Source organism: Zeus faber, assembly GCF_960531495.2.
Source record: "Zeus faber genome assembly, chromosome: 3".
NCBI lineage: Eukaryota > Metazoa > Chordata > Actinopteri > Zeiformes > Zeidae > Zeus > Zeus faber.
Window position 1 is genome coordinate 18,274,856 of NC_137190.1, and position 271,403 is coordinate 18,546,258.

The window sequence follows — 271,403 nt, forward strand, 5'->3', positions numbered from 1 at the left end:
CTTCTCCTCCAGGCGTCCCGACAAAGATTGAAAATCATGATGAATTGGAGACAAATGGAGAGGGAAAGAAAAACAACACAGATGGAGGCAACACATTTACATGCAGGGAGTGTGCGTAACAGTGGGCGGGACCACCTGGGAAAACCAGGTGGAGGAAGAAGAGAACCACAGTGCCGGTGACTCCTCTTCTTCGCTTGAACGCAACGCCTCTCCATTACCTCAGCCTCGCCACCAACCATGTCGGATGCAGAGGACGTCCAAGAGGGGCTTTGAATCATCGACCAGCTGACTAATCTCACCGGTGTTGCAGCCGCCACGGTCCCACGGAGGCACTCAACTCCCCCGTGCACCACTGCACTCCCGCTGCCCACACTCCTGCCTAGGATGGCCACAACAAGGGACCCTGGGCCCGTAAAGGAACAAGGCAGGCTGCTGGAACCACCACCCACACAGCTATTTAGCAAGAAACAGCTTTTGCCCCCGGTTCACGTAGCGTGTGAACTCCACTGACATTTGTTACATGGTGGGAATGTGGGAACGCTTTCAGAACTGATGCATGGCCCGTTGCCCTGGCCTATTTGTGTTATTCTCCAAAAGCTCCAAATCATCCAACGTATGTTCAATACGGGCCCGTCTCGCAACAGTCCTTTTCAGAAGGGGCAAAGGAGAGGGAGCAGCTACACACAGGATAGATCTGTATCTTCCCCCTCCTTGCGAGAATACGGGGAAGAATTGACCCCACTGAGTACAATATCAAGCCCACAAAGGGCCGGCAGACATTGGCCTTTTGTTTTTATGTCGGCTCCAGATTGGCTGACGCGTGCATTGAAGTTTTCAGTGCTGCTGCACAAGGCACCGGAAGACGCCACTGGGGCACTAAAGAGGTCTGATAATGCCCATATAGAATCACTTATAACAACACACATTTGCTTATTGAGTAAGTTATATCTATCTATATATCTATATATCTATCTACAGTATATATATCTTAGGCAGTATGAAATATTATTCCCTGCAACATATCAACAACTGAGGACTAACAATAGTGATTTGCTGTAAACAAAAACAAACATCTCAACTTACCACAAATTGTGCAAAATATTCTCAATTGGTGTTTCATGTCGTCCATGACAATAGCACATGTAAGCCAGTATGTTGGAACTGCCCTTCATCAATTCACTGCATCATTTTGGGCAACTTAATAAAATAGTTCGGATGACTTGTCATGATAAGAAAATGAATCAAAACTAAATATGTGTAATATGTTTTTGATTATGTTTTATCTGGAAATGATAGAGAATGGCCTAAAGGGTTGATATGTGTGTTTAACATTTGCGTGTGTGTGTGTGTGTGTGTGTGTGTGTGTGTGTGTGTGTGTGTGTGTGTGTGTGTGTGTGTGTGTGTGTGTGTGTGTGTGTGCATTGAGGGCTCCGGGTCTTAAGGATGCCAGTGTTCGGCTGCTCCCACTTTAATTGGCTGCTGGCCCCTCAGCCTCCACTGAATGCAGAGTCATTTAGGGACCTTTCACTTTCACAGAGGATTGTCATCCTGCTTCCGTTTGCCACTGCAAGAGAAATTGCATTCCTGTTTCCACACAATGGTTGGTCGGAGTTGGACGGGGCAGGAATATCAGTGTCATTACCATGACAATGGAAGCTAATTCCACTGGCGCTAGCTCTATTCTGAAACCTTCCACAACGGCGGCTTATCAGGGGGCACCATGAGACCGGCAGGACGCTCCACTAGCACCAGCCCTGAGGCTTACACACACCCATATGTACGTAACACACACGCACGCAAGCACACACACACACACCCACACACACACACACGAACACCTTATTTATTACTCAGCACCCGTCTCATTCTTTACTGCAAATGTAGGAAAATATCATATGTTTTTTTTATCCATCCTTCTGTTACGATAAATGGACAAAAGGTGTTCAGTGAAATCAAGGTCCCCGGCTGATCACTGGTTAGTGCAGCGTCACACACCATCATGAATTTATGTTGATGATATACATTTGGGAATTCAGGAATTATGGAGAGTTATGTTTGAGTTATGATAAATGACAGGGAACCCCAAGTCTTCATTCATACAGCTCCGTCTCGCTTAAAATTCAGTGAGCATTTTTAAGAAATACTTGATGTACTCTATGTATATTTTGCATATAACTTAAATTTGCCCTAGCTGCATTAACACCAACCTAACAATGAGCAGCAGTGGCTAAGAGACCATTGGGGCTGAGACTTGAGTGACCGACACCAAGCAGCACAACTCATTGGGGCCTGTATACTTCACTGCAAATATTCATCTTTCCTTTCATTTCTGACAGAAATGAGAAAAATAAAAAAATAAAATTATATTCTATACTCTTTTGATATCCTTTTATGTTGGATATTCATCTCAGAAAACCCCCAAAATTAATTCAAGTTTTCACCATGACTGGTCTTGAAATAATACATAAATAATACACTATATACTTTCAAAGTCTTCCAATTCACAAACTTGCAGAATCACAAGCTTGTGTGGGTAGCGGTCGATCCGAGGTAAAAGGTAAATGCTTCTGAGCTTGGCTTGGCTTGGTTGTGTAACTATAAACGGCTTATTATTTGAGCCCGGAAAATGAGCCCAGCGGCCACCAAGAACCATTTAGCGACCGCCGCGATGCAAGTAACACCGAAGCGCTCAGAGAGATTTGTCCCTGTAAAGGGCGAGAAGAGCTTCTATCATGCGGAGACGCATTTTTCCAACATCTTAAGAGCACCGCGGGGAAGCCTCTTGTCCTAAATGTCGTTAGCAATGCACTCCATTGCCGGCAGATTGATTTGATCGGATTGATTGATTTTGGGATGCGAGAATGTCAATGGTTGGATATGAGTCTTAGGTCTGAATCCTGTCGTGTGGGCGGGTATTTGAAAGTCCTTGTGTGTGCGTCCCTGTCATCAGGGTTTGGTTCTATCAAGGCATTTTCTTCTTTTGTATGATATTGCCATTGCCATGTTTTACGAAAGGTGCAGCGAGGGTGAAAAGACCCCGGTGAAGCCTCGTCTGCATTGATGGCTATCGACGGTGACGCCGCCGCCAAAGGAATAAAGGGCTTTTATGATAAAAGCATCACGACCAGAATTTTTATGGCTGACCGTTTTTATTCAACTCCAAAAACTGACAACCTAACGTTTTTTTTGCACAGAAACCAGCAGCCCATCATCAATGACCATCTCTGAAGTATAAATTAAAACATCCCAACGCATCGACAGCAATACGATGCAATACGATCCTCACACGTGCCGTAAGGAAACTAGAGGCTGATGGTACAGTTCGCGGTTCACATTCTGTTGCTCCCTTCCTCTTCACCGGCCGCCGTCCCACAGGGATACGTGACGAGGAGCTACGAACACACACAGGGACACACAAAAACAGAAATTAAAGAAAGAAACAAAATGTGTCATGTCAATGTTAATCGCCGGCAAGAAAAAAAAACAGATAAGTTGCGAGGATTAACCTTTCCCACAAAATGACCTTGATCCTTTAGCACCATTCACGTCTGAGTCGACACAGTGAAATGCATAACAAACATGAAAAGTTTGAGTGTCTTTACGCACGTTAAACACGTAAACACGAAAAAATGTATTAATGTTGGCCTGCCTTAGTGCGTTTTTCCACTTATTAAATTGGGGCTGGAAAAACATGACGGCTCTGTCGGCCCTCCTTGAAAAATGACCCGGTCCATATTCAAGATCGATGCTCGCCACAAACAATGCACAGATTAAATGGGAGCTCCGCAAAACGGTCGGACTGCGGTACGGGAATCGATAAAAGATTGCAAACCTGCAATCTGCACGGGCACGGCACAACAGAACAAAACCACAACAAAACAAAACAAATGTCTGCCGGTGTTCGAGCTGATCAATCTGAGAAGTAGGTATTTGTCTAAACACCAGCAGCCTTTGTGGAGCTGACAGATAATTGATCCCTAAAAGGCTTTGCAGTGAGTGCCATTGATTTAGAAAGAGTGCCTTGTTGAAATGTCACACTGAGAATTGTGAGAATATAAATATATATATATATATATGTGTGTGTGTGTGTGTATAATGTCACACTGAGAATTGTGAGAATCTAAATATATATATATATATATATATATATATATATATATATATATATATATATATATATATATATATATGTGTGTTTTATTGTGTGTGTAATTGTCATTGTTACATTATACACACACACACACACCTATGGAAGGCAACACTCTAACAACTAAACAAAATAAAGGTTTTAAAAAACACCAATAAAGGTACCCACTGAGGGTTGAGAAGCAACTCAAGTGCTCTCTAAATGCGCTGATGATATTATTTTAAACGCAGAGCAACAAACTTCAAATAATGTGACAATATATACATCTAAATCAGAGGCAAGAGCAAATTTCAAATGAGCTGTTTCCATTAACCTGGCTTAATATGCTTGCGCAGCGATTGACAACGTTGTGCACGCACTGGCCTCGGTGCTCAAATTTGACTGCACAAAAAAACATAAACAAATGCTCCAGCTTGAATCTTGAATCTTCTTGTTATTTCATCTGCCGGTGACCGGGCTCCTGTCTGGAGACTCAAAAGTGTAACTTCAACTCAGCCTGTATCGTCCACCTCACCGTATTGGCAGATGTATCGGTTATGCGTTTTGCAGCGCTGGTCATTCCAGTTGAAGGCGCTGGACGCCTGCAGCTCCACACAATTCCCAAAACTAGACGGACACAGCAGAAGAAAGAAAGACAGAAAATAAGAGAGAAAGAAAGAAAGAAAGAAAGAAGAGAGAGCGTGTCATTTTCAACAAGTTATTTGTGAGGTAAGAACATCAAAACTATCAAAGTTAGTCAACTTGATTGCTTGGCTTAGTGGAAAATAAAATCCCAATTATGTGTTTATGTATGGAATCCCAAATATGCCTAGTATCACTAAGAGCCTGTGTGATTAATCAAAAGAGTAATTGAATAGAAAATAAATAATAGTGAGGTCAACATTTTAAATGGAAAAGTTTAATTATTTCCTTTGCCTTTAATGAGTTGATAAAATAAGTTCAAAATAAATGAATTTTACCCTTATCATTTAAATTAACTCTTCAATTTGACAATTTTCTCCCCATGGCACGAATGTTTAATTCTTTTATTTCCAATTTTCCTTGTCGCTTTGATAATGGTGTCTGGATGAATGCAGACCCGGACAACCACTAGAGGTCAGATGTGTGATCATAGTAATGGTAGCAACAATAGGTCAGCGTGCTCATAATTATAGGTTATATATAGGCCTATGCTGAAATGATGTATCGAAATTAAATATGAATTTCTTCCTGCACAGCTGGAGATGGAAGTTTTAAAATGATACACAACTTTAAATACAGTTGATCAACTGGTCAGTTGAGCAGCAGCAATTCTAATAGTTTTTAATATTATAGCTGCATTTCTGTCACGATTAAGTATTATTACATACAGCACTGGCCACTGTTTGTATCAGATGCTGTTCAAGACCTGCCCTTCTCCTAAATTTATAAATTACAATGAAATTGGGAATAGTACTGCCAGGACAGAGGAAACAAGTAAAAGAGAGGTAACAAAAAAAACAGAGATGTGATGATGAATGGGAGTGTAAAATACAATTATTTTAGATCTAGTTTAGTAAGTTAGTTAGTTTAGTTTATTTAGTTTAGTTTCAACTGAATGGAAATACTAATAGGGTTTTTATTATTTTAGTTTTTTTACAATCCATTTCAATTACTAACCTCACTGACTTTTTTTTATTCAATTATAATTGAATTACTCGTCAAAAAAATAGAAAAAAAGAAGCCTATTACTGACTTATATCATCTTTAGGACTCCACAGCTATGGCACAGTTATTCATATCTGTCTTTTACCCCTGGTTGTCAGGCTGTCCAAAGGCAAAGCTGCTGAATAAGAGAATTTCTCCCGTGTCCCATCGAAAAGAATCCTTCAAAGGCTTATACGTCAGACCTGTAGAGAAAAATACAATGTTTTTTTGATCTGACATTGAATTTTCCTTGACCACAGTATACCTCCAGCCGACCCATTGCTATGAAATATGAGCTTTTTCTCAATACGCCTTTCAATGTTAAGGATTATAAGATGAAGACGACGGAGATCCATGACCATACTAAAGATGTTCCAATACCATTTTTTCTTTCGATTCTGATACCTGCACTTGCCTATCGGCCAAAACCAAATGCCAATCCACACAATTTTTTTAACAGCTGTATACAACTAACCCTGTATGGATGTGATATGATTGCGATGATTGTTGGCCTGGCTCAGGTTAAACCTTTGTAAAACATATACAAACAACACATAACAAATACATATGGAGAATGAATTCCATACAACTTTCTTTTATTCTATTTTATCTAGTTTGACAGTCAGTCATAGCTAAAAAATAACATCAATAAATAAATCAAGGAATAAATAACAATTCCTTTAAAAAAACATTTAAATTCAAAATAGTACATGCAGTGCATGCAGTACATGTGCAGTACAATAGTACATGCGGTAGTGCAACAACAACCTAAAAATATAAAAATAAATATAGGAATGAATAATTCCTTTAATAATTTTTTACATTTAAGTTCCTTTAATAAATCGTGTTAAAGTGCAGCCACAATTTAGTAAAATAAGACATTTAAATAGTACGGTACCGAGGATGATCTATCATCATAAGCTATATATCATTACGTGAATGTTTGTGACACTGTGCTGATTAAATGCATAGACCAGCGTACTCGCTGATACCAGTCCCAGCATTTTAGGCTGCATTTTGGACGCTGACATCAGCATCGGAACAGCCCTCAACTGTACCTATCCAGAAGTTGCGCGTTTCAGATTCCAAGTTGGTGACCTCGTTGTTGGTCTCCAGCCGGCTGAGGTAAAATGCCAAAATGTCTTGGACCTTCTGGTTGTGGATTTGAGCGAGAATGCCCCCTTGTTCCTGACAGCTCAAAGAAACAAGGACACTCAAAAAAACCTCAAAAAGCAATAAGATGGAATAATATGGCACCGCAGTTCTTCAAACTTTACCACGGCTTCACATATTAACAAACTCAAATATCATAATGTATTTTGACAATACAATACGAATCTCGGTGCTTTTATAAGATATTTACACCCTGAAGCATTGGAGTATCTAGTCCAATATTGGAACAGTCACTCGTGATGTAGATATTCTGACCAGGCAGGTAGAGGCATCAATTAGAACAGTTATAACGGTCTATGAAGTTCAGAAAAGTGCACTTGTTTACTGTAATGCAGCCTTAAAGTCAACGTTGAACTATGACACATCATTATCACATGTCCTCTTCATTTGAATTTGTCTGTTTGTATTGTCTCTAACTCATATTTCATTGTGCTTCTTACTTTGTGGGTTATTACTATGTATTTTATCTTGAATTTAATTGCATTTATTAATTTATAAATGTATCGCTCCCTCACTGCTTGCAAAGCACTTTGTAACAGTACATTTTAAAATGTACCATGTAAATAAAATAAATTATATAAATTAAATAAAATAAAATAAAATAAATAAATAAATAAAGACCGACTTATTAGAAGAACCAAAATCCCAGACGATATCCAGCCTCACAACACGATGTTGATAACGATGTACCCACCCTGGTCCTCTATCTCTCACCTGGCAGAGGCTTTTGGCTCCGTAGAAGGTGTCGCTTTCTGCAGACACCATGAAGCAGTCCTCCTCTATCCTGACATCACAGCTGTGGAAGGGGAAGTGCAGCTTCTCTGTGGGGACACCGGCAGCAGCACACGCTGAACGCTGTGGCTGATAGCGCAGGTAATGGCAGCCGCCGTCCACCTTTGCTGCCAGAGACTGGGATGCTCTTTTTTTTTTTAAAGCAAATCCATATGAGCTCCGCACACCCATTTCAATTCAACTCCGGATCCGGGGCGGACTACCATAAAAAACGAGTCGGGGTGAGGAATCGAGGGCGGGAACCAAAAATCTAATGAGAGAGTATTTCCGAAATATCGAAGAAATTGATTTTCACATGCTGAGGTAGGCCAAATGTCAAGCAAACTTTTTAACTAAATAATTCCCATTTTTGGAGCCTATGCATAGTATAAAAAAAAAACGAACTATACCAAAAACCAGATCAATTTATTTAGTTGCATATCAATCTTTGTAATATGTGTGTGTGTGTGTGTGTGTGTGTGTGTGTGTGTGTGTGTGTGTGTGTGTGTGTGTGCGCGCGCATTTGTGGTTGAAAAGGAAACATGTTGGCACCTGTATCCGTTTTTTCTTCTGCTAGTACTCTATCCATTCCTTAGAGACAAACATGTATGATACACCTAAAAATGTACACATACCCACATGCATAACAAAAATAATAATGCTACATGTCTACAGCTCTGTCACAAAAGATCTGAAGCACTTTGCGCTGACCTGCGCACTCTGCGCCTCCATAGCCGATGTCACACTGGCACGAGCACCCCTCCTCCCTGTAGCGACCGTGCACGCATCCAACACTGCAGCGCACTGGGGGTGGGGGGGCGGAAAAAACAAAACCATTTGGTATCAAAAGGATGGAGAACGACACTTCTCTGCCTTGTGAATCGAACTCAGTTCCGCCGCTCAGAGGTGCACTCCAGCTGATTACCCTGGCAGAAGCGTCCGGTGAAGCCGGGGACACACTGACACTTGCAGGATGAGACGTTAAGGTGCCCGCGCTGTCCACAAGTCATCCGGCAGGGGTTCCGCGGGGTCTCTGAAATGAAACACACACACGCGCGCACACACGCGCACGCGCACACACACACACACACACACACACACCATTAGTACGTGTTGTGATAATGAAATCATTTTGCGTTTTCAGGATTGCAGAATCCAATGATATAATACAGTCCCGATAATGTAATAGTTCCCCAAAACATAAATCTCTCTCTGATCGTTTGGTTGAAAATGGAATCAAACTCAAGTCTGTAATAAGTTTAGGATTTTTGAACATCATAACATGTGACTGATCATTTCATACAGATAATGATCAGGTGTTTCATCACATTATTTGGGACTTGTTTCATTTTTTAGAACGGACATCTTTTCCGAACGTAATGACGTGACGTGATAATGTATGACTAAATTCAGTCCCAATTCACACCTCTACATTTTGTGCTCTAAAAATTTGAACTGTGTGAGTGTCGAGCTCGATCCACGGTCGCCCACCGGCGGCCTGGGGAGTTTGAGGATCCGGTGCGGTATCTCGTCTTACCTCCTCCTCACACCGCCTCCCATGTGCTGAACCATCTCGCGCCTCAACTCCTCTACACGGACCCGTGCCGCGAAGGGGCTGAGCCCAATAAAGCCCTGTCGGTTCCCGGTGTGTTTCCACTCTGCGGCCTGCGACACCTTTCCTCACATGAAGCGGTGGAATGTTTTTTTCCCGGGGCTCGGCTGGAGCCAGATGCTTCAAATGCCACCCGCTGCCCGGCCTCCCGGATCAACTCGGCACAAGACTAGGGCGCGGCGCCGTTTCTCCCCGGGGATCCTCTTCTGCTCGGGAGTTGGCTCTTCCCATGCTTGCCACGTCTCTCTGCCAAATGGCCAAACCGATGGCCACACCGTCTGGTGAATAAATTCTAAATTCTTAAGATATAATCTCATATTCTTGTATAATTCTATATGGTATCTCCCGTTAGTCTTTTTTGTATTTTTCTGTCTGCAACTCTGCAGCTGATGAAGGCCAATGCTCAGTAGGAGCATGACTCCCTAGTTGTTCATTTCGAGACATCTAGAAACGCTCCCTTCGTTCCCGCCTATCTATTTCAGGCGCTACACCCTTATCCCTCCGAAACAAGGAGACAGTCAAGTCCCCAAAGTCTGTCGCACGTCTCTTGTCTTGCACCTGCGCCCGAACTGTGCTGCTCATTATTTTTATTTTTTCTGTGTATAGAAAAAAAACTGACTCCCACATACTGTATGTAGTGAGACGAATGCTGGTCACTGCTCTTGAGAGTACGTCACTTTATCGTGTCATTCATTTTACAAAGTAAGTTTCGTTAGAACAAGGATCTCAGTTTGTCCCCGATAGCGAAGCAGGTTCGCCTCACTGACCGCGCAGCGGAATTTCTCTGCCGGCGGACGCTGAACTTCACCTCCACCCTCCCTGCCCTTCCTCCGCGCTCTTCCATCCATCACCTCGGATCGGACGACGTTACGTCGCGACAGCGTGGAGACGTGCGGACGCAACCTCCTCAGTATGCTCCCGACCACATTTGGAGGTGTGTCTCGCCACACCCAAGGCCATAAAACGCCCCCGGAATAAAGATTGACCGAATTCCACGGTTACCTTTGAGTGCTTCTTATCTGAACGAATCGGACACAATGGATTCTTCTGCGGGGAAGCAGGGTATAAAGAGACGTGCGCTTCAACACCTCTTAACCCCTCCTGAGCCTTTCACAGGGTCATAAACTGGCACAGGCCCCACAACAGCAGAAAGCTGGTATGCGGGACAAAACAGGGGATCTTCAGGGAACAGGGAAAAATCCATACTACGTGAGTCTTTCATGGTGCATTATAGTACATCACGGAATTGTGGGGTTTTTTTTCTTTTGTTTTGTTTTTTTTCACAGAATTGTGTTTGACGGCTGAAGGAAAAGATGAAAAAATTAAAAATTTGTGTTTGGACTTCATGAATCGAAAATGTTCTGGATGGAGGAAAACAAATCTGTCTATGATTAGGATGTGAACATTGTACACCCCGCCAGCTCGGAAAGAAAGGTGAATTAATGTAGGCTCTGGTGAGGCGGAAACCTGCATAAGCCTCCACCCCCACCAATCCCCCTTTATTGTTAAGTCAGGAGTCTTAAGCTGCCTTGGCGGATAAGCATAAGGTTTAACATATGATAAAGTAGCTATAGTGTAGTGTTCCCACTACATAAAGGTTGTGACACCAGTTGGACAGGACATCACTGAGGCGTTCATCACAGCAGCACAAGAACAGCGTCTCAGCACCGGATGAGTGATGCCTCCGAGTCCAGCACGTACAGTGGTCGCAGATGTAGAAGATGTCGACAGGAGCACCATTAACAACAATTCCCCGTTGGAGACAATGAATGGGGGTGGTTGAAGAGCAGCCAAGACCCAGTGGGAGTTAAAGTATTGACTTACAAACTTGGGGTAATGGACAAGGCACTGAAAACATCAGTGGTGATAGATGCAGTGGTTTCAAATGGCAGGAAAACCAAGGATAAGCGTCGTCCAAGTCAAATGTGGATAACATTGGCATTGTAGTAGTTAAGATACACAAAAAAAGACAGACACGGTAGATAGAGACAGACAGACAGACAGACAGACAGACAGATAGATAGATAGATAGATAGATAGATAGATAGATAGATAGATAGATAGATAGATAGATAGATAGATAGATAGATAGATAGATAGATAGATAGACAGACAGACATATTTAGGTTTCTCACCACACAGTCCTCCTACGTGGTCCCACAGTCTGAAGCAGCCGGACGTGGAGGAAGTGCACAGGGAACAAGATGAGCCTGCTCGGTACGGTACGACTGACAGACCATTCACCTCCCAGTTCCCACTGCAATTACAAAAAACACATAGCTGCATTAATGCATATTCTAATGTCTGCTTTGTCAAAGTCCAAAATGGTTTCGTGTTTACCCAGGTGAATATGCACAGACGAAAAGTTCCCATAGGTCGTCTTCTCTCGGGCACTCTTGACTGGCACAGCCCACATGACTGGAAGAGGCCCACACCAACTATACAATGACAGAAGTCAGTCAGCCTTATTGAATACAATAACCCTAATAATGATTTAGAGCCAGATTAATGTTTTACATATTACAAAATATACTGTACTTAAGAACCATGGCGGTACCTGTTTGTAGTGTTGACAGGTGGTGTTCTCTCGACATTGACCAGCCAGGTAGATATAATCTTGTCCCTCCTCAAACCAAGAGTGTATTACTTCAGGGAATGAAGTCGCACCATGTGGAGCTGTACGGGTATTCCATCCAATATGGTGGAATCGCTGGGAGTCGGGAGGGGGGATGTTCGCATGGCAGGACGTAGCCCTCTCCTTTGCCAGCAAGGCCAGCTCCTCATTCCACTCCTTCACATGAAGACCATTAGATCAGTTTCCAAACACAAATGTCACTCACCTAGAACATAAACAACACGCAGTAACACATTCTGAAAGGCGTTCCGTGTGTGTGTGTGTGTGTGTGTGTGTGTGTGTGTGTGTGTGTGTGTGTGTGTGTGTGTGTGCGCCTGTGTGTATGTGTGTGTGTGTGTGTGTGTGTGTTGGAGAGGGTTCCACAAGGCTCAAGCCTGGGTCCAATTGTATTCTCTTTGTAAATGCTTCCTCTTGGCAACATGATTCAGACACGTCCTCTCTTTTCAGTTCACATAAAATATAAAAATATATAAATAATATATATATTAAAAAAAACTTGGGTTTTCATTCAGCTAAATTCTTACAAAACAGAAATCCCCGTCATTATCCCATCAAACTGCTAGTCGAATACTGCCATCTCTGGGCTTTCTGCTCCAAATTTGCAACAAAAAAATCTTGGTGTCCCATGCGTTTAAGATGTTAATGAATAATATTATAGCTCTTCATGGCCTGGCGCCGAGCTACATCTCTTAGCCCCATATGAGCCCAGCGTGTGGCCTGAGATCCTCGGCCAATTGTCTGTTCCATAGTCTAGGCTAAGAATTTAGGGGGGCCAGGGCCTTTGCTTGGTTGCAGCCCCCAGGAACTCCCTGCCTGAGTAAATGAGGCTGGCTGCGTTCGTGGCGTCTTTAAATATTCTCTTTCGCCGCAAAGTTCATCTCGATTTGAGTTGAGTTGTCCTTTCATTGTTTGATTTCAATTTCACTTTCTGAGTTACTGTTTTACCGATACGCTTGTTTGTTTGTTTTTTTATCTTCCTGTGTACTCCTCGTACCTCTTCGAATTTTATTCTTATGTTTCCTTTAATGAGATTTTCTTAGTGAAACATTTTGAAAAGTGTTTTATAAATAAAATGAATAATTAAAATGTGTTTGGCCCATCTGTGATTTTCATTAACCACAACCTTGAATGAAAGCAATCAATAGTAAGTTCTTGGATGGATTAAAGAAGATGTGAATTTTATTTCTTCACGGTTAGCAAAGTGCTGTTCTGTCAGGATGGGGCGGCACGCATGGTGGATAATACAAGCTACAAATGTGCTCAACATGCTGCGATTGTTGTGGCTTGTTATATTGACTATATGTCAGCTTCTTCTTTTTTCCCCACATTGTCTATTGCGAGAATCCCGATAAAACATATTTTCAAAGTAGTCTAAACAACTTTTTGTTTAAAATGGTCGGTGGAAGGTGTCAGACATGTCACAGCCGCGGGTTGAACAGACGGCTATTCGAGAGCTCACGTGAAGCCCTGTCCATTGTCCCCGCTGTGTTATCCCTTCAGCCAGTAAAGTAACAATCACAGCTTTGATGCCACCAGAGGGGGAGAAGGTCACTGGGCAATACGAGGTTTAAAACATTCCACTTACAGCATGTCATGTTGCATCAGTGCCCCAGTGGTTGTACCAAAGGCATGTGCTTCAGTCTCTTAAATATATACTGCCTACTCCGGTGACACAGTGGACAATGCATTCATGGACATTTTTCAGCTGCAATGTTCTGACCTGCTCTGGCGCTTACCTGTCCATTGTAGACGCTTTCGGTGGTGGACAGGGATCAGCATGAGCACTATGACCGGTCTGCAGCTACGCAGCCCCATACGCAGCAAACTACAATGCACTGTGTGTTCTGAAACCTTTCTATCATAGCCAGCACTAACTTTTTCAAAAATTAATGAAAATCCTATGGATAGAATATATTAAAAATATATATATTTTCCAGCAATTTCTGCTACAGTATCTCTTCAGTTGGATCAGACCAGACGGGCTGGACCTCGCTCCCTACGTACATAAATGAGCCCATAGGCGCCCATGACCATGTCCCGGTTCATCGGTTGTTCTTCCTTGGACCACTTTTAGTAGGTACTAACCACTGCATACTGGGAACACCCCACAAGACCTGCCGTTTTGGAGATGCTCTGACCCAGTCATCCAGCCATCACAATTTGGTCCTTGTTAAAGTCGCTCAGATCCTTACGCTTGTCCATGTTTCCTGCTTCCAACACATCAACTTGCTGCCTAATATATCCCACCCCTTGACAGGTGCCATTGGAACCAGATGAGCAATGTTATTCACTTCACCTAACAGTGGTTTTAATGTTGTGGCTGATTGTTGTACGTCCTCGGAGGTGAGAAGAAACTGGAGCACCAAGAGGAAGCCACACAAATCTAAAATAATGGGAAACCCACGCAAACCACGCAGACAGATACCCAACACAGGTTTCAATCCACTGGGTGTTGTATCTCAAAATAACTTGCGGGACAGTAAGAAGTGAGAGATGGGAAAGCTGGAGCTCCACAGCGGCACAATCTACATCCTGATTAAGCACTCTAAACATAAAATGGGATTAAATCCATGTCCATGAAAGCAATGAAAACATCTTATAATCTTCCTTAGCCTCAGGAGCTCCAAGGAAGCCAGAAGAGAGGTCATTAGGCAACAAAGGAAAAGAGAGAATCCGATCCTTCATTTCATTATAAATCTCCATTTGATCTCCTTCTGAAATAAAACCTGCAGGGGCGTATTATAATCACTTGACCACTGCAAGGCCACGAGCACGGTTTATATGATTTATTTTTTTTAGATAGTGAAAATCTAATTTTAAGCTTTGAGCCATTTACCATTTATCTCTAACCTTCTTCTACGTGCCTCTCCAGCCCAGCAGCTTCGAGAGGGGTCACAGGAAAATCACCTGTACCACAGTGTGTGAACGCAAACTAATTATCTCAGAGATAATTTTTGCAAAGCAGTGGGTTTTTGATGGGGATTTTTTTCAAACCGTAGGTCTCCAAGACCTTAAATGTTGGCTGCTGCACCATTTAACCAAGAAACTTCCATGTACGCTTCTTGGTTGGCTGCAATTGTTTTAGTACAGTTCTTTTAAATTATTTTTAACCCTTATCCTCTCAACACATGAGTTGGTGGCCTTGGTCAGGAAATATGCTGTCGTTTTAAGCCAGACAATACAATTTCACACTCACCCATCAGCCATACGGAGGAGGATAAATATTCATACCCTCGCCTTTGCTCTGACACTTTGTTTGGTACAAAGCCCTATATTTCAGCAAATGAGAAACTGCCCAGAGGGCAGTTAGTCTCTCTGTGTTAAACACTGTTTTTTGGGGTTTTGTGCTACAGATTTAGTCTTACAAATTATCCGTGCTCAGCTTATTTTGCTTATTTCCTGTGACAAATTGGATGTAGCAAATGTAGCCATGGAAAATATCTTGCAGGTATCTATTTATTTATTTAATATTTGCATGTTTGTTCCCTTGTCTGTTTGTTTTTGCAGTTGACCATGGTAACCTATACCAGTGGTAATTTAATCCACTATCAGAGGGTTGCATGTACCCATCTTCTGAAGAGACAGACCAAACTTTGTTAGGAGTTGGATGAAGTGGTGGGTGTATTTTTTTTAATAATTGAGGTTATTGTAAAACATGCTATAAAGACAAAATCCCAGCCCACGTCCCCCCCCCCCCCCCCCCCCCCCACGCATGCACACACGCACACACACACGCACACACACACACACGCACACACTCACACAGTGAATAGAGGCCACAAACCATTTTTTGCATGTTTGCTGCCATAGGTTTAACCCAGCTCCGCAGTCTATTGTGCTGTGCAACAATCTGAGAGAGCTCCTTCATCCCAAGCCCTGGAAGAAAGGAAAGGGACTCAGTTATTTTACTCCTGGGATCCCCATGGCGACGGAATACTAATGTAATGATACACACCCACGCAGACCCACATGGGTTGGGGTGCGTGCATGAGACTGTATGGGGGAGGAGATACAGTACAGCTGGGTAAATAGGTCACCATTAGATGCTCCTTTACAAAACGAGAAACCCCGTTGATCCAGGGATCAGTCTGTTTGCAATTACTGATAAATTGATTTTTATTTATTTCGATTATGTAACAAATAAGTTTTAAAAAATCAAGAATGACAAATAAAATGAACAATAAACACAAACAATTAACATTTGATGGTAATAGAAAGAAATAAGTTATACAACATGTTCATTAAAAAAAACCCAGAATAAATAAAAACTTATCATTTTGTGGCGTCTAGTCATTAAACATAAGTAATTAATCTAAACTAGTTTATGTAAACTCGTTATTCAAATGTTATTAATATTACCCTGGATTAATTTAGAAGTAGTTGACTACCGATAATTACATGAAAAACAAAAAACAAAAACAACGAATTAATTAATTATCGAATTAAGTGAATAAATAAATACATACATATAAAAATGTAAATCAATAAAAACGTACCGCTCATTTTGTGCCGTCCGGTCACGGAACTAAGTAATTCATGTATATTGGCCAGTCCAGAATAAAATCCCTATTCAAATGTTATTGATAACTGCTGAATTTGGAAGTAGCTGATCACCTTACCTCGGTCATCCAATGCAAAGCGCAACTTGACGCTTTAAGAATCAATCTTTTCCAAAGTTTCTCATTCTCACCCCTTGCAGCCGCCTCGCTGACGTCCACTTTCTCCCTCATAATCCAGTTCGCGTTGGCGAGAGTTTGGAGACACAGGAACGTGAACAGGGCCGGGGCGCGGCAACCGACCGGGGAGGACCTCATGGTGAGTCTGGAGACGGAGAAGACACTATCTGCTCCGCTGGGACTCCTGCAGGACTCACCTCCATCCGCACCCTCCTCCTCCTCCTCTTGCTGCTGCTGCTGCTGCTACTCCTGCTGCTGCTGCTGCTGCTGCAACGCGCACGGCGCTCACGTTCCTCACTCACGTTCCTCAACGTGGAAAGCAAAGAAGAAAAGTCAAACAAAAGCGAACCATCACATCGTAGCTGCTGCGAAAGCATTTTGCAGGTGTCATGTGGAAAATATTCAGTGTTTTGATATCACCTCCCTCCCGGCCACACCCCTAGTGGACACAGCTTTCACACCCAGTCCCGTCCATGTCTCTTGTGCAGCGGCTGGGTGATTTACCCGCAAACCAGTCTGTGATGACAGTCATTTCTTACTCACCTCTGAGGTCACTCCTGTTGGAATTGGGGCGTCATTGTTTGGAAAGACAGTTTGAGGGATGAGACCCACCGAATAAAGACTACAAGGGAATGATGTAGAACCCTCACTGCAGGACTGATGCATCTATACCAATACTTACCCATGATGAGTACTTGGATACTCAGTGTTTTTTTTATTCTGTATTGATCGACACAGTGGGAGATAAGTTTATTTTTGAAAGCCATTGTGTTGGTTACCGAGTTCTTCCAATCCCCCAAGAGTCCAGACTAAAATGACAACTACATTTAGCTCCTAATAAACCACTTTGTATGCTGTATGCACATGGACCAGGCCCTGCACATTTCCGCCATTCAGCAAGAATCGTTTTTTCCTCGGGTCTTTTTTTTTTCCTCTCTCTTTATCGGTTTGTCGTTGTGTGACCTTGCACAAAAACAGGATTCTGCATGTGGGCGCCGTGTCTCTCCTCGCAAGGACTGAACCTTGGACAGGTTGTTATGACTATCTCGCATCTAATCCCAAACACCGCACATTTCCCAGTCAGCTCATCCCTGCAATGAGCTTAAGGCAGTGCCCTGAGCAGAAGTCTCCCCCGTGCTCCGAGATACGGCATCGGCGACGCCATGTATTTGGGGGATTTTTTTTTTTCCAACCCCTGATGGATTGGGGATAATCCATAGAAACAGAAAGTATTGGTACAATGATTTTATTGTTATTATTACGACTCAAGGATTGTCAAAAATCGCATCTATGCAGTACAGGAACACCGAGGCCTACGCCCAAACTGCACTGAGTGGACCTCGTTGGAGTTTTGTGCATGGTTTCAGAAGTTCCTCCAGAGGGCACATTTCCCCTATAATCACCTTATTCCTCACACACCGCGATCATACTTGGAACACACCTCACGCTCAATTCATTTTTATACATGTGCGTCAGCTGAAAGAAGGGTACAGTAGATAATAGACAACCCAATGTGTTCATTGAGAATACTGAGCTCACTAGAAATGGTAGTTTGCAGTTATATTTCAGCTCTCAGTGTTTGCAGCAAACAAATGTTTTTATTTGATGTCGCCGCTGTTCTGAACGGTTCCTCTTCCGCTCTCAACAAATTCCATTTCCAAAGTAAGCCATTTCGACGAGCGGTTAAGTACCCTCCAAAATGAAAACTAAAAAAGGCTCAACAGTGGTGGAAGTTGGAAAGTATTTTGTTGCTGTACTCAAATACATTTTTTTAAGTATCTCTACATAAGTATATTCAGTTCCAGAGATTACATTTAATTAGGATTTGTGGTTATATCAAAAGCAAGGCTATGCAACCAAAATCTGGATTGCTCATCGCTGACTCATTAGGTTCATATCCTTGTAAATGACTATGACTCCACCTTTTTTCTCTCGCCCAGTTTATTTTATAAATGGTGGTCAGAATCTGCGCGAATCCCCATCTGCAGAAAAAAGTTAAATAAGCACTGTATTATATGCCAGGTTATATCAGGGCATCAGGTACCTATTAAATGCTTTTACATTACATTACATTACACTTTTACAATACGTTTAAGAGCAAGTACTTACGCTATATCATTTATTTAAGTAGATCTGCGATGTGGCACTTTTACTCAAGTAATTGTTCGTCAGGGTATTCGTACATTTACTGAAGTAGAAGTTCTGAGTACTTCTTCCACCACTGAGGGCCAGTGATGTGGTCAACATTTTTCCTAAATCTCTTTCCCTGATTGGCTCGTGGAGGATAAACCCAACATTCAGTGGAGCTTGGTTCCAGCAGCTTGCCCACTGCGAATCAAGGACTTAATACAGCGACGTTGTGGCTCCGTTCTCCTGAAAGCTGTTTCTCCAACTGAATCCACGCTGTTCCTGAGAATATTCATCACAAACAGCAGCCGGTGTGGATTGGAATTATCTTGAGGATGTTTGTGTCCCCACGGCTTGTATTCATCGCCCTGTGCCTCTGTCAGGTCCTTTCTACTTTAGGACAGGTGAGTGACGCAGGCTTGTCGCTGTGGCCTTTCTGCCCATGGCGTCAATCAAAATACACCGAATATCTGACTTCTCCCAGTTTGCAAAAAAGGGCTGATAGTATAGCATACAGGAAAAACATCATTTAAGGGATAATCCTTCTACAACCTATTCCGTAAAAAAAAAAAGGCAACTTCTATTTTCAACATTTCTCACAATAATGCAATGATATGAGGTAGAACTGGCTGACATATGGATATAAAGCAGATATCGCCTGGGATTTTGGTTACAGTTATATCGTGATAAAGTTAAAGGTTGTCTTTCAGGCTGCGCTACAGTAAAGTAATGAAACTTTATGAACTTCCTAGACTCGATAGTTCTGACAGTTCTGACCGTTTTGATCAATGTCTCTACCTGCTTGGTCATAATATCAACATCACTAATGATTGTTTCTCAGGTGATTCTTATGTGTAAATATCTTGTGAAAGCAACACTATTCATTTCCGAAATCCTGGAATATTAGTGATAATGGGGTATTGATCAAAAAATATTGTGATATTTGATTTTGTCAATTTTGCCGAGCCCTAATACGAAGGTAAAAACGCCAAAAACCTGAACCTGAAAATTGTCAAATATGCATGGAGACTCCTGTTTATGAACAGATCAAAACATCTATGGTTAATATATTTTACCAAAGAGCTGCCTCAGGCAGGGTTAGGGTCAGCTCTAGTGTGAGGAGTGTACTGTGCCTGTGTGTTCTTGTACGTTAGAGAGAGTTTATGTATTTACCTATTTATGTTCACCCTCGACCTCACCCAGGGATAATGTCATCTTGTCTTACTTTTTAATTGTCTGGGCACGTACATTATTAAGAAACTGAATTCGCAAAAAAAATAATAATAATAATTAAATAAAACATTTAATTTCTAATTTCTATCACCATGCAATTTTTTTTTAACAACCTCGCGATTACACTGCCGAGGAGATCAGCCTCAGTGTTAAATGTGTCGTGTTACATCCTGCAACGTTGTGCGGCAGAAGCACAATCGAGGCATTTACACCTTTATCGTAAACATCTGTCCCCGGGCGAGACGACTGAAGTCTCTCCAAAAAGCCGTTCCGTCCGAATCAGAAAGGTGTTTTAAGCAAATATTGACCCTTCTTACATAACTCGTGGCGGTTGAAAACATTAATTAGCCGTCTGAAAACATGTGTAGAAGGACAGTGAGGAGGGTAGGGAGCGGGGCCGCTGAATGAAAGAGAGGTACAGAGCGGGGGGAGATGGAGATGGAAAACAAGCCGCCGCCACGCCCCGGCCCCCGCAGCCAACGGGATTGAAGGCTGCGATGAGCTGCGGCGTTTTTACTCTCGGCCTGCTTGTGCCGCACTGACCGACCAACTGCATCTTCAAAGAGGCAAACTAATGGTCCATCACCCTGGCTAAAAAAGGTACAGACCCCAAATCCCTAGCTGACCTACCCCGGATGGATGTTACGCAATGAAGGGTCTGTGAACTTGACCACTGGACCCTCGGACAGATGACCTCACAAACAGCCAAGTTACATCGTAGGGACGGTTCTCTGTATTTTTAGCATCTGAAATAATTTAGGTGTTTTTTCGTCATCCAAAGAGCTGCCAATAATTGGGCATTAATGCTTTCTGCTGTTAAATAGTAGCGAACCCTTGAACCGCCTGGTGTTGTGTTGTCAGATAGCCTGGCAGACTGATATAACATTAATTAAATGTAACATTAAGTACACTCTCTCTCAATCGATTCCACGTGGAGCCGTTTCGCTGGATTTTAAGCATCACTTCAGAGAAAAATAATTAAAGATTCCCATTTCCTCTGAACTAACTAATTTAAAAGCGCACAACTCTTTTATTTATTGATTCTCTCTTTGTTTCGTCTGTGTGAGTCCGAGCACCCGAATACCATTTCTGTTCAGCCTCACAAAGTATTTTATGTTCTTCTCGGGTTAAATGGAAATGCATTTTTTTTTTTTCGCCACCGTACATGATTATAACCAAAGAATTTCTTGGCTAGTTGTTCTGAAATACATACAAATGTTTAGTAAATCCAACCCCCCTCTCCCCTCACGCCCCAGGACTGCCCCGGCCGGCAGGAGATGCAGAGCTCTCTGAAGCAGGTCCAGAAGCTCCTCTCGGCCCACGAGGCCTCCTACTTGCAGAGCCTACGAGCGCTGAGGAAGAAAATCAACCTCCTGCAGAGCACGGCCAAGCAGACCAGCAGAGCCAGCAACAGTGAGAACCATTCCCCAAATATACCAACTAAGGGATAATGGGCAGCCAGCCTACAAAATCACAAAATAATAGTGATCAGCACCTGTCTTCTGTCCCACTGAAGGGGGTTATTTTGTGATAATGACCCACTGATCATGTTTATTACACAGCTGCTAAATAAATAAATGCAGAAAAGTAGTCCACAACAGCGTTGCTAACACTGCGTGATAGGAGGGGCGTGAAACCAGGCGGAGAAGTGGTCTCCCATGGCAATGGTCGTTATTAACAGACAGCGGCCATTATTCAGAAATAACTGACCGCTGATCACCGCGATCGGCCAATCAGAATCGAGTATTCCACAGAGCCGTTTAATAAGCTAAGATATGCATTGCCGTTGCTTTGTTTGTGTACAGTGAAAATGCAAACTTTCCAACAGGTACTTGCCCCAAACTAGAGGCACCAGTCAACGGCAGGAAATTGGGCAAGGCTCACACAGTGGGCCATGAAGTTCACTTCCTGTGTGACGTTGGGTACGAGCTGGTGGGCTCAGAGAGCAGAGTGTGTCAGGAAGGTCTGGCGTGGAGCGGTCAGCAGCCGGCCTGTCACGGTGAGTGACCGGGGGCCCAAAGCCAAAACGTCGGCGACCGGATCTTTCAGCGGCTGATTAAGTGATTGCTCATCTATGATTCACCAGGTCCAAATCCTACTAATCTGCAGAGAAAACGCTACAGCTGCACTTTATGATGTATAACAGGCTGTTGTGTCAGGGCACTGGATAAGTAAGATACGTTATGATAAGATATAATAAGATAAGTACTTTTACTTTTAATACATGTATTTAATTGAAGAGAAAGTACTTGTAAGTACTCTCATTGAGTCTTTTTGTTTCAGGGCATTTGTACCCATTCTGTCGCTGTATTATAAATTGACGCCCCACACTTAGAGTGGTCACAATAATTACATAATCTTCTGTTCGCAATTAATTTGAGCAGATGGGGATCATTGCATAAAATCCTTCGCTTCCATAGTCATATGTTTCCATCCCTAATGAAGGGGAATTTTAAGCCAACGTTAGAAATGTCGCAAGACATAAAATGCAAATTAGGTGCATTCCCATCAGTTGGGTTGCGGCAAATTAAATGTCGACAGGAATTTTTACGAGGACAATTAAAACCGTTAATCCAAATTATTTGTATGGCACTTAATCGGCGACTAAAACTTCACGGTTGTGGCGGCCCTCGGCTCCTTTGTCCTCATCCTCTCATCTATCTTCTTCCTCGGCCCCGGCCATCGCTCATCCCTCAATCTGCTCTATTGATCTCTCTTACAGCCCTGTCATCGTGCTCTTTGTGTCGCTCCCTCGCTCCCTCTATCTTCTCCCCTCTCTTTTTGTATGTCACGCTTATTACCAACATTTTCTGTCCAGATAAGATACATTTCCCCATGTATCCCCCGATCATATTTCCTCTTTTTTCTTATGTGTTTTCTCGGTCTTCCAGGGGGCTTATTGAATGCGGCGACGTGTGATATTTCAGACGGGCTCGTCTCTGAGTGCTCGCCAACTTTTAGATAATGCTTCAAAGGCTGTTTGATAAAAGCAGGGCATTCCCTTCACGTTTGTTACGTCTTATATCAAGTCATTTGCGAGAGCTCCCGCTTTCTGCCCCCCTCCCCCTCTTTCTTTGGGTTTTTCCTTTTTACACACACCGACGCACGCACACACACACGCGCGCACGCATGCACGCACAGACACACACACACACACACACACACGTTTTATAAACACCTGTGTGATTTCTCTTGCTCCCTTTAATCACTTTCAGATCCCGCTATATTTTATCTCCTATTTATCTCTCTATTCTTAGTTCTTACATGCGTGCAACCTGCCTTGGAACCCTTAAAATGTTATTGTGTTGACATATTTTCCCAACACTAGCCCTTGGTTTCCCCCTCTGCATTGTGCCTTCCACAGAAACCAACGAGTGTGTGTCGTCTCCCTGCCTGAACGGCGGCACATGCGTGGATGAACTACACCAGTTTTCGTGTATCTGTGCCAAAGGCTGGGCTGGAGCCACCTGTCAGAGCCCCCTGCCAACATGTAGGTATATTCACACCACGTGTACACATTTCGTAAAGTAGTCTATTGCACAGGCCACACGGACATTGCATTTGTTTTCCAGTTCAACTGAGGTCATCAGTGGGCTGCGTTACTCCTTGTGGAGTAGGGCCGGTGTGGGCTGGTGTGAATATACACAACAGTGAATCAATGCAACCCACTATATGGTTTTGTTCCTCACCACCATCAGTGTTTTTTGCTCTCCAACAGTCTGCTACTGTAGGTGAGAGCTGTACTCTCTATACGCCCAATGTCGAATTCAAACCGAGCTTGACCGTGACAAGCCTGCTTCTGTTTCCCCGCTGGTCTGCCCCGAACACTGGCTGGTCTGTGCAGGCTTTGTTGGTTTCTCTCTGACGGCCTGCGGACCGCCCCGCGGAGATTCTTGTCTATTTGGTGGCAAAAAGAAAGTTGTTAGAAGCTCCTCGCCGCAAAGCAGGATAAAGTAAAGGTAAAGGGCGGAGTGAAGGGGGAAAGCTGCGGCCGTGGGCAATCGCCCCTATCGCCCGCGTCAGGGACGTCCGCTGAGGAGGTTGTTTCTCTCGTTCCATTTCTCTAACTTAAACAGACACCTACACAATTCCAACCGACGGGGCGAGGAAATCAAGTGTAGACAGCGGAGCCGGTTCTGGCGGACAACTCGACGGCGCCGCGCACTTTTACGCCCTAACAGTCCGGCTTACTTAAAGCTGCTGAACTCACCCGCTCCGCCTGCTTTCCTACATTGCCGCGTTGATGTGCTACCTCCGCCTCCCCTGCATCCACCTGTCTGGCTCCACTCTTCCAGCACGCGGCTCCCATATTTTCGAAAGCTCCCATATTCCGAAGCTCCCTCGGCGCGCCTGTGGTTGCTCAAACCTTGCACGGGGGCGTACATGCCCAACGCAAATGATGCTTGATAGAATAAAGCTGATTTTAAAGTAATTCTGAGAGTCGTCAGAATAACATGCAAAAAGAGGAGGAACAGGAGAGGAAGCTCCGGCAGGACGGTCAGTCAGAGGGGGTGTTGATATGACTCTTGCTGGTGGGTTACAATTCCACTATTGCCCATCGTGTTCCACGTTTCCACCTCTACGCTGACTCTTTCTGCCTCGTTCTTTTAGTTTTTGTCAGCGTGACAAACACCTCCACAGCCCCCCAAGCTGCCGCCACCACCCTGCCGGCCGCCACCAGCGGGCTGTTCGTCCGCCCCTCGCGCTGCACGCAAGTTCAAGGAACCACCCACTGCACCTGCGATCCAGGATACACCATCTCTGGAAGGGACAGCAACACATGCGCGGGTGGGTGGAGAAGCACAAACAAACACTGGCTCGTGTTTTGGAACCACCTCGTCCTTTGGAATACAGATTCAAAGATGGCCTCGGGGATGACTGGATCTGTAATGTAAAAAAGATGTGAGAAAAATCAATCATGAGACGAATGAAAATGTGACTACGTCTGTATATGTTTCATTTCAGATATTGATGAGTGTGAGCTGTTTCATAATGGACAGGCTGGCAGACTGTGTCTCCATGCCTGTGTCAACACCGCTGGAGGCTACCGCTGCACCTGCCCGCCTGGATACAATGTGACCCGAGATGGACGCAGCTGCAAAGGTGAGCTCCGTGTTCCCTGCTGATTTGGGGTTTTGATTCACACTATTTCCTTTAAATAAATATAGCGTTTGAAATTGCGCTTTTTATCTCGTGAGATGAAAGTCTCCTTTACCTCATGTTAGAAAAAATATCTATTGCCATCCATGTCCAGGTATAACCTTTATTTTTATTCCATTCGCTCTCTCTCTCTCTCCCTCTTTCTCTCTCTCTCTCTTTCGCTCTCTCTCTCTCTCTCTCTCTCTCTCCGTCCGCCAGATATCGATGAGTGCGCCACCAGACAGAACGACTGCACAAGGGACCAGATGTGTATTAACACCTACGGAGGTTTCCAGTGTGTCCGCGTGGAGTGTCCACGCATTCGCAACGCCACCTACGTCAAGACGTCCCCCATGTGAGTATGAAGGCCTTTTCTCCACCCTAGAATTTTCAAGAGTAGAGATTTATTTTGTTCAGGCCCAGACAAATGCGAGCGTGCGTGACTAAGATCAAAGCTCATACTATGAGTTTGATAGAAAGAAACGTAACACAGTCGTCCACAGTCTGATAAAAATGATTGGAGCACAGTTGTGGCCAAACAGGTTTTAGGGACGGGGGCACAGCACCTCAATTTGATCAATTCAGTTTGAGCAAATCTTAATTTCTTCATCATCCATTTGCAGGCGGGGGTCTACGGGTCGCATAATGCCCTGGGGCCGTAGGTTGGCCACCACTGTCATAGCATCTATTTAGTAATTTTACTCTCTTTATTTTACTCCCCCCCCTCTCAGGCGCTGCGAGCGTAACCCGTGCCCCGTTGACAACAAAGCGTGCTCCCAAGCCCCGAACTCCTTCTCCTACCATTACCTGTCCGTGGTGTCCAACCTGTCGGCCCCCCGCGTCATGTTCCGCGTGTCGGCCATGCGTCCGATGGGCGACACCCTCCGCTTCTCTCTGCTGGGGGGGAAGCTGGCGAGGCGCCACTTCACCGTGCAGCGTTCGGACCGACAGACGGGTCAGCTGATGCTGGTGAGCCCCGTGCCGGGCCCGGTGATGCTGGAGGCCGAGGTGGAGATGAGCGAGCTGGAAAGACGGGTCCAGCTCGGGAGGTACATCACCAAGGTCACCATGTTTGTGTCCCAATATGAATTTTAAATGAAAACAGAACTGGTATGAAGAATGAGGAACGGGGAGGGGGGAGAAAAGGAGGGGATTTGATTTGTTTGTTTCTTAGCTAAATGGCATGTGATCCTTCCTATGCACAGACTATGGGGAACCATGTATCCTGCTTTTATAGCACTGCAGGAACTGCAGCTTTCTCTTTCTCAACTGTCTTGCAAAGACATGGAATATATATTGTCTATCAAACCATGATCATCTGGCAGTTGTGATGTACAACGATGGATAAAGATGAAGTGAACGACATAGGGGTGAAAAAAGTGATGCTACTCACCAGAGTAAATTATGAGGAAGTGTGCTGGCTTCATTGTGATTAACCGGCTTTAACACCAGGATGATAAAAGTGATGAGAGGTAAAGGGGTGAGATGTGACATCAATCTATGGTTTGAGCCTGGGACAAGTGGGAAACCGTTGAACAAGAGGTTGACAGTTTACAAAAAAAGAAATAAACGTGACCATTCTGTAAATGCGAGTATCAGATGTGTGATGTTCTCGAGATGTGATGTCGTCAGATGTGGTCAAACGTGACGTTGATATGTTTTTTTGATTTTGTCGCGCTCTCAACTGTCATATCTTATTTATATCCTCACTCTCAACTACTTTTATTCTTTTATTAAGTATTATTAAACGTCCATAAAAAAACAAGATTGAGATCTTTAATTTTCATGTGTATATCGATGCATGACTGTTTGCAAATGTTCTCAGCTCTGTCTTCCACGAGCCCTACTGCACGAGCACTGTAGCGCTGGTCTGGGGGACATTTTGGTTTTAGCCGCACACAGCAGCGCCGTTGAGCCGTACACAGACTCGCTCTTCAAAGAGCTACTATGTGCATGAATGACACCGACGTAGCAATGACACGCTTACAGGTAAGTTTCTACAGGTTGGCTCTATCCTTGATTAAAATTCTAGATTTGTGGCTGGAAAGTTGTTGAAAAAGCAAGTATTTGGAGAACCGGGATGAAATGTTTCACTGTCCAGGACCATCCTGAAATTAAAATATCAACAACAGAACTGACGCCACGACCTCCATGTGTAAATGTCTCTGAGCGGGTGGATGAGGACCATATGGAGACGGGGAATGTGATGGCCGAATAGAGGACTGTTTCTTTTACAGACAATTCACTACAGTTTATCCAGTCAGAGTGCGTGGTCCAGACGGGGTTAAAGACAAACGCTATCTCGATTTCCCACCGTGAAATCGATCCTCAGAGCTCCTCGGTTTCTCTGCCTCTCGTGTCTCAGTGAAGGAGTAAAAGCGGTATGACGGCAGCTCGTCCCATCGCTGTCTGGCGCTGCAAGGGATCCCAGCTCTCACGCCGTGAGTCAGTGTTCAAAAGTCCCTTTCCCTGTTACGTTGTTTTCCTGCAGTTCGGTGTTCCAGACACAGCCCCCTGATTTACATATGAACCCTTTTACCTCAGGCTGTTATAATTTAGGCTGGCTTTGATGGCCCGCCTGATAAAGATTGTTTGTCTGAGGGCCGGGCAATGATTGGAGAGTTTTCTGTCTTGGCTTCTTTTTAGCTCCTACTTTTACCTTATCCTATCACATCTCCTGTTCCTCTTCTATCTCTGGTCTTCCATCTCCCACACCCTCCTTCCTCACCCTCCTTCCTCACAAGGAGTAGATAAAATATACCTGCGGAGCACCCGCGGAGGGTTTCAGACTGAAATCAATACCTTTAAATGAGTCTGGCTCCGCGGCAATCATAAGAAACCATCCCATTTTCTGCTAAAGATAAGCTTGGTTATCGTTGGTACTTGGGAAAGAGAATACCCTCGCCTGGTCTAAAATTTCAAAGGAACTGTAAAAGTGTGACCGCTGTGTCTGCTGAGGCCAGGCTCTGGTGTTTACATGGCTCAGGGCCATGCAGTGTGGCTTGCAGGTGAGGGGTGTGAGGGGGGTGGGGAGGTGAGGGAGGGAGGCAGTATGCATGGCAGCAGTGCCCAGTTATTACAATGGCAGCTCTGTGTGAGGGACGCAGGGTACGGTCAGGGTAACAAAACCCTGCCTGTGCCCAGGCGGGTCCCATCTGAGCAGAGGAGGACGCACGGCCAGGCGGTCGAAACAGGACGACGGGGAATGCAAGTCCAGGTCCCAACTTCCCAGATGGGATATGTTTTTTGACCAATAACACCCTGAAGCGAATTTCCTGTTTGCTTTTTCCTATCTGCCTTTGCTGCCTGTCTGCCTGTTTGGTTCTAATTTCAGCTACGTTGATATAATAAATAAAGATTCTTGTTCGATTTTTTTTCGTTTGTGTGTGTGCGTGCGTGTACACACAGTATGTGGACAGGCGTGCAACAAGATGGGTCATAGCTGTGGACAAGTTGTTATTACTTCTACCATTCTGTAGTCATGGTGTTTACTGCCTCCCAGTGTCTAAAAAGCACATTCCAAATGGTTCCACTAAAATCAGCCAGAATGTTTCATTTCAGTGAGTCACATTTCATTCCCTGGATTTGTTTACATAGTGATTCATTAGATTCATTTTGTTTACTACTTTATATAGTATGATATGATATGATATGATATGATATGATATGATATGATGTGATATGATATGATATAATATAATATAATATAATATAATATAATATAATATGATATGATATGATATGATTTGATATGATATGATATGATATGATATGATATAATATAATATAATATAATATAATATGTATGATATGATATGATATGATATGATATGATATGATATGATATAATATAATATAATATGTATTATATGATATGATATGATATGATGATATAATATAATATAATATAATATAATATGTATGATATGATATGATATGATATGATATGATATGATGATATAATATAATATAATATAATATAATATAATATAATATAATATAATATAATATAATATAATATAATATAATATAATATAATATGTATGATATGATATGATATGATATGATAATATAATATAATATAATATAATATAATATAATATAATATAATATAATATAATATAATATAATATAATATAATATGTATGATATGATATGATATGATATGATATATGATATGATATGATATATATTTACAATCTCCAGTATTTATTAGGCAGTGGAGTAATAAAGGCATAGTAAAAGTAAAAAGAAAAAGTATACCCACCTCCCTTTCATTCCTATAACTAGTGGGATGTTTCAGTGGTAAGAGGAGTACATAAACTGGATGATTTTGTTAGGTAGTGCAAACAGAACCATAAAATAAATGTTTTTGCAGTTGTGGTATTTGTAAATGTTGGGGAAATGCAAACGGGAGTATGATAGGACAAAACATCCTCATTATACTGTACTTTATGATTAAAAAAAGTTGATTGTGTTGTAAACCAAAGCAATTGCACATCATAAAATAAAATAACTTTGCTGTGAAACAAATGTTAATCTATATCAAAGGTCAATCCAAATTCCAAAGACAAAACGCTTTTTAGAGACTCTTTCTTTCAGTGGGAATTTCTATGACATGTGAACCCAGGACGTCAGTAATGGCTTGAAATGAAATATTTCACAAAATATGTTGGAACAAAAATAATACAAGAAAGTGTTGCAAAACAATGCCTCGCGGTTGAGGGACACAATGAACTTTACAAAAAAATGTCTCCACAAAAAAACTGTTGATGGAATGAGAAAATGAATTTTGATTGACCTTCAACGTTTTAAATTCTTGCGTGTTTCCATCTGCCTCGACACCTTGATAAAGGTAATTGTTTAGCTTGTATATTTATTTTGACTATTACAAAAGGTCCAATAAACAAAGATGCAGGAGGATGATGTGACCTTAGTTATGTTATTACCTTTGGTCATCAAATCATTGTTTAGCAACGTTTGGGAAGTTTATTTGTATAGCACATTTCATTCACAAGGGCAGAGAAATGTGTTTTACATAACATCTAAAACACATTATATGAAAACAAAGAATAAAATAAATAAAAAGCAAAAAGCGAAAGGGCGTGTCCAGTGGAAAGGACATTCGGCTTATTCGAAGCGTCATCAAAAAATGTCTCCCAGTTGCCTTTTTGTCGCTACAACTGGATGTCCCGTATGAAAGCGAACCGTGTTTAAAGCGTCTACCACAGCGACAGAACTCTCCCCCACAGGCTGCGAGGCTTGCACGGGCCAAGTCTTCAATAATACAAGAGTAACCACTTGATCGTTCGGCAAAACTGGGCAGACCAATTCTGCGCGGCCTCAAACATCTGTTGCCTGCTGGGAGCGTGAGTCACGGAGATAAAAGAACTGAAAATAAACCAAAACAACAACCCTCTGTTCTACTGTCAGAACGACAGTCAAACAAACGGGTTAATACAGCGTTTTTTACATTTTTTTTATTGTATCTTGCTATGTGTAGATTGCAGAATATAGTTTAGTGCCTTCCAGAACAGACACCCACCTGTGCACATTTATACAGTTTTGTGACCCATCACCAGTGTGCATAAACTAATCTCTGGTACTCTATGGTGTATGGTATATCTCAATATCATAAACCATCTTTTCAACAAAGAGCACCCATATTGGAATTGGCTCCCACAGAAACCAGACCTTGTAGCGTTTCAGGCTGCCTATTGTCAGAACCGACAGGACTATTATCACTGGATAATCACACATTTGTGTGTAATTTTGTTATGAAAAAAAAAACGTGGGTGGAAAAACTGAGAAAACAGAAAGGTTGCCCCAGAAACCACAACACTCCTGGGTAATCAGTGTGTGTGTGTGTGTGTGTGTGTGTGTGTGTGTGTGTGTGTGTGTGTGTGTGTGTGTGTGTGTGTGTGTGTGTGTGTGTGTGTGTGTGTGTGTGTGTGTGTGTGTGTGTGTGTGCGTGCGTGTGTGCGTGTGTGCGTGGGTGTTCTCTGTGAATGCCCCACCAGATCTGGTGAAAACAACATAACAAGATATATTTGCACACAAACCATGATATTTCAGACCCCCGGTTCAGCCTCAGTGGCTCAGCGAAATTAGTTTAGAGGATCGGTAAAGACGTGCTATCAACACAGCGGAACCAACAGCAGTCACCAGGGTCAAGACACAGCTCTGAAAATGACCGCTAGGGGTACAAGAAGAAAAGTTTGAATAAATTGATTGTTTTGTTCTCTTATTCTATGAGAGGCATCGGCAACAATATTGCAGCGTCCCGTTCACCCAGCAGCACCAATAAGCATTGCTCAACCTCCGTGCTACAGAAGCTGGGGTCTGAAAAAGGTGTTTAAGGTTGGTACTCTAGTGGCCATGCTGATTAATGACCGAGCGATGATTTGGACCGAGCAGTGAGAGCCCCTTCCAGAACCTGAAAACAATAGAAGATTGACTTATCGTCTTGATATTGTCATCGTGATGACAATATGTCATATTGATTTGTCATATTATATTATTATTAATAACGCCCACTCAGCATCCATTGCATCTTGGTCATCCTGGAAGGGGGATCCCTTCGTGCTATCAACAGTGGGAAACCTGAGAGGCTCATAACATGGAGGTACTTTAAAGCTAAATGTATTGGCTTAAAAAAAAATCCAAAATAGTGGCCCCCAACTCCTTTAAAAAGTTAATGCTACCATCAGCGCTCCATATGTTAAACCTGGATGCTTTTTATGCCCAGAGACGATTCTGAAGAGAAGCTGCTTAAAACCATCCTCTGAAGCAGCCCCGGGATTATCCTGCTACTACTGCTTTTGAAGTACTAATTCCCATGGCAACTTTTATGGTTTCTCCCATTTCCCATGAATTTCTGTAACCACTTTTCCTGGTCTGGAGCCATTAACTACATTACACACAAGGCATGGAGAGACACTGAACGTGAAGCCATTCCTCACAGGGTCACAAATAATATTCACTGTGGACTGGACCCTTTTAGGTGCATTGCTGCCCTCTACTGTTCTGTTAGAGAATGCCCCTCCCACCGAGGGCCATCTCATGAAGAAAGCCCCAAATGCTCTCTTCCAGAGGTGGGACCGAGTCTAAGCAAGTCCCAAGCCAAGACGGGCAAGTCCGAGTAAAGTCTCGAGTCCTAAACTGTGAGTTTAGACTCCTTAACCGACATAATGTGCTCTTCACCAAATACAATACAATTGCATATTCTAACAGGAGCAATAGTTTGTATATAAAATTCATACAAATCATAAATGCATTTAAAAAAAAAATTTTTTTTTTACTTTCCAAATAAACTTTACACATCGATATAACAAAAAATAATATATTGTGGTGGTCTTGCTCTCTCCATACTCTGGACAACTAAAACAGTCCTGCCATAAAGTGACAATCATTTATAAAAAGGAACATCAAAACAGCTGCTACTGAACTTCAAGTAAGATTCAAGATTCAAGATTCAAGATTTTTATTTGTCACATACATATACATACTTCCATACATATATGCAGTGAAATGTAATGCAACGCACCCGGTGATAGCACACAATAAGTCCTAGGAAAAAGTACAAAAATAAAATAAAATAAAAAGTAGAAAATTCCTTTCTAATAGACCGACTAACTGACTCCTAAAACGTAATACAGTAAGTGGAATACTTATAGAATAAGATAAAAAATATATAGAATAAAATACAATAAAAAATAAATTGAAATAAAATGGAATAGGTAGAAGGAATATGCCTATGTATATACAGATATGTGCATTTAAAGTGGCATGTGAATTAAAGTGGCATGTGAATGTGAATAGTGTGAGGTAGTGTTTGGGATAATACAGCACCGTATACAACAGTACGGCGCAGCAATACGGCATCACGAACAACCCTGAACAGTGATACAGTATGCGGTACAGTATGCTACATACAGTACAGTAGGTAGTGGAGCCTAGTGCATGGCTCAGTTAGGACCCCTGGTGAGGTCAGCATTGACAGTTCTAATGGCTTGAGGGAAGAAACTCCGTCTCAGTCTCTCTGTTCTCGCTGTGTGACTGCGGAGGCGCTTGCAGCACCGTATAATAATACAGCACCGTATACAACAGTACGGCGCAGCAATACGGCATCACGAACAACCCTGAACAGTGATACAGTATGCGGTACAGTATGCTACATACAGTACAGTAGGTAGTGGAGCCTAGTGCATGGCTCAGTTAGGACCCCTGGTGAGGTCAGCATTGACAGTTCTAATGGCTTGAGGGAAGAAACTCCGTCTCAGTCTCTCTGTTCTCGCTGTGTGACTGCGGAGGCGCTTGCCTGCACGCAGCAGCTGAAACAGTCCGTTGTTGGGGTGATGAGGATCCTTCATGATCCTACGGGCTCTGCTACTACACCTCCCCGGGCGCGTCCACGTATGCTGCCCACTGCTCCTGGCTGTGCCCCCGGAGGAAGGACAAGCCAGGATGGGTCAAAAGCAGAGAATCCATTTCACCGGCCACCATCAAGCATGTGCATGTGTGTGTGTGTGCAAGCATGTGTTGTGGAGTGTCGTGTGACGATTAAAGACTGTTTCTGTTTCTGTTTCCTGGTGTATAACTCCTGCAAGGGGGGGAGGGTAGTTCCAGTGGTACGTTCAGCTGAACGCACCACCCTCTGCAGGGCCCGCCTGTCCTGGGCAGTACAGTTCCCAAACCAGGCAGTGATGTTGCCTGTCAGGATGCTCTCCACTGCTCCAGAGTAGAAGTACTTGAGGATCCTCACCGAGACCCGGAATTTCCTCAGCTGCCTGAGGTGGTAGAGACGCTGCCTCGCCTTTCTCACCAGAGTGTCTGTATGAACAGTCCATGTTAAGTCCTCTGTGATGTGGACTCCCAGATATCTGAAGCTGCTCACCCTATCGACAGAAGTCCCATTAATCCACAAGGGCGCGTGCGTCCTCGATTGTGATCCACGCCTAAAGTCCACAATCAGCTCCTTGGTTTTGCTGACGTTCAGGTGTAGGCTGTTGTCCTGGCACCAGAGTGACAGGTCAGCCACCTCCTCGCGGTAGGCCTTCTCATCGCAGTCGGTGATCAGGCCCACGACCACGGTGTCGTCAGCAAACTTGATGATGGTGTTGGAGCTGGACCTGGCCACACAGTCATGTGTGTACAGGGAGTACAGTAGGGGGCTGAGGACGCAACCCTGGGGGGATCCTGTATTCAGGGTGAGGGAGCTTGACATGTACTTCCCCACCTTGACCACCTGGGGGCGGCCTGTGAGGAAGTCCAGGATCCAGGTGCACAGCGGAGCATAGGCCTACAATTTGAACACCGGCCTGAATGACTGAGAAAGAAATACAGATCCTAAAGATGGGAGAAATCCTTAACATGGGAGACTGTGTGTGTGTGTGTGTGTGTGTGTGTGTGTGTGTGTGCGCGTGCGTGCGTGCGTGTGTGTGTGCACATAAACAGTTTCATTTTTTTCCTCTTATCTCAGGACCCTATGATGCATTACATTTGCAAAAGACCAAGTTGGACAAAAGTCTGTTTGTCATTTGTGCACGATGAGGCCACAGGATGATGCCACCTTGGCTGACGATACGCTCCAGCAGAGCACTGGAGGCGAGCGCTGCCAAGACCCTGATTGCCACTCGGAACAGTGAAGGAAGAGCCTTCACGTTCATTGGCCAGAACAAGAGGGCATTCTGTTCTCCGCCAGGTCAAGGTAGTGACTTAGCTGTAGTGCTGGTGTGGTCCCAACAGCTTCCTTCTGCCTCTCACAGTGTGCTGCAAAAAGCCCTTCTTCTTTATCTCACTTTTCATCATCAACGAGAGGCACAGCTATCTCAGTCCTTGCAGCATCTTGCAGAATCAGTTCTGGCAAAAACACGTAACGTAACTGAAACAAAAAGGCCGGTATTACAATGGTGGTGGTGCAGTGGGTAAAACTGGAAAATAATTATTGTTACAGTCAATTGGATTAAATTGTGAGGAAAAAAGTTACAATTCAACTCAATGATATTTACCTTTCACTCTTTGTACCACCTCCTCCTGAGTTCAGGATTGACCAGAACATGGTGCTCCACCTACATCAGAGAAAAAGCCGGATCCACGGCAGCTGCTTTGAGGTAGACTGGATGTGAAAAAGGGGCAGTGATTCCATCTTGTGTCCTGGGCATTTTCACATTCATGAAGATTTCATGAAATCTTTTGTTGAGGGATGGCTGGAGACTCATGACCAGGCCGCTCAGGACGCTGGACTTGAGGCTTCGCAGCTCCAGGTGGTGATCCAGGGACAGGAGGGAGGGAACAACGGAACTGACTGTGTTTGTGTCTTCGCCCCATGTGTCAAATCTGTCTTCTTTCTCCTTCAAATGGCTTCAGGATGTCCACCGACCCCTTCAACCGATTCCACTCCCGTACCGTGAAGAACAACTCCTTGTGCTCAGCATTTTCCAGAAAAATGACATGGCAATGGCTTTGGATGCTCACATTGGCGAACTGGCTTCACTTGTCTCAGTGTTGAGTGCCATCTTGTGTTGACAGCGGCAGGGATGCCTCTTTCCCCAAATTCAGCCTCAAACGCCTCCTTGAATGTTGTGCTCCCGTGCAGCAGTGAGCAGATTTTTGAGTCACTTTTGTTTCTTCCAATCCATCTCCCACCACCAGCTGGAGAGTGTGGGCAAAAAAACGCTCCAAGCACTGTTTTTTTTGGGGGGGGGGTTTTATTATAGTTGCATCCACTGGTTGCTGGTCTTGCAGGGTGAGGTCATTCCAGATCTCTGGGTCATCAAGGGGATCTTTGTCACGTTACTTCATCTTCTTGTTCACTGGGGAAGCACACCGTGAACGCTTTTCTCATGTTGGCAGCATTGTCACTAATGATATCATCCAATTTATCCTTAATGTTGTACTCATCACATAATGGCCTCAGATTGGTCACAGATTCTTTGGGCTGTGTGTGGGCCTTTGAAGCGGTCACAGGCCCAATAGATCTCCCCATCGTCCTCCACACAGTGCACAGTGACACCAAGGAACGCCCTCATGTTTTGGTTCGGACCGAATGTCCACCGTGGCTGAAACATTGTCTGTGTTGCTCAGCTGAGTTTTTAGTTTTGAAAACTGGAGCGGGGTTCTTTACTTTTGATGTCAATGTTGTGCGACAGGCTGGGCTGTACTTACCGTCAACCACTGACAGAAAGTGGCAAAAAATGTTTTTTTTCCCCCACAATAGACAGAGGCGAGTTGCGATCGATAACCAGGTATTGTGTTAGATGGTATTGCATTAGTGAATACTGATAGCTTTCTGCTGTGGATGATTCACGCCGTGCCGCCCCACACAGGTGTCCATGAAACGTTACATGGAGTTGGAGGCTGGAGGTAAGCAGATTAAAAACAGATGTCAGAAAAATGGCTTGTAGCCCTACATGAATTATGATAGATGAAACTATTTTTTTATTACTCGTTCGGGACACAATCTTATAATTTATATGAATCTAATAATATTCAGAATCAGGGTTAGTCTTACAGTTCGAGACATTTGTGAGAGAGCTGCTTGAGAGAACCATTTTGGTATCCTATGAATTTAAATGTATTGTCTTCTCGCTGCACTTGAACCAATCATTTATTTAACCTCTGCCTGCCATACAGATCCATTCTACCAGACCCCGGTTCAACTAACTAGTTTACCCCCCCTATAGCGACTATCGGGGATCGCAATGGGGGACAATCGGCCTCTCAACACTTTTGCCCGACCATAACACAGACACACACACACACACACACACACACACACACACACACACACACACACACACACACACACACACACACACACACACTCTCTCTCCCTCTGATTCCAGTAGGCTAACGTATGGCAATGGTTTTAGGAGCAGCAGTAATGTCAGGCAGGATTTAGGCAACCAAATGCCAAGCCAGTTGAAGCTCAATCTTGGGTGCAATGACCCCGTTCCTCCCGTTCCGCACTGACTGACTGTGGAGGCTTTTTTATTTTAATTTTTTTAATATTATTTTATTTAATTCTATTTCTTTAATTTTTTTTGTGCTGTCACTATACTCAGCATACAAGACGGAGTATTCGTATGCTATTGCATCCAGGACAGAGTTAGAGTGTTGGTAGGGTTCTCAAGCTGCAATTCCACTCCTTAATCATCAAGAACTGCTGCAATAACTCTGTCCTGCGGACGACCTGTGGGACGACAAGAGCACAGCTTTTTCATTATACATGACCGCCACCGAACGGTCTTTGGAGAATGATCATACCCCGTTTTCAACACAGGTGTGACAAATAAACATAGAAACAAACAACAACATTTTCATGGAAAAACTTAAACATAGAAACATCAGACAACGACCTGCATCGACAACACAGAATTAATTAAGTCCAGGAAAATTGGAACAGCAAGTTGGCATGTGGCCTCCTGTGAACGCTATGGCAGTAAATGATGGAGAAAAGGAGAGGGATGTAAGCAGGAGGGTATTCAGGGGTGTGTTCAAAGCAGGAACTGGTGGTGTGTGTGTGACAATGATGAATCCACCTGTATGTGTATGTGTGTGTGTGTGTGTGTGTGTGTGTGTGTGTGTGTGTGTGTGTGTGAGTGTACGGCACTTGTCTCAATTGGTTCTGGTGTATGAGGTAGGAATTATATCATAGAGCCTCCGCACAGCAGAAAAGGCCCTGAAGCCACACCTGTGGTGTGTATAGACAACGCAGGTGTATAGATACCCCACGACAGCCCCGAGCACCCTGCTCTGCAGCCACAGAAGACCCCCGTGCCTCCAGAGAAGCAGGGAGCCTGCAGAGCAACACCCACGCACGGCCCAGAGTATAATGAGGAGAACATGAGGAGACCCTGCAACCCCGATATACACACATATAACACACCCCCATGTGCAGGCCCGGCGCCAGATCCAACACCGACAGAACGGCACCCAGCCAGAACTGCCCGCCCCGCAGGCGAGCAGGCGGGGTCCCCGTGCCCACCAACGCCCCGTGCAAAGTCGAGGCCCACCATACCGCAACCAGCTAGATGCACCCCCCGGCCACAAGCCCCAAGCACCTACCCACGTAGCGCTTGGCACAGGACACCCCCTATGTTCGTCGTCCCTTCACTTGTGGATTTTTTTGTGCCAGACACCGCCCGGTAGAACAGTCTCTTAAGGATCCACACGAATAGCTGGAGATAAACAAATACATTTCCATTTAAAAATGCTAAGTTGACATACAGATGATGATATACAAGTTGTAATTTAGAGGCACAGATACAGATAAAGATTTACATATACAAATCTCTCTGCATTTATTCGTGCATTGTGCACTGTTCAAATCTTTAGGGTGAATGAACTGAACTGAATGACTTCCTGAAACAATCCGTTCATCAGTCAGTTCAGTTGCGCTCTCAGTCAGTTGGAAGCAAAGGTGATTCTGAGTGAGTGTGTCCACTCATACACTCACAAGTGAGTGAATCCCCTTTTTCACCCAAAAGATTTGAATCGTTTGCGAACTTCACCACACTATCTTGGAGCCGGTAGAAGCTGTTTTCTCTGGAACATCGGACTTAAATGGCTTAAATAAAAACTGTGGATTGATGTAAAAGTTTTTTTTTCTATTTAATAATTGCATGGAGGAGGCAGACAGAGGATCTGGACACAGTGGTCTCACGTGGCAGGATTGGTCTGTGATAGTTGCAGCTCCAGGTTGTTGATTGTATAAATTCTTATATATAATTACAGAAACTCAATAATTTAGTTTATTATATTTTATTGCAGATAAATCCGTGCATCCGGTGTGACTCACTTCCGTAATAGTGTGGCTCACTTCAGTAATGTGTTTTTTCTGTTAATACGGTTGTTTTTTCTGTTAATGTGGTTGCGATCTCTGTTAATGCGGTTGTGTTTTCTGTTAATGCGGTTGTGTTTTCTGTTAATGTGGTTGTTTTTTCTGGATATGCGGATGTGTTTTCTGTTAATACGGTTGTTTTTTCTGTTAATGTGGTTGCGATCGCTGTTAATGCGGTTGTGTTTTCTGTTAATGCGGTTGTGTTTTCTGTTAATAGGGTTGTTTTTTCGGTTAATGCAGTTGTTTTTTCGTAATTTGCTCATGTTTTGTCTATTTGCATGTGTTTTCTTAAATTGCAGTGCGTTGAGCTCTCAGGGCCACTGTACTCATGAGACTGTTGTAATCCCACAGTGCCATGGGTTAAAGTCAAGTAAAATGTGGGTTAAAGTCAAGTTTTTTTGATTTTGACAAGTCGAGTGTAAACTTTAAAGCCATCATATTTGTGAGTCTGCCTTCAGTACAAGTCATGTGAGTGGTTGAACGTACACAGACCCGGACCATCAATATATTGTCAATTCTCATTCAGAATGATGAAGGATGAGACTCGTAGATCCACTAGGTCTTTAAATAGTTGATGTCTTAGCTCTCTGTATTTCCTGGACTGTCCCCAGACTTCCACACTGGCCTAGTCCATCTAGATGCTTCCCAAGTGTCGTCAAAAACCTTTTCCCGATGGTAGCACATTGAGTAAAATTACGGTACATTAAAAACATATTTTTGGAACCCACCTCTCAGTGAATAATACGGTCAGACCTGGATTGAGGAATAAGTGAACAAGGCAGCCGCCTATGGGTCTAATTTTCATATGGAGCCGAGTGGGTCGAAAAACCCTACTGAATTTGCTGTTGGTCAGTTTAAATTGTGTTTAATCTTCAAATTACATGATTTTGTTTGTTTACAATGTATATCAGTTGTATCTAGGCATCAAAATGTTCACAAGTGGTGGTCCGAAAGAAGGGTTGGGCGAGGTCCTCATAAAATGTAGTCCATCCATATAATCCCTGATTGTGGTGACCATTGCATGATTGATTGAATATGTAACATACAAGACGCAGTGCCCTATAAAACCGATCGCATGGTGGATCTCAGATATCTCGGCTGTAAGGGCTGATTTGGCCATAATTGATGCTTCTCGTGTTGCTTGTGGGCGCCTGCTCTGGGTGTGGCCGCTAGGGGGTGCTTCCTTATTAGATTGACTCCTGTAGAGAGAGCTCTGCAGCCACAGGGCTGACACACACACACACACACACAACACTGGAGTCAGGGAACGACGGGGCACAGAGAAATACTGGTAGCTGCGATCAGAGAGATGAAAGAAATGTAGACTTGGTGCAAGGAGAAAAATATGATTCTAGGTTCTAGACCCACAAGTTCTATACAACCCTGCAGAAGAAAGATGCTCAACAGGTAAGATAGTGTTTATACAGTATGCTTTATATTTATAACCACAGACACAATGCGCTTTTGTCTCTATACTTTTCTTTCATTTCTGCATTTGATATAGCACTGTGAGGGTGTTAAAATATCAATTGTATCCATGAAATAGTGTCGAAGAAAGTATGGTTGTCAATGAAGGTTTCACGGGTGTTTGTATTCCTTAGATTTTGACATTCCTCTCTTAGAGAGGGCAGATTACTTTTTAAGTACTGTATGCAATTCCGTTGAAAAAAACAAGAGTTGATGTGGTCTGTTTTTGAACCCATTTCAAATCAATATGAATTTATGGATTTGACATTTAATTCAAGGTTTTTATACACACATTGATACACACAAACACATGTATATTAATGTCTTAATACCATGAATCAGTTTTGTAGTACAGCATATAGTACATACCACCAATATATTTATTACTATCAAACAAACATGTCCATCGATGGATTGACTTGTTTAACATCTTTTATTGCAGAGACCAATTTAACTTGATGATGATGGAACGATGGAATTGATGCTGTGCTGTGGCAGACTGCAGATTTTACATCTTTACATTTACGTTGTCTTTAAGCTTGGCCTTCCTCTTGTCCTGCTATAGCCAGAAAAAAGCCTCCGGTACATCTTTGTCCTGTGCAAATTTGAAATACAAGAAGGAGGAAACAGAGATATTGCAGGATTGGGAGAGAAAATTACTAAAATGTAAACCATTACAGATTACTGATTACCTTATAAAAACATTTTAATGTAGTGGGCTGTGTGGATATTATGGTATGGGGGAGGTATGTGATGGTTCCTTTTGATGTTTTTTGGTTTGTTTTTTTTATAAACAGTCCTTTGTATTTGAAAAGACAAATCCATCGCCTGTCAACTTTGATGGACTCAAAATACAACACAAAAAAATAACAACCTCTTGAAGCAACACAATTTGGAAATCAGACTGTATACACAGTCGTAGACACAGGTTAATCCCGTTTTATTGGCCTTGCGGTCACCAGCATGGTCACACAACCATTATTTTGGTTACTGCTCTTGAGATTTGATTTTCGCTGCACATTGTGGAAAGTAAACAAGAATCACAATCTAATGTGGATTGATCCAGAGGTGTTGAATTTGATTTTGCCTTGTAATGGACAAGGAAAGTACAGTGTGTATGGTTTAGGGAAGCAGTGTATTAGATTTAGTCGACCCCAAGTCAGTAACTCGATATTGTGATTCAACAAACACAAGTTTCAGGATTACATCCTCAAGCCACTGTAGGAAAAGAAACAAAAGACAACAATCTTGGACATTTTTATACAGCATTAATGACACATATTTACAAATAAATATACTAAGAAATCTAGAGTTGCATGCTTGTATTAATAATACAACATAAGCTTATACATAAGCAATATCAGGCCAAAAGGTCTAATTATTTTTAACCAGAGAGATTAATAACAGTATCTCTTTGGTAAAAGCTTGACTTCGGGACTACCCTGTCAAATCTACAGTAGGTCCTCAGTAAGACACACTGTACACAAAATTTTGATTAAAAAAAACCCATTATTTAAATGATAAGCATAAGGAATTATGTGGATCGTTGTAAAGATACGCTGGATACGCTTGAGCATCTCCGTAACCATTTTCTTCCTTTGTATTAAAAAATAATAATAATAATTTGCTGAAGTTCACGGCTCTGATCTTCAAAGGATCGGTAATAAAGTGGTACGCAGGTGAAGGTTTGAAAATGAAAGAGAATTATATGGATTTTAGAGGCTCTCTGCCCACTCACTGGAAAGGGCAACTGGATTTAAAGTCCCTATGACATTATAAACTCCAGCAACATGGGGTTTGTGAGGGGAGACGGACACCTATATCTCAAAAGTAATTTGTTTGAATGTTGAGGTTTCTTGTACCGCGTCCCTGTTAATGATGTCATTGTATTTGTTAAATTATTCATTCTTTTTTTTTTCCCTTTCTCTCTTGAAAAAGAAGGAAGCCGCCAAGCCCCTCGTCTCCCCTGTGGAAGGATAGCATTAACATTTATCCTTATGGAGGCTTGAAGGGATTTACGACAGTCATAATGTTTTGGATGCTCTGGAAGACTAGTGATTTTGTTGTTATATGTACAGCAATCAGACAACAAGTCACAGTCTGCCTCAGCACTCACAACTATGCCCCCAGCGTCTATTGTTCACATAAAAAAAAGAATGCTGCAGTTGTACTGTCTCCATTAAACCGTCTAACAAACGATGCTTCTAATTCGTAAATATCTGAGAAAATAAAGATTTTTCCTTGCAAATCGCAGTCTGACTCACAAGTTGTTCACATTTGTTGTGTTTCTGTGGTTACTATAAATATGCAGAGATGAAACAATTAAAAAAAAAAAAAGAGTCAACTTTGACACTTAATGGTTTGATAAGCAGTGTCTTCGTATTTAGAAAACGTTCGCCTTGACAAATAAGACTGACTACAATTTACCAGGATAATCTGAGGTTTTCGGGGTTCGAGTCCCAACAACCTATGCGGGTGCGGTTTTAAATTGATCCCTGAGATCGTGTTAAGTTTTGGTTTGTTTTTTTTACCTTATTATTTCTATGCCTTTATTCTACTTTGATGGTATGGCTTGTGGAAAACACTATGAATTGCCCCTGTGCATGAAATGTGTAATGCAAATAGCCTTGCCAGCAATAATCTTGGCCCCTGCGTTTCCTTCACGGGCGCATCCAGGGGGCCGCGGACCCCGGTTTGGGAAGCCCTGGACTAAAGCAGTCGGGCGTTTGTGTTTGCAAAAACTGCGAGAAGACATCTGCAAGAAGCCCCCAGTGCACTTGCATTTTCCCAGATAAACATAGTGACTAGAGCGCGGAAAACGGGTTTCAGCCCGGTCGGCGTGAAGCGACCCAGAGCCAACCTCACGCGGCTCCTCCCTGTTATCCCGCGGGAATGAGCGGCTCCGGCTCTCCTGGAGACTCGGTTTCTGACGAGTGACCCGGCGGAATGATTCGCTCGATCTTCCCACTCTTCGTGCGTTTGACTGAGTTGGCGTTAAAAATAAATAAATAAATAAAAATAAAAGTGCGGCGGGCGGGGGCCAGGAGGGTCGGTCGGACGGGGAGTTATCGCCCAAAAACGTCGACGTCAAAATGAAGGCGGAAGACAGCCAAGTGTACATCTCATATATGGAATTATTGTATTCGGGCACAGAAGCGCCCAGGTGTTCCGGCGGCAGGCGGGAGATCCCTCTCACTGAAGCCGCGCCGCTCGTGTGGGCAGGCGGACGCAGCCCGTGTGTCTCGCCGCACCGACCCGGGGGAGAACGAAACGGTGGCGGGGGGGGGGGTGTCACTCCCAAGTCCAGAGGCGTTTCAAAACATTCGTTCGATACGGACGAACCGTTCTCGAGTCTTGCGTCACTGTCCCAAACTTCCCCCGAAAAAAAAAAAAAAAAAAAAAAAAAATCTGTGCCGCCTGAGTTGTGGAGCACCTCGAAAGTTTGAAAGTGAGTCTTTTTTGTTGTTGTACCGATACACGTGTATAACGGGCCGCGTTTCTCCGGCTTGTTCTTCGCGCACCCACCCGCCGCGCAGACCGTGCGCGGCTATCTGCACGCTAGCAGCCCGTGTTGTTGTTTCACATCTGGCTAAAGTTGCTAAAGTTAGCAACTGTTGTCTGACCACACGATGGGCCAAATGGGATGGAATGGGGATTGAAACCTCCACTTCACTTTTTAAAAACTTTTCTTGATAACTAATATTGTAAACTACCCGGTGAGCAGTTGTTTATTTACCCAAAGAATAATTCACTGTTGTACTAGGACCCCCCCCCCCCCCCCCCCCCCCCTTGTGGGAATTCAATAATATACGCGATAGAGTACATCGATTATTCAGCCACGGGGGGAAATTGCTTTGTTTACAGCAGCTCACATCGAAACAGATAGCATTTTTTTTATATATAATACCTGACTCAATTTATCTTGCGACAAATATATTGATTAAATAGTAACGGAGTAACGGATGTCAATAATATTTACATACATGATCCGTCATTTTTTTTTACAGCTTCTAATATCAGAGTAATGTAAAAATCCGACGACGCCTGTGTCGTGTGACGAGATCAGTTCCATCTACACGAGCCGTTTGGTTGCTCTGCTCCTTGTTTTATCACCACAACCTTTAAAATGTGATATATTGTAATGAGGCACATTCGTTTTTAATAAATGATCCGTTGCATTTGAAACTTCATGTGGATTGACATGATAGAAAGGGGAAGATTGTAGTGGCGTACTAGCAGAGGAGATTGACTTGGTCAGGGTTTTTGAGGAAACGGTCTCGACAAAGTCAAATTACAAATGTCATCTTCAAAATTCTGTTGGGAATAAATTCTCATCAAAGTAGGGGTGTCTTCAACCAGTTGGTACTATGGATTTGGCTTTTCATACAGCGCTGGATTGACACAAGAAGGAAACTCTGATATTATTAGCTGAATGTTTTTGAATCATTCAGAATGATAATGTTGGCAAAATTACATATGTTTTCAGATTTCTTTTCATTACCATAATATTTTTTCCCCCTTATTTTAGTATGATTTTAAATTCTATTGCATTTAGTGTCACACATCAATCAAACAAGAAAAGAAAATCATCAGTTTTATGTATTTCTAAGTTTTAGTCCTACAGAAAAGAAGTGAGACTCTGAAAGCTGATGTCTTTTTCTGTGGAGTGAGAGCACCCCTGCAGTGCTAGTTAAGCCTTCATTGCCTTTTTCAACCTTTACTCTGCAACTCAGCTGTCATCTAACATGGCAGTTTTAAGAATCTTGTTATTGATCAGTTATTTCCTCTGTAAAGGCCTGAAGATGATGCCGTCGCAGCTGAAGAAGATACACCAACCTTGACCCGTCGACAGCCATGTCTCCCAAAGTGCCCAGTGGCCAGGGCAAAGGAGACAACTCCGCAGTGCAGGTCGCTGTCAGAGTGCGCCCCCTGTTGCCCAAAGAGCTTCTGCACAGCCACGAGCGCTGCATCACTGTGGACCCTGACCAGTGCAGAGTGACTCTTGGCCATGACAGACACTTTCTTTGTGACTTCTTGTTTGAAGAAAATTGCTACCAAGAGGATGTCTATTCTGTGTCCGTCCAACCACTCGTAGAAGCCTTCTTTCAGGGTTTCAATGCAACGGTTTTTGCCTATGGACAGACAGGCTCGGGGAAAACATATACAATTGGGGAGGCCAATATTTGTAAGTTGCAAGCTTCTTTCCAATGCTGCTCCTTCATTATCAAATGTCCATGATGCCATTACAGTTGTCTTGCATTCATTACAGGTGGTAAGGCCCATGCAGAGACGTTAAGAAGGGCAGGGGCTCAAAAATAAAAGAAAAGGCACACAGACCCAGCTGCGGTTCTAGCCATTTTGCTGGGGGGGATTACAGGGGGGGGCTCAGTGTTTTTTCATTTTGTTCAATAAGGAAGCCGAGCTGCACAGGGACGCACAGCGGAGCGCATATCACGGGCGCCCAATGTGCACCATCATGGGCGTCCCGTTTGCGGGCGTGCCAAGGACATGTTCCTCATCAATATGCATATCTTGCCCAGGGAACCTCGATGCCCACACTTAAAAAAAAAAAAAGGAAGATAAAATGCAACCTGATAAAAAGGGCACCACGGACATCAAGTGGCAGGTATCCCCTCCCACCCCCCCACATGCCTACAGGTGGTGGCTTTAGTAGATGTCTGGTTAAAAGAATGTGAAGGGAATGGTAGACTTTACACCTAAAAGCCTTTTCTAGAATCCAGCCAATGCTCTCAGAGGGGTCCATAGTCCCTAGACAATCCTGTTTATTTATTTCTACCGTCAAACCTTTAACAACACTAAACTGGGGAATGGGAACCAGACGGATCTGCGAGCTCATGTTTAATTTGCTCTGCAGAATACGTCTGGCCACCCTCCCATTCACACAGATTTCCACCCGACCTTGCCGGGTCGGGCCAATAACAACCTTTTATCTAATATGGAGCGGGTTTGATACGATGATGATGCTGAGGAGAGCTGTTGACACACCTTACCGAGATGGCTGACGTGGAACGGTCTTTTGAATCCGCTATTGCGACAGCAGTTCAACAAACTGGGCGGTATATTTTCTCCAAAAAGCTTTTGTTGATAAGAAAGATGTGTTTGCCCTATATCTTACAGGATTTGGTAAAAGTTTAATTGATCACTCACTTAGCGCAACATCACACGTTTCGTTGCCCTGATTGGTTGTAGGTCTCCAATTCCAGAGACATTTTGGTCTGCGCCTGTTGGTAACACCCCTTGGAAATCGAAAATGAACCGAGAGATTTCAGACTAATACGCAATTGTGAATTGGACTGGTGATGCCAGGCTAGGGAAGCATTGATTTATAATGAAACGCTTTATACTAGCAAGCTTAAAATATTGTTTAATAATGCCAAGACCAAACACAGTAAAATATCAAAATAAAAACATATAATGGCTACATATAACACTCAAGAGGAAACAACTGAACACGTCTTTGTGTGTTGATAATTTGTGTTGTTTATACTTTTGCCTCTGTAGCTTCATTTAGGGATGAGGAGCAAGGCATCATCCCTCGAGCTGTCGCCGAGGTATTCAAGCTGCTGGATGAGAATGACCTGATGGACTTTTCAGTGAAAGTCTCTTACCTAGAGGTTTACAAAGAGGAATTCAAGGACCTGCTGGAAGTGGAGACTGCCAGTAAGGACATCAACATCAGGGAGGACAAAGGCAACATCGGTATGGATCAGAAAAACGACTGAACTTGGTATTATGTGACTTCTGACGACATGTCGTTTGTTGCACTGATAAAAAGCACTTTGATGATGGTTCCTGTGGTGATAAGTATCAGATAACCATCTACTGGTTCATCTACTGGTCTTTTTCGAGTGATAATAACTGGAATATGTGTGTGTGTGTCTCTGTACGTATGTGACTTTGTAGTGTTGTGTGGTGTGAAAGAGTGTGAAGTGGAAGGTCTGGATGAGGTGCTGAGTTTGCTGGAATCGGGAAACACAGCCAGGCACACAGGAGCAACCCAGATGAATCCACACTCCAGCCGTTCGCACACTATCTTCACGGTGCACATGGATCAGCGACGTGGAGGCTCCCGCCCCTGCGTTAGCTCCATGGGTGGCGATCCACAGATCCTGTCCTCCAAATTCCACTTCGTTGACCTAGCAGGATCCGAGCGCATCCTGCGGACAGGGAACACTGGGGAGAGGTTGAAGGAAAGCATCCAGATAAACAGCGGCCTGCTGGCCCTGGGAAATGTCATTGGGGCGCTGGGGGACCCGAAGAGGAAGGGCAGCCACATCCCGTACAGAGATTCCAAAATTACAAGGTACAACGTTCATGAAGTTGTAGGAAGAGGTGGACATTCCAGGTTCAGGAAATAAAAGTCCTCCCTTGTATTTTGAGTGGAATATTAGGGTTTGCTAATTAGCACAACCCAGACTAATAAGTGCAACTAATGCTTCATATACACAAAAGGCAGTCATTTAGTTTGAGATGGTCAAACTCTTGTGATCAATCCATGTCTGAACCTGGAATTGTCCGCATCTGGTTTTACAACACTCAAAAACACAATCTTAAAAAGCTTTTTGAGGTATATTACAATTGATTAATCCTTTCCATAATTATGGTCACATCTAGGATACTAAAGGACTCTTTGGGAGGAAACTCCAAGACCTTAATGATAGCTTGCATCAGCCCATCTTCCTCGGACTTTGACGAGAGCCTTAACACGCTGAACTATGCCACAAGGGCGCGAAACATTCAGAACCGGGCCACTGTGAACTGTCAAGGTGAGCCAGACCGAGTGGAGGGACTGGAGCAACAGATCAGAGCCCTTCGTAGGGCCCTGGAAAACCGGCAGCGTTCCGAAACGCGCATCATTGCTCACGCCGATCCCTTCAGGAGACCTGGACATGGAGAGGCAGAGCTCAACAGACTGCAGGCTCAGAGCGCCCACTACAGGACCTGCACAGACACTGCATACAGGTTGGCAGATAACATTTTAATTAATCAAATGTTTGTTTCTAATCCAAAGATACGAACCAAAACACACACACACACACACACACACACACACACACACACACACACGCGTGTCTGTGTGTGTTTGTGTTGACAGAGCTTTAAAGAACATTGCAGCACCCCCGCATATTTTCCAGTCATACAATAATGAAGTTGGCCAACACAAGTTAGCGTCATATGAACAATTTTGTTTGTTTGTTGATGTGGTTCACACCCAGGTTGCTGCGGGAGCTGCAGGGTGAAGGGACTCTGACAGCGGAACAAGGCCTCAGGGTGAAGGAGTGGCTGTATTCGGTGGAGGAGGAACGCAGCGGGCTCACCACCGCCTCTGGGCCTGACAGCGGCATCGAGAACGGCTCCACTGAGGACTGTGTCGGGTTAAAAAGGGGAAGGACTGGCATTAAGAACCTGGTAATATACTGTACATGTAGAACATTTTACTGAAACTGAAATGCCTGTGACAGTTTCACATTATACTATTATAGTCAATATTCAATTTTCTTAACAAAGTGTCTTACATTTTCAAATCAAATTTATCAAACATGATTATTGAGATAATTTAAATTCCAAATTGTATAAGTACTCTTGGGTATTAAGCGTTAACATTGTAACATTGTCTAGTATTGTATTGTTAAACTGATTACCCTCCCATCCATATTAGTACTCATTACAGATAATACAATTAATAATAGATAATAGATAGATAAGATAATAATATTGATGCCCGCCTGAAGACACAATGATAACAGACTTAAGTGAAATTTATGTTTTGAGGCATATTTGCAAGTGATTGTTTTACATTAAATTGAATGTATGTTAAGCATGTTGATTCCTCTTGTTTATACCCCCAGGAGACAGAGTCAGTGGGGGAGAGATGGAGCAATGAGAATGAAAGTGGAAAGGACGAAGAGAAAGAGGAGAGTATGGCTCAGCTTCAGGCCCAGGTTCAGCAGCTGGAGAAGGAGAACACAGACTTCCTCGCAGCTTTGGAGGACGCTATGGAACAGTACAAACAACAGGTCAGAGCAGCTTCATACTTGAGGGCTAAATACATGATTTATTTAAAATGAAACTGATTCCAGGAATGTTTGGTGTTCTCTTGCAGAGTGATAAGTTGCAGGAGCAGCAGGACCTGATAGGAGATCTGCAGGCTCTGCTGTCCACACCGGGGTTGATGGGCCTGGGCCTCAACCTAAGGCCACGGCCCCACACCGCCCCTCTGGGATCCACACGGCACAGCCAGAACGGATGCACCTTTCGACAGGTACTAAAGATCCCAAGAAAATAACGTATACAGTATTTCCCCTAGGATGGAGTTGTAGCAGCGGAGGTGAAATTTTTGCGTGCATACTATGCGTGGTGGCCCTCGTGCTTATTATTATTATAATAATTATTATTATTATGATAAACAGTTATCCAAAATACTTCTGTTTCTTCTGAATCTTTTAGCAGTCAATACACTTTACAGCCACCAGGTGTCCCAGTCTCACTACACTAGGGACCTGAAAGGATGCATGTGCTACTGTGTATTTACACTTGTAGCCGGTAAGCTGCTAACGCTTAGCACCTGCTCGCACTACTCCCCCACAGCCTGCGGTTTTGGGGTCAAGGTTGAGAGTTTCAGCTTAAAACAGGCTTTCTATTGAATGTCCACTTGCCTGTACCGTGCTAGCAGCGCTCCTTGCGCAGCTGTACTCACGTGTAGTTGCAGGACTGTTTTCCCTTTGGCGAGTGATAATCCTATACCTGTGATCAGCATTGCTTGCTTCATTGTTGACATCTACCCGGTGCTTGTCGTAGTGCTGACATTGTCAGGTAAACTCAAAGTTTCTAAATTAAATGCTTTTCTCACAGGTGTGTCAATTGACCTGGATATGAAGCGTCCATAGCGCAAAATAATTTAACATTAGTTTCTAAAGAGAGACGGAGCCCTCCCCTCCCCTCTCCCTCCCTTCCTCTCCTCTATTCCCCTGAAAAAAAAAAAAAAAAAAAAAAATCAGCAGTGGTTGTCATATTTCAGCAGTGGTGGTACACTATGCATATGCACTGCATATAGGGAAAACACTGATATATTACTTTGCCAGTGATGCACGGAAGGGAGAATTCTTGGTAAAGCCATTTACTTGGTTAGAGTAAAGACATAATATGTCTATATAATAAATTATAACCTTTCAAATTAGCAGTAATGCTCCATGCAATCTGCACTGTATAAAGAAATCACCCCGATCAGGCAGCTTGACAGTAATAATAGCAGCTATTTAACATCCTGCATCCCTAAAACAAACACAGGTAGCCAGTACTGAATTTAATTTGTCAACGGTTATTACAGGTACTCCTCATTTAACAACCGAGTTCCGTTCCTACCACCAGGTCATTAAGCGAATTCGTCGATAAGTGTGGACCCGTGTTATTTCACGGTAAGGGGGCGTGGCCATTGCGAATGCTAGTGTAGTGAATACTGACAGACTGCGGAACAACACCGTGCAACACCGCACACGCAGCGGTGTTATACGCAGCGCACAATACAGATTGGTCATAGAGCTGGTTGTAAGTCCGAACGGTCGTTAAACACGTAGGTCGTGAACGGGGAGAACCTGTATACAGTTTTGCTATCAGTGAATGTAACAGTCACTGCAAGAATTAGGATTCAGATTGTATTGTATGCAAATACAGGAACATGAATGACCTCAAACACAGGATTTTAGATTCTATTGCAGATACAAGTTACTCATTTCATGTATTTTAATTCATTTATGTTTTTCTGTTTTTATTAGTCCAGACCATCCTAATTTGCTATGTTCTATTAATGCTTTTAGCCCAGACATCTCTCAGCTCTACAGTAGTTGCTAAATACCATGTAACTGCATTTTGTTTCCATATGAAAATGGTTCTATACAGTTAATATGTTATTCACAATGTGCCACATACCTACTCTGGCATGTACATTGCTATGTACTGTTTGTTTGGCATTATATTACTTGGGAAGAGACTCTTGTAGTGACATGTCAAATAAAAACAGATTGATAATTATAGATTTATTGCAACATGCAGCTGAAAACATTTTTTATGGAGGAATGATCAGTACCATTTATCCAGTATTTGCACTTTCAAATTCCAGAGTCTAAAGCTGCTTCCATGTGTTTATAGCCATTTTTCTGATTTCAGACGAGTCCGTTAGGTTGTCTCGGTCATGGACTGTGTGAGCAGGAACAGTGTGGTCACAGCCACAATTGCCTCATTGAGGAACATGAGTTCCCAGAAGAAGGGATGAAGGAGCCAGAGGAAGAAGAAAGTCCAATCAGCCTGATTCGAGAGAGACAGAAGTATGTTCCAAATATCAAGGCATGATTGTCATGACATGTAAAACCATAAAATTGTCTCCCTTTCTCTCTGTGGTTTTGCTGAGGTAATTGAAAATTATGCTCCTCTTAGACAGGTGAACCTGACCTGGAGCAAGCGGGACATGCTGTCACCCGGGGGCAGAGGGCTCTTGCAGCTTCCTGACCAACTCTCCACCTCACTCAGACGAACATGTAAGACTGATGGCACGATTGTGTTCTCAGAAAGACACAGTTTAAGGATCTCAAGTAAAATCTTCACAAATTATGTCATTTACAGTTGAATTCACACAGTTAAATGGTTTTTTTTTTATTGTTTGGTTATGACATGGAGATTGGGAGGAGTTTTGATTTTTCTAGTGCTCAAGGTTATGTCCAATGGAAGGCTTGTTATCGCCCCCTCTTACAGATTCATTGCTAAATGTCATTGATGTCTCAACTTGATAAAATATGCACCATATCTTTAATCTATCCCTCTGCAGCTCACTCAAGTGTCGGAGAGACCTCTGTGCGCGACAGTCTGAAGAGTTTTGAGGGGGGCTCAGAGTGGGGTCTCCTCCAGGCGCAGCAGAAGATCAGGGAGCTCTCCGTCACCATCCGCATGAAGGAGGAACTCATCAAGGAGCTGGTCAAGACGGGTATAAACTTCATTATCTTCATTATCCTTCCCCAACTCCTTTTAAAATAATACTGGAAGTGACATTTTATAGGTCATGGTTATATTGAGAAAAAATAATTTCATTATCCTTCCCCAAGTGTTTTGAGAGACATCTTCGGACACTGTGGCCAGTTAAGAAAACATACAAAAAAACACTGCATAGAGTAACAAACTAAAAAAAACTGTGGCACAGAATCTCATATTGTTACCATGAAAAAGTATTTTTGACATGCCCTATGTGTCTGTCACATGGCAGGTAAGGATGCCCAGGCCCTGAACAGGCAGTACAGCCATAAGATCTCGGCCCTAGAGGGGGAGGCTGTACAGGCCCGCCAGGAGCTGCAGGAGGCCCAGAAGCAGCTGCAGGATCTTGAGAGACAGGAGAGGGAGGCCAGCACCACAGATCGGAGCCGAGCGCAGGAGTGTCGCAGGAAGATCGCCGCAGCTCAGAGCAAAGTCCAGGTTTGACTCCCAACACTTCCATGTTCACGCAAGAAGATATGTCTTAGCAGTGCATTCCGTGGAGCAAAGAGTATATTATCGATAAGTTGTGAAACACTGTTCAGGTTAAACTTAGTCACATAGTCCCATGATAGGCAATGATATAGCTTTGCCAGGGGGTCCTAAACTAGTATCTGTGGCCCCCTAGGTGTTCTTAAAGGATTTGCATCGGATCCGCAACAATTTATTTTCTAAATGGACATTAAAAAATTGAGTTTAATCATTTTTTTCCACCAAATATGTTACTCTATACTCACTTTTTGTCGACAAAATGTGTACATCTATTTTTAAGGAGGGTCCTCGACATAAAAGTTTGGGCTACACAATAGAAACGACCTGTTTTTTGTTATGTTCCTTTTATTTGAAAAGTACCAAACAGAATGTATCTGTGTATATATTATCTGAGGTGTGTGTGTGTGTGTGTGTGTGTGTGTGTGCGTGTGTGTCTGCGTGTGTATGTTAGGTTCTTAGCCAGCGTCAGAGGGACACCGCTCGTCTGGCGTCACTGCCGGCACTCAGCGAGCGCCGCGCATCGGAGCTGGAGCGCAGCGTTCAGAACATGAGGCGGCAGCAGGAGCAGCTGCAGAAGCGCCTGCGGCAAGAAAGCCAACAGAAACGGCGCCTGGAGACGGAGATGCAGCGACGGACACACAGGGTCAAGGTGCGGCTAAATGGGAGACAGAATCCAGTTGGGTTTTGTGTAGGAATTCAGTGTATTAGGCAGATGGGTGGCAGAACAGTCTTTTCACCATGCGACATCCAAAGGAGTCTGCCTAGCAGCCAAGAATGTCATTGAATCTTCTTCTCCCCCCTGTACAGGAACTAGAAATAAAGAACGAGCAGCAGCAGAAGATCCTGAGGATAAAGACGGAGGAGATCGCTGCCTTCCAACGCCAGAGACGCAGCGGCAGCAACGGATCTGTTGTTTCGTTAGAGGAGCAACAGGTAAGATTGCCGCTAACTACCAGGATGTCGATGCAAAGATCATTCTTATTTCCAATAGACTACACAGTGTAATGACAGTCTATGAGTCTCTTTAAGAGGAAGTAGAGCTGCTGTTTTTTATGCATTTTAAATATAAGCCTGTATTTGAGGACACTATAAAGCTGTGTTATGATCAGTTGCTTAGTAGTAAATCAATTATTTATTATAAATTGCATTCTCATTTGTGTGGTTTTCTTTTTGTGAGTAGAAGATTGAGGAGCAGAAGCGCTGGCTGGATGAGGAAATGGAGCGAGTGCTGGAGCAGAGGAGAGGGCTGGAGGACCTGGAAGGAGAGCTCACCAAGCGAGAGGAAATTCTAGCCAAGAAAGAAGCTCTTCTGCAGGAACGCAGCGGACTGGAGACCAAGCGACTCCGATCCAGCCAGGTGAGCATCACACGCCGTCCATTCCCCCTTTCAGTCGCAGTTGGGGAGTTGCAACATTCAAAAGGCTTTTTCTTTTCCATCTAAATTCGAGGCCCTGAGCAAGGACCTGGTCACGCTGTCGGGACGCATCGAGTCCCTGGAGCGGGAGCTCAGCGAGAGGAACGGCCTCCTGCGGAGCAGCAGTGCCCAGGACTCACAGCAGATCCGGCAGGAGATCTCCAACTTGCGGCAGGAGAAGGACACACTGCTAAAACAAAGAGTGGAGCTCGATGATAAGCTGCGACAGGGAAACCTGCTCTCCCCAGAGGTGAGAAGCCCACATGGCTGCAAACTCAATTATGTCCAGCCAATTTCTTTGCACTTTGGTCGACGGACTACTTTGGAAAGTAAAGTATTTTGTGTCATTTCAACTGCTCTTACAGCTGAACGTGGAATTGGTTCCACTTAATTAAGAGTGTTTTGTTCAATCTTTCGGAAGTTGAAATTATAACTAACCCGTTCTTTTCTCACCCACCTCTGCAGGAAGAGCGAACGCTGTTCCAACTGGACGAGGCGATCGAGGCTTTAGACGCAGCCATAGAGTACAAGAACGAGGCGATCACCCAGAGACAGAGGCAGCTCAGAGCCTCTGCCAGCATGCTCTCCCAGTGGGAGATGAATCTGATGGCCAAGCTCAGCTACCTGTCTGCCTCAGAGACCAGAGCGCTGCTGTGCAAGTACTTTGACAAGGTCTGAACTTCATCCCTTGGCAACACTGGTTTTATTTAGAAACATTCACTTTAGGAAGCAAAATGTGTGTGCGTGTAGGTGGTGTCTCTGCGTGAGGAAGAGCGGAAGCTGCAGCTCGCTCTTGCCGAATTTGAGATGCGACTGGAGGAGCAGGAGCGGCTGGTGCAGTGGCTGGAGAACGCGCTGGATCGCACGCAGCTGGACACAGATCGCCGGCTCACTCAGCAGCAGAAGGAACATGAGAGGAGCGTGCAGCTTTTACTGCAGCAGTGTCGAGGTGGGTGTTAGTCCTGGTAGTTTTACAGAGGAATTCCAGCAAATTGTGGAACAAATCTCAAACAACTTCAACCACTGTGGGTTACCAAAGTAATTATCTTCCTGGTATTCAATTGTCATTTCATTTTATTGGGCCTTGGGGCTTCCAATAATGGTATCAATTGAATATTTTACCACAAAAAAGTCATCACATTTGTGTGTGTATTAGGGGTGTCACGATTAGGAGTCGAAAATCGATTTCGAAATCACAATCGGGTTCACGATTCTCCCCGTATTTTTGTGGGTAACGTTGTCATGGTCTCCATATTGGGGCGGTCAGGATCCGCCGGTAAACAAATGCAGCGTGAGCTGGGGGGTGTCGACGGGGTGGGGAGTCAACTGCGGCTCGCCCCAGGCTGAACCGACATTCATGAAATTTGGGTTGGGGGTTGGGAGAGCTTCAGTCGGCTCCGTGGAGCGGCCCGCTGCCCCGCATCCCTCAATCACACTGCAATTCGAATATAATTCAAAATTACAAATATAATTCCAAAAAAACAACAATTAAGTTCAATATAAATTCATCCATTTTGTTGCACAGTGAACGCACATTAGAGAAATACACCCGGTAACTGTGTGCCAAGTCCACGTGGGTGGAGACGCACGTGGTGCGTTTGCCGCCGGGCCACGAGAAAGCAGGGGGGATTTTTTCAGGAGCGATCTGTGATCTACTCCATAGCAGAGCAGCGGCAGGAAAAAGAGTAAGTTAAATACATCTAGAGCTTGTATTTGCTTTGTTTGGGATTGGATCAGAGCTGCCGGCAGTAATTTGCCTTTTACGACTAGCGTTCCCCTCTGGCAAAAATAGGCAACCATTTTTCTGTGCTTATTTTGGTGAGTAACTTGAAAGTACTGTAATAAATAACTTATTGTTTATGATTCTAAAGTCTAGTTTTGATAAAGCTCTGTGTGTTTAAATATTTTCACATTTCTGTTATTATTTATAATTGTTTATTCAAATAAAAGTTACTTATTGAGACATAAGTGTTTTTCTTTACAAATCAAGACTCGATAGTCTCACAATGGCATAGCTGTCAGTGCTGGGAAAAAGATTTGTTTAAATGGAATCATGGATTTGGAGAATTGTGACACGCCCCTCACGCGTATGTGTGTGTGCGTGCGTGTGTCATAAATGTTTAAATGCCTGTGTTTTATTCAACTATATATTTCTACTTTGACAAACAGCTGCACTGCTTTATGCCCGAGTGTGGATGGGTCATGTGTTTCCTCCCTGCAGAGCAAATGGACGAGGGTCTGGCAGGGCGGCAGCGGCAGTACGAGGGCTGGATCCACAACCTGAGCAAGGAGCTTCACCACTACAAGGCCGCCAACCTGGAACTGGGCAGCAAACTGCGCGAGCTGTGTGGCCCCGTGGGCCAGACAACGGACCACGCCAAAGGTAGGTAATAGTGCACGTTCACATGGAATGACACATTCATAATGTACAGGTACCGCAGGTAGTGCCATTATTCAAGTTACTCAGTTATTTCCTGATATGAAGACTGCCCTCATCTCTGTGCAAACACACTTTTTTTGTTTGTGTAAACCTCTGATTTAATGAAATTCATTGATTTGGGATGCACCGATAGTGTTTTGTGATATAAATCCCATAATAAGAACATCCCCAAAACGGAAATATAATGCTAAAAGCCATTTCAAAGATGCCAAATATAGTTGCAATGTGGCTTATTTGTTTGTTTTTGTTTTAGAAGCATGTTGTAACGACCTCACACCAACAATCTAAATCTATAACGTTCAGTAAAAGTAGTAGAACTTAGTAGTAGTAGAATGCTTATAGTCTGGGTCTTGTAATCACAGTAAAATATCTTAAAGTAGGGATGCACTGATATAAAGTGTACCGACTTTAATATATTTTATATATTAGCATTAATACGTTTCACCTAAAAACAAGCTCTTTCCATGAATCTGCAACACTTACTGTTGTTTACTTAGTGCAACATTTCTATTTAACTTCACCATTTGGAGTAAAGATTTCACACCTTCATTTTTCTCAATATAACCATGACCTGTAAAGTGTCAATTTCAGTTTTGTTCAATTCCAGTCAGATCAAATAATCTAATCCTGTGCTCCACCCCAATTTTAGTCATGATGTATTCTAGATACCCAGCTGCCAATGTGTCCATTAAATTCAAGCAATGTATTAAAAAAAAATTAAAATTAGTTCATGTTTTTCAGCTAAACTTTTCATTTGTCCGTTTTTTGTTTTTGTTTTTTTTTTAACAATGAACTCAAGCCTGTAAAAAAAAGAAAAATTGTCAATCCATTCAAATCCTAAATTGTGATCCGGTTTGGTTTGTGACATGATGTAGTGTTGGTGTCCGAGGGCAAACCATCCAGTGCTGGCAGTTTGGAGAAACCAGGCCGAGGCCAGGATGGGTCGCCGCTGCACGAGAAGCACCTCAGGTCCAGGGAGGAGATGAGGGAACTGGTGAACGCGCCGCTCCCCTCCACATGGAGGCGGTCGTCTCTCCCCATGGAGGAAGCAGCCGTCATGGAGGAGCTGCGTCTCCGGACGGCCGGAGAAGCTCCCGCCGTCCGCGTGGTTCAAACAGGAACCGGACCCTGGAGCGGGCCGACCCCTCCCCCTCTCGTCAAATCTCGCCGGGAGTCCCGTCGATCCAGCCTCAGCGCGGGGACACTACTGTCAAACAATGCCTTAATCGATGTGCGGAAAAATCCTGTTTAAATACGCATTTGTGACCCACCGCATGCTGACCCGGCGCCTTTCGGGGCAGCCTACTTTTGGCCAGATGTGAAAAACATTGGAAAGTCCTTTTTTCTTCAAAAATGAGATTATAGCAGATTTACGTTCCTCAAGTTGTTTTCTATCTCTCAATGTATTTTCAAAACGGAGTTTGATTTCTAAATATTATATAAATATAAACATTTCGAGGCTACCTGATCCAGCAGCATTTCACAGGGGGAAAAAGTCACTGACCAACTTGCTGAGCAGCGCAGACAGCGATCTTACGGTTGGTTCCCTTTGACGCGAACATGCAGATCTGATCAAGGTCATCCTTCGATATTCCAAGTGATGTGAAGTCAGAATGTGATACCGTTTGGATCGATATGGTTATAAATGAACCCGGACAACACCGCGTCTTCTTTGCGTGGTTAAAAAAACAAACTGTTGCGCTGATGCCGCTGAAGCTGGCTCAGAGGACACAAAGAAGAGGAGCTGACGTCATTTCTGTAAGCAATGTTTTAACGCAACAACAACAAATAAACACCAGAAGCTAGAAAATGTCACTTCTTCGTGAAACTGTTATCTCTGTGTTGTGGATTACGAGAAGAGGATGGCGGAAGCGGAATTATATCGTGGAACTGGCAGCTGGAGGCGGCGGGGTGCTCCCAGAAAACAACAAATCCCAGAAGACAAATGGATGGTAGGACCTCTCCATTTGCATTCTGGGAATTGCTGTCCCCTGGTACTAGGTTTTCATGTGCGGGATGGGAAAAGGGCCACTTTCTTCAAACTATCGTTGTTATAAAACAATAAATGCAGGAAATGGGAATGTTAAGAAGTTGCAGAATAATAGAGCAGTCATGCTAGTTAAGTGAGCATGAACTTATAATAAAAAATATTGTTTTGAAGCTCTGATTCTACACCTTAATATTATGATAAAATGTCAAACTTCTAAATGTCACCCAAAAGTATGCGGTGGGTCCAATTTTCTTTTATAGTTTATAGGACTCATTGGTTTTTTTTCTATATTGTTTAACAATAGATAAGATAATAAATTCCAGTGTTGCAGCAGCGATAACATACATGACTAAACCCATATAATGTACACTTACACATGTTTTTGAATGAATTACTATATACTGTATATACACATACACACACGCTACACACTACATATTCCAGTATGTGCTGTTGTACATAGACCGCATATTTGAGGTGTCTGTGATCTACATCCTACCTCAGGAGATGTCACTGGTGTCAACGTGGCAGCTGTGCTTGTTTATATACTCCTCTTGCCATAAGTGTCAAAGTAGCAACGTCTGGGGATAACTTTTTCAGGAGAGTGTTCCGGAACGGTTCGTCTGAGCCTTGTGTCAGGGAAATACGGAGGAAGACACTTGGAGCGCTCACAAATTCAAAGAAAACTTCAAGCAGAGCAGGAAAGGGTAAAATAGCCAACTCTGCATCACTGTAAACATGAAAAACAACCACTGTACAAATGCAAGAACATTCAGATGCAAGCGCAAACAGAACCAGTAATGGGTTGGAGAATGCATTAAGATCTAAACATGGAGCAGGCCAACAGTCGCCTGCCCTGGAATACTGGACTGAACACTGGACTGCTGTGCCACACCAGGTGATGCCGTCTCTCCACAATTGGTGTGTGATCTGGGTAAGGTAACTAGTCCATGTACAGGAAAAACATTCATACTTTCTGCTCGTATTTTCCTCTGGAGTCCATCACATACGATTTAATGGAACAATGATTATGTGGATAAACCACGGATGGACGACTTCAATCCGATGGTACAGTATATACGTACATTCATTTGAGATTCAATATTCTTTGTTACCTACATTATACAGGTGAAGGGAGTACAATTGTTTTGTTTCGGCTCCTCAGCATCACAGCAATAGAAGCATCAAAGCACAATCACAATTGAAAGGCAGTGAGTCATAAAAATTAAATAAGAATTCAATAAAAATATAACACAATTACAGTGTCATAATATGCAGTGTGTGTGTAAGGTGAGCAGAACTCACCTTATGCACACAGCACCAACTGTTCATATCAAATGAACCGTGTTTGAATTTCTATACGTAGTCCATCCATTTTGGGGAATCACTCATGCAGGAGAAAGATTAAAAAGATTTACAGTTGATTTTCTGTCTTTTATTGCTCTTGTCTCTCTGCAGGGACCAACAAAGCGCCAACGCCAGTAAGTCAAGCTGCTGTGAGGCTGAAAGAATCTATTAATAAGAGGAATTGAAAGGTGTAAAGTTGAGGTGAGGTCACAATGGAAGGCATTCTTTACCAATTGTGCTGTTATTAATAACAATAAAATACATTTTATTTTATTAGTAATAATAATTTATGCGTGTATGTATGTTTATGTATATGTGTGTGCGTGTGTGTATGTATGTATGTTTGTGTCTGTGTGTGCATGTTTGCGTCTGTCTGTCTGTCTGTGTGTGTGTGTGTGTGTGTGTGTGTGTGTGTATATATATACTGTATATATGTGTGTGTGTGTGTATATACGTGTGTGTATATATACTGTATATATGTGTGTGTGTGTGTGTTCAAGTTCAAGTTTAGGTTCAAGAGATTATTTGTCACATAAATATGTAAATGTGTTTGTGTGTGTATGTGTGTGTGTGTGTGTGTGTGTTTATCATTGTCATTGTATGTCACGATGTGAGACGGGCACTAGAGGTCAGTAAAACTCATATGGGAACAGGGAGTTATTTAGGCTGACGACATGAGCTGGAATCAGAAAACACTCGTTCCGTGACTGGGAATGCTCGCCAGGGAACTACCAAAAATATAATCAGCAGTCAAAGCATTTGGACAGTTTAACTTAACACATGCACTATCAAGGCGTTTACGGAAAGCATCTGATGAACTGAACCCAAGGTCAAATGTCCGTGGAAACTGGTGAACTGTTAGAATATTATTATTTTTTTTTTTTTACTTTAGAGTGTTACCTTGGTAACCTCCCCCAACAAATAAAATACTTCACACTTTCACCTTCCCTGACACATCATTCCGACAAACCCCACTGTGTATGCACCCCCTTTCTCGAGGCTTATTCTGTATTTCCATTCATTCCTTAATTATTTTTTTTTACCTCATGTTTGCGCCGATATCCACCAGCAGCAGCTCCCGAAGTCAACCGATCTCAAAATGTCAAAATCGAAGGATTCCTGCTCGAAAACAATCTTGTACGTATTATGCGTTGTTGGGTTACGGCCGTTAAACCAGACGCTCTGAACCTTGGGGTCGCGACACCCGGGGGGGGGGGGGGGGGGGGTCGCGCCGTCATTTCCAAGACTGATATTTGATTGATATGTTTTCAATAAAAGGACAAATTAAATAGGTCTGAAATACATCTCACGTTCTATGTAATCCAGTTGGAGCTCTCATGATATAATCAAAATATAAGATAAAAATAAATAAATAAATAAAACATCTGCTGAGATACTTACGTTCACTAATAGGATGCAATATGGAGTTTTCCTTTGTTGTGGAAGTATAAATGTAAAGCATAAAATGAATGGCGCCGGCCCTGAAATAATAAAAGAAGGATATTTCTCATACTCTCCAGTCGCTGTAATTTTGAGACCTGAATTTTGAGGGAAATGGGGCCCTGGGCCAGAAAAAAAAAAGGTCGAGAACCCCTGTGTTACCTCATAGTTTTGGGCACGTTTAGCTTTCTTAGCCACCAGGTATAGGGAGGGTTTTGGAAATCGATTTTTTGTGATTCAAGATCACGCTTCGTGGAAGAAAATGAACCACCTTGAAAAACTTTTTTTTTTTGTTTAAGTTATAACCTCTATTGCATGCCATTCAAGTGCATTCTACTAGGGGCCCAGGTTTTTTACCTGCCAGGGGCCCAGACACAGTCAAAGAAACTTGGAAAATTATAAATAAAAATTAAAAAAAAAAAATTAAGCAAATACAGAACCACATTCACACTCTCTTTATCAATTTACAATTTTTTTTTATTTTTTTTTTAATAAACCCGTATTTTTCTAGACAGCATTCCCTCGGGTGTCATCTCCCTCAATTCACACCGCTTCCGCGCGGCGCACGCGGCGGTTCGAATGTATTCATTGAAAAAAACAAATAAAATAAAATAAAAAGAAATAAAAACAAATAAACAAACAAATAAATAAATAAATACAATTGGGGAAAAAAAAAAAAAAAAAAAGACACGTGCGCGCACACACGCGCGAGCCGCTCGCGATTGGTCGGCCAGCCGCGTGCTGCCGCCGCTGCAGCTGCTGTGACGTCACTGCAGACCGGCGCTGTCAGAGCGGAGGGGGGCGGGGCGGGGCGGGGCGGGGCGGGTGGGGGTGGGGGTGGGGGCCGGGTGGGGTGGGGTGGCAAAGAGCGCGTGCTCACCGACCAGGCGGAGAGAGGCGGCGGCGCGCGAGCAGGCGCGGAGCGATCCGAGGCTCGCGCTGGCCGGGCCCGTCCGCTCAGATACGAAAAAGAATCAAATGAAAAATAAATTCGATTTCAAAATAGAAAACAACAACAACAACAACAACAACAGAAAAAGACCGTTCCGCATCTTCGGCGCGCGGGCCAGGACCCTCCCCGACACGGAGGCTGAACCGACGCGGATCGTCCCCCACGGCCGTGGCGTTGGGTCGGAGCGGGGCGCCGTGGCCTCAGCCCGCAGCCCCCCGGGAGGCACCGCGGGTGGGATCCGCGCGTCTGCTCCCACCAACTTTACACGTCACGACGGCGGTGTGGTCACGATTCTGATTCTGATTCCGATTACGAGCGGATTGTTCTTCTTGTCTCCATGGATACCGGGGACTGGCATCGCTCACAATGGAGAGTAAGTAGTAAACCTGGTTTCTTTCCTCCTCTTTACCAACTTCTATTTTACGACTATAAGGACCAGCGCGGACGCCGTGTTTTATTGCAAAGATCGGCCCGACGGAGTGTGTTTGTTGTGTTTGCTGCAGTTTATTTATTCATCGTGCGGCTTCATTCATAAAGTTGCGCGTCACGTTCCCAGCGTCGGTCAGCATCAGCAACACTGTGACGAACCGCCTGGAGTCAGTGAAGTGTTTGACGGTCACACACGGATCCAAAAAAAAAAAGTTGAAAACAAACAAAACGGACACACATTTGTTCCATTTTAATTGCGTACGGAGCTCAACAATGAAGTATTTATACTGTCAAGTGAGGCAGTGCAACTTGCCTGCTGTGTGAGGTTGTATTGTTATTTTTATTCGTTATTTCTGTTAATTCAAATGTTCATTGTCGCCGTTGGTGGTATAGGACACGGGACAATGCGGAAGAATTAGTGTTATTTACTGAATCACCGCAGAAAGAAACACCGAGTTGTACAGCGCCAAGTCAGGGGTTGACCCGAGCCTTTTCGTTTAAAATAACTGTCCCACTTGTGCGCCTTTTTAAAAAAAAAGTCAAAAAAAAAGTCAAGTGGGCCAAGTTACTGCGAATTATTTCCAAATAAGAATGTGTGACGTCACACGCAAGGAATTCTAATCCAAATGTGATGATTATTATTATTATTCTTTCTTTTTTTTTTTTGAGAAACACGAAATGATTTGGCGTCCATTCCTGCCAAGGCAAATTTGCTGGCAAAATCGAGAAAAGTAAGGTCGAACTGTGGCTCAGTATAAATTAAAGATTGTGGATAATAATTATATCACCTAAATAATGGAATAATTACGAAAGGAAAAATGTTAAGTGACTAAAATGTAGGCCCAGCCTAGGCCTTGTGTCTTGTGACAACCCAATTCTAGAAATGTAATTCTTTATTTCTCTGCATTTTTAAACTCAAGACTTTAACTGAAAAGGGCTTGAATACAATGACGAAAAACCATTCCAGGTTCCATTCCAAGGCCTTCAAGTTGCAAGGCCCCTCAGGAAACAGAATATAAACATAGATGAAGACTAAGCTAGACAACATTGTTGTATGATTAAGATGTGTGTGTATATATATACAGTATATATATATATATATATATATATATATATATATAGGAGATCACAGTGGGTTATCTGTGTATCTATATATCTGTGATCTATATGATGTGCCTATATTAACTTCACTTACTAATGACACCCACTGCATTTAAAACAATAATGTTTTTGCTGAGGTGGGTGAATTTTACATAAATACTTTTATTGCGATGCTTCACTACACCACTCCTGTGACGGACGTTAAAATAGGCTATACCATTATAACTTGTTTCTATTTTATTTAGGGTTCTTAGGAATGGTGATCCACACAGGGTGACGCATGGAGCCTGGCCCTGTCTTTGGTTATCTAGCTGTATGAGTGTTATCCAGCCATCATAAAGCTAGCTAACCGAAAGTAGGGATGGCCTCCGATGATCGCGACCTGACTGAGAAAAGATGGGAGCCACAGCAAGTTCCTGTTTCAGGTATGTTGAAGTTCTATTTCTTTTGCTTCCTGTATTAAAACAGCAAGAGGCTCAGGCCTCACACTGCTGCTTTGAACGTATTACTGTAAGAACACATGTCTACTGTCTACTTGTGCACACACACACACACACACACACACACACACACACACACACACACACACACACACACACACACACACACACACACACACACACCATGTATTTGGCCGCGCATGTGTGTGTGTGTGTGTGTGTGTGATACAGGGAGATAAGGGGGATAAGAGGTTTTCCACTGTTTCTCTCTTCTGCACCATCTTTTAAAGCATTCATTTCAACACCAGGGACAGGGGTGGTGCTGCAGAAGCTGTTGGCGTTTACTGAGCATAATACTGTCCTGTACCACTTTGGGAGCCATCTTATTGGAAAGACCTACTATACACATTAAATGGCACGTGTTAGCACATGGAGGACGGGGCCATATTGACTGATTGTCTTTTCACTCTCACTTGTATGTGCTACATCTCAGGCCTGTCCCCTGGGATTTCACCTGTATGAACAGCATCCATTAATCAGGACAATCAAAATATCATGAGCGTTTACCCAATTTCCTTTTTGTTCTCTCATTAACTTGCAGCAACCTTATGCAGGCAATAAATACACCAATTTTTTTTTTTTTTTTTTTACAAAGAGTTGCACTAGGCCCTGCAGATCCAATTCTCATGCACAGAAATGTAACACTGCATTGTGTTTGTGATGCAGTGGGGTAACACGTTGCAGCACACATTCATGATTATTTCCATTCTCCCAGTCAAAGATGTTTTGTCATATTCATTATTGGAGTTTTGCGTTTTATGTAGAAAAAAAAAAAGACAATAAAATAAATTGGAGACAGAATCATTGATTTAATGAAATAATGACAGTTGAGTGACAGTGGGACAGTATCACTGAGTAAGGGCTGCTTGCACCATGTAAAAGCTGGATTGGGATGTAGACCCACATCAAATTCAAATCCAGAGTGGAACACACGATTTTCCACATTTCTAAGTCATGTTTGTGCTACTTAGACCGAAAAAAAAAATGGATGGATTGGAGTCTACTGATCAGTTTAAAATGTTGTAATTGATTTGGGCTCATTTTTTCCCTCTCAACTTAAAAGGTGCATCTAAGAAATGTAGATTTGACAAATGTAGGCATTTCCATCAGGCCTAGAGTTTAAAAGCCTTAAAATCTGTAGGTAAGTTTTGGGTCATATCAAGAATCAAGTCCTTTTCTTTTTTACAACGGGCCTGTTTTACAAAATTTGTCAATTAGTCTATTTTACCCAATTTGATAATGAAATAAGATTAAGAAGAATAAATGTAAAAAATACATATTATTCATTAAAACGTCGTTAAAATGCTCTACAGCCCGTATTCCCTATTTCAGTGTTTAACGCATATTTTGATAAGGTATATACATAGACGTAAGGCCTGTAGTACCGGTGCAGGAAGAGCGTGTTTTCGGCCTGACGCGATATTCTACATTTAATGACGTCACTAGTCCTTTATGAAAATCATCTAAACACCAAGATGATCAGAAATACATATTTACTTACATGCACGATAGTGTACAGCAGCCAGCGCAGGCATACAAACTGGTAAAAAAACAACTTCAAAACGGGACAATTTACAGATATAATCATATTAAAATGATTAGTCCCTTTTTATTTCATATTGCACCACATTACCGCATTATCCCAGTTTTCCTACCCGTTGCCGTGAAAGCCCCAAAAGAATCAACCATATTCAAGCGGTCAATTGTCTGAAAATATAAACAAATCCAAAAACAGGAAACAATGCGAACAGAACAAACTCCAGATTAACATAATTGCATAGAAGCAGAAGAGCAAAGAGACGAATTTAAAGGAGCAAGCCCCCCCCCTCATTACCCACGCAGGAACCGTTTCATTATTTTAAATATCAACATCTATGCACATACATTTATTTTTTTTAATATTTATTTGGATTACATTTATTCATATTTTACAAGCTCGATTTTAGGACATTCGTCTTCCAAAAGATAATCCTCATGATAGGAAAATTCAGAGTCTCGTTTTATTTATTTGCACTTTTCAATTGTGGGGCCTATAACAAAGAAGGTGTTCTACATGTGACCTATATATCTAAATAATAACCCGCATCTGTTTTCAACATGATAAAATGTTTATTGTCCCCGTGAAATCGAAATTGTTCCTTTTAAGATTCGAGATTCAAGAGGTTTATTATATGGCCTGAGCTCAGGGTGCATTAATGGTAGCCTGTGCCTTTAATTCAGCCATGTCGTAATTAGACAAGAAACCAGTGTATTTGGGGAGGAGCGTGCATTTCATCTGCATATTCTCAAGGTTTTGGCACAGCAGATGCACAGGGACCATATTCCTTTTTGACTCAAATAACAATAAATAACACCTGTTTTGTGAAATAAGGGCTTCAAGGTGGAAAAAACATGTGACAGGAAAAAAAAAAAAATTGTTGGATCCTAAAAGGTTTTATGATGAATTCTGTTTGTGTAACAATCAATAGAAGAGATGGATTAAAAGGAGAAAATCATGGGGACAGACTTTCTCTGCGAGTGTGTGTGTGTGTGTGTGTGTGTGTGAGAGAGAGAGTGTGTTATAGTTCATATTTGTTTGTTTGTGTGTTTTCAATGAGGGGGGCTGTGAAGGGCTGGAAGCTTACCATTCAGAAGACTATTTGGTTTACTCTTGTTTTTTAGTTTGTTAATTTGTTTTTTTATTTTACCAGAGGGCTTTGCTCTTGCTTGGTACTGGTGGACAGCTGAATCAATCATTTGCTTTCCTCTTATTGCCTTTGTTTTAACACTATTTGTATAAAAAAAAAATGTCAGACTCATTTCTGTGAGTACCACTTCTTCCAGCCTGGAATATTTATGTGAAAATGTCTTATAACATTTTCATTTGTAGGTACAACACAATTTCAAGGTTGATTCAGGGAACTTGAACTGCACAGTTACCACTGGTGGTCCTTCACATTGTCAGGGCTTGTCTGTTGAGACTACGACTCTAAGTTTCTTTTAGGGACAAAGTTGGTGTTTTATGCTCCCTCGCTGCGTCTTTTTCGGCCCAGAAGTATACTTCAGCTGCGATCCTCTCTTAATCTGGGGATAAACATGATTATCCTGCAATGGCTTGTTCCCAGCTTTGTAACAGCTACAGGGGACCTTTCACTGCTCCCCTTTTCCCATGGCTGAGTGGCTCTGAGCAGCTAAGACCCTGACATGGCCCGGCCGCCATGCACAGGCTTAAGGCTGGAGCAAACACCCATATCAGCCCTGGAAGAGCAGTTTAGCTTAGGTTTACAAATATACGGTATGTAACGTTATAACAATAATTTATAAATATATAATAATAATAATAATAATAATAAAATATAGATAAATAAACGGATGAACGAATTAATGAATAAATAAACAAAAAAATAAACAAATAAAAAAATAGATAAATAAATAACATGCTATATATAAATTATATTTAAATATTAAAATAATAGTTATAATAATTAAATATTATTATATATAGAAAAATATGAGAAATGTGGATAAGTAAAAAATAATGAATACAATTTGCAGCTTTATCATATTTATGAATAAAGCATGTATTTATAAAGCTATATTAAAAAAAAGTAATGTTTGCTGTTAATCAAGCATAATTATGGCAATTTGTAAATGTTTAAAGACTTGATTTCTCACACATACACACACACACACACCGCACTGCACTCTACCTACCCTGTGAGCCAGACAGCCTGAGAGTCAAGTTCAAGTTCACAGTGATTGCAATGTCTAGACTTTCCTGAATTGTAATCCTTACTTCTTCATTCACTGCTGTCGCTCCTATGACCTCCCCACACCCACACCCACATCCACAACCACACCCCTCCCTCCTCTCTCATGGAAATGACTCTGTGGCGTTATGTGACTGAGGGATTGAGTCGTTGTTATGGCAGCGGGCGAGTGGGCCCAGTTATGTGCTGGTGAAAAGCACAGCCTGTCCGAGGGTGCGAGGGGGAATCTCTCAGGTTCCCCTACAGCTGGGCAACCCAGGCACCCCTACTACCCGCCCGTCACCCCCCCTCCCCGTCCCCCCGTCCCCCCTTCACCCCCACCCTTTGGTTTCTTCAAACACCGACCAGAGCCTGGGAAAGCAGAGGATTTACCATTCATCAAATCCCAAACACACACACAAACGCACACATGCACGCATGCACGCACACACACACACACACACGCACGCACGCACGCACTCACACACACACACACACGCACACACACACACACACACACACACACACACACACACACACACACACTCTCCTGATCTCACTACCACAGCTCCTAACATATTTGTTGATCCATCTATTTATCCATCCACCACTCCTGCCCGATGCCAACCCCTCCAACCCTCCTTACAAGTTCAGACAATTAATTGAGTTACATGTCCTGGAATAACCTGTAACAAACATTTTCAAACAAATTCATGTTGAATGTGTGTGTGTGTGTGTGCGTGTGTGCGTGTGTGCGTGCGTGCGTGTGTGTGCGTGTGCGTGCGTGTGTGTGTGTGTGTCTCATTTATACAGTAGTCCGGAGCATTAAAAGGGTTGATCATTTGCATAAGCTGCATGGTGTGTAAAGGTGCCTTGGGATAGCTGTCACGTATAGAAGAAGAGAAAGATATGGCAGAACATAAAACAGAAAGTGAATTCCTGCGTTGTGGAGGAGGCGGAAATTGAAAAAGGGGTCCGAGGATTAAAATGTCCAAAAAACCTCCTCACGTCTAATTTAGTGAAGCTGGCAGAGCGATATCAGATCACAGTATTTGTATCATATATATATATTTCTATTTTTCATCATAAGATGCTGGCGCGTAAAACAGTCGTAGCTGGTTTAGGAACAGCAACAGCCTCTTCTCAATTTTTGGAGATTTGACTTTGTAACTTAAGAGGATCTAAAGAAGGTTTCAGCTTCATGTATGTTCATACTTTCCTCTTCCCTCCTCTAGAAACCGACCACAGTGATGCCTCTGATGTCACCCTGCGATGGACATTGTAGGTCGTGTCTGAAGATCATCACACTCGCACATCAAGCCCGAGGGCTCAGGGTGCGAGACTGGATCACGGATTGTGGCCAAAGAAATAACACGAAAACTTTCCTCAGAACTTCTGATGCTAAAACCATTTTCCCACATCACCTCACTACATCTATTGAAGAAATTGGAGACATTTGAAAATATTATTGTATATATGTATAAAAAAAATGTGAAGAAAGGACATTGAATTGAAAAAGGAAAATATTCATGCGATAAACATTTGAGAAGGCTACTGTGATATTAATATTATATGACAAAAAATTGTGTTTGTTGTTTGTGTCCATATGTCTATGTACAGAGGCATTTTTCTTTGTGTCATGTGATTATGTTATATCAAGTTATGTTCTTTATGTTATTAAATAAGCATACTGTTTTCTTTTTAGTAAATCGTCGATTACCATTAATCAATTGTAAGAGCAATTCCAGCAACACGGTTTAGAACACATCAGGACCATGGACAGCACACACAAGGCGAGGCAGGAGAGGCAAATTTATTAAATAATATAATTTCTAAAATGATATACACTGAAATGAAATATTCTGAAATTATCTTTGATGTTATCTGTAATGATGTTGGGATTAAATACAATTTCAGTGCAGATGTTACTGCGTGTCTTGGAGGCTTAGTGAGTTATTTTCTTTACGCAGACAATGAGGCAGCGCTTAATGAATGTTCATCTGTTTTTCCACTTCTAACTGATCAGTAAAGCAAAATAGAGCGACATTAAAAGTAAAAAGATAATAATAATAATAAATACATAATTATAATGATGTACTTTATTCAACAGATGTCGAATACAGATGTGCACCAAACAAAGCCAAATGTTTATTTTGCTGTGCACCGCAATTACTATCGTTTTGCAATTTATGGGGGATTGCTAAGCTTATAGTACCATTGACATTAAACGTTGGTCTCACATTTCCGAAGTGTTCTCAAATAATAACTCGATTGTCTTGTCTTACTCTGCTTATACATATTCGGAGGTATTTCTGATCAGAAATTATTCAGGGGAATGGCTTGAGAATCAAGGTAAATGAGAAACAAAATAATAATCTAAATACATACAAACTGTTTTAATCATGTTATTCTGCCAACACAGACATTCCAGCGGTTAGTGCTGATGCTAATCGTCTCCCTAGGGTGCTGAGGAGAGGTCAGAGGTCAATCTCAGGTCAAAGTCGGGAGCAGGGTTTAAGTGGGATGCCAGTCAATTCCAAAGTGGTCAATTTAAATTATTTAGTGTTAGTATTTGATTTTTCACAAGTCCAAGGTCAAGTCTCTAAGGAAATAACAGCATAGCTACAGAAAAGAAGGACACCCATCATCCAGTATTCTCTTGATGGTCAATAATCACACACAAATGATTTATCTTTTATAACATCAGCGCCTAGAAATTCCTGAAAACTGCCGAATTTTTTTTTTTTTTTTTTTTTCCGGAAACCTAACATTCACACAGTTAACAGTTAACATTAACACTGTCTATCACTGTCAAATCAAACAATACGTATAACATATTCCTAAACGTATTAACTTTTCACCTATTCCACTTTACTCAACTTGATTTACACATATTCAACTCTTTTGTGTTTTTGGGTTGACATGTCAGTGAGAACAATTTGCCGTTTTGTATTTGAAAAAAAACAACCAAAAAACAGCCTTTTTTGACTGGTGTTCTGCGTCCGTTAAACTTGCAAATATTTTTTTTAAACAAATACAGCAAACACAAAATAAAAAACTCAATTCAAAAGTTCTGAACGTTGAGTGGATCCTAAAACAGTTTCTAAATACTCATGACGCATGTGAACCCCTCATCTGGAGGAACTGCGGAGCGGCTCGGCTGCAGGTGCTCCGTCACATGATCATTTGTATTCACTCATTAATTCTGCTCAGATTTTCTGCTTGTCAGAGGGAGATAGATGTGGACTATTGTGAGGGGAGTCACTGAAGGTGTCCCACCCTTTAGCGTCGCGGAGGAATTAATCTTCGAGCCCGCTACGGGCGGGGGACAAAGCGTCATTTAATGTCGGAACATTATCATATACTGTATGTACATGGATGAGATAGTTGTCGTGGCCCCTTAAGTATTTTACACTGCACCGCAACGGCAGTGAAACAATTAGAAAACTGTGGGAGAAACCTAGTTATGGTACTTAATGATTTTCTTACAGTGCCGTGTAGACAGTATAGGATTACTGTCGTCTGACAGGATTCTGAATTCACTCTTCACTCTTTGGTTTGTTTTAAAAAGACTAATTCCAAAGGACCTTCCAAGAAGAAATTTTTATAAAATGGAGTCACATACGGGAACCGTTATATATCGGAGCGGCTCAGCGTCTGTATTGTCCGGAGCGTCAACTGAGAGGAGAAGCAAAACGCATCGTTCCACACTGTGGTCTGAATGTGGAGATGGCGTCGAGCAATTAGCCGTAGAGAGTGTCTGCGGATGGGGCAGGCGGCGGATTATTGCGAAATCATTTATATTTTCCGAGCCAGCGAGCATCAGGCTCCGCATTCTGCGTTTGCATAAGAATAGATTCGGGTCCTGTGAACTTCCCCGACCTATTGACCCGGCTCCCCAGACATGAATAGCACCACGTTCAGACATCCCGGCCCTCACCAGCAGGTTCCAACCACGGTAATTGAATGCATCGTCCGCCACTGGTCGTTTTGATGGAGCACCTCTTGCAGTTTGTTTTTGCGCACTCGCTCCTCCTCGCAGCGTCATCTTCACTCCTCGCTTGGAACATTTAAGGAGGATTACAAGTTCCTTTTCATCAACTCAATAAGCTTTACTGCTGTACAATGATAACAGTTGGCAGCTTCTTTAGTTTGTTCCGACAAAAAAAAAAGAACTTCCCAAGGGCGGACACCATGTTAAGGCCATAGAGACGCACGCACACACACACACACACACACACACACACACACACACACACACACATGCCTACACACCCAAGATCATTTGAAACACACACTCTATCGCACACAGAACACCTTGTGGTTGAAATATCTCATTTGAAAGGCGCAATGTCAAGTGTTTTTTCGGGTTCAAATCCCATCTTTATTTTCTTCACATGAGCGGCACCAAATATGATTGAAAACATGTTTCCCCTTTATCGTCTCCATTGTAATTCCCTTTTTGGTTCCCGTTTTCTTTCTTCCAAAATGAATGTTTTTTTTACCTCTCTTTATGTTCTATATAATTACTTTCGGGGTCGCCCGGGAGGGATTGAGTATCGACAGGTGCGAACACCTTGTTCACAATGAGGGCAATCTCTCCGCTATCAAGGAAAGTTGATCGAATAATCAAATCGCCCCATGTGGAGATAATAGGATCCACAGGTGCAGAGACTGGGAGTCTGGGGCTTATTCCGATGGACTGTTTGGGCGAGACAGTATGACCTTTTAACCACATGGAGAATTCGCCCATGATGCCTTCAGAAAGGTTTTTTTTTTTTTTTTACTCCGAAGTTTGATCTGGGAAGGAGGTGTAAGAGAACACAAATGTGTTTCTCAATAAGACTGAGAAATATCAGAAGCTCCCAAAATTTTAGGAGGGACATTTATGAGCAACACTCAACACTCATCTCTCTGAAGACAGGTGTTGGGGCTTTGCAAAGTGTGCGCTCCATCTTGCTGTTTGCTGTCGAGTTGTATTATCTAACACAAGTTCATTGAAAGTTTTTGATGACTGGTTTGTGACTGAGTCAGCGACGTGTGTGGAACCCTTAAAATCCCCGATTGGACTTCTTCACGGACAGAAATGTGGCAGTACAGTAGGAAGAGTCTTCTCTCGTAGAATCCAGAGGTCCTGAACTCCAGAATTCCCACGGTTACTCCCCTTATTGCCGTGATTCGACATGAACAATTAAAGCAACTGCAAAAGTATTTTCTTTCTTTCTCCGTGGTATCAAGTCAACTTTACATTCCTGGGTCTCACCATTAGAAAAAAATCAAATAAAAATTACTGAGCTAAAGCATCAACGCAGTGAGGAAATGTGGCATGGCATCTAAAATAACAGTGGACCTTAGTTTTGGTCAAGGTCAAAGTGCTCGGCAATCTAACAGTAGGGTTCATTCAGCAGCATGAATGAGGGAGTTGTGTTTGGTAAAGGGGGAAGTGACATAGTGAAGTTATTGTATCTCAAGTGAGCGAGAACGAGAGAGAGAGAGAGAGAGAGAGAGCGAACCAGAGAAGGAAAACGTGACATGGGGGAGAGAGAGACCCTCTTTTGTAAGATGTAGGGCTTTTGTTGACACGCTCCCTGAATGTTAATATAACATCAGGCGGCCTTCCAACACAGCCACCTTTTTTCATTTTGAGAGATTTAATGTTGCTCATTGTTTCTTTCCACTTTTATTCAGTTACTTGATCATTTATGTATTTTGTTTATTTGATGATTGATTTATTTCTATGTTTATGAGGATGTGTGTATGTTGGCGAACCTAATGAAAAACAAAAGGCATATAGTGTCATTTTACTCCCCCTCGGCTTACCTCGTGTTCACAATTCTTCTCACAGAAGTGAACAAATTCATATAATCCTAATGGAGTAACTTTTTTTCCTTCAAATTGTGTGTGTGTGTGGGATGTGTGTGTGTGTGTGTGTGTGTGTGTGTGTGTGTGTGTGTGTGTGTACATACCTGTGGGAATAAAATGTGTGTTCTACTAACCTTGTTGGAGCTCTCTTGCAGATAACCGTCCGGGGTCCTTGGGAACTCCCCTCCGCCCTGCCAACAGTGTCCTCCCGTATTTGACACAGTAAATAAATCCAAAACCTGAAAAATAAGAGAAAAGCAAAAGGAGAGAATAAATATACAGTGTGCCAGTGCATCCAGAGTCACATGAGAAAACATAAAAACCTAACCATAACCCTAACCCACACTTAGTACTGTGTCATGGGATACATTTTGCTTTGGTATTTTTCTTCCATATTAACCACACCAGACCCATACCTAAAGGTACCATATATTAGACTGAGACTTAACTATTTCTATCCTCATATCTAAGGTAAGGTAAGGCACGGCAAGGCAAGGCAAGGTAAGGTAAGGTAAGGCAAGGTAAGGTAAGGTAAGGTAAGGTAAGGCAAGGTAAGGTAAGGCAAGGCAAGGCAAGGCAAGGCAAGGCAAGGCAAGGCAAGGCAAGGTAAGGCAAGGTAAGGTAAGGCAAGGCAAGGCAAGGCAAGGCAAGGTAAGGTAAGGCAAGGTAAGGCAAGGCAAGGTAAGGCAAGGCAAGGTAAGGCAAGGCAAGGTAAGGTAAGGCAAGGCAAGATAAGGCAAGATAAGGTAAGGTAAGGTAAGGTAAGGCAAGATAAGGTAAGGTAAGGTAAGGTAAGGTAAGGCAAGGTAAGGTAAGGTAAGGCAAGGCAAGGCAAGGCAAGGTAAGGCAAGGTAAGGTAAGGCAAGGCAAGGCAAGGCAAGGCAAGGTAAGGTAAGGCAAGGTAAGGCAAGGCAAGGTAAGGCAAGGCAAGGTAAGGCAAGGCAAGGTAAGGTAAGGCAAGGTAAGGCAAGGTAAGGCAAGATAAGGTAAGGTAAGGTAAGGTAAGGTAAGGTAAGGCAAGGTAAGGTAAGGTAAGGCAAGGTAAGGTAAGGTAAGGCAAGGTAAGGTAAGGCAAGGCAAGGTAAGGTAAGGCAAGGCAAGGCAAGGCAAGGCAAGGCAAGGTAAGGTAAGGCAAGGTAAGGCAAGGTAAGGCAAGGTAAGGTAAGGCAAGGTAAGGCAAGGCAAGGTAAGGCAAGGTAAGGTAAGGCAAGGCAAGGTAAGGCAAGGCAAGGTAAGGTAAGGTAAGGCAAGGCAAGGCAAGGTAAGGCAAGGTAAGGCAAGGCAAGGTAAGGCAAGGTAAGGCAAGGCAAGGTAAGGTAAGGCAAGGTAAGGTAAGGCAAGGTAAGGCAAGGTAAGGCAAGGTAAGGTAAGGCAAGGTAAGGCAAGGTAAGGTAAGGTAAGGTAAGGTAAGGTAAGGGAAGGTAAGGTAAGGTAAGGCAAGGTAAGGTAAGGTAAGGCAAGGTAAGGCAAGGTAAGGCAAGGTAAGGTAAGGTAAGGCAAGGTAAGGCAAGGTAAGGCAAGGTAAGGTAAGGCAAGGTAAGGCAAGGCAAGGTAAGGCAAGGTAAGGTAAGGTAAGGCAAGGTAAGGCAAGGTAAGGCAAGGTAAGGTAAGGCAAGGTAAGGTAAGGCAAGGTAAGGCAAGGCAAGGTAAGGCAAGGTAAGGCAAGGCAAGGCAAGGCAAGGCAAGGTAAGGCAAGGCAAGGTAAGGTAAGGCAAGGTAAGGTAAGGTAAGGCAAGGTAAGGCAAGGTAAGGCAAGGTAAGGCAAGGTAAGGCAAGGCAAGGTAAGGCAAGGTAAGGCAAGGCAAGGTAAGGTAAGGCAAGGTAAGGTAAGGCAAGGTAAGGCAAGGTAAGGCAAGGTAAGGTAAGGCAAGGTAAGGTAAGGCAAGGCAAGGCAAGGCAAGGCAAGGTAAGGTAAGGTAAGGTAAGGTAAGGCAAGGCAAGGTAAGGTAAGGCAAGGTAAGGTAAGGCAAGGTAAGGCAAGGCAAGGCAAGGTAAGGCAAGGTAAGGCAAGGCAAGGCAAGGTAAGGCAAGGCAAGGCAAGGTAAGGCAAGGTAAGGTATGGTAAAGTAAGGTAAGGTAAGGTAACTTTAGTATTTCTAGCAGTAACACTTTAACCACTTACCAGCAAGGACTGCCCATTGTTCTGACGGCCCATTATCCCCGAAACCCCTATAGCCCGAAAAAGTTAAGTTTAGGTATAAGGTTGGAGATGATTATGTTTAGGTAAAAGGTTAGAGATGATTTGGGTTATGTATGAGGTTAAAGATGGTTAAGTTTAGGTAAAAAGCTAGAGATGGTTAAGTTTTGGTATGAGGTTAGAGTAGGTTTAGTTTAGGTATAAAGTTATAGATGGTTAAGTTTAGGTGTGAGGTTAGATGTGTTAAGTTTAGGTATAAAGTTATAGATGGTTAAGTTTAGGTATGAGGTTAGAGTAGGTTTAGTTTAGGTATAAAGTTATAGATGGTTAAGTTTAGGTATGAGGTTAGAGTAGGTTTAGTTTAGGTATAAAGTTATAGATGGTTAAGTTTAGGTGTGAGGTTAGATTTGTTAAGTTTAGGTATGAGGTTAGAGTAGGTTTAGTTTAGGTATAAAGTTATAGATGGTTAAGTTTAGGTGTGAGGTTACATTTGTTAAGTTTAGGTATAAAGTTAGAGATGGTTAAGTTTAGATATAAGATTAGATATGGCGAAAGTTTAAGTATAATGTTGTAGATGGTTAAGTTTAAGTATAAAGTTATAGATGGTTAAGGTTAGGGATAAGGTTAGAGATGGTTAAGTTTAGGTATGAAGCTAGAGATGGTTAAGTTTAGGTATAAGATTAGATATGGCGAAAGTTTAAGTATAATGTTATAGATGGTTATGGTTAGGTAAAAAGCTAGAGATGGTTAAGTTTAGGTATAAGGTTAGAGATGGTTAAGTTTAGGTATAAATTAGATATGGCGAAAGTTTATGTATAATGTTATAGATGGTTAGGGTTAGGTAAAAAGCTAGAGATGGTTAAGTTTAGGTATAAAGCTAGAGATGGTTAAGTTTAGGTATAAGGTTAGAGATGGTTAAGTTTAGGTATAAAGCTAGAGATGGTTAAGTTTAGGTATAAGGTTAGAGATGGTTAAGTTTAGGTATAAAGCTAGAGATGGTTAAGTTTAGGTATGAGGTTAAAGATGGTTAAGTTTAGGTATAAGCTTAGAGATTGTTAAATTTAGGAATGAGTTTAGAGATGATTAAGTTTAGGTATAAAGCTAGAATTGGTTAAGTTTAGGTATGAGGTTGGAGATGGTTTGGGTTAGGGTATCGTCCATGTCCCACGGGACATTTTCCGGACTATTGGGGTTTTGGAATAATGGGCCGTCGAAACAATGGCATGGCACCTTTCCAGCAGGGTCTCACCTGTTGCTACAGTCTTTTTTTTCCATGTTTCTTTAAAGTTAATTCAGAGCCTAACATTCAACTTAGAAAATGAATTAATTGTGGTTATAGACTAAAATACAAGTAGTTCTAAACTGAAAATCTATTACAAACAAATGAGGACACTAAACCTCAGTGATACGGTTGCAGTTGATGGTGCCACAGTGGCTCCATCTACTGGAAATGCAAACCACTCTTCTGCTTGGAATTGTGTATAGATATTGATGAATATAAGAATATCATGCTTGGAAACCAACAGTTTCTATAGTAACGTAATCTGAATTACCTTCAGACGCACATACAAAAGGTTATAATTTACAATTATTATTAATCAAAAACTGATTCCCCAAAATGACTGCATTTGGATCTATTTTATAAATCAATATAATATAGGCTTTTGCTTCAATGCAGGATATTGGCTTAATTAATTGAAATGGCTGCAGATGGATGATGAGTCTAGTCTCGGGGAAGGGTGAGCAGCAGGGTTATGAGAACCTTCCACCTTGACAGGGGAATGAAGGCAGTTTTGTGCTGGATCATTGTCTTTTTTAACATTTTTTTTAATTTTTTTGCTTAATCAATGCAATCCAATCGTCACAGATTCGAATGAAAAGCGGGATATCCAATTGTGTCTGAATATCGGTGTTGACTTTGGTGAAAAGTAATCCCATCTATCTTTGGACAGAAATTCTGGCAATCCTCTTGATCCCTATATCCTAGCCAATGGTACAAAAAGCGTTCACCAAGCTCCTCTCTCTGAAACAAATGCACTATGGCTCACATGCATTCTAGTGCACAAGAGACATTCGATAGATATGGAGTTCAGGTAAATAGAAGCATTTTATATTGTAAAATCATAGCTGCATGTTTTTATTAATCACAGCCAAAACATGTGAAATAATACGATTATTTTAGAAAAGCCTTTAGCTATGGGATTCACATTAATTTGACATGTCTCCACATAATAAATAGTTTAGTAGTTTTTTTTACACTGCAGTTTTCACTGTGATTTCCAAAATAATTAAAATAACTACATCTTTTGAAAAGTTGCCTGCCTTTCTATGACCTTTCCAGCCGCAACTATAGATGTCATTTCTAGATTGCTCGATTTTTGGGGCCCCATAAGATAAATAAACAAATAAACATTAATCAATATGAATTATATAATTATTAAACAGTGATGAATATATTTCAGACTATAGTGATTAGATCCTCTGAAACCAGATATTCCCAATGGCTATGGGTGGGGAGGGGTGGGGGTCTGCATTACATCAGGAGAGCAGACAATCACAGGGGCACAGTGTCTCCGTGCGGCCCGGCGGGGCGGTGTGTGCACGTCAGGTTTTGTGCGTCTCTGACGAGATGTGACAGCCCGGCTCGCACTCACACAAGCCCAAATTTGGTCTATTTTTCTGCCTTTCCCATTTACAATGGTCCAGTGGAGATTTCTTTATTTCGACACAGACAATGGTCTCTTTCTTTGCCGCTCCCTCCATCTAACTCTCCCTCCCTCCCTTGCTTGCTCGCTCGCTCACTCACTCACTCACTCACACACACACACACACGCACACGCAGACGCACACACGCGGACGCACGCGCTCATGCGCACACACACACACACACACACACACACACACACACACACACACACACACACACACACACACACACACAGGCAGCACTCACTGGCAGGCGCATGCACTTGCTGCAGTTATGCTCATTTTGATGGTAATTAATGACATCACCACAGAGTGTGTGTGTGTGTGTGTGTGTGTGTGTGTGTGTGTGTGTGTGTGTGTGTGTGGGGTGAGGGGGGTGGAGGGGGGGGGGGCAGAGGAGGGGATGCAATTGTTTGTTGAGCAAACCGTGGGAACGGGGAGCTCTCCAGGGTGGCGAGTCAGGGCCTCCAACAATACAAATGCTGTCGCTTTTCACCCAAACACCCACCCTTCCCCTGAGAATCATCCCGCCGTCCCTCCCGCTCGCTCCACCGTTCCCTCTTTTCTTTTCTGACTTCCCCTCCTTCTTTTGCACTCGTCGTACTGCAGTGCACGATGGCACCGCCCCCTCCGTCTTGCCAGTACACTCTCATCAGCGTCAACCCGGTGCTGATGCTTTCCTTATCGAGAAAGGAAAATTCATCCACAATAATCATATTTAAAAACTTACAGAAATGACGATAATGCACGTGACTGCTCTAAATCTCGAAAATGGAAAATAGAATACAATTTGCAGGAGCGGCTGACTGATGCTGCCCGCACAGCAGCAGAGTAGTAATATCAGAGTTTTGGATTGGATCTGCTCTTCCCAGGTGGACGTGGAGGAGGGATATCACCTGTCTATAAAACATATTGGTCATTTTACACATTTTAAGGTGCCTCTTCATGTCACTGTGCACCCCTAAGATTGCTGGCACAGTATTTTGCTCAATGGTATTTTGGAAGACGAATGATAATTAATTGCAAGCTGACTGTCTTGATATCCGTATGCAACTTGGTTGGTATGTACAGTAAAGGACAGGGTTGTCAACTTTCAATTCTCTGGGTCTTTTTTAACGGACACCATTAAAGAACATCTTCCGAAACAGCTAACTCTCGCCCTGCTCCACTGAGTAGGATGAAATGCCCCGGTCTGTTTTACGGTCAAACGTGGTAAAAATCACCATCTTGAATCAATTAGCAGCAGCTCACAGTAACGCTCTTCTCTAACTCCCCAGCTCTGTCTGAGGACCCGGGACACCCAGAGCGATGAGAGGCCCGTCCTGCCCAGCCGACCCTGGGAAGTGACTTTAGAGTGAGGTACAACTTTGTCAGCACTTCCTCCCTCGTCCCTCATGGCCGTGGGCCGCCCAGCTCATTTCAAAGTCCCACTGGGGTCCGGGGATCCGGAGCGGACATGAGGCAGGTCAGCCGCTCAGGAGCAGTCTTAGTGGAGGCCCCCAGGCAGGACCAATGCGAGACCCCTTGCCACCTCACTTAATTCAAGCATGGCTAGTAAACAAAAACTATTTAGAAGGAGCCCTTTTCAGTGAACAAAGCTAAATGAGAATTCTAACTGAACCCATTCAAACGCTCTTCATTCATGGAGAAGAAGACAATGGGACAAGAAAAAGACTATGAATATATTATATACTATTTAAAAGGTGCACGGAGATGGTCTGAAGGTGATCTGGTGGCATAGTGGTTCAGTTGCTGGTTCAAATACTCATTTTTCCTTCCAAGTCCTGTTCCTTTTATCAAACGATTGGAGAAGACATCAAAACCTTGACCCAGTGGCTCAACGCGATAAGTTGTTGGATGGCGACTTGAGGGTTCGCTATCAGCCAGCAACACACGTGCACGTTTAAAAGCGCCCGTAGAACAGGGCAGCTCATCATGGCGTCCTGGTGGCATGATGGTTCGGATGCTGCCTCACGACATAGCTGTCAGAGGTTCAAGTTCTCATTTTTCCCTCCAAGTCATGTTCCTTGAATCAAATGATTTTGGGGAGAGATTAAAGCTTCTTAAGACCCAGTGGCTCAAAGAGATAAGGTGCTGGATGGCAACTTCAGTGTCTTCCTCAATTTCAGAGTGAGATGTCAATGCAGACCATTTGAAAGCCGACAACACAAGTGCGTGTTTAAGAGTGCCAGGAGACCGTGGCTGGATCTGACCGTGACGCTGTTATTCAGCACCCAGAACGCATCCGCGCATCTCAGGCAGGTAGCCTGTTCAACTCCCCCTCAGACCCGGTAGCCAGATCGCAAACAACATATCCTGCTGATATGGGTCTGGGGGCAGACTTGCACTGATTTTGCCATCCGGGAACGATGATGCTAGGGTGTTTTCTGAGACAAAGCTCTGTGTGACTGAAGTTCTGATGAGTCTGGTCTTAGATCTGTCACGTGAGATGGTCCCAAAATTGGCAGTGATCATTCAGACATACGTCATTTGTCAGTTGCAAGTTTCGAAATTTCAGCCGCTCATGGCTTTCCCTCGGAAAACCCCCTTGAGTCATTGTTCCCGGAAGGTGCCACGCGTACTTGTGTTGCCGGACTTTGATGGAAAAAAATCAGGCCAGTAGGAATCGGGAAAAGATAAAATCCACACAAATTCACGAGGCCCCCTAGCGTGTGAGGCTCAAGGCAATTGACTAACTATGCCACATGGAAAGACCGCCTGTGCGGCCGCTGTCAATCAGTCCTCCCAGTGAACAGAGTTGTCTCGCCAGACAGAACAATCTGTAGACTGGCCACATGCACCCTGCAAAGCTTTGCCTCACCTAGCAACCAGCCTCCAGCAAGGCCACAAGAGGAGCATATCAATGAGAAGGCTGGCCTCCAGAGCGCCAAAACCCAGGAGTTGGAGGGATTCGTCCCTGACCACCAAAGTGGCTTTGGAATCCGCTATTTTATTTCAATGCTTTTATTCTTCACTTTTATCTTATGGCTTTTTATATCTAATGTATATCTATAGTGCTTTGCATTGCCCTTGTGTTGGACATGTCCTCTACAATGAAGCCTAAAAGTAACTATCAACAGGGCCTTTGGGAATCTTTACTTGCTAACTTTCTCTACACTTAACTTAAATCTAAAAAACAACACACATGTAGAACAACATATAGAACAAACACAACAACAACAACAATCACAGCAGCAGCAGCAGCAGCAGCAGCAGCAACCATCCTTTGTGGGGCCTGCTGAGACGTTCCACCCTGTAATTGGAGCAGCAGCAGGTGGAGCTCCTCATTAGCTAAACCATTGAGCTCTGATCTGGACGCCATGTTTGATGTTCACCTCCTTCTCAGTAGTGGGGGTTCCGCAGCTTTTGTTCTTGGAATCAAAGACGTCTGCTGCTATGTATAGTCATCTTTCTGCGACTCCTCCTAGCTAATTTTAGCACCGGGGTCATTCCCCCGAGGGCCTTCCCCTTTGACCCCCGACAAATGGAGCCTTGTCAAGTGGATAAAAAAAGTGATCGGGCTTTGATAGTGAGGGTTCGGTTAATAAATAGCTGATGAGTGAGCACGACGGAAGAGGATCCTTAGGCGTGATTGGGTGTTGGATCGTATGTGTTGAAACCTTTCACTAGGGTTTTCGCACTCTTGGTCTCTCTTTCTTATTCTCCATTACTTTCCCAATCTCCATTTCTTTAGTGCCTGTAAGCACAATGGGGGAAGAAGGGGGATCCCTATCTTCTATAACTGCCACACATTAGTTAATTAGTTGGTAGACTTCTCACAGAGAGTGGGGGGGTGTCCTCCTTAGACCAGGAGATCTCTGTAAGATGGTGAGAACAGAGTGAAGACAGTGGAAAATTGGGAGGCTTTTATACACGTCCATCACTCCAGCTGGACTCTGTGTCCTGGTCAAATCATCTTACAAAGGTGATATAATTGCCCGAGCAAGACAGGGGAAGGCCGCCACCTTTGGACTTCTTCAGTTCTCCTCCTTTCCCCCATTCTGCCCCACTCCAGCCCTCTCTGATTATACACCCCTCCTTTTCCCCACCCCATTATCCCCCTTTAACAACAGGCCAATTTGTCCCTCCAGCTTGGTCTCCGCCTCCCTCCTGCTGCGTTATTTAGACCCTCTTCTGCACTTCAATAGCAGGTACTGATTAAAGAACTTCCATGACCTCTTCCCTATTCCTAAAAAATCCCTCCACCCCTTCCCAGCAACCTTTAATCTGATTACAGGATTTCTGAAGCTTTTCAGATGAGGACAATCGTCGGAGGACAATTGCAGACCAAGTGGTTTCGCAAACACTCTCCCAGGGGTCATATAATTCATGGGGGAATCTGCGTCCACTTGCCTCGGCGTTTGGGGGGCCTCCGTGGCCCGACTGTCAGCATTCTGCACATGGTGAATTAACTGATGCTCTCCCATGCAGTTCCTCCAAACCTGGGGGCAATGCATGACCAAATCCTACATTTGCATATTCAAGATTCAAGATTCAAGATGTTTATTTGTCACATACATATACATACAAGCATACATATATGTAGTGAAATGACATTGCAACGCACACAGAGATTAGGCACAATAAGTACTGACTGGCACAATAGCTAACTAATTAACTAACTAACTAAACTTACTAATTCCTAAAACGTAATTCAGTCAGTAAACAGAATAAAATAAGAAAAAAGAGTAAAAACGCTAATGTACTAAGTGGGAATGCAAATTAGAAATAAAATAAATAGACTATTATGTATATACAGATATATATATATATATATATGTGTGTATACAGATATATGTGTATATATATATATATATATATATATATATATATATATATATGAATATACAGTGTACAAAGCTGGTGGAAGCTGCTGATCGTTCTTGCAAAGGCCTGTTTGTAAAGTGCCATCTTAATCCCAATAAAATGTCCCTGCCATCCTCATTGACAATATATGAGTCTTGTCTTGTCATAATGTCTAATCTCTAACCCTATCCAGACGCCCTCGCTTCTTAAAAGCCAAACCTCTTAAGGGGTGCAAAGGTGACGCCATCCAGTATGTTTAGAGTTCATTAATGTCACAGTGGATTGGACAGGAAATGACCCTATTGACTGGTCTGTCCAGTCTTCATTAGCATCAAAATGACATGTTGGAAAGTCTGGCCAGGGGGCGGCTGGCTTGTGGTGATCGCAAGGGATGAGGATCCCTGTCGGACCTGTTCAGCCAAATCTGAGTTTAACACTCCACACTGGCATATGTTCAGTAATCTGCCTCTAATGGAGGCTCAGGGCCACGAGAGACGCGTATGACTTTAATCTATATCACAAGTGCATAATGATTATGTATTATAATAATAATAATAATGTAATATAATAATATGAATAATCATTTATATAACACCTTTAATTTAGTTTGGAAAATGAGAACAACAATAAAAACAAGCTAAAAATAGTCTGAGAAGTAAAAGACATACTAAAACAATACCCAAAATGAATACTTGTCGATAAGATAAAGGAACATTTATCATTTAAAAAAAAAAAATTGGCTTTCATGTGATAAAATCTTCATATTCAAATCATATCCAACGCTTGTCATTAGCTTTGAAATAACATGTTTTTTTTATTGCCATGACAGGTATGTCACTGTAAAAATGGGTAATAATGGATAATTTGTTATAATATCGTGGCGGTTGCAGAGCACCATCAGGGCACTCTAGGGATATTTTCCACATGGCTATTGATATTTTTTTATTATTTGTTTTTATATTGATTTATGTAGTATCGGTATTAATTATATGATTTAATTGAGTGATATGTGAGTAGTAAAATCTTAATGTATCATTTTAATTTTCTTATTCATCAAAAATAGTTCATGAACTACTTCATTGACTGGTTGCAGTCAAACGTGTCCATAATAACCAAATGAAAACAAACGTATTTTTAATTATTGTTGTATTGTAAAGCAATGGGTGTAACATACAAGTATATACTGATAGGAAAAGTCATCATACAGTCATATACATTTATACAACACCTTTAATTGAGTTCATAAAATATGTAAAACAATAAAAACAAGCAAAAAATAGTCAGAGAAGTAAGACATACGAAAATAATACCTGAAATAAATACAAGTCAAGATAAAAGGTGCAGTTATAATAATAAAATAAGGTTTCATGTGAGGCTTTCAAACACAAATAGTGAATAGACAAATATAAGCATGTTAAGGTTCTATAGCCTATTAATTAGTCAAAAATTATATTTAAATAATTGTAAAAGTTAAGTCAACACCTGTTTCCTACTGTAGTAACTTCTTCCAAACAAATAGAGCAAATACATATTCACCTGGAAAGAATATTGCAATTAGTGATCTTCCATTTATTAGTCCTGCTGAATCACATCATTTCATTTGCTCTGAAAACTTAAAGTCAACTTGCACTAAAGTGCATCAAAATATCATACATCAAAATATGTTGATTTGTTTAATCACAGATGAAAATGCTATTCCAAAATCTATGGGGGGGGCGCATTGAAAGCCACATTCCAGTCTCAAAAACAAAACAAAAGAGATATTTACAACCAGTGAACATGCTGCAGGATCACTCCCTGTTCCTAGAAAAGATTCATAATCACAGTTTACATGACATTCACAAAGTGGTGACGGTAGCTGTCTTGAAAACAACAACTTACTCCATCTACAAAAAGACCCACAGACTTGCCAGTAAGAATCATTCTAAAGTGTAAAAGCAAATCAAAAATTCATTCAAAAGCAAAAGCAGTGTGTCCTGTGTGCATTTGATTCATTTGGGTTTTCTCTAAGGCTTCCTTATTAATTTTGTGCATGCCTGCGTTTGCATGTGTATTTGTGCATTTATGTACATTTTTGTGCAGCATATAATTCTCGTGGGGAATTTATTTAACGCGAGATGCCGATTTACACAATTTATTTCACTATTTTTTTAATATTTGTGAAAATAATGGTCTTGTCATTTACAGTGTCTTCCGTGATGCTCTAGCTTTGCTCCACAGAGAAGTTGGACTCAGTTCTACAAGAGAGGGAAAAAGTCATTCAGGGAGATTTTCTACACTGTAAGGAATAACACAATACTTTGACTTGTGCCGCATTTCGCTTCAACAATTTTTTTTCCCCTGGAAGTTTTCACTTACAGCAACCTACAGTATCACATTTCTAAAACATCTGTAAGTAGCTCACTTAATATGAACTCCCATTCATATACTTAAACGCAGTAGTTATTATTATTATTTTTTTTTGAACTGAAGAACTGTGTATTTTATTGGAATACTCACATGTCCTGGTGCTTGTACACCATGTGGTTGTTGTACTCTAACACAGGAGGGATGCTCTCATCTTCCTCGGGGACCTGAGAGGTGTGACAGTTACCAGAATCAGCCATCCCCAAATCCCAAATCTATTTCTACTCCACGAAGCAGCAGCGCTCCCTAGTGGTGAACGTGTGGAATAGCACCCTCACCTCCCAGTAAACCTCATCGTCAAAGCAGTTGTCATCAGCAGGGTCCCCCCAGATGGGAAGCCTCAGGATCAAACCTGACAGAGAAGAGAATGAGTTGGAATGAAACCTTACTTAAGTAAATGCTCAGGGAGTTGTGAATTAGAAAAAGATAAAAAGCAGTTGACTAGAATAAGCAGAATGCTGGTCATGCCGGATAGTCCCACAATGTGGACTTATTAATCCAGAAACCCAAGGCTTTAACAACATATGTTTGAAGACTTTAGGTCAGAGAAATCCGGAGAAGTCCTTATCTTACCTCAAGACACTACACTATCCAGCTAAAGCGCCTAACACCCTGGACTGCACCATGCATTGCCCAAACTCACCAACGCCAGTTCCCCCCACGACTCCAAATGCAATGGCCACGCATGTTCCAGCAGCCTGGAAGCCACCCTGCGTACCCACACTTCTGTCCGCAAAGGCCCCTTCAAAGTCAAACGTGGAGATCAATCTGGCAAGAAAGAAAAGGAGGGAAGAAAATCATCACAAGGATCTTTTTTTTTTCTCTCGACAATGTCATTACACTATTCTACATTATAATACTGTCACTTAAGGAAAAAAGGTGAACCAGCACTGTTTTCAATGTGTGTTCCGCTGGATAACCCTGCATTTCAAGTTGACAGAGTGAGTCTGCATCGGAATGTGTTTCATTTTAATTTTAGATTTTTTTTTTAATTATTATTTAATTGTGGGAATATCCACGGTATGACTCACCCTTCTCTTGAATATACAGCTTCGGTTGCGGCCGCAGCGACGATGGCTCCAATGAAGCCGCCCAGCATCCCGGGCACCGCGTGCAGATTGTGGACTCCACATGTGTCTTGGAGCTTGAGCCTCTTCTCCAGGAAAGGCTGGATGGGGAAGAGATGCAAGTCCAACTTTACCAAGTCATAACTTATTTCACATTACTTTTAGAGTGAGTATTTTTTCCTTTATTCATATATTATCATTATCATTATTATTATTATTATTGTTATTATTATTATTATTATTATTATTATTATTATTATTATTATTATAATAATGTAATAGAATAATGTCTGTCTGTTCAGTTGTTGTAATCCCTTTCTAAGTAATCTTGAAATTACTCACAGTGACAAAGAGGTAGCCGAAGGTGGAGATTATGCCGCAGCAGAATCCAACAATCAGTGAGCCATAGGGCATGATCTGGAACTCTGCTGCGGTGCCCATGGCAACGCCCCCTGCCAGGGTGGCATTCTGGATATGTACCTGTTAATTACAAAAGCAGTGAGTCAGGAAACGCCAAACCCCCCCCCCCCCCCCCCCCCCAAAAAAAAACAATTTTTTAATAAACTATTATTGTTTGCGGCTCCTTTGTTATATACTCTCTACAAAATAAGGTAAAATTAGTTATGGACTCGAATTGAATGCCACTTTATGTGCTTTTTTTTTGTTTAAATATTGTTTCTTTGTTTGGTTGTTTATAACTGTGTAGTGCAAAATGGCCGAATGTTACCATGTCCAGTTTTCCTGTCTTCTGGGACATGCTGGAGATCGCCACGGTCGTGAGGACCGAGGACGCCAGCGCCAGGTACGTGTTGATGGCTGCTCTGTGCTGTCCAGAACCCGTGTCGGTGATGGCTGAGTTGAAACTGGGCCAGTACATCCACAGGAACAGTGTACCTGTGAAGTGACAATGTGATTCACAATCAGAAGGGATCGTGACCGAAACAAATAAGCAAACACATACACAAACAGATCTAAAATTGAAACTTACCAATCATGGCAAACATGTCCGAGTGGTAGAGGGATCCGTTCAAGCGCTTGCTCTGATATAGCTTTGGCCTATAGAGGACCCAGGAGATGGCCAGACCATAATACCCTCCAAAGGCATGGATAACCATGGAGCCGCCGGCATCCCTGCACTGTGACACACACACACACACACACACACACACACACACACACACACACACACACACACACACACACACACACACACACACACACACACCTGATGATTTTGGGGCCTGTTTGAAGTGCTACCATGGGGTCCCCCCACTACCCCACCATGCCCTACCCTACAAGAAAACACACAAGGCCTGTTACACACTGGAAGCTGAGCTTATGTGAGGCAGACAGAAAAAGTTTGCGTTTCAAATGCTCCCATGTTAATGGTGCAGTGTGTAGAATTTAGTGGCATCTAGTGGCGAGGTTGCAGATCGCAACTGAATAACCCTCCCCGGGGCGGTGCAGCATGGCGGGCTCCCTGGAAGGGGACGAGCACCCTATGTAGATAAAAACGATTCATTCTAAGATTACAAGAACACAACGATTCTTATTTTCATGGGATTTTACACTGATTAAAAATATTATATTATAAATATTGTATTCCATTTCTGCCAAGTTCGTTCTGTAAATTTTACACACTGCACCTTTAACGGACACATGGTTTCATACTGCATGTGGTGCGGATTTGGAGCTGGCGGACATGAACCTTGAGGGCCTCTGGTTGATTTTTCAAAGCTTACAGTCTCATAAACACACTGCCAGACATTAAATAACCTCTTATTTTAAACCATGTTTTTTTGGCCAATAAAAGTTTTGTGTGTTATGCTGCCTATTCAACTGATCAGTTATTTTAATTAACAAACATGATATGTTGAAAATGATCCCTTTGTGTTAAGTTTGTGCAATTTAATGTTTACAATGACAAGCAGATATTTAAATTGATCAATACAGCCATAGAGCCTACCAAGGTGGTACCCCAATGTCTCTGCCGCTCAACTGTGCCTAAAAACGCCGGGATAAAGTACACATCTGGTATGCACCAAAGCGCTGCACAAGATGTAACCTTATGCTTCCAGCTGCTGCAGTACACAAATTAGCAAACAAATAAACAAACAAACAAACAAATAAATCCTGTCATTTTATGTTTATATTAATCTGTATTTTTATTGTTTATTGTCTGTCTATTTAGTTGTTTGTGTTGTTACTATATTGGTTTGAGTAGCACTTGCAATTTTGGCGGGACCCTGCTTTACAGAAGACCCAATGAAAACGAGCAGGGGACCAACAGGGCTAAGTCAGTCTGCCTCTTCACACACATACACATACACATGCACGCACGCACGCATGCACGCGCGCGCGCGCGCGCACGCACACACACACACACACACACACACACACACACACACACACACACACACACACACACACACACACACACTCCAACTTTGACCTCTTGGTCACCAAATGCGTCCTGTGTGCTACTTACGTGGAGGAGGTCGAGGATGATGAATTCTTCCACCGCAAAAAGTGTGATTCCGAACAAGGTGACAACCATCAGCTGGACTGGACTGACCTTCCCCAGCAGGGCGCCATAGGCGATCAGGCTGCCAGCCACGCAGAAGTCAGCGTTGATCAAACTTCAGGGATGAAGAGCAGAGGTGGAGAGGATGGGGAGGGGTGGTGTTAAGGTGTACCAAGAAGTGTCAAAAGGGCTTGGAAGTAGAAAAACCTGATGGGCTCCATCTATTTCAACCCTTTACAACCTGGCCCCCTTTGTCTTTTGCTATGAGAAGAATCGTGTTTGGTCTGGCAGTAGAATGCATAACCTGACTAAGGGTTAATGTGTCAAATGTGAAATGACTGGAATGATAAATGAGTGTATCGTGTGACATAACTGAGTTGAAAGTGCCCCCACCCCACCCCACCCACAGACAGTGTTTACTTTGCATGTGCAGTGCGTTACCTCTCGACACCGATGGAGATCTTCCCCGTGGCCGGGTCGAGGGCGTGGAACCAGCCCTGCATCAGGAGGGCCCACTGCAGCCCAAAGGAGGCGATCAGGAAGTTGAAGCCCACGCCGCCAAAGCTGTAGCGCTTCAGGAAGGTCATGAGGAAGCCGAATCCAACGAAGATCATCACGTGCACGTCCTGGAAGCCTGGCGAGAGAGCGAGAGACAGTGAGAGAGTGAGGGTGAGAGAGTGAGGGCAAGAGAGTGAGAGAGGGCGAGTGGGGGTGAGATAGTGAGAGTGAGGTGGAGAAATTGAGTGAGAGCGAGGGTGAGAGAGTGAGGGTGAGAGAGTGAGAGTGAGGGTGGGAGAGTGAGAGAGCGAGGGTGAGAGAGTGAGAGTGAGGGTGAGAGAGTGAGAGAGTGAGGGTGAGAGAGTGAGAGTGAGGGTGGGAGAGTGAGAGAGCGAGGGTGAGAGAGTGAGAGTGAGGGTGAGAGAGTGAGAGAGCGAGGGTGAGAGAGTGAGGGTGAGATAGTGAGAAAGTGAGAGTGAGGGTGAGAGAGTGAGAGAGCGAGGGTGAGAGAGTGAGGGTGAGAGAGAGGGTGAGATAGTGAGAGTGAGGTTGAGAAGGTGAGTGAGAGTGAGGGTGAGAGATGAAGATTTTTTGTTTTATTGTACATATTTTTATGTTTCATGCTGAGCGCTGTTACCTGTTTCTTTTATCTAATTAAGAAATACTTAAGTTAGTTTATGTATTTATTAACCCACAAGATGGATGAATTAATATTTCCATGCATATTGTCACTGTTAAATAAAAGCTTTTTTCAAAACAAAAATACGTTCAACGTTCCCTCAAAACACAAGAACAAAGCAGTGATTGCTCCATATAGCAGTCTCTTAATAAGCCAAATGGCTTAAACCATTTGCTTTCTGGGAGCCGAATGAAGACGAGTCTCGGCAAAACTTTCAAGATGATTTTCTCAGAAACAGGCTTTGCTACAGCCTTGACATTAACAAGTCAAAGCTTTAAAAATATTTTCTTGATTTGCACAAGTGGCACCTTTTTTGGAAGCTCTGATTATTCACTTTCAAATGATGCGAAAAAAGTGAAAAAGTTGAAAGCCGCCGAGTGACCCTAAAGTATGCGGTGGGTCACATATTTGATGACAATAGAAAATAAATCAACTGATATAACACATGCTCTCATTGTATGGCACCGTTCAGGACAAGGCTACAGAGGCATTTCGAGACTAGAACAATGAAGTCGGAAATAAAGCACAATATTGTCTCAGTATTGATTGATTGTGTAATGATTGTATACAGGGTCAATTTGCTATATCTCTTTCTCTATATTTCCGACGCACGATATACGTTTTCTTCAGGTAATCCAAAAGTCCTGAAAAAGCATCAAAGATGAAGATGAATGCGGAAATTAAAGTACCATTTTAACGACAAACTGTTCAATTCTTAAACGTGATACTCACTGGGGTATCTGAAGTAGAAGTCATTCTCAATATCACTTGTTATGTTGTGCTCCCTTTTGAAGATTTCCCAGAGCCTCACGTCCGACTCTTCGTCGTATCGGATGAAAACGCCAAACAGGATGATCATGGCAATCTGCCAGACGAAGCACACCGCCGGCAGACTGATCCGAATGTTGGTGTTTTTGGGCCCGCAGAAGAAGTCCTTCGTTGACTGGACACAGTTCCCCATGATGGCAACCACCCAGGCGAGGTAGGGCTAAGTGATACTCTGTATGCTTTAAGTCCTGCGCCCTGCTTTGTATGCTATTTATAGGCCTTTGGGAGTACAGGTGTTGTAACCTGCCCACTTGTAAAAGGTACAACTCCTTGTCACTCCCTCCAGCCCACACCTCGTGATATGCCATTAGCTGCTCATCAAGTCTTCATGAGAAATTGTTTTATTTTTTCATTTTTAACGAGCAAACGACACATTTGTGTTTAATGCTGTAATTACAATCAGTACATGATATATCATGAAATCATTTTTGATAATCATGATAATCATTTTTTTCACATATTTTGGGCAGTTTTTTGTTTTTGTTTGTAGAGCGCAGCAGAGAGAGACCAGAAATGGTAGGTAGAGAGAGGGGGGGAGAGACACACGAACCCGGGTTGCATAAATAATAATAATAATAATAATAATAATAATAATAAAATAATAGCCTAACCCTAACAATAATAACTTTATTTATACAGCACCATAATGTCAAAGCACAAAGAACTGCCGCTATACAACAGTTAGTGTTCAATGAGTAGTTTTGTGAATGTTTTAAGTTTCAAGTTTATTGTCATGTGCACTTAAACACCACATACATTCAAAATGCAACAAAATGCTTGTGCCCTGGCTCTCTCAGCCTTTTTAAAAACAATTTATAAAAAATAATAAAATAGAAGATGGACATTGCATGCAATAACAAGTCAAGCACAATGTGAGTGTGTGTATGTGCCTGGCCATGCGTGTGCATCCATTTATGTGTCAACAGCTCATTATTCCGACCGCCTGAGTAAATTGAATATGGATAAGATAGTAATAATACGTTCTTCTACTGGAACACGTCTGGATCTCACTGGCGTCTGGAAGAAACATGTGCACCTTGACTTGTGCTCATCAAGATCTCTATCAAGGGGAAAGGATTCATGTGTTAACATCCATCATGCGTCTCTGTGATAATACTGAACATTCCAGATTTTATCTGCATCCTGTTAATTTAAATGCAAACTTTAAATTCCTTATGTAACAGCTTTTGTCAAGATTTCTCAAAGGACATAATTTATTACTTTTATTTATTAAGGGTTTTCAGTCTTTACTGAGAAGTTAAACACAAATAGATCAAATAATGTCTAACATCACTATAACGTATATTATTATATATTTGAGGAAACTGCTGAGTTAAAATAAATACAGAATTTCTTTATCAATACCCTTTCAGTGAGTTAAATATTTTGTTACGTATGTTGATACGTTAATATATGTGAAATTGTTGACTCTGGATGACTATGATTAAAAAATTATATAACTGCTTATGCTCATGAATTGTGACAATAATAGTGTCAATCCAGTAAAAGTCTGCATATGCAAAATACAAAAAAAGGTAAGGCATTATAAACAAGGGCATGTTAAAAAGTTCTCTATTACTATATAAATATGCCTGTGTGGAAAATGAAATACTAAAGGACCACACTGGTGTGAAATTAAGTTTTAGTCCGTTTACTAGACAGCACAAACATTTTACATTAAACCTGACCATTTTCCTGATGAAAGCAGATTTTTGTCCATGATCATTGATTTTGTATTTGTTGATTCCCTTTGAAAAGCCCAAAGGGCCATTGCTTTAACAAAAACAAAATACAGCAAAATGAAGTAACTTTGACAAAAGTGTCATGTTAAAATAACCTTTGCGAGGGAAAATGTAAAATATGTGCTCCAACTAGTGTAGAGGCCAAACCTCAGTTTGCCACCAGTATGGTCCTTTTTGGGTAATGCAAATATTTGAAAAGCATCTGAGAATATCTGATCAAATTTTGAAAAAGCACGTTGAGAACAACAGCGGTGAGTGACAGATGACCTGAGGACTCCTAACATGTGCCACAGTGGCGGCATAGAGGTTCCAGATTGTATCTGTTACGCAGCTTCCAAAATCATGCTCATTGTCACATGGTGCGGAATTCTTCTTGTTATTATAACAAGCATTCCAGAGTCCAGCAGCTTCAGATGTTATGAGTTTCTGTCAATCTAAAGGTAAGTAAGACACAGATCAGTGAATTACCACTATTCATACTTTGCCAAATTATACATATCGGTTGCATTTAATTGCAGCTCTGCGCAGAACTGTCAATTACAGCCACAAAGCAGAGGATCAGCTTGTCATTTCCATTAAACAATCATAACTCATAGATTAGTTATAAAAACAACCCTAACATTCCACTTTTTCTGCCACATTAAGTGTTTTCTTTGCAGGTTTCAAATCTAATCATCATTTTGAACATTACGTAGTCAGGCCACAGAAAGGAGCAGCAAAGACAGTTGACAACCAGTTCAGTGGCTTTCTCCATAAATCAGTCCTTCAAGTCATATTGATTGCTGCCAAACTTATACCAATACTGATTATAGCAGGTATACAAGCCGTGTGAATGAAACACAAGAAAACTCCTGGACATGGAAGAAAGGAATGAAAAGTCCTATGTTCAAAACATAGGAATTAATACATGAAAAAAATGCAAAAGAACCAAAAAGACCTACAGTACGTGTGACGGCTACGGGACCCACGGCAAGAAAATATCCCAGTAGAAGGCGATCCAGGCCGGAATGATGAAAAGGATTTTACTAATTTTTGTAAAAAATAAATGAATAAATAAGGAAATAAACTGCCACTGCTTTGATATTATTGCCTAAATATTGTCGACTGTACTGTGTAGTGTTTAATCAGGTGGTTAGCTGAGTGGTCCCCTGGTCAGCTGCACATGTAGGTCCCCAACAGTCTTATACTGTATGTTATACATATATATTACTATATATTACTATATACTTATATATATAGATACACTACTATTTTGTTGTGCTGAGAGTACTTTTTTTTTTCCACCACTTGTCAGGGCCTGAAGAAATTAGTGATATTGTGGCGTCTCCTTGGCACCCGTGTTCTGTTGTTTTTGTTCCGGGCAGCGTGACAAACAGGAGGGGTATGTTTATGAACCTGCACACAACAGTCCGCAGCGCGGATGACAGAGATATAGAAGAGAGACAAGGAGCCGGCTGTCTCTCTGTGACAGCCACCTTCTCCCTTCTCAGAAGATCTGACCCCGCGATACGTCTCGGCCAGGGCCTCCGTAACAGCCCACACACGAGTCAACTCTGTCGTGCAACGCACACGTGGCTCGCCGTGTGACAGGGCTGCGATACAAATCAGCCCCGGAAAGGCGGACCTCACTCTGAATAAGGAAAAAAAGAATAAGAATTAAGGCATTTCCATTAATTTGACAGTTGATAGTTTATTTAGAACGCCATGGCAATGATACTGGTAGCAAATAAAGTTATTGCCCATTCAAGGTTTTCTGTTCCGGATGCCTTGAATGAGCAATGAGTTCAGTGGAAATGTGGCACAAAGCAGGTTTCTAGGTGATAGCAAAAGTGAAAATATTACTTATTCACTACAGAACTGGTAAAAAAGACTTCAGGGGCGGCTGCGAAATTTCAGATTTTGAGTTTGCAGGAGAAACAGTCTTACAGTCTGGTCGTGCCATCTTTTGTTTATAGAGACCAGCGACACTGATCATCATCATGGGACTAACATGTGACAAGCAAAGGGAACAGAACATGTTTGACGGGTATTAAACGTACGGAGTGTAAGATTGAGACATCACTTAAAACTTTGTGTTGTCACTGTCATACCACCAGGCCAGAGCGACGAGTGACTATTGCCACTCCTTGGTAACTGCTTCTGGTATTTCCCTTTCAGTTTACAGCATAGGCTAAACAGTAAAATTCACGACAAACATTTGAAGTTCAATGAAATTGTGTTGGATTAAATTCAAATTTGACTTGAAAATATACACTTTCCACAGATCCCGCGTGTGGGCAAGAAATCACCCGCCCAAAGTCTGGAGGGTCTAGACCCCGGGGCCGGGCTGCCCAGTGTATGTATAGAAAATGTTTGCAATTGATCATGTTTAATCCATACATATTGCCATTATAGCCCACTATTAAGTCTAACCTGGGTGTCCTTATTTTGTCAGTAAACACTGGTTAAAAACCTCTTGACCTGTTCAGTCCTGTCTAGTTTGAGGCTTGAGGTTTATGTTACTAAATCCTTTCCAAAACCCAAAGCATTTGAACTCCTCTCTATTAAAATTGTTCCTTCCAAATTCTTCTCCCCTTGTTATTTTTGACCGCTAAAGGGCTTCATCAGCACCAAAAGCGTCTTTGTCAGACTGATCTACTGGCTCCGTATGGAGATTCTGAGCTCCTACACATAGGGATGTTAAATTTGGACTGGTTCACCTAAGTGTCAGATCACTTCAAGTATTTTTTTAGAAAGCTCAACCTCAAGATTCAAGATTCAAGATTCAAGATTTTTATTTGTCACATACATATACATACTTCCATACATATATGCAGTGAAATGTAATAATAATAATAATAATAATAATAATAATAATAATAATAACCTTAGTCAGCTGGTGGACTTACCCACTCTGCCTGATCCAAAGTCTCTTTTTGATTTCCTTTTCAGTAATTCTCATGTATTTTCAAATGACCTTCGTGACCACTGCGCAATAGCTTGTTTTAAGAATACCCAGCTTCCTAAATCCAAATGCTGTAACCTCCCCAAAAGAAACTTAAAATATTTTAATGATGAAGTCTTCTTACTTGTCCTGCTGAACTCAGACCTCAAAGGAGACCAATTATGCTGCTTTTCAACAGGGTAATATAGGTCTCTGAGGTCCCCAAAAAATGTTTTTGAAGGTTTTTTGTTTTTGTTGCTGGAAATACCACTCAGATTATGCATTCTAGCCATTCTAACATACCTCTAACCCATCCTGCTCCCTGGCCTGCTCTTTCAGTGGGGGGGCCACCGTCCTGAGGCCCGTAGTTCTGTGAGCCAATGGAGTTTGAGCATAACTTCTGGGTTCCGTAGTATTTAGTCCGTAAACTTTGACTGATTTCACCTTATCAGTCCATTAAAATCTGAAAAAACTTGAGGCAAGAAATAGGCAATCCAGTTGCTGAATCTTCACTCATATCAGATCTGCAAGGCCTAAGTTTGATCCGACTTTCGTTTTTTTGCTTTTTCGTTTTTGTCAGATTGGGTCACCTCATTATTTGAGACTTTGGCCACGTCTAATATGAACAACCGACGTAACATTTTATATACGACAGAAAGATATTCAGTAATTCTCCCTTCAGGTACCTGACCTGGATCTAGATAAATAGGAACCCAGGATAAGAGCGGCTGCATACCTGTTGCTTGTTGGTTGGTGTAACAAGCAACAGGCTAAAACCCCCATCCCCACACACACTCAGGAGAGGACCCCCGTCATGACACATCTCCATCTGCTCCTGGGCTGATTCCAACTGGCAACTCCAACTATCTCTACAATAAACTGGTGTCTACAACCCTGTCTGTGTCTCTGTGCCGGAGGTCCCTGAACATGCCACTTGGGTGGCACGTCGTAGGTGAAACTGCCACCGTCCCGTTTAACAGAGTTAAACATACAGTTTTTCTGCCTTTGTCTATTTTCAATATTTTTCTCTATAGTTAATAAATATGCCACTGTCAAGAAATATAGAATGAAGGGCCATTTAAATCCCTGGTCCTCCTCAGTTATATGTTGATATTCATGAGAGAAATGGGGCCTGGGCTAGACTGGGGGCTGTAACTCACAAAGTGACCGGATTCATTTCAGATACGTATCTCAGGAATAAATGTAGGAAATACAATTTTTATTTTAATCTCAACTCTCTATTCAAGAATTTTAGTGGCCTTTCCAAATTTTGGAAAATCCTCAAAGTCAGTTCATTAAAATCAAGCCTGCGGCTTCAACTGCCCTCCCGATAATTAACTTCCTCTGAATCTAAGCAGATTCCACAGAAGCCTACAATGATCACCTGCTTTAATCTGCAGTTCATAGCCTCAGGGAATCTGTTTGGCCAGACCTCTTCAGGTGCTTAACATCTCATATCTTCTTTTCAAAGAGGTCAAACCAGCCTTCTGAAACCACTACTGACAGATTTTTAACATATGGTGTATCACTTTGGCTGAGGCTTTAAAAGCTCTTCTGAACTCAATCTAGGGAAGTCTAATGGACCTAATGAGCTTGTTCCTCATCTTTTAACACCATTGGCAGATTTGATAGCTATTCCTCTTGCCCCTTTTATTGATTTTTTACTTTTTTTAACAATATACCTGATATTTGTAAATCTACATTTGTCATTCTGAAAAGGACAAACGTGAAGTTTGTCCTTTGTCCTTCTGAGGCAGCTGTGTCCCCAGTCTGCTGTACTTCCATTAGTCATTAAAGAGGTACTGTGTGTTTTTGTAGCTGTGACTTGCAATGTAAGACTGTTCTCTAATTAAACATATCAATCTTTACCTTATTGCAGTTGAAGGTTGTTTACTCACCGTGTGAAAAGCTCGAGGCGACACACTACAGAATCCTTAGCATGCTAAGAATCTTGGGGTTAATCTGTCAAGTTGGAAGAAAATGGCATAGTTGCCAAACTCAGTCATGACAAGATTATTGTAGGAGCTAGTAGACAATTTGTCTGTAGTGTTGAGCCTCTGTTTAGACTGTTTCGATTGAAGTGTGTAGCATTTGATAAGTTGTTTAATTCTCAACTGGCTTGTTCAGGTAAAACTGTGTAAAGTGGGAGTGATCAGCTGCTGCTAAGAAGTCCTGCTAATTGATAGGTGTGGTTGGTGGAGTTCCACAACCTGCTTATAGCTGCCTAGAGCTCTAAACTCGTATGAATTTTGTCTGGACTGTTGAACCTCGGTTTTAACTCAAAACTCTTTCAGCCGAGCATTTTGATTAAAGTTTATTAAAGTGGGAGGGATTATTGATTATTGTTAAGGCGAAGATTCTTCAGGGGAAGTCCAGGAGAGCGAAGGGGATCTGGTTGTGCTGTGGTTGCACCTTGCAAACGGCTGTGGCCTCAAACCCCACAAGCTGGTGGAAGTCCCTATTTTACCTGGGTTAGGGTTAGCTGTATGCTGTTGTCTAATGCTTTTGTGTCCAAATAGTAAGATAGGTGATTACATTCGTTTTTTCTTTTTACGTAGGTCACCTCTTACAGCAGGGTTTTCCAAATGTTCTCCATGCATTTCTCTATTTTGTCTATTGAAAAGTAAGGGGATCTAGATCACTACAACTTATTTTATTGACATTTTATGGAGAGTGTGTACAGTACTTAGGACTTGATTTTCTAGTTTGCACGCTGCGGTGCGGGGACGGTGTAGTTAGAGCAGCCACAGAGTGGCTGCATACCTGTTGCTGATTGGTTGGTCTAACGAGAAGCAGGCTCCAACACATGCATTTGGATTGCATGGTAATAAATTCCCATGCAGTGGCTTCTCAGTCTGTTAACCTAGGCATGAGACCTAGACACTGATTCTTTGAGTGGTACTATAACATGAATTTGTTGAACTCTCATTTTCATTAAATTGATATTAAATCAACGAAAAGAAAGGAAACAGACATTGAAATGGAGTGGGTGATAAATGCTATGGGACTTTGTGGTATAGTGCACACAGCTCAGCTTGGAGTTTCATGAATGACGGTCTGTTTCTGGGTACGCTCTGCCAGCAGTTCTGCATGAGGTCGTAGATCTCTCGGGGACAAGCCTTTGGAGGGGGCATGCGATATCCTGACAGAGAACAAACAAAGTACTGTATAATGTTCATCAAACAACATGGTACAAAGAGACAACACAATCCCATTGATCACAGCATTGTAACAGCCTCAACAAAGTGCTGGACTCTCAACAACAATAATAATATTCATATGGTTAGGCAGATTATTAACCCTTCGGCTGTGTGTTTGTTGCAGCAGAGCAAGTTTTTAATTTTTTTTTTTCATTTTTATTTTTATAATTCTCTCCAAAATTCAATCAATCGAGCAGTTATCTATACCTTTCAGTACTTCATCCCGTGTCTGCTGGTTGTTCATGCTGGTGTATGGAGTGACTCCCCTGGAGAAGGTCTCCCAAAGCAAAACTCCAAAACTCCACACGTCACTCTGAGTGGTGTACTCGCCTGAAGGAGCCAGCAGAGCGCAGCATTTTAACAGCGTTTTCTCAATGTTGCAGTCAACTTTTTAGTTTATTTTCAGTTTATTTTAACGCCGCATGCATCTGTCGTATAATTTTATATATTGACACCTGTAATATAATTCAAACGTTTCCAATCGACCCTTCACTTTGATAAGTATCACACGAGTCATTATAGCACTTTTTGTTTTTGTACTTCCTTCCCCCTGACCCCCCCGATGTGTCTGGAATACTGGTATCATGTCACAAGGTATCGGTGATTAGCGCACCGTAGTTGAGGGCCTCGGGGGCCGTCCATTTGACAGGAATCTGTCTGAGGCCTCCTGTGGCAGAGTAGACACCGTCCTCTTGCTCACGAGACATCCCAAAGTCACTGATCTTGATCACATTGTTTCCCCCCACCAGGCAGTTCCTTGCTGCGAGGTCTCTTAAGACAATGTGGAGCAAAGAAAGAATGAATTGTTGAAACGGTCTGAGATAGAGGCTGAATACACTTGGCAGTTGGACGAGAACTGTAATTGGAGCCCTGGGGCTTCCATGTGCATTCTCGACACTTCGACAGGCTGCGTTAGAGACTCGGCTGCTGAAATCTGCTCTGAGCTTCTCCCGGCGGCAAATTATAAAGTTCTCCATCAGCCGTGATTAAGCAACACCATAGGCACGTTATTAAAATATACCATGATGTCAAAATCAGTAGTGATTTATTAAACAATCTTTGCGGCAAAGCTCCCCAGATAGCAAAAGTTGAAATTAAAGAGAAGTGAAAGTCATGCATGTCTTATATACAGCAAGTGGAGATCTCCCCTTATACAAGACATGCATGACTTTCATTTCTATTTTCCCTGAAGTGTCCATTTTAATTTATTTTTCGTATTAGTTCAGACAAGTGATCTCTGTGTGCATATTCTTGGCCCTCCTTGCACTGTACCGTTTGATTTTGGTTGTAAAATAGCATCCTTCATACTAATGCTAACTCTGCAATTGTAATTGATTTCAGTTGCACACGTGTTACAGTTGAAAAGGTATGACTGATAAAATTCATACTGGTGTGCATTTTTTGGATATAAAGGTTACATGCAGCTAAGATATACATTTTGGCTTGTTTCTGTCAGTGCAAATGTATTATTTAGCTTTTGAAGTCATAGTATTTTGTCTAATACCATCAAAAGTTCACTCTCCCACAACTTGTCCTTGTAGTCAAAAACAGATTATAAATGTAGAGCGATGTTCAGCGGTAAAATCAACATGACAAGTGCAGGTGTGATTATTTAGTACATAATGTCTACCATAATATATTAACAATATCAGCAACTTGCTCTCTGTACTTTATTTCTCATAATGTATCTAATACTGATGTGCTTGTCTGTTGGGTACTATTCATTTCAACACATCTAATCCATCACATCTTTTCAGCAAACCAACAATGTGAAGAAACATCTGGTCTTAATTGGATTGTCTCATTCTGAATGCATGCATTGACAAAATGTTGCTGTAAAAACGTGCACAGTTGTATAGAAAGGCTACTTTGTCCTTCCTCAAAGTCCGAAACACTTGTGGACAATCTTAAGAAAAATTACAAGATCGAGATTGTTTTTAGCACTTTGAACATTTGCTTAGAACATTGTTCCCGAATATTTTACAACCCTCATTTGACTTATGTCGGTCGGCAGACGGACCGACCTGTGGATGCATCTCTTGCTCTCCAGGTACTTCATGCCCGACGTTACGTTTTCAGCCATCTTGACTAACATCTTAGGAGTCAGGTGTTGGCCCTCCAAACGCAGGAAAGAGAGAAAATCGCCGCCTGTTAGAATAAAAGACGCGCACACATTGGCGATCATTTTTACAAGGCTATCAGGGAGAAAATCCTGGCGTTGTAAAGGAAATGGAAATGATTTATTTGGTTTGAATTTTTCATTTGGATTGAAATGACACTATACAAATGTATTTATTTATTCTTGCCGAAATAAGGCGCTTAAAGATTTGCACTACCTTCAGCTAACTCCATGATGATGTAGATGGGCTGTTTCTGCGTGCACACACCTATCAGCTTCACTATGTTGGGATGGTCGTAATGCTTCAGAATCCTAGTGAGAAGTCAATTGACTTTTAGGAATGGCAGGGACCAAGGTGGAGAGGATGAGATGATAGAAGAAACGAAACAAGTAGAAAATGGAGTACCACAATGCCTACCGTGTGTGTGTGTGTGTGTGTGTGTGTGTGTGTGTGTGTGTGTGTGTGTGTGTGTGTGTGTGTGTGTGTGTCCGTCCACTCGCCTGGCTTCCATCAGAAATCTGTTCTTGTGTTCGAGGGCCAGATTCTCTCGACAGGCTTTCACGGCTACAGGAGTGTTATTGGAGCGAAGGCGGCCGCTGTAGACCTCCCCAAAGTTACCCTGGGCGAGGGAGAGATACGTGATGGAAAATAAGCAAGAGAGGCCAACGCAGAAAATAATGCGAAACGCATTCCTGGGAAACTGGTCCGCATTCCTGCAAAGTCGTTAGGCTGTGAGGAATGCCTCTGCTCAGTCACTCAATGTGTTTCCGTCTCACCCACCCGTCCGATGCTGTGGCCCAAGACGACTGCGTCGTGCTGCAGCACCCACTCGTCCTGGTGAGATCACAGTGGAACAACATGTCAGAAATAAACAAAACCTGATGTTTCATCTCTTATATTGTCTGTGTGCTGTGAAGGTAGACAGACAGACAGACAGACAGACAGACAGACAGACATAGAAAGACAGATAGATACTCTGGCCTCTGTCACTGTAGAAGGAACATTATTCCCTGTCGATGTACTTTGAAGGTTAAGGTGAAGTTACAGGTTAGGTAAGATAACACTTAATTAATGCCCGGGGAGAAATTCTCTTTATCATTTTCTAAAGATCTGTGTGTATGTGTGTGTGTGTGTGTGTGTGTGTGTGTGTATAAATTGTACCTTAATGACAGGTTTCTTAAGGACAATGTCTGACCGCATTGTGACATTTTGACGTGAAGAAACCAGGTGATTTATCAGCAGAGGCACGGTTTGGAAACCCTCCCTATCCAGACGATACAAATTCTATGGCTCACACACACACACACACACACACACACACACACACACACACACACACACACACACACACACACACACACACACACACACACACACACACACACACACACACACACGATCCAATTGTATTTGCATTATTTGAATGGCACATAGATGTGTTGTAGAAAGAGTGTCAGAACTAAAATATAATAATAATTGAAATGGTACTAAACGCTAAACGCAGTCAATAATACCGGATAGAAAAGTACAACGCCATCATTATTTAATCTCACAGTTACCATTACCAAATGCAAAAGCTCCAAGAAGCATAACTCATACCAGTAAATATACCAGTAAACTTTGGATACCAGTAAGCCTGATCGATTTTCCAACACACTGGCACCGCACCCACTGCTACCTGTTTGGCTGCAACGACAGCATTCCTTTATGCTTTCCAAAGAATTACATTTTCACTCACATTAGTTTGTTGAATAAGGAAATGCCTGCAGCTCCCGGCCCAACAGACAGACAGGACGTACTCCTGCTTGTCCTGCCTCCTCCTGACCAAGAAGTCTCCATTGTTCTCCAGAAGCTGCTGCACCTCCAGTCGAGGGATGACCCCGTGGTACCAGTCCTGCTCGCCCAGGGGGCGCTCTGCCTCCGGTACAACATCCACTTCTGGGGGGACCTGGTAGACCAGAGGGACCGGGAGAGGTGGAACAGATCAGTTTGAAATATTAATAGATCCAGTGTGACGAAAGAGAGACAAACCTCCCAGGAACAATGAGAATGAATAGGGAAAGATTAGATCAGATTAGATTCAACTAATTTTCATTGGACAGAGTACAAGTACTGAGGCAACGAAATACGTTTCTCTGCATTTTACCAATCCCAGTAACTGCCATATACACCACGTTCCAAATTATTATGCAAATTGGATTTAAGTGTCATAAACATTACATTTTTTGTTTTTCAATTAAACTCATGGATGGTATTGTGTCTCAGGGCTCTTTGGACTGAAATCAATCTCAGACACCTGTGATAATTAGTTTGCCAGCTGAGCCCAATTAAAGGAAAACTACTTAAGAAGGACGTTCCACATTATTAAGCAGGCCACAGGTTTCAAGCAATATGGGAAAGAAAAACGATCTCTCTGCTGCCAAAAAGCCTCAAATAGTGCAATGCCTTGGACAAGGTATGAAAACATTCGATATTTCCCGAAAACTTAAACGTGATCATCGTACTGTGAAGAGATTTGTGGCTGATTCAGAGCACAGACGGGTTTATGCGGATAAAGGCAGAATGAGGAAGCTTTCTGCCAGACAAATTCATGGGATCAAGAGAGCAGCTGCTAAAATGCCGTTACAAAGCGGCAAACAGGTATTTGAAGCTGCTGGTGCCTCTGGAGTCCCGGGAACCTCAAGGTGTAGGATCCTCTAGAGGCTTGCAGTTGTGCATAAACCTACTATTGGGCCACCCCTAACCAATGCTCACAAGCAGAAACTGTTGTAGTGGGCCCAGAAATACATGAAGACTCATTTTCAAACAGTCTTGTTTACTGATGAGTGCCGTGCAACCCTGGATGGTCCAGATGGATGGAGTAGTGGGTGGTTGGTGGATGGCCGCCATGTCCCAACAAGGCTGGGACGTCAGCAAGGAGGTGGCGGAGTCATGTTTTGGGCCGGAATCAAGGGGAGAGAGCTGGTAGGCCCCTTTAGGGCCCCTGAAGGCGTGAAAATGACCTCGGCAAAGTATATAGTTTCTGGCTGACCACTTTCTTCCATGGTACACAAAGAAGAACCGTGCCTTGCGTAGCAAAATCATCTTCATGTATGACAATGCATCATCTCATGCTGCAAAGAAAACCTTGTGTCATTGGCTGCTGTGGGCATAAAAGGAGAGAAACTCATGGTGTGGCCCCCATCCTCCCCTGACCTCAACCCTATTGAGAAGCTTTGGAGCCTCAAGTAAAAGATCTATGAGGGTGGGAGGCAGTTGGCATCAAAACAGCAGCTCTGGGAGGCTATTCTGACATCCTGCAAAGAAATTCAAGCAGAAACTCTCCAAAAACTCACAAGTTCAATGGATGCAAGAATTGTGAAGGTGATATAAAAGAAGGGTCCTATGTTTATCTGTAACTTGGCCTGTTAAGATGTTTTTGACTGAAATAGCTTTTGATTACAGTGAATATGACTCCTAATGCTGCAAATTCAACAAATGACCATTTTCAGTTCTTTACAACCTATAAAATGTTTTGAAACTCTGTTGTGCATTTTAATTTGGAACAGTGCATTTTGAGTTTTTATTATTGAAAGAAATACTGTTATCATTGGGAGGTTTGTTCAATAACATTCGAATTATTAACGGTTGATGACTTGAAAATTATACTGACTGTCATTTGCATCGACTATTTAGGAAAATCAGAGAAAAATATCATTTGCATAATAATTTGGAGCGCGGTGTAGCGGCGCCCAGGGAGCAGTATACAGGAACGTGGTCGTAATAGATGGAGGGTTGGAGAACACAGAAAGTAAACAGCGCGACAAAAAAACCCACAAAAAAAAACAATCCATTATCCACAGGAATGTTGCCACACTGAAGTGAGGCGAGCCATAAATCAAAACCCAAAAAGTTCATAGAGGTCAACAAGGCAACCCTACTCGCATAGCATAGAAATAGTGTTTACAGACGATTATAACATATAATACACAATCAGCTGTTATAAAAGTTTAACCGGTGTTAGCAGGTTACTACAGCATGTAAAATGACGGTGTACGGGCAACACAATCTTCAAGACTGACCAGGACAATTGGGATAGTAAATGTCTGCTGTATTATGTTTATTGCATGTAGCAGAATGTTTTCTCTTATTAGTTACCGTGTATTTGGGTTTAAACAGGCCACCCAGGTGGTTTTTGATGCTGTCCATACTGAGGAGTTTGGAGCCATTCCTATCTTCCTGAAAGCGCAGGTGCAAAGAGGATCATTATATACAGTGTGTTAACAACAGACACTGGTTAAACAGCGTCTATTAATGATGTGTGAATGATAGGTCTGAGAAAAAAAAAAAAGACTGCTTGTGTAGGGCTGCACCAACCAACCCTGCTATTTCCAGAGGACAGAATGAACGTGAAGGTAAGCAAATGACAGCGTGCCTAAGCAAAAAAAACAACAAAAAACAAATGAATCGTACGCTGGAGGTGTTTGTGGAAGCGGGCGCGCAGTCTTCCTCCAGCCACAGGGCGGAGCGGGGTTCGCAGGACCCCAGTTGGTCCAGCGTCTCCTTGAGAGAGAGTCTCTGAGCCTCCAGCTTGGCCCTGGTGCCCATGGAGAGAGCCACCTGGTATCGGCACTCCTCCAGAGCCTGTCTCTTGCTGAACTGGTAAACCCTGCGAGCAGCAGAGAGCAGCAAGTTATTCTAAAATGATGGAATACGGTGCAATGAAATGACGACCAGCATCCAAAAAAACCCCCCAAAAAACAGCCACACGTGAGGAGAGCGAATGACAATCACCCTGAAAGGAAGATATAAAGGTTTCCAAAAAAGCTCTCGGGGCCGACCACTTTGGGCCGATCCAAAAACACCACAAAGTTAGGTCCCACCTGAGGAACAATAACCACCAGCTTTGGATTTTAAGTAGTTTGCATGCCATTACAATGTTCCCATCTGTCTTCTGGGAGTTCCTTAATGACTCGCTGCCCCCGCTCTGAGCTGCTGACCTCTCACCTCCACCCAGAGCCCCATGAATCAAGATAAATGAGAGGAAATGAGAGAAGTTTGATAACTTTGATCTTGATTCTATCTAATAACTTTGACTCTCAAACAGGAATATTAATATTCATAATGCTCGCTCAGTTAATTACTTCGGGGACCCTCATCGCTTAAACAGCCGAGTGCAGAGGAGACCAGCGCAGCCCGGGCCCAACTCGAAGGAAAGACTCGGAACACCTCACAACCTTGCCGAGTTTGCTTTAAAGTTGATCCCAGTGGGGGTTTTTTTTGTTGTTTTTTTAACGACATAATGTGTATGAATTATTTCTACCTATCCTCTGTAGAACCCGACGGGGTTTGACCGATACCTCACCTCTGGCCCGTCTTGACGGAGTCCTTGGCTGCCTCGAGCTCCTGCTCCAGCTGGTTGGCTGAGGCCTGCTGAGAACCCAGAACCACCGCCAGGCCCAGCAGCTCCCCCTCCACCGCAGTCAGTCTGCAGGACGGGTTAGTGTTAACAGATAGAAATACGGAAAAGCAGTGAGAGATTTCACATTTGAATTGAGAGAGAGAGAGAGAGAGAGAGAGAGAGAGAGAGAGAGAGGGGTCGTTGTTTATCTCCGTTTCACACACTTGTGCTGGACGGTAACCAGTGTGAGGTCATTCAGTACGAGTTCCCCGGGTTTTAACTGCTCCGTCTCTTCCAGGAGACCACGGTCAAACTCCACCGGACCGGGGATTTCCCCGACAGACCTGCGGCATGGGGACAGACGCACACTAAACGCCATGTTCCTGGCGTGCGAAGACCCGAAGGCGTGACGGAAGAGGGAAGAGGGAAGAGGCGCTGGCCGCTCTGTACCTGTTCTGCTGGATGAAGCTCTCGTACTCTGTGCTTGAGTCTATCGCCGCCAGAGCGGAGGACATTTCCCCGTGAATGTGCGCCACTTCTCGGTCGCAGAGGCTGGAAATATCGAAATACTCCTGCAGGATCTCCTTGCTGTGTCAAAAGTATCAGACAGTATACGCAATTTTTAAGGGATTTTCTTTCCAATTTCTGTAGCATACATTGGAAATGTCAGTCAAGCTGCTTGAACCCTCTCTTTTCTTTCTCCTTCTCCAACCAACTCTTACAGGATGAGCAGCATCTCCTGCTGCAGCTCCTGCAGGGCGTGGAGCAGGGCGGGCAGGGTGTGACCGTAGTGCTGCTGGTGGTAGACTCGCGCCACGTGCACGGACAGCACGTACTCATTATGGAGCTCATGGAGTCTTTGTGTAGCTCTGACGTAGCGCTCTCTGGCCTTGTCCCGCTCCCTGTCTGCACAAACGCATACATTCAACAGGAACAGAGATGAATTAATTATCATTATTGTGATTATTATTGTTATTACGACTGTGCAATATATTCTAATCACAATGTAATAAGTGTAGACCATCCCATCCGTCATCAGCTGTGTCCATACCGTTATCCATATCCTACTATATTAAGATTTCTTTATTTAGCAGCACTCAGCACTCGCATACATTGAAATGAAATCTGTCCTCTGCATTTGACCCATCCTACACACCGTAGGAGCAGTGGGCAGCTGCAGTGCAGCACCCGGGGGTCGACTCCAGCACCCTTTGCCAGCGCCTTGGTCAGGGGCACCGACAGGATTATTAAACCCTAATAACATACAGTACATGTCACAGAAAGGACCTGGGACAGCCGAGGCTCGACCCCGGCACCTTGCTGTGAGGCGATAGTGCTATCACTGAGCCACGTGCCATTATACTAATATTTATATATACTGAATATACCCATTCCATACTTGCATCCCTACTGACACTTAGTCCCTCTTATAGCCCTTTTTGTAATTGTTCTTTATCTGGTGCAGGGAGAACAGTTTTTAGATTCTGTATATATTGAATTAACTATTATTAAGACAAATTCCTTGTATATGAAAATGTACTTGGCGCAATAAACAGATTATTATTATTATTATTATTATTAATAATAATAATAATAATTTATTAAATAATGTACATTGTAATTCGCACTGTCAGAATTCATTAAGCAAAATGAGGACAATGTGGACTGTTCGACTAAGTGTGAAAGTAAAAGTGTCACAGAGCTGGTTCCAGTTCAGGGAAGTGAGAGGCGCAGGTTCCACCTCTGCAAGCCTCCTCGTACTTCTTCTTGGCCTGCGCTGCCTCCCTGGCTACGCTCCTGTAGCTGCCCCTCAGCTTCTCCGTTTCGGTCTGGGTCACCTGAACGATTGTCACAATGGAGGTTAGAACGTGTGGAAGAGGCACATGTGACCAACAGTTTAAAGCAGGATTGGATAAAGAGTTATGCCCCCGACGTGAGATAACCTCGGTGTAGCCTCAGCACTGAGCTGCTGGAAGTCAACACACAGGTTCAATTAACTGTTGGAAAAGGGGGAAAAGCCCCTGAGAGTAAGTTTCCCCACAATCGATGTTCCCATAATGTCATCCAAGTCCCCCGTTGTGACAAACGGAATAAAGGTGTGAAGGCCGTGTTTGTTCATTATATAACAACCACAGGGGGAGGGGGAAACTCAAGTTTTCAATGAATTTCCCCGCGTTACATCACTAACCCTGGCGGCCCAGCAATGCCGCCCCGCGTCCAAAACGCTGAGTGAAACCACGGCTGGAAAGAGCAGACGCAATGAGAATTAGATATCACACGCCAGCCGACACCACCCATTTCCCTTTGGAGCCTTTTGAAAAACATTTTGCACAACTTTTATGGTGTTCCTAATGATGTCCCGTCTCTTTTGCTTTTGATTTGACCCCACTTGGCTTCTGCTCCGCGTCTGTTGTGGTTGGGTGGGGTTGGAAACGCTGCATTCAGGAAGCCGCCCGCTCCCTCTCTCCCGACACCCTGCGCTTCAACTGCACCGCTTGGCGCAGAGTGCTGCAGGAAGCCGGATGAGTTGAACGGCTTTGCAGCAACGATCACAACGAATGCTGCCCGCGAGCGGAGTTTTACCCAGAACACGGCAATACTTCAGTGTCAATAATTGCCGAATAATATATTTTTAGCCGTGCTTAGAAATGTGGTTTTTTTTTAGTAGCACCCATGAGTCAGTATTTTGAGTGGCACATCAAACCTGACAGTTTGGCAGCTCCAGTGTTTCCAGAGTTCCAAGCGGTGCTCCCTTGTGTGTGTGTGTGTGCGCCTGTGCATAATCATTTCCTTCCCAAGCTGCTCTGTTTGTGCTTATGACCATAAAGATCTTGAACCTCTGTGTGTGTGTGTGGTGTGCGTGTACACGTGCTAGTGCGCAGCAGCACCTTGGCGAGCTCGTTGCTCAGCAGGCTCCAGCGCTCAGCGTGGCTCTTCCGGAGCTGCTGCTTGTCTCTGATGAGGAGTGTGAGTTTGCTCATGGGTCCGTCCTGCAGCTCCTCACTGTGCCTCTTCATCACCGCACTCAGACCCTCCGTCTGGGACATCAGCACGGCCCACGACTGACAGGCACACGGTTCATCCAAATAAAAACGATCGAATCTTGAACTTAAATCATTGCTTAATACGTAATATGACACTTTAAAATAAAGTTCATGTTCATTGTCTTGTCAACGCACTTTTCAGAATTACACCAGGCGATTTTATCCTTTTTTTTTTTTGCTCTTATAACCTATGTTAATTCTTGTTGCTTCTAATATTGGTCTAAAATAAATACATTTCTAACATACAAATACAATGAATTAAATAAAAGATTTCAAATAAGCACTGAAAATATTTTTATCTCCCTTATCCTATATGCATCGTTTGTGTGTTGTAGCATTATTATAAAAACACTTGGGCACTGGGTTGAATTGCAGTTCAACCCAATAAAACTATTACTTTATAAAAGATTTTTCACATTTTCTTGTATATTTCTAATATAAAATCAAAGCCTTACTTTATTGAGCTGGCTGATGTAGTCCAGATTTCCAGAGGCCTGAGGCCTCAGCCTCTCCACCACCACAGCCATGTGGTGCAGCTGGCCAGAGAAGTCCCTCTCGCTCTTGGCCCTCTGACACATCCACCTCTTCATCACCTCCATCAGGTGGAGCTCGGAGTCCTGCAGCCGCATCAGAGCCTTGTGGGCCTGCGGACACCACAGATCCTCCCAAAACCCCATGTCTTCAGATGTAGACAGGGGACTCCAACAGATCCTCTTTCAGAGAGATCTGAGATATGAGAACGTTTACTTCCCATGAACAAAAATAAGAGCGTTTTGTGTGAGGTAGCACTTCCTCATGTGGCCACAAAACTGTACCTCGTGCAAAACTAACATTGGATGATTAAAAAAAAAAAAAACATCATGGCGACATTTTAAAACTCTTCTCATGGCAGGGCTTTCCAACCAGGGGTGCCCAACACCCTGTGATCTAATGGTCAACAGCATGTTTCCTATTAGCCAAATATTTGTTGGAAAATCCACATGAATGTTTGTTCAAATATAAATTGTAACAAAAACCTTGCTATATGCTGTTGAGTATTGTATGCGCCAAAAACCTTGCTTTCTTTACCAAGAAAATAGAACTAGTTCTAACAGCTATAAAATGCTTTAAGCTCACTGTTCAGTTTGAATATTGAATACTATGCTAATTAGTATAGTACTAATACTATACTAATATTGTAACTATTCTTGTGCAACTATAATAACCATTAACAATAATGGTCCCTACACAATCTAATTTTTACAAAAATATTTACTTGCATTTCATAAAAGAATAGAAAAAAAGCCAATTTGAAATTTGCATAGATCTTTATTTTTAGTATAATCTATAATTGACATCAATTAAATAAAAAGGAGAAAAGAGCAAAGAAAAAAATCATTAAATTACATGAAAATTACACTGAACCATTCATATAGTACAAAAATAGGCCTTATTTTATGTTATGTCCCATGTAAGATAGATTATTTTATAATATGTATAGGTCACTATCTCTGTAAGGTACTGTGCGCACAGCACCTCATCGAGGTGGGAGAGGTTGGTAGGACTCTAGCGACCTCGTCTTCAGAGGGTTTCTTTTGTATCTAAACAAACGTGCGCATGATGAATGTGCACGTGGATCTGATTCAGCCCTTAAGTTAATGGCGATGGGATACATTCTCGCTCCACAACCGCTGAATATACAGAATGTTACTGCACAGCTCAGATGTCCAAAGGCGGAAATTACCAAAAAAAAAAAAAAAAAAAAAAAAAAAAAAAAAAAATTTCAACAAATGGAATTGAACGGATGCAGGAATCAATTCGTCAGGAGAACCTGAACGCAATGTAATCTTAGCGCTGCACATCCTTAAAATTATTTGTTCTTTGGTTAGGCCAAAGATATTACTACAATTAACCCCAGCCTAAACTAAAGCCTTCGGCAAGATTGAACGTAAGCTGTACTCTATAGGGCAGGAAAGGGGCATGAAGTAGAAGTTCTATGGTCCATTTGTGTTCGTCCTCTAACAGACTGAATTCATTAGTGCCCATTTGAGGTTACCTCATAATAATCAAAGGCTTTGTCAAAATATATAAAAAAAAAAAAAAAAACACCTTTTCCTTATAGTGTGTATTTCTATAAAGTAGCATTAAATGAGCAAGCTTTAGGTCCATGCCTTGCCAAACTTTATATTTCAAAGCATGGATCACGGAATTCATAAAAATCTTTATTTTCAGAGTTCCTTGGCTAACTTGGGGTGAATTATATGTAATATAATAAAAATTAAAATAGGAAAAATCTGTCGAGAATGAGGTGCATTATGCCAAATGTAAAGGGGCAAAAAAACCTGACAAAGCACCAAAACAATCACCTGTGTTTTCAGCCCAACGACTTTTTTCGTCGTGTAGTGTAGTGTGTACCCGTCGGGTCGGGATTTAAATCACAAGATGTGGCTCAATGATTAAGTAAGGGAATTATCAACTTTGAAAATGTTTTTCTTCTGCGAGTTGGCCAATTGAAATCTTAAAAAAGGCGGGGGGCATCCATTTTTATGAAGACATCGCCACAAGTTGAGCCATTTCAATTCTCTGCGATGTTATCTCGGTTCTGCTCGTTTGGCAGCCATGACAGTCCGGTTCCTTTCGTCAAGATTCAGATTACTGTTGACTTGGTGACGCAACAACAGCCAGAAGACTTTTTGAAGAGTTACCTGCGCCTTTTCACGCCTTGTGTTTTACACCTTGCCGCTGTCATTTCTATCTCATTTCCCTCTGCACATTTACAAAGCGTCTTCCCGGGAGGGCTTCTATAAGTCTACAATTAAAACTCATTTAGTTTGATGTGATTGTGCAACTTGAAAAAGATTCTCCCCGCAAGCAGGAAAACCCAATGATTGTCAGAAAAAGAAAAACACAGAGCAACATCGTCTAAAATCCCTAAATGGAGTTGTTCCAGTGGAGATATTAGAATATAAGGGGATATAGGAAGAAATACGTGTATCCACGAACAGTTCCAATTTGGTCATTTTGAATAAATGCACCAACTACATAGATGGATATTCTTTCCACCAAGGACATTTTAAATCCTTTTAAAAACATTTTTTTTTTCCCTTCCATTATTGACTTATATTAAGTTTGACAATTGCCTTTGAAATATGAAACATTGCTGGCTGCTATGAGAGGTAGATGAATGGATCTGTAACTGCAATGTGGTACACATGTCATCACCACGACAACTTCTCTCAGCAAGCTCTATTGGTCTGCAACAAAAATGGGAAATAAAATATTCATAAAGAGATTACTGAATCCAACATGTCCAACACTCAATTCCACTGTGATATAGGTTTTAGACAATGACACCCCCCAAAAAAACAAACAAAAAAAAAAAAAAAAAACAACTATCATTCCCTAAAGATACGAATAGAACCTGCCCCAGAGCACGTCTTTGCTGTAGTGTTAGTCGCCATATAATTCATTAGCAAGTGATTGAGCAGATTGAACCGGGGCTCATATCAGCGATCAGAGAATCTTTGATGAAATGTAAAGTATCAATGCGCGATCGGTCACCAATACGCGATCGATCACCAATGTCTACGACTTTTCAGACGCTAAGACAGCACGTCAAGGAAGAACTACTATTTAAAGATCCCTTATCTGGCACGGCATGTACGAGACCTTTATCGAGTTTGTTGTTACTAAAAGAGGCGATGCTGTGGTATTATCAATCACAATCGTCGTATTGTTCTTAGTATTATCTATGAGCTCGTTGGCAGGAATTTGGGCTTTGAGAACTTTGGCCAAATCCACAACCAAGCCCTCCGGGACCAGAGCAACTTTAACGCTGAAGTGTGGTGTGTGGAGGTGACTGGGCCGACAGACGTTGCTCCTGATTCATTGCAGACACAATGTGAATGGCATGAGGTATCACACCAAAGACAGGAACTATGCTGATAAACTTAAAGTGATGAAGTTATTAAAATGTAAGAACAATTTTTTCATGGCATTCAACCATTTCCGTCGATTCATTGACAACATTCATGCACGACAATTTGTCAATGGATGTCCGGCTCAAGCAGGCACTTAATGTGCAAGGAATTAAAGAACATTACTTTTTTTTTTTTTTTTTTCTCTTCATTTTTTGTTTGTTGAATTTAAATTTAGACCTGCACTAAAATGTGCACAGGTATGACTAGGAGACAACTCACAAGCTAATTGTTCGCAGCAAAGCGTACATGTGCCCCAGTCTTCGATCTGATCTTTCTAGGGGCCAAAATAAAGGATGAATCTTCTATGCCTGAAACTATCACAACACACACACACACACACACACACACACAGCTGTGTTACCCACATTTAACAATCTCAACTGGCTACTACGCTGGGGGAAAAAAGCGAAGAGGAAGAAAGCAAACATTAATTGTTTGTTTATTGTGACACACAGAAAGCCTGGAGCGGTTTTGGGAAATGGACTCTGCGCGGACACACTCTGTCTGATAGCAACCGAGGAAGCGCGAGGCGGGAGGAGATCCAGCTTAATAGAAAAGCGCCCGAGTGTGAAGAGAATGAGGCCGTCCCAAAACCCCCGGAACACAAAGCGACAGCCTCTCACCAGGTCAGCCACAGCAGAGTGGAAGATCAAGAAGCACAAGTCAGATGAGAACCCAGCAAGAGAATTAGGAAGGAAGCCAGAGAAGACAGTGAAAGGAAAGAACCACAGCCCTCAATTATCCCCAAAAAAAAAAAAAAAAAAAAAAAAAAAAAGGAAGGAAAAGAAAAGGGGGAAAAAAAAAACCCAACCAAAAAAAAAATAACAGGAGGTCGCTGAAAGCAGAAGGGAAACCGGGGACGGGTGTTGTTAAAGAGCACTTTGCGTTTTGATAAAGGCAGTCCTCTCATTGTGAACGCCAAACTCTTCGCTCTCGGAATCCGTATTCACCCCGTCCTCCCCCCACACTGTGGGGATACCGCGGTACAAGACGACCCTGTTGCCGCCGAGGCTGAAGCCCCTGCGCAGGCCTCTGCCCGCCTCCAGCGAGGGCAGCTTGATGAGCGTGCCGGAGCGCAGCTGCAGCAGCAGGAAGATGCTGGCGAAGGTGGCGATGATGGCCATGCAGCTGAGCACGGCGATGGTGAGGGGGAGCTGCGAGCCGAGCTGGAAGAGCCGCCCACCGTCCCCCTTGTCCACCATGAAGGTGCCGGGGGACTCGCGCAGGATCTGGTTGAGGTGCAGGCAGGTGGCCGAGTCGGGGTCCAGGTGGCTGTGCGGGGGGCAGGAGAGGCAGGCCAGCGGGCTGAGGCTGCTGCAGGTGAGGCACGGCGGCTGGCAGGGCAGGCAGGTCGGGACGGAGGCTGGCTCCACGAAGTTCCCCACGGTGTAGTTGAGCGGCTGGGAGCCCACGCTGAAGCCCGGCGGACATTCTTTCACGCAGCCTTGCTGGAAGAGGTAGTGGCCAGCGTTGCACTCTGCAAAAACCCCAAAACATTCACTTGGAGTTAAACATCATCAGCAGAAGAATTATTTTTTTCCATTTTATTTTATTTTTTTTAACAGGACAATCTGAAGCAAAAGGTCTGTCTTAAAACAGACTCTAATAAGCCAGAGATCAATGCCCGATAACACTTAAAGACAATAATAAAGAACACAATAAAGAACGACTGCTTATTTTAAGAAATTAATCGACTGATTGTGTCATAAACAAAAAAAAAAAAAAAAGGATCTGCTTACGTTCGCAATTTGAATCAATTGAAAAGTTAAATAAATTAGTATTTTGACTAACAGCAACATCCTGTTTGTTATGTCCATAATGAAACAAAAGTAAAAAAAGAACCAAACCACCACCAAAGGTCATGACAAAGTATGCCAAAAATGAATAATATGATAAATCAAGGTACAATCAAATAAACATATCATAAATTTAATACCACACTTCCATATTACAATTAAACCTAAATAAGGATTGTAATTCCACATATTCACACCCACACATTCTGCTGTTTTCAAACCGTGGCCATGAATTCCTCTCCTTGCAGTGTAATCACCATAGTCAACCTCTAGGTGTCACCCTTCATTCAGTTAATGCTCAAAGGAAATAGGAAAAACAGCCTATTTCTCCATCAGAGCAGTAAATAGTCTATCTGGATATTATTAGCTTTTAAATACGGATATAAAAACACCCCTTTAAATACTTATGTGAGCTCATCAAAATGACACTCCCTTTACTTGTAAAATAAAAATACATTAATTCGTGATTGGCAGCTTGTTCAAAAGCTTGTCTAACCGTGACTCAATTTTTTGTGTCCATATTAAATTCAATTTGAGAATCACAAGACACAACTGTTCAGTTTTATGCCGCAAACAAAATACAACATTAATTGTTCCAAGTAAGTGACAAAAACATAAAACAAATTGGTCTCCCTCTTACCAATGCACATCTGCCGCAGGTCTAGGGTTTTACAGCTGCCGTTACCAGGCTGAGACAGCTCGTTGTCTGCGGAGCTGGAGGAAGCCGGACCAGTACCATACAGGACCAGGGTGAACTGGGTCAGGGTGCCTAAAACAAGGAGAAAGAATGAAAAGTTGAATGCATCCAGAAAAATAACATCTCTGACTCGACCAGCGAGGCTTTGGCGTGACTCGGGATGGTTGACTAATTGCAGCTTCTATACTTGTGTTTTTCTTTAATTCGATTTTTTGGGGGATATCCTGAAAAAGGATAGCTTGAAAGAAGCAGGGGTGTAGAGACAGACAGATGTAGAGTGACCCATTCTGAGCATTTTGAGAAAAGAGTCGCGTGAGAGCCATTGGAGTGTGGGGCCTTGTGAGGGGTTCCGGGTCAGTAAATCACTCCTGACTCATGGGCTGCAAAACAGAAACACACTGCACAGAATTTTTTTTTTTTTTTTTTTTGGGGGGGGGGGGACGACCAGGTGAGGCCATGCAGCATATTGTCCTGGGTTACAGAATAACGGTGCAAGCAAACCCTGCTGCCTCATTATGCTCAGTGATTTAACAAAGCTGCTTTAGGGTTGGCTTTGGGTCCCTATGGAGTCAGCCCTCCAGAGAACAAAGGAAAAACAACTCTGGCCATAGACATTCCTGCTTTTACATCTCAAATCCCATGACTTAACAACCGCCTGGGCTGCTGTACACACACAGAATACCAATGTATAATTGTGACCGAGATATATAAAAAACACACCATATATAAAAAGAACAAATAAAAACACCACTTTTGACTGAAGAGAATTCAGTCATCTAAGATGCACACACACCTCCACAAACATCCCTGGAATCAGAGCATTGGTTTATCAAGACAAAACCCCCCTGAGCGTCCTCAGGCGAAGTTATTGAGGTAAAACACATAGCTGAGGTCCTTTTTTACGTCCTACGGGGAAGGAAGGCTACTTACCATAGTCGCTGGCCCCGACCACATTCTCTATCTCCAGAGTCCACTCCCCACTAGGGTTCTCGTCCCAGGAGTGGGTGGTCATGAAGGCCCAGTCATTAAAACCCTCTGATGAGTAGTCATGGGGTCTACAGGAAAAAGGACAGACAAGGATGTAATTGATAGGCACGTGTTTTTTTTTTCTTTCCCCCCTCCTGTGTACACACAGTGGATATATTGTACACGCGTACGCACCTGGGGGCGAGCAGAGTCGAGCGCGTTCCCATGGGACTGATGAGGTGGATAGCGAGGTTCCCCCTGCGGTTGTAGGACAGCGTGAGCTGGGCCTGAACGTGCTCCAGGGAGCTGACATGACTGGCTGTTCCGACGCAAGCGTCCATGCTCTTCCTGATCTCCAAATGGCTGCCAATGTTCCTGAAAGCGCACGGGGAAAATGTTTGAAAGCGGGATACATTCACACCTCTCTGTTCCTTGGCCGCGGGACTGCCTCGTTTCTAACCCCGCGCTTGTTATTCCGTGCTCGGAATCATTACTCGGTCTTGGTGTATTCCCCTGGCATAATTTTTCCCCCCCGACCCAGTGTTTCAGAATAGTAAGGGCAGGGGGTTTGTGGCCTTGAGGAGGATTAGCAGCTCAGGTCCTGTAACACCAAAGTCGTCCACAGGGGTAAAATCCGCTTAGGAGATTACAGGCATCCACAACAATTCTGAGCAGAAGGCCGGAGGAAGGCGTGAGGCTTAGATGACACTGAGGTGTCCAAATGATAGTGTGATACATGTGATCAGTCCACTCGGCCAGGGTAATCTCAAATAACGGAAGACCTTCTGTACGTAGCGAATAAACACATTCTTGTACAAGAGGAAAAAGAAATCCATTGTGATCACCGCAGCCGTCCCTGACGAGCAAAGCCGAACACAATTCATCAGCAAAGCCAAGCTCAAACACATGTACAGGCGTCTTTTTCACGCTGCAAGGCCAAACGGCAGAAAGACATCAGCTGTACTGTAAGCCTGGAATGCCAAAGTCCTTGAGATCATGAAAAGGAACAATACATTTCAGCAACACATACCTGGAGGTTTCTTCAGGCCAGGTGTGGGAATTACAGTATAAACAACTCACGAAACCCTGAACAGTTTATCCATATATCTATTTCAGAAAAAATAGCAAACCTATCGTTCAACTGTGAATCGTTTAGTGTTAAGTATTTGTGATTGTTGTAATTGAGTATTATTTCTTCTGTATAATTTTGGCTTGTTTATCATTGCCCAGAAAAAGAAGGCATACGTTGCTCAAATTTCCCCCTGAGCAGCAAAATGACAGGAAAGCGGTCTGACTGCACTTATACTGAAACTGCTCAGCGCCGACCAGGACGTCTGCGAGTGCAGCAAAACCACTTTTCTGCTTGAGCAGATTTGATGCTACATCACGCGGAGCAGTCGTTTTCTTTTCGGACAAAGAGCTACTCTAACGAGCCAAATTCGCGATCGACTTGAAAAGCTGCAGAAATCCCGAAACCCTGATACTGCGTGTAGCAGTTTTATCTGCCATCCCAAATCGACCATTTTGTGTAACTGCCATCCAAGGAGGGCCCACGTGTTTAACTCATCAACAGGCCACAGACAACAAAAGTCTTTTTAAAGCACTGCAACAATCATTTCCACATCTCAAGAAATTAGGTGAAATTCTTGTGCAAAGTTAAAAACAACAAATCTGCTATAAGAAATATTACAAAATCACAGTTCATAATTACTTGAAGTAATAACGCCATCTCACGTTCATCACAGGTTGTGTTGACGGCTGTCACGCCAGATGCCTTGCGAGGAACAACACTGTTATCTTATGCAACTCATGTGCTACTAACCTAGTTTCGGAAACCATGGATAAGACACATTTCCTCTGAGGCCCCATGGTGGTCCAGTTCTTCGCCAGGGTGACAATCGCGCTGGCATCAAGCAACCCATATCCATACGAATGGCTCACTTAAAACATAACACAGGAACGCATTAGAATTGGCCTGCTGAACGCCAAATTAATTCATAAATGAATAAACTGTTGCATGTCCAATTCGATCTCTCGATAGCCTAAAGGCCTGATGTCGGTTATCATCTATCTATCTCACGAAGGTAATACTGTTACCTAAGTGTGCTTTCAATATTAATCACACTTAATGGAATCTACAAAACAGATGGCGGGGGACTGAAGGGAAAAAAGGAAGGCCTGCATGAGCAGAAGAACAAGTTCTACCTTTGCGGCCGACTCCATTTGTTCGCCAGTCGTTGGTGATGAGGTGGGCGGGATGAGAAGTTCGGACCACCAAATGTTGCATGTCTCTCCAGGTCAGATTTTTACTGTTATGGGAAAAACACAGAAATACAAAAAAAAAAAAAAGAAGAAGAAAAAAAGGAAAAAAATGTTCAGCGTTAAAAGTCTGAGTCAGAACAGGGTCAGTCGTCTGATCTGGTCAGCGGCACCTTAAAACAACCAGTCGCATAATATCTTCACATTGCTAAAAGCAGCACAGAACAGGAGTATCAAATTGATTCATGCCGCTCTCAAACAGTGAGCATTTAACCAAACTGTTCCAATATATTTTTGGCAACGCCTGGTTTCTTTCTTATGACTGCAGCCATTAAGAATTTAATAAACCATGCTGGAAAGGGGTCACGTCATAACCGCTCACACATGGTTTTGCTCTGTGTGCAGACTCCTCGTGTGATGTCGTGCCTCACACTTTGTCGCTACAGGACGGTTATTTTGCGAGCGAGACACTCAGTCAGATGTTTTATGTAACAAGCCAATTATAAACTGGACAGCCGCGGAAAATCGGATTAAGGAATTAACATGAAATATAAGGAAAATTTCCCTGACAATAAAAGTGATGAGTTATCCATATACAGCTTTGAATATATAAACCTTTATATTTATTTATTTACTCTGACATGTTGACCAATTATTTTGTTTTTCAAAAGCCTTTCGATGTTCCGGCTTCCTCTTCTTATGATGCTGTGTGACTGCTTCATAAAGATTAGAGCTTGCATAATAACATATCTCCTAGGGGGGAAAAGATAGAGGAAGTATGTGCAAAAACAACGGTTTATTTTTGTTTTCTGCTTTTATACTGTGAAATAATGAACGATAATGAATGAAAGGTTATAGATGTTCTGGCAGACATGAGAGTTTCGAGCAGGCCTGCTGACTCAGCCAGCAGGAAATTGAATGTTCTTTCCTGCTCTTCTGTCGTCTACATGCAGCATGCCAATCATTTTTTGTGATCGAATTTTAAGGTACAGAGCAGCAGTTTCTGTTTATAATACAATCATATTGTTGAAGAGAACAGTCTCTTCCTGTGATGGGTGTACAGTTTGTCGACAGGTATTTTTGCTATGAAATGGAGATTCTGTTGGGAAAAATGATGACAAAGTCATTAAAAGGAATCATGAAATCATGTCCAAATTACGGATAATGCTGTGCCGGGACTATGCAACACGGACCAGGATGGATTTTAGAGGGAGGCTCTCGCATTTTAGATAATGGCTGGTCTCTGCCAGACACACCAAACAAGGGTGAGGGGCACTTACTTGGCCTCCAGGGCGAGGGCTATAATCCCAGCAGCGAGCGGGGCAGAGGCAGAGGTGCCCGTGTGGGAGTCGGTACATTTTGATTTGAGGTCTGTCGTCACCTATTGAGAAGAACAACATGAAGGGTTTAGGAGTGAGCTCCAATGCAACGCCGAAACACAAGCGCCCTTCGGCTGTGGAACATGTAGGTGCAATAAGAAAAAAGATGCAATTTTGGTGTGTTTAGAATATCAGATGTATTTCTCTCACAGATAGAGAGACTTGAAAGAGAAAATGAGCATGAAATATTGACATAATAATGCTCCAATTGATTCTCCCCAACAGTAGGTATTCTGGTCTGTCAATATCCACATCACTCCTCAATATCCTTATGCAAAGCTGTTACACACTGCATGTGTTCCAGGTCAATACTTTGGCACAGAATTCAGGGGCACTCTGGGATTGTTTCTAAACTAGATATTCTCATAATTCCTGCGTGTTGCATTTTACTCAAAAGCTCAGCGTTGGAGATAATTATGTGCATCCTTCACTTCAGAGTAATTTGCACCAGGCTAATGAAGGTACGCATGCAGGTATGTGGCTCACAATCTGTTTCTCGTTGAGGTTCCCGGAGCTGTAGGTGGTGGCGAGGGTGGAGGAGCAGGCCTCGCTGTACCACGGCACGTTTCCGTTCTGGGTGGAGCTGCTGATCGACAGGGTGTAGATGCTGTTGGTGTAGCCATCGCAGTTACAGCTGTCCTTTTCCCTGCCTCCGTTCCCAGAAGCCCACACAAAGATGGAGCCCAGACCTCCGCGGCCCTGCAGCACACGGCCGGACAGAGAGGGGTTGGGTTACAGGCTCTTCGGGACACGGCGAGGAGGAAAATATGTCTGAGTCCAGTCCAACAGTCAATCCCAAAAATGATAGGACACATTAGAACAAAAAACCTGCAATCATCAAAAACGCCTTTGTTGTCACTCAATATACTGTAAATCAGATTACACAATGATTAAGTAGGAACCATGTGTCAACATCCCCGGACCAAAAATCTATCCGTTGACGCAGCTGAGATCTCTTATCATGGCAGCACAGTGTTCCTAAAGTGGTTAAACTGCGTCCAAGTGTTGGATACCATCACATTCTGTATGTATTAGCATTTGACAGTCAACACTAAAGCAATTATCTTAGTGGTCTGCGTTCCCGAGTCAGGGCTTCCAATCTAGCACTGGGCACAGGCCTAGAACATTGTATTCCTTAGTATTCTCAGCCGCTTGAATTAGCTTGATGGATGTGCCCATTTAGTGGAGCACGGGAAACCAATCTACAAATTATGTAATTTCCCTTTCAATTTGATTCAAATATGCAGCTAGTAAATTCTCCAAATTTAAAAATCAATCAAATCATGAAGGACCCAAAATACATACGGCAGTTATTGTATTAAAAAAAACCAAAAAAAACATTAATTCTATATTTTCTTTCAAATGTAATTTTGAAATGTGATGCAATCAATGTAGGAATTGTTTGATCTTCAAGATAACTGAAATTCTCTGACTATACTTAATTATATGAATCCACTGACATTACAGCCCACCAGCGGGTCCTATAGTCTGAAGAGCTTTGCTGTTCACGGTGGCTGTCTAGTTTGCATTCTGTTTGCAGGGCTGTTATCTGCATTCATCTGCGCTTTGACGGCTTTCTAAAAAAAAAAAAAAAAAAAAAGTTCTTTAAATTCTATTACTATGTAATCCTTTATCATTAAGTAGACAAATGTAGATTTATTTACACCGCCTGAATCATGAAATGGTGAATAGTCTGATGTTTGCTACAGTCATTTCTCAATAGATTAGGAATACCTGCAGAGCGATTCTGAGCTTGTATTGAGTGTTCAAATCCAAATCGACGGCCTTGACTTGTACTGTGGAACGTTAACTAATTATAAATGTCTAGTCTACAAATTCTTCAAAGATTTCAGTCACACATAATGAGGTTAAGGATGAGAAATGTACATTTATTTGGCAGAAAAATGCTCTTTTTATTAAGAAATACAGTTTTCTTCTCAATTAATTTTCTATTCTTACAATTATTTTCTCACTAGTTACTTTCAGAGAGGCTCCCCTCCAGTTTCTCCCATTCATAATTCTCTGGGTCAAAATGTGGACTGCTTTGTTCCAGCCGCTGCTGTTCTCTTATGCATGAATAGTTCGATACATAATTAGTGACTATGAAAGGCAAGCCACACACAGGCAGTAAATAACAATTTGTGACTTGAAATTGGGCACTGTACTGCGGGCATTAGCGCGCGCGCGCGCACACACACACACACACACACACACACACACACACACACACACACACACACACACACACACACACACACACACACACACACACACACACACACACACACACACACACACACACACACACACACACACACACACACACCTCTGTGACGCCACGCAGGAAGGCTTCCTTGGCGAGCTTGGCAGGTCCATCAACAGTTTTCCCATCGTCCTCTGGGCCCCAGCTGGCACTGTAGATGTGAATATGTTGGGGGTTCAAACTGAGAGATTGGGCTTCCACCACATCGGTCACTTCGCCATCAAGCATACGCACACCTGTGTGGGGTTACACACAGCGACAAACAACACACGGACAAACACACAAATGCACAAGACAAACAGAAAATTAGGATTTTCAAGAGCTTTTCAGACGCGAGAATGTGCTGCAAAAACTATTCAAGCTACATACAGAAAAGGCATCTAACTGCATATGTTGTCTGTAACCGACCTACAGTTATGAGGTTTAAGGAGAAAAGTGAGAAGATTTTCAAGTAGGTAGCCGGAGTCATTGTTATTAATTATGATAGCAGACTTGTAAAGACATGAATAAAGAATTCCATTGGCTTTAAGTGACCAAGCGTTGAAAACGTTTTAAGCCAAAACAACTCAACAACTCATCTGATAGTTTAAAGTGCCTTTAACACTGCTGGGAAGTGTGTGTGGGTGTGTGGTGTGTGTGTGAGAACCGTTAAATCTGCAACCTTCGAAGGTTTTTTCTGCTCCACACTGATAAGCTTTTTTATTTATTTTTTATTTCTATGTCTATGCAACCCGCATCCACATAGAGAAGGTGGAGAAATCAAAGCCACAAACACATTCTCTGCTTTGATGCATGGAGGGTCAAGTTACTCGGCGCTGCCCTTATATGAGTTAAGGTAAACAAAGCTCCGGAGCTTTGAAGTCCTCCTAACGCATCAAACGCACAGGGCACCAAGCTGCCAGCGTTTCCATGGCAGCCGGCACATCCACCGCAGATAACCACATGGGCGGCTGAGTAGATAGTGAAAGATTGTATTTTCCATCCATCCCACCGCCCACACACAAATCCAGTGGAATATGACGCCACCCTGCAGGTTTTCTCTTGCATTCCATCACAATCCCACACAGAAGTCCCCCCTCCTCTTTTACATCGTAGTGCCTTTAGTGTGGGAACGGCGGAAAAGTTGAAAACAGGAACCGTTTTGTTTGTTTTTACAAACACATCAATCCAAAACAATTTCTGAGTTCAAGACCAATTTTAGTTGGGTGAGTTGTTTGGAGAGTCAAATAAGTGTTCAACACAATAAAAATAAAACGGGGGGACGACGACGACCAGTATTTCAATTATCATGTGGTTGGTTGCTGGGTATTTAATATTTAATTAAACTTGCATTTCATTATGCTGAAGGCAATTGTTCTTCTGCAGCAGAGTGCGGCAGAGTTCTGGACCAAACACAAACCATAATCTCACAGTATATAAACGATTCACCTTGTGTTTGTGGTTTCAACGATATCAGTTGATGATTGAGCCTCTCGTTTGAGTTGATTAATCAAAACACATATTTTATGTTGCATTAGAATAGTGAGGCTTAGTCTACAGAAACATTTGTTCAAGAAATACATTGTCATTGAGCACACACACACACACACACACACACGTATAAAAAGATCAGCGCAGGAACATCTGGGATACCGGCAATGTACCATCTGTGATTACCATAAAGATTAAAATTATAGCAGTGTCTTAACTAGATTCAAACCTACTCTGACGGCTGGAAGTAAACAACAGAGTGTCAAGATATGCAGAGGGGTAATGAGAGGAGGAATTGAATGGATGAAATGGTTTCCCCTAATTAAAAGGATTACGCAGATTTGAGCGCTGGAGCAACACATTCTCAAGACAGCACGCTTAGTCTTGTAAAACCAGTGTCGCACAGAGAGACTCGTCCATACAACACTGTTATCTGCCTCAACAATACTTTGATATCTGTAGACACCAGAGCTGTGAAGAAATCCCAACTGCCCTGACCCAATCAGGCATACATTTTTTTGAAGAAATGAAACCAAACAAACAAAAAACCTGGACAACATCAAAATACATTATCATCTGAAATGAGATTTAAAGCCACTTAACATATTAGCGGTTGATATCCACCATTTATTTTTCATTAGTTGGCTTGTGAAAAAAAAAAAATTTGAGTACAGAGGTGAAGCACAGAAATAGCTTCTGGTTAATAAGACAAACAATGTGTGGGCAGAGAAAGCACGTAGGGTTTGGCTCAAAGGTCAGTTCAGCATTTTCCCAACTGACATATATTAGAGTTGTACAGATGACAACTTAACTAAATGTTTTAGTTTGTTGAAAAACATGACATACGGCATGATCTTTTCACCAAGCTCTAATACCATTAAACACAGCAATGGGCAGTCAGACACATTTTCGACTTTATCTATGCAATAATATGTCTTCATTCATGCAAAATGTGCTCCAAATGCAATACAATATGCAATACGTTTTTTCCTCCAAAATCCAAGTGACTAATTGGAGAAGAATGCCACAGAAGTTTAAAGACAGTTCGATTGCACTGCTGCAATTTCAAAAGGTGCTGGCAAATCAAACAGTTCAGTGAGGGCGTCTTCACTCTGGAACTAAATGGATGAAAGAAAGACAGATTATTCGCTATCTTTATCTTTTAACCCCCCCCCCCCCCCCTTTTTTTTTCCCTTTAAAAAAGGTCCCAAATTGGTTCTTTGTTGAACTGTCTCTTCTGTTTTATGTGCATTGATATAATGTTTGTTTTCTGCATGCCACATTATTCTGAGTGCTTGGTGATTTATGTTATTGCACTTAAAGCAATTCAAGGTACAAAGTATTGCTATTATGCTACTAATGCTATGCAATGGTATTATATTATTTCATAATTATCATTGTCAACATTATAACTTTTACTATATAACAAGGATGAAGGACGATTTATGTATTGTGTTACCTATAGAAGTTTATGGTACTGATACATACTACCGTATTGACACCTTAAGAAACCCTTAAAAGATGAGCTATTTTTCAACCCAGGCCTTACTAAAATTTTAGTTCCCATCTTTAATGACTGTTCATGGGGTAAATATTAGTGCAAACATCTAAAAAAAACAAACAAAAAAATCATTATACCCTTTATAACTATGTTCTGAAAAGATGAAGCAGCTTTTAACAAGGACTGATTTGAAAAATAGAAGCCTACACTGTACTTTAAAAACATGTGAATCATACACTGAAATGTGCCACCAAACGGAAAGGACAACCTCAGATACACTGGGGAACAAAAAATATAAATAAAAGGTTATTTAGCCATATTACCACTCACAAAAGAAGGCATGAAGAAAAACAACAACCGTGTGATGAGAAAAAGAAAATCGAAGGTAAAACAAAATGAAGGCTCAGAGAGATCACTTCAATCATAAACTTGTTTTCCTTTTACAGTACCTCCAATTTTGGCATTGTACGCCACACCAACTCCACAGATGCCGTTGTTCGCTACAGCTGCAACCTCCCCTGCACACCGGGTGCCGTGCCTGGACGGAGAGAGCGACAGAAGATTGAGATGGTAATGTTGAAGGCTCCGCATCTTTCCATTTTCACCGTTTAATAGCATTCCGCAAAAAAAGAATACCATTTCTTTTTGAAATATTACACAGTGACTTTTGCTAATTTTAAGCCAAACAAACCTGCCTGCTTTCTTACTGAGGAAGGTGCCACTCAAGTTATGCAAAGACTGGCTGCCATCCAGAATCTGCTTCTTTCTACAGTGATTTTTCTTTAGACAAATTCTCGAAAACTGGCATGCAAGACAGATTTCACTCTTTTCAACCCAACAGGGGCTCTTCAGATGACTTGAATCAAACAATATAGGAATAAGAAAATTATTAATTATTATTTCTCTACCAAAAACCTTGATTAACCAAATGAATGTACAGTAAAGAACTTCAGTTACAAGGGAGGAAAAACACAACCTGCAAATTAAATGCACTGCACGTGGCACTGAACATAGTTGATTGATTCTAACGTTATTAGGGGAAAAGAGCTTTTGGCAGTGCTGGTCATGCGCCCATGAGCCTGGATGGCCTTTTTATGCCAAACCATGGCATAAAAAGGCGATCTGACCGAAATGAAGGGGCATTTAGTTTGATCCGGCCCACAACCTCAAATGTTTGCAACACCCCTGATCTGATCGAAAGATAAAAACAGGAATGGACCATCCTCCAGTGTGATTGATTGATTACAGACATAAAATGTCCTTGGCTTCGCTTTCCCTGAAAATAGATCAGTTCACATGTGTCCCAAAGACAAAACATTTTTTTGATGAGGATTAGTTCAGATTAAGAAATTCACAACCTTTGTTCTTCTGGCAGTTTGACCTTTTCATATTTTCAGGGCTTGGCTAAAGCTAAAGGGAGGGAAAAAATAGATACCACTACACATGGGAGGAAATGTAAATTAGAGTTGCCATTTTTACAAGAAGCTTTTCCCCCTCACACTTCTCCACTTTGCATCTCTAGTAAGATCTGGCCCCACAGGAACCACATGGCTGACTGCAGGGGAGCCAGTACTGTGGGAGAGAGGGACTGATCCTCAAATTCCAGTCAGACAAACTCCCATAACTGTCAAATGAACAGCCACTCTCAATAACCTTCAAACCTCACGTCTCCAAACTGGATTACAATCCTTCTTAGACTGCACCAGCGCAGCCATGGGAGCAGCATACCATATTCATGCAAAAATAAAAATGAAAAGAGAGAGATGGAGAAAAATATAAAGAGAAAAAAGAGGGGAAAGGGAGATGAAGAAAAATGGAAGAAATGAGAGGATCCCCATGGCACCAGCAGCCAGCTTGGCCAGAAAGCCTCCGTTCATACACTTGAGAGATATCATCTTAACCTGAGGGATGGACTGAAACCAAGCCTCAGATGAGCTGCACCTTCAAACTTTGCTGTGCTCCAACTTGGAGGATGCAAAATAACCGCAAACAACTCTGTAAAGTCGTATCACAAATACATAGAAAAGCCCAGCTTTGAAGTACTTAAGGCCTCCTATTTCAGTGTAATCTTGAGAGCCTTATAAACATCTACTCATGAACCCATAGCTCAGAATAAAATCCTGACAACATGGGGGTAATATCCTGTCAAAATAATGGGAGCTTGTTTTTATTTTGTGTGTGGGCATTATATCCTGCTGTATGTATTGTATCAGTGTGAAAAGGGGTAGACTTTGGCCATTACTAAATTCAATTACTTTAACTCTAAAAAGGTCCAAGGGGCAAAGCGACAAAGTCTTCAAGCCTTGTAAGGCTTGCTCTGCTTACAGACAGTAATGGTCTGTGGTTGAGAGACCAAGTCAGCTTTCAACACCTACAGCTGGCTGCAGGCCCAAGGTTAACAACAAGATTAGTATTCATACCTAGTGGTGGCAGAGCCATTAACACTCTGCAAGACTTCATCTTCTTCGCTACAGAGACTACTTTTATTTACACCTAAGGGCACTCCGTTATCAGTTGGACACATCAAAACCATGTTTTGGCCTCCCAGTGGATAAAGTGACTGAGTGGGAATCAATATCTGCCTTGAGCCTGCAGTGGCTGCTGGCACAAGACGAAAACAGTTCTGAAAAATACCATTGAACTTCCTGGAGAGAATCATGATATTCATAGTATATTAAGGGGATGGTAGCTCAGGCGGTAGAGCTGGTGGTCTAGTCATCTAAAGGTTGCTGGTTCGATCCCAGGCTCCTCCTGCTAGCATGCTGTAGTGTCCTTGAGCAAGACACTTAGCCCCTAATTGCTCCTGATGGCTGTGTCCATCGGTGTTTGAACAATTGTAAGTCGCTTTGGATAAAAGCGTCTGCTAAATGACTAAATGTAATTAAAGTACACAAATATATCACCGGTTTATTTATACTATGCACTTTTTTTTTTTTTGCATTTAAAATCTACAGTGCTTGTGACCTGTAGGAACAATTTAAAAACGTTCTAAATATACAAGAATGTAGGGAAATACTAACTCATAAAAATGAAGAAGCCATAAATTATCTTCTTATGACTCGCATTATATAAAGACACACACACACACACAGACACACAGACACACACAGACACACGCGCACGCACGCATGCACGCACGCACACACACACACTCTTCAGGCGGTAAAGCTGCTCATAAATCATGGGGCCAATGCTTTCAAAAGTCCAATGTGTAAGTTAAGTGCAAACAAAAATATTTTTTTTACCACACGTGTTTTTATAAGCAAACTCCATTTCAGAATATACAGAACATAACCTTTGGCATTTTGGCATAAGCATGATCCTGTCAACAATACATAGCTAGGATAGCGCAATCTTTATTCACTCAGTTTGTCAAACTTGCATGAGGCTAATGAGCAGAAGAGAACAGTTTAAGCTCAACCAGTGGCTGATCATAAGTCTCTGGGATATGGCTGAAACTAAAGGTAAATCTCCTCTGCTCATATTTATAATCAATTTGCTAACCAGTTGGCAGATGGGACAGAGACCAAGCAGTGCAAAGAGAGCATGGTGAATGAGGAAAATAAATAAAGTGGCTTGAGTGTAATGTTTGTTGGGGTCAAATTAATCAACCTATTCATAGAAACTATTTTTAACCATTGTGAGGAATCTCATATACACACACACACACACACACACACACACACACACACACACACACACACACACACACACACACACACACACACACACACACACACACACACACACACACACACACACACACACACACACACAGTTTCAAATGGGGAACAGGGAAAGAGAGTAAACGAAGGGTATTTCATACCCCCCAAAAAATCAGAGAATTTCCAGAAGATGGCAACCTTCCAATTTAAACAGAAGCAGAGGAAATTGAAAACAAAATTTAAAGATGCAATGAAAATGGTCAAAAAGATACCATAGGCTAAGAATCTTAACAGCATATGGCAAATATGAACAAAACAGTCGCATGTCGCAGCTCAGTGACAGGGGCAGAACGGAACTTAACAAGATGGTGAATAAATACCTCTAATGTACAGCTTCAAGAATTACCACAAAGATGGAATTTATGGAAGGGCTGCCATATTGAAAATTATCCAATAACTGATCTGCATGGCCGTGGCATTGTACTTGGAGTTGTTTTATCTGTGTATGTTCATAATGTATAATGTAAAATAAATTGACAATTTGCAAGGGGCAGAAGTATCCACATTTTTAAGTTCAGTTAAAAGAAGAGAGCAAGACTGGATTTGGGCAACATTCTGATCCAAGTCAGTGGAAACCTTAGAGTGCCAAAGAGCCTGATCACATGTTGTGCTGGGCAAACATAAGTCTGAATGGACACTTTGCAGGAGAGCCATCCTTACTGCAGCCTGTATGCCCTGGAAGAAGGACTGCTTTATGGAGATGAACAGAGGTGGGCTTTCTGTGGGGAACAGGCCCTTACAGAGTCCCTTACACAACCTTATGTTGCCCCTTGCTTGCCCACTGGGTGTTTAGACACATCCAGACCAACCCACTGCTAAATCAAATGCTGCAAGCACGCACACGCACACACACAAACTAGGCCCTGCCACGAGGAACTCAAGGAGAGCTGGGCGGCACAAGATAAAGGCTTTAGAGCTGGGATTGGAGGGAGGGGAAGCAGCCAAAATGAAGGAAACATCAACATTAAGTGTCTTAACTAGGCTTTGGGCCATAATGAGCTGCCAGAAAAGCTCAAGTATGTCTTTGCACTTATTCCAAAGGCTGTATTAGTTAGGGGTTACATTTTCCACAAGTAATTCCATAGTTTGGTGATTTGTTGGTGGTGATGCTAAATAATAACTTTTTCACAATTCTAGCATGAGCCATACTTATTCAATTGACTGTAGATCTGGTCACAGATATAGTTAAGGCATATTGTTGACACAACATTTATCCACATTCCAAATGATGTGCATGAAAACGGGAGTGCTTTATGTGTGCATAGTTCTTTTTATGCACTCCATCAACAGCATTTAATTAAATGTTCTTATTTTATATATACACACACACACACACACACACACACACACACACACACACACACACACACACACACACACACACACACACACACACACACACACACACACACACACACACACACACACACACACACACACACACACACACACTTTTTTATTTTTATTTTATTTTTTACTTTAAACTGGGGCATCTCCACCTCATACCCATGGTTGAGTACCAGGCTTCAAACGCACAGCGCATGCTACAGGCACATGTTTTACTTGTGAATGGTTGATTTACACCAGTGCCGAAATATAACCCATTTCCTTCCTGTTGCCAGTAGCCATGGTAAGCCTTATGACAAAAAAGGCTCACTAGCCATCGGCCCATAAACCACAGATTACCACAAATTAAAGTCACTGTGGAAGCAAGACAGCCATGGTTCAGAGTCAAGAGACTTCCCCGTTTTGTTAATGCCGTGAACTTAATTCAATCCATTCTCTGTAACAGGTGTGACTTTGCAGCTGTGATAAACAACATTATCTACAGAAGGCAGTGCAATAAAATACAATTTTTAAAGACTGAATTAATGTCTATTTAGATTTACTCATTATTGTTGGATGATTTAAGGGGCCAGATCTGCACATCTGTGCAGAAGGCACAGTTTGTTCTCGCAGGTTTTGTATACTTTTGGCAGGTCAAATTTTTCAATTGAAAAAAGGGGATCATAAGGGGATGAAAGACTCCCACAACTGACTTATAAATCTGGTTAAATAAAAATAAACACACACTGTATTGTACGCAGCGTACAGGTCAGAGAGCTGGTTGTAAGTCCGAACAGTCGTTAAACAGGTAGGTTGTTAAGTGAGGAGTACCTGTACAGGTATCATACAGCCATAAGTTTAATAAATTGCAATAATGATCTAACATATAGCAATAAAGGAGAAGCACAGGGATAAAACAGATGCATAGATGGCAGAAACTGAGATTATACATCAAGTTAGGAGTGGGCGATATGGCAGAAATATATCACAAATTTTTTTCAGGCAGGATCGAGCCACAATCTTATCACAATTTGTTTTCATGTTGGTTTTTAAAAGGCAGAACTCACAGATCAAGCCTTTTTTTTTAAGATTTAAAATGCATCCAAAATAGGCAAACAAGTGATTTACGAGTAACTTCAATGGAAAATAACATTACACAAAATGTATTTACAGATTTGATGGTGACAAAGGAGCCATCAAATGAAGTCATTTTATGCGCCTTCCTTAGACACACACCAATAAACCAATAATAGCAAACAGTTATTTTTTCTTTTAGATTTTGGAAATTAGTTTTATTGTACTGTTCAGTCACTTGCAAAATAGTCTTGAATAGAATGTCTTTTTCCACAATTTAAATTTGCACACAATTGGCCCAACATATAAAGTCTCACCATGCTTGCATTGGCTCTTAATTTTGTATTAATATGCCGACAGACTTGTGCGACTTGTTCCCCACCAACACTTCTCTACCTGCGCATACTTTCTCCGCTGCGCTTAGGCGTTCGCAGTTTCTCCAAACAAATAGAAATAGTGCGTTTTATTTTTAATCTTAATTTATTTTTTTCGTTTACCAACTCAAAGAAACAACAAAAAAGGCACCGTTCCCAAAACCTTTGCCTCTGATCGCAAAAAATTTAGTTTGTTCTACCTGTTGTCATTAAGTTGTGTGTATCGTGGCTGAGGATCTGGATCGCCGTCATTGACATCGTAGCTGGCGTCCGGGTCCTACAGAGGGACAGAGCGGTCCGATTAGAAACGTGGCACATTATTCCGTAGCACAACAGCTTGTTGTACAAGGGGGTGAGACTTACGTAGTTCTGTGCCAAGTCAGGGTGGCTCTTCTCTATTCCATCATCAAGAATTGACACCACTACTCCTTTTCCTGTGTAGCCCAGGTCCCATGCGCCTTTGGCATTCAGGTCACGGTGGTTGACATTATACTGGGAGGGTGGAGAAAACACCCCCCAAAAAAAAAACAAGGGTTAGAACTTCCTATTAGAGAATACACCACATGATCATTAGAAAATGTAGCATGGTTGTCTTCTGGTTGGGGGCGGGGGGTAATTATTTCATCTGGGACATTGAGATCATTTAAGGCATGTTTATTATATATTCAGGAAGAAAATGTGGAACCAACAGTGAAAGACCAAATTACAGCCTAGTGACAAGTGAAGGTTTCCTACGGGTAACATCACATAGGGGTAGACAGTAATGGACGGTTGGTTGTAGACTGTTGAATGAGGTTGAAGGAGGTATCAAGTCTTGGTGTTTTATCAGAGTGTACAGCTGCAGCTGAGTGGCTCTGTCAGAGGAGAACAGGCAAACAGCATTCCGTAGGCATTTTGATATGCTCTTGACATTCAGCCTGACCTTTGGTCAAATGCCATGTCTTTCTTTGAGGTTCAGAGCCCTTTTTTTTGGAACGCATGCAGAGTAGATCATGGCAGGTCTAAAATACACCACCCGCCCCATTTTTAACCTTGACTGCAGGCCCAGGGGTCTTAAAGCTGTCAGATAAAATTTTTGCTAGGTTCCCAATCTGACAACGTAACTGATACTTACACCATCAAGAGTAGAATGTGTTACGGCCATACCTTGCAATGTGCAAAGACGACTGACAGTGAATTTGACTTCTTAAGGTTAAAGTGGTGAGTGGATTTTGACAAGTGTGGGACAGGAATGCTAAATGTTTCCTTTTGAATAGCTGCTCATAAAATAATGATTATTTTTTTCAGATATTTCTAGCTACCGATTTAAGCTCCCCGATTACCCCTGAAGCACTGAGATCTTGTAAATGAGCACCTTTACAGCCTGAGAACTTAATTCATACTTTGATGCCTATCAGTGATTAAAAAGGGTATCAATTCTAAATCCCAAAATATTAAATACTTTTGCTGAAGGCGGAGATGCACGATGATCGTTTTACCCAAATATCCACCACCATTTCCCTCTGGCCACGTCCAGTTTTAATGAGCAGACTGGAAATTACGGTCAGCATCGCATAACAAGGAGGAAAGAGCAGAACATCCACCTTCTGCACCACCACTAGCCCTCCTGAAGCATAAAGTCCCACTCCTGTTGAACTGTATATGAGCAACCTGGCCAGACAATTCTAACCTTCAAAAATGTGCAAGCTTTTCTACAATATATTCTCTGTCAAACAACGCCCCATCACCTTGGCAGCACAAGTAGTTGTTCTGCAGAAGATACTCTCTCAACCTGCCTCACATTTTAAATCAATAAACCAATATCAATCTCAAATTCAGGGCAGCTGCCAGAGACGGAGAGAAATTCCTAATCTCACCAAGACCACTGGGGTAAATTAAAGTTAATTTGAAGACATTGGTCCCATATTTGTCCAGCCAAGGTAGCACCATGTTCAAAAAAATATATATCTGGTTGTTTATTTTGGGAAAATAGATTAATTAGTATAGGCCTTATTGTCACACCTAGTCTTTAACCACCCACAGCCTCAGGGAAACAGGAAGTTGGGTTTCTCTGACAACATTGTGCGATCTCCGGAATTGGTGAGTCATTGTTCCAAAGTGCAATCAACCATCCACTCCCTGACAGCGATATGAGGAAGGGATTCCTTATCGAAAATGACAAGAGATTGCTAGTAAATTATCATCTGCATTTAACAGTTCTGTACATACGTGAACTTTGGATAAAAGTATTTTCTTTGTTGTAACACTAGTTGAGACACAAAAACATCCCTCAGCCTTCAATTCAGGTTTTGAGATAAAAGAGGTATTTCATTTCAGATAAACTCTAAAGGATAAGGCATTCCAACTTCGCGATGTGTGCAAACTTTTATCTCCAAGACAACTACATTTATTAATCACAAGAGTTGATTGAATTACTTTTATTAACTATTACTCACTACATTAACTACTTTCATTAAATGTATTCCAAATGTAAAAGTAATTAGGAAACAACTTTACCATTTGAATGATTTCCCACCTTACACTCAACAACAACACACTCTGGTTCCAGTTGACTGTCCGCCCAGATGTACTCACCAGGTACCACTGGTCTCTGAACTTGGGGTCAGAAGGCTCTGTGTAGATATCGCGCTTTGCCCTCTGCTTTGACACCTGCTGCTCTGCCCACAACACCTAGAGAAAAGACACACACACACACACACTTTAATTTGCAAAACCAGCAATAAGGTCAGGTGGAGCAGTTCAATTGTGTCTGCATAGAGAAAATGCCGCAATAATGGTGCTTCTGTAAAATAAATATGTAAGAAATTAAAATAATACTTATACAAGCACAGGTACTCCTCACTAAACGACCTACCTCTTTAACGACCGTTCGGACTTACGACCAGCTCTCCTACCAGTCAGTATTGTGCGCTGCGTACAATACCGCAGTGTATTGTACACAGCCCAGCGTCTCAGGGTCAAGCATCTCATCGCGCATCTCCGTTCTCAGTCTCGTTCCCGATGCCGGTCAGTATTCATTACACTAGCGTTCGCAATCGCCACGCCCCCTTACTGTGAAATAACGCGGGTTCTCGCTTATCGACCAATTCGCTTAACGACCTGGACGTAGGAAAGGAACTTGGTCGTTAAGTGCGGAATACCTGTATAAGTAAGTGACTTCTTAGTTATATAAGTAATTGAAAAAATATTCACCAACATGCTAAAAATCTTCAAGAGAAAGATTTGGCACTTTCAAAAAAATATATGAACTTAAAGACATTTTTTGAAGATATGAAAACCTTTGTCAAAATGATGAAAAATAAAATACCAAACATTTTTTCAAAGTCAATGGCATTACATGGGCAAAATTAGATACTTAAATATTTGTATTTTATTTGAACATGCAACTACCCCTTTAAATTAATGACAGTGTGGAACCAGGATCCTCTAATAGATATTTAGTGCAGCAAGGTTTAAAACATTAGCACCAGCAATAATGATGTGTAGGCCAAGAGGGTCACAGTGTCAACTGAATTAATAGAGATCCTAATTCCCAGTGGGAGGCAACAGACACAGGGTGATTAAAGGCACAGGGGTACCATGGGGTCTTCACTAATGAGACTGGGTAACGAATGCCAGAGCGTTCTCAGACTAATTAAAATTTTTGCATTGAGGCACATAAGGGATCGACAAATTCCCTTCATCTCTTAAAAAGGAAAACAAAAAAAATATGGTATGTACATAAACAACCACACAAAGCAACCAACTCACATACAACATGAACCCAGCTAGAAAGCAGGGAATGATCCCACTGTGCCACTCCCCACAGCACATTGTGAACAAGGCAGCTTGCGTACGGTGAAAATAAGCCCGCATCTTACTTCTTATATAGGGCTTGATCTTACTTTAAAGCAAAGTGCCTGAGCACATGAAAGAGGAAAATCATGTCAGCAAAGAAGCAGCCATTGGAGTAGAGAAGACCGTTGCAAGGACAGTGCGTCTGACGTGAAGGACAACCAAAGGAAGCAGATTTTCCTAGCTCCGCGGGTCACTAGGAAGGAATCACTCGGAGGAAAATAAAAGGATGAAAGTCACAGCATTACCTGCACATTATTGCATCACTACTAGGTATCTATAAAGCTCAAATAAAAAGAGGCAACTGTCAGAGCAGAGTGGTTTGCGCAAGTTCAGGTTTACTTAACCAAACCACGGATTCAAAATTATTTCGAGGAGATGCAGCAACAATAGAGGTTTCCCTCCTGACAACGTTACACCTTCACTACATATACAGGGTGTAGAGGAATATATAATAATATGTAATTGGATATGAATAAATATGGAAAATTGCAGCGCTGACAGGACATTACGTAAGGTCAGAGCGAAAAAGATTAGTTAAGCTTAACTTCATACATTTCTTACGTGTGGGTTCCGATCAGATAGTGAGTACGAAGCCAAAGAAGCGTGTTTTTAAACATGTCTTGTCATTACAGTGTCAGAACTAACATGTTGTGTTTCAAAGCTCTCCTTAATAATGAGATACTGAATTTCCTGATGCAAGCAAATGACAGCATGGGAGCAGTGTCTTTTATATTTATTTCATAACCACTGCTTATATTTTAACATTAAAGAATGACCCCAATGCAAATCCTAGAAAAATCTGCAATGACACAAGGTAATAAGCTTGTCGCCATTGTTTATTTAGTGTGGTGGTGATCTCAGAAGGCATTGTTAGTATCCAAGATGGATGGTCTGGTTTTGTTGGTGCTTTTTTTTGTGAGAGTTTTCCATGTAATGCAACATAAAACCAGTTCAATAAAAAGCTTGATAATCATCTCAGTTTTAGCTTTGTTTGTGGAAAGATGAGGACAGGTTTAACAGTATTCAATAACAGACTGTTTACATGTGGTTTCTTCTTGTGGTTTGAGGTCTTATAAAAAGGCAATAAAAAGGGTTATATGTAATAAGTAATATGTCGATCATATTATTATTATTATTATTATTATTATGATTATTATTATTATACTTTGGGGTTTGGGATTTCTTTAACTCAGCCCAAGGAATACTTGCATAGCCACATTTATTTGAAACTGCAGCATTTTCCAGTTCTGGCTGACAAAATGGCTCAACCCATAACAATTTAAGTAATTATGGGCCAAATAGGTTCCCGACAACACTTACTATAAATAATGCTCGTTAATAAACCACTTGCTAATATGTCCTTAGATGGATTTTTTTAGTTTCAAGTATTATGGTCTTGGAGGCTGGGCAACATTGCAAAAAACATATATAATATTTTGATATTTTAAGCATTTTGGAAATATACAAATATTGATATTTAAACGTTGTCTCCAAAGTAACATAAAGGGAATCTTTCCAAAACCATAATTTAGACCCAAGGTCTTTTTATTTTTTATATATATTTTGGAAAGGCATTTCAGCTGCATGGATATCTGGTTGAGCCAACATTTATTAAATGCAATTAGGTATGTTTTAAGTGATAAGTAACTTCATTGATCAATGTTTCCCTCTTCCTACTGTGTTGAGTACGCTACACGCTGAGAGAGATCCATTCCTCTCGCTTTACTCGTACGGCGCAGTTAACACAGCAGCAGGAGAGGAGAATATTGAACCTTGCAATTTCAAGCAGTCAAGCACGGCTGTTTGTGGTGATAAAATAGATTAGTCGTGCTGCAAACTTTGGTGGCTATCTTCCTCGAGCACAGGTTACAAAAGACTGGTTTGTTCTCAAACACATCTTGCATCAAGTGAGAGTTTTGTTTTTTAGGGACTAAATCAGTTCTCTCTCTCTCTCTCTCTCTCACTCACACTCACACTCACACACACACACACACACACACACACACACACACACATAACTGGCTCCTTCCTTTATTGTTCCATGCTTACTCTTATGGAAGTCATTAGACAAGAATATTTTATAACCTTCTTATAATGAGCCATGTAAAACCACACGGCAAAAAAACAACTAATTAGAGCTACAATTGAATAATCTTTAACATGTAACTGCAAAAAAACAAGTAATAATAAAAATAAACAACAGCATATAATCAAAAAACATTGCCCGGAATACCCACAGGATCTGCCCTCCTAATTAGATATATTTATTAGACACCACAGTGTCTGGCTTACATCAAAATAAGACTCGTTGGGACAACTTCTCATTTTGGTCTGGCGATAAAATTGGAGTCCACACAACAATGCCTGGTAGCGCAAAGCATCAGCAGAGGTCCTCTTCCACTGCCTGCCTTGATCTTGAAATTAAAATAAACGCAATTTATTAATGAGAGGCAATGACTGACAAAGAGAGTCATTAATATACTATAAATCGAACTTTAGAACTGCATGGAGCAAACCCTGTTAATGGAACCCACAAGTTTTGAAAATCTTTTGGTCCAACTTCAAAAACCCTAAGTAGAGATCTTGGAGTGTGACAAAGCATCCCTCCTATTCAGAGTGCCTTCAAAAGATTATTTATTTTGACAAAAAAAAAAAAAAAAAAAAAAAGGGGAGAGAAAAAAGTTCAGCAATAGCGCTGAGGTGATTAAGTTTGGTTGGAATGTTCTTATTTCATTTAATTTCACCTTTATATAGCTCTCAAGGATACACTGATGGGTGAACAGTCATTTTCAATGATGCCGAGATCAGCTTTGATAAGCTCCTACGTTGAGGTATGATAGTGAAGTAATGTAAATTGATAATTTTTTTTAGAAGCACTTTGTGAATAAACATATACCAGTTTTGATGTTGTCGAGCAAAGAGAGTGCCAGCCAACCTGTTCATAGAGAGTACAATGGGTGGGTGCTGTAGGTATCACCGGTAATAAATACCGGTAAAGAGCAGAGGGATATACAGCATCTAAGGGCTTATGGGTGGTAACAGCAGCATGTCTATATATTACATTACATTAATCCAAGACCAAAATTAACACAGTATCAACAATTATTTTTCCATTAAACATGGGAAAGCAGGTTGTATTTCGATGAAGAAAGCCAAGTTTTGGCCACAGATTTTCAACCAGTTTATCGATATGAACTTCACGTTCCTTTAGGAGCCATTTGAAGCTTTGTGACAAGCCAGGACTTCTACTCTGTGAGGTAAGTACTGGAGATAAGTCAAGGTAAGTTTAATTTAGGAGGATTTAAATGTATATTTAATACAACATAGACAATTAATTATATTATATAATTAACCCAAAATCGCGATTGTGGCGCTGCCCCTTGCACACCTGGTGCCGATTACGCACATTTTAGTAATTTTAGAGCTTACTGTGCGTAATCACCGGGTGTCATGACATTTCATTGCATATATGTATGACCGTATGTATGCAACAGGTACATCTCATAAAATTAGAATATCATGAAAAAGGTCAATATTTTTTGTCACTCATTTCAGAAAGTGAATCGCTTATATTATATAGATTCATTACACAGAGTGAAATATTTCAAGCCCTTATTTCTTGAAATTTTGATGATTGTGGCTATAGATAATGATTCATTTCAATGCACTCAATACTTTGTTGGGCCACCCTTGGCATGAATTACTGCATCAATGCGGCGTGGCGCAATGGAGGCGATCAGCCTGTGGCACTGCTCAGGTGTAATAGTAGCCCAGGTAGCTTTGATATCAGCCTTCAGGTCATCTGCATTGTTGGGTCTGGTGTCTCTCATCTTCCTCTTGACAATACCCCATAGATTCTCTATGGGGTTCAGATCAGGCGAGTTTGCTAGCCAATCAAGCCCTGTAACACCATGGTCATTGAACCAGCTTTTGGTACCTTTGGCAGTGTGGGCAGGTGCCAAGTCCCGCTGGAAAATGAAATCAGCATCTCCATCAAGCTTGTCAGCAGAAGGAAGCATGAAGTGCTCTAAAATGTCCTGGTAGATGGCTGTGTTGATAAAGTGCTCTAAAATGTCCTGGTAGATGGCTGTGTTGATGAAGTGCTCTAAAATGTCCTGGTAGATGGCTGTGTTGATGAAGTGCTCTAAAATGTCCTGGTAGATGGCTGTGTTGATGAAGTGCTCTAAAATGTCCTGGTAGATGGCTGTGTTGATGAAGTGCTCTAAAATGTCCTGGTAGATGGCTGTGTTGACTGTGGACTTCAGAAAACACAGTGCACCAACGCCAGCAGATGACATGGCAGCCCAAATCATCACTGACTGTGGAAACTTCACACTGGACTTCAAGCAATGTGGATTCTGTGCCTCTTTGTTTCCTCCAGACTCTGGGACCTTCATTTCCAAATTACATGCAAAATTTACTTTCATCTGAAAAGAGGACTTTGGACCACTGAGCAACAGTCCAGCTCTTTTTCTCCACAGCCCAGGCGAGACGCTTCTGACGCTGTCTCTGGTTCAGGAGTGGCTTGACACGAGGAATGCGACATTTGTAGCCCGTGCCTAGGATTCGTCTGTGCGTAGCGGCTCTTGATGCGCTGACTCCAGCCTCAGGCCACTCCTTGTGAAGCTTCCCCAAATTCTTGAATGGATTTTGCTTGACAATCCTCTCAAGGCCGCGGTTATCCCTTTTGCTGGTGCACCTTTTTCCTACCACACTTTTTCCTTCCACTCAACTTTCTATGAATATGCTTGGATACAGCACCTTGTGAACAACCAGTTTCTTTGAGGCTCTTCTCTTTTGAGGCTTGCCCTCCTTGTGGAGAGGGTCAATGACTGTCTTCTGGACATCTGTCAAGTCGGCAGTCTTCCCCATGATTGTGTAGCCTACTGAACCAGACAGAGACCATTTCAAGGCTCAGGAAACCTTTGCAGGTGTTTTGAGTTCATTAGCTGATGAGGGTGTGACACCATGACTTTCCAATATTGTACTTTTTCACAATATTCTAATTTTCTGAGATACGGAATTTTGAGTTTTCATTATCTATAGCCACAATCATCAAAATTTCAAGAAATAAAAGGCTTGAAATATTTGACTCTACGTGTAATTAATCTATATAATATATTGGTTTCACTTTCTGAAATGAGTGACAAAATATTGAACTTTTTCATGATATTCAATTGTTTTTTGAGATGTACCTGTGTGTGCACTGTATGTGACAAATAATCTCTTGAACCTGAACTTTAAAAGTGACTTTATCATCAAGCCAGATGCCTAAATATTTATAGTGTGGGACTTTCAATATCTGTACTTAGCAGAGAAAATCTGTTCAAGTCCGACATGTTTAAATCTCTCCGGTCATAATGTCCAGTAAAAATAATTTCCTCTAAGCACAATTTGAATAAGTGCTGGGTGATAAAACACTAACAATAATTATCGCCATATTTTTTTTCCTTGATATTGAAATACATTTCAAGAACACCATTTGCCAAAAACAAAATCAACAGATCTGTTACATTCTTTATATAGCCTTCGTAACAATTGTTTTTAATCTTAATAAAACATAGATAATATTATCTGTGTTTTCAATGTTCCAGACAAAATGTCCCATTTGTCTGGGACATTAAAATCTTCCAGGACACATGGACCAGCACCAACTTTATCTAACGGAAACTCCGGTACCTAGTAAAGTGCTACTCTGAACTTCGCTCTAATCGATTTCCTCTAGCTCTTGTGAATAGTAAATATTTAGCTTTTCAGCATTTAACAGAAGTTTGAGATAATATAAGTAATAACAACAATAAGTGCCTCCTGAAGAACATTAAAATAAAGTTGCAGATTGTCAATCGCCAATTCTATGGAGTCAGCCCAACAATATTAGATAGTGTCATCTGCGTACCAATGGACACTACAGGTATTCAAAGACTGGACAACATCATTGATATAAATTGTGGAAAGGACCCGTCCGAACATCGAACCTAGAGGGACACCTTTTGTTATCGATAAAAATGCAGATTGAACATTACTTGTTTTCAGGCACTGCTGTCTATCAGAGAGGTAGTTTTGGAACATCTAAGCATTAGGGTCACAACCCATACTTAGCAGTCTTTGTAACAGCAGGAAATGATCAACTGTATCAAGGGCTTTTATAGGTCGAACAGAGCAGCACAATGCTTTTTATCCCCCGTTGTTAAGATATTATCTAAAATTAAAGATGTTGCAGAGATGGTGTTATGTTATCCCTGAAAGCAGGTTGGTGAGGGGGCAACACAGAATACAAAGCTAGAAAAGTCTTGAGTTAATTGATTAGTATTGATTCAAGTATTTTAGACAGACAGGGCAATTTAGATGTGGGACGATAGTTATTAAGATCACTATTATCTCCTGCTTTATGCAATGGAGTAATGTGAGCAATTTTCCACACTTAAGGAATTATACCTGATAAAATGTAAAAAGATTAAAATGTGTTATTTATTCTGAAATCATCAAGGCAGAGAGCTGGAGAAAGAAAGGGTTCAGACTGTCTTCTCCAATTGCCTTCTGTGCTCCAGTAACTACATTAGGGGTGAAAAGATGGAGGGCAAACTGAGGGACAAGACTCACAGTATGTACAGAGACATCCATTTCTGGATCACTCATAGAATTACCACTTACCAGATCCCGTGCTCCCATTTTCAAAAAAGGTGACAAAGGCAAAATGTTTGTTAAAAGCTGTGCATATTTCCTTGTGATCAGATATTACACACTGACCAGAATTTACATGCATGTGTGGGCAGGGAAATTGCATTTTTATTTTTAGTTGAATTCACTACCTTCCAGAATTAAGCTCTATTTGAATAACTACTAAAGATGGTATGAATAGTAATCACTTTTAGCTTTCCTCACTTACAATGTCAATTTATTTCTTAAATGCCTAAAAGCAAGCCAATGGGAAGGGTCTCCAGATTTTCTAGCTAGGAACCCAAGCCTTATTCTTTAATTGGAACAAAGATGATAGTTCAAAGGTGAACCAAGGACTAGGCCTATCTTTAGTTCTTGGCTTTATAAACGGGGCATGTTTTTTAACCATGAATTGAAAGGTATTTATAAATGTTCCAGTGCGAGATCAACATCCAGGATTTCCAATGTCACTATGAAAAATATCATGTTAGAAGGCCTGCTCATTAAAATTTCTAAAGTTTCTCTTGAAAACTCACAATCTAAACTTCTTTTGTAGCATATCCCTAACGCATGCTATGGTCACATATTCCATGGTCAAAGACACCAGAAGCAACAATTTTATCACTCCCGTTGGACAAGATCAGATCAATTAAAGTTGATTATTTTTTAGATTAGGCCCGGTAGGGTCCGTAATCAGATAGGTTAGGTTCAGATTAGGGCTGGGCCAGAACGATCAGCATATATCGTTTGGTCTTAAATTCAAAACCTTTCTGTACAGTGACCTTATTCAGAACTGTAGAAAGACATGATTTAATAAAAATGGCCACCCCACCTCCTCTTGCATTTCTGTTTATTTTAAAGAAATTATATTCATTTAAAGAAACCTCAGAATCTGATCTTTTTCTTCAGCCAAGTTTCAGTCAGCACCAATCAGGGTCCGTTTGAGAAACCAGAATCTTGAGATGATCTAATTTTTAATATTGAAGCAGACTTCTAATATTCAGATGAATTAGACCCGGACCTTTTCTATTTTTAAAAAGTATGTGGATTTAATAAGCAGGCTGGGTTAGACCCAGATGTATACAATACAGGGGAAGTGGGATGGGACTGTCGGGGAACCGTAATTAGATTTGAAGTAGCTTCAGTATGCTTTGAAGGTTGTAGATAAGGTCTATCAATGCCCCTAAAAGGAATGGTTGTATAGTTTATAGTGGAAGGCATACCAGTTCTGTTCCGCAGAGATGAGTGGGCTGCAGGAGTAGGGTATGGAGGAGGTGACGGAATAGTGTATGCATGTGTTGGACTCACTGACCGTCGGGTGGTGAATGTATTGCGATGTGCAGTGTGAGTCCAATGGTTATGGAAAGTAGGCGGGATCCTTCATGGTTTGGGTGGAGGTGATTGTCCATAAAAAGATCCGTTCTATTCGAAAAGTGGTTGTAGAAGTGGTCTACATAGGAGATGCCTCTGTTGCAGCAGCAACCCTTCAGCCAGATGTGCAGCTGCCTCAATCGGCTAAACTTCACGTTGGCAAAACGTGAGGAGGGCAGTGGGCCTCATACAATGCATTGTTTTTTCGTGTTTAAAAAACTGTTCTTAAGGCAGATTAAATATTTTTCTCTCATCTCAAAGGTATTTCTGATTGCTGCGTTTTAAGGTCATTGGTCCCCATATGCACCATAACAGCGGAGACGGGTGATGATTATGCAGCTGTGGGATGGCGATATGAATGTCCTCATCGTGTGCACCTGGGTGGCAGGAAGTGAGGCACCTGTTCACCTTGACATGACTAACCATGGATGACCCAACAACCATCACAGCGGAACAGCCAGGACAACTGCCCTCAACAGCCGCCTCAGAGAATGTCCCAGGGTGCACACTGACAGAGGAGCGAGTCGGCAGTCCAAGGTGGTGCTCGGCCGCAGTGCCAAGTGCCTCCCTTGGTGATGGACGGACAGCTGGGCAGAATGCCCAGGCATGGACCCAGAGGAGGAGGCTGGCGGCGGTGGAGAGTGCCTCGTGCCCTTGATGACTGAGATCCTCCCCCCAAAGGGAGGAACTCCTGCATATCCCTGACATTGATTGTGGGCTCCAAGGCGTGGAATCTGTTCTCCAGCCGGAGAGTCTCCGGCATAGAGCGGCACAAGGAGCGTTGCGTTGCCGGGGCTCTGGGGTGGCGCAGGTCTGGGGAGTTGGGCCGTGGATGCTTTATCACAACCATGGATGCTTTTATCGTACTCACGCAGGCTGTGGATGTCTTTAAAGACCGTGTTTTCTAGAGCGCAGAGTCTGTCGACCAGCGCAAAAAGTTCTCACAGCTGGAGGGGGTAGGCATCGACGCCGGCATAGTTAGCAATATGCTATGCAACAGGCTAACTAGCAGTAGCGGAGTGCCAGCCAAGCAAAAGTCTGCATACCAAAATCCAAAAAACAGTTCATGTGAGGGTCAAAGCCAATATAATTATAATAATATCACAAAATCCATAATTCTAAATCAGGTTACGTTAGTCTCACATGGACGTGACATGACACACATTGACTACATGCATATGAACCAGGGTTTTCTCATATCTTGTGAATTGTAATTGGTAATTTTTCACTCACATAGTGTTTAAAATCCAAATATCTTTATAATGTCATACGTCTACATTGGCAGAGCACTCAGGTTTTGCTACAGAGCCAAGAGACATTTTGTGCTTTGCTCCACTTCATAGAAGTCTATGGAAGTCACACTTGTCTAGATGGGAGATGAACCATCCGCACTCTAATCAAGGTGCCAATCCATCACAGATAAACGGGACAATTACCAATGACCTTGGTTATCGTGCCATGGCGGGACCTGCAACGTCTCCTGCAGACAAGGTATTACATGGTAACATGGTTCACTGCAAGATCACTTAATCACAGCTCAAGCACCATGCAGATTAGCTCACTACGCAGGTTGCACCGTTCTAAACAAAGAAGCTGTGTCATAAACTCTCATTAGGGGTCCAGCAAGATGTGGAGGACCACTGTTGCTTTTGTTAATGAAAAACTGACATCAGTGGTGTGTGGATCCTCAGATCTGCCGCACTCGCAGACAAGATGAATAAAATGTGTCTTCGGGGCAGTTCCCACAGACTATCATCCAAGTTTGATCGAGATCGGTCCATAATTTAGTAAAAAACTATTTTTAACGATTGCCACAATATGCGCGCCTTCAAAACTGACGGCGCACACAGGTCACATGATAGCATTGCAGTCTACAATTTGGACCTCACTAAGATAGCAGCACGTGCAGATGTAACTGACGTCAGGACTTTTATGGATGTCAAGGATCCGACGAACCCACAGACAATCTGAAGTGCCAACATGCTGTCGTTCAAGTTTCATCCAGATTGGGGGTTCAGTATTGCGGAAGTTTGTGATCAACAATCACAACCTCAGCAAGATGGCACCATTAAAATAGAGCGGCATAGAGCTGACGGAGTAGACGGATCGCCACACACAGATAATGTCGCGATTGGACTTAAACTAAAGGAGTATAAGATACAAACTCTTCCCCATACGAAGTTACAAAGTGACATGTATCATTTTATTACTATCAGCCTTTATTATGTTTGAGAAAAAAAAAAAAAAAAGAAGAAGAAAAGTATTACCAGAAGAATATTGGATTAAACAAAGCATAGTGTATGTATGTCAAATATATACGCTTCTGGGGACAACTGACAAGCACCAGAGTAAGTTCTACAAAATAAAAACCCAATAACATCATTGTCAGAATTCATAGACTTCTCAGAGATATCAATGTATACAAACGTCCTGAATTACAATTACTGGTAACAATAACCATAAGCAATTACATAATACAAGGAAGGCATTTTATTGTGTTCTGAAACATTTTCATTCTTTTGTTCAAATGAAAACAAAAATGTGTAGCCCACTACATGCAATTAATTTCATTATATATAATTTACAATTGAAGTCGGCTCACTCACACATTCGATCTACAAGGCCTAATTTAAAAGTTAATTCTGACTTTGGTTTCTGTGCTGAAGGCTTGTGGGTAACACGGACACCGCACTCTCAGACGTGGGGATTTTTTGTTTCATGTAAACCTTGGAAAATAAAATTAAATAAATACATCTACATTAAAAATACACTATTTTTATTGGTTTTGTTTGGAGAAATGCACAGCGGATCCAATGGAGCAGACGACCATATAAAGAAATCCGTGAGTAGCTGACGTGAGCTTGTGCAGAGACTACAAAAAACCTTTGATAACCGAGCGGACGGACACCTGAGCATTTTCTTCAAGGCGTTTACTTTGTCAATAGTTTACCTCATTATTTGACACTTTGGCCGTGTCTAATATAAACACTTGACATTGTAACATTATATTTGACAGAAAATAAGGAAAAGCATAATAATAAGTACTTTAAATAAAGCTAAATATCAACTATAAATGATATATAAAGTGCATTTCTGTATACAGTCCATCTGTTTGAGAGACACCATCTACTCAGCATAGATGACATCATGTTCTCCATGTTAAACGGCATCACAAGGACATGTTGTCCTTTGTGATGTTGCACTTTGTGAGGAATATGCACAAACTGACAATAAATTAATACGCACCTGCGCCACGAGCCAAGAAGAACAGTTGGGAATGGTAAGTCTGGAATATTGTATATATAATAAGAAATATTTCAATTTTGCGACCAACCTGGACCCAGTGCATTGCTGCCTGCTGCTTTATTTAGGGGTCCTGCCGCTAAACCAAGTGAGGCGACGTTCCATGGGAACTCGGAAAATTGTAATTTGTGTCGGTATGAAGTGATGCTGCGTTTCACAGGAATTTGGAAAACTCTAATTTGTGTCGATAGTCGCCCAGGTCTGTGATCTTGGTAAACCCCACTCACAGTGAAGCTGTGAAATGTTCGCAAGTGTTTGAGTAAGTGAACATATTTGTGGTTAATGGGGGTTTCCAGTTTATGTTGTGTCGTAGTTTCCATTTTTTGGCTGGTTTTCACACACAACGCACATGGACCCTGTACGTTCTGCCTGCAGCTATATTTATTATTATTATTGGGGGTCCAGCCTAAAGGTTGTGAACCCTATTGTTTTTGTTTGGATCCATTATTACCGGTCAAAGTGTTTGGCGCTCAGAAACCGTCAAATCCACCCACGGACACAAATGATTAAGATTTGTATTCGGGGGGGACCACACACGTTGTGGTCCAAGTTTGATCCACATTGGCCTACATTTCGAGAAGGAGTTTGTAAAAAACAGTTGTTCTCATCTCTGTCAGCGATACCAAAAGGTCACATGAAAACACTGCAGACTACAAGAATTGTCACTGCGCCATCATGGCACGACAAGGCACAACTGGAGGCAACTTGCAGAATGCGCAATGGCTGCTCGCCGATCAGATATGTTTCATTCAATTAGGGAAAAAAAACACTTATTATTGGTTTTGTTTGGTGGAACGGGGTCAGGGACAAACGGGGATCGCTCTGATTGTGCAGAGATTGCTGAACAGGGAGATGAGATTTTTATATTTTATTTTTTATACGAAGGTTGAAAATACGGGACAATTAAAGGAAAATATTTAAACAGGAGGACGTGGAGAGAATGATAAAATACGGGAGGGTTGACAGGTATATGGTTAATGTCATATAGGTGCCAGTCCCAATCTGGGAGGTCCTGGATTATGCTCCGGCAAGATCCGGCACAAATAAAGCCCTGGTTACGTTTCATCTTGAGCGGTAGTTAGTTCTAACGTTAACAAATTTTTCAGTATTGCGAATAGGGTTTGTACATTGTTTCGTCACACCCATTCACCTGGACCCCGAGCATTGCTGCCTGCAGCTATATTTAGGGGTTCAGCCCGAAGGGCAGGAAACCTGTCGTTTCTGTTCAGAACAAAATGGGGGTCGAAGAGCTCAGAAACTGTCGAACCCACAGACACGCATGATAGATACAGTAGCTGTATTCGGGGCAGTCCAGAGACGCTGTCATCAAAGCTTGATCAACATCGGACTGGATTTGTGGAAGGAGTTAAAAATTGTGTTCTTTTTTTCTCCACCCCTGTTAAGATCACGTGAAAATATTGCAGACTACTGATGGGTCACAGAGTCACTGCGTCCTTACCTCAAAGCGTCATCATTGCGGGACACGGCACATCCCAGGCGGCACGCGAGCAGATGCAGCGGCTCTGTGATCTCAGTTAAACAGCAGCGTTTGTTATTTTGTGTGTGTTAAGTTTACTAGCTCAAGCACTGGGTGCACGTATACGCTACGTACAAGCCAACTAAGGGAGTAATAAAAGGAAAAAAAAGCGAACTAAAGAAAGCAAAAGTGGAGCAAGGGAGCCAGCCTACGAGCGAGGCTACGGGCTAATCCACGCAGACCACGCTAATCCATGCAGAGTCTCTTCCATACCAATTCCCTGTCACTCGTTAACGAGATGAATGAACTAAGACTGAGGATTACTTTGCACAACATGGATAGCTGTGTGACTGTCATTGTTATTATTATTCTCTGCTGAAGGTGCCTGGTGCTCAGAAACCGTAAAATCTATGGACACGAAGCTTAGATGATAGGTTCGACACGTTCCGAAACTAGTTAAAACAAAAACTGGGATTCATCGGCCAGATGGTGGCGCTACAACAACCACTTTCATGTTTTGTCTCATAACTTCTGAACCAATGCTTGTAGATACGAGAGTCTTGCATCCATGGATTCCTTGGGTCAGAGTCTATAACACATGCTCCGCATGTGTCGTAGACGTGTCATGATAGATTTTCCACCATTTTTGAATTTTGTCCAACACGTTCACCAATATTGGACCACAGCATGTCTGGACTTCCCCAAATACAAGTTACCCAATGGATTTTTGCAACGCCTCATAGTTTGGCCACAATTAATTTTCAAAGTTCACAAAAAATGTCTGGGCGAGGATTATTTGACATAATCTGCCATAACTCATCAAGGCATTGTGCTATCAACATCGAATTTGGTAGATATGTGCAGGATATGACTGAGGCGCTGTAAAAAATCTGGTGTAATTTCAATGGTTACATCTCATCCGGTGGACATTTGCGTCATGATTTTTCTGCCACTTTGAGTTTAGTCCTTCCCTAGGCATTCCTCCTACAAATTTGGTCCAAATAAACAAAATGGCCACCATCAGCAAATCAACGTAACGTTGCAGCGTAAATTACACAAGGTTAGCAATGGCTGCTCTGCATAAAACCTACAATTGGTCAACGTCAAATGTGGGCGGAATCGTCCATTAGGGGGCGCTATACTGCCATCTTCTTTGCCATTTGGCCGTGACATCCACACTACACTGCTTTATGTAAAAATAAATAAATAAATAAAATCTTTCTCTGGAATCCTTAAATGGCAATTATGTCTTAATTTTGTCTTGAAGTGATCCCATTGTTGCTATTGATGCAATTGTTGCAACTAACCTGGACCCTGTGCATTGCTGCCTGTACCTATATTTAAATTTAGAATTGGTTTGTACACAAATCCGTACAAAAAGTAGAACATTATCTTCATTGCCGACTTCCCAGAACAACCAACAGTAGTTATTCATCAAAATGCACCATATTCTCCTTTAAATGTTAATCTGGGAGAGTTGAAACGTTTAAGAATAATACATGCTTACAATTTTAGTATTTTGTCAAAGTATGTCAAATGAAAGATTAGTTAACAATAAATAAGATATTAAATAAATATTTTTAAATTGCACAAAATTGTGTGTCAGGCATTGATTTCTGAGCCAACATCTCATACACTGAATAGGAAGGTTGGTTTTGCCCTTTTCTAGGCCCCTTCTATCAGTTAACTGCCAGTTGAGTTACTCCTGCAAATTGCTTCAATCGTACAATTGCCTCAAAGCATTAAAAAGTATAAATCCTGGGGTATATTTTGTTTGGATGTGACAACAGAAAACACACCACTCAGCCCTTAGCAGTTTGTATTATCTCTCTATCAACGTTGTCTGGGAGATGGAAGGCTGAGTGCTTTTTCCATCTGGTAAGAGTATTCACATACAAAACTCATTTAAGGTTTGGAAACACGCCACACGGTTGATGTTGTCCTTCAAAAAGGAGGAGGAAGAAGATGCTGCTTACACACAAACAGTAGTTCTAACATCCTCTGTCTGAGGTTCAGCTGGGGCCTAGTTACATATAGACACTTGGTAATAAAGAAGGATAACACCACAGTAGCTGTAACGTCAGCATGGGCCAGATGAACATATTCCAGACCTGCCACTATTCTTGCTACACAACAGATAGACAGACTTTGATATTGTTTGTCCAGATAACATTCTGACGTCAGCACTCTAGTTTCTCGGCAAGAGCCACTGGGATGCGTGCGGTGACAGATGGCAAAGCAGAGAGCAGCATTGCAGAGAAGTTGCAGGGAGGGGAGTCTGGTTGGCAAAGGTGGGGAATGTTAAATATACCAAGAGGTAAACATCTGAACTGTCTGTTGCGTGATATCAGAAAAAAAAGGTACATTCTGGGACTGATTCATGTGTAATAAAAAACCCTTACAAAATATATCCAAAGTGCATATTATTGTTTATGCAGCATGCTTCAGAAAATTTATACAGTAACATTTCTAAACGCTGAAGACATCCTTACATTTTTATTCATGATGGAAATGTGAGGATGGTGCAGATGTGTTTTCTTCCCCATAGCTTTGCATGCATCTTAGATTATTTATAAACGGGATCAAGAGGCCTCTGTCAGGCCAGCAACGTTATAAGATCTGGTGGCTGTTGAGGGTGTTTAGTCACTGGAGACTATCTGAGGTTCAAGACATGTTGAATCTTTAATTTGGTGTTGATCTACCTTTATCTTAAAGCTGTGGGCTGGCCCCATCTTGTAACAAAGAATCATGTGTTCATAAAAAAAACAACCAATAAATTCGGTATAAAACGTCTACTAAAAATCTGCAGTGCTATGCAGATTATTTTGGGTTGTGAAACTGGTAGAATGAATTAATGATTAAATTCCTAAATTATGAATAAATACATATCAATAATAAATAACATGAATAATATCTTTGTTGTTTATACTGACAGGTGCTTTGATAGAATGTTTTTTTTTTTTTGGTTGCTGCAACGGATCACATTTATTAAGGGATTGTATGTTCAAGGACTTTGGGTAAGATCACTTGCAAGGTAAAAATATACTGGAAACTCGCAAAAAATTCCTTAGCTAAGCCAGGAGTACTTGGCATTGGAGTCTACACTCTGAGGTATTCTGGCAGAAAAGGAATTCAACAACAGGAAATGGAGCTGCGGTGGAAGAGGAAATCCCAAAGAGGGAGTTGTGGGAACTGTGCCAGAGTCGCTAAGGGTGGACAGGAAGAAAAGACAACGCTTCCTCATATCTATCCAATTCTGTGTAGCCACACAGCTTGACATCCAGACTTTTGACATCTGGAATATAATTTTAGAATTAGCAGAGCGCTTTATTATAAATCTCAAACTTGAATGAGCAATGATTTTCTATTCCCAGTGTGCGTGTTTTCTCAGATCCAGAGGTTAGGAGTTAGGTTAGAAACTGTATTTTGGGTGGGCCGGCACAAAATTGGGTGGGCCATCTTTTCCCAGAAAAAAAAGGACTTCTATAAACTTAGAAGTAGAAAAAATATCAAACATAGACAAACTGAAAAAACAGTGACAATTTCACTTTGGAACATTTTGCATTACAAAGAAAATAACAGCCAAACACTGCTCATGCTCAACCAACAGGGCTCAGTCTATATAGGCTGTAACAATATAGAGTCGGGACTGGGGGTTCAATGGGGGCTGGGCGTTTAGAGGGGACTGGGATTTCAGGAGGGGTGGGCTCAGGGGGGGTCTGTCCTGCTGACATCACCCCCTGGGCAGGATTTGATCCAATGACCCTCTTTTCCACACCCAAAGCATTCCATCATGTCAGATGTGGCATAAACGGTGTAATCCATTCACCCGATTCTGTATTTCAATGTTATGTTCAGTTACGCTGCATTGTTATTTTTTTTTTTTTTTTAAACCATATAGACTTGACTTTTAAAACTGTAAAAACGTGTTTATGCTGAGGAGCTTTGCAACCAAAAGAAATCGATTTAAGGGGGGAACAATCTGCCCAAACCTGGCTAGCTCCTTTCCTAACATTTCATTAGTGATGAATGGGGGCACATTGAAATTGGTAATTCTTTTGGCAGGGTTCGTCAGAGGGAGAGCGGGGATGAGAGTGTAACAGATGACGACTCGGCTTTTCACCAAACTGCTCACTTTATCCACATTGTCCAGAAAAATCACTACCGCGCGGCTCATTCTGGAAGCGAATTTGACAGAGGAGTAGCCCACCTTCTCCCCCGCTGCCAAACCTCACTCTTCCACGAAGCGGCTGATCGCCGGGGCAAGCTTCACCGCATGCCTCACCGCAGCAGTCATCTGCCCAGCAGCACCACAACAAACAAACTAAACTAGAACAACGATCACACAAAGCACAAAATGAACTACGCGTGGGAACGCAACAAAGCCTAAGTAGAAATAAAAAAAAGAAGAGAAAGTTAGGGGGGAAAAAAAAAAAAAAAAAAAAAAAAACACTCCGGCTTTGAAGGTGGTTCATCAATTGCAGATAAATCGGCGGGTGAATTCATATCAGGCTGATCGCAAGAGAGCACTGGAGTCGGGGAGCAATTACGTTCTGAACAGGTGAAGACCTCCTACAACTTGTTTCCACAGTTCCGTTTTAATCAGAAGACAAATGAAACACACAATAAATCAACAATTAATCAAGTTTACATGTATTTCTTTTCTTACATACATTTTAATATTTTCTGTAACAAAATGTATTTTGATCAAACTTGGCTTGGTGGGCCTGAGTGCCAAGTGAGTGGGCCCAGGCCGACCTAGGCCCACCCACAGCTACGCGCCGGGTCAAGGCCAAAGGCAAAGAGTATGTTACGGTTAACACCGGTGTTGTCATGAGTTTATTAAGCAGCGGGAAAAGTTCCTCACCGTGGCATCCCTAGTTCTCAATGGCAGGGGCATTGTGACAGCTCAAAGAGCAGCCCACTCTCCAGACTATGTGAACAAAAAAGTGTTTTTCTTCGCAAATCAAGACTCTGCAGTCTAACAATGGCATAGCCATCAGTGCTGAAAAAAAGTTGAGAATCGTGACCTTAAAATCGAAAGTCAAATCAAATTGCGACACCCCTAAGAACAATAATGAGTGAGCTATATAAGTAAAAATAGATAGACAGATAGACAGACAGATAAGGAAGGAAGGAAAAAAGGAAAGAAAGACTATTAAATGAGACAAAAGTGTATTGTGTATAAATATGCGTCATCGCAGTGCATAGCTAGTAACAAGCTGTTGGGAGATCTTCACATTACTGCCAAAATGTAGGACTGAGCGGCTACATCGTATCATTCGTCCGACCCAGGCCGTCATTCTGGGGAAAGGGAGGTCAGACAAACAAGTGATTAGGGGCTGCCAATGACTGGAATTGTTGTCTTTCGAACCCCATACGGAGAATTTGATCTTTTCCAATTCCAAAAAAATGCATTGTATCACACAGCCATGTCACAAGTGAAAGCCATAGTCGGGTATATCTTGGCGAGTCTAGATTTACTGTAGGGTGCCCATGAACTATTTTGAATTGTATGAGTTAAAATTTTGATGAGCAAGATTTATTTCTTCTAGCGCCTCAGACAACCAACCGTCAGACATGATAATGCCCAGTTCTGTTTAAATCTTAAGCAAGGCCGGACGTGTTTCTGGAGCTAGGAGGTCATATAAAACCAAAATATGCCGCCTAGTCATTTTCATCATCGGCAGAAGTTAATCAATTGCCGATGGGTGGGGGGCATCTGGAAATGAAGGTGTGTTTGATTTGAGAAAATGCCAATTTGAAAGTACCTGAAGATGTCAAATTGCTGTAGGTTGAAGGCAGTGCACAGCTGAGCGAAGCTGGGGAATGTGCCTTCACTGTAGAGATCACCAATTGTGCCAAGATCTAGTCCGTCCCAAAGAGAGAATCTGGCATCAATATAAGCAGATTTAAATCGCTCATTATTACATATTTGGGTGACAAAGGCTAGCATGTTCCAGCCAAAGTGTTGCTTGATGTGCTGCCAGAATTTCAAAGTGAATATGACTATCGGATTATGTATGTATTGTTTAGCTTTAAGTCTATTGGCATGGCATGCCAAAGCTTTTAAGGAGGATGAGTAACATGAGTGTAATTCCAGTTGGCACCACTGAGTTTCAGGATAGAAGACCTAGTGTGCAATTTTTTGCATGTTGGCTGCCCAGTAGTAAAAATGCAAATTTGGTAACCGCAAACCTCCCTCTGATCTATTGCTCTGTAATAGGTATTTTCAAAGCACTGAAGATTTATTGCCCCATATAAAAGAGGAGAATACACTAATGCACTAATGCTAATGCTCTGAAAGAAGGACTTGGGGAGGAAAAGAGGCAAACATTGAAATAGGTACAGATATCGTGGGACAATATTCATTTAATACATTGTATTCTCCCTGCCAATGATCTGTGATCTGTGATATGCGATCTGCAAGTTGTTCCACTTTTGAAGATATTCTTTAACTTTTGTTGTTAGTGCAGAGAAATTGCTGTCAAATAGTAAGAATATATTTCTGGAAATGTTGATTCCTAAACATTTAAATGTTGCTGGGGAAAGAGTGAATGTTAAATCAGACTGTGTAATATCCTCTGCCAGCAGATTGATGGGAAAAATCGCTTTTTCCTCGACACTCAAGACCTTTGGTACACTCTCTAAAATATGAGGGATGGCTCTTTTTGGGTCCAATAAATAAAGAAGCAGGCCATCGGCATAATGGAACACTTCATGATATGATTTGAAAATTTGTTCCAGGGATTTTTTTTTTATTGTAAACATGATGACCACTACGGTTTTTAAGCCGTGTCATCTATGTAAATGTAACTTCTACGTATAATGTGAATGTAAATAACATACGTAGTGTAAATATGTCTAATGTAAATAAGTTGAATGAATAATTAACACACATGTCTAAGGTGCTTCGGCTCCTACACCAACACAGACCTTACTTGGGTGGGCCACCCAGGCATATTAACGGCCGCCAAAGTATATTTGGCTACCCTTTAAGCATTTAAAAAAAAATATATCTGTCTGAGGGAACAACGCCATCTGTGATGGATATTACAAGACACAGACAGGGTTCTCTGCAGTGCTTCAAGCAGGGAGTGATGCGGCGTTCATTGGAATTGGGAAAACTGTAAGTGATGCTGCATATAGGGGAACCGGAAAACATCGTATCAGCACTAGCTATTTCCCAAATTGTATCAGCCCAGAATTTCACAATCGGTGTAAGCCTACTATTGGGTATTGTCATAAATTGCCAGCCACTATCACATAGCACCCAGTATTATTACAAATAGTTTCTACAGGAGTACACGTTGGAAAGTAATATCTGAAAACGTGAAAAGACTGAACTATGTAGTACTGAATTGTGGAGTTAGCCCGCTAAACTGTTTTTGTGGTGCAAATTTTTTGGGCGGGCCTAAATGAGGGACGTGTGACATGAACGCATTATGCCCCTGCACTAATACTACATAAAGGTAGAGCGCATTTGTCAGTGGTTCTCTCGCTCAGTCGCAACGAGGTACTATAGCCTACACTAGTACTACTTTCAGGCTATGGCGCCTTCGTCCCTCAAATGCAACTTCCCTGGATGCCAGAATGTATATTACAGATCGGTGTCAGATTTTCTGAAAAATCTGAGCATTGTAACGGTGTGCCGTGTAAGTGCCGTTCACCGTGTTCTGAAACCGACTGTGGGAGCGGAAAGGTGAGAGTAGGCGGAGGGAGAGAGCCAATCTTGCCCTCTCTGCTCAGAACTGTTTTGAGCCCCTTTCACACATAGTTCCCAATAAATTACAAGGATAACCTTTCCGGCACCGCTAGTGATTTCCACTATTCACACATGCAGCTAAATTCCTGAACATTTTCGTCTTGTGCCTTTTTACACATGCCATGCTAATGCTTGAATAGATGGGGCAAGGGACGGTCCAGCAGAAGTCACCCGGTGGCGTCCTACTACACCACCCAGACCAGAGAGTGACAGAAGGGGTCATTCACTTGTGTGCAAAAAAGGATGTCTGTGGACATAGCAAGCAAATAAAAAATAAATGTCTGAAATAAATCCTGAAATAAATAAACGCCCACACACGCACCAGCAGAGGTGGAAGGATCTTTCATTCTGATTCATGGGATCTTTCATCATTTTCATTGCGCTGCGGAGTTTCATGAGACCCTCCTGTCTATTTATGCACCAACGTCGGCAGCGGAAAAGAGGTATCAGAGAGCAGTGCACTAGTACAACCGTGCGCAGTCCCTGGTTCCAGACTCCCGTGATGGATTTCCTGTGTTTTTATTTTAGATCTATTTTTTACATTGTTTGTTTTTTTCTTTTAAAAACACAACTGAGTTAAGGGACTGCCCCATCCGTCCCGAAGAAAACCTTTATGTCCCCACTGTCCAGTGCCGCACACACGTCTCCCTGTTGCTTTCCATTGCTATGGAACTTCATTTAGTAAAAACTAGATGATCTGTGTAAATATTTTACTTGTAAATAATAAATCTTGCACTTCTGTAACAGGGAGATCGCATTTGCCCCATTACATAATGTTCTATGCGTGCGCACTTAAAATAAATAAATAAATAAATCGATCAATTTTAAAATGGAGCCCCCATCCCTTTTCTCACCCACCCACCAACACCTCCCCCTGTGTCCAATGAACTGCAGGTATAATACAATTTTTGAACTCCAGAAGAACATCAGAACATGTCTTGGCACCATATTCTTCTATCTCCTACTTGTAAAGGGTGACTAAGAGCATTCAAATTAACAAGCCTAAAGCTACAATTATGTGAACCAACTGCTGGAATTTTAAGTGACATGGGTGCCACACCAGACGTCACGACACACAACCAGCCACAACCCACCCTCACAAATGTGGCCGTAGCATATACAGTATGCAGAGAGGCTGAAGTGACAGTGAGAGAGCGCATTGGTCTCGCCATCTACTTTGGCGTAGCTCATGGCCGACAAGCCAGTCAGTGATTCACCAACAGGCCCGGTCCTATACAGAGCCAATACAGAGTTAAACAGGCTTTGAGTTTTTAAAGATTTTTATGTATAAAGTTGCTTAATGCGAATTCAGACTATGTGATTCTCGGCTGATTTTCCGCCCGGCAATGGGTTTTTGGAGATTGCTGAGCCAAGCTCCAGATCGGAGGAAAATCATAGCACGCTCCCTTGAGCAACGAGCGTGTGGTGTGAACTGCTCACAGCACGGCGAGATATCAAGCATGTTTAATATCTGGTCGTGTCAGGATCAAGTCTGGAGAAACGCGACGAGCTACAGCCAATGAGCGCAGACACGGAGTGACAAGTGGAGGGGAGGAGCCGAGAAGGGGAGACGGAAGTGCACGGAGCAGCAGCCAGAAACACACAACATATCTATTTTGATTTTCTTCTCTGGGTTTTTAATATAATACAGACTCGTCAGGGATTCCTCAAGAAAGATCTTGTAATGTGTGACCCTGTGTCGCCGATCAGTCATGTAGTGTGCAAACCACAAGACTGCAAGATTCCCGATAGCAACAGAAAATTGTGTAGTGTGAACAGCACAGCGATCTGACGAATCTGAAAGTCATGGAGTGTAGCCAAGGCATTAACTGGTTTGATCAGATTCTAGGCTGTATTTTAAGACATTTTCCCCACTGGAAAATGACTACCTGTTGACTAGGCTGTTGAAAAAGACTACCATATTCGTACTCACGTGAGACCATGGGAATATGTTCTGATGGCACACTGTGGTCAAAGCGAAAGATTTGCTGTCCTTTTAAGACAGTCTCCTTGACGTTTCCCTGTCAAAGAATAACCGTGTCCCGACGTGTGTAAAGGCCAGTCAACCAGATGAGTTGCATCTATCCATCGTAACATTGGGCTAGAGTCTGACAAGACTGTTGGAAGCCACATACGTGAAACCACAAACATCGGGCGACGTAGCCTAGATGAAAAAGTTCTGTTCGTGGGTCCAATAAAAGATATCAAATCGGGTTGAACAGTTCTATCCAATTATCCATACGTGTGATAGCTCCAAAATTGACAAGCCCAAAGCCTCGTGAGGTTACGGTTTATGTCCGCCCAGGGATTTGACAGCCATAGTTAGGTAAAAGTCGCTGGTCAAGTGTTGATTGAAGAAACGCTCTGCATCCTCCGCATTGTTGAATTTATATTCCACTTGTTGGTGGGTGAAAAAGCACAGAGGGGTAGCAGAGACAGAACTTGATGGCCTTTTGATGTGGTTTGGTCTCGACAGAGTTGAATGTGGCTCGCTTTTTCGCCAATGCGTTGCTCAGATCCGGGAAGGCGAAAATGTTGTCCCCGATATATGAGCTGCCTTTCCCCCCCCCCTTGCAATAACCAGTACTTGCTCTTTCTGTTGGAAACTTTGACATGAAGGTGGCAGCTGCTCGCCCCTCACGTCCCTACGGCAGATGAATGAAGCGAAAATTATTTTGGCGGGATCTGTTTTGGAAGTCCTCCGTCTTCACCAATACCTCCTTTATTGTCACTGTGGAGCTTATTCGCCTGCTTTTCTGAGCGTTCCAGCCCGATCAGAGAGGCAAACTTCCATTTTGGGGATACGAGGCTCATAGGCTTCAAGATTTTTTACATTTTTACATACCGCATCCAGTGACAGATTTATAGGCAGGAGTGAAGCTTGAATCCCGGACATGATAGCTGACCATTGTTTTTCCAGTTCAGATGTGAGCGCAGAGATGGAAAGCGTCATGGACTCATCTGACTTCCCCGTCATTGGTATTCTGATGCCAGCATTGGCTAGCTTGGTAGGCTCGGAGGCAGTCTTCCCTTTTCGTGATGTCGCTTTTTTCTTGCCCGTCATTAGTGAAACAACTTGTTATCTTACCTCACTGCAGTTGAACAGGTTCACAGTTTTGTTACTTGAAGCGATATGTATAAATAGATGGAATCGTGCTCAGAGCTCCTCTCCACACATCTGCCCTAGTCTGTTGCCATGCCGGAACTCCCAGCTACGTCTTCTTAATGAAATTATCCGAGCCTATCTTTCATGTTAATTTCTCTCTCCTGTTATTATTGCTGCGGGTCTGAAGAATGTGCCTTACTGCTAAATGATGCTAATATTGTCCTTCAGAGTGCAATGCTAATGAAGCATTGCTGCATTCCAATCCATGACAACTGGCATACCATTATGTTGCAGTGATGCAGCAGGACCCTGAGCCTAACTACTTGTGCTATTCCATTACTGGTTGCACACAGATATCAGTGGTATGGCAGTTGATTAAAAAAAATAAATAAAATTGTAACAGGAGACAACATAATGATAAAGTATCATAAATCGCTTTGCTCAAATTCCATACCTTTGGTTCACTTTGTAGACGGGCATGTGTCTCACTGTGATGAGACAGCGACCTCTTCACCACTGTACGGTGCCGGAAGTGATAGTAATCACCAAACACCTACAAACACAAAAGACATAGCATCATTTATCACAGAGAAACATTTCAGGGTTGGGTATTTGTCCCTTTCTTGCACAGAGACACCCCCACAGCTGATAATTCAGTGGTATATCCCCATTTATCTTTAATTGGCCCGTTTGATGGCCATGCTGTTATTTTGTTATTCAGGTGATCATTCAGTTTATGGGATTACACAAGTATTATGAAAAGTTCAGTACCACATTAAAACAAATCAACCCCAGTATTTGCATAATCCAGAACTAAAGAACATTTAGGGCACATCAACTGTTACGTGAGCATAACACATTTACTGTCAAATAGAAGACGTCCATTTTCCGCTGGACTTGAATGCAAGTCCAGCGGAAGGACAAACTATGGTGCTACAGTGGCAGCCAGCCATTTTTTGTTCAAATCACCAGGTACATTGTAATGACTTAATTGCCTTAAGCTGCTTTCACACATGAACTCAGGACAATGTCTGGATAATTAGGTCCGGACATTGTCCAGAGTTGTCCTTTCACACATGTAGCACACAACCGTGATTGTCCGTGTCAAGACACGTTCACGCCTACTGGAAATACTCCCGTCTGGTTAAGCGTTTCACCTGCACCTTGGTCCGGATTACCCCTGGGCCACAGCAGAAGCAACACGTTTGCGTTGCGAAAACGCTTCAGATACACTGCCATGTTAATCAATGTGGAAGGTTACACCAAGCAGTAGCATCAGCGTTGCAAAAGCGGCATAATTTACACCTAGGCTCTATTTTTCCGGGCTGGACGCGTAAACTGGAGCGTAGGTTCCCATAGGGGTCCATTCAAAAGATGTATTTAGTCAATATATTCAATTAACAAGCCTGGTATGCATCAACCACAAATATATATTAAATCGCTGATGTCAGAATCAGAATCAGAAATACTTTAATAATCCCAGGGGGAAATTACTTTTGTTACAGCTCCAAATCTACATACAACATATTTACATACAACATATAATAATTATTAAGAAACATGCAGGCCGAACATGGATTCCCCGTTATATTTCTGTGGCATTTGCGTTATTTCAGTCAGGCGCCCAAGGGCAGCTCAGAATCATCTCGGGGTCCAAAGCTCATATGTCTCAGGCTCCTTAGCTCAGATACTGTATGTCTCGGAGTCAGAGTGCCCATCCTCGCCGTATAATTTCCACAATTGTGAAATGTAAACAATGAATGCTTATCTCACAAACTAATCCAACTACGTTCATAAACAAACAGACTCCGAATGCAAATTATATGAAAAGCAAAGGGTTGAAAACAAAAGCAAAGATTCACTCTAACGCACCAAAGGTTGATACATTCCACAATTTGTAGTGTCAGTGATAGAAAGTCTGGAGAGACTTTCTATCTTTGCTAGCGCGTCGTAGACGGAATAAAGACAGACCCGGTGTGAACTGACATATTGACAAAATGACGCGACGCTTTGGCGCCAATATGGCGGCAGCGATGTGTTGCTTCGGGTGTGGCCGGTTCGTTATTTGGTCGTAAACAATCAAGTCTCTTGCCGTTCGCAGAATTTGACGGACGTCGGTCCTCATTGACAGAAGCTCCGAATCTCATAATCTCTCCAGTAAAATTTTCTACGAATATTGTGTTCTTTTTCTTCTCTGTTTGTTGTGGCGGTAAATGACCTTTCTTCACCCTCGGCGAGTGGGCATGTAGATGACGTCACTATCATGCGCTACTCGCATGATAGTAGCTGTGATCACAGCTAGGTGGCTTTCTTTGGTCTCATGCTAAGGCCTATAGGTTAACCGTACAAAAGGTTAAACAGCAACCTCTTTACTGGTCAACATGAAGTAGAAGTGACAATTAGAATGAAGTAAATTATATTGCATGTTTAATCAATGCTGGCTTCCAAATGAAAATAAAACACCTGGGTTCATTTGTGAGAGGGTTTCAGATGGGTCGTTGTGCAGTTGTTTGGTGCACAATTCAGTTTGAATGGCATCACACTCACCTGTTTAAACAAACCAAACTAAAGGATTGGAGGCTCTAGGCTCCTGATGAACAAAACTAAACTGGAGTTCATGCACCTTTAGAGTTTCTTTAAGTCATGTGCAATAGCAGATCATTTTAAATAAAAGATCCACTGTCAAATACATACAATTATGAGAGGTCCCCCCCCCCCCCCCCCTACAGTCATACCGATTACATCTTCACCATGTTTTTCTTTCTGGATTTAAAGCTCATGGCAAATTAACTGGCATACTGAAAAACAAATGTAGCCTAAAAACAAGACAATCTTAATCTTCACTATTCCGATGATCCAAATTGTGCTGGCATTGTGCTGTTAACACAGAAATGGCCCACAACCCTCTGGATACAAGTTCAGAAATGACTAATTCACACTCTGGGTAGAGATTATTTTCATGCATTAGTATGCAGAAACACACCCAGCAGCACGCACACACATAATCTAAGAGACAATGATCTAGAAGCACTTACAGGCCTGCCCAAAGTTAAGGCACGTATGCACCAACACATACTTCCCTCCTCAACTGAAAATAAACACTACCATTAAATATCCCACTTCAACGTAATCACGATCTTGCAATCACGACCAAGACATAAAAGGTTTATTTTTGGACCATTACCTATTGTGGTTGTTAAGTTTGACTTGTCTTATCTACGGAAAAAAAAATCTTTGTGCCACACATTAAGATGGTGTGACACATGGACGGACCAGGACTTACAGACGACCATTATGACTACAGTAATGGGCTAAGATAAAGCAGCGCATGTTTGCCTGTTATTCCGTGGAAAAGTCTACTCACTTGAGTGAGTCATTTGTTTTAGAGTCATTGAAATGCAAAGTTGCAGACAGTTGAAAATTACTGTCTGGTGGTTTGTTTGCTGTGTTCAGATGGCTGTGTTTGCCTCATGAGAAAGCACTTATCAAAAGGTCTGTTTTTTTATATTGAACAGAAGTCCAAAGAGTTTAACATCATCAGGAGACTAATTAAAGATAATAAAACAAACAAACAAAAAAAAAAAAGCATTTAATTTAGAGCTGCTAAAAATGAGTGTACGTTTTTTTAGGTACTGTTTGAAGGGCAACCACAATTAAATGTAGCTTTCTTGGGCAGATCACTCTTGTAAAAGAGGTGCTGAATCTCAGACAAAGCTGGTCAAATAAAGGGTAAATAAAAAAATTATAGATACCTTTGCCACTATAAGAGTATCAACATCTGGTACCTAGGGCCATATCTCTGCACGTCAATGAGATCATTTCCATGTCTCATGTATAAACATAAGTGAATAGAAACCTTTTCACCCCAAAAAACGATTCTCAAATAGGGCACGAAGATGGTACCCATGATCCTTTTGGCCCAAATAGTCTCCTCTGACATCAACAATTGCCAGTGTACTCGTTCGGTGGAATGTCTGAGATAGTTAGCTATTCTCAGTAATAACATTGATTGTTCCCCATAAAATTTTACCTAGTGCCAAAATAAAGTCAGTGGAGCGTAATTCAAACTGACACTCCTCGGATAAAGATTCGGCCTTAACCATGGTGTATGGAAAAGCCATTTGAAAACAGACGGGGACCGAATGTCTTGTCTTCATTCGAGGAAAGCCACAGTTTCAGTGGCAATTTTGAATGCTATTCACAACCATATTGTGTGGCCGTCCATTAGAGTTTGAGTTTTGCCCCTCCATGGGTTCATCACCTATTGTGGCAGAAATGTCAGAAAGGCATGCATTATGCGAAGGAAAAATATGTGGTTTGAATAAACAACAAAATACAGGGTGTCCACCCACATAGGACCTAAGTAACCATTGGATAAATATCAATGAGTGCAGTAAAAATTAAGGCATAGTTGGGGTGGGGGAACAATCACTGACATCCACACCCCCGATGACATTTAAATTAACAAATAGTGCAAGTTAGAATAAGATTACTTGACTTTCCCTAGTGGAAGGTCATCCCATCCAAATAGGACTTCGGACAAAATGAGTCTTAAACAAAGAGTGAAAAAAAAACAAAAAAAACAACAACTTGATTTTAGCGCATTTCCATCACTTGGGCTTTTATTAATGGGGGATGGTAGCTCAGGAGGTAGAGCTGGTCGTCTAGTAATCCAAAGGTCGCTGGTTCGATCCCAGGCTCCTCCTGCTAGCATGCTGTAGTGTCCTTGAGCAAGACACTTAACCCCTAATTGCTCCTGATGGCTGCGTCCGTCGGTGTTTGAACAATTGTAAGTCGCTTTGGATAAAAGCGTCTGCTAAATGACTAAATGTAAATGTAAATGTAAATGTAATGTAATTAATAAATAGGCTGCGAGGATGCCTTCTTCCTAGGAAGTACTTTTCTCTCGGGTGTTTTCTGCATTCAGGTAGCTAATTATTCACATCACCCCCAGACACGCAGCAAAACTTTCCTTGGGAGCAAAGCTAAAAGTGATGGGGGCTGAAACAGCCTGAGGCATGGTTCCTAGTTGAAGCGTGCAGTCATACGCCTGCTTTATGCCCATAGCTAGTTTAAACATATTACACTTAAAAATCAATCATCATTGAAATACCATAGTCTTCTTTCTCTTCAACATGAATTGTTATTATTAACGAATGAAGGTGGATGGGCTACACACAGGGGGTTTTGTGTAGGGCTATTAACAGCCTTTATCTTATCACACTACAGCAAATCCAACTACAGAGCAACTGATCAGCCTATTGACCACTTTCACCTCCTTCCGGGTTGTCATTTTAAAATAGTTGTCTGAAATGTATTTGTACTGGATCTTCATCCTTCCATCCCAATCCCTGCTGTTTTATACAGTAAATTAGGACTTTTAAAGCACCAGAAAACTGTTGACTGAGAATAGAATTATGAGAAATGCAACTTCCCATAAATAGAAACATTAACTTCAAAATTCAAATGGGAGTGCTGTTGTTGAGTTGTGCCCGCACTTCTGGGTCATGCAAGGATGGCAAGTAAATTGGCAGATTCTTTCTTTGAGAACTTTGTATGGTACTGCAAGTTGCAGCTAAATGCCAGGAAGTGATAGGAGCGGCCTAAATGTGGAAAGAAGCCAGATTATGATGACACTGGGCTAACGTTACCTTCCTTGAACCTCTATACAGCAACTTTTTTCACTTTGTGTCACATCATTAAGATGGTGCTCCAGATTTAATTAATAGGTTCATTTGTAAAATTACGCAAATTAAGATATAGTTGAACTTGAAGTGCTTTTAACCGAGAAGCACAAAAAGGTCTACATTGGCATACCTCATTGTTGCTGGAAAATTATAGTTCAAGTTGAAAATTCATCATAGCAAGTTTTTATTTTTAAATGGTAAAACTCATCCATCCCATTTGAAAAGATACTATTACTGCTCTTAGCAAACTTAATTCAAAATATAATTGCACATTATTACTGGAAGTCAATTATACCCGACTACTATTCATTGGCTATGGAGTGAACAAGTCAGAAAAACCATTGTGGCTAAAATTTTATTTAGAACATGAAAGAGGCATTCATGCATACTACTTAATCTACTATAATCATAGTCACAAGGGAGATGCACTGGCAAAAAAAAACACAACAATGGCCTCAAATCCTCTTAAATCTTGTCAGGAGGCTACAAAATAGTACTGTGTATATAATTTCACTTTCATTTGCCTGACACACCAAATGCAGAACACATCTTAATCTGCAAAGACCCGCAGCCCACCTTCTTCAATGACTCAACCCTATTTGACCTATTTTACAAATACTCTTATAAACATTAGGTGCACTGTAGTGAAGTTGTTCTGTGACATAGTAAGCTTATTGACCTTTTTCCAGACAGTTTCCTAAACCAAGGATAATCATTGAGACACATCAGTTCAAATTCAAAATCGTTGGTTCAATAGTCTGTTGCTGATGATTTCAGTCATAGATCTTTTAACATTTAAATCACCAATCACAGTTTTAATACGTTTTTACGATCATTCTATTAGAACTCTAATGGCAAGCTCTTCCTCGGTTTCAGATGCTTGTACCAGCTCATCTTCATTAGCCGCGAAATTCCATTATATCATCTCTCAGTTAGCGAGAACACGATCGAGCAAGACAGACCACCAGAGAGCAAGAGAAGGGAGGATGTAAAGGGGACACAGCTAAATTGAGGCAGGACAAATTAAGATGGATCCAGAGACGGTGCGGATCTGCCACTGGGGATGCAGCCATATAACCAAGGGCAGAGCATATAATAAAATGTTTAAGCTTTTCTAGAACTTTTTCTTTATCGGGAACGGCCATAAAGATTGACAGAAAAAAGTAGGAGATAGAAGGCCATGTGAAAGGCATGCTCTTATTTTGACTGAGCACTTGCCAGAAACATCTATAAAAGGCCTAAAAATACCATTATGAGATAAGGAGATGAACAGAGATGACAAAATGTCGAGTGCAATTTTGGAGTGGACAGAATTAATGAATAAGGATGAACAATGCAATGAATGCAGGCATGAGCAACACCATACTGACAGAGCCAAAGATTAAGTATTAAAAACAAATTAAAATGTAATTACATAACCTTTATTTTCTGCAACACACTGGAATGAAATGTCTCCAGCGTTAGAGGCATTTCGGAAGCAGTTTTATAGAATGTTACAATAGGGGGAAGTAGAACCATATCCAATGTGACGCATTTGATTTTTGAATCTGGAACTTTCTATTGAATAGGGACAGTGTTTCAGTAGCACGAGGAAAATACTTAGGGTTGGGGAACAGTCAGAACAAGTTTAAGGACACTTGTCACTGCACCAATGTCTGCACCTCAAAATGAAATGCAGTTTCTTGCGGATGGTTAAAGAATTCCATTAAGGACCACTCCCATTTCTGCACCTGTGGCGAACTAAATCCCCTAGCGGACTACACAAAATCAGTCCAATTTGGATCTGATCAGACGGCTGTGGGGCGTCAAGAATGACAATGGCATCAGGAATGACAATTGGTTGTTTTCCCTCCATGTAGGGCAACGCGATGAAAGACAATTGCATGAAGCCTCTGCAACATCATATGGGAATTCTAGCCCCATCGAGATTTTGGGGGTTTTCCCTAAAATCATCTACAAGTTTAGTGATGTAATTTAATATATCTCCTCGATATCCAAACAAGACGTTAAGATTTTGGATTTTAAACCATTGTTCGAAATGTTGCAACAAATAAAATGTGAATTAGGTCTGTTTCCATCAGCTTGTTTCAGACAAATTAACTGTATTGTGTCTTGTTTTCCAATCAGTCCCATGCCAATAAATGAATAAATCATGTAGTCTGAGGGGGCCATAAATGTCATCCACCTTCACACAGATGTGCGGCAATACTGATGTTGGTGATGATGATGGCGATGCTGAAAGGCCAAGGGCATACAAGTTGATGAATGAACTCTGGAGTCTATTTTTGAGCTTTCTCTCTACCCAAAGGCATTTCTTTCCACAGCTCCACAGTGGGATAAACATATCAATCTTGTTCATCAAATCTATCAGGTAACTCAAACAATTCCAACGAGTCCACTGCTGCCACTTGAGGTAGTTAATTATCGATCCTTTGTACTCCAGTGAGGCTGGTCTGTCACTGAAGCAAATAGCAAAAAGTATTACCCGGATAAAATTTGGTTATTGTTTAAAACCAAAATAACTTGGTTTGGTACCGAATCACATAATAAGGTACGTATTCATACGTAAAAATTTCTTGAATATCAAAATTAAAGCCAACTGCTGAAAAAATATCTGTTGTTTACATCGTTCATATATTGGTGCAACTATTTTAATGCAGAGAACATTAAAACACGTCCGTATGTTCAATGGCATCAGTAGGCAATGACAGCATGCAGTAGGCATGATCTTTTTTTTTTTTAATGCACCATATTTATCTTTCTTTGCATTTAAGTTTTAAAACATAGCTTTGTACTGGACACTGCAGGCAACTATACTACAGTATATAACTATACTAACTACAAACAGGTCAAACATAGTGCCAGGCCCTACCTATGTGTGCTAGGGGCAGCACATGTGTGAAAAAAATGTGTATTCCATTTTTCTCAAGTACATACTGGATTAGTTTAACTAATTCAAACACAAGTGCAAAGCACATGGCCTACGACACACAGTCAACACGGAATGGAGCACTATCCTCTCTCCACTGCTGCCAACGCCTGAGGCAGCACACAGTACAATGTGTGATCCTCCTCCCTCTGCACAGCCTCTCAGTCACTGTACTCCTCCTCATAGAACTGTAGGTGAAGTAGGTTGAAAGAAAGAATGATCACAAAAGAATCTATCACACAAGCTGCCCTACAAAAAAGAGGCATGCCAAGACTGTTTGCTTCTGCTGCTGATAAGGAGTGCGACGTGGTTCCTCTTTGAAAAAAAGAAAGAAATAAAATTGTACCAATCCGATTACACTGGTTTGTAAAACTATTTTTGAAGTAAATGGATACAATAATCAAGTGCTACCTTTCTGCTCACACGCACCGTTGCCTCCTTCCAAAGAATATGGCTTTTTAAGATTTACAGCAGTCAATGAAGGTGTAACATTTACTGCACCTCTGGGAGTGATGGCGAATGATGTACTGCAGATAACTTGAGATTGCATTTTGAAAGGATTACCCCCCCCGCTCAACGGTAAATTTAAACGCTGTCTCATTAAAAGTGCCTATTGAATTTATTGAGAGTTCAGGTGACAGAGTGAAGGATATGTACACGTATACTGTACATTCATTTTTGTGTAACCTCAACTCTTTTTCCTTTGCAAACATTCTCCCTACCATCGGAGTTGCTGATAACTAATGAATCATGATGGTGAGCAATTACAGGAAGTCGAACAGACCAGCTCGGGACCATTTCTGATATCCATCTCTCCGGCAAAGCAAGGAGACATTCTGCAGCTTAGGGAGAATTTCCTCCAATGCCGCAATCATCATGCATTTCAGGGAACATTTCATGTGTTATATCCAGCTGTTACGCAGTGCGTGATGGCTGGCTAGATCTGATAAGAATATTGTGGGATCTCTTTTTTTGAATGCCTGATAGTCACAGTTATCCAGAATAATTCTCCCAGCTCCATACAATGAAAAATGTGCCGACTGATTTGATTACCCACACAAACTTTGTTTCCACATAGTTTACCTATATTCAGTTATAGTTAGTAAGGAATTCCACTCCACAGAACAAGCTTGTTTTATAAATACAAATTTAAACTTTTATGTGCAATTGCAGAGCGGAAGGTGCATATGAAATCACCTTGTAATATCCTAAAATAGGAAGAGTAACAGAACGAGGCTGCCGTCTGTGAGCCAGAATGCTGCTGAACATACCTACTACACCAAAATGACAACACAATTGCATAAGTGGTCATTTTAGCAGCTTCTATTAGCATACAAGTGCACTCAAGTTTATTTATATTGCCCTTAATCACAGTTCAGTCTCAAAGGGCTTACACCGAGAAGCTTACTGGTAAATCTAAAAGGACATCCCTTTTACATTTCAACATTCCTATCTTGATTTTTCTTTATTTCCAATTGGTATACTGTACCATTTTCTTTCCTATATTGTCATGCTGCTGTTCTTTGTGCAATGTTGATAGATTAAAAAAAAAAACGCTACACTGTAGTTCACATTTATGTTAAATGTACGATTATCTAGTTCAGTGTAAATATTAAATATAAATAGCATTATTGGAAAACAGTACTATAAATGAAAATATATTTTTTAATAATATTCAGGTTGATTATTGTTGCTTTTGATATTACATGCTATAAACATGTGAAAGATAGTTCACTTAGCAATTTACATCATGTGATGTAACAATCCCTTGTACTATGGATAGACAATGTATGCAAATAGAAAAGTAGCATCAAAAAAAGGAGGACAAAAGTAACACATTGAGGGGGTAAAATTGGTGGGTAGAATCAGGTGTAGTAACAGGTTTAAGAAAACAGGAACTCAACCATATATTCTGATGATTTCAGAGGACAGTTAAAAATTGGCCAAAATCATAAATCAAGTCTTTACTTCTTATTTAGAATGTGCTCTTAAATAAATACACACACACACACACACACACACACACACACACACACACACACACACACACACACACACACACACACACACACACACACACACACACACACACACACACACACACACACACACACACACACACACACACACACACACACACCTCACAAAAAGTTAGGGATATTTGGCTTTCGGGTGAAATTTCAGGATGAACCTAAAATGCACTATAACCTTTATAGGTAAACTTAATTTGACCTTCTCTAAACCTTTGAATGCACATGTCCAACTGTTCAATGTTTCAGTACTTTTTGCACAACTTGCTGTTCTCTCACAAGGAGCTGAACGGCAAAATTCACAACAGGTGTTTGATCCATGAATCGACCAATACATTTCCTGGTTCAATTAGAATTGGTATTTAAACAATCCTCTTCATCATGCTGTTCACATTTTGACATCATGAGACCAAGACCACACCTAACAACTGATCAACATTACCTCGCCATTGCGAGGCTTCAAACAAGATGTTCTCAGAGGGAAGTGGCCACTGAGCTTAGAGTGTCAGAGTGTCATCAGCAGCTTGCAACAGAGATACAGGGAGACTGGAAGAGTCACAGAAAGGCATAGAAGTGGACGTGCTTTGGCCACATCCCACACTGATGAGCGCTTCATTGTGAACAGTGTCCTGCTGAACCGGATGATGATGCCACTCAACTCCAGGCACATTTAAGGGAGGTGAGAGGCACCCAAGTGTCACGTCAGACCATTCAAAACCGTTTACATCAGCCTGGTCTGCGTGCTAGACCACCTGCAAGGGTACCTGACCACACAGCCAGGCACAGGCATCATCATCTTGCACGGGCCAGGGAGCATTGACGCTGGACGAGGGACCAGTGGCCTCAGTGCTGTTCTCCGATGAAAGTCGATTCACGTTGAGCAGAAACGATGGCCGCCAACGATGTTGGAGACGTCAAGGAGAGCGCTATGCATCAGCCACTGTTGACACCAGACGAGCCTTTGGTGGTGGTGGTGTTACAGTGTGGGCAGGTGTGTCTAGTCAATACAGAACTGCCCTACACTTTGTGAATGGTACAGTGACAAGCCCATACTACCTGAATAACATCATTAATCCAGACATTGTGCCCCTGCATGAACAACACAGGCCTCATTTAATCTTCATGGACGACAATGCTCCAGCTCATGGAGGTGGCATCATTAGGCAATGGCTGCTGGAGACTGGGGTACCTCAAATGGAGTGGCCTGCACTTTCTCCAGACCTGAATCCCATAGAAAACCTATGGGATCAGCTGAGTCACCATGGAGAGGCTCGTAACTCTGTACCCCAGAACCTCAATGACTTGAGGGCCTCCCTTCAAGAAGAGTGGGGGGGCCACGCCTCAGCAGACAATAAGTCGACTTGTGAACAGCATGAGACGTTGTTGTCAAGCTGTAATTGATGCTCAAGGGCACATGACAAGTTATTGAGACATTGACATTTTTTGTTGTGGTAAACCCACCACTGTTGTTGGCTTTTGTTTCAATAAATTGTTTGAGATGAGGAAATCACCATTGCATGCTTCTACTTAAATACCCTACTTTCATGATATAATATCACTGTAGTGTGAACTTTTTACATTTTCCATAAATTTCACCCGAAAGCCAAAAATCCCTAACTTTTTGTGAGTAGTGCGCACGCACGCACGCACGCACGCACGCACGCACGCACACACACACACACACACACACACACACACACACACACACACACACACACACACACACACACACACACACACACACACACACACACACACACACACACACACACACACACACACACACACACACACCTTATTTTGTCAAGGGATAATATGATCATTTGTATGAATTACTGTCACTCACAATGGAAATCTGTTACATTCCCTAGACAAAATGAGTTCTTCCAACCAAATAATTCAACATAATCGTGTGGATATTGTGGGTACCGTACCCCATACACCAGGTGTGAATAAATCTAAGTTGCAGACTTATTCGCACCAGAAAGTAGTACAATGAAAAACAACTGGCGTGTCATCTATATTATGGGCATGACAAGCAATCACTGCACTGTCAAGGAACACTGATCACAGATGACACAGCTGGCTATATTTCAGCTTCCTGTCAAATATCTCTGCACTTCACCAAGCATAAAAAACAAATCAATCAGATTCTGTGCTTCCAGATAATTGACAGTGTATCGACATGAAGCAGACTATTACCATAATGTTGTATGTTAAATCATCACAAGGAGCCTTATCTGAGTGAAGCGAAAGCGGTTTAAAATGACCACTATGGGTGTCATGGGAATGTCATCAAAGCACTTCAACAATTAAAAGTACATCATTCATCCATCCATCAAAGTGTATAATGAGTTATTTATCTAGAGACTTTTAAGTCTACCTGATTCATTTAGAGCAGGAATCACTAACAAAGGAGGACTGCTGCCAAGTAGCAAATCTGCAGGGTGAATGCATCACAGTATATGAGAGTTTGATTGGGAGAGTGAGTGAATTGGAGTGGTTTCCGTTCTCTCCGTCCTGCAGGGATCCACCCATCTATAACCTTGGCTGTAAATTGGTTGGCAAAGCTGGCTCCTCTCAGCTAATGTACTTAAACCTAATTGTTGAAGTGACATTTGAACTAAATTAGTCCTATTCCAGCCACTAAATTCAATTAATGTTTCATGAAAATGATATCCAATTACTATAAAGTAACCTATATAAACTTAATGTTAGGCTTAGTATAAATTATCCCAGAAAGTTATCCTTCCTTCTGCAAGCCACATCTGTGCAGTCCTGGCTCATAATGGTTAAATTGTTTTTTGTGTGCATTTATTGCTTTCATTAATCTTGCTACTGTAGGATCTTGTAAAAATGTACCATATTGTAAGGGATGTATGGGATCCCCTTTTCCATCTTGATATTAATTCAATAATAAAAATAAATAAGTAAATACAAATCAATTATGCATTTTCCATTCCATAAGTCATGGACTCCATGCCAGGGATGTTTGGCACAGTGCTTGTTCTCTCAAATTTTAAAATTATCACATTTTGAGGATACTATTCATCTTGATCCAGGAGCAAGGACATCTTAACTTGGGCTTTGCTTATATGGGGAACCAATCATGTTCATTCGTGGAAAGGCTGCACTCTGAATAATTCCCAGATTTAGCATTAAATATATTTAAAAAATAATTGTATTGCCTTGTACTGGCTCCTAGTTTTGTCTAAGAAATCATGTAGAAACCCCCATATATAACCCACTATAAATAGTAAAACAGTATACAAAAACAACAACAAAAAACGCCAATTTCATTTGCCTCAACCCATCTGAGGGAAAAACATTTCCTCATTTTATTTGCCACGATTTTTTTTTTGACAAGGTTGTTCTGTTTTTGTATTTGTGTACAATCATTTCCTAAATCTGCTTTTATAAATATACCTTCTGCTTTGGGGATAAAAAGCCCAGCTTAATAGAATGCCCGTCTAGGTTTTGAATGATGTTGCGGCACAATATAGCATCTGAGATAGTCACAGCAACAGCTGTGGTCACACAGAGGCGTGAATGTGTTGAAAGCAGAATGCGTTGTTTCCCCTCAAAACTTCAGGCAGATTCATTTCCAGATTGTTTACTTTTGTTTCCTCATGGACACAACAGGGCACGGTCACCGGGCACAACTGTCACCTCAACCTTCTTCATGTTGACTTCCATGATTTGCAGTTCTCTGTGTAATATGTCATTTGCGTGCATGTCTGTCGGAAAAATGCTCACTGAAAATGGCCAGTGGTGGTGGCATTCCAGGACATCCCACAACACAGAGAGGACTCAAGTTTCTCTCTCTAAGTGCCCAGTTCAGTTGGAGCTCAGACATCATGCCCTGTTGATTCAAGTGTCGGCTCTGCAAAGCCGCCATTCTGCTTCTGCTCAGTGGCAGCAGATGTCAGGAAAACCAACCACAAACACTTTCACAGACCACAACAAACATGATTTTGCAAAAGTCCCCTTTCGGCTTGTCATTGCCTTAGGTAAAAGGATGTCACCACATCTTGAACTAAACTTAGTTGATTTCTTCCCCGAACAGAGGTCACATTGTGAGGAAAGTTTGTCCTTTCTGTCAAATGCTTCGCATTTTCATATTTAAGCCCGCTGTGAAAACACACCCCGGATGGCAACTGTGCTTTTTGTATAAAAAGAAAATAACTTTTTTTTTTTTTTCCACACCTTTGTCATAATGACATGCCTTAAAATGTCATATAAAAAATAAAGATGAATGATGATTTTAACAAGCCCTGAATAAGAAAATCATTATATCAAGTGAATAAACACTTAAATCATGGTTAACACACCATAGCCTTTCTAAAAATGGCCAATATAAACAATTGTATCTTTTTGTGCTTAATACTATGAAGAACCACAACTTTTTTTTCCGTTGCCGTTTTGTGTTTGCATTGCCTTTCCAGCCAGCAAGCCACCGCCAGATTGACAAACAAATTTACAAATTAGCTCCACGGTAATCACTAAGTAAACATACAATACACTAGTTTCCTGGAATGCCAAGGATCCCAAACAAGGATTGCATCAGATTCTGTGATCAGAGTAAGAAATTAAAAAAAAAAAACAGAAAAAAAAACAATCAAACGTTCCAAAATTAGATCGGGGATTCAACCTTGTGCCAAAATAAGGAAAATAGAAGGATTTGGGCTGCGTATCCGTGTGGGTGTTGGGGAACGAAGCGAGTGAGATAGGGGACAAAAAAAAGAAATTTTCACAGACAACTTGTATTATAGGTCTGGAAATCAGTGGGAGGTTGTTTGCTGTGGACTAAACACTAAACCCACTGGTTGGGAAAGCTGCCCCAGAGCTAAACACAGAGCAGGACTCAGCTATTTCTCATGCGCCATAATTGCAGGCCTTGTGGTTAACTTCTTGTATTGGCAAGTCAAGGAACGGCAAAGCTGGTCGAGAGAAACCTGAGAACCGGTGTATCTCGTCTGTTGGCCCCTGTGAATAACACAGCCGAGCCAACTGAGCCAGGTCTGCCTAGCCGCTTGAGGAAGGAAAGAAAATCTCTGAGGCTCACCAGCTAGAGCCACGCCAGCATCCTGTCCAAGGCAGTGGGATTTTCCATTTAGCTAAACAAACATATTCACAGACACCTCACACCCAAATCTTATCTTCAGAATTGGATGGGGGGGGGGGGGGGGGTCTGGAATGTGAAAACCTAGGTTCACTCCAGGGCCAGTTTCTCTTGAAGCAGGTAATGGAGCTTAATTACATTTCTACATTTTGATAGTGTCATCGTAATGTAGAGGGTCTGTGTCGTGGTTACATTTCTAGGTTGTCATGTGTTTTCTGGAAGAGCCTGAGCCTGTTTCTTGAGAAAGAAACTCACTAAAGTCACTAAAGAGTTGAGTTGATTTTCCGTCTCCTTTTTCCTTTTTTTCCACCTGATTCAACGCACGCTGAACAAGGGAGAAGTTCTGATGAACGATGTGGCTCTGTTGAGATGTAAATTGGACAGGATTGACATGATGGAATCCTCACAAGAAAAATTTGATTCAGTCAAAATAATTGATTTAGGTGAAGAATGCAAACTGTGGATCCCAAAATTGTTCTCAGCTGCAGAAAATATTCATGTTGATGTTGCTATGACGATGGTAGAGCATGTTGCCATCGCTCCTGACAATGGCTGTGTCAACTTCTCTACAAATATACTTAACATGAAATAAAATATTACTTCCTTTGGACACATGGTGCCTTTTTTATTTTGCTCAATAAGGAAATTGAGTAAAATAAAATACAATCTAAAATAAAAACACAATGATTTGATTCTCTCTATTTAGAGGAACGGGACGGGCTGCCTCTCCAATGTTGAGGGAGCAATCAGGGAGCAATCATCTTTGGATGATATTTAATATCTCCCAAAGATTATATAAAATTACGTTGACGACCCCCCCCCCCCCCCCTTCACTTTGGTGAGGAAGTGAAGTGAAGGCGTGGGTAGCGGTTTCGGAGCACCGATTTAAATCAGCAGCTCTGGCATGGCACCAAAGTGAGGCAGAGACATCCACGTTGCGATTCAGTAGATACCGATCGTATGGGAATTGGTGCCATAGTGGTACCGGGTTTCAGTACCCAACCCGACGAGATGTTTAAAACATCCCTTGCATTATTATGTTTTGATGCAGAGTTTGCACGGGGGGGGGGGGGGGGGGGTTATTCACAGACGGGTCCGTTGTCTGTGTGTGTGTGTGTGTGTGTGTGTGTGTGTGTGTGTGTGTGTGTGTGGAGGGGCTGAATCAATGTAGTGCACGCAGCTCTACAATATAGTGAGATAAGATAAAGTTTGACCCATTTAAAATAGTAAAAAAAAATAATAATTCATTGATTGATTAATTAATTAATTAAAAATCAGTGTGTGGCGATCAATGTTGGCAGGCCACCACAAATAAATCTATGTAAGGGAAACACTTGCATGGATACAAGAGTACATGCATTCAGCAAATTTCTTTAACTTTCGGGTATTTCAGGAATAAAAAAATAAAAATAAAGGAAAAAGAAAATTGGTATTGCATCAAAGAGACACTATTGAGGTTAAGGTATCAGTACATGTAGCAGTATCAAAGTCTTTTAAACAATAGCCAGCTCTGAAAAACAACAGCTTTGTATGGAAAGGCAGCATACCAAACAGTAAATAGCACAATGCGAAAATAATGCCTTTCAGTCAGCATGGGCTCAGTCAGCAAAACCATTTCATACAATAAAGGAAGATGAGCTTAACATTACACAGTAGGCATCCAGGGGCTTAATTTCATCCAACATCTGAAGTCAAGGTGGGGGAGGGGGGTTAAACTGAAACCCATTGATGCAGAGCTTAGATCTGCGATAAAATATTCATGAGAAGTCAAACTCATCTCAATAACTAATAGTGCATGCGGACATGATATATTCTGCTTCCTTTGAAACGCGGATGGATAACCTAGATAGAAATGCCGCCTCTGTATTCGTTTTCTGTACGTAAGTCACTGTGGTAGCGGACTAGAAGAACGCAGAAAGCACCTGACGAGGCTGTCACATCAATGATACAGATTACCTAACACTTCTGAGAGAACAACCAAAAGATTTAAAAGGAAAGCCAAAAAGAAAACCTCTGCTTCTGCCCTTATGAACCATGAACCACCGTGTTCTGTTTAAATGGCAGGTTACCAAGACATTACTCGAAACAGGCAAAAACAAATAAGCACCTAGTGAGCACACTGGGCAGTCAATAGAACAGTGTTTCGGTGGAAGTCCAAGTGTTCTGAGGACAAAAGAGTGAAAATATGAGGGAGGGCAGAAACATGTTGCCATGGAAGAGAGTAAGACATGCAACTGGGACTTTGTTTTTTCAGAGGGAATATTACTAGGTGCGTCATAGGTATTGATGTCCAAGGAAAAAGAATATAATAGGACCGCAGCAAGAAATAGTCATAGTTATACCACAAAAACAAAAGGACAGCTCTGACTTTGCGAATGTTATGAGGGTTGACCAATAACAGATATTTGTGGCCAGTATCCATTCACATTAAATATGAACATTTCACTGTTAAGACTTGAGTCGCCAACCCCTAAACACAAAGCTTTATTTAAATGAACTTTTAAGTTTGTCAAATTAGATGTCCACTCTCAAAATGTGGGGGAATGCATAACAAAAGATCAATTATGTGACACACCGCAGCAAGAGCCGCCATCTCGAGCATTTCTAAAATGTCCAGGAGCAGCCAAGTAAGTTGGGGGGGGGGGGGGAACCTTTCTTGAAGGAAAATTAGATTTTTCAGATTTGTGTTCCTTTGTGTTTTTTTTAATCTCGCAATGTTTTTCGAAAACCAAGTTTGATTTATAAATAGTAGAAAAATGTTAAACCGTGGAGTTAATTTTCCCGTATCCATATTCCATGTCGTGTGAAGTCACAATGTGAAACCGTTTTGATAGAATTCAACCTTTAAATGTTACGTGTTTTATACACACACACACAGATGTCGTTGGGGGGGGGGGCTAGCGTGTCACTGACGTAACTGTCACTTCCGTAAACAAGACGAGGCTCCAGGTTCACTTGTCTGTGAAAACTTTCATTTGCCTGTGTCGTTATTGATTAGGAGAAGCGGGTGGAGGAAGATCTATATCATATCGCGGACCTTAATCTGACCAGTGCTATAGGTCCAAGTCAGTTTAAGCAGCGCGCACCGGACTTCAGTTTCCACGATGATAGTCAGCGATGCTGAACCTGAAATTACTCCAGACTCCGGAGAACATTTCAAACAGCGGATTTCAACCTGAATGTGACAATGAAACAGAATATTTTCGAGAACCACCGGAGGAGACCGGGTGATGAAGTCCGTTGAGGTTGGTGATTTAAAATAAAACAATTCCACTTTTATAAAAAATGTATTTTCTTACTGTTAAATAAAAGCTTTCTTAAAAACAAAACAGTTGTGTTGTTGACGCTGTTTAATGGTCCCTCAAAACACAAGGACAAAGCAGTGATTGGCCCATTCAGCAGTATGTTAAGTAGCCATGTGGCTTTGGCTACCCTATTTGCATTCTGGGAGCTGGCTGAATGAAGTAAGTCTGGGCGGAACTTTCAAGGTGATTCAGAAACACGGTTTGCCACACCCTTCTCATTAACAAATCTTTGCTTTAAAAATATTTGCTTGATTTGCACAAGTGACACCTTGTTTGGAAGGTCTGATTCTCTACTTCTCCACTCTGAAATGATGCGGGGAATAAAAAGTCGAAAGCCGCCAAATCAACCTCAAGTGGTGGGTCACATATGAACTATCAATTACATGAACTATCAATTGATCAATTACACTAGTGGAAAAATCACTGAATTATTTATGAGCTTATATACATACACACACACACCATAAAATAATTATGCACATAAATATAAAAACAGAATGTGGGCATTAATGCCTCTGTTGTTTCTATGCTTGTTTATGTGCTTCATTATTTTAGCTAAGCTGATTGTATCTGTCAGTGGAGAAACAATGCAATGAATCAAGGTTCAATGATCACCGACATCAGCCGTACCGTCAATGAACCAAAAAACAAGCTGTCACTGAAAAACTGGATTACTAATGTATTAATTCTAGATCTACATGCAAATGAGCCACTCATATATGAAATGAAAGATGGGATGCGGATATGAGCAAAGTTCCTCCTCCAAGTACTGGAAACAAGCAGATCAAAATTCCAGATCTGGCACGAGTGAGAAAGACTCCTATTTCAGGGAATATAACCACTAGCAGCCGTCATAAGAACTCCAGCCAAATGCTGCATTCCTCCAACGCCGCCGCCTCCATTCGGCTGGTTACAGGCTTTTAAAGGCTCACCTCATTGTTTTCCTTGTAAAGGGCTTATCTGATCTAAGCCATAGCAGTTACAAAATGCAGCACTATTGCATGCTTCAACACACCCACCCACCCACCCACCCACCCACCCACCACACACACACACACACACACACACACACACACACACACACACACACACACACACACACACACACACACACACACACACACACACACCCACCCACCAACTAGTAAGCCCTTGTGTGTGTACGCATGTAGGAAAACACCACAGTGAGAAATCAGGTTAGTGCAACCACAGTCAAAAACAGCGTTGTGAAATATTGACGTTCTCTGTACTCGTTAACACTTCAACCAACATCCATGATTTCTTCAATCTGAATGCCAGTTAGATCATTGAAAGATTTAACACAATAACCCTATTATTGTGACAATACAGGTTTCTCCAACTCACTTTTCAACATAATTTGTAGTCCCAATACTTCGGATAAAGCAGGAAAAAGTTACTTTCATCACATCTTTACGATTTATTGGAGCTAATCCAAGACTCATAAGCACGGAATACAAATCTTCTATCTGCTTTGCACAGACAGAGGGATACCTTTACCAAGCCAAAGGCAGAGGAAGGTTATGAGACAATATAAGAAATCCACTGGTATATCAATTTGGTCAATTGGCAACTGGGTGACACAAGCTCTCCAATCCTCTGTTTTCGTTGCTACAGGGCGCTGGATGTACATGTATACATTTGTGTCACATGTGGCTCTTGTTACAAGCCTCCTGCTCCATCAAAGCCCCCACGTCTGCTTTGTGGGACGTTATGGGCTTGTGTTGGGACTAAGCCTGGGTTTCCTTGTGCAAAAGGCTCATGGAAGCCTGGTGTCGTCTCCACCACTGCGGGTTAGGGCTAGGTATTCTTCAGGATTTTATTTTTTATGTATTTATTTATTTTTTTACAGAATTCTTCCCAGATTACCATTTTAGATTCCGATCGACCCGATTCTTTTTGTATTCCCTCATGTATATATTGTAAGGGATAATACAATTCCAGCTTCAGCGGAGTGAAATGCGTTTTCTGACGAAAGATTTTTGCTTTGCAGTTACTTATGTCTTGCCTTTACAAAGTAATTTTCTAAACAACCCAGGCATAAAGAGTGTAAGTCACATAGTTTAAAGACTTGACAAATGGTTCAACATGTGGGTAGTTATGGCTACATTTTGCCAAATTGTTGTTGGTTCTTCTCATGTGGATGTTACTTTTTCCCCTTTTCACAACACACAAGAGCACTAGACACCAAATTAGAATTACAAATAATAGTTGTGATTGACAGCACACTGAAAGGCTAGCAAAGGCTGTTACGTTCATATTTGAGAACCAACCAGATGGTCAGCATTGTTTAGGAGAATGTTTTTCTTTTAATTGTTCTCCATAATTGTACTGTTCTATCTCACTTCCTATTTGTTATGTCATTGCATAATGAGGTGTTAACAAATGTTCAATGATTTACAAAATGAGAAGAACAAATGTCTACTGAATTTGTATTGCTTTGTATTGCAGTTGGCAAAAAGAATGTGTTTATCACGGTGAAGTGGCTGAAAAGTTATTATACATAAATTGAGTGAATCAAATTAAATCCTCCATAGTTTTACACAAGGGCACGGTTAAAACAGTTTTAAAGCTTTAATTCCAAGCTCTGGCAAACACCACCTCTGCCAAGGAGAATCAACGGGACGTAATTGGATAATGGCAACGAAATGTAGACAATATTTCCATGTAGTATTGGTCTTTGCTCTGACAGCCATGCTTTTGATTATTTTTCTGGATGCATTTCCTGGCATGTTGATGCTGCAAATTGCTTAGTGAAGATAACCAGGCTGAAGTTCTGTGGTCTCAGAGGAAAAATGTCTGTGGTGATCTGTATCCAAATATAACACTGCAGAACAATATGATGGATCATACATTTAAATTTGGTTCTTTTTTACTTTTTCTGAAACTTAATCAGGGTGGCTAAGCATCCTTGAACAAGCAGAACCCTAGAGACATTTAGGCTAAGTTTTCTTTAGTTTTTTTACAGTTTTGCAGTATATTCACATATTGACTTTTTTATATGCATAGCAACTATACACCCCTACATCAGATTGTCTGATTTTGTATCCAATTCAAGTGTCTCAAATTGTTCAAACCTTATGGAAAGCACAATTCATGGAGGGAGATAGTACAAGTGTTGCATTTAAAATAAAAATCATCATTATATAGTACGGTTAGGTCCGTCTTGAGTACTCAAATACCCCGAATGCATTGACAAAAATATTCTCAAAAAGAATCAGACTCAAAGCTTATAATAAGAATTATACTAATATAATAATATTGTGATCTGGGCTTAAGCAGACAACATCAAGGATTCTCCTGGTTCCAGGAAACAGGCAAAAAGACAGCTCCAAAACGATGTCCTAAGCAGCCGACTTTAACACTGTCATCTTACTTCATAGCCCTATTAAGGGTAGTTTAAAATTATAGAATATTTCTGCTAGAAGTAAACGTTGTGACAAAACTACTTCATTACATATTTCAATCACTCCCCCTCTGACCACTTAACGGCAACCTGCTTTCTCCAATAGAGAACGTAGGATAAGTCAATCTTTGCAGTTCATTAACTTTCATCAAAGACCAGCAGCTGCCTGGAGATGAAGGAAGCCCGAGGCCTGATTCGTTTGACTGAGGCTGAAATGTTGAATAAAGGGCAGCTCTCTTTTTTAAAGCAAAAGATGGACCAGAAACACTGGGACCAAAGACACTACACAGTGTACTGTTTAACGCCTCAGAGATGAGAAGAGATACATTCCTCTCTGGATGAAAAGCCTAGCAGATTAATGGGGCATCCAGCTCAACCAAGAGCCCATGAGTCCTGACTGAACTTTGTCTGCAGCGTTACCATTACGGCACTTCAAAGTAGCACTTCTCTCTAGGAGGCATACGACGCGGTTCGTATAGAACTGCACGCTCCACTGGATGTCTGCTCTTATTGGCAAAAGTAGGGCAGGGCCGCAGTGCAGACGCAGGCCTGTTAAAGATTAATACATATATTGCACATGTAGGCGAGTTTACAAAACAATCTAAACCATCATGCAATATTTAATAAACGCAATCTATAGCCAGGTCACAAGTTGGTGCCCTGACAACTGTCAGGGGACCAGGTAATAGTCCTATAGGGATTCAAGCTCAATTTAGTTGAGGAAAGTAGTTATTTCAATAACACTGAAACTAAAGCCAAGCCTTTATACAGATACTTGGATGGTCTCTATTTTAAGGTTGTTGAGTCTCACTGTGTCTTGTCTTTAGACAGCCATGCACTACAATAGAGAGGAAGCACCTGTTCAGGGTCTTCTCTCAGAGCTCAGTGAGCAGCTTTCTCCTCTTGGCCAATCACCATCAGCCTCAATGCTTTCCAGCCAATATCTCAAACTCCCTTCTGCCTCACATTCAACTGCTACAACTCTCCAGGGACCAATTACAGGGTCCATGCCTGCAGCATTTCATTCTTGGACTTTGTGCCAAGCCTGTTTCACGTTAGTTGAAGCTGTATCTTGAGGAGTGAGCGCGAGTAAAGGCATTTGCATCAAATAAGGAGCTCAGAGATGATTTAGCATCACGCAGGCCAGCCCGATACTGTAGAGTGAGAATTATTTACGCAAAACATGAGTACACAATTATATTAATATCCCTTTCAATTGCTCACAATTATCTGAGAGAGAAATTGGACCCAATTTTAAAAACTGCAAGAGGGTCAGAGAGGGGGAAACAGAAAAGAGCAAAAAGGAGAGAGAATGAAAAAGAGAGAAAAATAAAAAGTCTATGAACACAAAGCTACATTAGTTAGCAGGACAAACGCTCTGTGGCCCCATGCACAGTCGGTGCACAGGGTTGAGTTAATTTTTTGCAGATTAATAAAATATGCCGTGAAAGCGGTAAAACAAAATGAGACTGAAAAGAAAAACACGCAGATTACTAATTTATGCTAAGGGGTCTAAAGTAAAACCAAAAAAGCTTTGTATTAAGTAGAAGCAATGGATAAAGCCCAGGTGTGCAGCTCCTTGCTCTAATGAAGATGAGGCAACCACAGAATCTCCAGTCAATCACTTTAAGCTGGTTAACAGGTTTTGTTGGGAAGTAGTGACCACCACCACTAACAACTATTTTGCTTTATTAACTAGCTGAGTTAACTAAACAAAACAGGCATCTAGAAAGGAGCAGCGGATAACGATAGATCACCATGAGCGTACTGGCACTTTAGAAGAACCCCCCCACCCCCCACCCCCAGCTGTGAAAATATAACCAAATTAATACAGTCTTTTAAATTTTTCTTTTGTATTATTAATAAATTCGGAATCATAATATTCCAATATGTAAATGCAGGGTAGAACATATCCCATCACGGGCTCTTGTTAAAAACAGAATATTATATCACTAAGGGAAGGGAGGGAAAAAAGTTAATTTAGAACACAAGCATGTGATGCCATGTGCCTTTGTGCCAGGGAGTTCAGTCAGGGTACAGGGTAAAGCTCTCTCAAAAAGCAGGATTTAAAGGGGACCTATTATGTTCCTTTTAAACAAGTTAATATCACATCATTTAGTAGACGCTTTTGCCCAAAGGGACTAACAATTATTTATACACCAATGGATGCAGCCATTAGGATCAATTAGGGGCTAAATGCCTTGCTCAAGGACACTGCACTGCACTCGACAACCCGTTCAACCTCCTGAGCTACTGCCCCAAGATACCACCCAGATTATGCATTCTAGCCATTCTATCATGCCTCTACCCCATCCAGTACCAGGATGCTCCATCGAAGTGGTTGGCGGCACCCTCCTGAGGTCCCTAGTCAGGTCTCTAAAGTCCCTCATCAGCTGGGAACCCGTCAACTCAAGGATTATTACAGGAAGATTTCACACTACGCATATGAAAAGAAAAAAAAACAAAAAAAAAAAACAAACAAACAAACTTCAAAATGTACAATGCTATGCCCCTACCAACGACGCAGACGATGGAACCAAGGACCACTTCTACAACCAACCACATCACATACTCCAGACCAAGAAGGGAAAGGACATCATGATTTTAATGGGAGACATGAATGCAAAGATAGGGGAAAACAACAATGGTTATGAGCTGATTATGGGAAGGTACTGGCTAGGTATCATGGAAATGGAGAAAGATTTGCAGCAGTCTGTGTAGACAACAACTTGGTTATCGGCGGTTAAGACCAGAGATGGACACAACACTTTAGAGAGCTGCTTAATAGACAGCCCACTCAACTGACAGCAGAGACTCCACCAGTTCCAAACCTGCTGGAGATTGCAACACCCCCAGCAAGATGGAATTTAGGAAGGCCATTAAGGCCTTGAGAGGAGGTAAGGCAGAAGGGCCGGATGAGATACCAGCTGAAACCCCCAAGGCAGACACGGAAACTTCTGCCAGAATGCTTCACCACCTCACGCAGGCTATCCGGGAGGAAAAGTAAAGACCCATCGGATTGGAGAGATGGCATCATTGTAAAGATTCCCAAGAAGGGAGAACTCAGGGAGTGCAAACACTACAGAGGAATAATGCTCCTTCCAACACCAAGGAAACACATTCGACTGGAGAGACTGCAGAAAGCGGTTGATTGAGGGAAAACTGCAGGAAAACCAGGCTGGCCTCAGGAATTGTAGATCTTGTGGAGACCCAATTGCCATCTTAAGGATTATCACCGAGCAATCCTTAGAATAGAACTCTCTTGTCTATGTCAAATTCATAGATTTTGAAAAGGCATTTGTCGATCGTGAGACACTTTCGAAACCAATGGTGCACTAGAGCATCTCGCGAAGTTCATCAGCATCATCAAGAGTTAAGTTCTCCATGAAGGATGCCCAGGCCTTTTAGGCACTGACTGGTGTGCAGCAGGCATTTTCTCGCCCTTCCTCTTCCTTCTTTGCATAGACTGAAGTAACCAAGGACCGCAGAACTGGCATACAGTGGAACCTGGCCAAACAGTGACAGGACCTCAATTTTGCTGATGATATAGCACTACTTGCACACACTCACCAACAGATGCAGGAAAATCACATAAACTAGAAAGAACTGCTGCTACCCTTGGGCTCAAGATCAACACACCAAAAACAAAAGGGTTATGAGAATCAATAACAAGAACAATGCACCAATAATCACGGATCATAATCAACTAGGGGAGGCAGGCAGTTTTACATACCTTTGGAGCATAATTACTGTGGACAGAGTAATGGAGGAAGAAAAGCAAAGACAGCATTCAACATCCTAAATAACATCTGGAAAACAAAAGCCCAGGCACTTAAAACCAAACTGAAATTGTTTTCATTCAAACGTCAAATCCATTCCTACGGATCCAAAATATGGAAGATTACCACCAACATGCTTAATAAACTACAGACATTCATCAACCATTGCTGACGCCTCCTGGGAATGTGCTGGCCAGACACCATCACCGACCTGTGGGAGCGCACCAAACAAGAACATTTAGAACTTCCAATTAGGAGGAGGAAGTGGAGCTGGTTGCGCCACACACTCAGAAGACACAATAAATCACCAAACAGGTACTAACATGGAACCCACAAGGCAGGAGAAAGAGGAAGACCAGAACCACCTGGAGAAGAAACACAGAGCAGGAAATCAAGACTGAGGGGCTGCCATAGCAGCAACTTGATCGAAAAAGGACTAGACAAAAAGGCCCAACTAAGTAGGTCTGGGTTCCATTGCATTAAGTCCATAAACTTTCACTGATTTCACCTGATCAGTCCACCAAATCTACCACCTGAGCCACTTCGGGGGGGGGAGTGGCTCAGGAGGTAGAGCGGGTCATCTAGTAATTGGAAGATTAAATCATTTCTTAACAGACAGTGGTATTATTTCTCTTTCTTTAAAAGATTTGTGCTGGTCTGTAAGCCAACCGAGCAGTTCGCAGCAGTGCTTGTTATTCTCCATCCATGGGTGGAGTTACTCAGAAGAAGGGCGGTTCTAATTCTACTGAAGCCCTAAATGACGTACAAAAGGGCTGCAAATCGGAATGGCTTGTTTCATTACATGTTTTCTGAAATAGACAGCTCACAAAAAAACTGACTGGGTGTCTTATTTCACAGTTTTGTGTGTTAGGTAGGCCCATCAGAGACCAAATGGATGTGCACAAGCACTGAAAAAGTGAGTTTTTCATAATGGGTCCTCTTTAATAGTTAAACTTAGTTGAAAGTGAGTCCAGCCATGTTTTTTGTCTCACAGTGTTGAAATACTACTTGAAATCCGCACACCTAACCTGCTCTGGAGAAGGTTAAATTCATTTTAAAAAAGTAACCTATTCATTTAAAATACCATTCATTTTGAAGCACAGTAGAACCACATGGTTCAATGCAGAGTGCCGATATTCTGTATAAGTAATGGAGGCTTCAGAGTAAAGTATTTGTATCAAAAGCTGCACCCCATAGGTCAATTAGGCTCTGGGACATTTTTTGACTTTTTTATGCCAATTAAGTACCCACCAATACAGAGTATTGATCCATGTTTTTTACAGAACAGTATAGACTTAGACTGTAGGTTTTGGGTTGACATAACCAGAAAGATATTAAATTTGGCTCATCCCAAAGCTGTGACAGGTCATACCTGACCGCCCGCCCGCGCGCACGCCCGCGCGCCCGCCCGCACGCACGCACGCGCACACGCACACGCACACACACACACACACACACACACACACACACACACACACACACACACAGCTAAAAACTATGACATTCACCACTTAACATTCTGGTCGAGTGGAGACACAAAGGATTCACTGTGTCGGTTTACTCAGCTCTGGGGTCGAGGTTTTCATTTTCAAAAGAGAAACAATTGTGATCTGATGGCCATCTTTATTACACATAGCCTAAGTGGTTATGGTTATAGTGTGCCTTTCAAAGCTAATGCAATTGACGCTGCACTGAGCACACAGTACGGATAATAAGCCGTGAATCGAACAGATGGGACTGTTCCGTGCAGTTTCTATTATGAGTTTTAACCATCGCTATGTCATGTTGACAGATGTCTTATGTCCCACATGGTTGGCCTTCCAAGGAAAAGACAGAGACATCAGTTGGAAACTAATAATTAGAGGCTAAAGATAAACGTTTTTAAATGACTTGAAAACACTGGAGCAGAGCAAAGAGCACACCTTAAAATTTCCCTTCAACCTATAAACATATGTCATTATCTTCAACATTTTGGAAAGGGTACCTGCGTAATGGCACCTTTGCAATTAACTCATTCCTACTTTCTTAGGTCTTGAATTATTGCTTTGGTAATCGGCTCTTTACATCAAATTACCGTGGCATGGCAGGCACCACAGCAAGTTTCATTAATTTTGTTTCAGCCTACCTTACCCCACATTTCCTCCCATGTTGGCAATTCATAATAAAAATGAATGTGCTGCAATGAGAAGTCAAGGCGTTCGCAGAGAATGCTTGCGTCAACAGCCCACAAAGCATTTCCCCTCATCTAAAATACAAAGGAAGTTACACCCAAAGCCCTAGAGAGAATACTCGAGGTTTTATGATTTGGACTCTTCCCAATGCGTAGGTTCAGTTAAAATAGAGACATAATGTCAAGTTATGAATCAACAAACAGGTTAAATGATGCACGTAGATACCGCAGAGCTGGTACAAGCAGACTTGTGGTCGGAAGCTTGAAAACCGACACGCTTTTTAATGCTTTCAGTTCGAATAGGGAATTTCTACTACTATTCTTTCTTCTAATTTCTAATACTAAAATGCAAGTATGTATGTCACTGGTATTTACAAAAAAAAAAAAAAAAAAGGAAAAAAAAGTCTTGGCATTCAGATACCCTTGTGTATTATGCCAATACACAAAAGAGACATTGCTTTCAATTATTATAATCAATGTACATATCTGATATAAAAAAAAATATGATAAGCTAATAGCTCTGTGAAGCTTTCTGAAGCTCTGGTTCATAAATACAATAAATCAATTAACATACATCTACTTTTTGTCTAATTGCCTAACTACGATAAGAAAAGTAAGATACAAAAATAAATGATAAATGCATTTATTGACCTTAGAAGAGAACTACTGAAGTCTCAGTAGCAAGGTCTGACATTCAGACAGCTACATAGATTTTTTTTTTGGTATATAATTTTCCTAAAAAAAATGTACTAATCAATTTAAATCACTTGCCAGCATTGCTTTAATTTCCTTGGCTAGTTTGTATTTTCCTGTGCCAAAAGAATAGTTGTGAATTTTTGTGTATAAGTTTACTCATTATGCCATGCCCTATGATTCAGAGGACGAATAACTTTCCAGTCTAGTAAAACCATATGGCTGAACACAGCACAAATACCCTGTTAAACTAGGGGAGACTTTGTTATAAAACATTCAGCGCTGCACCATGTTGCTCAAATAAGCTCGCTCACACACACACACACACACCACACACGCACACGCACACGCACGCGCACGCACACGCACACGCACACGCACGCTTTAGCATTCGGATTCCAAACACTTAAAATTCATGGTGAAAAAGCAGCATTAATAAAAAGCAATACAAAAAGCTACTTACATGTCCATGGTTGATGAAACCATGTTGACTGGCAACTTTGTCGGCTTCCTCCTGACCCCCGGGGACGAGGACAGCCCATGTGTTGGTGTAGACTTTCTGATCCTGCGCTGTACCCAGCCCAGCAACCAGCAAGACCACAAAAGATCCCAGCAGCAACTGGAGCAGCCTGAGCCATGGGCCTATGGCCATAGATGGAGGACCAAAAGCCATAGGTTCTCGTTTTGCAGCACAGTCTGCGAACACAGCGTCCCTCTGACAGGCCGGGGCTGCCCTTGGTGCATACAGGGGCAAAGAGAGAGACAAAAAAGGGGGGCAGTCACAGCACACGGGGACCTGAGGAGGAGGGAAGATTTGGATTTAGAGCAAGAAAAAAAATGAAAACACATATACTGAGCAACATATACTGAGGAGCGTTGGCTTAAATAACAAGGAAGTAAACTGTCAAAAAGCCAGAGAATCTCTCCTTTCCGGATATATGGCAAAGCAGAGTCCTGTTCTGTGATACAAAAGGACCATAAAAACGATCACAAAAGAGCGGATTTATATCACGGAGGTCTAACATTGATGGGCAAACAATTTGCCAACAAATTCTCCACAGCTCAGGTCACTTTTGACTCCAGATTTTGTTGATACTTCGCAATTTTAATAAAATAAGTCAGTAGCTTAAATAATGATGGCCACGGGTTTCCTCTTCTCGGTACAATGTTAATTTCTATGGGTTTTGGGCACCTTCAAGACAGGAGATACTGTAGAACAGGACCCAGTAGGAGACTGATATCATAGCCAACCTTACATCACAAAAGGTTTTAAAGATGATAATAATGTGAGCTCACTTGTGCAGCTGCAATCTTAAGGTAGAGAACAAAATATGTATGTAAATGTATTACAATGCATTAAACGCAAATTACTAAATGCATTACCTCTGTGATAACGTTAATATTATTTTCTGCAATATTAATATGTAAATTCCCAATGATGGGTAAAACAAGTATTACAGAAAAATAAGGCGCAATTCCCGTTTTGAGACGAGGACTTGTTCTGATTTGTTCTGAAGCATGGAGTGTTTTACGTCTTATTAGGAGAAGACCAAGTCAAATGTAATGCTATTGAAACATTTGCATAGTGGCAAAAGGTAGATTTAATTGTTAATGGTAAAAATGTTGTAATTATATTTAAGAATGCACACATTAGTCTGCTTATAAGTTCAGAGAGTTGATAAAACAGCCCATTACATGTCAAAAGGGAAAACTGATAAGTCAATGGTGCCACTTAAGAATGTAACAAGTCTTGCCAACCTTAACATCAAAAATTTGCCAACATCAGCATACCAGCCTTTAAAATTATGTTAGCCATTCCACTGATTCTAATCAACCCCCTCCCCTCCCTTTTAGCCATTTAAGAACGGAAAAAATAAACACGTATCAACATGAAAAAGAAAAGTGTCCATTCCTCTAACCACTAAAGAGTAATTGCTGCCATTACTGTTGCAGCATATCATTACTCAAGGTGGTTCACACAGGTTATGGTCACACAGAAAACATTCATTTAAATAAAACAAAATAATAATAATTAAAATAAAATATTTGAGAAGATTTAAAATTTTCTAAATATCCGGTTCAGAATGATTCAGTTTGCAATCACATAGAGATGTCAACACTTTCTAGGACCGACTTTAATACAAAACAGACACAGCTAAAAGTTCTACCTAGCCCCATCTTAAAAAAAAAAAGTCAAGTAATGAATGTGATTCATTCAGCATCATCTGATCGGTCAAATTATCTTGTACAGTGTGGGATATTTATCATCATTAGTCATTAATCCCCACTCAGAGGTTTGTCAGACCATGGACAAATTCTTTGGTCGTGGCCAAAGGTCTAGAGGTCGGAGGTCTGTTTTTCCACTGTGACAGGATGGGGGTGACTGATTAACTGCCGAGAATTTAAGGCTCATTTACGGCAAAGTTCTGGTGATTCATGCCGTTCTATCCTATGGCTGAGTACTAGAACCAGAGCAAGTCATGACAAAACGGCTGTATGGGTAAACAAAAAATGCATTCAAATTGGAGGTGAGAAGTTCTCCCCTTTTATTGGTATGCAAATAAAATGAACAATACAGCCAGCAGGAGTGCTTGAATTCAACAAACAAACAAACCAGTGTGTTAGATAAAACTATATCATTACAAATCCATGTAGAAGTCAGTAATCAAAAAAGTCCTTTTTTACTAAAATACATAGATATTCAGTAACTTTACATGAATACAATCTTGTAATCAAAGTTGAATGCTAAATTGTTCAAAACCACATCCTAGAACTCATGACGTAGGGCTACACAATTAGAACAACTTTTCCAAGCACGTTGGGCCTAAAACATTCAACATTAACAGATGTACGGTATTTCTAATACCGGGTGTGCTACCAATCCCTTCTAACAAAGCGAACTTGTATAAGTACAAATGAAGGCTATTTGTTTGCTATAGTTACTAGTTACTAATTTAATGGTGTGCCACCTTGAGAATTCAACTCATTAAATAATTAACCTGCAAAGTGCAATGCACAAATAGTCACTGGCGGTTAGAATTTGGCAAACCGTCACGGACTAAAGCAGCCATTGAGCTGTGTTGGTCCTAAAAATAAGTTGTCATGATTCCGACGTATAGAATACGCGCAGCCATAGAGCTGGTGGGAGTTGTAATTCTATTTTGGCGGCGCCACACTGAAACAAATCACCAGATGAGGATTAAAAATTACACATATGTCCTTCGGCTTGCCAGTTGCGTCCGGTTTAAAAACTAAATAATTCTACGTCAACTTTGCCGCCATATTGGAATGAGCAAGACTGTCCTGTAAACAAATAAGAGGAAATGGAGGAGCTGCGTTTCTTCGGGATAAAAAGCGCTTAACATTTACCCTTTTCAACCGATTTCAATTCGTTATTTTTATATTCACGGGTTTATAATCTACGTGGAGTAGAAAAAATAAAATAAAATCCTACTCCACGACCGTTCCAATATGGTGGCGACATTGATGTACAATCCAAAGGTCCTGGTCCAGATCTTGATCTTTTTCGGGGGGTTTTTCCAAATATTCACTTTGAAAACCTACAGTTTACATGTGAAGGTAAAATGTAAAGTATGTGAAGCCTATTTAACATACAGTTCAAATACATTTAAATATAATGATTTATTTTTTATTTTTTGCTATTTTAATAAGAAGTGCTGTGTGGTTTATTGCAGCCTCATGTAACCCCACACATAATACCAACAACAACAAGAAAAAAGAGCTCTGGTATCAGAATCGGCACATATGCTTCGGAATCGGAACAGTGGATCGGTGCATCTCTAAATTGTGACTGCTAAATACCCGATTGACCTCAAATGGATCTGCTGGTCGTGGGCTGATGTAGTACACAGAATCCAAATTCACTCAATTGCACAGTTTGCCAACATAACAGGGTGCATATTGTTCAGTTTGAAGATTTGGACTCCGCTCTAATTGCAAAATTGGCATGCAATGAATGAAATTTACCAGAGTAGTTATTCTAAAATGGGACAAGAAACTTTTCAGCTTATCAGATCTGACACCAGAAGCACAGCACATGAAATACCATTTTTGGCCTATGCTTTGTTTTTTTCCCCATTTGATTGTGGTTACTATGTTGAAAAATTTGAATATTCCTTTTACATGTACACATGATTGCACAAACAAAAATAACCATGATGTTATATATTTTGTCCAGTTTTTATATATAATCTACATGTAAACCGCATTCTGCCATCCTGGAAGCGATCTCAGAACTAGATTACAATAATTAAACTCCCAAATGTCAAGGCTTTATTCGTTTCATTTAAATATTTAAGAAAATTGATGCAAAAATATTTTGACAAATATGTGTCTGCCTGCCAGTGATGGGATTTCAAAAGGACAAACATTTACACCACCAATTATGACAGTCTTCAAATTTGTACAGCATTTAGTAAGCAGTGGTGGCACTAGATACAACTCTGTGTTGATCACAGTCATCTGCAATCTGAGTTTTTGTTGCCGTCACAATTCCTTGCCAATGATTGTGAAGAAACGACGTGTTACAACGATTACACATTTCCTCTTCCATCCACAAATGTTAAACTCTAACCACTTCTTCAATCTTTTAAGTTACAGGTTAATTCTGAGTTTAGATTTTATGACTCTTTCATTATATTTACAAATAATTCAAGGAGTATTCTTTCTCAATCTACAAAGTACATTACTCACTACCATGCTGGCACTCTGCTTCATAAACATTCCATTTGCAGGATATTTTTCCTAAAAGCCTCTCAAAATATTATTATTACTATTTTAATGTGCTAGAAGTTCAGTGACACTCCCTATAGTCAAAAAAAAGTAAGCTTGATTGTTTGTAAATTATGTTCTACGGCAATTTAAAAAATGCATTTTGTTCACAGTATAACGTTTGACATGTACTTTCACACTGTAAAGGAGTTCAGAAGGTCTGTTGTAAGGGTCATGGATTAATAAATAGTAAATTCTTGTCAGAAAAATCATTTTGAAATTCTAGTTTTGGATAAATGCACACCATTCCCAATTATAAGCAGATAATGGGGCAATATAGAAGATATCACCATAACTTTTGACACTGACTGCAATCAGTAAACATCAATATGCATAAACAATGTGACAACGCTCCTGAACCTCTCACAACAGTGATTCCCAACCCTTTTCCACATCAATGACCCCCAATTTGACACAAAATAGGCAACGGACCCCATTTTACAACATTTATTTATTCATTCTTTAGTCTCCAGGACCCCAACATGAGGAGATGTTTGGTTGTAACATTGTGATGAAGTTCAAACGTCCGTACTATAGTTAGGGGAGAAAACAGTACAACGAGGATCAAAACAGCCATTATTGTACGGTGCTAAACTGTTATGTAAATCAAACAATGTCTCAGATTGTCTCGCTGTGATCTCGGCAACTTAACACACACCGCATGTGTCACGCAGCCTTTCCGGTCATTATTATGACTGGATTGTTTCTCACACACACACACACACACACACACACACACACACACACACACACACACACACACACACACACACACACACACACACACACACACACACACACACACACACACACACACACACACACACACACTTTCCTATTTTTGACACAGCATGAGTTGTTGATACAGAGCTTTATTGTTTACGTTGTACATATATTGCCAAGAGTATCTATTTAGTTCAGTTTTAGGTTTATTGTATATTGCTTATTTTATCTATTTATTTAGTTCATTTATTAGGTTTATTGTATATTGCTAATTGTATTTATTTATTTATTTAGTCCGGGGTTTTTTTAGGTTTATTGTGTATTGCCATTGTATGTATTTATTTTTCAAAATGTTTAGGTTTACTATATATAGCCATTTCCATAATTATTATTATTATTATTATTGCCTATTTTATGTGAGCTGCTGTAAACACCGCAGTTTCCCCCCGGGGATGAATAAAGTAGTAGGCCTATCTATCTATTTCTATCTACATATAGATAAACACCCCTTGTGCGTTATCGACATACCCCCCATGTATTTATTATCTCTCTATCGGTCTGTCTGTCTGTCGAGTCCGTCTGTCGGTCTGCGGCGTGCGGGACGCGGCGCTAGTGTCGACGTCACCCCGGAGTGCGGCTCCGTACGGGCGGGCGGACAAAAAAAAAAACAGAAAAAAACACACACACACACACACACACACACACACACACACACACACACACACACACAAGCGGCTCGGTCCCCCCGGTCCGGGTGGTGGTACCAGGGCCGAGGACCGAGAACCGAGAACCGAGAACCGAGAGCCCGAGCGGTGAACCGTTAGCCTCCTAGCAGACGCGCCGCGGAGCTCGAACAAGTACAACACGCACGGGCGGGCGGGCGGCGGGGGGGGGGGGGAAACTTTATTGGCGTAACTTACCGGCTTTCTTTACATCGTGTACGGGCCGGCGTCCTGTGGGTCACGGTACCGCGCTACAGCCCGCGTCTGCACGACGGAACGACGGGACTGGAGATAAGGTTCAATTGTTGATTATAAATAGTCATGATAACCCCCGTGAACGCCGAGCCGTCGCTGGTACAGCCCCCAGGAAATACGTCACCGCCGCGGACGAAGCGCGAGCGCCCGAGCACGCCTACCGACCGGCGGCTCGCACACTGCAATGGCGCCACCTGCCGGGGGGGGAGCGGAAACACGCGCGGGTGGCGGTGGTCCTCGTGGTTGGTTTTTTTTGGTTGTTTTTTTGTTTTGTTTTGTTTTGGGGTTTTTCTTTTTTTTTTTTGTTGTTTTTTTTGCAGGAGAGCGTTTTAAATGTAGGCAGGGCGAAACGGTTTTTTTTGTTTTTGTTGTTGTTGTTGTAGAGCGTTCGTTTTGTGCCGAAAGGCTGTGAGTGATGCTGGTTGCTTTTGTGGCAAATCAGAACACATGACTCATTTACATTTAGTCATTTAGCAGACGCTTTTATCCAAAGCGACTTACAAGGGAGAATAACATTCAAGCTACATTGCGACAGAGATTAGTGTAACAACAACATTCGTGTAACAATAAATACGGCTAGGTAGTGCTAAGTAATTGTAGGTTAGGACAGGAGGTGCTCACTGAAGAGCTGGGTCTTCAGGTGCTTCTTAAAGACAGAGAGGGAGGTCCCCGCTCTGGTCGTTTTTGGCAGCTCGTTCCACCAACGTGGAGCTACAAATGATAATAGCCTGGATTGCCGTGGCATTTAGAATAAAAGTGAAATGAAGTTCATCATAAAATGGTAATCCATAAGATTATTTTGTAAAAAAAAAAAAAAAAAAATTTTAATCCCATATTTGTGGCTTTATTGACATGGGGATTTACAATAAAACCAGCCAACATATTTGTGGGATGTATGTTGCTCTTCTGTATGCCGTTTCCTTTGTTGGTGGCGGGGTCTGCACTGATTGGGAAAGTGCAAGAAGTGAAAGGCAGCTGCTGTGAATTTCTTAAACCAGCGCAGCTAGTTGGTGGTCAGTAAACTGTCGACATGGATGAACATTCACAGAAAAAGAACGGCACCCTCGGATAAAAAAAAAAATATATATCCCCACCGCCTCCAGTGACCCAGAAGAAAAAACAGCACCAGCACACAAGGGGAACACAGTTCAAAATCTTTATTTCAATTACAAATGTGACAGTACTATAGAGTCAAGGGGAAAATGTATACAAATGTGGTCTTAGAATAGTTGCCATAGCATAAACCATACGGCCAAGTAACAGATAGTCAATCTTCCTGTGGTCAGGGGAGCCGGAGCCACGTTTCTTCCTGTACAAGCAGAAGAACAGAGTCTATATGATAGTACTTAAGACAGTACTAAGTAAAATTGGCTCACGGTACCAGCATATTTCAAAGCACAGTACTGCCTCAAGAATTATTTCTACACCCACCTCTCATTTCCAGCAGTACATCACCTTCGTACTGGGCTAAACCGATGCTGTGTCTCTGTGCACTGTCCAGCTCCGCCCACTGTTCCCTAGTAACGGCCCAGGCCTGCTCCACAGTGAGCCATGACAACTGTGCGGCACTGAACACCACCTGGCAGAAACACATTCAGCTCAAATACAAAATAGCTAACTTGATGCGCCGGATGGCGTGACAAGGTGTGCGCTAAAACAATCTCACCGCCATCTTTTTCGGTGGAATCAGGGAAATCGTTTCAGGAGTGATGCCCCCGACTTGCTCTGGGACCAAGGAAGACAGGGCCATGTCTGCCAGACCCGCTGCACGGGGCACAGAGGGGGCGGTGAGTGCCCGGACAATGTGGCCAAATTAACAGGATTGATTGATTTATTTATTTTCTATTTCCATACCCGCCAGTGTCCCGATCTCAGTGAAGACTTGTGGTCCCCAGGCGCTGATGGGTCCAAAGGCCTCGGAGCCAGACAGGCGGCTGGTTAACACCTCCAGCTGCTGCTCCGTGCACGGCAGGGTCAGCTCCCGCAGGAACAGGGCGGCGATGCTATCATTTAGAGGAAGTAGCTGTCAGGGGGGGTTTTTTCGGATATAGTTGCTCTTTCTCGAGGCATAAGAGTGATTTTCATGAGTTTGTGCGATAAAAGGAATACGCTTATATAAGTATCTGTGAGAATTAGTGAGGCAAATAAGTGTCTTCATAATTATACATTTCTTCTAAATAGCAGGGGACTCATTGCCTCATTAAAAATGGATGACAGAGGCAATTTCAGTTCAGCGGTGCCCCGGCTCTAGAGTATGAGATTTGAATGTGACACAGTCTAGTTGCCCCTTTGGCATCATCTCAGTAAATAAGTGAATAATTCATTCATATTAACAGTGCAAAAATGCAAAAAAGAAAAAAAGAAAAGCAATCCTAGCGTTAATATTTCAGTGGGCTGTTATATTGAAACTGGTTGTTCATACATTTTGTGAAGCAGATATTTTAAGGTTGATTTCCCTGACCTCAGGTTGTAGGGGTTCAACCTGTTGAGCTCAGAGGGGTAGAAGCCACAGATCAGATGACCCAGTGTTGCTAGATCCACGGCAGATAACTGTTCGACCTTGAGCTTCCGCCTTCGCATTACACCGAGAATCACTGCCCTCATCTGAGGGGACAAAGGCATATTCAGAGACAGAGGCATCACACACTACTGCAACCCCGCATGTGATAAATGTGCACGAGTGGAAATGAGATGCTCTCAGGAACCCCCACACCTTTTTATGGCTCCAGTCTGTCAGCGTCCCGAGATGAGCCAACACCCCTGGCTCGGTGAGATTGGTGTCCTGCAACTCTCTTTCGCCCATCTCGGTCACCACAGAGCCAAGGGCCAGAACCTGGTCCGGTCTCATTTCTCTAACTGGACCGTAGGCCTGGAAAGAGCAAGGAGCCAGAATCAACCGTACATTATCGGCAGTGTCTATCAAAACCAGCCAATAAACGCTTCAGTCATGCAACCAGGCAACCGCTGTCTGACCAGGTTATCCTGCCAATATGACAATGAGTGATGTATGGAGACGCACACGTGATGAATAATGTAGAAGAGAGATTCCGCCTTATCTATAAAAGCATGACCACAGAACTGTCTCCATCAGTCCAAAAGCCCCGTAAAGCTGAGCGTTGCTTGGCCACGACACCGACCTGCCGAAGCTTCAGCCAGAGCGTTCTGCGCTGCTCGGCGCTCAACGAACCGTCCTCGCCGATCACCTCCACGCAGAGTTTCAAATCCTCCTGCGACATGCGGCTCAACTGACTGGGAGTCCAAGCGGAAGGAACCGTCCCCCTGATGTCGGCACAGCTTGGAACCGGCACTGACGGGACGAACGCAAAGGTACCGGTAAACACATTTACTGAGCGTGAGTGTGAAGTGGTTTCTGTCCGGAAATATATGAATCGAGGCCGGAACCTTTTGCTCGTCGGCCGCGTGCCCTGACGATCCCCCGCATCAGGTTCTGGGCCTGCTCCCTCTGGTTCTGCTGATCCACACACCGAGATACACAGGCACGACCCACGGCACTTCCCTCCCAGAGCCGCTGGCCGACCAGGACCTGCTCCACGGTGTCTTTATTCAGCACCGTCTAGCCAAGGATCAACATGAAAACCTTCACAGTATTGCAATATGCCCTGGAAAGTCAGAGAGTGTGTGTGTGTGTGTGTGTGTGTGCGTGTATGTGTGTGTGTGTGTGTATGTGCGTGTGTGTGCGTGCGTGCTTGTGTGTGTGCCTGTGCTTTCTGTCACTCACCAGTGGAATGGAACTGATTTGCTTAGACGACAGAGCAAACATTAGCCTGCCCACGTGTTCCACATCCTCAACTTTCCACTTTGATGGATCCCTGGAATAAATACATATATTAACCATCAGGTAGTTTCAGGCATACAGCAAGAGCCACTCTGTGTGTTTTAATGCATGACGATCACTTTATTTCTGTAACCATTGGGGTCCATGTGTTTCCGTATTCAGTATTCTCAGCTCAGGTGGGGACACCTTTGCAGGCCTGCCATACGCTACAAAAAGATTGTATTAACCTTTATATAAAACGTCTCATTGAGATTCTACCTCCTCAGGCTGAAATCGTTTCGTACCACCCCGTTGCTTTTCTTTTGGGTCACGTTCCGGGCAGGAATAAATCATTACCCCGCGTGCTTATTTACCCCAGCAGGCTTCTCCCGGTGAGCAGGGCACTTATTTCCTTCAGAGCCTCCCTCGGCAGGCAGTAACCTTTCATGTCATCGAGCCGCAGAGCCAACGAGCCTCTGTCCACCAGGGCTAAAATATCCGACTCCAGGAAAGGAAGTAAAGGTCCCAGCGCATCCAGAGTGGTGCCTTCTATCTCACCCAGTGCCAGAGACGTTCCCTATGGTAAAAAAACAAACGAAAAAAACAAACATTGCCATTCTGAAGGGACAGTAAAAAATAGTTTGGTGTCTTTATAATTAAGATGCATTTGATTGGATGGGTGAGGGGTGTGTTAAGTGCTGTGTGAGGGCGAATGTTTGCTTTTTATCTTATCAATCACTGCTGGCTTTTGTCTCGAAGGAGAATTATTAAAAAAAAGGTCATTTTCAGCTTTCCGGAGCCATATCGCCCTTGTGGTTAATTAAGAGCTAGAATGGGGGGATGGTAGCTCAGGCGGTAGAGCTGGTGGTCTAGTGATCTAAAGGTTGCTGGTTCGATCCCAGGCTCCTCCTGCTAGCATGCTGTAGTGTCCTTGAGCAAGACACTTAACCCCTAATTGCTCCTGATGGCTGCGTCCGTCGGTGTTTGAATAATTGTAAGTCGCTTTGGATAATAGCGTCTGCTAAATGACTAAATGTAATGTAATGTAATGTAATGTAATGTAGAATGAACCAGGGGCCGATGTTGTTGCTGAGTTAGCCTTGGCTTTCACTTTTCATAATTCCCTTTTAAAATTGTGTTAGTTGCAGTTGTTAGTCGGATGAGCCTAAAGACCGAAGCTAAATAAGATTAAATTACGTTATAGCCTATGTATATGTGCCGTATGTATACATCTGGCTATTTTACCATTACAGCCATGGCTCTTTCTGCTAAATGTGTCTGCTTGTAACGTGGCAGCTTCAGGAAATCAGGAAAGTGCCATCGAATGTGGTCCAGGAAATCCCTGAGGGACGTATTGGAGAGGTTCTCCGACATTGTAATTCTGGAATAAAGGCAAAAAAGTTTCAAGGAATAGAATGTGTGGAGCCGCATGAATACAAATATATTCATGTTAAAAGTGATGTACATTTTTAGGTATGCTCTTACGGTAAACTTGCAGCAAACCAGGAGTTCAGATCGTCCAGTTCTATGTCGTTCCGGATCCTCAGTTCCTCCACAATACATTTTCGCTGGTTGTGAAATAAACACACACACACGCACACGTGCGCACACACACACACACACACACACACACACACACACACACACACACACACACACACACACACACACACACACACACACACACACACACACACAGTATATACACATCAATATATTTTTATATATTGTTGTTATGGATACAACTGAATAAATCTGCTTAATTAGAGAAAAATATCCTTGAGCATGGTGTTCTAAACAGAATTCAATGACCAATGTCATGAATAACGGACATAGAGAAGGGAGTAAAAAATGGAGGATGTATGTGATGCAGAGGCACGGGGCTGTCAAACTGTTTTCTCACCAGAGAAGGTCTCACGCCTCCAGGAAGCTCAGTGACGAACTGAACCAACTCTGGGAAATCGGTGTCATTTGTCCAGAGCCGCAACCAATCACAACTCATTCCACTGGCAATGTGACCCAAGTCCCTAATGTCCGGAAGTTAGGAAGTAAATCAGTAACTCACTTTTAGAAAAGAGCTTTACGGACATGGCATCATAGCTCATAGCACAGAAAATAGCATCAAAATAAAAAATAAAATGTTGGATATAAAAGAACAAGCAAAAGTGCACACAAGGGGTGGAGTTAAAATTAACAATTTACACAAAACACAAAACAAAGACAACAAAAAAAAAAAGTTAAATGCCCCAGGAGGAAGAGCTCGGTCTCAATTAAAAGCCAGGGTGTCGATATAACCCGGTTGCCACGACAACAAAGGTCCCGCCTCGCCTGGTTTATAGTTTGACCAGTATGGGAAGCCACGGTAGCAGCTCCCAAAAAGAGGACCGCGAGTCCTTGCGGTAAAATGCCTTCATTTAAAATCGATTCTGGGTAGCAAATGGAGAAATGGTAATATCACAGCGATGTGGGGCCCACATGGAGTTCCTGTTGGACGCCTGTATTTTGTATTGATACGATAAGACTTTAGTAACCCCCGGGAGATAGTATTCGTACTGTGAGAGTGAAGACTTAGACGGCACATACAATTCACAAGCTGTTAAACTGGAGATCGAAGATATGATATTGATTTAAAAAAATTGATCCCCGGTTTATTTTATTGTTTAGCTGTAGGAAATTGATTGTCATCCAGTCCTTAATTGTGGACAAACTCTCTTGCAGGAGGATTGACGGACATTGTTCTTGACTGACACCAGACAAAGAGAGGGATCCTCCGCATAATAATCGTTAGAGACGTGTTTGAATTGACCCACCATGTGGCGCGGGGGTCAAATGTGAAGGGAAAAGGACGACGGCCCACAGAAAAGAACAGAAACACCGGTGGGGAAGTGCAAAATGTCCACTTACTCAATAGATTCTCTGGTAATGTTTTTGAATTCTTGGATCTTGTTGAATAGAATCTGGGCCTATTAGAAACATAAAAAAATATTCTCAATGTTGGGGAATATAGTAAATAATCCTTGACTGCTCTATAAGGGTGTCAATTCAGGGTACCCAAACTCAAATACAGAAATTCCGGATGCCATCTGGTGTTGACTCTGTTGATCTTATCTCATGTTTGTAACGTGTGTTGTATTGTATTGTATTGTATGGCTGTTGTGTCAAGTGTGTTCTGTGTCGCTTCAACTTTTGTAAACCTGCTTGCGAAGCAAATGTCCATTCTCTGCCCACTGTTTCAGCAGATTTTTGCTATGAAGTAGTAGTTCTATGTCTCTAAGACTAAAATGATGTAAAATACAAATTTGCTAAATGATATCCTATTAAACAAAAATGGGTTTTTTTTCCACTGAACTATGGTGTAAAGGATCTATGTGGGCGTGGCATGTGAGTCAGCCACAGTAAATATCATCAAAACATCGTAGAATGAAAAATGCAAAAACTGCTTTCACTTTTATAAAAAAAAAAGTTTTAATTTTCATTGATTGTAAATGGTAATTTTATTTAAAGTGGTTCATAGTGTTTCCCAATTTACAAAAAATTATTAACTATATTAATTTATAACTGTATGTGGCCATTGGTTGTATATGCTGCCAGTAGGTGGTGAAAGCAGTCAAATACACTACTGGATGTGAGAAAATCTATTTAGGGCATTTATTACTAATTTATACCATCCCTCGAGACTATTGTACGTCGTCCAAACTAATTAGCTTGATGGCAGCTGATGCCTACGGAGCATTAATATCCTTAACAGCTCATTTGAAGCATATCCAATGAGTTACAGATTAATGGCAGCCTGGACCATAGCTAGCACCTTGTCTTTTCTTCTCCAGAAAGAGCACTCGTGACTCCATTGTGCGCAATGAATGTATGGTTTCAAGTCACACAAAAGCACGTCAAAGCTGACTGCACACCTGCTGTGGAAGCCACTGGACGTCTCTGAACAGGCCGATACCTCTCAGGATCATTTCTCCGTCAAAGGCTTCTGACAGCTTCCTTAAGGGGAAGAGAGGCCAAAGACAGTGTGCCTGCAGAGAGAGGTTCCTTCTGTTTAGAACCTGTACAAAGGACAAACAGAAAAAATAACCTTTACGACTGACAGCCAGACAGACAGCCAGACAGCCAGACAGACAGACAGACAGACAGGAAGGCAGGCAGGCAGGTAGGCAGGCAGATAGAAAGAAAGACAGAGAGGCAGGCAGGCAGGCAGAAAGACAGAGAGGCAGGCAGGCAGGCAGGCAGACAGACAGACAGACAGACAGACAGACAGACAGAGAGAGAGACAGACAGGCAGGCAGGCAGATAAAAAGACAGACAGACAGACAGGCAGGCAGGCAGATAGAAAGACAGACAGGCAGGCAGACAGGCAGACAGACAGATAGACAGACAGACAGACAGACAGGCAGAAAGACAGGCAGGCAGACAGGCAGACAGACAGGCAGGCAGGCAGATAGAAAGACAGACAGGCAGGCAGACAGGCAGGCAGGCAGATAGAAAGACAGACAGACAGACAGACAGACAGACAGACAGGCAGGCAGGCAGATAGAAAGACAGACAGGCAGGCAGACAGGCAGACAGACAGATAGACAGACAGACAGACAGACAGACAGACAGACAGAAAGACAGGCAGGCAGACAGGCAGACAGGCAGGCAGGCAGGCAGATAGAAAGACAGACAGGCAGGCAGATAGAAAGACAGACAGACAGACAGACAGACAGACAGACAGACAGACAGACAGACAGGCAGGCAGGCAGATAGAAAGACAGACAGACAGGCAGACAGACAGATAGACAGACAGACAGATAGACAGACAGACAGGCAGACAGACAGATAGACAGACAGACAGACAGACAGACAGGCAGGCAGGCAGATAGAAAGACAGACAGACAGACAGACAGAAAGACAGGCAGGCAGACAGGCAGACAGACAGATAGACAGATAGACGGATAGACGGATCTGCTGCAGATCTTAGTGCAAATTGTTAAGTACAGTCCAAAAGCTGAGCAGTGTGCTCTGAGAGGAAGTGCGATCACCTCGAGTAGTGCGGTGTAAATCATGGCTCTCTGTCCGGGCCTCAGCTCAGCGAGGGGGCCGCTCCAGCAGCGGCACTGGGCCTTTGCATCGATCTCTGCCCAGTGCAGGTCTCTCAGCACAGCAAGAGAAAGGCCAGGATGCAACGGCTTTAGCTGGCACACCACTTCCATTGTGAGCTGGCCACGAGAGGGTCAGCAAATTACAAACACAATTATAATGGGGTCAATTTTAAAGAAAATATTTGCTGGAGGGCATACTTACGTTTGTGTCTTTCGAGAGCCTGAGCAATATTTGAAAAGCCTGAAAAAGGTAGAATGATTATATAAAAAATGGCGTCATACTAAAGCATGCAAAAACAATGAAGTTACAATAATTCATTTGCTTTTTTGGAAAATTCACTCTCCAAGGCCTTGAGTGGTACATTACACCCAGAAAGTGCTTTTTTATTTCATAGCGATGAGGTATTTACAGAACACAAGACTGACATAAAGAAAGAAGAAAGAAACAGTCTTTATTTGTCACACAACACACCACACTACAACACATGCTTGCACACACACACACACGCACATGCTTTGGATGGTGGCCGGTGAAATGGTTCCTCTGCATTTAACCCATCCTGGCCTGTCCTTCCTCCGGGGCCACAGCCAGAAGCAGTGGGCAGCATACGTGGACGCGCCCGGGGACCAGGTGATAAGTGTCCATCGCTGGTCAGACGATGATGGGTGCATGTTTTTGAGTGGGGTCCTTACTGACGTGAGGTGGAGGAAACCCCATGTGAGCACGGGGAGAACATGCAAACTCCACACAGAAAAGCTCCTATTTGGGAGATAACCCGCCGGAGCACGGTGCCAACAGCGCCCCAGGCGGGAATCGAACCGAGGACCTTCTTGCTGTGAGGCAGCAGTGCAATGCACTGCGCCACCGTGCCATAGAATCGTAATGTGTAAACGTAGCACGAGGGATCATTTTAAGGGGCGCGATTTTGATGGCATTAGCTACTGACCTGTGCTGGGGAATAATTGGGCACTTCGACTTGTGTGAGAAGATCCAGGAGCTGTTTTGAGGAAAGTGTGTGCAGGAAGGAAGCCCCTAGCTGAGGCAGCAGACCACTGAGGACTGACCGCTCCGAAGGGGACATACTGCTCACATCCAGCGTTTGAATTACCGGTATCAACCAAGAAGACATCTAACCACAAAAAAAAAAAACAAGCAAACTGTTGAACAGGGTCAGGCGCTCATTTGTAAGAATATAGGTGGTTTGATGCTTTACTATTGATTTATTGATGAATTCGGAAGTGCACCGCATGTAGCAAGCCCCCACCACGCCCCTGCAGCATACCCTGCCGGTGGCACTGAGGAGGCCCATGGACATGCATTGGGCCAGCTGCTGCCAAAGACCCAAGGAAAGGGGCGTGGACTGTAGAAATGGGCCCAAATCTGCAGGATCCAGGTAGCATGCAAGGACCCCTAACCTGGAGAGGAAGGTTACTTTGCATTTTCTGATGAAAGCAATATGGATGGAGCATGGCAACGTCAGGATCTGTACCGTAGTATGTCATCACTGGTGAGATTCTTCCTCCTGTTCAGCAACGTCCGCAGAACATGGCGTCCCCTCGTACCATCCAGGCTGCTGTTGGCCAACAACTCCACCAGAGGGTTAAGCTAAAGTTTGAGTCAAATTATCCACTATGATACCATACTGTACCAGCTCAATACCATTACAAGCAACTAAATGTTTTTTTTTGTTTTTTTTTTAAATATATTCATCGTTAAAGCATTGCAGATGATGTCAAGAGTGTTCAATTTAAGAAACTCCCTCGCACCTGCTGTGATGTGAGTTGCTGAAAGTGACTGACTGGGAGGTACGGTAGTAGTGGAAGAATAGACCTGAGGAAGTATGGCGGCCACGTTGGAACGTCACCCACCACACTCGACTGCAGGAGTCTCTTCACAAAGGCCTGCTTCTGCGGCAACTTCATCTCTAAGCTGTGGTCCCGGATGGCCATCAACCTTCGACGACAACAACACCGGCCCTTAGATTCAGAGACGTTGAGATAATAATTCCATGAAAGGCGGAAATATCGAATCCGGCAAACTCACACGCTGTCGTTGACCATCAGAGAGGCCGGAAAGGTCATGATGTCAGATACAGACATGAATGGAATAAACTGAGACAGGTCCACAAAAAGTTCTGGAGTCACACGTGGGAACTTGTGAATGAAGGCGGCGGTCATTGTTTCCATTGCTTGCAGTTCTCTCTGAGAGGCCTGGCAAAGGGACCAGAACAAAAATGAACAGCTGCTCAGATATCAACACGAGCTTAATACGGTCCACTATAACCGCCAAAAAAACAAACCTGGGTGGTTTCTACTTGAAGCTGATCCCAACTCTGATGCATGTGAGAAATGAATCTTTTCACAGCGTCTTTCTCAGCAGACATCACGAGGGTGCGGATGCTCTCTCTTGGCATTCGCAGATATTCCTGGTGAGATAAAAATGATTTCTCTGTGTGTGAAGTTAGGCGGGTTAATCCGTCGTGGTTAATATATAGTAAAAAGGATGACTGTGAATACAGCTTGGGAAGCATTTACCTGCATGAGGACTCGGAGAGCGGAGGAGTTGTCCTCTCTCTGAATGAGGTCCCACAAGACAGGCTAAAGTGAGGGCAGAAAACCAGTTGTTTAATCATAAAGGTTTCTTTTGTCGCAGTGTGAGCACTTTAGGACATGGGGGCTATGAGTGAGTCACATGACGATAGACCACAGGGCTGCTCCTGTGGTCACTCTTCACCTTTACTGTGACTTCTCTCTCTCTCGATCTCGAAGGAGGAGGAGGTAAACAGTACAAAGGAGGAAGTCTGGGCTACAAAGGGAGCTGTTCCTTATAGTGAACAGCTGTTTCAAACCTGGTGAAGAAAACAACAGATCCCTGCGTATCTAGTTATCTCTGAAGATGTTTATACTCCGACTATTCATCACCGACCTGTGATTTTCCAGGCGTTTGTCTCCATTTCTGTTGTTTTTTTGGTTCCTTCGTAATCAAGTTTCTGCTGTTGTGACATGACTTACCGAAAATAAAGGAACCTAAAAAGTATCTCTCTCTCTCTCTCTCTCTCTCTCTCTCTCTCTCTCTCTCTCTCTCTCTCTCTCTCTCTCTCTCTCTCTCTCTCTCTTACACTGAAGCAGCTCAGGAGGTCCTCTTTGAGAGCAGGGTCCTGCTGCCTGCGAAGGAACATTCCCACGGTTTGAAGGACGCTCAACGAGGCTTCAGGCTGGAGTGTGGCCCAGAAGGAGGTATTGTCAAGGAGGCTAGAGAGGAGAATGGCCTGGCCCAGTCCTTGCCTGGCCTCTCCCTCTCCTTCCTCCAGCCCCGAGGAGAGTCCCACCATGAAGTCCAGCACTCGCAGCACATACCCCAGTGCCACCAGCCAGCCTCCACGTTGCCCTCCTTCCACCTCGCACACGCTCAGCTTGTGCAAAGCGTCGACCAGCAGCGGCCCCGGGTTCACACACAGCTGAGACGTGTCAAAGTCGTACGGCGCTGGGAGCATGTCAAAGATCCTCTGCAGGAAGCACTTCCTGGCCTCCAGTTCTGCCTCCAGTTTGGCGCAGAGATCAAAGACCTGCGGCAACGAGTATAGGTCTCGGTAATGAAGCGTGGCGTTCTGGCATATGTATTCTCTCAGGCCCCGCGTGTGTCCGCAGAGTTCCAGCAGGGTGCTGTTGGCGAAATGCCGCACATCCCATTGTCTCCAGTCGCACGTCTCCTCCGCGGTCTCAACGTTGGAGGAGTTGTGTATTTTTGAGCAGTACTCTTTAGCCCAGCTGCCGTCGGGCGGAGGGTGGTCGCGCTCACGGGACTCTCTGCCACACAAGGATGAAATCAGAACAGAGCTGTTTGGCAGAAAGCAGCGTCTGAAGTCGTGGGAACTCAGCGACCGGCTGCCCAGCAGAGACAGACAGTTCTCCCCGGGCACTGGACTCGGGTCAGTCTCTTCCGACAGCTGAACACACAGGTCATTGATACTGGACTGGTTGAAATAATGATAGTTCTTCGTCGCTGCCGCCTGCAAAACATACCATTTCTCAAGCCATTACAAATAACATACCAGTAAAGGTTTCATGTCAACACCTATTTCATGTCAACAAGATGCTTAGAATTCTGCAAAATACAATGTGTACTTATGCAGTACCTACAGGTGAAAGTGATTTTCTCTCTCACCTGGTGGGCTCTCTGCAGCCAGAAGGAAGAGTTGGCACACACTGTATTGTTGAATTCATGGGCAAAGAACTCACTGCAGATATGGACCCAGAGGAAGTCATCCTCAGCCGCTGACAAGTACCAGGCTGCATCAGAACATGTGGCGTGGAGGTCCAGTCCATCTATACTCTGTGCGGGGTTTACTGACCCGTTCTCGGCTTCGTACAGGTTACAGTAGAGGAAGACTGTGAAGTTGGACACTCCCGTCAACCCCGGAATGGACGCGTTACATGCCGCCTCTAGAATCTCTGACGAGGTGAAATACTCTTCCTGTCCCGCTCCCCCTTGCTCCGCCTGTGGCAGGTAAAGCCAGGACCGGTGAGATCCAGAGGAAAGATTTTGTGACTGGTTTTGTTGGAATTTTTGGATTTGGATTTTCCTGTATGATGGCATTGATTGATCGGCAGTGTTGGACGGCGGTGGTTCAGGTTTTACTTCTTCATCCTCGGTGGAGGGGCAGGACAACAATGGAGGGGTATTGGGGAGACCCTGGGAGCTGAAACCTAAGGCCTGGGTGTTCCATGTCACATTATGTCTTATGCCCCTGGATGAGACAAACCATGTTAGTATTATAGTTCTACAGTTATTTGGGCTTCAATTTGATTTTTATTTTATTTTATTATTTAAATTAGTGACCACAACATGAAACAATGTTAACCAACGGCTACGGCATTAATCTTAACGTTAACTCTGTTTCATAGACAAAATGTCTTACCATAAAATAAGCTGTCTCAGGTCGCCTTAGAGAAGAAAAATGCAGATAAACATCAATAAAAAATTCCAGTGGAATCAGGTAAGATGTGAATTATGGAAAATCCACCGCAGCCCACACAACCTACACTTATGCCTGATGAAACAGCATATCTGAGCTAACAATGCTTGGGATATAGTGTTACTGGCATCACAGAGAGGTTAAAGAGATTAGCGAGGCCAACGGATTCAGGGGTATGACAGATCTTTTCAAGGACCAACGCGGACATAATGATTTTAAAGCACTGTCAGTCACAGTGGCCTTTGTTGAGGTGGAAACCAGGGTCAGGCTTGTACATGTAGGGCTGGTTAAAGGGCTGAGAAAAATTATATCTGGCTAATTTCTACTACTGACATTGGGAAATATAACTATATTTGATCTGATCCCATTTGCACTAGTGATGAATAACATGATTATATACTTTGCCTTTTCATCAATAAAACCTTTATCTTCTTACAATTAAAATCTTTATTTAACTTATTGGTCAAGTCATTTCTAATGCTGTTGTTAACATTCTAAAGTTTGTGTGTCCTTCATACTTACCCACGGAGCATCTCCCCTGTAGGTTACGGTGTGGAACTTCTACCAGACCGCTGACATCATCAAGAAGTGCCATGGTCACTCTTGACACTTTCTGTCTGAGGTTACTGTAGACAGAGCTTCCTACCCTGTGGAGGAGACCCTTTCTCAGTCGGTCCAACCTTTGCACAAGAGCCGGATTTTTCTCTACTAAGTGGCCTGCCCTCTCTCCTCCACCAGAGCGTGACAGTGCATGCAAGAGCAAACTTTGCACGGAGCCCAAATCATCAACTTCTCCCCACTTTTCCCTTGTGTCCCCTAAAGAAGCGTTCCTAGGTGCCGCATCCTCCTTTTTGGCCTCAGGGGGCAGACTAAAGGGCTTTAAACGTCCAAACGCAGAAGCTCCCCTGCTGGGGTCGCCGCCTTCATCCACTGGGTGCAAACTGACCACAGGCTTCCAGTTGCGGGTTTCTAAGAAGACCAACAGCTGCTGCAGCCAGCTGACACTGAACGAACAGTCGTTACGGCCCTTCAACGCACAGATGAATCCCTGCAGGCCCGCACTGGCCTGGCCGTAGGTCCCACTGACCAGTGCCTGCAGCACAGCTTCCAGCATAGCACTCACTGTCCTCCAGTTCTGAGATAAGAAAGCCAAAATAGGCTTGTGAGGCTGACGTTCGGAGAGTGAGATGAGACTCTGCAGTAATCGCAGGAGCCAGTCCCAGTGAGGGCTACCCCGCAGGGACAAGAACCAATCCTGGAGTCTGACGCTAGGTCGTGGAGGCCCCTGATCGTTCCACTGGTTCTGCGTCGCACTCCCTTCGTACTGGATGAAGGCCTGCAGCACCTTCTCCCACAGACGTTCCTCATCAGACGCCATCTGTCCCTCCTCGAGCTCAGCGCCCATCTCTTGGAGGTAAAGGGAGATGTTATAGAGGAAGCCAGACAGGCGATGCCTGTCCACTGGTTTATTTAGAGAGGGCAGGCCTATATTCTTCCCAGAAAGGAGTCCAAGTGTTTTAAGGCCTCCCATGATGCTCCTGACCAAAGGGTGTACACGCCGTTCCTCGTTTTTTTCTTCAATTGGAGGATTCTTGTTAGAACTCAAACCCCCTCCTTTACTCCATTTTGAAAGCAGTTCCTTGAGAATGTCATCTCTCTGGCCATCTTTTCCTCCTGAAAAATAACCCCATTATAGTGGAAACAGCTAGTGTTATTTTAATACATGCACTATACAACTACATATATTATACTTGTTGGACAAGACAAGGCAATGGACTCACCTGCCCTTTCAGGGAATGCTTGTCCCAGTAAAATAACCCAAAATATGAGGATTGTAAATCCAACAGTGGCCATGCCAGGGCCCTTCTCTGCCATCTTTATCTCATTCCGTAATCACACGGTGATGTCACATCTTTTGGACTCTCTGGAGTCTGTTTTTCATGTCACTGACACAAACCCTGCGTTTGATGGAGTACCTTTTAGTGGCGGGAGTGACCCAGTGAGTAAAGCATCTCACCGCAGAGGGTAAATTAAACCTTAATGACTGGCTACCTTGACCGTACCACTTTCACTCCAACAACTGCCAGTGTACTTGCATTATCATTATCATTTTCCATTACATATACATTTACGGATTAAATAAACATCTATTTGAATAAACTCAAATTGAATAAAGATGAAACATCAAAAACAAAGCTCTATTGCATTTGAAAGAATTGTTGAAAGACTGGAAAAAGATAGATAGGATACTTATATCTCTACAGATATCTTAAATATTGAAATGCCATTTATCTGAATGAATAAATGGCATAAATATTATTTCACAAAAGTATAACATTTATAACTCACCAACTTATTGTCCATTCATTTCTGAAAAGATCCTTCCTGGGATTGCCAGCATCCCTAATGTGCAGGTTTCAATGCACTCTAATCATCCAGCAAACCCCTTTTTGACCAACCCTCCTTCTGTCACTCCATTTCACTCTCTCTCTCTCTACCCCTCCCTCTTGTGTCCTCTGTCTCCCCCTGTTTTCTTGGTTTTGTACACTTTCTCCAATGTCTCCAGGGTCAGGTGGATGCATGGTTTCATATTTCCTTCAGTCACCTTGGCCATTTATTGGCATACTGACTATTTCCCAGGCTGAACCATGAAAAAAAGGTTAAGAGGTTCACAGAATTGGTAATGAGGCTCCACATGTCGTACCGTGGTTTGGATCTAATGTACAATGACAATACAAGTGGTTTTCCAGTGCGTTGTTTTTTTTCCCACTTTGAAGCGATGCAAAGGTCACAACCGCAGGCTAGACGCTCAAACAAGGTGAAAATCTGGATCATGTTAATCACACCCAGGATATCTACCCCATTCTTTCGCTGTCCCATGTCTCCCACTGACTAATTCACTATTTAGCTGTCTCTCAGCTGGGACTCATCTTGTGACTCTGGTTCAGTGGGGTGTAGTCTTACCTGCCGGGCTAGGCCAGCAGGACTCTGCGGGCTGTCACTTTTCGGACACATTTATCCATCGCTCCGTCCCGTCGTACAATCAAGCTCTGTACAAGGGCACGGCAGCAGTCTCGCCGGCATCAGACCACTGTCTGCGGGACCTGAAACCTTAGAGGCTTCATTGAAAAGACCCCTCTCCTCCCCTTCAATTTGCTGTGTGATACTGTGACCAGCAGCGGGACAATAACTTCCTCTTTTATTATTGATGCCGCGGGGGAACAGCAGTCACTCAGCAGGCTCGTTTGGCCACAGGAATATTCAATGAGAAATGGATCCCCCAGACACACTCTCTCTCTCACTCATCTGGAATACAGCTATAGCACTGGCAAGGTTGCTGGAGAAATCATCTTGCAATGATGCTGTTGAAATTGTTCAATAGACACGACCTGCATGGGTAGTGACAAATTAGTACTTTATAGCTCTCGCTGTGGGTGTATGGGCTTAGTTCAGTTGGCATCATTTCAGTACTTTACTGTCCTGTTTGAGAAATTTGGCTCAGTTAAACACAGATACGCACACAGTACAAGTTTCCATGTACAAGGACAATAACTAGTTAAAGATGTCTGAGCTCTTGAGCCGATAAGAGTGAACGTGACATGGTCAACCAACATCAATTAGCCATTGTACTCAACATGATTAAAAATAAAGTGAATAGTACCAAAAGCCGATTCAGGCATATCCTTAGGATGAGAAGATAAAATACACACTATGAGAACCAAAATCCAAATGACACTCTACTAGAATCCTGTTGTCACATATGGATAAATTCAAAACTGTTCCAGGTTGGATTTACACATTCTTTTGTTTCAGAGCTTCATTCATCTGAGGTCTTGATAACAAGTTGGGTTTCCTCTGATTAGGCATCAAATCAGAGCTTTCACTGCCTTTATCCAGATGCACACCAGACATCAATGTCTAACAGAAGGAAGGAGTTAGGTCTCCACATTTAACATAGAGCAATATTGATAAAGAAAATACCTAAGAACCACAACATCAAAATGTAAGTAAATGGCTGTTTTATTTATAAAAAATACATTCCAAAAGCGCAAGCACACAGAGGATTTGTCTGTAAACAATCATCTCACCTGCCCGCTCAGATCTCTCTCACACACACACACACCCACGACATTGACCGGGTGGAACTTGTCCCTCCTGGTGTTTTAAGGAGTAACACAAAATGGTCAGTTCAGTGTTCAAAATGACCTCCCGTATATTACTCATTTGATTCCCAAGTCACAAGCCGAGGATGGACGTATCGAAGCGGTCACAGTGTTCCTTGTCGTCAACCAGGTTGTAAGCATAGCTGCGTTCACTTCGGGAGGAGAAAGTTAAAGCTGTGGAGAGAAAGAAAAGTTGTTTTATTTGGCTTACGTGTGTAACGTGCACACAGCGTGATCGTATAGTTATATTTTATACTCAATTTACTGACCTTCACGTGCATCTATTCTGTTAGAGCTGAGTGTTGCGCGTCTGTACATGATAAAGCCTCCAAAGGTAGCGTTTCCAGTGTGTTTGCTTTTCTAGATGGATCACAGGGTCTGTACGCAGTCTGTGTGATCGCAGCTGGCGACAGGCAGGGCGTGGCTCGGCCTTCATTTTCTGCCGGTTTGTTCTTAAGAAACATTTCTTCGGGCGGCGGGACCGGCAACACGACAGGAAAAGCACTGAGCGAGTCTTTGTTGATCAGCACGACGCTGATGGGTCCAGTCGTGCTTTTCAGATGAATCTGATACTTGTCTTCACCGTCGCGTGCCTGGGTCGGAATACAGGTTAACGCAGTTATCTAATCTGACCTAACGTAAGCAAAAATGAGAGTTGTGTTGCGTGCCTAATGTTGCAGGACTTACAGCTCTGGGTATGGGGACATCTAGCTGTGTACCATCAGGTGCACATACTGCCAAAAGGATTTTACCTGTAGAGAAAGATTTGAGCGAAGCTGAAAAGAATGTATGGTTGACCTTAATGTAGTTTTTAGGTATTTATAATCAAAAGAAACATTGGGCCTAATATTTTCTAATCAAATAATTCTCACACACACACGCACGCACACGCACACACTAAAAAAAATATATATAATACCAGTGAAACAGTTGCAGATGTCCTCATGATTAATATATGCTAAAGTGGATTGAAGTTAAGGTTGAAATACAACTTGAAATATTCAGCTGACTTCACAGTACAGACATTGTGATGTAATGTTGTGCTCGAAGGACGCAAACCTGAAAACAGGTTGAAAATGAACATATACTGTGTGTTCCTCTGCACAATGAATTTATATGTGATCAGTTTTTCTTCCTTCTATAGTTATTCTGGCTCAAACTCTGCTGTTTTTCCAGTGCATTCATAGCAATGTAAAATATACAATGACTGACTATTATTACAATTTAAAAAAAAAAAAAAAAAAAAAAAGATTGTGCGATGAGATAATGAAGGGATCTTATTAGTTGCATGTGCAACTAACTAACTAGGGCTGACACTGAGTATCAAAATCTAAATTATACCCATGCGTGTCAATAAGCAAAGGAAGAATACAGTTTTGATGTGGATATCTACATGTCAAAATTACCTCATCAAAGAATAAAATACCAGAATGTAGCAATAGGAGCCTCTAGTGGAATCAAGCATCAGCTTTATCTGGAGTATAAATACATGTGTCAAAATGTACGACATAAGGATATGAAGTAATTTGGGAGTCTGCTGTTGTATTAGCGATACTCTGCTGGAGCCAAAATCGCTGCAGGTCCAGTACACGTTCCTTCTGCTCCAGGTCATCCAGCTCAGACTTTAATAGACTCAGCCTTTTGGCACTGCCCAGTACGATACCAGGTGGGCCTATACCTCTTGAATAAAGAAAAACAAAAAAGATAATGCATAAAATGTTGTTAATAACTGTTAGGAAAAATTCTCTCATATTTATCATATCCAGCCACTCAAAGGTGTATACGTACTTCCACTGGACACTGTTCTTGGACCTTTTCTCAATCAGACCGATGCCTTCCAGCACATTGGTGATGTCATAGATGCGTCTCTTCTTCCCCACAGCCAAACGATCAACAGCCTGGAGGGGAAAGAGAGGCCAGATTTTTTTTTATTCATCACAAGCAGTCATGCAAGTGCGGTGCAGTGAAATAATGAAGGGCACACTCTGAAGGCTGCGCAATAAGGAGGAAAATGTTTTGATGAAACAATCAAAATAAATAAGAATACACACAAAAATAAACAAAAAAAAATACATAAAATCAAAATAATCCATAATCAAAATACAAGTACACAACTCACAAAAAGTTAGGGATATTTGGCTTTCGGGTGAAATTTATGGAAAATGTAAAAACTTCACGCGACAGTGATATATCATGAAAGTAGGGTATTTAAGTAGAAGCATGCAATGGTGATTTCCTCATCTCAAACAATTTATTGAAACAAAAGCCAACAAAAGTGGTGGGTTTACCACATCAAAAAATGTCAATGTCTCAATAACTTGTCATGTGCCCTTGAGCATCAATTACAGCTTGACAACGACGTCTCATGCTGTTAACAAGTCGACTTATTGTCTGCTGAGGCCTGGCACCCCACTCTTCTTGAAGGGCGGCCCTCAGGTCATTGAGGTTCTGGGATACAGAGTTACGAGCCTCTACAGGCGACTCAGCTGATCCCATAGGTTTTCTATGGGATTCAGGTCTGGAGAAAGTGCAGGCCACTCCATTTGAGGTACCCCAGTTTCCAGCAGCCGTTCCCTAATGATGCCACCTCGATGAGCTGGAACATTGTCGTCCATGAAGATGAAATGAGGCCTGTGTTGTTCATGCAGGGGCACAATGACTGGATTAATGATGTTATTCAGGTAGTATGGGCTTGTCACTGTACCATTCACAGAGTGTAGGGCAGTTCTGCATTGACTAGACACACCTGCCCACACTGTAACACCACCACCACCAAAGGCTCGTCTGGTGACAACAGTGGCTGATGCATAGCGCTCTCCTTGACGTCTCCAACATCGTTGGCGGCCATCATTTCTGCTCAATGTGAATCGACTTTCATCAGAGAACAGCACTGAGGCCACTGGTCCCTCGTCCAGCGTCAATGCTCCCTGGCCCAGGCAAGACGATGATGGCTGTGCCTGGTGGTGTGGTCAGGTACCCTTGCAGGTGGTCTAGCACGTAGACCACGCTGATGTAAACGGTTTTGAATGGTCTGGCGTGACACTTGGGTGCCTCTCACCTCCCTTAAATGTGCCTGGAGTTGAGTGGCATCATCATCTGCTTCCGCAGGGCACTGTTCACAATGAAGCGCTCATCAGTGTGGGATGTGGCCAAAGCACGTCCACTTCTATGCCTTTCTGTGACTCTTCCAGTCTCTCTGTATCTCTGTTGCAAGCTGCTGATGACACTCTCTGACACTCTAAGCTCAGTGGCCACTTCCCTCTCAGAACATCTTGTTTGAAGCCTCGCAATGGTGAGGTACTGTTGATCAGTTGTTAGGTGTGGTCTTGGTCTCATGATGTAAAAATGTGAACAGCATGATGAAGAGGATTGTTTAAATACCAATTCTAATTGAACCAGGAAATGTATTGGTCGATTCATGGATCAAACACCTGTTGTGAATTTTGCCGTTCAGCTCCTTGTGAGAGAACAGCAAGTTGTGCAAAAAGTACTGAAACATTGAACAGTTGGACATGTGCGTTCAAAAGTTTAGAGAAGGGCAAATTAAGTTCACCTATAAAAAGGTTATAGTGCATTTTAGGTTCATCCTGAAATTTCACCCGAAAGCCGAATATCCCTAACTTTTTGTGAGTAGTGCATTTAGTGTTTAAGAGGGATGATAATAATAATGTTCAGTATGCAGTGTATTGTGCAAGGGCTGCAATGTGAAATGATATACACACACACACACACACACACACACACACACACATATATATATATATATATACACACACACACACACATATACACATATATATATACACACATACACATGTATACACATACACACATATATATATATATATATAGAAAGCTTCTTAAATCGCAATCAGTGTCATACGCATATACACACACACACACCTGTGTACACACACACACACACCTGTGTACACACACACACACCTGTGTACACACACACACCTTAAACAGCACTTTATATATCTGAACTCATGTTATAATGGCAACTGACGACTGAGCACTCAGTGAACAGCAACCATCTACTAATCCCTGATCCTCATTAGAGTTCCTCTGCCTTGTCGGTGGGTGTGTGGCACTAGCGGGGGCTCTACTCACCTCCTTTAAATCCACCACTCCGTCCTCTGCTTCCTGGAGCAACGTGACGAACTTGGCGGTCAGAATGGCGAGGCTCTTCCCGTGTCTCGGGGTCTGCTTCGGAGACGCAGCGTCTCCCATGGTCGCCGAGCTCGTCCGCTCCGCGGCGTCTACATGGAACCACGGCCCCCGGGAGTCAAGTCGCGGTCCCGTCACCTTTCGCGACACCCGCAGGGCGGGGGGGGGGATCTCCCGGTGCCGCTGGGAAGACCGGGGCTTCGCTAAACCACCCGCCGCGTCCGTGTCCGTGTCCAAGCGGGACAAGACGACGTCATACGCCAGACCGAGCTTCACGTTTCACCCGCGGGCCCCGACGCTCCCCGCGAGCTCCCGCGCTCCGCGTGACGTCACGTGAGGACGAAGTGGCAAAATAAAACATCCGGTGGACGCCGGTCCCTCGCCTTCGCAGTAAAAGTCGTGGACGAGCCGCCGCGGCGGAAAACGACACTTTGCGTCGACAACAGTCGTCACTGGAAGTTCGAACAGCAATTATATTTTCTTTTCCTAAATTGAGGTTTCGTTGTTTTTTTTTTTTTTGTTTTTTTTTTAGGGTGTGTCTGTGCGTGTTTAAAATGTTTAAAACGCAATGAAAATTGAAATTCTATATATTATGCTATTTCTATTACATTTCAACTGCAGCCTGTACAGACATATGTTTTAACTGGGGGTCATATTGATCACTTTTTGATTTGGATTGAATTGGATTGGATTGGATTGGATTGAATTGAATTGAATTTAATTTAATTTAATTTAATTTAATTTAATTTAATTTAATTTAAAGGAATCGAGATGCCTAATTAAAAACAGGTGTGAGCCGGTCACGTGGTGTGATTGCGGCTAAGTCATATGACCCGCGGAGGCGTCATGGCGCCGTAGCTCCTGCTGGTGCAGCAGGAAATAGCTCCGCGTCGGCGGTGAGGCGTCGTGCTCCGACCCGAGATGTCGTCCCACCTGCTGCCGTTCGTGCTCTCCCTATCGTGCCTCGGCTGCCTGGCCCAGTACGCTCCGGATGAGGTGGCCGAGCTGCCGGGCATGTTCTTCAAGCCCAACTACCGCCAGTGGTCGGGGTATCTGAAGGCCAGTCCCGGGAAGTTCCTCCATTACTGGTGCGTTGATCCCGGTGTAAACAAGGGGTCTGAGTTTGTTGATGTTTTTACACTAAGCCAAGAATATGATTCAAACGCGGTTATAATGGCTACTGATCATATCCGGTATGCATGTGATATAATAATACTGTTCTGGCTCATTTCAATGATTTGTTATAACAAGTGGGACCACAATGGGCCGCTCAAGGAAAAGCTAATTGGAACGAACTTTTTGTTATTTCATAATCTGAAAATGTAATGCAGTGAAATTGCATGGGTCAGTTAAACATTGATTTTAAAAGTTACTTTGTGGGCCAGATTTAGCTATATATATATATATATATATATATATATATATATATATATATATATATATATATATATATATATATATATAAATAAAAAAAACTTGTTGTGGGCCCTGTTAAATTGTCACACGGGGCCAGATGTGGCCCCTGGGCCTGTAGTTTGAGGCCCCCCGCCCCAGAATGTTAACATATGAAACCTGTCATTCTCCCACCAATCCGCAGGTTTGTCACCTCACAGAGGGACCCGCTCCGGGACCCTCTGGTTCTGTGGCTGAACGGGGGCCCCGGCTGCAGCTCGCTGGATGGATTCCTGTCTGAGAACGGCCCCTTTCATGTGAGCAGTTGTGTTGGATGTATCTGCAAACTGTATGAAAATGGTGAAGTTGAATTGACGCCCCCCCCCCCCCCCCCCAGGTGAACGATGACGGGGCCACACTTTATGAAAATAAATTCAGCTGGAATAAGATCGCCAACATCCTGTATCTGGAGGCTCCCGCAGGAGTGGGTTACTCTTTCTCTGACGATCAGAAGTACAAGACGGACGATGACCAGGTGAGCGTGAACCGCTGCTGTGGCGACGTGGTGTAACGTGATTTATTTTTTTATTTGAAGCGTGAGAAGACATTGAAGCCTACATGACTGACGTCGGCGGTGTCCCGTTTCCTCGTTCCCGGTCTCAGGTTGCCGACGACAACTACCTAGCGCTGCAGAGCTTCTTTGTCAAGTTTCCAAACTTCACCCGGAACGAGTTCTTTATCTTCGGCGAGAGCTACGGTGGAATCTATGCCCCGACGCTCGGTCTGCGCGTGGCGACGGGAAGTGCGCCTATCAACCTCAAGGTGGGATCATTTATTTTAATTTTTTCAACTTGTGTCTATCAGTTTAGCTTTAGCTGCTTAGACTGTGCTTACCAGGAAACTCTTAACTAGAAGTAGCAGCATTGAGAACTTTGCTTTCGTAATGGAAGTGCTATCACTTGCAGAAGAGGCACTGATGTAGAAAAGTTACGACTCGTACGTCTGCGCTTGCTCACCTTCAAGCAGATGACTCAGTCACATATTTTACATTGCATGTGTCTGGTTTCTAGGGCTTTGCTGTTGGAAATGGAATTACCAGCTTTGCTCTGAATGACCAGTCACTCATCTACTTTGGTTATTATCATGGACTTTTCGGAGACAGGTAACTTTACATCCAAACAGTATTCTCTACAGTAAAATGTAATTTTTAAATAAATCTCTAGAGTACAATCTGAAACCCCAGGTGCTGTAGAACTCTTGATCTTGGAACTTGGTGGTAGTGAATGTTGGGGCCTGTCCAGTACGTTGGTAGTTGTACGCTCATTAAATGTGCAACTTATTGCTAAGATGACGGTGCATTCCTGCCGTCAAGGTCTTTAGTCTTGTGTTTGCCACCAATAAAATGTTCTTTTGTAGCCCACACTCTAAAGGTGAATACCAATATTGTGTTTTGTAGTACATATATAATTTTTGGAAATGTACAATAAGAGTGTTGCATCTTCCCTTGTAATGTTTAATTTGCAGTTTATGGCACGACCTGAACACAAACTGCTGTGACAACACTGGCTGCAACTTCTATAACTCCAGCGTGGACGGCTGCAGGACATCGGTATTCTCCACAAGCACCTTTTTGCTCCCCTGCAGTCTCACTGTTCCATACGGCTTGGAGTCGTCCTTTATTTGTCTTTTTCTATTACTTATTTCCTCAGGTGAATATAGCGTTTCGTATTATTTACGAGACTGGACTCAATGAGTATGCACTCTACTTGGCTTGCGTGGGCGGCGCCAAATCCCACAGAGGCTACGAGCGGAGCATGCAGAATCTTTTCAGGGGGTACAGGGAATACTGGGCGAGCACAGAGGTAATATCCTTTATTCAAAGAGACTCTTGCTCTCGAACCTAACCGTTCCAATTTTCTCATGTATTGGCGGAGCACGGTGGGTCTGACAGTGGATCTTCCTGCAGTTCTCAGCTGCTACGGCGTCTCTGGGCGACGTCCCGCCGTGCATCAACAGCACGGCTCAGATAAACTGGCTGAACAGAGGTGATGTGAGGAAGGCTCTGCACATTCCAGACATTCTGCCGCCGTGGGACCTCTGCAGGTAAATTACACATCATAGACCAGACATTGTGGGTATCATATGGCACATCTTCATGTAAGTGATGTGATTTTTAAACTAAGGGTTCAGGAATAGGGGTAAACTGTTATTTAAGTAGGATAGTCTAGCAAGGTTTTTTTATTATAACTATAGTTGTTTAGCTAGCCTCAATGTTAACATTTACCCCTCTTCATTCCAGTGACGCTGTTGGGGAGCAATATTCCACCCTCTACCCGACGATGAAAGAAGTTTATCTAAAGTTGCTGTACTTGGGCGTCCGTGCGTTGGTCTACAATGGTGACACAGACATGGCCTGTAACTTCCTGGGAGACCAGTGGTTTGTGGAAGGCCTTGGCTTTCAGGTAGTTTGATTTCTTCTGACATCAGAGCTATATGTGGCCTTTAGCATTGACATGAATTTGCTCTTTTGCTTTAAGGCCACCACCAAATACCAATACTGGAAGCATGAGCTCCAGATCGCTGGCTTCTACCAACAATTTGGTAACATCACCTTCATCACCATCAAGGTAAAATCCACGATCGTGGCTTTTATTACACAAAATCATGATTGTCCTTTTAAGGTTTGCTTTGTCTATTCTGGATATAAAAGGCTAATATGGAAATTATGAATTTGCATATTTTGTCTAATCACTATTTCAGATTTATTCTGCAAAATCAATTAAATGACTTTCACAATAGCTGTACCAGTTTAATGGCCCAGATTTTAAAAGCTCTCTGTGTTTCAGGGTGCAGGACACATGGTTCCACAGTGGGCTCCTGGTCCAGCCTTCCACATGTTCCAGTCCTTCTTAACAAATGGCACCTATTGAACATAAGGCCGAAACAGCTTTGCCTCATCTGCACTCCGTTGTAGTCACTCCTCGATGATAATGGAGGAAAAGACTATTTGAAATTTTTTTTTGTAGTAGTAGTAGTAGTAGTAAATAGTGTTGAGTTTCAGCAAATGGTTTTCCAATCAAGTTTTAGTCACTGAGGACAGGGCATTACAACAGCTTGGAATGTGTCTTGGCTAAACTTCACCCTGTATTGTACATATTTTCACTAAAAAAAAAAAATTTGATTGTATCAATTTCTTTATTTCACAATTATGTCTAAAGTACTGTGCAGTATTCTGCTCAATTGTGGTCGTAACACTTCAGTGTATAGTGTATCAACGTTGTTGGTAAGGGTGGCTCAATGCCATCTGCTGGTTGAAATTAGTACAACGTGTGCAGGGGGGGACGCTGACTCACTCAAGTACTTTGAGTGGCTGTCAAATATTAAAGGTCTCATGTAGGGCTGGGTATCAAAAACCAACACACTTAATTTGAAAGTTTTTTTTTTTTTCCCTGCTACACCTGAGTAGCAGCATTCAGTTAAATGTCACCATTTTGAAATGGAAATATTTTGGCAGTGTTACTTTAAACAGCCAGTCCAGGATGATTACAGAAAGGGGAAAACATTTCGCTGTTCAGTGAAGTTTTGGTGATACACTTGGGGTATTGTGTACCAATATCCAACCCTAGTCCCATGAAACAACTGCCCTGCAGGACTGAAGCCACTCACTCCCAAACCTTTTGGAGTTTAGTTACATGCCCTCCAATTGTGGTACAAGACTGTAAAACCAGTGTGAAATTACTCTTTAAATGTGGCTAAATTGTGACCGTTAGGTAGCCATGAAATTTCACAACTGCAAATTACTTTACTGCCAGTCTGAAAAGAACTTGAGTGAAGCTGTCCAATGAAAGTATGCTAAATTGATAAATATTCAGCAATTGACTTTTTTTTTTTCCTTAAGTGCAAATTTCATGGAACAGTTTGAAAGTTGTCTTTTCTTATATCAAATTGATGCAATTTGAGGTTGTAACACATCAATTTTTATTTAGTACTTAAAGATTGCCAGGGAAATCTGACTTAAATTATTCAGAAATTAGTTGTACTTAATTTTATTGAATTGCTTGCAAGACAGTTACTTAACTCAAATAAAACCTTGCACCTGTTAAACCCAAAATTGAGGAATTCAGGGACCCTCCAATGTGGTCAGTTAACCCCATTTATTTCATCCATCAACTGAAAATTCGAGTTCAAAGTGTTTGTTTTGGGGCTTAAACCAATTTTGTTTAACAGTCAAATTACCATCCAAATTCCATTTAAATGCACTTGAATGACAAACAATTGACAATTCTTTTTTTTTTTTAATCACTTTGTTAGCCTAGGCTACATTCAGGCTGTAAGCAAATGTTACCCTAAAAATGTTTGTAGACAGATTAAAAACAGGAGGCGTGAATCATATACATTCCACCATGTCAGATCAGTCATACTTTCACAATTAGTATCTAAGGCAGCATTTCCCAATTTTCCAGCTAGTCCCATCAAATACTTGACCATTGTGTTTGATTACCCCCCCTCCCCCTTTAAAAAATAAAATATCCTCCCTTTATAGATCAATTTTGAAAAGTTACACAATGGATTATAAACCTTTGTCATCTCTGTTCAGCGAATCCAGTTAGCACCACTTGCTCTTCTAAGCTGTCCTGCAGACTTGACAACGAGAAAACTTCCAACAAAAAGTGCCCGGAAGCTTGGAACCAGTACCTCTACTTGTTCCATGGTGTAAAAAGTACCTTATAACCAAGTTGTCCGCATCAAGATTCATGTCAACCTCATCTGATTGTCTCTTTTTAAAAGAGGATGGTGCCGACAAGGGGATGCACGTGCATTCTTTTCCCATGAGAAATACATGCAGAAAGGGAAAAAATAAAAACCACATTGTCCTGCAGAGGTTGTAAACAAAGGGAAATCTAAAATCCCTGAAACTTAAAAATAAAAAAAGGCTTAGTGTGTATTTACAGAGGGCATGAGAGTCGGTTAAATTCCAACGCTGAACCAGTGACTCAGCGGGGACGGAGCAAGTGACATGCAGTAGAGTCTTGAGTTGAAAAAATAAAAAATTGTCTTGCAATACTCCTCGGTATCTGCTCATCCCAAGAGTCAAGATGCTGCTTGCTTTTCAGACAAAAATAATAATAAAAGAAAAAAATAAAGTCTTGTCTGTTTAGCTGGTGATATCTTGATAGATTGAATTTGAAGTCGTCAGGCCAAAGATGAACGCCCCGATGGTAATCATCACGACACCGTACGCCACAAACGCATGCCAGCTGTGTTGGGGGATTGCATAAATAAAGAAATAAATTCATAAAAAGGTAAGATCATGAGATATGAAACAAGATATTATGGCAAAAGCAAAGAACCTCACAACTAAGTTGTTTTTACCTGGCCGACCTGCTGTCCGTCTCCGAAAGTTTCGCTTGAATTAAACAGAGACCTGCGGATGAGACGAGGCATCAGCATCATACCATCACTCTGCTCATTGAAGACAGTGTCTTACAGGGGACTCATTATGCAAAAATTGACTTTTGCAGTGCTTGTCAACATACATTTGAGTCTGATGGGCCTACTAACACACAAACTGTGAAATAATACATCCTAGTCAGTTTCTTGTGAGCTGTCTATTGGCTTACAGAGCAGCACCGATCTTTTAAAAGAAAGAGGAATTAATACCAACTGTCCATGAATAAACTTCTGTGTGTTTCTTTAAAAAAAAAAATAAAAAAAAAATAGAAATGCGGTAGATAAGACTGTAGCGATCAGCTGTCCATTTCTCCAAACAAAACCAATAACAAAAATAAAATAAAAAAAAATAAAATCCCTGCGTGCGACGTCTCCCACAAGCTTGGACCCGGGCAACGAAAGTCGGAACAATCTTTATAAATGAGGCCTTGTAGATCCAATATGAGTGAAGATTCAGAAACTGGATTGCTTGTTTCCCGACCCAAATTTGTTCAGAAACAGATTTTAGTCGACTGATCAGGTGAAATTGGTGAAAGTTTACAGACTGAATAGAGCGCTGCAGGGATGACGTATTCTTGTAGGCCAACCCGGAAGTTAGAAACATCCTGGTTCCCTCGGCAAAAAGCCAATGGGATTTTTCCATTGGATCACTGCATAAAATAATCTCTGTGGCAAACAAATGTTTATGATACTTACGCATTTGTCAGCAAGATAATCTTCACAAAGATCTCACAAAGAAAGATTTTTAAGATACTCAAAGGCTTCAAACCTCACCAGTGGGGTATTTCCTGACATATTTTATGTCGTAGTGCAAAACTTCAAAATCGCTGAAGGTTGTGTCAACCACAGACCTTATTTTAGGCATGTAACTTAAAACCCATTAAAAAAAGCCCATTGACTTTGAGACGAGGGAACCGGAAGTGCAAAAATATTAACTCATTTCCAGGTTTCAGGACTCATTCCTGCACCCGGAAGTGAAGCTCAAACACCATTGGCTCACAGAACTAGGGGCCTCAGGAGGGTGGCGCCACCCGCTAAACAGAGCGTCCTGGAACAAGATGGTTTAGAGGCATTTAAGAATGGGTAGAATGATCTGAAAGATATTTATTTCAGCAAAAACTCTAAAATCATGTTTTGGACACCCCAGAGACTTGTATTAACTTATTTAAAAGCAGCATAATAGGTCCCCTTTAATGGTGGCGATAATTATACCTGGGAAGATGAAGATGAAACAGGCGGCGAGTCCTCCAATAAGCGAGATGACCCGCCCGATATCTGGGATGAAGAGGGCGAGGAGGAGGGTGCACAGGAACCACACCAGCGTCTGCAGGATCCTGCGCCTCTGCTCGCGCCGCACACACACCTCCACCTGCTCACCCCGGAAACGCAGCCAAAGTCCCTCGATGACCGCCCTAAAAAGACCATAACCGCAAGGGACTGTGAGGAAAATACTGCAACAACTACACTGGGAAGATGAAGGAGAACAATGTCACGGTATCTTGATCCCATAGGAGCGGCTGCAATAGCCTTTCGCACATCAGCTTTTGTTTTTTTGCAATTGTTTCACCATTCTTCCTTTTCCAATCTTAAGATGCGAAAACACAATTTTTTTTTTTTTTTTTTTTTTTAATAAACAAACAAATCTGTTCCACCGTCAACATAGATACCGAAAAATATTTATTGCACATGGACCTTTTGGTGTAATTGGTGTAATATCAAAAGTGAATGCTTATCCTAACCATCAACGAATCATCCATTTAGATGATTTAGATGAGATGAATACCTATCCTCAAATTGGCTCTTGCAACTTGAGCAAGAGTCCTGGAGGCTCTGGGAACAACCTGCGCACTAAGCGACTAAAGGGTACAAGTAAAGACACGTCAGTCCCTTCATTACAGTAAATTCTCTCTCCGCTTCCCTACGCTACTCATTTATTACAGCATATGAGTGCAAGGTCACTGCCATAGAGCCCAGTAAACATCTTTATAACCTCTCCTTCATGAAGTTGCTCCATAAAATCTAGGCCAGTCTACTAAAGCAGCTCGGCTGAATGCCGATTAACAACACAACTGGTACAATACACTGCGTTGTGTTACATCTTATTATTCCTTTCCCCCTTTGCTTTGTAAATTAAATAATTCTTTGGCTTACCTTCCACAGAAGTGTAAAATGGGATAAGAGGTGATAACACAGATGATGATGAACGCTCTCGCTATGGCCACAGCGATGTCGTTGGCAGGGTATGACATCAACACGTCTTGATCAACGTCCGAGCCAAACGACAGGAAGCCACAGACGCCTGGGAGAGAGGAAAAGCAGTGATTACTGTACTGTGGCAGCCAATCAAATGACAGCCTGTCGACCTGCAACTGAGCATTACACTTCGAATGCTGCACTGTGCACAATTCAGTCTCAGAAGGAGTGCTGCGACATACTGAAGTAAATGGAATGTCGCCCTCCTCGCTACACCTCTGTCACGCCACCTCCCAGGTCCAGCATGTTCTTGCTCCAGGAACCAGTGTGTGGAAGAAAATAGGTTTAGTTTCCACACACGCTTGCCTGTCTTTTTTTTTTAACTTGCAAGTCGTCGTATGCTGATGCCACAAATATCAAATGTACTGCAGGGCTCAACACTAACTTTAAAAAAGTGTTTGCTGGCATCAGCTTTTGCTTGCTGAAACTGAAAATATGGTTGCCATTGTTGGTCACCTTAATATTTGGAGTAATTAAGATACTACACAGTAATAAGTCAGCTTAATAATGACCATGTGACATAAAATAATGTATGAAAGATTTATTACGGTAACTGCACAAAGTACTTTGTGGTTTGGGTTTTACCTGATACGTCACAGAATTTGAATCTTCCAAGGGGAAGAAACACAAGACAAGACAAACAAGAGCTGTGATAACACGAACATGGCCTGGTCATTCACATGCCACTTTAATTCACATGCCACTTTAAATGCACATATCTGTATATACATAGGCATATTCCTTCAACCTATTCCATTTTATTTCAATTTATTTTTTATTGTATTTTATTCTATATATTTTTATTATCACCGGGTGCGTTGCATTACATTTCACTGCATATATGTATGGAAGTATGTATATGTATGTGACAAATAAATATCTTGAATCACACTTAGCCAGTGTCTCTCTACTCCTACATGTACAGCATATGCTCACCAAACAGACGATAAGAATCTCAGTCCTGTTTGTCCCCTCATTGGTAAATTCCACGTTTGCATCTTTCCATTTAAAAGCAGCTGTCCACCAGATGAGGTCTGAGCCATGCTCATTATTAATGCCGTCTGTCTTCAAAGATAAGAACTGGTTATTGTATTGCAATGGCTATATGTTGACGCATTTATTTTGGGGTGCACGTTTTGCTGTCCCTATTTATTTTTATTTTTTTTATGTTAAAAAGTGGTTGCCAAAGGGGGCAACCAGAGGCCACAAAATTGTTGCCAACTGACTCAATCGGGTTGCCGAGGGGAACCGTGTTTGTCAAGCCCTGTTACTCTCTTTCTACGACAGGTTCATGGGCTTATATAGAAAATTAAACACATACCTGTGCCTGTGTACACAAAGAGACAGATGATCATCCCAACAGTGACCACAAACATCCATGGCTTCATCTCTTTTTTGGTCATGCTGTTGAACACCGGCACACTGCTGACATGGCACTGCGAGGAAAATAGAGAAAGAATAAATTAACAGTAATGACAACAGGTCGCTAAAACTGGTGTCAAAAGACATAGAAGAAGAAAGCACCTGGAAACCGAAGCATATCGTCGGCATAGCGTTGAACACGGCCGTCCATGAAGATGCACTGAAACACACACGGTCAAGCAGAGCACGGTGGTTATGGTGCTGAAAATTCCATCTCAATGAGTTTCAATGAGTTCAGAATAAGCTGAAATTTTGTCAAGGACATGACATCAACACTACATTTACAAGAGTTAGAATGCGCGCTATGATCTCGCTTGTATTCAGCCATGAAATCATTGAGACCTACCTTGTCGGGATGTAGCCCGGCGTCACCTCAGCGTCAGGCCAGAAGTACTTGATAATGACGACGATAGTTACATACCAAGTCCCCACGACACTAAATGCACTGGAAAGAAAAAACAATGAAAAGTTTTGAGAAGACAAGCCATAATTTGAGTTAAACATTTTGCTCAAACAGGTATTTATGAAGCGTTATTAGTCTCTTTCACGTTCACTTATTTTATACCTGGCGTATTTCTGGAACCCAATCTCTTTGGGGATGCAGAGAGGAAGAATAATGAGAAAGGCAGTAACCGCAATGGTGAACTTGCGATCGGTGTACCAATGCATGGCGCCTGCTTCATGATATATTGCTGATGTTACTGCGGGACAAAAAAAAAAAAAAAGTTAGAACAAGACAACAATGACCATCTTGTTCCTCACAAATGATGCAGCTCCCTCTTGTCGTGCTTCAGAGTTACTTTGTAAATGACAGACTGCAGTGTCAAGATTTATTAGCTCCCAACGTCTCATCAAAAACGAGACCAGTGTGTGATATAGGGGCCAGCAAAATGTTGGGGTTGAATATTTCAAATAAACACACAGGCTACATTTTAAGCACACAGGCTATATTTTCCATGGCCCAGGCTTGGGCTATGGAAAAATATACCGTTACACCGTATCTGCTGCTCTGTATGAACAGACAAAAGAACAACGTCTGAGAACCAGACCGTTGCAAAATTCTTTCTTTTTTTCCCCCAGTGTCAGCACTTTAGGACACGAAGATCATGAGTGAGTCACATAACTATAGACCACAGGGCTGCTCCTGTGGTCACTCTTAACCTTCACGGTGACTAGCTCCTCATGCACCCTGGATCTATCTATATAGCTATATAAAAGTGAGGTAGGTTTATGAGGAAAACAGTTATTAAAAACCGTTCTTAAATAAAAAGTCATTCAGTTTGTGATTGCTATGACAGTGGGATAGGACTAACTTGTCAGTTATGTTGGAGAAACCCAACTGATCCACATCAAATAAGACCAAGAGAATGTGTTAATAAATATACTCACTGCGCTCCAACTGATCTCCGATGACGATGAGGAACGCAATACAAGTGCCAAACGTGTAGACAGCAATGGCCACCTCACATAAGACGCCTGCCACCTTCCCACAAGAGGCCCAAACAACGTCCTGATAGGTGCCTTCATTGCTGACCTAGTAATAGCACAGTGAATAGAAAGGGCCATTTTAAATAATTGTTCGGTACAAGATGTTCAGGAAATAGTATAACCAGTCAAATTAAGTACATACTCTTCATAGTGTAGTATTGAAATTGGCATTTTCAGTTTTCTAAGACGGAAAAGAGAAAAGCAAAGACCTTCAGATATATTTATATTCGTGTTACATTCAAAACTGACGTCAACTGTTGTTGATGTCGGTTTACAGCTAGAACCACTTATTTATATCGGGATAAACTTATGTAGGTTTACCGAATCAAAGCCTCCTCCGAAGTTATACCATGACCTGAATCTTCAATGAATCGAGGCCTGTGATAATATTTGACTAGGAAACGCCAATTCCACGGGGGCACAGCACACATTTAACGTCAATATTACGACAGAGTCACTACCAGGAAAACAGATGTTTAAATAAAGCCAATCCATAGGACACAGAGATAGAAGACAGTAGAGAGCCCCGATGGGTACACCAACCTGCGAGCAGTAGCCCAGGATCACCAGTCCACTGATAATGAAGATCAACATGCACTGAAAAGACAAAGCAAAAAACAGCATACATTACATCACCCTTCACGATGGATACTAGAATAACGCCCATTAGCCCCATCGTGTTTGGTTGGGAACATTTGGAAAGGAATTTATGTGCATTTATCAAATGCACATAAGACTGCAGACAACCACCCTGTCTGATAACTCAATGCATGCGTTTGTGTGGAGGTGTGATAAAGTCATGCTCAGTGTTGGTGTCGACCTCTAGATGTCACACCAGTTTTAGACCTGTGACGTGCATTGGGGAAGAGAGAGAGAGAGAGAGAGAGAGAGAGAGAGAGAGAGAGAGAGAGAGAGAGAGAGGAGAGAGAGAGAGAGAGAGAGAGAGAGAGAGAGAGAGAGAGAGAGAGAGAGAGAGAGAGAGAGAGAGAGAGAGAGAGAGAGAGAGAGAGAGAGAGAGAGAGAGAGAGAGAGAGAGAGAGAGAGAGAGAGAGAGAGAGAGAGAGAGAGAGAGAGACCTGACAAATTGCTAGCGGAGTGTCTTCTCACCATTTGAAGAAGCATTCCTGCCGTTACGCCTCCCGCCATATTGAAGGCTGCTGGGAAATTGAGCAGTCCCGCTCCCAGCGCGGCGTTCACGACGATGAAGACGGCTCCCAGAGATGACACCCCTCTGCTCCTCCTCCTGTCCGACTCAAGGTGGGGAACAGAATCCACGCTGGGGCTTTGCAACAGCCACGCCCGTTCGCCCGAGTCGTCACGCCCGACCCCACCCCAGTCTTCTATGTCAGCGTTAATTGCCATGAAGGATACTTTGCCGGTAATTCCTCAGAGAAGCAAAAAAACAATAACAACAAGTCTGCCTTTGACCCACAGGGTCTGGTCGAAAAAATAAAGCGGAGCGATCAGTGTGGGTCAACACTGGGGAAAAAAAAAATTAAAATTAAAATGGTGATGAAGTCGTGGGATATTCGGGCGAATGGGATTCCAAAAATGTTTCCCGGTGGGGCCGATGTCCAGACTTGAGCAATCTGAAAAAGAGAGACAATTGATTTCACATTTAACAGACTTAAGTGGGAGGGGATGATTGTTTAACATTGTTGGAAACCGAGGTGGACTCCAGATAGAGCTGAGAGCAAGTGATTGCGTACAGTTGTTTCACGTCGTCACGTCACGCCGTACCCCTATTTAAAGGAAACCATGATGATCCGATGGTGCCTCTGTACTTGGACCGGTCATCGTCACCAGGAAGCGGTCATACTATGAGAGGATAGCAGGAGGCAATCAGAGTCCATCGATTTGGTTTAAAGATTCCCTTGTTGTCCCATGCCGTCACGGCGCACACACGCATACATACACACACACACACACACACACACACTTTTGTCAGTGAAGACAACAAACAACACAAGCAGTGTGTCATTGTTATGCTAGGCTATCCAGCATCCCGCAGAAACAGCCAAACTCGCCATTGTTTACGCCGACGTATGCGGTTAATTCCTTACCGTGACTGCGGTTTGAATTCGTCGTTCCGTGACCCTCGGGATCGGCGCACACCTCCAGGTCGGAGCCCTGGTGTCCCCCCCGGGTCCCAGTGCGTAGTGAACGGGCACAACCCGGCGCCGCACAGCTTTTACCAGCAGCCGGTCATGTGACCTCCATGGCACGTGACCCGGCTCCGTCACGTGACCCGCCCACCTCCTGACTCCCACTGATCACCAAAATCACACTGATCGCGTTTGTTAAAAAAAAAACAAACAAAAACAAAAAGAAACTATAAAGTGACGGAAAAACAACATCACGGACACGCAGCCCAACCCCCAACTGCGCATTCGCAATTTCAAGTTTTTTTTTTTGTTTGTTTTTTTTTTTAAAAGGCATCGGGGTAAAAAACATCTGAAGTTGAAACACAGAATGCCAAGCGACTCAAAAAGGGTTGTAATTTTGTTTTTTTTAAAGGTTTGTCAATTTTTTTTTTTTTTTTTTTTATCCATTTCTTATCTACTGTATCTATAGTTGCATAATTGTTTTGATGTTTGCTGCAGTAACAGCTATTTCCCTCCCATGATAAATAAAGCATCTTTTATCTAATCCTTGTTTTTATAAATGGATCAAGATGATTTAGATTGCCTTGGAAATGAGGTCACCTGCCTCAATCTCTGCAAGTGCATGGAAGCACCAGTTGGGTACGTGAAGATACGATAAAATAAAGGGGTTTTTTTTTTCGTTTGAAAGGAATCAGATCAGCGGTTCTGGACACATTTTTTTCAATCCATTTATTGTTCAGAGATGACGCACCAATGCATGACGGATGCCCCGTTATTCACCAATACAATGCTCTACATGGTGGCTGAGTGCTCAGTTTATGAATATTCAGTTTATATCACATGATCTGTGCTTTCTCTTATCTATTCCACTCTACATTATGGTAGAGAGCATGTCTATTCCTTTATCAATTTACCACAAATATACTTCAAATGGTAAACATCCGAGATAGAAACATACAAGATTTTGATTTTGTTATGAAATTTCAAACAAGTGGTGTACATAGTTTGAAGCCAGGGTCAATTCTGATGTGGAGAGAGACTCCGTATTGTGGATATCAGGGAATAATTGATAAACACCTACAATTAAACTCATTACAGCCGAGAGAGGAAATGAGGCATTTAAGATGGATAACTGAAAAGTTGCTGCCTTGAAACCCACTACATTGAAATGCAAAAATAGAACATCTAAAATAAGCATTTTCTATTGAGAATAGGAAATACAGTGACAAGATTAAGGAAACAGACTCATTGAATGACTGATTAGTTCAGATGAATAGCCATAGATTAGGCAGAGTGGATTGATAAATAAAAAAGGTCTGCATTTCTTCTGGTTTCTGCAACACAGCTCACTGATAACATGCTCGAGCAGTATCTAAAGGTGAAACAATGCCTTATCTCTTATAAAGTGCACCAAGACCTCAACATAATGGCCTCAACATGAAGGAAATCCAAAACACAGAGCTTCTTTCCACTTTTGAGTACTGATGTAACACTTAGATCATATATCTTACCGCTCATTTTACACAATCCTCACATTTCAGACATATATACAGACTAATTCTATCCCCAAGTTGCTTGTCCTTTGCTTTAACGAATTGGCTCACATCTGACAAATAATTGAAGTTAAAGAGGATTATAGTAATAAATAAGCAGACGGGTAGTTCAAGAGATCAACTCATCAGTAGGGACATTGTATCCTATACAATCTTAAATGGACTCTGTCCAATGTACAGAAAATGGGCGATCGTGAAATTAACCGTTGAATAACAATCCAAACGCAAGGGGCAGCAAACTCACAATAAAGATGAAAGCCACTGAGACCATCTAAACAAACATCATTCTCCTTTTTGAATATGGAATGAAGGAATCTGGGAGAGGAAATTACACACTGAGCTCCCCTTCAACACTGTCACCTCGATTATTTCCTACAAAGGGAAAGGCTCTACTTGGTGACTGCGTGGATTCCTTGTGCCAGGTATCCCACATTGCCAGAGGTGACTCCTGCCATGGAAATTCTGCCGTCCTTGGTCATGTAAACGGAGAACTCCTTTGTCAGGCGTTCAACCTGAGGGATAATAATAAACAAAAAAAATTAATGAACATACACAAATCAAGATCGATACGTGGGAGCACTTCGACAATTTGGTTGAGACACCGTCCCATTGCTCACAAGTGAGAGAACTATCATGGACTGAGACTACGAGCTAATCTGCACCAGACAGGTGGTTTATAAATTCTACAATTGTAAGCCATCAATATACAGTTAAATACAGGAAACACATGGCTGACAGGCCACGCCCCGATAGGCCATTAGTTGGTTTGATTGTGTTTGGGCTCGATTGCTGATACCTGGTTACACCTAAAATGCTGGCATTGAATTTTTTTTTCGCACTGAATTTTTTGTTTGGTCTGAATTTGACCAATCGAAATCTATATATAATTTTCAAATATCTGCAACTTGAATTTTTGGAACTGAATTTGTAAACACTGAAAAAAGATCTGAAATTTAGTTTTTAAAATAGTAGAACTTGAAATGTCATATTTGAATTTCAAAGAGGTTAATTCAAAACAGAGTAATTATGATACCTTGTTTAAAAAGGTGAAATATTTCAATGTTATGAATTCAAAGTAGTTTAAAATTCAATGGCTTTAATTATTCATATGGCACTTATTTGCTTCCATAAAATAATTAAAAATAGTAACACAACACAACTTCAGCTTCCCCCCCCCAAACAAATTATTAAACTGATAATGTTGATTTGGTTGTGAGGTTTGATGTTATTGTCTTTGACTCCTTATAAACCTGCTATAGGTCAAACCTGCTTATTGGATTAGAGTCAACTAATTGTCATTGCACAGAGTACAAGTACTGAGGCAATGAAATGCATTTCTCTGCATTTTACCATCCTAGTAATGTATCTATCTGACGTATCTAGGAGCAGTGGGCTGCCATAAAGCATAGAGCGGTTAGGGGGTGAAGTGTCTTGCTGAAGGGGAGGGGAGGAGCCGGGGATCGAACCAGCAATCTTCTGTTTACTCGACGACTCACACTGCCTCCTGAGCCTCTGCCCCCTGATCAAGTCAAGTTTTATTTATAAAGCGCATTTTATACCAGGGCAAAACAAGGTGCTTTACAGAGAAATTCAATCAAAGAAAATATATAAAATGTCTGTGCAACCATAAGAACGGTCCGCAGAATAAACAAATATCACAGCACACACAACACATGTGAACCTGAAGTTCCACCATTAAATTTACAAGCATTAACACCATATCAAAAATGGAAGCCCAGAGTGTTTGCACAATAGGAAACAAAATACGTCGCAAGCAGCGTTCCAGGGATGTGCTTTGAAATCCAAACTAGCTCTGATTATTTATCGACGGACTGATTACTTTTGATGACCTTATTGAGTCAACTCATGATGAACTTTACAACCCCTTCTCCAACTAGTGTGCACTGGTCCAAGTCAATGCAACAATAATTGGCGAAACCTGAAGTTGTTCATTTATTCAAACAGCAATCATCTGGATTTGGGGGTAGAAGATATATGAATGAATTTTTTTTGGGACAAAGCCTCATAATAAAGGGTTCGGCCGTGTACCTGGTCAGGCTTGAGGCCTGTGAAGCAGAACATGCCAATCTGGTCGATGACGTGTTGCCAGTTGTGGGTGGAGCCCTCCTTTGTCAGTCCATCCGCCAGCTGCTGTCTCATCTTGATGATGCGATTAGCCATGCCATGGACCTCGACCAGCCTACCAGGGATGGAGTTGAAAAGAACATACATATTTGAAAGGTGTAGATAGGACAATAGATGGAATACCGAAGCCATCTTCCTTATCAATATACGTTTTTAAGATGGAAGCAACCCATTTAATGAGATAGTGGTGTGTATGACTGGGTTTATGAACACATACCATTGTGAACGGAGCTCTGGTGTGTTCAGAATGGTAGATGCAATCCTGGCTCCATTCATTGGTGGGTTGGAGTAAATGGGCCTGATGAGGATCTTCAGTTGAGACTCAACCCTTTTGGCCTCCTCCGCATCATTGCACACCACTGTGAAGCCTCCAACCCGCTCGCCTGTGGCCATGAGAGAGATTTGTCAATTTCTCGACTTCTCCTATAATAATAATAATTCAAATTCATTGTTGCATATTTCAATTAATTTTGAAGCAACTATCAAGGGCTCATAAAATCCTTGACTTGTGCATTTATTGTAAAAAAAAAAACAGCAACAGGACAACTAACAATGTTATGAACTTTATGCTGTAGTGAGGTGATAAGATTAAAAAAAAAAAAAAAAAAAAAAAAAAAGAAATGTGATATTAACAAGAGGAAAGGATTGAATATAAGTCCTAGTTACTTTGCTTTAACATTTTAGAATTTGGTCATTTTTTATTTGAGATGTTCAGCTATTTGTTCAATTCATTATATAGGAAAAAAATATGTTTAAGTAAAAAAAAAAAAACACAATCAAAATGGATATGTGACATATTTCACTGGCTGCTGTGATCACAAAGTGCCAGGATGGTAAAAAGTATTCTTGAACTATGAAGGCCTAAGGAGAATAGCAAATTATACTTATTTGATAGGTATCCAAAAACCTCAATTAGTTTACAATTTAGTTCATACCTACAACTCTCTTCGTTTACAATTTAAGTAGAAATACAACATTAAACTATACATCCACCTCTTGTTAAACATTCCCTTAATGAATCTCACCCAATGCCCATCCGCCCTTTCAATTATTTAGTTTTACCTTACCATTCAACTTCTTAGTCATTTAGGTATGTGCTGTTGTCAAAGCTCCTTTATAGTCTACATCTATAAATAAATGCTGAGTGTGTTATGAATTGAGACTGACCGTATAGACCCATGTTCTTGGCAAAGGACTGAGACAGGAGGATATTGTGCCCCTGTTCAATGAAGTAACGCACAGCCCACGCGTCTTTATCGATGTCGCCGCTGGCGAAGCCCTGGTAGGCCATGTCGAAGAACACCAACAGGTCTCTTTTCTTGTTGGGGAGGAGGAGGAGGAGGAACGGCAGGATTAGGGCAGGGGAAAAAAAAAAAAAAAAACAGAGCTCATGTTAATGTGTAAGGAATTAACTGGTCTGTCAACTTTCAATTATTTAAGGTTGCATTTGAAAGTCGAAAATTGCCTTTGCAGTCAATTAGGAAGTGAATAGACATTTTAAGAGCTCTCACCTTAACAAGGTCAGACATTTCCTTCCATTGCTCAGGTCTGGGGTCCACACCAGTGGGGTTGTGGGCACAGGCATGCAATAGAATCACGCTCTTCTCTGGGATTTTCTATGGGACAGGAAAAAAAAGTGGTTTTTTTTCCCCCTTTACCTCAAACCTCTTGAATAATATGAAAAGAGCAGGATTTTTAAAGCATCCTCAGTGTAGTTTGTGGCAAACAAGGCCTAATCCCCTGACACTCTCAGCCATCACAGTCTGCTCCCTTACAGAGATGTCCTCCAGAGCCCCTTTGAAGTCAAAGCCACAGGTGGCCGGGTCGTAGTATCTGTACGCCTTGAGCTGCATGCCAGCGTCTCTGAAGATGGGAGTGTGGTTTCCCCAGGAAGGCTTGGGCAGGTACACGTCACGAGGACCCCCATGGAAACGAGACTGTGGAGTGAAAGGAAGGTATTGAGATTGCTAGCCTGACCATTTATTATCTATTAATGCAGATAGATTCTGCTATTCACCAGGTAATTGGCTCCAATGCGCAGTGATCCAGTTCCGGAGATGGTCTGAATGGTAATGTTCTAAAAGGAGGGATAAGAATTATCTTTGGGACTCGCCGTTCAATCCTTTACAGCTTCAAAATGACTTTGGAGTAGTCACACTGCTTACCCTGCCACCCTTCAAGACCTCACTATCAGCACCCAGAGCAAGCTGAGCACAGGCCTTGTTAAATTCCCCAAGACCACCAATGGGGAGGTACTCCTTATCCAACTGCTTATCAGCAATCACAGCCTCGGCCTGATATGAAAGAGTACAAGAAAAAGGAGAGTAAATTCTTTACCTAAAGCAAGGCATATGTTTTGTTTGTTGCTCTTGTTTAAAGTAAAAATACATTTACAAGTATGGGGAGTACACAGGAAGGAAAATGAATGAAGAAACCTGGTGTTTCTGACCCCTGGATCCAACCATATGCTTAAATGCTCAGAGATGAAATAATTGGAACAAATTGCTCCAATAAACTGGGTTTAACCTGGAGGAAATATAAACTGTCTAACTTAATAAACATAGTGGCATTCTAATTATACTTCAATATTCTTACAAATGTAATTACATTACAGTATTACATTTAAAGTCTCAGATTGGAACCTGAAACAATAAGACACTGTGTTGTTGTGGCTACATTATCAAATCAGAGTAGCGTGTGTGGGCGTGAGTGGATGTGTGTGTGTGTGTGTGTGTGTGTGTGTCTTCACACGGTTGCACCTTGCGAACACAGCTGAGAACGAACGGCTTGCCCTGGTCATCTCTGTAGGCTCCCACCCCAAGGTTCATCTTCTTGGGGTTGCTGTCTCTCTTGAAGGCCTCAGTCACCCCCAGAATGGGATCGGGGGGGCCCATCTGCACACCACCCCACCATGAGCTAAAAGACAAAAAACATTTGGGTGGAGTGCAAGGTTTTTTAAGGGCAAACCGCACAGAATGGACATGAAGGCATCAACAAAGAGAGGCAAATTCCGATTGCATTAAACAGTCACAAGATCAGATAATTTTATTTTTATGGCCTTGCATGACTCGTGTAACACCAAACCTGAAGCATGACAACCTACATACTTAGCCATGCTGCTTTATCACCGCAGACACAATTTTTGTGTGAACAGAGATTCAGTACTGCTCTAGCTTTAATATGCATGCCACACTTATCAGTAAATACATTATTTAAAAAACAATTTTCAGATGGGAGTGGTCGGTGGGGACAGCTGAAACCAATGTGCTTTGTCACTCTTGTGCAAAAAATGCTGCAAATAAGGCAAGGTGAATAAGATACACTGTAATCATAACATGTTCATCTTTTTGCAATTTCTTTAAACTACACAAACCAAAAACAGTAGCGTTTGCCTTGTCACTTTTGTTGCTGGAATCTTGAATCTTGTGATCTATTTGCAGTTGTAATTGGAAGCCACATACTCCAATCAAAGGCAGACTGACTAGTTGGCCTTCTATATGCTGGCATTCATGATGTCCAAGACACTGGGGCAATACTGAACTTTCTATGACCGGATGCCTTCATGTACTTGAATCTCTCTGACAGTTTAATTTGAACTTAAAAGCTTTAACATTGCACATATCGTATATAATATATTTGCGGCACTTAGCCAAAACAAAACCATTTGACAGTCTCTAAGTGGACACATGACAAGATTAATGGACGGATTTTATCCGTGGGTTCTGTGACCTGAAGGTTATGGTCTGACCACAAGTCAGCTAAAGCTCCATAAAGAACTGCTCAAGTAAAGAGAGTATTAAAAAGTCTCCCTCCAACGACATGCAGGCAGAAAGCAAAGCTCATCTTCTGCAACACAGTAATCAGATTTACTGGAGGTTTACAGGCACCAGGAGGTTGGGTCATACACCAAATGTTTGAAAGAGTTTGCATTTATACTGTGCATTTATAAAGTCAGGATAATGCAACTTTTGATGACAAATGTTGAAAATGTCACATGATACTTTCTTTGAAGGTTCATTGGTTGGATCAAATTGGGTCAAGCGTTTCTCTTGATGAATGCAGATCACTGCGTGTTGTGGGCTGGACCAAACTGCTTTTCACAGGGGATCTCAGGTTGCTTTGAAGCAGCTTGTAGCTAAACTTAGTTGTGAAGGCTTTACAAAGGGCAAAAGTCTCCAATAAAGCAGAGTAACATACTTAGTAAATTGTATTATCACACTGACAGCTAATTTTAGTATGCAAAATGTGTATTGAAAATATGAAAGAAACTGCAATAAGATTCAAGTGATTATTTGTTACATACTGTACATATACATACAGTCATACATATATGCAGTGAAATGTCATGACACCCGGTGATTACACACAATAAGCTCTATAAGCTCTAAAAATGTGTGTAATAAGTAGATCACGCATTTCTCAGTTATGCAATTATGATCTAGTGCTGAGATTAGACTGTTGTGTGTGAACTACTTCTAATGAAATACTTTTGCTCCAAAACTGTATTCAGATTACAAAAGAGCTTATCTATTGCAAAACTCAAGATTACTTAGAGAACTCCATCCATTGCATATAGTTGAGAAAACTACATTTGAACTTGTTATGCAAGTTATATTTATCTCTCTCTCATGTGTGTGTGTGTGTGTGTGTGTGTGTGTGTGCGCACCAACTATATTCAGACAGAACCTTTGAACTTTCAAGCTAATACAAACACAGTCAGGGTTCAATAGCCCGAAAAACACTATTCAGAGTACATGCACTGATCTACTACGGTGGAATAAACATGCCTTATAGTTTTATGACAAAACTGATCACAAATAAGCAGTTAAGGTTTGATATTAGAAGAGCCCAAAAGGGGCATCATTTATATTAATACACATTTAATGATGATCACTAGATAAGGGGATTGATATTGGAAGATAAATAAAAGTGTTTTTATACGAGCAAGATCACAGGACAAGGACAGAAACGTTGTATATTGTAATAATTTTGACTTACTCATGCATTGTTATCCATGCCTGTATTATTGCACGGGGAATGTGAAGTTTGACGGTTGCTGTGGGTTGCTATGGACTCTGGTCCCCATTTTTTGAGGATCACTTCCATTCAATTGCATTGAGAAATAGCTAAAATATACCAAACATACAAAAATGGAGAAAGGAAGGGAGGAAAAAAAGGGGCGAGGTTTCACACAAGATGGTTACAAGATGTTCTGCGGCAGTTTTGCACCTAACAAGACTCCCTCAAAGATGCAGACCGACGTTCACAGTCAGTGGGAGTGACCCCCCCCCCCCCCCCCCCCCCACAAAAAAAAATACGCCGTCTCGCTCCAGCAACGTGACGTCGGCTTCACATTTCCTATGCACGTATATTCATCCTGTACACAGGTAGCTAATCTACATCTACACCGATAACAACTTATCCGGTGCTGTTAAGGCTTTTCATGCCTATTATCTGCGCAAAAATGAACCCCCCCCCCCCCCCAAGACAAATGTATTGTATATGAATGCGGCCAAATAAACAGATCCTAATTTTTTTCTGGTGCTTATAGCTTGGTGTACTGCAGCAGAGGGCCATAGGAGAGCTGATAGCGCCAGTTAACAGGGAGTTGTATCCACTGCCTCCAGTAGTCTGGGGGAACCACCGATTAAACTCATCCCGACGAGAGGAAACGAAACAGGCGCTGGCAATGTAAACATGATTTAACGCAGAATGTGTAGAGAGCCATTTCCCCCCCCACCACACGCCCACAGACTTTGCCCTCTAACGGAAGAGCGAAAGGACACCGCCGCTCCTCCCGCTCCTCGCCTCTCGACGAGCCAATCAGCGACCGGGAGGGGAGTGCGATAAACCAATCGGAGGGCACGGATCCGACGAGGACGGACGCTCGCTTGGGTCAAATCTAGACACGCGTGGGATTGGGAGATTAGGCGTCTCACCGCCGCCAGAGCGGTTTAAAGAGCCACATGCGACGCGTTTACATTGTTTTTCAATACTCTACGTCTTTTAGTTTGGGTTAATGGTCACGCACCGACTTCGCCCCCCCCACCCACCACCCCCCAAGGTTCTTTGATTGCGGCCTCCTGAGGTCATTCGACCCCCCCCCCCCTCCCCGCCCCGAGTGCATGGGCTAGCAGCCACATCCCGCAGAAAGCACCGGGATCCGGGTAAAGCTGGTCTGGCGACGGTCGGAGCAGCGCTCACCTAGCACAGCCATAACAACCACGGCTCCCAGCAGCAGCAGCAGCAGCCACATAAGGCGGCGATAAAAAAAAAAAAAAAATCCCCGTTATTTCCGGACACGCCGTCTTACCTGTTGCGGGTGGAAAGGACTCCCAGAGACGGGGAGATGTTCCCCAGGCAGTAGATCGCCTTGCTGGACTTGAACAGAGCCATTCCTGCGGAGCGCCGTGACTTGAGGGCCGAGCACAGTGCGAGCGAACACCAGGAAGGGCAGGCAGGGCTGGCTGGGGGGGGCGCTGCCGCGTCACGCGTGCGTGATGACGTCGACCGCCGCGAAGACGTGACGGGCGAACTTGTCTTTTTACAAATTGTAGGCGATTACCGTCATACTTGATATGTTCGCTTTTATGGTATGGTTTTACGTGATAGCGTCAACATGAAATTTGCGAAGGCATTTTATTTTATTGTAATGTATTGGGTGCCACTGCCACATCTACTTGGAAGATCATTGGCCACACGTCGCCCGTGATGTTTCATCACAAAGTTTTATCATAGTCAATGATCGGGTTATTTAGTATACACTGCGCACTGTGGCACCACGCAGCTCCTTACACATCAATCAAACATATGTATGGCTGTGTGGCGTTCCATGTTTAGTAAATGTAATAGATCCAAAGTGTGATCTTAGTTTGAATCCATTATGTGACGGGTTGTTCCGTGCCGCAGCAGCTGCCAGTGGGGATACAAGTCCTGTTATGCACATGGAAAGAAAGGGTGCGTGTCAAGCAGTGGGTGTTCCAGCAGGTCCGTCGCATGTGCACTGTCTGTCCACTTGAGGTCAGTCTTTTACAACAGACCGTGCATTCATAATTCAACATTCCCACTGAGGTGTAATTTTTTTTTACCTACCCCCCCCCCCGCTATTTGTGCATGGTTTAAGAAAGCTGTTTTTGGGACCTTCCTGCAAAGACCTCAAAAACGTTCCCATCTTCTGAATTTTTTTATTTTTTTATTTTCTTTCATGTGAAGTACACCACATAACAGAAATTCTAAATATTGTTACTGAGCTGTCAGTGGGGACGGCACTATTGCTGTAGGCATGGTTTCTCCATTGCTGTTGACATATCGGTAGATCATTTATCCCAGACTTTTGTCTTTATTTCCACAACGGACTATATGTTACGCTGCTTTTCACATTTCCGAGTACATGCTCTGATTCTCCTTCTATCTTGTTTTATCTACTGGAAGTTGGAAGTTCATTTAACATTTTTCAACCACCAAATGTCACAAGGTCAACTCCTACGTTGCCTAAATCTAAGGAATGATTCAAGAAAATATTCTTACAAATAAAAATTACCTGTTTATTTTGGTAGTCTCACTGAGACCGATCTAGAAGAAGAAGAAGAAGAATCTTTAATTATCACGCAACACACCACACTACAACACATGCTCACACACACACATGCACATGCTTTGGATGGTGGCCGGTGAAATGAGGCCTCTGCATTTAACCCATCCTGTCCATAAAAAAATATAGTATAACAGTCAAAAGATCTACAATGTGGAGCACAGTGCTTGGTACAGTAAAGTATGCTCTGTGACTAAGTAAAAATATGTTTCTGCTGTCCTACAAAACCATCCAGCACATTCAAAGTTGAATTGCATCATTGCTGCTGTTATGTAATCGTATTTGGGCTTTAAGTGTGTGTATGTGTGTATGTGCATCTTCATCTGACCCATTTTGTGAAACTTGGGGGTTGGGTGTGGGGCAGTGGCATAAATGGATTGGTGCATGTAGGAGTCTCTGCCCACTGGTAGGGTTTTATGTAGGGAGACGGAGTCTTTTTTGCCGTGGGCCGCCAACATGGCGAGAGTTTTTATTGGACAGAGGGAACAAAAAAGGCTCGCTGGCCAGAAGTATGAATAATAGATAATAAATAATAATGAGGATGAGGATGAGGTTGATTTCGGGCGCATGAGGAATGGCGTTCGAATCTGGCTCCTGGTTGGCTGACGAGTCCTCTGCAAGACAGACAAACATTAAGAAAGCTCCCTGCCCTGAGTCAGACCAATCAGCGCCGCATTGGCGGTGATTCGGCCGATTAGTACCCAAGATACCGTACCTCCCTCCGTCCCACGGGACACTTCTTTGGGTTGGAGGTGAGCCCAGCCCGCCTCAGGGACTCAAGCACTGCGCCCACATGCTGCATATGCTGCTCCCAGGTGTCGCTGTGAAGGATGACGTCGTCCAGGTATGCCGCGGCGTATGCTACATGCGGACGCAGGATGCGTTCCATGAGTCTTTGAAAGGTGGCTGGGGCACCGAACAACCCGAACGGAAGTGTGCGAAAGTGGTACAAGCCGAACGTGGAGTGGAGGATGCCGATTTTTCCTCGGACTCCTGAGATGAGGGAATCTGCCAGTATCCCTTGGTTTAAAACAGCGTCATGAAAAAACGAGCCGTACCTAACCGGTCGAGAAGTTCGTCGGGTAGGCGTTGAACTTTGACACCGCGTTCACCCTTCGGTAGTCCATGCAGAACCGGACCTACCCATCGGGCTTACCTACCAGCCACCCACGAGAACGCACCTTCACCCCCGGGGTCGTCTCCACATGGTAGTGTATCGGGGACGTGAGGCACGGCAGGGAGAAGAAAACATCAGAGTAGCAACACTGAAGTGCGAGCAATTTATAGCTGGACGTAGGGAGCAACACTAACGCCTTGTCTCCCGGTGTGAATTCTCTGAACCGAACCCCCCCGGTCGTATAAGAGGCGCTGATGTTCCTGAGCCCGGAGCATATTCTCCATTGATAACGGCCGATTCAGCGCATGTAACTTTGCTCTCAGGTCCATGACATACTGTATTTCATTCTTACTGGTGCTAGGACCTTCCTCCCAGTTTTCTCTAATTAGGTCTAGCACCCCCCTGGGGTCTCCTGCCAAAGAAGAGTTCAAAGGGAGACAAACCCGTGGAGGCCTGGGGAACCTCCCGCACCGCAAACAACAGGGGGTCCAACCACTTGTCCCAATTACCGCTATCATCGTGAACAAACTTTCAAATCATGTTTTTCAGCGTTTTATTAAAGCGCTCCAGCAGACTGTGGGTCTGGGGGTGGTAAATGCTGGTCTGAATTGACACCCAGTAACTTGTAATGTTCCCGAAGTGTACGTGACATAAAGGTAGTGCCCTGGTCGGTCAGGATTTCGTTCGGAATCCAAACTCAGGAGACGACCTGAAACAGCGCCTGCGTCACACTTTTGGCCGTAATACTGCGCAGGGGCACTGACAGTCTAATTGTCTGATGAGGTCCATACCGAGTCTTTCAAACGGGACCTTGCCTCAACGGCGCTCTTAACGTAGCCGGAGGGCTGACTTACTGGCACTCAGTACATGCAGCACACCATTTACACACATCTGCCCCAATGCCCGGCCAATAGAAGAGGGACATTATCCGCCGTCGTGTTTTATCGTGACCAAGGTGACGGGCCATCGGGTTATGGTGAGCCGCCTGAAAGAGTATACAACCGGGTTATTTCCTCTCCGTTCTGAGTGTCATGGCTCACTCGATATAACCTGTCCCTAATCACTGAAAAATACAGCTTTAACTACCCCCTCAAAAGGCCCGCGTAGGGTGTCGTCTCGCGGCTGCTCCAGCGGAAAATCGCTGATAGGGAAGGTCGAGGGCACCGGGGGAGATTCCAGTTGGGATTCCGCCGCCCCTGCACCCGTTGGCCCACCGACGACCCCTCCGCGTCACCGCGTGCCATGCAACACTCACATCTCCCTACTGACCGTGAATGCGCTCCCCAAGCCTCTCTCGTCAACGCGTCAAACCCTGGCCAATCCGTGCCCAAAATCAGGGAGTGCGACAGGCGGGAACTTACTGCAGCCTGTACCCTATGCTTTTTTTCCCTTGTAACAAATTTTGAGCCGGACCATCGGATATGTGTGAACATCCCCATGCACACAACGAAACCTCCATCTGTGACGCCTCCACCAAAGCCCCGGGTCGAACCAGTGATGGTCCAGCAACGCCTGATGTCTACTCTATTGAAGCTTTACCCGTAATTGGTAAGCCTCTTCACGGCAGCCGTGCTGTCGTCTGCAGCCGGTGCTTGACCACGCCCCCTGGTCCGCCACAGTTCAAAAGAGCGAAAATCCAATATGAATGTATTATTTGGCAAACATTTTGAACTAGGTTTTAAAATCACCCTGGATATCTGTGTACTCCTGTGAAGTCTCTCATAAAAGCTCATCCAGTAAATAACAATGTAATCCTCATGATATCAGAAAGATATCAATTTTATTGAAAGATTGCTAAAGCAGGGCAGATTGCGAAAATCCAATACAAAATATGGTTTGTCAAAAACAGCCAAATGTATTTAAAAAAGGAATACTTGTTGATGTAAAAGCGGTATACTTTCTAAGATGCATCGAATGGTGTTACGAGGACTGTGTGTAGGGGTGCAAAACTCAAATAGCACAAGTGGAATATAAACATAATTAAAACCTGTACAGAGAGCAATTTTCTTTGGATTTTCTGCTCCAATTTGGCAAAGCTAGTATGTTTGGAGGAATCAGAGCGGGCTTAACTACTGGGCTTTCACGGCCTACAGTTGTCAGCAAGTACTCAAGTGTGCTGGTGTGTTAGTGTGTGCATACTGTATGTGCATGAGTGTGTGTGTGTGTGTGCGGTGCTGGGGGGGGCTTTGCACCGCTTGTACAGTAAGTGAGCGAGTTAAATTAAAGATGAAGTGCTGATAATTAATTAATGGAAAATATATAAAATAAATATACAATGAATTCAAAAATGTAACGTTTCCAATGTATATCAAAGACACAATTTAGTTTTACATAATATTGTGTAATTAGATAACATATTGAGAAATAGCAGTATTTGCAGAGCGTGTATGCGTTTGTATTTTACTAGAATATATAAAAGTCATAAAACAGAGATGAGAGAGTGTTACAGAGACGCACGAGCGCCCCTGAAGCTCTTATCTGTGAGAAAAGTGGAAGCCGAACAAGCCCTCTCCTCATCCCACTTTCTTTGGCCAGGAGATTAGAAGAGTGGGTGGGGAGGGGAGCACTCTAGAGATGGCACGATGATTGGAACATCTGGACTGATCTGCAGCCTTCACCGAAATCAGATCATGTTTACCAGAGCAATAATGCACATCCTGAGCCCATTGTGAAGAGAAACCACTTTATTAGAAAGCGCAGCACATTTCACACGTTCACTCTAAAATGTACAGGTGGGACGTCGAGGGGGAAATGGATCTCGTGAGATTCAGTAGGTGAGACGAATGTGTAGATGATTATTTTGATATTTTTTGTTGATTAACATCAATAATGCCTTCTGTATAAGAGTACGAGTCTAACGCAAACATCAACCAAACAAGTCAACTTATACTATAGAAATAAGAATTGTGTGCATAGGGAATGGAGAGCAAGAATTTATATAAATAAGAGAAATATAAAAAAAGAAAAAAGAAAACCAAAGCATACACGAAAAAGTACAATAAAAGGGAGAAAGATATAGAGATATTTTTGTTATGTATCCCACAATGAAGCGGTGTGTAGACTTGAGGGGGGAAGGGGGGTGTCGCGGTGCTAGAGCTAGGTTGGGCAGAGGGTTGGTTATGCTTTCAGCGGCACACTCGTGTTGACCTCGAGTGGTTCGGCGAAGATAGGATCACACATGCATTTGGTCCCGGGGCTGAGCGCTCACAGCGTGGAATCCCGACACAGAACGATCTCCAGCTCGGTGCGGTAGAGCTTCCCCTCGTCCGATAGAGCCATGATGCTCCTCTTGTACCCCGTCAGCCCGGAGGTGCCTATGTTCTGCTCCCCGCGGACGGTTTTAGGGAGGAAATATAAAAGACAAGACTGTCAGCGGTAAAACCAGAGTTCGCTAAACGTGAAGCTGCTCGAGCTTAAGAACGTGTATGTGTCAATACACCGTTTAATAGATAAGGCGATTCCTCATCATTACCATTTTCTTCTTGTCGCAGAGGTCCTTCAGCAAAGCGTCCAGCTCCTGCTCGTCGATATAGCCGTTACCATCCTGAGGAAAGATACAGATAAGAGTCAAAATGATCATGTTTGATCACATTTTTATTAGAAAGTGTGTTTTTTTTAAGTGTGCACCCAAGAGGTTAAAAGGTTAAAATGTCACAAACATTATTCGAACATCATTCACCTTATCAAACAAGGTGAAAAGAGCGTTGAACTGCTCAGCCGTGAGTGTGATGTCCTGGCCGAGAGAATGGGGGGGGGGCGAGACAGAGAGAAAGAAGAAATTATTGAATTGTTAGAAACATGAAGGTTATTTCTAGAGTGCGAAAGAAGCCTGGCATTATCTCGGGTTGATATTAATCCATGCAGATTATGATAACTGGGATTAGTGTTGAGTTAATCCCGATCGGACAGACTAATCCCGCATCAGAAAGGAACTGTTGATTTTCCACTGCGTGGTAGAAAGTGTGGCTGCAACATTTTTGCATATGGTAGATTTAACACCACAGATACAATCGTAAGGAGATTGACGAAAAAAGAAATAGAAACACTCTGCTTTGAATATACTTGGGCTCACTTGTGAATAAACCAGCGGAGATAACAGCACAGAATGAGAAAAATGTCCCCGCATGTGTCCAGTTAATACTGTAAAGACGTTGAAACAACCAAACCTGCTGCGTAGAGTTGTCTGAACCTGAAGAATGCATGATAAAGATCTCTTCCCAAATAGAATTTTTTCGTGTTTATTTTTGTTTTTTTTTAAATAACTTGGATATCTGTTGCATTAAACCACCGCGAAGCAAGCTTAGACACAAACATGGGGATCTGATGGGATCTGACGATATGAGGCTTTAGCGGTCCTTTTCGACCGTCCAACAAAATGCTTTAAACGGTTTCCGAGTGAAGAGGATATCAGTTGGATTCTATTCTATTTGTGAAACATTCTGCATGTTTTATCAAATCCCAAGAGAATTCGGCCTCAAAAAAATCCAGCACCAACCCAATCTACATGATATATGACCCACTTTGAGAGGCGCAAATAAAGAGGAATTATGTAGAATCTGGCGGGCGTGCGTCCTGTCTAAACCCCATTGTCTTACGCCCCAGGCCAGTTTAAAATATGTCGGTGTTTTCAGTGTGTTGGTCTTACTTGGAACTTCAGGAGGAAGTTTTCCTGGGTCGGCAAAAGCCTAGAAGAAAGAGAAGGTTTTGGAAATGAAAACTACGCCGCTGGTTCGAAACGGGACAGAAAGATGAGTGAGCGCACACACACTGACCTCGCCATTTCAGAGAGTCCGAGTTTGCCATCGCCATTAAGATCGAACATCCTTAACTAGACGGCAAGAAATGATTGTCAGGGAAGCTTAGAACGGGTTAATATTCCCAGCTGGTCAAACAGATGACCCACGGGATATTTGCATAATTCAATATACAGCATGGTTTGTGACAGTGGGCTGCTAGATACTGTAATAATACTGTAATATTATGTAACAGAAAGGAATAAAACAACCACATGTACAGTAAGTAAATATAAATATGTATAAAATAAATATGACACTTTCTTCGTTTAATTTTTACTTCTAAAAATGCACAAATTCATGTTTTTTTCCCCCCTAATCTCAATTTTTAGCATTTTTGAGCCTTCATGTTTTTTTTAATGGCACTCCCTACTGCAGTGCATTGATTTCACAGCTACCACCATATAACCGTTATACAATCTTTAAATAATAGTCGTCACATTGTTCTTCCTCTTTGCGACTGAGGGACCAGAACCTTGATGAAGACGGGGTCTGCTGAGCGGGCCAGATATCTACAACGGAAGACTCCTGCACCTCAAACTTTAATGGATGCACTTTCGCTCTGCATTATTGAAGATAGCGAGTGTCCTAGCGGAGGTGAGAATCTGCTTCGTTTATCACCAGTTGCTATAGCGACGGCGATACGATCACAAACCATACCCCCCATTTTCCATTTGGAGAAACATTTGCAGGGGAGAGCAGGAAATGGAACCGGCTTCGAGTGGACCGCTCCAGACACTACGCATCTTTCAAACCACGGACTTTTGAATCGCCGCGAGCGGTTATGTTTCACTGGAGCGTGTCAAAAGAGGGTGAATCAACCGTTTTGTCAGTGATACTCACAATAGTCTGTGTATACTCATTAAGCTTCTTGTCGTCATAATGTCTGTTGGCTTTCTTCAGCAGGTCTGACAGGAAGCCCTGCCAAGAGATTTTTGTCATTACACAAACTCCCCGAGTGGCTGATTGAACAGTATGAATCAGACATGATTGATAACAGCAGTTAATGGAACCATCACCCGGGATTATCCAATGCATAGTAATGTGTTCAGAGTCCTTATATTTATGAGGACGGCATAAAAATACGATGTCAATAGCCTACTTTCTTAATGACAGACATCTGGGAAGTCATTTCATTTGATTAATTTCAAGTAATATTTAAAAGTAAGTCATGAATAAGATATGATTTCATCTACTGTTAATAATAAAAAAAAAAAATGTCTTTCACCTTTAGCTCATTGGACTCAATGTATCCACTGCGGTCAGTGTCATACTTTCGCCAAGCCTGTGGAAAAACAATTTTAATCAACATTTAAAAGCGTTGTTGTACAACTAAAAGCATTTTAGAGTTTAAGGCAGACATTATAACAATATAATACTGCAGTAAGGTGCTGAAATGTTGTATAATATTGAGTACCAAAAAAATGATAGTTCAACTAAACAAACGCAGGGAGATATTCAGAATTTTTCGAAGCAGACATTTCAGTAAAAGTCAAACATTTACATTAAAAACATTCAAGCATTAGAGCATGCTGGGTAGTGTAAGCTACGACACAATCAGATAGATTTGGGTTCAGTTTTTATATGCTGTGTAGTCCATGGTCCATGCTGTGCCTACTTGTTGAGGTGAATTATGACATTACGCATTACACTCACCCAGCATTACGTGTGGTTATAAACACAGTTAGAATCTGTATGATTATAAATACAGTGACTTTGTGATAGACCTGACCCACATCAAATGGTCTTGTTTCGCATTGTGCTCAGAATATCGGTTTTGGGGTTTCACCTTTATCAGGGTTAGGCGTTTCACCTTTATTTTGACAAAACTCACCCCACTTCAATGAGCAGAATGCATGAGGGATGTTTTTTTCGTCAAAATAATATTTTTCATTCTTTCAAAGGCTATTTGCTTACAGTATAAATCAGTTTTTAGAGATACATTTTACATCTTCTGGGGATAAGAAGTGTTTAGCTGGTGGCTACTGCAGGCGGTTGCACCGCGTCCCAGTACGGTGACATTCTGAGCCCGGCCCACTTGGTCACAACAACAAGACCACGACAACAACGACAATAATCATCATAATGCCTATGCCCTGCCACCCTGATCTGGAAAACCTGCGGTCCTGTTATTATGTGGTTGTGTTTTTATTCAGAGTTACTCTACTGATGAGGGAGAGTATGGATTTATTTTTTTTTAAATTTCCAAATAAAAGGGGAAGGTCAACTAAAAGCAATACCATAGTGGAGGGTGCAGCTTTTAGAATATGAAAAGTCAATACCCCCCTCCCCTCCCAACCCGATAATCTTCCCATGGTACCTTGGTGCATTACTGACCAGAATAAAACTATAAAACTCTTATAGAGATGGCTGGTACGATTCTTAATGGACCGATACGGTTTCCCTGAAAGAAGAGACAAAAAATCTGCTCCTGTGTGATTTAGGAGCCTGCGAGCACATTCTAGTACCTACAGAATCGCTGTGGTGGGAAGATCAGTGTGTCTCTCCAGTGTGTTTCATCAAGTATAGTCCAGATTGCTATATAACACTGTTATTGTCACTGTGTTAGTTGTTAAAATACCTTCAAGAGTGTATCTGTGAAAATGTCCTAAAATGATAACAGTCAGTGCCAACTATCTAAGTCTTAAATCTGAGCATGCACTAGTGCCACTATAAAGGGAGGAATCGCTTTCTGTCTGTTTGTATGTCCTTTGATTATCTCGACAACCGTTCATCTGATCTTCTTCACACTTGGCGAGTGTATTGCTGGGAACCCAAGGACGTGCAGTGTCAAACAGCAAACAGTGAGCTAGCGGGGCTCTGTCACTGAGTCACAAAGACTGTCATTCCCTGGTGTCCCCGTATGACTTTAACAAGCGGTTTCATCTTCCATTGTGGTACACAGGAATGAATCACTGACATTTTGTTAAACTGTGACAATAAAATGTCTCAAGCTTCTTTCACACATGAACATTATTCGAAGTTGCCCTTTCACACATGTAGCACACAACTGGTCAGACGCGTTCACACTAGAGGTGGGCGGATCGATACCAAAAGAATCGATACGATCGATGCTACGTCTGGGTTTTTAAGTTTGATTCAACCGTCAAAAGGATCCTTACAAAAAAAAGGATCAGTTTCTCTCTTCCAATAATAAGTAAAATGCCATTTTATTTTTATTTTTTTCTTTCGTCACTTGCGCTGGCTCGGTGCCTTTCCTTTCCGGTGATACTTTCCACACCACGCCCACTTGGAGTGCCGCATAGTGACGTGTTGGTTCTATGATCCGGCTCCTGTAGAACGATGGGAGCCGCCTCCCGTCTGAGAGCCCTTTTCTTTTATGGCTTTCTTTTTTTTTTTTGTAAATTAATACAAGACAGAATAATAGGGTGACCCTAAAACATATTTGTTAAATACGATCCAGAAACATCACTTTGGACTTAACATTAAGAGCCAACTATGGTGAGACTTTGTATGTTGCGCCGGTCGACGCCCCCTCGGTGCGCAAATTTAAATCACGGAAAAAGAAATGCGTGATGAATAACAAAAACATTTTTGAACAGAGCAGAACTATTTTTTGCTTCATATTATATAATGCTTATAAAATATATAAAATTGAAATTAATATCTGTATAGAGTTGTGTAATTATTTATTAACTAATTAACTAATTACTTTTTCATTAGTAGTGTGTCATCTTTCTTACACAACTAAGATAGTTATTCTCTAACCATCAATATGACAAAAAAAAATGCTAAAATGTTGTTTTACATTAATTAAGGTATTCTGGAAATTCTAAGGCTTAGTATAGTAACGTTGAATAATTTAAGTGATATGTGTGCACACATACCAATCAAAGGTCAAAACATGCCTAAATTTAGCTGGATTCTAAAAGCCAGAAGTGGTACTAAATGAAGAGCCGCTTGGCAGCCTAAAAAGCCGCTCTAATTGCTGAGCTAAGCCAAATGATCCGATTCACTAGTGCCGCGTCACACATGGCAACTTAAACCCCCGACTCCACCCCCCACCCAGTATCGGTATTGATATTGATGATTCTTCCCTGGTATAACTTGGTATCGGATGGAAACCAAATTCTGTGGTCCCCCACCCCTGGTTCACACCTACTGGCTACCGACTTATTAGTAATTGTGACTTTCTTTTACGTTTATACTCCATATATTTGGACGCGTCCACAATATAAACATAAGAGTGGAAAGGAATATGAAGGAAAGCAGAAAGGAGTACGAAGCAGAGACGCTCTGCTTCACCCTTGGTGAGTGGGCGTTTTAACGACATCACTATCATGCAACACGCGACTCACCCATTGCTCACTGTGAATACTCTGGACAATCACCTGCTCTGTTCATACAACGCTCAATCGAACATTACGCAGACTTTGTACTAGGGTGCTTGCTGGGTAAAGCCTGTCTAATGTCCGGTCCAACTGATTCTGACATTTGCATTCACACATACAGCTCCTCCAGGTAATGTCCGGATAACTTCAGGGTTGCAGTGCATGTGTGCAAGCCCGGATCTACCATATGGGCAATCTGGGTACATGCACAGGAGCCCCTGAGCGTGAAAGGGCCCTCCGCTGATGGGAGAAAAAATGAAAGTATGAATTTTCCAAAAAAAAATGTAAACATCGTTATTTGCAGCCCAACAGGGTTGGTGGGAGAGGTGGAGAAAAGAAGAGAGACCCTTTCATTATGATGGAGAGAATAAAAGACGCGCACGGACCGGTAACGCCACGCGCCGTCTTTGCGAGCATTTGATCTCTCGTTGCGATGCGCTCTCTCTCTCTCGTTTTCTCTCTCTCTCTCCCTTTCTCTCAATTACAAGTTGTTAAGCCGAGATGTTGCAGATGTTGAAACTGCTGAAACAATTGCAACTGCCTTCGTGACCTATACATAATAGGCAAGATGACTACACCCTCAGCAACTGCCTTTGTGACACCCTCACAGTAACGGTCCATGTGACCTATGTGATATAAGCCCCCTGAACCGGCTGGTTCGGGGGGGCATGCCTGGTGCCTGAATTGTGTAGTTTCCTTTACATAAATTAAGACATTTCCCCCGATATTTATGCAGAAAGGCACCAATTGGTGGATAAAAACTCACCAGAATGCAGGAAATTTAAGTTTTTGATTGTCATAAGTTCCTGGGGGAGGACCTTCAGACCCCCAGGTTGATGTGTGCCCCCCAATGTTGAAACGAAACTTAATCCCTTGTCCCTTGTATATGTATGTGTGTGGGGTGGAGGGTGGGGGGGCTATGAGCTTCAGAACCCAGTTGGCCCCTTGGGGTATTAATCCAGGCTTGCATGTGTGAAAGCAGCTTTAGAGAGTCTTAAATTTTGAGCGGGCATGCTAAGGGCTGAATCATTGACATTTTGCTAAACTGTGCCATTCAAATGTCTTAGAAAGTCTTACATTTTGACCGGGCAGGCAGAGGAAGGAATCTCTGTAAGTCTGCCTGTCCTTTGATTATCTCGACAACCGTTCATCCGATCTACTTCACACTTGGTGGGTGCTTTTGCTGGGGACCCAAGGACGTGCAGTGTGGAATTTGGAGCAACACGCGGCACGTGTAATATTAATAAACTTTCAATAAACAGCGAGCCAGCGGGGGCGGGGCTTTAGGGCTATGCGACTGAGTCGCAAAGACATTTCCCGATGTATGACTTTAAACAGCAGTTTCATCTTCCATTGTGGAACACAGGACTGAATCCTCGACATTTGGTTAAACTGTGCCATTAAAATGCCTTATAAAGTCTTACATTTTGAATGGGCATGCACTAGTCTTCTTCAATCCCATCTTCTTTGGGCTGCTTGGCTGATGAGCAAAGACTTTTTCAACCTCCATTCCTTATCTGAATCCGATGTCCAAAAATCAAATATAATTTCCTTCCTTATTCACTTTAAAATCAATATTATAGTTATTGATGTAGCCAACCCTGTATCAATGAGCTGTCAAGTGGTGGATCAAGTGTAGTAAAGCTTTCAGCGAGGTTGGGAACTGACATTTGACTAAGGCCTGGGTTGAACAACGGTGAAACTATCCTTTAGAGCTCTTTGGTCATGTATAACGTTGTGGACAGGGTTGAGTTATTTGATACCTCTGTTAACAGTCACACACAAACAAAACCAAAACATACACGAAAACTTACAGCCATGAATTCAGAACTGGATCCCACAAACTGCCTGAAACAAAGCAGGAAGTTCTCCTCTGTGGGCAGAATTTGGGCTAACTGTCAAGAGAAGGGCGGACAGATAAATAGAAAGAAAGAAACAGGTCTTACTTCACGTTGACATTACAATGTTCATTGAATTTAATTGAAGAATTGTTACAATATTAATGATGAGATTCTCAACTACATTACCTCCGACATTTCAATTCTGCCATCAGCATTCTTATCGAAGTTGGCCATGAACTCTTTCATCTTCTCTTTAAAAGCAGCATGCGAGGGGTCCTGGCAATTCAACACGTACACATTAAATCAATCAGTTAAAGATCTGAAACAAAATATATATATAGCAAAGTATATACATATCAAAGTATAATTACCCTTCCACGGAGAGCCATTATTTTAATTTAACCTTTTTGGCAGAGAGAAGTATTTTGTGTGCTATGGATAAGGGTTTTAGGAGGTATGGATAGAGCAGGGGTGGCAAACGTGCAGTGTGGGCGATCCAATGCGACCCACAAGATCATTTTAGAACATTTTTTTTTCAAGAACCACATTTATATCTAGTGATTTTAACTGGGCTGCTTTAGTCATGCACACTTGTACGCACCCACAGATGGACTTCCAACCAAGTGAGTGGCGTTTAATCTGGCCCTTGACCGAGAGTGAGTTGGACGCCCCCTGGGCCTGGAGGTTGTGTTCGTCATTGACTGGTAGAGGTTTTTACATTAAGCGTTTTTAAACGGCGGCTCACTCACCACGCCCACTCCTTGCCGTGCCGCCTCCAGCTCCTGGAAGAAGTTCTCCAACTCCTTCCCTTCAATGTAACCGTTTCCTGTTGGGGGGGGGGGGGGGGGGGGGGGGGGGGGCAAAACAAAACAAAAGCCTACGTTCAATCTTAAATTAAAGAGATTCAGAAGAGCAGTGTTTTGACTGCTCTTCAGTTCAGATATGGTATAAGATGAGAATGAAAACACCGTTGAGGATCCCCAACCCGTGAACATGATCCTCTCTATTGAAAAGCTTCCGCATCATTTCAATAAAGTTCAGTTTTGTTGATAAACCATTATTGCCGGTAAAATTTATACTGCCTGATGTTCCTTTGATGTTAAGTAGGTTTTGACATGGTAGCTGTAGTAGCTGTAGGGTTTCAAATTGTATTCAGTTTTTCTTTATTTTAGAATTATTATTATGATCAGAACTTAGCCACAACAGGTTTCTATTGTCTAATTGTCCATTGTCCATATTGTCATGAGAAAGCTATGAAAGCGTGTATATTATTCCATTATTGTAGAGAGCATTTGTGGTTTGTTGAAAAATAGTCATGGTATTTATCATAAAACTGGTAATACTAAAGATATGCAAGGAGTTGTATTCATATCCTCAATCTATAGCACCTGTCCTTTTGATTATTCTCATTTTCATTATCTACAAACTATTAATGCTGTTATCATTGTGTTAGTCATTCTAATAATCAACATTATTTAACATACCTACATTGCGAGTCATATATTGTGTATATGTGTGTATACTATTAGTTAATAATGAGTCAACAAGAAACATTTATGAACAGTAATGAAAAGAATTGTGGGAATTCTCCAATGTACTGCGAAATAAAAGAGTAAAAACATGCAGCTGTGCCATACACAGGGCCATGGTTGTGGATATTTGCCCTAAAGGGTCAAAGACTGATGCTTATTAGGGCATTACATCTTCTACCCCCGAAACATACATTGTACAGCAATCACATGACTAAACAGGATTTATTTCAATATTTCTCTCCACTGGTTTGACTGACAGTCATACGGTATCTGACCGTATAAAACAGAACACGCATCAGAATGCAGAACTTTGTCCCAAATTTCTTTGGGGGATTAGGGTCTGTTCTCTTCTCAACGTTTTTTGCAAATTTATATTTTGATCCACAATAAAATACGACCCTGACCTCATCTCCCTCCATATCTCATAATCTCTCATCCTCTTATCTCCGTTCCTTTGTGATTGTCTGCGGCACGTTCCCTGCTGACCGCGATTGGCGTCATTCAAACGTCGAGGTGGACGGTTCTACCTGGGCTTTGTTGGCGCTGGCGCTTTAGAAATAAGCAGAAATAAGAAAATCCCCACAGAGAAACAATGCTCTTGGTGTGTCAACAAAGATAAACACATTAGAGATACAGGGCGTTGCACAGCTCAATATAACTTGTACACATTTATTGATTTATTATAATTTGTTTGTTTGTTTGTTTGTTTGCTTGTTTGTTTGTTTAAAATCCATGTTAAGTGGGACACATTCTATTTAAAGTTGGCAGAAACCATTTTATCCGAAGAAATTCTTGACATTACATAATATGCTCCAGGCCTTTTTTCAAATCGGATATCGCAAACAAACCTTTTTACCGAAAACGTTCCTTAATCAAAATAAATCTGAACTTTAGGGCGCATGTGTGTTTACGTGAACACTACAGCATATCACGATTAACAGAGCTAGATTATTCGGTCATCTTTCGGGTTGATTGTGTAATCACGGCTTAACCGTGTTGCCCTGGTGTGTTGGCTCTGCGCATATGCACCCACAGGTCAGAAATCTGTCCAAGCCAAAGTGAAAATTGGAGCGAGGGAGGTGGTGTCGACCACAAGTCCTACATCTCCAACTACACCGACCAACGTGGAGAACACTGGTGATGGAGCAGTGTTCATGCTGAAAGAGATGAAAGGGCCAAAATTGTCAAAATTTTGAATGCACGCGTCACGCGTACTCATTCGTTGTAACTTCCGCTTAATATTTCGACTGACGAATGAGCCCAACTCAGTAGGTTGAAACACCTCTATGAAAGCGCCTATTCGAAACATCATCTTATTCTGTCTATTCATGTTGTTCTGATTAATGTGTGCGTGTGAATGCGGTGATTGTTATGATGACTGTATGACTAAATGTATTATTATCAGTGCAACACTGTACAATTGATTATGTAGCATAATTATGATAACTCACTGTAACCAATTAAAATTGTTGTTGTTATCATCAATAGAAATTAGAACACTTTTATGTATGTACTTGTAATAAAACGAAGTGCCTTGTGTCTTGGGTTTAATGTACATTTTGGTCTCACAACACCCTATGATTGAGAGACATGGACAAACATGCAGTAGTTAATTATTAATTATTGAATTAATTGACATGCAGTCAATAAGCTTGACTATAGGCTAACTAACTGACTAAACATGACATGAGGCCAGTATCAGACAGGATATGTTAACTTAATAATAGTGCTTACGAAATAAATACATTTCTGTGTGTTCAATATTCATGATCTATATTCAAATTCATGTTTAATATTCAAATCCACTATCCTCAACCTTTTTAAGCCCATGGACCCAAAAATGGTTTGTGATCAAAATGTTATCTTCTTTTAATGGAGTATAGCCTATCAGTATAACACATTAAGGGAAAGGACATTACCTTACCTGCCAAGGTTTTTTTTCTTGTATTTATATATCCATAGAACCAATAAATGATTATCATTGCATAGTATATCTTGTGTTTTGCTTGCACAGATATTTGAATATATCAATATTCAAATTCACGGTTCAAATTTTTCACCCCAACTATTTGGGGTGGTAATTTGAAATATGTTTTGTATATTTATATGTATAATTTTGGAGCCATCTCCACCAATATGCCTCAGTGCCTCCACGGACCACTGGAGGATCGCGGACCCACAGTTGAAGACCCTTGGGCTGTAACAGATTGAGCCTTGTGATTTTAATGCTTGGGGGGATATCTGCTGTGTATGCCAAGCCGTTTGAGCATTTAGCTGTGCCCAACACACGCGCACACACGCCACTCTCCCATCCCCAAGTGCGTGTGTGCGCGCTTTCAGAGTCCCATCTGGTGACGTCACAGGGTTCAGAAAGACCCCCCCCCTTCTCTTTATAACCCTAAATGACCAGATACAGTACATTTTGTATGTATATGAAAGCTACTGTACAATTAAAGATTATTATTATTTTGTATAATAATAATAATAATAATAATAATAATAAACCAAATAATAATAACAATACTTTATTATTATTATTGTAGTTTTTACAGCTCGCGATTTTCTACTTGCATTCTTTAAGAATTTCTCATAAAAATATATATTTTTAATCCAGTAGTTAAAAGTTTAGTCATATTCTTAGTTGATCTCGTTAAAGTAACATAGACTCAGTAATTGACTATAAGTAAAACGCAAGCTAATTTAAATTGACACCCAGAGTAATTCAAATATTGTTTTGCGTCGGCCTGAAACCCCAAATCACTTAAAAGTCAAGCAGTAAATCAGTTCACCATAATAACCCCTAATATGATTTTGAAGCCACTTCGTGCAGAAGAGTAATTAAACAGTGATAACTGCCTAAACAAGACCAGCGCTCAAACGGCAATATAACGTCATTTCTTACTTGATGTCGGTCTTACACTTTGACGTTTTTACGCTTAAAATCGTATTGCCGTTAAAATTGCCCACTGCCACGCGGAGCGCACTGACCGTCTGCGTCGAAATGTTTCCAAATGTCGAGGAACTGCGCGGCGGTGAGCTCGGCCAGGTGGAGGTGAGGCGGTTGCTGCGTCTGGGTGGCCATCCTTGGGTTCTCGCTGCTTCAGGACGTCGGCGGCGATGAAGAGTAAACTTTCTCCCGTCTGCTCGCTGGAAACTGTCGGTCCCTCTTCTCCGCCGGAGCTTTTAAACCCCCCCCCCCCCCCCCCGCGGCGCCTGTAGTGGGGACGCTGCCCAAAGGAGGGCGCATACAGGACATGATGCTCACGCCGCCCCCTGGCAGGCTTCGGAGGTCGCTTGAGGGAGCCTTATCCTTGCACCTAATGAGGAAGTAAACCGAGTTTGATGCAGGGTGTGACAAAAAAAAACAAGACGCATTTATATGTCGACACATTGAGACAAATGTCTTGAAAACAAATGCACGCAACATGCTATTCTCGAAAAATAGTAATGATAGAAAATAAATAAAAGCAATACATACCACTCAGGACCTACAAAGGCAAAGCGATGCACTGTCAGATAAACAAGGAGGGCGGAGACACTGTTCTCACAAGAGGTTTGTCTTTATTTGCAGTCACAATATCTAGGTAGGATACCGTGAGGTAGTATATCATGAGGTAGTATATCTTGAGATTGTATATCTTGAGGTAGGATACTGTGAAGTAGTATATCATAAGGTAGTATATCTTGAGGTAGCATATCTTGAGGTAGGATATCTTGAGGTATGATATCTTGCAGTAGGATATCTTGAGGTAGGATATCATGAGGCAGGACACCGTGAGATAATATTTCATGAGGAGGTATATCTTGAAGTAGGATATATTGAGGTATGATATCATGATGTATATCTTGAGGTAATATATCTTGAGGTAGGATACCGTGAGGTAGTATATCATGAGGTAGTATATCTTGAGGTATCTTGAGGTTGTATATCTTGAGGTAGGATGCCGTGAAGTAGTATTTCATGAGGTAGTATATCTTGAGGTAGCATATCTTGAGGTAGTATATCATGAGGTAGAATATCTTCAGGTAGTGTATCATGAGGTGGGAAATCTTGAGGTAGTAAACCTTGAGGCAGTATATTGTGTGGTAGGATATCATGAAGTAGGATGCTGTGATGTGGTATATCATCAGGTAGGACACTGTGAGGCAGTATATAATGAAGTAGGCTATCTTCAGGCGGGATTTTGTGAACGACAATACTTAGAAGTAGGATGTCATGATGTAGGATATCATGAGGTAGGACATTGTGAGGTACAATATCTTGAGGTAGGATATCTTGAAGTGGGATATAATGAGGGAGGATATATTGGGGTGAAGGTTGGATATCATCAGGTCGGACATTATGAGGTAGAATAGCTTAAGGTTGGATATGTTGAGGTAGGCCGTCTTGGGGTAGGATCTTTGAGCGCAGATATCCTCAGCTCCCGCACTATGGACGGTCCATAATGCAGAGGCCATGTATGCCTGTGGCTACAAGCAAAAGCACTTCCACGGGAACGTCGGCGTGGAGGTGCACCTTCCAGAACGGACTCGGTTTTTTATTTTACCTTCGTATAGCTCTCTGCTGGGTTGATAAAGCACAGCGGGGCGTTGATGTACCACTATCGATCCCAGGTACAAGATATCACTTCCAGATACACACGCGACTATACACCGCCCTCTCTCCGTCCGTGTATAAATTCCGTCCCGGCGTTCTCTTTTGTTTCACTCTCCATCATTCCTGACGGCCACCGGAGGTCTGACGAGCTCTCGTTCTCCTTGGCCGTTCGACCTCAGATCCGGCGCAAATCCATCAGTCGGCAGTATGGCTGGTGTATAGCTAATAAATCACCCAAACACCCTCTTTCGCTGCAGAGCATATCCATACGTTCTCTCTCTTTTTCCTCCCCCTCCTCCTGCATCCCCCCCCCTCTCCAGTTAGGGCTCAACTTTGTATTAAAGAGCGAGTGTTGGTCAGGGGGGTGGGGGAGGGGCTCAGCGGGAGGCGAGCAGGAGGCAGAGGAGAACGTTTTATCTCCCAGTTGCAGTATTGTGTGCTGATAGGATGAAAATAAAAAGCAAGACTGAGAACCAGGAGAACGTCACTAAGTATAAGACTGTAATCTGTGTGCGTGCGTGTGTGCGTGCGTGCGTGGGTGTGTGTGTGTGTGTGTGGGGGAATGAGTAAAATAAAAATCCATAGGAGCCCCCCTAGTTAAACCCCCCCCTACTGTATGGACAGTAATCACAGGCCGTGTTTTTCACAGGAGTCGTTCCCAGCAGTTTGGGTCCTCCATCCTGTCCTCCATCCTACTCCGCGCGTTAGAAGTGGATGTGGAATGATTAACGGGATGATGTGGAGGATGTGAGAGGGATGAGTAAAACGGAACGGGCAAAGGTGGCGGAGTAAGTGGACCGCTGATCAACTTTCAAATGGAAGTGTGTCACTGGAACGCACGGCGCACATGGAAAACCGCGTAAACGCAAAGCCCCACTCCCACGGAGGCTTACACATGTTCATATGTTTACCTTCAATATCACTACGGCGACAGGGGGCCAATGCACTTTAGAATCGACGGCTCTTGATTGGAGAGTGTACTTATTAGTGTAGCCCGCTGTGCTTCTAAAGGCAGAATCTCTCAATCCGGTTAGTGTCATGCAAAACGCTCTACAAACATTTCATCACATTACCAATATTATAGATTAGACTAAACAGCATTAACCGGCATTGGGTAGAAATTTGATGAAGATGAGCACTGGGATGGGGGGGAAGTGTGAAAAATGGACAGGTGTTTCAGAGGATTTCCAGAGCACGGAGATTTAATTTTCTGAAATGGATAGAAAACGATGCCCCCGCCCCGCCTTGCCTGGATTTCATTCTCCCCTGTATTCAATTCACTAAATATTAGCTTTGTGAAAGTGCATTTTGCTTTTACTTAAACTATATGAAAAACCAGCAATTAATACAATGAAACAACATGATCCTGCTCTGTGTTTTGTGTTCGCTGATTCTTTGTTTTCTCTGTATTTTGTTATATCAGCGCAAGGGCCCGATTCGACGGAAGCCAGAGTATTAACATTTCCTTCTTACCCTCTCAGCTCTTCATGAGATGTCCTTCTCCACTTTAACTCTGACTCCGTGTTTTGTTTTGATTGGCATTATTGTAATCTTTATGAAAGATTAGATTAAATTTCGAACTCTGCTGTTGAAGGTCCATTATCCCACTACGGATATATATTTACTCTACTTATGCAAAAGGTTTTGCTCTCACAAGTCTAACCTAAGTCATTAACCAACAACAACCATCATCCAGAACTATATCATTGTCACGCCATTATTTGGCGTGTTTATAAAAAAATCGCAAACTTCTTGGGGCTATACTGTAATCCCCAGCTTGTATTCCAGAAAAAAAATTACGAAAGAGCTTCATCGACACACCTCAGGGACACTAAAATGAATGTGCATGTATGAAGGATACAAGTCTATAAATTCTATCGAGCCATCAAAGCAGACTGATTAAAATTAATGCTTTCACACAGAAAATGATAAGATGCAATGAGGCACGTTTAAACCAGTCCATCGTATTCACAGAAATGGGGAGACAAAATGGTTTCTTCTGCCTTAAGATAAAGATAAAGGTACTTTATTAATCCCCAAAGGGAAATTCCAGTGTTGCAGCAGCAATGACATACATGACAAAACGAATTTTTGATTTTTATACGAATCAATAAAAAATAGAAATAATAATAATATAAATAAATAGAATGAAATAGAATCTAACTTAGTGAAAGGTAAAGCTTAAAAGTGGAAGTTAAATTTGAAGTAAAAATGTGCCTTGTGCATTGGCATTCAGAGGAGGCGTTTCCTCTCCTGGCACAGAGGGGAGTCATGGTAGGTGCTATTGCTGAGTTGAAGGAGCCTCTGGCTAAAGACACTCTGTTGTCTGACCAGTAGGTTGTGTAGGGGGTGTGCAGTGTTGTCCATTATGCTAAGCAGCTTATGCAATAATGTACTTAATGTGCTTAATGTACATTTATTAATGAAAAAACAAATGCAAACCTCATCGAACACGCCACCTATGTCTGACTGTGCACTGTATTTGTGTCTGTCCAGTTCGAGGATCAATGCAAAGTGGTATTGCTGAATGAGGCTCTGCAGGTTTTTTGAATGCATTCAGTAATCTACAGCACCTAATCATGAACTGAATATGAACGGAACTCCTTTCAGTGTAGCAGTCTGAAACCCTGTCGCCGGCACTGAGGGATCAAGGATTGACCGCACGCAAGTCCCCATGATGGACCATCTGCCATCCATACCTGACTTGGGACGGCAAAAGAGCTGGAAATGGATGTAAATTATGACATATGTACAACAGAGGTCATAGGGAAGCTGCTGGAGGTGTGTGTGTGTGTGTGTGTGTGTGTGTGTGTGTGTGTGTGTGTGTGTGTGTGTGTGTGTGTGCGTGTGTGCGTGTGCGTGTGTGCGTGTGCGTGTGCGTGCGTGTGTGTGTGTGTGTCCGCATGCGCGCCGGGTGTGTGTGTGTGTATGTTTATGCGTATGTGTGTGTGTAGGGGGGTTGCATGTCACAAGGAAAAAAATGTAATAGCATGACAGAGAGTACAATATACATCATACAGCGTATATCCCGCCTCCCGCAATGCTTCTCTTCCACTGAAATTGTCACTGACAGCCCCCGCTGCTCAGATCAATTGAAATTGACCCCAAATGGTGACCTTTCTGGCACCAGGAGACATAACTAAAATATATGGGACGGTCGGGTTTAATGGATTGCGGTTTATGTAGACGTACGCAAAGCTTGTGTGTCTGATTTTAAAGTTAGATACACAGTATATGCAAATGCAGGTACAGGACAGAGTGTCTGAATCTGGACGATGAACATGATGGCCCTTTTTTTTCCACATCTGACAAATTTTGATAATTAAAAATATTTCCGGAGGTACATTTTTACTGCCCAGTGGCCCAATTGCTGATCACCTTGCACAATTATCTGCAAATGAAATGATTGTATGAATCATTGTTTAACAAAAAAATGGAAAATCTTAAAATTAGGAAAGGTCTTGCTGAAATGTCTTATTTCAAGATGGAGAGCATCAGAAGCCTTCTGGTCTCTTTTAAAAGTTTGATTAACTATTTTAGTCTATGAAGACATGTTTTCTCAACGCTATCGGAAACTTCCAGGCCACTGAATTTATCTCAAAAGAAAGAAAATATGTTTTCTTTCAAGACTTTCAAGTCTTTACAAGTTTTCCTTTTTTGTCAATCTGTTACTCATTACTCATACTGTAAGTGGAGAGGCAATGTTCCTCCAACCCTGATATGCAGGGGTTAACAGTTATTAAACAGTTGTTAAATACATGGGCAACTTAAAAATAAAAACCATTAAAGTATGTATGGACACAATCAGTTTTGGGAACGACAATCTGAGCTCCTGCACCCGAGCCACCGTGGTAATAGAGCAATAAATCTTGTTTGTCAGTGTGTCCAGAGGGAGAGTTTGTATCTTCTGGAAAACCATGTTTATACAAACTGGGATGTGCATCAAGTCAAAGTCTGAACTTAAGTCCGTCCTCCACACCTCCCCCACCCAGCGCTCTCCATGGTGCTGGAGTCTCAGCTTCCAGGTACAAACAGGTGCAACCAAGTTCATTGCATCTCAGATAGGACACAACGCACAACCCACTCCACTGATGCAATGTCATTCAAAAAAAAAAAAAAATCTAAGGTTCCATGATTACATGCTCAAACGCACATTAAATGTTGTGTGTGCAGAATGTTGGCCTACATTAGTGTCATTGTGCAAGCTTGTTTGTGTGGATGTGTGCATGAAGACCAGATTAGGCTCTGTGGGTTTGAGCACTGGAGACATTGGCTCTGTGATTGTTAATATGCTGGAGCAGCCGTCAGAGTGTGAGTGTACGATTTGTGTAAATGAGAGTGGCACGGCGCCTCATCGCAGTAATAGCCATCTCTGTCAGCAGCAGTGCAGCCTTTAATAATATAAAGACACTGTTCACGGATGGTATTTAAGTATTTAAGTATTAAAGTAGCCAATGTCCTTGTAAGACCTGTACACCTCCAAACTTATACATCTACAATACAATAATGCTATCTGACCATACTATAGATGTATAATGTTTTATACTTATACATATATGGTACTATATTATATTACATTAAATCTGTATATTTTACCATATTGTAACATACCACTTGTGCCTATTACTATCATTCCATATTGTGTGCTATTGGAATGATTTGTGAGTTTTTATGATGGAACTATTTACTATATACCTAAGCTACAATATATTCAGCTGCACTAGTGCTACTCCCAGTTAACCTTTGTTATTAGGTGTACATTTTTTATGACTTTTTTGTTATAGACTTGCAATATGAGGGGTACCTGCTTATAACTGCTTTGGCGGTTTAAAAAATGTGCGCTGCACGGGGGCACACATCTTAAAACCCCTCCCAGGGGTCCAAACGCCCTTTGCAAATAGTTATGAGCCCTACTTTACGTTTCAGCTCACCAGACACTCGCGGTTCAGTGTGGCCCTACTGCCAACAGAGCCTGAAATTAAACTCATACACAATCGCCGCCTGCCAAGACACAACCATATGGCGTTTCAGAGAGGAGGTGGTCCTGAAGGATAAAAGCCAGTTTTTACATAAAACAAGAAAAAAAAAAAAAAAAAATCTGTCCTTGATGAATGTTTAGTGGATGCGGCAGTCGGCTTCTCCCTCTGTGCATTGAGGAAGTTCTCCCTCTCCTCGGAGAGCTATTAAAATTTCTCCCGAGAGTAAAGTTCTGAATTGCGAAAACAACCCCCCGACGCGAGTCCCACAGTAACGGTGTCAGCCGAGACAAACACCAGCCGGGAGGTACGACCATGTGATGCAAGAGCATGAGGGGATCTGAAGCAATACAGTGTTGGGCTGACTTAACAATACGGGAATCAGAACTGATATGGCTGACAAGCTAACTTACTCTAAGCTGAATTAAATTGTCTGGAAATGAAAAATGTGATTCATATGAACAAATTCTTATTGCTAATGATTTCCTTATAGGTAATCGTGTGTTATTTATGAGAAAACGCTTTGGCAAGATACTTCGTCCCTTCCTGATAGAGGGGTCTGCACTCCAACCAAGGGGGAAAGACCATAGATCAGTTATCGTTTATATAAACCATACTGGGGGGGGAAATAAATAAATAAACATTCTGGATTCTGATACCAAGTCAAAATGAATAAGGCTTCTCAACAGAAACTCTTTTGTTTTAACATTTGATTGATTGTCTGACATTTTTGGTAACAGTTGCCACGCTTTCATTCACGTACAGTGGAGATGATAAAAACAAAAAGCAAGCTTGCAGCAGAATGTCCTTGTTCAAAATTTCCACGCAGGGCTGACGATCAGAAGTGTCACGGTTAAAGCCGGGCTGAGGTCAAGTTCTGAATTCCGACAGACTGTCGGCTTTTAAGCGCTGCCGCCGCGAAGATAATGTGGCTGAGTGCAGCTCTCCAGCTGGGGTTGTGCTGCATGGGTTTTGGGTGCCGTTTGGATCAGTTGTTGCATTTCTCTTGCTGTCAATTAGCTTATCTTGCATATTCTCAAATGCTCGGGTATTAGAGATGCAGAAGGCAGCCCTCACAATGTGCCCTATGAAATGAGCACACACACGCACACACACACACACACACACACACACACACACACACACACGCACACATGCTTGTCAACATGCACAAAATTCAAGAGATTCAAGAGGTTTATTTGTAGGATCAGGCGAAAAATTCTCTGTGGAGCCAAAACAAATGCAAAGAAAAATCAAGAATAACATGCATGTAAACAAGAGATTTAAAGTTCAGGAACTTAATTTTAGTAAATTGATAAGCTTGAATAAACACCCAGCATGAGCTTTAATGTAAACACATCATAATTCAATGTTTATGTCTTGATGTCCTGATTCATGTATATACTGTATGTATATGGGTATTTATGTGTATGTGTAGGGATAAGGCGCCAAAAAGTGCTGCTGTGACTTGATCGTACATGGCCATCTGTGTAAGCAATTTTCCATGTTGAATAAATGTAATGTGTGGAATGAACAGGGGTCTATTTATGTTTCTTGACACTAAGAGCAAGATAAGAAAGAAGGAGAGCAAGAGACCTGCGTTTAACACTGTCCACTGCCTTAAAGCTTCTTGTCATATCTTCTTGTGGTAAAATATTACATTTTAATTAGGGGACCAGCCCCGAAGGTGCAGGACCCCTATTGCTATTGTTAATTAAAAAACTTACGTTAGTAGTCTCTGGATATCATGGATCCACTGCACTCACAGACAATCTGAATAAGATGGATATTCGGGGCAGTTCCAACATGGCGTCCGAGTTCCATCCAGATCGACAGTTCAATATCGTGGAAGAAGTTTGTGATCGACAATCGTAACCTCACCAAGATGGTGGCACGCACAGCACACCTGCGAAAGTTGACAGAGTACACAGATCACGTGATAGCACTGCAGTCTAGTGACACACAGATGTAGTCGCGATCTGACTTGAACTAAAGGAATATAAGGTACAAAGTGACAGGTATTATTTTAATACTCTTAACCTTTTTTTATGTTTGAAAAAAATTCAGTTAAAGTATTACCACAGGAATATCGGAGTAAACAATGCGCAGCGTATTAATCATATATATATACGCCTCTGAGGACAACTGACACACGCCAGAGTAAGTTGCATGAAATAAAAACCCAATAACATCACTGTCAGAATGTATAGATATTCCAGAGATATCAATGTACACAAACTTCCTGAATTATAACTGGTAACAATAACCAAAAGCAATTACACAATACAAGGAACATGTATTTAATATTTATGTGCTTTGAAATATATATATATATATATATATATATATATATATATAATATATCATTTTTGGGTTCCCTTCCAGATGCCTCAAAGATTTACTACAATGAGAACAGAAATGTGTAGCCCACTACACACAATTAATTTCATTATATATCCTCTACAATCAAAGTCAGTTAAACCATTTACCTTACTTTATTTATTTCTAGGTTTATAAAATGCATTATTATTGTGTAGGCAGTTTTCTGTGTGCCATAAAAATTTGCCATTTTGTACCCCAAAATGGATTAATAATCGTGATAAATAATCATGCTCACTCGTCCATTGAACTTTAACAAAGGGGCGATTATCCTGGACCCCGCGAGTCGCTGCCTGCAGCGTTGTTTGTGATTAGAATAGGAAATGGACAGGCCAAGCTTGAATGAACATCAACAGAACAAGACACAGACAGACAGTTCTGACGGTCAGTGTACTGGATTGCAGGCTGGAAGATGATACTTTCACACGGTCTCTTTCTAAAGGGCGTCCCCGTCCAGACTTTAAACTATGCATGCTCACCTGGATTTATTAGCACTTTATGAGAACACAAAGCCAAACACCGTTTTGAGTCAGCACTACGCTGTGAGATCATCCCGCATGATTTACATGCCCAATCCAAACAAACAGCCATTAGAACAGGAGCCAATGTGCCGTATTTCCACCAAGTGACAGTGATTGACATTTCAATTCAGCCGGTGTCAGAGGTTAATTTGTTGCCGGTGTTTATGGATGGGAAATACCTACCGCCAGTTTGTGACCTCCAGTCCCTCCAGCTTGCCCGCCCCGTCGGATCAAACCGTTTCCCCAAAAGCCATCCATTTTTGTTAATGGCCATTGATATTGTGTTAGCTCGCAGGACGCAATCCCCACCCTGCGATGAACATAATGGATCCACTGAAGCCGCTACGTTTCCCCTGATAGATTTTTCTGGTTGTGCTTGTTTTCTCGATAACGACTGGATGAATTATTCATCCCAAAAACATTTCTGTTCATTCTACCAGGAATAAGAGGTACTTATTATATCCCATTTCTATTTAATTTTGCATTGAATATGTTATGTATATTGTTTTCCTTAGCTTTGGGTCATCCAGCCACCCGTTTCATTTCGTCGTCTTTGGAATTACGGCGGCAAATATCCAAGCTCCATACACATCATTCAAGGTTAAGAATTTCACTTTGAGACTCTCTCGTCTCCGCCGCTGGACGGCGACGGTGGTTGTTCTGCCGGAGAACAGAAGGCCGCGTCTCGATCCTGTTGTGGGGTTACGGCGTGAAGCAGATGTTCTTCGCTCCGGGCTGCGTACGTCTCTGCTTCCAGGACAGCTGAACCGGCGCTGCCCTCTCTCTCTCTCTCGCTCTCTCAGCTCAGTCATTTTCTATTTCTTATTTATTTTTCTATTCTATATCCATGTTTTTGTTTATTTATTGTACTTGTACCATTAAATGAAAAGGTTTTTGAAATGCAAAACCTCTCTCTCTCTCTCTCTCTCTCTCGTCCTGCACACATACAATACAGCTACAAGATAAGATAAGATAAGATAAGATAAGATAAGATTAGATTAAATAAGATAAGATAAGACTTTATTTATCCCCATGGGGATAATCAGGAGTTAAAGATCTCTCCATGACACTACACTGCTTTTTTTTTTTTTTTTGCAGAGTTTCATTACATCTTCACTCCTGTGGTATACATTTTTTTCCAGATAAAAGGAATGGAATCTTCCTACAATATCTGTCTTGGGAAGTTCCTCTGTTCACCCATAAACACATTAGAAGAGCACTTCGTGTGTCCGCAGGGTCAATCCATCTACACCGGTGAGGATGTGGTGTCTCTATAACAGCACAAGGTCAGGGAGCACAGAGGAGATTACATATTGGCTTGTGATGTAGGCATGTGTGTGTGTGTATGTGTGCGTGCGTGCATGCGTGTGTGTGTGTGTGTGTGTGTATGTGTGCGTGCGTGCATGTATGTGTGTGTGTGTGTGTGTGTGGGTGTGCTTGAGTGTGTGTGGGTGTGTGCTTGTGTGTGTGTGTGTGTGCGTGTGATCACTGATTAAGGGGAGGTAGA

At 42.2% G+C, this 271,403-nt stretch overlaps 12 protein-coding genes across 16 annotated transcripts; 3 read left to right on the top strand and 9 right to left on the bottom strand.

Moving 5' to 3' along the window:
• Window positions 1-3,198: 3,198 nt before the first annotated feature.
• On the bottom strand, window positions 3,199-16,723 carry LOC307228080 (C-type lectin domain family 18 member A-like). The gene is made up of 12 exons (XM_079997592.1): window positions 16,623-16,723; window positions 15,788-15,879; window positions 11,926-12,159; window positions 11,709-11,806; window positions 11,504-11,625; window positions 8,682-8,789; window positions 8,468-8,560; window positions 7,700-7,806; window positions 6,871-7,000; window positions 5,919-6,015; window positions 4,662-4,753; window positions 3,199-3,392 (listed from the first exon to the last, which is right to left on the bottom strand). Exons 2-12 carry the CDS (start codon window positions 15,869-15,871, stop codon window positions 3,355-3,357), a joined length of 1,203 nt encoding a protein of 400 aa, XP_079853718.1. The 5' UTR covers window positions 15,872-15,879; window positions 16,623-16,723; the 3' UTR covers window positions 3,199-3,354.
• Window positions 16,724-19,039: 2,316 nt separating this feature from the next.
• LOC307228569 (fibulin-7) lies at window positions 19,040-26,934 on the top strand. The gene is made up of 8 exons (XM_079998272.1): window positions 19,040-19,210; window positions 21,296-21,452; window positions 21,868-22,038; window positions 23,404-23,529; window positions 24,651-24,827; window positions 25,005-25,142; window positions 25,398-25,533; window positions 25,910-26,934. The coding sequence occupies exons 1-8, from the start codon at window positions 19,142-19,144 to the stop codon at window positions 26,271-26,273; spliced, it is 1,338 nt and encodes a 445-aa protein (XP_079854398.1). The 5' UTR covers window positions 19,040-19,141; the 3' UTR covers window positions 26,274-26,934.
• A 16,955-nt stretch (window positions 26,935-43,889) lies between these two features.
• On the top strand, window positions 43,890-58,959 carry kif7 (kinesin family member 7). The gene is made up of 20 exons (XM_079997839.1): window positions 43,890-43,936; window positions 45,283-45,673; window positions 47,011-47,208; window positions 47,413-47,812; window positions 48,124-48,471; window positions 48,726-48,918; window positions 49,359-49,526; window positions 49,613-49,771; window positions 51,673-51,830; window positions 51,940-52,040; window positions 52,328-52,483; window positions 52,760-52,965; window positions 53,468-53,665; window positions 53,824-53,949; window positions 54,197-54,373; window positions 54,465-54,680; window positions 54,896-55,102; window positions 55,181-55,379; window positions 56,652-56,813; window positions 57,746-58,959. The coding sequence occupies exons 2-20, from the start codon at window positions 45,343-45,345 to the stop codon at window positions 58,120-58,122; spliced, it is 4,080 nt and encodes a 1,359-aa protein (XP_079853965.1). The 5' UTR covers window positions 43,890-43,936; window positions 45,283-45,342; the 3' UTR covers window positions 58,123-58,959.
• A 26,196-nt stretch (window positions 58,960-85,155) lies between these two features.
• Window positions 85,156-92,003, bottom strand: rhcga (Rh family, C glycoprotein a; the record flags this gene model as incomplete). The annotated part of the gene is made up of 11 exons (XM_079997376.1): window positions 85,156-86,105; window positions 86,368-86,441; window positions 86,553-86,626; window positions 86,918-87,042; window positions 87,306-87,442; window positions 87,684-87,821; window positions 88,069-88,235; window positions 88,330-88,477; window positions 89,830-89,980; window positions 90,307-90,499; window positions 91,775-92,003. The coding sequence occupies 11 exons, from the start codon at window positions 92,001-92,003 to the stop codon at window positions 86,072-86,074; spliced, it is 1,470 nt and encodes a 489-aa protein (XP_079853502.1). The 3' UTR covers window positions 85,156-86,071.
• A 7,531-nt stretch (window positions 92,004-99,534) lies between these two features.
• On the bottom strand, window positions 99,535-110,956 carry fes (FES proto-oncogene, tyrosine kinase; the record flags this gene model as incomplete). Its single annotated transcript, XM_079997253.1, has 20 exons — window positions 99,535-99,677; window positions 99,943-100,065; window positions 100,349-100,506; window positions 101,760-101,883; window positions 102,072-102,166; window positions 102,356-102,474; window positions 102,636-102,689; window positions 103,017-103,139; window positions 103,594-103,803; window positions 105,993-106,073; window positions 106,308-106,503; window positions 107,200-107,322; window positions 107,460-107,579; window positions 107,686-107,823; window positions 107,958-108,141; window positions 108,977-109,073; window positions 109,424-109,476; window positions 109,620-109,796; window positions 110,102-110,297; window positions 110,735-110,956. The coding sequence occupies 20 exons, from the start codon at window positions 110,954-110,956 to the stop codon at window positions 99,535-99,537; spliced, it is 2,736 nt and encodes a 911-aa protein (XP_079853379.1).
• A 4,151-nt stretch (window positions 110,957-115,107) lies between these two features.
• Window positions 115,108-190,396, bottom strand: furina (furin (paired basic amino acid cleaving enzyme) a; the record flags this gene model as incomplete). Its single annotated transcript, XM_079997415.1, has 15 exons — window positions 115,108-115,715; window positions 116,675-116,803; window positions 117,662-117,786; window positions 117,893-118,072; window positions 119,520-119,637; window positions 119,903-120,006; window positions 121,237-121,337; window positions 121,822-122,034; window positions 123,662-123,834; window positions 127,019-127,107; window positions 133,269-133,345; window positions 133,432-133,560; window positions 135,643-135,738; window positions 161,039-161,137; window positions 190,187-190,396. The coding sequence occupies 15 exons, from the start codon at window positions 190,394-190,396 to the stop codon at window positions 115,108-115,110; spliced, it is 2,451 nt and encodes an 816-aa protein (XP_079853541.1).
• A 6,996-nt stretch (window positions 190,397-197,392) lies between these two features.
• LOC307227816 (stereocilin) lies at window positions 197,393-211,601 on the bottom strand. Its single transcript, XM_079997254.1, has 28 exons — window positions 210,575-211,601; window positions 209,996-210,020; window positions 209,242-209,824; window positions 208,196-209,086; window positions 207,612-207,674; window positions 207,377-207,502; window positions 207,121-207,287; window positions 206,844-207,030; window positions 206,567-206,682; window positions 206,360-206,492; window positions 206,024-206,206; window positions 205,279-205,317; window positions 205,017-205,193; window positions 203,898-204,041; window positions 202,894-202,952; window positions 201,893-202,016; window positions 201,475-201,557; window positions 201,235-201,370; window positions 200,364-200,566; window positions 199,954-200,044; window positions 199,617-199,788; window positions 199,352-199,521; window positions 198,928-199,083; window positions 198,676-198,818; window positions 198,069-198,217; window positions 197,881-197,978; window positions 197,646-197,793; window positions 197,393-197,523 (listed from the first exon to the last, which is right to left on the bottom strand). Exons 1-28 carry the CDS (start codon window positions 211,581-211,583, stop codon window positions 197,435-197,437), a joined length of 5,664 nt encoding a protein of 1,887 aa, XP_079853380.1. The 5' UTR covers window positions 211,584-211,601; the 3' UTR covers window positions 197,393-197,434.
• Window positions 211,602-214,071: 2,470 nt separating this feature from the next.
• On the bottom strand, window positions 214,072-218,698 carry LOC307228259 (transcription factor E2F4-like). Its single transcript, XM_079997878.1, has 7 exons — window positions 218,332-218,698; window positions 216,004-216,113; window positions 215,734-215,895; window positions 215,135-215,178; window positions 214,903-214,967; window positions 214,485-214,808; window positions 214,072-214,389 (listed from the first exon to the last, which is right to left on the bottom strand). Exons 1-6 carry the CDS (start codon window positions 218,449-218,451, stop codon window positions 214,497-214,499), a joined length of 813 nt encoding a protein of 270 aa, XP_079854004.1. The 5' UTR covers window positions 218,452-218,698; the 3' UTR covers window positions 214,072-214,389; window positions 214,485-214,496.
• A 536-nt stretch (window positions 218,699-219,234) lies between these two features.
• Window positions 219,235-222,966, top strand: LOC307228619 (lysosomal protective protein). The gene is made up of 11 exons (XM_079998337.1): window positions 219,235-219,476; window positions 219,986-220,097; window positions 220,178-220,315; window positions 220,444-220,602; window positions 220,851-220,942; window positions 221,305-221,389; window positions 221,490-221,642; window positions 221,747-221,883; window positions 222,080-222,242; window positions 222,318-222,407; window positions 222,627-222,966. Exons 1-11 carry the CDS (start codon window positions 219,310-219,312, stop codon window positions 222,708-222,710), a joined length of 1,380 nt encoding a protein of 459 aa, XP_079854463.1. The 5' UTR covers window positions 219,235-219,309; the 3' UTR covers window positions 222,711-222,966.
• An 822-nt stretch (window positions 222,967-223,788) lies between these two features.
• On the bottom strand, window positions 223,789-232,492 carry slc38a7 (solute carrier family 38 member 7). Of its 3 annotated transcripts, none has more exons than XM_079998266.1 (12): window positions 232,458-232,492; window positions 231,502-231,983; window positions 230,938-230,991; window positions 230,296-230,440; window positions 229,472-229,607; window positions 229,253-229,351; window positions 229,009-229,066; window positions 228,806-228,920; window positions 227,383-227,530; window positions 226,444-226,643; window positions 225,154-225,205; window positions 223,789-225,038 (listed from the first exon to the last, which is right to left on the bottom strand). In XM_079998266.1, the coding sequence occupies exons 2-12, from the start codon at window positions 231,754-231,756 to the stop codon at window positions 224,936-224,938; spliced, it is 1,365 nt and encodes a 454-aa protein (XP_079854392.1). In that variant the 5' UTR covers window positions 231,757-231,983; window positions 232,458-232,492; the 3' UTR covers window positions 223,789-224,935. The 3 variants fall into 3 exon arrangements, with proteins under 3 accessions (XP_079854392.1, XP_079854390.1, XP_079854391.1); XM_079998264.1 differs by lacking the exon at window positions 232,458-232,492 and adding an exon at window positions 232,104-232,213; XM_079998265.1 differs by lacking the exon at window positions 232,458-232,492 and adding an exon at window positions 232,135-232,163.
• Window positions 232,493-233,209: 717 nt separating this feature from the next.
• Window positions 233,210-242,671, bottom strand: got2b (glutamic-oxaloacetic transaminase 2b, mitochondrial). The gene is made up of 10 exons (XM_079997845.1): window positions 242,511-242,671; window positions 238,957-239,113; window positions 238,363-238,491; window positions 238,215-238,274; window positions 237,973-238,134; window positions 237,709-237,813; window positions 237,365-237,515; window positions 236,415-236,580; window positions 236,102-236,252; window positions 233,210-234,564 (listed from the first exon to the last, which is right to left on the bottom strand). The coding sequence occupies exons 1-10, from the start codon at window positions 242,591-242,593 to the stop codon at window positions 234,442-234,444; spliced, it is 1,287 nt and encodes a 428-aa protein (XP_079853971.1). The 5' UTR covers window positions 242,594-242,671; the 3' UTR covers window positions 233,210-234,441.
• Window positions 242,672-248,109: 5,438 nt separating this feature from the next.
• LOC307227682 (calretinin-like) lies at window positions 248,110-260,505 on the bottom strand (the record flags this gene model as incomplete). 3 transcript variants are annotated; one of them, XM_079997083.1, is made up of 11 exons in its annotated part: window positions 248,110-248,226; window positions 248,381-248,449; window positions 248,585-248,638; window positions 249,551-249,590; window positions 249,678-249,733; window positions 250,542-250,619; window positions 250,927-250,983; window positions 255,865-255,945; window positions 256,078-256,167; window positions 256,641-256,717; window positions 260,412-260,505. In XM_079997083.1, 11 exons carry the CDS (start codon window positions 260,503-260,505, stop codon window positions 248,110-248,112), a joined length of 813 nt encoding a protein of 270 aa, XP_079853209.1. The 3 variants fall into 3 exon arrangements, with proteins under 3 accessions (XP_079853209.1, XP_079853208.1, XP_079853207.1); XM_079997082.1 differs by having other exon boundaries at window positions 248,378-248,449; XM_079997081.1 differs by having other exon boundaries at window positions 248,110-248,229; window positions 248,378-248,449.
• Window positions 260,506-271,403: the final 10,898 nt, after the last annotated feature.

Coding starts and splice junctions, on each gene's coding strand:
- LOC307228080 (XM_079997592.1), bottom strand. CDS start 15,871: ATGAAGGAGCTCTCTCAGATTGTTGCACAGCACAATAGACTGCGGAGC. Junction 7,807..8,467: donor TGGAGGCGCAGAGTGCGCAG/GTCAGCGCAAAG, acceptor GTGTCCCCACAG/AGAAGCTGCACTTCCCCTTC. Junction 6,016..6,870: donor AACGCGCAACTTCTGGATAG/GTACAGTTGAGG, acceptor TTTTCTCTACAG/GTCTGACGTATAAGCCTTTG.
- LOC307228619 (XM_079998337.1), top strand. CDS start 219,310: ATGTCGTCCCACCTGCTGCCGTTCGTGCTCTCCCTATCGTGCCTCGGC. Junction 220,943..221,304: donor CATGGACTTTTCGGAGACAG/GTAACTTTACAT, acceptor TTTAATTTGCAG/TTTATGGCACGACCTGAACA. Junction 221,884..222,079: donor CCGCCGTGGGACCTCTGCAG/GTAAATTACACA, acceptor TCTTCATTCCAG/TGACGCTGTTGGGGAGCAAT.
- kif7 (XM_079997839.1), top strand. CDS start 45,343: ATGTCTCCCAAAGTGCCCAGTGGCCAGGGCAAAGGAGACAACTCCGCA. Junction 55,103..55,180: donor TGTGCAAGTACTTTGACAAG/GTCTGAACTTCA, acceptor GTGTGCGTGTAG/GTGGTGTCTCTGCGTGAGGA. Junction 55,380..56,651: donor TTTACTGCAGCAGTGTCGAG/GTGGGTGTTAGT, acceptor TCCTCCCTGCAG/AGCAAATGGACGAGGGTCTG.
- slc38a7 (XM_079998266.1), bottom strand. CDS start 231,756: ATGGCAATTAACGCTGACATAGAAGACTGGGGTGGGGTCGGGCGTGAC. Junction 226,644..227,382: donor ATTTTACACTTCTGTGGAAG/GTAAGCCAAAGA, acceptor TGGTCTTTTTAG/GGCGGTCATCGAGGGACTTT. Junction 225,206..226,443: donor TTTCATCTTCATCTTCCCAG/GTATAATTATCG, acceptor TCTCATCCGCAG/GTCTCTGTTTAATTCAAGCG.
- LOC307227816 (XM_079997254.1), bottom strand. CDS start 211,583: ATGGGAGGCCTTAAAACACTTGGACTCCTTTCTGGGAAGAATATAGGC. Junction 209,825..209,995: donor CTGAGACAGCTTATTTTATG/GTAAGACATTTT, acceptor TGTCTCATCCAG/GGGCATAAGACATAATGTGA. Junction 197,524..197,645: donor TGTACTGCTGGAAATGAGAG/GTGGGTGTAGAA, acceptor CTGCTTGTACAG/GAAGAAACGTGGCTCCGGCT.
- got2b (XM_079997845.1), bottom strand. CDS start 242,593: ATGGCTCTGTTCAAGTCCAGCAAGGCGATCTACTGCCTGGGGAACATC. Junction 237,814..237,972: donor GGGCTCTGGAGGACATCTCT/GTAAGGGAGCAG, acceptor CCTGTCCCATAG/AAAATCCCAGAGAAGAGCGT. Junction 234,565..236,101: donor CAGGCCTCAAGCCTGACCAG/GTACACGGCCGA, acceptor ATTATCCCTCAG/GTTGAACGCCTGACAAAGGA.
- LOC307228259 (XM_079997878.1), bottom strand. CDS start 218,451: ATGGGAGACGCTGCGTCTCCGAAGCAGACCCCGAGACACGGGAAGAGC. Junction 216,114..218,331: donor GAGTGGTGGATTTAAAGGAG/GTGAGTAGAGCC, acceptor TTTCCCCTCCAG/GCTGTTGATCGTTTGGCTGT. Junction 214,809..214,902: donor ATGTCCCCATACCCAGAGCT/GTAAGTCCTGCA, acceptor ATTCCGACCCAG/GCACGCGACGGTGAAGACAA.
- LOC307228569 (XM_079998272.1), top strand. CDS start 19,142: ATGTTTGTGTCCCCACGGCTTGTATTCATCGCCCTGTGCCTCTGTCAG. Junction 22,039..23,403: donor TCAGCAGCCGGCCTGTCACG/GTGAGTGACCGG, acceptor TGCCTTCCACAG/AAACCAACGAGTGTGTGTCG. Junction 23,530..24,650: donor TCAGAGCCCCCTGCCAACAT/GTAGGTATATTC, acceptor TCGTTCTTTTAG/TTTTTGTCAGCGTGACAAAC.